This window comes from Microtus oregoni, unplaced genomic scaffold (assembly GCF_018167655.1).
Source record: "Microtus oregoni isolate MIOR12 unplaced genomic scaffold, Mior012 000006F_ref0000085, whole genome shotgun sequence".
Lineage (NCBI taxonomy): Eukaryota > Metazoa > Chordata > Mammalia > Rodentia > Cricetidae > Microtus > Microtus oregoni.
Window position 1 is genome coordinate 55,394,840 of NW_024543065.1, and position 280,792 is coordinate 55,675,631.

Genomic DNA, 280,792 nt, shown 5'->3' on the forward strand with positions numbered 1-280,792 from the left:
CTCCACGGAGCTGTCTGGAACATGCGTTGGGATAAATGTTGAGCAACCTGGGGACAGGCCAGCAAGGCCCTTTGTAATGGGAGGTTGGAGGCGGGGGCCTGGGAATGGTCTCTTTCCACGCTGGTGGGAGCCCAGGGGTGCAGTAAAAGAACGGATAAGCAGCTAGATGGACGTTCACCAACTAAAGGCTCCTCGCGTCCGTCTGTCCCAGCTTCCATCTCCAGCCCCCAGGGCGTTCCCCCAGGACCCTTTCAGTCCACTCCCCTTCCTCCAAGGTCACGGTCACTCCGACTTCTTCCATTATTACATTTATTGCTTCATTTTGTGTGTGTGTTGGGGGGGGGCGGGGTGCATATCAGAACACACGGAATCACTTCTCTCCATCCACCTTGTCGGACTCGGAGACCTTGCGCAAGCCCTCAGGCGTGGTGACAAGTGTCTTCTTTTGCTGCCCTTCACTCTGCCTCTTAGAGCAGACATTGGTCGCATCTGTTTTGAATTTTATATTCACAGAATCAGGAATATGTCCGTACTGGGTTTCCCCTCGCCATCACTGAAAACACATATCCTGGGCGTTGGCTGTAGCTCTAGGTTGTTCTCACCGGGGCAGGGGGCTCGGCCCGGGGGTGGGGGGATGGGGGGTGGGGACTGTGCTCAGTTCACTGAGCCAGCCTCCCACAGAGTGGAGGGGATTCTTTCCAGGCCCGAAAGGTGAGGATGGATCTTGTTATTAGATAGGTATGGCTGGCGACAGCCTAGCAAAGAGAGAGGGGCGTGGGGAGGTCAGACAGACACAGGAAGCAGATGGCAGGTCAGATGGACACAGGAAGCAGAGGGCGTGGGCTTATGGCTACTTTGGCGCGGACTCTAGGTGAGGCAGTTTCAGGAAGGGGGGACTTGATCCAAGTTGGGTGTCCACTACCTTCTAGCCCCATGGTGCTTTCTTTCCTGATATAGTCTCATGTAGCTTAGGCTGGCCTCAGACTTGATAAGGCTGAGTCATGGCTCATCCCGATCCTCCTGTCTCTGCCTCCCAAGAGCTAGGATTCAGGCATGTGCCACTACGCATAGTTCATAAATATCTATACAGGCATATCTATTACTTTGCTTTCATCCTTGCTTCCCTCTCTTCTAAACACTTTTATTTATGTGTTATGTGTGTGCCTGTGTCTTCTACATAAGCGTAGCTACCCACAGAGGCCAGAAGAAAGTGTCAGATCTCTTAGAGTTAGGGTGACAGGTGGTTGTGAACCACCTGAGTGTTGAGAACCTAACTCAGGTCCTTTGGATGAGCTGGATGCCAGTCGGTTTTTTGTTTGTTTGGTGGTTGCTGGTTTTTTGGTGTTTTTTTTTTGTTTGTTTGTTTTGTTTTGTTTTGTTTTTTTATTAACTTGACACAAACTAGGGCCCTTTGGGAAGCTAACTCTCTTAAATTGGCCTGTGCGCAAGTCTGTGGTGCATTGTTTGGATTAAACATTGATGTGGGAAGGACCAGCCCACGGTGGGCGGTGCTATCCCTGAGTAGCTAGTCCTGAGATAGGTAAGAAAGCAGGCTGAGAGAGCCAGGAGGAGCAAACCAGTAGGCAGGTTTCCTCCATGGCCTCTGCTTCAGTTCCTGCTTGAGGCTCTTCCCTGACCTCCTACAAGAGGGGCCTGACTGGGATATGTCAGTCGAACAAATCCTTTCCTCCCCGAGTTACTCAGTCAGAATATCATATCACAGACATAGGAAGCGAGTTAGAGCAGCAGCCACTGCTGAACCCCTTCCCAGCCCCTCCCTTCTGCGTCCCTGTCACACATATTTCAGAAACAAGGTCCCTGTGGTGCTTTGAAAGAAAATGGCCCCCAAAGGGAGTGGCACTGTTTGGGGGTGTGGTCTTGGTGGAGGAAGTGTGTCACTGTGGGGGTGGGCTTTGAGGTGTCCTATGCTCAAGCTTCACTCTGTAGACCAGGCTGGCCTCGAACTCCCAGAGATCCGCCTGCCCCTGCCTCCTGAGTGCTGGGATTAAAGGTGTGCACCACCAGTGCCCGGCTTTTTATTTATTGTCATTACATTTTATTAGGGAGCACCATGCACATCCTAGGATAGAGGTCAGGTCATCAGGCTTGGTGGCAAGCGCCTTTACCCACTGAGCCATTTTGCTGGTCCCTCTCTTCAGTTTTCGCCACAGTCCTTTAACTCAGGCTCACTTCTAACTCAGTGTGGTCTTGACTTTCTAATCCCCCGTAGGCTTGAGCCAGCTCTAGTTTGTATGATCCTGATAACCAAACACAGTACTCCCTGCACACCAGGCAGAAAGTCTGTGACTGAGCTACATCTGCAGTCCCGTCACCCCTAAGATTAGGCAGGCAGTGAGTGGCGGTGCCTGTCTTTAATTCCAGCATAGCTCTACGGTCCTAGCCACTTGGGAGGCAGAGGCAAGAGGATCTCTGTGAGTTCAAGGCCAGCCTGGTATATACAGACAGTTCCAGGCTAGGCAGTGTAGTTTGACTTTCTTGTGGAACTTTCTTTTAAGCTGCCAGTCCCCAAATGACATGGAGACTTATTATTAATCATAAAAGCCTGACTTTAGCTTAAGTTTGTCCCACTAGCGCTTACAACTTAAATCAACGTGTTTCTGTTGATCTGTGTTCTACCATGTGGCTTTTTACCTCTCCCCCACCTGTACATCCAACTCCTCTGTGTCTCACTGGTGTCTCCTGTGTGCCTAGATTCTAACCCCGAGTTCCCCTCTGTCCAGAAGTCCCGCCTAACTTCTCCTGCCTACCTATTGGCCATTCAGCTTTTTATTAAACCAATCACAGTGACACATTCTCACACAGTGTAATCAAATATCCCACAACAAGTCAGGGTCACATAGCGGCATTCTGGTAGGGGATATATTGTGTTGGGTCTATAACTCCGCAATACAGTGCTTGCTGCCTACGCTCCTGCGTCCGAGCCCACCATGTGGAGGTGTGTGTGTGGGGGGGGGATGAAGTGCAGTTCCTAGGAACACATTTGAAGCCCCATGGCCTGTCCGGGAGATTGCTGTGCACTCAATTAGATCATTACCTCTAATGGTTATGGCCGGAGAAAGGGCTCCGTTGTAAGAGCACATACTTCTCTACCTGAAGATGTGAGCTTTTTTCCCAGGACCCACATCAGGTGGTCCACAACCAGCTGTAACTTCAACATTGGGGGTTCCATGGGACACACATGTGACACCCACACAAACACATAAAGTAAAAACAAAGATGAATCTTTTTTTTTTTTTTTGGTTTTTCGAGACAGGGTTTCTCTGTGGTTTTGGAGCCTGTCCTGGAACTAGCTCTTGTAGACCAGGCTGGTCTCGAACTCACAGAGATCCGCCTGCCTCTGCCTCCCGAGTGCTGGGATTAAAGGCGTGCGCCACCATCGCCCAGCAAGATGAATCATTTTTAAGAATAGAATGTAGCCTAAGTGACTGCAACACGGACATCTCAAAATGTTCATTAAAACTTTAGTTCCCTGCCGGGCGGTGGTAACACACACCTTTAAGTCCAGCACTCTGGAGGCAGAGGCAGGCAGATCTCTGTGAGTTCGAAACCAGCCTGGTCTACAAGAGCTAGTTCCAGGACAGGCTCCAAAGCTACAGAGAAACTCTGTCTCGATCCCCACCCCCCAAAAAAGTTAGTTCCCTTCCAGGGCAGCCGGAGCTACACAGAGAAACCCTGTCTTCAAAAACCAAAAAGAAAAAAAACCCAGTTAACTCCTAGGGTAATACCCAGGTTGAATGACTCAGCTAGCAGAGCAGATAGCCAGGGACCTAAGCTCTGTCTATTTTGAGATTCAGTTCTGTAAGGTGGAGTTTTGCCGTGTAACCCACACTAGTCCTAAACTCTGAGGCTCAAATGATCCTCCTGCTTCAGCCTCCTAAGCAGCTGGGTCTACAGTTCTGTCTTTGTGCCAAGTATTCATATGTTGGTTTATGTTTGCTTGTGTTTCAACGGGAAAGGAGTGGACAGGGTCGTCTGGAACTCAGTGCATAGCCTAGGGTACTTACTTCCTTTTCTTCCTTCCTTTCTTTTTCTTTTCTGTTTTTTCTTTTTTGTTTTTCGAGACAAGGTTTCTCTGTGTTACAGTTTTGGCTGTCCTGAAACTCGCTTCATAGACCAGACTGGCCCTGAACTCACAGAGATCCGCTTGTCTCTGCCTCTGGAGTGCTGGGATTAAATGCGTGCGCCTACCACCGTCCAGCTGCCTAGGGTACTTTAATATGCCAGGCAATTTTTCTGAGACAATCTCCCCAAACTCCTGAATGCTGGGTTACAAATGCATAATAGTACCATAACCCTCTTTCAGAACACTGTTTATGCATAGCTGTTGAAGGTGACAGACAACTTCCCAGGGAGACGATCTGAGCATTGGCCACTAGGGGGCGCGCCTAGCTTTGGCCGCACCGGCACGTGGTGCTGCGGTGCAGGTCACTGACAAACTGGTTTATTTCTTTGGACATTCCAGAGGAGAACGCATTGATCGTGGTCAGCGCCAAAAAACCCCAGAGCCAGGGCTGGGGACTAATGTGGGGGGATGTAGGAATGAAACAAAAGAAAACAAAACTAGATTCTTTGCTGAGCCTCCAGTGGGGGGATGAGAGGGTGTGTGTGGTGACAGAGCCCTCCAGCACTGATGGCCTCCCCGTTCCCGGTCCCCTCCTGCGACACCAGTACAGTAAAGTGGCTGAGGTGGGGGACAACAGGAGTATCTGTGAATTGTCCACACCTACAATGGATTGTTTTTCCAAAAATTTATATATTTTTCAAAATATATCTTCATCATATTTTCCCTTCCCCCCAACTCCTCCAGGATCTTCCCCACCTCTGCCCGCACAAATTCACCTCTGTCTCTCTCTCCCTCTCTCTCTCTAAAACAAAACATATAAAAACCCATAAGATTAAAAACTACCAAAATGAAACAAAAAACTCACCAAAAACAAACAAACAAACAAAAAAAACCCCAAAACCCAAACAAACAAAACAAAAAAACCCCAAAAAACCGAAAACATGGAATCTGTTCTGTGTTGGTCAACTCTTCCTGGGCATGAATTTAAAAGAAAACACTGTCTCTGTGTGTAACAAAGGCAGGTCGCTCCTATCATTATGGGTTCAGGAGTTTGAAGCCAAGTTCTCAGGCTTGGTGGCAAGTGCATTTACATTTCCTTTTTCCTTCCTTCCTTCCTTCCTTCCTTCCTTCCTTTTTTTTTTCTTTTTGGTTTTGGAGACAGGCTTCTCTGTATAGCTCTGGTTGGCTAATCTCGAACTCACAGAGATATACCTGCTTCTGCCTCCTGAGTGCTGAGAAGAAAGGCGTGCACCACCACTGTCCTGATGACATTTTGTTTGCTTGTTTGCTTGTATTTCCTTTTGAACTATCCAACTATCCAGATATTTCCAGATTCCCAAAAGGGATCCAAAATTCCAAGCCTCTCTCTTCCTCCCTATTCCCATACCTAAAATGTCACCAGCACTGTCCAACACAGAATTGAATGACATACCAAAAGAAGGGCACCTAAAACCCACCGCCATTCTAGCCTCTAGGCCCTCACAAACCTGCTGCCGCACTCTGGAGCACCAACTTCCTCTTTATCTTAGGTGTTTCCTTGTGTCATTGAGGTCTCAGCCCTTCAGGAACCCAGCCGAACAGCCAGCCATCATACTGAGCTAAAGTTTGTCTAGGTTCTCAACTCACATCCAGATTCTACGGAAATATTTATGGATTCAATGAATGAGGTTAGTGTTTGGGTTGGCTCCTCTGATCTCAGCTGGGGGGCGGAGGAGTAATTTCCCAACCAACTTTGAACAGGTTACTTTATTTTTCTTTTCTTCTTTTTTAACCCCCTCTTGGTAGGACTGAAGGGGAACTTAGGGCATTCAGAAGCTAGGCAGGTGCTCTACCATTGAGCCACACCCCGGCCCTCACTAGGGGACTTTAGGCAGGGGTTCTACCACTGAGCCACACCCCAGCCCCTCACTGGGGGATTTTAGGCAGGGGCTTCACAGCTCTTCATTGCTGAAATTTCAGCAAGCATTCTACCACTGTGCCATTTTCTAAGCCCCTCACAATTTTTAAATTTTGTTTTTTCAGCTTCATTGAATTATAATTCACAGACCTCACCATTTGAAGTGTACAATTCAATAGTAAAACCATGTGATGCTGGTCCCACTGTAGACAAGGAGTCTTGAGCCTCCGAGTACTGACACCCCTTCTTACCTGTGATAGTTTGTGTTCATGTTCCTGGCTCCTGGAGGGAATAGAGCACAGCCTCCTCCTCCATGCTAGGCCTGGTGTGCACAGCCATAACCGTAGATGCTGGGAGGCGGAGGAATTCGAGACGGGGTTAGGCTACATAACAACCTCTTAGAAGAAAAACAAACAAACAAAATAACAAACACTCCCAGCAACTCTGAATATTAGAAAGAGCATGATAGAAAAGAAGAGATGGAAAGAAAGAAAGATGGGAAGTTGCCCAGAGAAGACGGGCAAGAGAGAGAAACTGAGACAGGAGGGCCAAGAGGGACAAGGCCAGACTTGGTGAGAGTCATGGAAAGTAAGAGTCAATCTTGGCGTCGGGTATGGTGCGTTCTTGGGTGGCTGAGTGACTCAGCAAACTGTGGAGCCAACTTTTGGGGAAAATAAAAGGGCAGGCAGAGGCCAAAAATACAAAATAGGTGTTTTAATTGAAGATTTTATAAAAGGGAAGGAATGTGACAGTAGACCCAGGACTGGACCACGCCAGGCCCAAAGCGCTAGTGGGAGGGGCTGGGAATGACGAGAGCAGCGAAAGGCACCCCTCTGTGTCTGTCCATCCTAAGTCCAGACTGGCTGACATCCTTTCACACTCGCGGACTAGAGGGAGCCAGGCATGCTCTGGAAGCTCCCAGAGCGCAGGCGTAATGGGGCGCCAAGTGCAGGTGCTCAGGCTCGGGGTCGCGCAGGCGCACAGTGATGTGGCTGGTGTGTGGGTGCAAATCCTGGACGGCAGACACAGCGGAAGGAGCCATCGGTGTTGACGCAGCGTGCATTGACACAGAGTGGGGAGGTTGCCTCAGCCTCGTCACACTCGTTGATGTCTGGGGGAAGGGGTAAAAAGACCGTTACTCGGGAAGAGAAGCCCATCTCCATGGTCTTTTGAGGTAGAGAATCACAGACCTTAAGCCTCTTCTACGGAATGCAACATATCACTTGCTACCCGCTGGCTGTGTGAGCCCAGGCAGGCGGTTTAATAGCCCTGTGTTTTGGCCTGTGAGATGGATCAGGGGGATAAAGGGAATTCTGTGCAAGCCTGATGATCTGAGGTTGATCCTCGAAACCCAAGTAAAGGTGGAAGGGGAAACCCGATGCCACAGAGTTGTACCCTGACCTCCACATGTATAGAAAACACAAACAATAGTAAAGAAAAACTGTAAAAGAAAATATTGCTATGGACAGTCGTAAATATCTACATATCAGTCAACCCTGTGAGCGTGGAACCTGTACTAATTCTATCTCCCTCATAAGCCCATGAGGCAGGTACTGCGCCTCTGTGCTATACAGATGCTAACTGTGGCCCAGCACAGGCGCACTTGCTTCGCGCCTCGCTGGAAGCCACACGTGGTACGGATCTCATTCTCCGCCACTCTCCTAGTCTCTGGGTGCCCAGCACACTGCTATTTCTGCTGTGAGACCTCGGGGAACTCAGTTCACTTTTCTGAGCCTCTTTAATTTTTTTTTTTAATGTGTTATTTTTTACAAATGTGTGTGCCACCTGTATGCAGTACCCACAGAGGCCAGAAGGGGGTGTTGGATTCCCTGGAGTTGGAATTACAAGTGGTAGTGAGTGTCTTGTGTGGGGTTTGTTTGTTTGTTTGTTTTGTTTGTTTTTTTGGGACAAGGTTTCTCTGTAGCTTTTGGGGCCTGTTCTGGAACTAGCTCTTGTAGACCAGGCTGACCTCGAACTCACAGAGATCCGCCTGCCTCTACCTCCCGAGTACTGGAATTAAAGGTGTGCGCCACCACTGCCCGGTCTCTAATGTGGGGTTTGGAAACCAAATTCTGGTCATCTGAAGAACAGGAGCCCTCTTGGCCACCGGGGCATCTATGTAGCCTTGATCCCCAACATATACACAGGGTGTTCGACATCACTGACATTCACAGGAACTCTATGAAGCGGGCTCTCTCACTGTGTTTTTTTGTGGGATTTTTGTTTTGTTTCTCCAGATGAGGAAAGCTAAGCAAGACACAGTGCCCAGTCTCAGGCCACAGAGCAAACTGATAGACTGAGACAGGGGTCTCGGATCCCCTCACAGCTCCTGGTTGCAAGCACTTGCCCCCCCCCCAACAGGCAGACACGATTACTACCCCAATCATGTGGGAAGGCTGTGGTTTTGCAAAGAGATCAAGAAGATTGCCCAAGGTAGCATGGACAGTTCTCAGAGCCTCATCTGCAGGAGCTGGGGTATGGATTAGTGAGCCATAGCCCCTGCCTAGAATCCCCCAGTGAGGGGCTGGGGTGTGGCTCAGTGGTAGAGCCCCTGCCTAGAATCCCCCAGTGAGGGGCTGGGGTGTGGCTCAGTGGTAGAGCATCTGCCTAGAATCCCCCAGTGAGGGGCTGGGGTGTGGCTCAGTGGTAGAGCCCCTGCCTAGAATCCCTCAGTGAGGGGCTGGGGTATGGCTCAGTGGTAGAGCATCTGCTTAGACAGCATCAAACTCTGGTTCTACCCTCAGAACAGCAAAATAAATAAATAAATAAACAATGTCCACATATTCCCAACCTCAGCTCTGCCATGTACAGGAGTCCCACTCTGACGTCATCTTCAGTCAAGCCCCACCCCCAGCAAGAATAAATTTCTTCTTCCTAGGATGGCCTGGTTCCTGTCTATAATGAGGTTCCTGATCACCCTCTGGTCAAACTACTCTTCCCTCTGCTCCCCTTCCTCACCAACACAGGACATGCGGGTGATGTCCAGGCGGTAGCCATCAAAACAGTCGCAGGTAAAGCCTTCGGGAACGCGCACACAGCGGCCATGGGCGCAGCCGTCCAGGATCCCGCACTCCTCAGCCTCCAGGCCTTCATAGGGCTCAGCCAAGGCTCCTGCAGAGAACACAAGGAGCTATGACCGGGAGAGCTCTGCCTTAGGTCCCTTTGTCTCCTTCTTCCTTTCAGTTCTTGGCTTCCCAGGCTGTGTGGGTCTCATCCTAATCTGCCTTCCTGCTCCCAGACTGCAGGGGGCGCTGTGCTGAGACCCTAGGTGTTACTATGCATTCCAGGATGACCTCAAACTTGCAGCAATCCTCCTGTCTCTGCCTCTCTAATGCTGGGATTACAGGCATGAATCACCATCAGTTGCTCTTATGCATTTCTGAACGTGACTCGCCTTCTGCCTTCTCTCTCTCTGCATCTCCACCCCCTTGTGTTTTTTGACTGTCTGTCAGCGCTACTCACCTGTATAGCCTCCACGCTCAGAGGACTCCTCAGGCTCTGGGAAGGAACCACGGGTGTCTCTGGATCTATATGTCCAGCCAGTGCCTCTGCTAGGTGGGGCCGGAGCCTCCGACTCACCATAGGGACCACCGTCATCCTCAAAGTCTGGCATGTCGAAGGGTGGGGCGCCATAAGGGGCCTCCCGACGAGCAAAGGGTCCAGGAGGGGGTGGGTAGGGGTCATAGGGTAGCACAGGTGGTGAATACAGGTCTGGACCATAAGGGAGACTCTGGTAAGGTGGGCCTATATCTGGGCCATATTCGTACGGGAGTCCAAAGCCGCCTGGGCGCGGTGGGCCATATGCGGGGGGGCGCAGCACATTGCAAAGGGCCTCGAAATCATCTGTGAACAGGAGCCAAGATATATCATGGTCAGTACCCTCTGTTCATGTACCCTTCCCCCAGCAACAGAGGAAAAGCTCTGGGAGGGCTTCAGATGGTTCCAGACTAATTCTAGGATTCTGAGATCTTGGGATACAGTATCCTTAGACTGCAGCTACGGTCCAGCGACTAAGGTGCTGGAATTTGGGGAAACATGGGAGCTTGGGCGAGGAACCTGAAGAAATGAGAGGAAGGTGTTTTATGGCTATAAAATCAATGGGCTGGCTGAACACTGGGACTTAGAGCCAAAGGTGCCTGAAGGGAGCTTGAACCTCTGGGATTTGGAGGAAGCAAGCCTGGGATTTAGGGCTCATATTTTTAAGGAGCTAGTAGGAGGGGACCAGAGATCTTTGGGGCTGTGTTGGAATCTTGATAATCTGGTGTGGGGATGCCCAAGGCAATGACCGTCAGCAGCTGTTAGGGCTATGAGCAGAGTCTGAAGGGCGGGATGTGTGTGGGCAACGGCTCCTGGGATCTAAGGGCCCCGGGGTGTCTGGAGTGGGGTGTCTGGAGTGGGGTGTCTGGAGTGGGGTGTCTGGAGTGGGGTGTCTCACAGGTTGTGTCTTGGCGGTGGGGGGGGGGGTGATCTAGAAACCAGGCATTTAAGGTGAGAGATTTCAGAGCTGTGGGAGTGGGTGATTCAGGCCTTGGGATTTCTGTTGATTTTGGGACGGGCTGCAATGGACGTACAGATGCCAAGAGGTCCCCTGGGGGCAGTGCAGAGATATACGGTACCTGAGTCCTGGGCAGGACAGAGAGCGCAGTCCATGCCCCAGGCTTCTCCGTAGAGACAGCAGCACTCTGTGTAGGTGGCCTGCCGGTCTAGACGTGGGCGACTGCAAACAAGATCAGGCCCCACTTCCTGCCAGCACACTCCCAGATTGTCATCTACGGGCAATGACAGGATGTGTCAGGCCAGACTGGAACTTGGGCCATCCCACACAGACCCGAGTCCAGCCTCCAGAGGGTTCTGTGAAATGAGGGCCATTGTTTTACTTCCCTGGACATTAGTGTGTTTGTGGATTTTTTTGTTTGCTTGTTTTTGTTTGTGCTTTCATCTTTGAGGTGGTCTCTCTATGTAGCTCAGGCTGGCCCAGAACTTGTGGTTCAGCCATCTCTTGTGCAGCTAGGATCACAGGTGCGCCCACCACACCCTGCACCCTGACCATTATTTAAATGAAGCCTCAAAATTCAGTAATTTTTGTAGGAACAGAAACAGGAAAAGAGAATTTGGGCCCATGGACCAAGGCAAAGCAGGGGAGAGACTGTATGAGAGACAAAGAGACTTAAGATAGGTGGAGAGAGAGAGACCTGTAGTAGAGCAGGCCTGTAAATCCAGAAACCGAGAGGCTAAGGCAAGAGTTAATCTGAGTTTGGGCTAGCCTGGACTACATAGTGAGACTCTGCATGTAAAAAATGAGAGGAACCTGGGGCCGAAGAAATGTGTGCGGGTATACAGAGCAAGAAAATGAAAGACCAGCAATGAAACTTTCACCTTCAACCACCAGGTCAGGTTACCCCAAAAGAGAAGTAACCCCTGTCCTCTCATTCCGGTAATCCCAGCAATTAGAAAGCCAAGGCAGGAAGATTTCTATGCGTTCCAGATCAGCCTATACTACAAAATAATAATTCGGGGGTAAAAAATCAAAAGCAAAACAGTGTGGGCCAGAGGCATTGTGGCTCACGGCTTTAATGCCAGCGCTCTGGAGGAAGAAGGCGGGTGTCTGTGAGATCCAGGCACTGGGGGCGTGGCCTTGAAGAAGGCGTGGCCTAGGGATCTAGCGGCTGGGAGTCGGGGGTGGGGCTGGGCGGGTCTGTGGGCGGGGTTACCGAGGCTCTGGCTCTCGTTGGAGACACAGCGGCGCCGGGAGCCGTCCAGCACCAGTGGGGGCTCGCAGGTGCAGTGGTAAGAGCCCACCGTGTTGACGCAGCGGCCACCTTCACAAGCGGGCTCCTCGTCGGCACATTCGTCATTATCTAGGACGGTATGGGGCGGGGGAGTGAGGCGGTTACCAGGTTGAACTCCGTTTCACATTTCCCCAGCTCACTGACAAGAGTGATGGATGCAGTCTAGACTTCAGAAGGACTTCCTGCTGGGATAGCCACATTCCTATTTGGGACTGGCACGGCCAGAGCTGGGGGTGGGGGAAGGTGGGGTTCATACCAACGCACTCCAGCCGCTGTGCGTGATAGTAGAAGCCGTTGCTGCAATAGCAAGAGTAGCCCGGGGCGGTGTTCACACACACTCCGCTCTTGCACACCTGGTCCTGGAAGAGTTGGCATTCATCCACATCTGCAGGAAAAGGTGGAGAGAGATGAGCACGCGCGCGCACGGGGGGGGGGGGGGGGTGATCTAGGAGAAACGAGGGGAGTATGGGATGGCCAGTCACGACAGAAGAAGATAGCAATGGCACCCAGAAGGTGAGACAAGGAGAACTGGGACCAGAGGAGAGGCTGAGGCAGAAAATTCTAAAGAGAATCAAAGTGAGAGACAGAAGATGAAGCCAGGTATGTTGAAGTGCACATGCAATCCCAGTCAAGAAGGGGAAGTCAGAAGAAGAATAAGAGTTCAAGGTTAGCCTTTGCTGCTTAGCAAATTCTTGGCTACCTGACCCTGTACTCAAAAACACAAATTAAAAAGGAGAAAAGAAAAGAAAGACACACTGGGCCATGGGGGCACACACCTTTGATCCCAGCCCTCGGGAAGCAAAAGCAGATGGGTCTCTGTAAGTCTGAGGCCTGAGGCCTGCCTGGTCTACATACAGAGTGAGTTCCCCGACAGTCAGGTTTAGACAGAGAAACTCTATCTCAAGAAGAAGGAGGAGAAGGAAGAGGAAGAAGTAGTAGAAGAAAGACCAAAAAGAAAAAAAAAGGAGGAAAGAAAAGAAAGTAAAGAAAAAAGAATAAATGAAAGAAAAAGGAAGGAAGAAGAGAAATTGGGTGGCTCACAAATTTGAGGGCAATCTGGGCTACTAATGAGATCCACTCTTCAGGAACGGAGGGAGGGAAGGAGGGAGGGGGGAGGGAGGGAGGAGAAGGGAGGGAAGGAGGAGGGAAAGAAACGGGCAGGGTGCGACAGAGATGGGCCTAGGGGTTGAAGTCTGGCCTTACCTCTCCGGGCACTCAGGTCTCCACTGGGCACCAGGTAGCCCCGACCATGAGGACACAATGACTGGTACTCAGCTGCACACAGAAGCAAGGATGAACCCAGAAACCCAAGTCCCAGTCCTTGCCCGCGCCCGCTGACTCTAGTCCCCTACCAAGTGCTAAAGCCCAGATCAGTTAGTGCCCACTTCTCAGCTTTACCCTCGCTGGTGCCCACCTTCCTGGAAGATTCAGTAACTCAACCCTAGACCTAATATCCCTTTTCCAGCCCCCATATCCCAGGCCCTGTGTCTGCACAGCCCATGCCCTCCGGTCTCAGTTCCCGGGCCCTGTGGCTCCCCACAGCGCATGCCCACCCATCTCGGTGCCTGGGCCCTGTGTCTTCCCACAGCACATGCCTGCCCATCTCAGTGCCCAGGCCCTGTGTCTCTCCACAGCCCATGCCCTCCCGTCTCAGTGCCTGGCCCCTGTCTCCCCACAGTCCACGCCCACCCATCTCAGTGCCTGGGCCCTGTGTCTCCCCACAGCGCATGCCCACCTGTCTCAGTGCCCGGGCACTGTTGGATACGGCAGCCACTGCCCCAGCCTTCACCCACAGTACAGCAACACTCCTGCCACGTCACATTTCGAGCCAAGATATTGTCACATGCATCTGGAGCCGCTGTGTCAAAGTAGCACTCACGACGCCCGCTGCTCACAGGTCCCTGCCTGGGAGAGCTGGGTCTTCGAGGTTGGGGTGGGGGCGGAGGCCTCGCTATAAGATTGGGGCTGGCAGGTGCTTGGGGCTGTGAGCCTGGGAATGTGCCTGAAGAAACAAGAGGCTTTAGCCAGACGTAGGTTACATCTCCTATTCTCCCAAGTCAGTGATGGGGAAATAGGCTCAGAGGGTACCAGCCATCAGCAGTAGAACAGGACCGAACACTTAGGGGGCCGGGGACAGATACGGTTTCAGGTAACTCAGGATGACTCGGAACTCTGGATTTTCCTGCCTCCACCTCCCAAGGGCTAGGACTGTGTGTCCTATTACATCAAACCTAGAGCCCTACGAGTGCTAGCCCAGGACTTTAAAATCTAGATGATAACACAATTAGTATGTATATTATATTATACATATGGATTTGGTTGGCTTTCTTTCTTTCTTCCATTTTATTTTGCTTTGTTTTCCAAGATAGGCTTTCTCTGTGTAGCTCTGGCACTCAATTTGTAGACCAGGCTGGCCTTGAATTCACAGGGATCCACCTGCTTCTGCCTCCTGCGTGCCACCATCCAGCCAAATTATATTTTGAGTCACTATTATTTAGTAAGCTAGTCTGGCTGGAGACGCAGAGGTCCTCCTGCCTCAGCCTCCGAGTGCTGTAGTTACGGGTGTGAGCCACCACGCCCAGCTGCACTTTGGCTATGGCTCTCTCTTGTCAATTCTGTATCCTTTGTTTCATAACATGGCCCTTTCCAGGTGTCCCTTCAGCGGCAGGACAGGTGGGGACAGGCGATTGCTTTTCACGTGCTTCTCTGGGTCTTCACCCCCAGCTTGCCTCAGACTGCATTGAACACACTCCGCCAGCAGGCAGCCTCACAGCTCACTCACATGGCTCTCGGGTGCTTGTCTCTCACCCCTCTCTCCCCACTCAGTCCAGCCCTACCTTCTCCGGCTCCCCAACCCTTCTACTCCTCAGCACTTTCACACAGCATCCCTAGGGGGATTTCAGACCCTTTCTTGGTGAAAACTGGTCCGTGATGCTCCAAACTCTGAGGAAGAGCCTCCTAAAACAACTGCCCAGAGCCGTCTGGGTATGCCTATGAGGGCATTTCCCGAAAGGACTTCCAGAAGATCCACAGCAGTCTCCCAGGGACTAGGGTCCTGGACTGACTAAAAAAGGGGAAAAGGAGCCGGGCGATGGTGGCGCACGCCTTTAATCCCAGCACTCGGGAGGCAGAGGCAGGCGGATCTCTGTGAGTTCGAGACCAGCCTGGTCTACAGAGCTAGTTCCAGGACAGGCTCCAAAGCCACAGAGAAACCCTGTCTCGAAAAACCAAAAAAAAAAAAAAAAAAAAGGGGGGGGGGAGGAAAAAGCCAGCCAAACCCTGAGTTCCCCTTTCTCTGATTCCTGATCCACACACAGGGAGCAAGAAAAGTCATACGGCTGCTGCCATGTGTCCCCACAGATGGACTACGCCATCCCATCAGGAACCAGGAACTCTTGCTCCCTTCTGTAGTTTGCAGGTCACACAAAGTCCCTCACATACTTCAGCTCCTTGTTTCTGTTCATCCCACTTGGTTCTGACACTGACCCCTTCAAAAGCCCCCCAAAGCCTCTTCCCATGCTGGCCTGGGTTTCTTCTTTTCCTCCATAGCTCCCTTTGCTTTTCCATCCTCCCAGCTGGTCCAGATTTCTCTGTTGCATCATTTGCTAGGGATATCTTTATCTCTTCATTGGATTTTTTTCACTGCTAGGGATTGAACACAGGGCTTTGTGCACACCAGGCAAGATCTTTATTGCTGAGCCATGTCTCTAGCTCCTCACTGGGGGATTCTAGGCAGGGGCTCTACCACTGAGCCACACCCCAGCCCCTCACTGGGGGATTCTAGGCAAGGGCTCTACCTCTGAGCCAACCCAGCCCCTCACTGGGGGATTCTAGGTAATTTTTCCACTGCTGAGCCATACCTCAACCTTTCACGAGTGGGGTCTAGACAAACACTCTCCCACTGCACTATAGATACCAAGCCAACCTTTACTTTTTATTTGAGACAAGGGGGGCCTCACTAAATTGCCCTGGTTGTCACTGAACTCACTTTATAGCCTTGAACTTTCAGCCCACCTCTGCTGGCTGAGTAGACATAGGCTTTATAACACCTGCCTTAGCTTTTCGTTGGGTGTTGAGATTATCTGGACAGAGATTAAGCCTCTCTGCTTAAGATTGTGTTCCCAATGTGCAGCGAGGGCCTGAACATGCTGATTGGCCTACACAGACACGCCAACTGAAGGAATCTAACAGAGTTAGGCCAGGATCGAATTCTCTTGAGTAAGTCTAATATCACGTCAAAGGCCGGGGTCTTCAGCTCAGTGTGGAACACCTGCCTATTATCCACGTCATCCTGCGTGGTCGAAGGGGGTTTGTATATTTGTTTATTTAAAGCAATAACATTTAGGATTGGGGCTGGGGCTCAGTTGGTAGAGTGCTTGCCTAGCATGCACCAAGCCCACGATTTGGTTCTCAGCACCACGTAAGCCAGCCGTAGTGGCACATGCCTATGATCCCAGCACTTAGTCAAGGCAGGAGGGTCAAGGTGTTCAAAGTCATCTCAGCTACATAGAATTTCTGGCCAGCCTGGGCTACATGAGACCCCACGTGGAAAAGAAATTGGGCTTTCAAAATGACTCATTGGATAAAGATGTTTGTCATGGAAGCCTGCTGATTTGAGTTCAGTCCCAGGAGCCATGTAAAGGTGGGAGGAGAGAACCACTTCCACAAGTGTCCTCCGACTTCCACATGCACATCATAGGACATAACCATGTCTACATGCATGTCCCCATCGTGTCGTACACAAGAGTCAAACTCTGACAAATAAACTAGTGACCGAGGAGATGGCTCAGGAGCTAAGGTCACTAGCTGCTCTTGCAGAGGAATCAGCTAGGTCCCCAGCACCCATGTGGCCTTTTGGGACACACACACACACACATGCACATAATAAACTCACTTTCCACATACACATACATAAAAAATAAACCTTATGCAACCTTTTGAAAAACTGAATAATTAAAAACATCAAAAAATATGAAAAATAAAGTAATAGGATTTGACCGATGAAAGATATCAACACGCGCGGGCGCACAGAAACACACACAAGCACGCACGCGCATACACATACGCACGCACGCACGTACACACTCACATGAGCACAGCTGAGCCACATAATTCTCCCACAGGACCAGCAGGCATTTGTTAAGTAGACACATGGATCTTACCAGCAGAAGTCCGTGGAGGAACACAGCGCCCAGTCATGGGGTCAAACTCCTCAGGGCTTGTGGGGCAAACACATAGGAAGGAGCCTTCGACATTTTCACACAGTGCGGAGCCACACACACCCTGTAGTGTCTCACACTCGTTCACATCTGAGAGCAGGAAATAAAGCAAGAGGGGGTCCATGTTATGAACTTCTGTGGCTTGAGATGTCCAAGATTCCAAGTATAACAGATGGGGCTGAAGAGATGGCCCAGAAGTTAAGAGCACTGGCTGCTCTTTCAGAGGATTTGGGCTCGGTTCCCAGCACTCAGGTAGCGCACAACTGTCTCTTAACTCCAGTTCCAGGGGATCTGATGCCCTCTTCTGGCCTCTACAGGCACTGCATGCATGTGGTACAGATAAACACTATATCCATAAAATAAAATATTCAAATAAAATGGATTTTAATCTACCTCTATATAGATATATGTCTTTTGAGGTAGTATCTCACTGGGTAGCCCTGGATCACTTTGGAGATCAGACTAGCCTTATACTTGTGGCAATCCTTCTGCCTCTGCCTCTGCCTCCTGGAGTGTCAGGATTATATGTATGAGCCAAGACTGTCAGCTTTTTGTTGTCACTGTCTCATAAAAAAACAAAAACAAGCCGGGCGGTGGTGGCGCAGGCCTTTAATCCCAGCACTCGGGAGGCAGAGGCAGGTGGATCTCTGTGAGTTTGAGGCCAGCCTGGTCTACAAGAGCTAGTTCCAGGACAGGAACCAAAAAGCTACGGAGAAACCCTGTCTCGAAAAATCCAAAAAACAAAACAAAACAAAACAAAACAGCCAGGTGGTGGTGGCACACACCTTTAATCCCAGCATTCAGGAGTCAGAGGCAGGCGGATCTCTGTGAGTTTGAAGGCATCCTGATCTACAGAGTTCCAGAGCAACACAGAGAAACCCTGTCTTGAAAAAAAAAAAAATCCAAACAAAAACAAAACAAAAAGCCAAAAAAAAAACAAAAAAACGAAAAAAAACTAAAACCAAAAACATAAACAAAAAAAAACAGTTTTACTCTTTAACCCGGGATAGTTTGGAACTCCCTGTACAGCCCAGGCTGCCCTCCTCCTACTTCGGTCTCCCAGGGGGCTGGCAGTAGAAACACACACCATTACACCTGGTTCACAATGTAAACTTTTTAAAAAGATATGTGTGTGTGCCTCTTGTGTTTCATATGCTTGTATGTGTGCCATGTCCATGGTTCCAGTGGAGACCAGAAGGTGCTGGATCCTGGGAAATGGATTGTAGATGATTGTGAGCTATCATGTGGGTGCTGGGAACCGGACTCCAGACTTCTGAAAGACCAGTGAGTGCTCTAAACCGCTGATCCAACTTTCCTTCCCCTAGAGTGGATACTTTTTAACAGCCCAGACTCTATTGTGTACTTTTCTTCTGGTTAGAAACTCGGACTTTCCCTTGGGAATTCTCTGAGCTTCCAAGTCAGCCCCAGGCATCTTGAGTACAGCCAAGTCTCCACTAGGGCAGAACCAATCAGGTTACTGCGATTCTCCGGGTCAGAGGCAGGCAATGACTTCATCACGCCAATCAAAGCCAGTCTCAGACTTTCTGGGTCGCCTCCTTAGCTCTCCAGCTGCCAGGCAGAGGATGTCAGCCCAGAGAGAGCTAGGGCCACCTGTCACTGCCTAAAAACAAGCCCAACAGAGGGAGGCAGACAGTTATGCTGCAGCTCTTGGCTCCAGTTCTGCACTCAGACTTTGCCACTTCAGAGCCTCCCTCTCTTCTCAGCTGTTGCTTATGTTTTGAACATCTGCCAGCACATATGTATGCGCATCACATGAGTGCCTGGTGCCCTCCAAGGCCAGGAATGGGCAGCAGATCTTCTGGAACTGGAGTTACAGTCGTGAGGCACCATGTGGGTGATGGGGACTGAACCTGACTCTTTGCAAAAGCAGCAAGTGCACAATCCCAGCACTTGGGAGGCAGAGGCAGGTGGATCTCTGAGTTTGCAGCCAACCTGGCCTACAGAATGACTTCCAGGATAGTTAGTGCTACACAGAGAAACCCTTCCTTGAAAATAAGTTAATTAATTAAAAATAAAGATATATGTATTTGACTCGGCATGGTGGCACAGGCCCTTAATCCCAGCACTCAGGAGGCTGAGACAAGTGGAGTATGAAGTTCTGTGAGTACGAAGCTAGTCTGATCTACACAGTGAGTTTCAGGCCAGACAGAGTTACATGATGAGACCCTGTCTCAAAACACACACACACACACACACACACACACACACACACACACACGCGCGCGCGCGAGTTGGGGGCAGGAGAGATGGCTCAGTGTTTGAGAGCACTTGTTCCTGCAGAAGACCCAGGCTCGGGGCTGGAGAGATGGCTCAGTGGTTAAGAGCATTGCCTGCTCTTCCAAAGGTCCTGAGTTCAATTCCCAGCAACCACATGGTGGCTCACAACCATCTGTAATGGGGTCTGGTGCCCTCTTCTGGCCTGCAGGCATACACACAGACAGAATATTGTATACACAATAAATAAATAAATAAACAAACAAATAAATAAATAAATAAAAGAAGACCCAGGCTCATTCCCAGCACCCACTTGGCAATTCACAACTGCTCATAACCCCATTTCCAGGGTATCTGACATTCCTTCCTCCAAGGGCACCAGGCACACATGTGCTATACAAACATACATTCAAGTGAAACATTACATATATGAGGGTTTTTTTGTTTTTGTTTTTGTTGTTGTTGTTTTTGAGACAGGCTTTCTCTGTGTAGCTCTGGCTGTCCTGAAATTTCCTCTGTAGACCAGGTTGGTCTCAAACTCATAGAGAGATCTGCCTGCCTCTGCCTCTCAAGTGCTGGGATTAAAGATGTGTGCCACCACTGCCTGGTGATATATTCGTTTTCAATCGAGTATATATGTGTGTATCTATATGTGGGTATGTATACGTGAGCGCAGGTGCTCTCAGAGGCCAGAGGTGACACATCCCCTGGAGCCGGAATTTCAAGTGGTTGTCTCCCGACGTAAGTGCTGGGAATCAAACAGAAGTCCTCTCAAAACAGCAATCCACACTCTTAGCTGCTGGACCATTTCTCATCCCTTCCCATGCCTTCTTCATTCTCTTTTAAGAAGTAAATGCTTTTGGTGAAGGAGCTCAAAACAAAACAAACAAACAAAAAACAAGAGAAAACAAGTGAAGGCATTGAGAACTGTTAGTTTAAGGCCAGTCTGGGCTGCACCGTAAGAGCCTGCCTCAACCCTCGTGTCCCCAACCAAAAAGAAAAAACAATAAAGTCGGAGTTTGCACTTGTGAAAACCTAGAGGATATACAGCTCAATCATAGTACTCCACTGTGTATACACTGGATCTCTAGAGCCAGAAAGATGGCTCAGGACGTAAACACCCTCGCTTGCTGTCAAGCTTAACGACCTGAATTTGGTCCCTAGGAACCCACATGATGGAAGGAAAGAACAGACTCCCACAGGTTGTCCTCTGCCTTCCACATGCATTGGGCCTCTAATTAAAATATCTGTAAAGACATAAGGAACTCTAATTAATAATAAGCAGACTGAAGATTGGCTCATGACTGTAATTCCAACACTCAGAAGACAAAGGCAGGAGGGTCAAGGCAAGCTGAAGGCCAGCATGGTCTAAGTGAGTGAGTGAGTTCAGTTCTACATTTCTACATAGCCTGTTCTACATAGTGAGTTTGGGGCCAGCCCTGTCTACGTACTGAGTTCAGGGCCAGCCTGTTCTATGTAGTAAGTTCTGGGCCAGTCTGGTCTATGTAGTAAGTACAGGGCCAGCCTGTTCTATATAGTGAGTTCAGGGCCAGCCTGTTCTATGTAGTGAGTTCAGGGCCAGCCTGTTCTATGTAGTAAGTTCAGGGCCAGCCTGATCTAGTAGTGAGTTCAGTGCCAGTCAAGGCTAGAATGAGATTCTTTTCTCAAAAACAAACTCTCAAAAGCCCCGCAAATCTTTCCAAACACCTAAATGCTTTCCTAGATGGATATATGAGGTGGCCAGCACATTAAAATACTAGCAATAATGACGACAGCGGCGATGGTGGTGGTGATCGTGGTAATGACAGAATCTACATCGTGGGCAAGGAGAGGTGCAGCTTGCGGTTTTCTCTACTGCTGGATGTAGAAACTTTCTGTCAGATCTGGTGGCCCAGAGCTGTAATCCTAGCTACTAGGGAGATTGAGGCGGGAGTTTTACAAATTCAAGGCTTGCCTCAGCTACAAGGTGAGTTCAAGGCCAGTCTCAGCAATTTAGTGGTTCTATTTCTAAATAAAGTGGAAAAATTTGGCTGCTGCTGGGTGCGATGGCATACGCCTGTTATCTCAGCACTTCAGAAGTGGAAACAGAAAGATCCAAAATTGGAGGCCCTTCATGTCTACACAGTGAGCTCAAGGCATGAGACCCCTTCCCCCGAAGGAAAAAGAAAAACAAAACAACAACAACAAAAAGCACCAGAAGGATTTGGGATACAATTTCGTTGAGAGAAAGAAAAGAAATTAATGCACACACAAAACTTAATTGGGGGCTGGAGAGATAGATGGATCAGTGGTTGAGAGCACGGGCTGTGCCTGCAGATAACCCAGGGTTCAATTCCCAGCACCCCTATGGGGGCTCACAACTGTCTGCCACTCCAGTTCCAGGGCATCCAATGCCCTCTTCTGACCTTTGTGGGGACCAGGCACAAATGTGGTGCAATAAATATATGTAGGAAAAATACCCGTAAAATAAAATAAATAAATCTTAAAAAAAAAACAACAACAACAAAAACAAGCAAGCAAACAACTAATTGACTAAGATTCTGCCACCTGATTCTTTCTGTTTGGAGACAGGGTCCTACCATATCGCCCAGGATAGCCTGGAACTTGCTATGTACTCAGACTGGCCTTGAACTCACAGCAATCCTCTTGTTTCTGCCTCCCAGCTGTTGGTAGAAGTGAGCCACCATTTTTGGCACCACAGGGTGGTTTTAGCTGGTATGCCTCCGATCTTAAATTCTGAGAACTAATTCTGCAACTCCAGAATTCATGTTTCTTCAGGAGAGTGGAAATGAGCAGGGCTGGACCATCCTACGCCCCCTGTGGTCCCACACGCCCTACAGTCCCTTACCCACGCAGTGACGTCCATCCCGTGCCCCCTCGTAGCCTTGGTCACAGACGCACTGGAAGGAACCGGGCAGGTTCTGGCACACGGCGTGGGCACCACAAAAGGATCGGTTCCGACACTCATCCACGTCTGCAAGCACCAGCAGGCCATTTCAGCAGGGCCATATCGAAATCTCAAGTCCCCTCCACATCCCACCTACTACCCAGTGGACACCCACCCTGGCATCCGCCCCCTGGTGTGGGCTGATAACCAGGGTCACAGGCTGGCGTGCAGCGGTAGGAGCCAGGGGTGTTCTCACAGCGCTGTGCTCCGCAAATCGCAGAGCCGTATTCTTGGCACTCGTCCACATCTGCAAGAGAGTGAAGGAGGGACAGAGGGAGGAGAGTCAAGGGCCTGAAATGGGGGGCAGCGGGGGAGGGGCGTCACTGTTGCTGCTTCCAGTTACTGAGTCCTGTAGCTCTTAAGTCTTTTACTGCCATTTCTGAAACAACTCTAACAGGACCCCGCCCACCTCAGGACCTTTGCTGAGCTGTTCTCTTTGCTAGATATGTCCCCACAGCTATGGCCCCCTGCCCCTCATTTCACTGCCCCCTTTTTTTGTTGAGATTTCACATGGGAGCTGTATTTACATCATTCTTCTCAGTGCTCCAATTAATTCCCCGTCCTCCCCACTCCCTTTCAAATCCATGACCTCTCCTCCTCTTCCTCCCTCCTTCCCTCCCTCCTTTCTTTTTAAGTTGGGACATGGTCTCACTATGGAGCCCTGACTGTCTGGCTGTCCAGGAACTCACTATGAGGACCAGGCTGACCTTGAACTCACAGAGATCTGCTTGTCTCTGCCTCCCAAGTTTTGGAACTAAAGCCATAGACCACCACGCTTAGTTTATTTTTCTTCAATTTTAAATTTTGTTTAGTTTTAGAGGCAGGGTCTCAAGCAGACCAAGCTGACCTTGAATCCTACGTAGCCAAGGAAAACCATCAATTCCTCCTGCCTCCACCTTCCAGTTACTGGGATTGTAGGAGTGGATGCCACCACATCCACTCTCCCTCGAAAGCTAACATTACTTCTTATTTAGAATCTCAAGAAGCTAGGCTGACCTCAAATTTGTCACGTAGCCAGTCTCCCCCTCCCAAATACTGGGTCACAGGACAGCGCTCACTTTATGCCTTTACCCAGTGTCCATCTGTCTTGTATCAACTGAGGACTCAGTCTCATGGCCTCTTTCTGTGATTTTTGTTTGTTTGTTTGTTTTTGTTTTTTGAGACACGGTTTCTCTGTTTAGCCCTGGCTGTCTTGGAACTCTCTTTGTAGACCAGGTTGGTCTCAAACTCATAGAGATCCGCCTGCCTCTGCCTTCCAAGTACTGGGATTAAAGGCATATGCCACTACGTCTGGTTTATAACCTCTTTCTTTCGTTCTTTCTTCCTCTTCTTCTTCTTCTTCTTCTTCTTCTTCTTCTTCTTCTTTAGTTTTTTAGTTTATTTTTATTTCACATGACTGGTGCTTTGCCTGTACATATGTCTATGTGAAGGTGTCAGATCCCCTAGAACTGGAGTTATAGACAGTTGTGAGCTGCCATGTGGGCGCTGGGAATTGAACCAGGGTCCTCTGGAAGAGAAGTCAGTGTGCTCTTAACCACTGAATCTTTCCAGCCCTATAGCCTCTTTCTTAAACCCGACTTTAAGCTTGGCATGGTGACACATGCTTGTAATTCCAGCACTTGGGAGTCAGAGTGCATGACTAGAACGTAGTGCTAAGAAGACTGAGGCAGGAGGATTGTTGCAAGTTCCAGGCAAGCGCATCCTACAATAGTAAATTCCAAGCCAGCAAGAGCTACACACACACATACACACCCAGGTTGGAATCGAGACAGACTGTCTCACACCAAAAAAACAAGTTGAAGGTCAGCATGGCCCACACAGCAAAACACTGTGTGAACAAAACAACCTTGTCATCATATCTATAAAATGCCGACAGGGACCATCCTGCCATGCAAACTCCACATCAGTAAGGATTTCTGCCTGTCGAGGCATCAACAGCGCCTGTCACACAGAAACGGCCTCCGAGTTATCTGTGGAATGATCTCTGAATTTATTTACAGTTACCCGCCCCACTCCCCCCACAGCTCAGGAGGGCAGAGGTTTAGTTTGGCTCCTTCCCTGCTGTGCCCTCACCCCAGTCTGACATCCAGCAGGTGCTTCCTGAAATCTTAGGAACTAATGATTGAGATTTGCATGAGTCAGAGGTTTAACCACTAGGGAGTGAAGTGCAGCCCATAAGAGTTTTGTTTCACGGGACACGGAAAACACCAATCCACATGGCACGCTTTCCCTCAAAAACATACTAGAGCAGATCAGTCAGGGGAGGCTTCTAGCTCTTCCCGATTCCTGAGAAGAGAAATCCCTTCCCATAATTAAACACACACACAGGGGTGGCAAATTTCCACCAGAAAACAGCGGGGGGAGAAAGGAAGTGTTAACCTAGGATCTCTTCTAGGTTTCTGAAGCAGGCTATCTCTCCTCTGATTCCCAGGGAAGCAGACTCCAACAACCTGTCACAGATTTGGGATGGGGAACTGTCTTACCATCACAGGTGCCCTCAGGGCCAGGGTGATAACCAGGATCGCAGTCCTGTACACAGCGGTAGGAGCCAGGGGAATTTTCACAGCGCTGAGACCCACACAGGACAGGTCCTCGTTCACGACATTCGTCAATGTCTGAGGACAGAAGCCGGGGGAAAAAAGGTGCAGGAGCGTCAGGAAGGAGAAGCAGCGGTGAGGGTAAAAAAGGAAGGAGTAGGAGAGGAGACCAAAGTCAGGAGAAGCAGGGAGGCAGCGGAGTAAGGCCTCTCACCAAGGCACGAGGCAAGATCTGGGCCAGCGCGGTGCCCGGGAGGACAGACGCACTCAAAGGAGCCGTCAGTGTTGGTGCAGATGCCGCTCTGGCAAAGGTCCTCCTCGCTGCACTCGTCCACGTCTGCAGGACAGAGCAACGGAAACCCAGGGCCACATCCTGCTCTGCTTAATATCCCAGGCCACACCCCTCCAATTTCCCCATCCGGACCCTCCAAGTCCCATAGCCTTCAAGGAAGGGCTCACCCAATCTGTTTTAGGCCCCGCCTTTTCTTCTAAGCTCCGCCCCCGGTTGGAGTCCTTTCTAATCACTACTTAACTGTCAGACTCCAACTTTTCCTGACATGTCCTCCATGATTGCCACCTCCAGGTTCCGAAAGCTCCACTGGTCCAGTGATCCATGTAGATTCCCCCCAAACCTCCAAAACCACCCCCTCTCCTCCCTCTTCCTCTTGTCCCGCCTTTTCCTGCTGCAAGCCCTCCCTTTCTGCCCTCAGATACAGCCTGGGCACTGACCCAGACAAGAAGCTCCACGAGGTCCAGGCCGGTAGCCAGGGGCACAAGTACAGGCAAAGGAGCCATCCGTGTTGAGGCACTCTCCGTGAGGGAAGCAGAAGTCGCCTTCCAGACACTCATTTATGTCTAGGGCACACAAGTGTCAGGGTTGGGCTGCTGGTTCCCAAAGGGAGCCCTGCCCATCATGTAATCCCACCACCCAAGTTGAAAGCTTGAAGGCTAAGTTATTTTGGAAACTCCTTTCTTAATCCATTTTATATCGCTAATGGGCTTTGCCCAAGAATTCAGGCCTTACTCGGGTGAAGTATCTCACCTGCACAAGGCCCGGGTAGACCAGTTGGCGCCCGGTAACCTGGAGCGCAGCTGCAGTGGAAAGAGCCTTCCGTGTTGGTGCACTGGCCGTGGAGACCGCAAGGGGTGGCCGAACTGCATTCGTCCACATCTGTGGGAAGGGTTGGGAGGTTCATAGGGGTCCATTAGAGCAAAGGGATTGGTGAGAGTCATGGGACAGGATCTTGAATGGAGGACAGATGAGTACTCCAGGATTTGACATCCTGTGGATCTGGGTTTCTGAGCCTCCCTCTACTGGGATCCTGAGGTCAGGGAAAGGGACTCTGGATTGGCACTGGGGATCAGAAATTAACCAAGGGAAGGGATGAACTAGGATTGTTGGATAAGATTCTGCTTAATAAATGTATCAAAGTAAGCCAGTGTTGAGAATTCTGCCTGATGTCAGGGTCAAGGGTCATGTACCCAAATAAGCTTCAGGAAAGAGAGTCTGAGAAGGGCTTTGGATGGAGAGTGAACCAGAACAACATGGTCAGGATTGTAAAGGGTTTTGTTTGTTTCTATTTTGGTTAAGATCAAAAGGCACAGTCAAATATAGGGTCATGGGATAGTAAGGGTCCAGAAATGTATTTCTGAGACACAAGGTCAGGGGTTGTCAGCAAGGGTCATGCATGGCTAGTCCCCAAAAGTTCCAGCCAAGTCACAAGTTCCTAGGTTACAGTCAAGCATCACCCAGGGTCAAGAGTGTGGTCAAGTCAGTCACTGCAGGTGAGGGGGACACGAGTCAGAGCAACACTTGGTTGTCATTGCCAGTGTAAGGGGACTGAGATTCAGGTCCCAAGATATGGGTCAAGTCAGGGTCATGAACCAGGTCACAGGTCAAAAATCTGAGTGATGAGGTTAAGGTACAGGTCCCGGGTCCCAAATGGGCCTGATCTCACCAGTGCACCTGCCGCGGTGCAGGTGGTAGCCAACAGGGCAAGGACGGCATTGGAAGGAGCCCGGTGAGTTCACACACTCCTGCCCAGGACACGCCAGGTGGTTCTCACACTCATTCACATCTGAGGAGCAGGGGAGAGAGTGGTCTTGAGGAAGTGCCCCCCCCCCCCGCCTCCTCACGCATCCACAATCCTCCCTCCCCGGTCTCACCCTCGCACTCGGAGCCAGCAGCGTTGGCTTGGAAGCCTGTAGGGCAGACACACTGGAAACTCCCTTCTGTGTTCTCACAGCGGCCATAGGCACAGGGCGAGGGGCTCCGGGCACACTCATCCACATCTGGGCAGAAGAGGCCAATCAAGCTGAGAATAGGCATGGGCCCCTTCCTACTGCCATGCCCACCTACCCCAACCACGAATTGTTTTTTGTTTTTCTTTTGGGGGGGATTTGTTTTTGTCTTTTTATTTTTTGTGTTTTTGTTTTTGTTTTTTCGGAGACAGGGTTTCTCGGTAGCTTTTAGAGCCTGTCCTGGAACTAGCTCTTGTAGACCAGGCTGGTCTCAAACTCACAGAGATCTTCCTGCCTCTGCCTCCCAAGTGCCTTGGTCTTCCTAACGGCTAGAAAGACTATTAAATGGCTGGAGGGGGTTTGACTCTGTCCTCCTGGGAGGAGGAGACAGCCTTGAAAGGCCTGGGTGGCTGGTTCAAGAGTAGAATGCTGGCTAACATGGTGTTTCCTGTCTGCAACCCAAGCACTCAGAAGGCTGAGGCAGGAAAAGAGTCTCGAAAAAAAAAATTAAACAGGAAGAGGGTCAGGCATTAATTGACTAATTGTAGGTGGTCGCCCTTCATACCAGCACTCAGGAGGCAGAGGCAGGGGGTCATGCGTTCCAGGCCGCTACTTGAGGAAAACATAGATGCTCTCTCATTTGGAAGAAAGGAAAGAAGATAGAATTCAGCCAGATCTGCCCGGCCTTCTCAATACTCCAGTCACCTGACCTGTGTCACAGAGGCCATCCTAAGGCTTCTCTACTCTCTCCATCCCCCACAGCAAGCCATGCATGGGGTTCCAGGCCTGGGCTCAGCACCCTCACCTTGGCAGGGGGCCCCTGGTCCTCGGGAGCGGAAGCCAGCTGGACAGGCACAGTGGAATGAGCCTGCAGTGTTGTCGCAGCGGCCTGGCCCACAGGGTGGAGGGTGCTGGGCACACTCATCCACATCTTCTTCACACGTCGAGCCGCGGAAGCCAGCCGGACAAACACAGCGGAAAGAGCCGGGCAGATTCTCACAGACTCCACGGCCGCAGAGGCCTGGGCTCTGGGTGCATTCGTCCACATCTGCAGGGAGCAAGCAATCCCCAGGGCCTCTGGTGTGATTCATGCCCCCCATACACCATGCTACGCTCTTTCTGAGCTCCCTCACCTTGCTTTTCCATCCTCTCTATTCCTCCTTCCTGTCTTCCAGCATCCTGAATCTCCATCCTCCACCAATTCTAACGGAGTTGTGTGGTTGGTTCCTGGAACTCTGCCTCGCTGGTCCCCATGAATTGAGTTGCATTTGTCTTCCAAAATCCAGTCACCTTTCCCAGTTACTCACATCTCGGTCCCTTCTCCATCTGCTTCTCCACGCTCCATGACCCAGCCCTTCTGTTTTCCATCACTTGGCTTTTCCATCTGATCCAGGTCACATTAGACTCTCTGACCCTGGTCTGCGTGCCCCATCAGTAAGCCACCCTTTGCCCGATTGCTCAGTTTCTCCAACCTTATCGCTACCTATCCACCCCTCACCTTACATCCTCTGTCCCCTTCCAGACCCTCACCCTGGCAGCTGGCTCCGTGTGGCGCTGCTTGGTATCCAGCGGGACACACACATAGGAAACTGCCTGGCTTGTTCTCGCAGCGCCCGCGGTCACACGGCGGCGGCACGCGCTGGCACTCGTCCACATCTGTGGGCAAAACCCAGAGGCTAGAAAGCGGCAGACACCCAGACTCCCTGAGCCCAGAGAGAAGATGTGAGGGAGGAGCAGCAGGGGCAGGACAAGGGCGGGGCGAAGCTAGGACCAAAGCTAGTCTGGGGCGTGGCTACGGAGGTAGGCAGGGCTAGAGTGGGTAGGCTTATTGCGAAGTGGTCACCGAGCCGGGAAGTTAAGACCGCAGCTGAGGAGGAAACAAATTTGGAGAGGACAGGACCTGGGAAAGGATAAGAGCAGGAAAGGAATCTTTGTGGCCCAAAGGAAGAAAAGGAAGGCAGGACCAGGGCCAGAGAACGAACGGACAGTTTGGGGTGAGAGCTGGGTGTGGAATCAGAGTAACTGCAGAAATGGTAGAATTCAAACCGGGCCTGGAGGCGTGAGCTCATCCAAGATAGAGAAGGCGGAGCTAGTGAAAGCCCAGCTTGAAGGGGATTTGAACAAAAACTGGGCCACAGGGGAAGAAAGGTTAGATCCAGAGTAGGGATGTGGCCGAGCTGATCTTGGAGCGATGGCCAGGGCAGAACAAGGTGCTGTACCGGCGTGGGGGAGGCGAAGGAGCAGCCGTGAGCGGTTCTATAGTGAGAGCAGAACCAAGACCCAAGCAGGGGTGGAGTCGGGGGCCGGGCGGAGCGGGATTCTCACCTAGGCACTCTGTAGCCTGCGGGCTTGCTTGGAAGCCTGTGCCACACACGCAGCGAAAACTGCCTGGTGTGTTCTCGCAGCGTCCAGGAGCACAGGGCATAGGCACGCGGCGACATTCATCTACGTCTGAAGGCACAGAAAATGCTAGTTACGTGGTGGCCAGGCAGAGGACTCTCAACCGCAGCTCCGCTTCACTGAACCCCCTCTGGCCAGCTCACCTATGCAGCGAGTGCCTTGGGGGTTGAGTCGGAAACCAGGGTCGCACGCACACGTGTAGCCACTGGGCCGGGGAACACAGCGACCCTGACCACAAACCTGGGGATTGCGCTGGCACACGCTGGAGGAGGGACCTGGGGGAGACAGTCAGCCAGGTTCCCACAACTCTGAACTTCTTGTCCTTTCCTTCCCAGAACAGTGCCCTTAGCTCCGTTAAGGTACCTTTATGAGTGTCCCCCCCACAAGCGTAATCTTGGAAGATCAGGTTGTCATTTACCCGGACAGAGTCTCATCAGATCTGCCTGAACCTACCCACAACGGCATTCACATACCCCCTACTTCAGAAACCTCTCAGGATGCCCATTTTACAGGATAAGAAACGGTGGCTCTGGGTTTCACTGCTCGTGCAAAAGAGGACTGGACCCTAACTGTGACTCCAGTACCTGAGGGAGCCACTACCCAAATCTTCCAGTTCTTCCCTCTCCCCATCCTTCCCCACTCTATCACCGTTCAAAACCTCCACTCTGGAGCTTCGCCCCACAGAACTTCACAGGATCTTGGCCAGTGCCCTCAGATTCCCACGGCACCTGATTCAGGACTCTCTGGACCGGTCCAAGGAGGGGTGCTGGGCAGGGCAAATTCAGGACGTGGCCGTGATTCAGGTTGTGGCCGGGGTTCAGGCCGAGGCCGGAGTTCAGGCTGTGGCCGGGATTCAGGCCGAGGCCGGGGTTCAGGCTGTGGCCGAGATTCAGGCCGAGGCCGGGGTTCAGGCTGTGGCCGAGATTCAGGCCGAGGCCGGGGTTCAGGCTGTGGCCGAGATTCAGGCCGAGGCCGGGGTTCAGGCTGTGGCCGAGATTCAGGCCGAGGCCGGGTTTCAGGATGTGGCCGAGATTCAGGCCGAGGCCGGGGTTCAGGCTGTGGCCGAGATTCAGGCCGAGGCCGAGTGGGCAGAAAGCCTGGTTAAAGAAAGAATACTTTTATTGGGACCTAAATTTAGGTGTCCTTGCCCCTCCCCTCTGTTTCCTATGGACCTCAGGCAGCACCTGGAAATTTAATCGAACCCCATCCGGGATTCAGCTCACCTATGGGTGGCCGAGCAGTGGCTGGTGGGGCACGTGGTTGATTGAAGGTCACTCGAGGTGGGTCCTGGCTCAGGGGTCTGGTATTGTAGCGGAGATCAGAGGCTGAATAGTGGTAACCAGGGCCAGCTGGGCAAATCTCCCGAAAACCCTCTGGGAGCAAGACAAGGGGAGGTCAGGAGAGGAGACAGATCTTGTGAGCCGTAAGCAGGCTTTGGCCAGGAACAAAGCTTGACCTAAGATAGTCTGGCTTATGCGCTGGAGGGAGTAGTGTACTGGCCAAAGAATAAGATGTTCCAGAAGCCAATGGTAGAGCCACGAGAGTTTCCCTCATTTGGGAAGGTGGCAGAGAGTTCTGGTCAACCTAACTTTAAGGTTTGTGACCCAGGAGTAGGCGTGGCTAAGGATAGAGGTAAAGTCCTGGGTTAAGTCTACCACAATGAGTTGATCAGAAGTTGGGAGTGTGGCCAGGTTTGAAGCCGCTAGACCTTAGAGCCGCACAGCAGGGCCTATCCAGAGTCTGTGTGTATCTGTTAGGAAGGGGTGAATCGCAAGGACTAGCTCACCTGAACCGTGAGGTGGGCAGAGCTGGCAGCCGCGGCCCCACGCCTTGCCCACACGGCTACAGCAGCAGATCTGTTTGGTGATGTTTCGAAGAATGGGCAGCGAGCATCCGCCATCATGGAGCACTCGGTAGCAGGGCCCCTTTGCCTCAGAGATCACGTGTTGGGCTGGGGGATGGGAGGAAATTCTTCAGGGCGGGTGAGGAGTTCAGCCGTTCTGGGAGAGGGGAATAGGGGAATGGTCCCAGGGAAGATTTAGTGGGTAGGTGAAAGGGGCATTAAGGGAAGTCGGGGAAGGGGGTCTGAAGAACAGCTGAGAGTGCCCAGGGCTTAAACAGGGCATAAAGGAGAAGCTGGATATCAAAGTCCGAAAGCTGTCTGGAGGTCAATTGGAACTCAAGACTCTGGGAGCCTGAGGGGCCTCGATATAAAAAGTTTGAGGGCTGGAGGGGAGCTTCTGAAATCATCGCAGAGATCTGTTTAAAGGTCCAGGCTAAATCTGTGGGGGGGGGGGGCTGAAAGTCTAGAAGGGTTTGTGTGTGTGTGAGGGAATTAGGGTCCATGAACACTCGGGAATAGGGTCTAAGGTCTACAGCCGTTTGGGAGCCAGATGCAGAACGCCCCTCCTGGTGGCTCACAGATGCAGCTGCCCCGGGAGGAGTCCAGCAGGAAACCGTCGGGACACACACACGTGTACCCGCCACGAGTGTTGGCGCACTCCCCGTGTTGGCAACGCCCACCTGTGGCGCACTCGTCCACATCTGCAAGAATCGAGGGAGTGTTTGGCGAGTTGGGGACTACATGCTTGGCAGTCACTCTTTATACAAGACAAGCCCATGCTCCCCCACTGTCCCTTACCTACGCAGGACCCGTTAACCCTCTCGAAGCCGGTTGGACAAGGTCCATTTGGGCCATTCACTCTGTTGGAGTTCCCTGTGCAGAAAGGAGGGGTCGGGGCAGGAACAGGTTGGCAGACAGACAACCGATTAGTTTTAAATGAAAGATTACGTGGGAAGGGCTAAAAGGAGTGAGGTGTGGTTTGAGTACCAAATTAGTCTCTCTTTGGCAGCTTAGTAGATAACTTGGGAGGATCTTGAAATGCATGGATGAGATCAAGGCACCAAAGCCGATTGAAAAGTGTGACCAAAATCACAAAACAGGGTAAATGGACTCAACAGTGTGTGTGTGTGCGGGTGTGGGGGGGGGACCTAGAATAGACATGACCCCCGTAACAAGGTAGGTATAGCCAAATTTTGTGACTGGGGTGTATCTGTGCCAGAGGAGAAGAGGCGAGGTTTGGGGAGGACCTGGGGCTTACCCAGGTGCTCCGAGCACGGCTGACAATCATGAACACCCCAGGCCAAGCCCTCCCCTCGGCAGCATACTTCCTGAGTCCGGAGCCCGGGCAGCGGCGAAGCACACTGTTGGGGAAGCGATGCGTGAGCGCGCCCCTGCGCGGTGGTATGCTTTAGGGGGATCCCCCAGCCCGCGGGCCTGCTCTCACTTCGCTTCCGCGCAATTCCCTGAAACAGTAACCGAAGCCGGAGGCGTCTGAGTAGCCATCCTCGCGCGGCGCGCTCTGTGCCAGCACTGTGTAGGGCGCTGCCGCCTCGGCCCGTGCTGCCGCCTCAGCCCTGGCTAGGGCTTCAGGGTTCGCCTCTTCCCAGGGGCCTGACACACGTTCCACCTGGTGCACCACTACCGATGCCTCCTGAGGGTGCTCCACGTGCACGCTCACCATCGATGCCACACCTGAGCAGAGGCAAGATGGACAAAGGGCTATGTCTACACGTATCCTGCCTTGTTGGGAGTAGATTGGAGAGGTGAGCTGAGGTATTTGATATTTGGGTAGGTTTCTTGGGGGTGGGGGTGGTAATGTAATCTGGCCTGCAATTTTCAGTGATCCTCCTGCCTCTGCATCCCATTGGTGGGATTACAGGTAGAAGCTACCAAACCGGGTTTGGGAGGGTAGCACGGAAGGCAACAAACTTGATCAGAGAATGGTTAAGTCCCTGAAGTGAAAGGGGACCAGAGGCCATTTGGCTAAATTCTCCTTACCATGTTCATCATCACGGTGGTTGGCTAGTGGCATGGTGTACACGGAGCGGGTAAGGCCCGGCATGGCTGGGGCCGGGGGCCGGGCCCCCGAGGAATGTAATTGGCAGAATTTGCCAGCGAAATCCGGGGGACAGAGGCAGCGGTCAGGCTTCACACACACACCACCGTTGTGACAGATCAAGGGGCACAGGTCTGAGGAGAAAGTAAGGACACACACACAAAAATCAGTACTATACCTGACAGACAGTCCTGTGTCAGATGAACCCAAGCTAACTCAGTCCCCAGCGCTGTAAAGCGAGGCCCTCACGGTGCATTCATCCGACATCTTTCCACCTTAGGTGTTTTCCGTTTGTTTGCTTTTGTGTTTTGAGGTAGGGGTTAATGTAGCCCAGACTAGCCTCAAAAACCCACTATATAGCCGATGCTTGAACTCCTGATCCTCCTGCCTCCGATTCCCAGCTCCGATTATAGAGCAGTATATTCCCACCACATCAGGCTTTTATTTTAGCTGTCGTGTGGCCATTGGCCAATCTTGCCGACTACAGGAGTACATCGGTTGGGTCCAGTTGTGAAGCTATCTACTACATAGTCCCGTCTACTAAGTGGGCTCACTCCGCCCCCTTCCTCTCTCTTCATTCACTTTCCCAGTTTCTGGCGGAGTTCAGGCGTTCTAGCCCATCCCAGACAGTGCTATTCCCGCCCACTGGATTATCTCCGCCTACCATAGCTCTCTTTACCCAACCCGACACTTCCTCTTTCTGCCTCCTTAGCTGGACTCCAAGCGTCCCAGTTTTTTCCCTTGGCCAATCACTCCTTTCTAGCCCCGCCCACACGACCTTCTACCTGAGATTGTAAACTCCGCCTAGCCAGGACACCTGGTACCTTTAGTCCCGCCCACTCTCCTCCCTCTGATTTGCCGTGGATCGCTCTCCTCCTATGCCAGGGCGAGCTTGGAGACTTAGTCCCGCCTACTCCCTCAAACAGTTCGCAGTTTTAGCCTTCTCTCCGGTCCTTCGGTAGCACAGGCGGGGCAAGTAGCGGGGACGCGCCTCTACTCCCCTCTGCGCGCCCTCCCTGGGCCCCAGGCCACCTCTGGGCGGGGCACTGCCAGCTGTGCGGCGGGGTAAACAAAGAAAGGGGTGCAGCGGGGGCAGGGCGTCGTCTCCGCATTCCGGACCCTTGGGGAGCCCCGGACTGCTGAGCCAAAGGAGGCCGGACTTGTCTTTTGAGGGCACCCCCCCTCCTTCCCCTGGGGCTGCCGAAAACAGCTGGAGACAGCTGCGCTCAAGGGAAGGAGGGAGCAAGCTGCCCAGGCTGGCGGAGGAGGTGTGTGTGGGATTTTAGAAGCCACAACTGTACAAAAGAGAACACGGGGCGGGGCACCTCAATTTAGAAAAGTCAGGGGACAGGAGTCCTTGGTAGGTATGCGTGGAGACAGTACTCTGGGGTTCAAAGACGACCCAAGATTCCTAGGAGGCAGGGAGAGGCTAGCTCAGAGCCAATCTAGGCTCTCAACTAAGAGTCTTTCAAGTCCTTTGGGAGAGTTGCCTAGAAAACAGGACTCGACTACTTTCTGGAGGCGGGGGTGTGGCCCATGTGATAGTGCGGAGGACAAGGAGAAATGGAATCTGGACGTTTCCAGCATACTAAGAGTCTCAAGTTGCTGGGACCTTAGGATTCTGTGGAAAGCCCTACTCCTTCCTAGCTAAGGGCCTAGTTGCCTTAAGTTTTGATTAGTGGCTGTCTGTGATAACAGCGTGATCTCTGGAGTGTTCTTGGGAGGATTCATGAATTAAGACCAATTCTGGGGTTCTTTGATGATAGGGAGGAGTCCAAAGTTCCTAGGGGATGGGGGGAAAACCTGTAGAGAGGAATTGGGAATCTACATTAGAAACAAGAAAATAGGAGGCTATGTGGAAAGGGAATTGGGGGGGAGGGGTGGCAAGGAAGACATCTTCACTTATGGCTTGCGCTTGAGGGTTTCTGGGGAAGTGGGAAGCCGTTGGGTGACAACGCTAGACTTCTCCAGGGAGGGGCGCAGCTTGGAGATATCCCTCCGAAGACGGAGAAGGAACTTCTCTGAGGAGCTCCTGAAGTGTTTGACCCGGGGTAAAGAGGGACCTTAGGATCCCGTGGTCAGAAACCCGGATCTCCTGTCAGGAGTGTTAAGCCTGGACTCAAGGTACCTTAATGGGGTTCTTAAAATGACAGAGTTTAAGAAGGGCTCAACTGAGAAGCAAGGTTGCAAAAATGGCACTGTCCCTGTTAGGTGGAAGCCACCATGGTTAGGGGCATTTCTTAGTCTCTTAAGTCATCCACTGCCTGCTCTTGACTTGACTGCCGACCCTCCCCCGACGCCCCAGCTCCGGGTGACGGTACCAGGGGCTTCCTGCTAGGACAAAGCTATCTTCATGCCCCCCACCGTTGGAAGAACAGGGAGCTAAGGACATCAGGGTCTTGCCGAGGTCAGCCCGCCTTCACATGTCCCTCCTTGTGCCTCCAGGGGCTTGGCACCCGCCTGGGCACGGCGCCTGGCACGGGCGAGTTGGGGCTGTGCCGGGAAGGAGTGAAGGAAGGAGGGAGGAAGGGGCGGAGAAAGGGAGTGGTAGCGGGCGGGGGCTCAGGCGGGAGATGAGCTCACGCCGGCCGGGTTGGGCTGGCTGGGGGCCAGGCTGGGCGAGTTCTCGGCGCCAGGGGCCCCACTCCCCATTCCAGAGGGCGTGAGGAGTGGGAGACAAGTAAAACCCGACCCCCAGAAAGAAATTCCACCCCCACACTCTGGGATAGCAGGTGGCTTGCCCACCACACCTCACCTGAACCCCAGAATGCTCCCCTTGTCTAGAGGTGGCTGAAGCGCAAGTTCGTCTCCCTCCTCCCCCAGGGGGCGCCCTTTCCCCGGGCCGCCTATCTGGATATCTGTCGCACGTGGAACCGCAGTAGTTCAGGTCTTGCCGAAAGACACTGTCTTTTCTGGGCCCCATCCCTCTCAGCTCTTCATCACAGGCAATCCTATGCCGGACTATTCTCCCCCTCCCAAAGACAGTCACAGAACCTTGAGACATCCCCCGCGAGACCCTGAAACAGTCCCTGCTCACTACGCACAATCTCCGAATTTGGAACCTTTCCCAAAAGTTCCCAGGACCCTCATTTCTGAGATCCCCGCCTTGACTGAGAGGGATGAAAGCTAATCTCAGTCCGTTCACGTGGGACACCACAGGTCCTCGAAAACACTTATCGCTCCTGAGATCAGCGCCCTAGGAACCAACTTCCCAAGCTAGGAATTCGGAGCCCCCTTCCTCAAATACCCCACGGACTCCCCAGCACGTCTGTCTGTACAGGGAATCTGGGCTCCTGATCCCAAGGGCATTGTCTCCGGGATCCTCCCTCCGGGCACTCCTCCCTCGGGAGCACCATCCCGCACTCACAGGCGCGGAAGCCGGGTCCCCCCGGGGCCGCCCCGCCGGGCGCGCCGCTGTCCACGCTGGTGGTGTTGCGGGGCGCGCAGGTCGGGGTACAGCGGGAGCCTGTGGGCCCGTGGATGCAACGCAGGCCGCACACGGCGGGGGTGAAGCGCACGCGGAGACGCTCTCGGGGTCGGCCCAGCCCGGGCTGCGGCCCCAGCTGCGCCAGCAGCACCAATAGCGACACCCAGAGCAGCCGCGCGCCGCCCGCCATGGCTGCAGCGCCGCGCTCCACCGCGCCGCCGCCCCAGCCCGCCCGAGGGGCCCGGCCGCACCCGCCCGCTCGCCCGCCCGCCCGCCCGCGGGGGAGGGCGGCCGCGCCCCCGCTCAGCCCCCCCCCCCCCGCTCCCTCCCGGGCGGCCGCGCGGGGGCGCGTGGGGCTGGGCGCTTAGCCAGAGGCGCGAAGGCTGGGCGCTAGACTTGCAGGGGGAAGGGGAGGGCGCCCCCTCTGCTCCCAACCGCGCTCCAACAAGTGGATGGGGCCCGCAGGGGAGTAGCAGGGAAGGGAACAGGTGGGGGCGGGCGGGTTTGCCCTCATACAGAGTTGAATCCATACAGAGGAAATCCATCAGGGTAATGGGGGTCGCATTTGGGGACCCAGCTAAAGGATGGTCCTCTGACTAGGCACAGGGAAAGGGCTCCATCAAGACAGCGGATAAGGATGGCCTATGTGGGCAGCGAGGTGGCACATCTGTGGGTGATGAGAAGGGTCAGTGCACAGGGCACATAAAGGAATTGGAAGAACTGAATTCTGGAGAGGAGGCTCTGGGGGGTGGGGAAAGTGAGCTACACCTGAAGATGTTACATCAGGCCAAGACTCTACACCTGGTGGAAGAGGTCGGAATGGATAAAGGCAAGGGATGGGTGCAGACTGTAGGTGGGGGTCCTCACATCTGGTCTGGGGCTAACATCTGGAAAACTTTAGGAAGGAGGGGATGCATCTGGGCTGAAGGCCACACAGCAGGAGGGGGCTTCTGAGGGTGGTTGAGCCTTTAGAGAGATCTAGTCTGGGGTACAGAGCTGGAGTAAGAACAGGGCCAAGGGAGGGTCTGGCATGTAAGAGGGGAAAGCCTTTGGCCCCTAGCCGTCCCGCAATCTTGGGCATTCTGTGCCCGGGCAGGCGCCAACCCGCACAATCGCTTTTGTTGTCTGGGCTGGTTCAGCCTCCCTCTCTGCTGGGCGAGTTGCCCCCCTCTTCAGTCGCAGGAGCCCGAGCCCGGACGCCTGGCTTCCCGGCCCCACCCCGATGGGTCAGCGTCTTTGGCCTGCGTCTAGTTCTGTCCCTGGCTCACCTCGTACTGCCGGACGCAGGGGTCCCTAGAGGTGGCCGCGTCCTAGGGAGTGGGGTGGACTGAGCTACAATGGGGGACTGGTTGGCGGCGGCAGCACCGTGGGAACCAGACGGCTTTATCTGGCCCGGAACCATCCCCCTCCGCCCCCTACACGGAGGAAGGGCGGATGTTCTTACCCCGGGCCTGGCCGGCAGGGGCGCGATGTGGGGGCCTCCTTTTCAGCAATGCCCGGGCCCACGGCCCTCGGGGACGCCTTTGCCTCAGCAGAGCTCGGGCCTCCTGCAAACTGGGTGGAAGGGGACGGAAGAGGCTGTCACCACTGTTAAATTGGTTCCCTTACCTCAAGGAAAGGGCCCCCTAAGCTAGAACTTCTAGGAGTGCTCTGCCCAACACTGCCCCCAGCCCTTTTATGGGGAGCAAACCTTGGGTGTTCTTTAGAGAAATGCTTTCAGAGAGAAGACTATGAGAGAGAGAGAGAGAGAGAGAGAGAGAGAGAGAGAGAGGAGAGATGAGACTTAGACATGGAAGGGACATAACAAGAATAGAGAGATGAGGTGGATGGAAAGAAAACGGGGTGGGGCATAGAGACAGAACAGATCAAGTGGAAAAGACCCAGTGATTAAACTGGGCAAGGAGGAGAATCCATAGAAACACAGTGACTACAGTATGTGTCACTGTGTGTGAGGGGGGGAACTAGATGTCCCTGAGGGAAGATCACGGAGGAATCACGTGCTTACGTCAGTGGCTGCCAGTTGAGGGACACCTGTCTCTTCTCCACCGGGCTGGGGCTGGACACTGGAGGTGTTGGGGTCAGGCACCCCTGGAGGTCTGTGCACCTGTCACGTGGGCAGTTTTGGACCCTGCAAAAAGCTTCAGAGACAAGCAGGGACTCAGTGGGACATCAAGGAGTCTGAGCCTCTATCGAATGCATCCTTCTATTCATTTTGGGCGAGGCTGGGGAAGGCAACCTCTCACCCCCTACCTACCCGCATCCCATGTGGAAGAACCCACCTCTGGGACAGCGGTTCCTCCTAGGTGTCTGGCCTAGGCAGCAGAGACAGGCAGCAACACTGTAAAGAGAAGAACGGGGCTGTTCAGCTTCCTGGCACCCCAAAACTCCCCAAAGGAAGGCAGGGGTGGATCACAGAAAAGAAACCAAGACAAGACTTGAGGGAACCCCAAGCAGATAAGTAACTCAACGTGAGGCATTTCTCTGCATGCCTGTGCAACCAGAGGAGGCAAACTGGCCTAGGCTTTCAGTATAAGCTACAAAAAATTTACATCTATGTATCTTATGAAATTCATCATCATCAATCATCATTATTCGAGACAAAGAGTCTCATTATGTAGCTCTGGTTAGCCTCAAACTCGTTAGCATTTTGAGACAGGTCACACACGGTAACCCTGACTGTTCTAGAACCTACTGTGTAGCCCAGGAAGTCCTCAGACTCACGACAATCCTCCTACTTCATCCCCTCTAATGCTAAGGTTACATACGTAAGCCACCACGTCAGGCTTAAAATGATTTTAAGAAACAGTCAAAAGAGATCCCTAAGTGCATCATCTCCAAGCCCGGCCTGTCTGGCATCTAGAACTCCGCCCACTAATTCGTCGCGTCAGTACTCAGCCGCCATCCTGAGCCTGGTCGGTAGGTGGCGCCACACACACAGACCTCAGCGGCTGTGCACCGCGGTGTCTCCTTAGACTGCGGGTCCAGCTTAGTGCTGAGGTGGAAGGGGATACCGGAGTCCCGGATTGGGAATCCCGAGGCCTGACTTTTATCCGGTTCCCGCCTTTCCAGGCTGAACGTCCTGGGACCAGCGTCTCCTGGTCCTCGGGCTTCAGTGTCTGAGAGTAAAGGGTCTTTACTGGACATGTCTCCGCGCCACAGGGTCTCAGCGTCAGCCCCTTCAGGGTACTGCCAGAACGTCGCAAACCAGCCCCCCCCCCAGACAAGTCCATTATCCCCAAGTTAAAGGGGGGCGAGGAATGACGGTGCACTTCAGGCCCAGAGAAGACAACCCTGGAAGATGCTGAGAAAGGGAATCCAATGCTCAGACCCATTGTAGATAAGTAGGGTTCAGTGGGTTAGCAGGCTATCACGGGGGATCCTTCGAGACCCCCCAACCCGGTCGCCATTCCTCCCTCTTTTTCTCCAGGTTAACCCCTTCCCAGCCCCGCCCCCGGCGCGGCTCGGGTTACTAAACGCATTCCCAGAGACCGAGGCGGGAGCAGGGCCCGCGGCCTTTGTAACTGAGCGGAGCGCAGGGATGCCAGGCGCAGGGCTGGGGTTCTAGGCAGACCGTCTCCTCCAATCCTGTCACCCGCAGAAGAGATGGATGCCTGTAACCCCCAAGTTAAAAACAATCCTGGATCTTTCCGCCAAATCATTCGTAATTCATTTAATCCTGATGAGCTCCGATCTCAGCATACTAGAGCACCAGAAAACCCGAGTATCCCCTACACAGGTTCCCCTAGTCCCCCTGCCAGCGGCCCATTCGCGTCTTCCTATTCCATTAGAACAAAATAGAGTCCTTTCCAATTAACTCAGCGCCCCTAGAAACTCATAACACGGCCATTTTTCTTCACGACCTTCTAGCACCTTATTTTGTTGGGCACTCAAGAAACTTGGGGAGCTCCAGGTTAGTTCAAGGGCCCCACCCATCTCATTCTAAGACAAGTGGAATCTTTACCGTGGTAACAACTATCCCCCAATAAACTCGGGGATTGGCTGGAACCTTATCCATCCCACCACCCTGGAAGTCTCAGCACTTCTCGAATTTTAGCGCCTGCAAAATACGGACTCCTAATAGATCCAAGAGCTTTGACCACAGCATCCTATCAAAAGCATTTGCTTTGGAGTCTCCTAAATCTGAGGGTGTTGCTCCTCCGGAACTATCAGATTCACTGGGTGCAGCATGCATGCGGAAGAAGAGTCTGCAGTGGGCTTACCCGGCCTGGTGGCCCGGGACCACCGAGTCCTCTACGGCCTGGCTAGAGCTGGGGGTGGGGCTGGGGCTGCTAGCAGAGGTGGCAGTTGAGAGCAGCAGGAGGAGGAGGAGGGGGCGGTGGCCACAGAGGCCAGACCGGCGCATCCTGTCGGGTTCAGAGTCCGGCTCCGGGAGGGCAGTGTGTCCAGTGGGTCCTGATCCGCTTGGCCCCAGCCCCGCCCCCTCTCCCGCCCCAGCCGGAGGCCGACTCACTTTCTCCACGGTGCAAGCCTGGGGCTGTGAAACTTCCCGCCAATCAGATCCCTGCGCTGCCAGCGCTCTGAGAGAGGCCAATGGGTTCGCGACAAGGGAGGGGCTAGACGGACAGGTGCCGGGCGGGGTGGCCCAGGCGGGGAGTTCTGGAGGTGGGAAGATTTCCAGGAATCAGGTACTTGACTGCAACAATCTCTCTTGAGCAGGGCCAAGGGACAAAAGTGGTCGCCACCGAGATGGATGCATAGGGCGGCCCAGGTCCTCTAAGCTGGACTTAGGCTAGCAGGCCTCACCCCTCACTCAGGGCTGGGAGGATTCTGTTAGAATGTAGCTCTCTCTGGCTAATGGAACTGATAGTTCCCCCAGGTACCTACCTATCAGGCGAGAGACCAGATTCTGCTGTTGTACCAGACGTAATGGCAGTCCCCAGGATGAGGCAGGGAGAGCCTGAGCTCCAGGCCAGCCTGGGCTACATCATGAGTTCTTCCTTTCCTCCTCAGCCACCCCAAATCTCGAAGAAACAAGAAAGTAGTTTTGGGGTACTAATCTTACATCCGACCCAGGTGTCATCTCTGTCGACCACATCAAGCCTTCCGGAAAGATGGCCCTGCCCGCTGTTTCAGCCTCACCATCTGCAAAAACTTGTCCCTCCCAAGTTCTGCCCTCTGTGAATCCAGGCTACGCCCTTGACCAGACAGCTCCCTGAGAGCTCCCAGCTCTACCCCTCCCACACCCCTTTCAGCCTTGGTCCCTAGAAGAAACCAGAACCCCTTCCTGCTCCACTCCTTAGGTCTCCCCCAACAACCCACACAAGCCCAGAACAATAAATAGCCTTTGTTCTTGGAGACTGCCAGTTTCCTCCTTTCTGGCAGGGAGGAGCCTAGGCTACAGGAGATCATAAGCCCACCCACTCCCCACTCATGTTAGTGGGTTCCAGGCTCCAAGCCCTTGTTACAACCTCCAAATTCAGTGGGTCTCAAGCCCAACGTCTTCCCCTCTCTATAAACTTGAATTTCAGCCTGGCATGGTAGTATAAGTCCTGAAACACCAGCTCTTGGGAAGGGGAGCCCGAGGAGCTCCAGGCCAGCCTGGTGGAAAAGCAAATCCAGAGCCTTCAAGAGATTACATGCAAAAACCTGTTTCAAACAAACCAACCCCAAGTCCCCACCTTCTTAGCCTCACAAACCTAGAGCTTCAGTCCTGCTCCCACCCTCGCCCCCGCCCCCGGGAGTTCCTGCTTTTGCTTGAGCTTAGACAGAGAGAAATGGGAGAGGGATTCCCTTGGAATTCCAAACCCCACTCTTCCTGTTGCTCCACTACTGGGTTTTGAAGTCTCATCGCTCAACAGTTTGACTGTTTTTTCCCTCGAATCTGCTTGGAATTGCCTTGGTCGCCTGTTCCTCCTTACTTTACCTTGAGTGTTTGAGCATGGCAAGTGTGTGCCCACCCTACACCAGCCAGCTGGTTGACTAAAATAAAGCATTAGCCCTGCCCCCAGGCATATTGAGGTTCCAGCTATACAGAAGGTAAGCAGGCCTCAGGCCCGACTGAGAGCAGGGAATGTTCCACATTCATGCCATCCCCAGTCCCATTCTTTCCAACGGAAGACATACAGGGCACACACCTAACCCCTCCCTGCAGTGAGCCACACGGGCTGATTCACACAGCCACCTTCACACCATTACTGCCATCTACAGCAATGCATGCCTCCGCCCCACGCTAAAACCTAGACATCGGGCCTACCCACTGTCCAGGGTCATCAGGCCCCAGGTGCACGTTGCCAGGCAGGACTCATCACAGCTATCCATAGGCTGACCCAATGCCATAATGGAGTTCCAGTTTTGCCATTAACTGTGCTCCGTGCTTCTGTCTTTGTGGGATCCCCCCAAGTCCCTGCTCACACAGCCCTGTGGGGTACCATGCCCCTCACCTGTCTCTCCCCTCCCCATATCCTACCCTGTGGCTGGAGCATTTGCTGGGGGCGCTGCCGAAATTTCTCCCTTCTGCCCAGGATCCAGGGCATCGTCAATGCTCGTTGCTAGGCAACAGCCTCTGGCTCACCACTGCAACTTCCGGGGATGGCAGGGATGGTATTGGCTTCCCTTCCCCCCCTGAATTTGAAGTCTCCAGTTCCCATTTCTTATTTTTATATCATATTTATTTTTTTTCCGGATCCTAGTAGGATCTCAACACTTCAAAACCCTCTAGAGCTCTAGACTATGGCATTCTAGAAGATTCTCCACATTGTTCTCTCCTCCAAACACTTTCATTCCGATTGAAAAAACACTTTGATTTGACAATATGCTCTGTTTCTTCTAAAATCATGAGGATTCCAGATATACAAGAGTTTTCTGGCATGGAAAAAAAGTCCTCGGTGTTCTAGATCTCTGATCATTACAACGCACCCTCACATTTTAGGCTGCCTGACAGTCTAGTTCCTAATACCTTAGAATCCCTACCGTCACATACTCCCCAGGACTGTACTGGCATGTGACAAATAATCCAGAGTTTGGGGTCCATGGACCCCAGGTTTGAGCATCATTCACCTTTTCACACTCCCATCTGTGTCCCGGATGGGCTGTGATCCACAGAACTCTATACCTCTTTGTGTCCTGGATGGGCTGCGATCCAGAGAACTCTATGCCACTTTGTGTCCTGGATGGGCTGCGATCCAGAGAACTCTATGCCACTTTGGATTTTTTTTTTTTTGAGGGGTGGAGTAAGGTTACTCAGTCTGGCTTCAAAGTCAGGGTAGAGGATGACCTTGAACTTCTGCTCTTCCTGCCTTAGCATAGGGAGTGCTAGATTCTAGGCGTGAGCACTGGGCACACCACGACAGATGGGGGTTTCTGGGAATTTGTTACATTCCCTCTTGTTCCCTTGGCATCTCAGCGGCCTGGGTTCTCTGCATCTGCTAATCTTTCATTCAGCACTGCTTGTTTTTTGAGTCTTTTTGTTTGGTTTGTTTGGGTTTTTTGTTTTTGTTTGTTTTTGCTTTGAGACCAGGTCTCACACTGTGTAACCTTGGCTAGTGTGGAATTTACCACGTAACTGGGCTGGCCTTGTACTCAGAGAGATCTACCTGCCTCTGCCTCCTGAGTGCTGACCTAACGGCAGGCACCCCCATACCAGACCAGTGCTCTTTGTAACCGATCTTCCACTCTGACCACCTAGGACTGACCCCTCTTCCTAACCTCTGAGGGCTCAAGGCCCAGCTCAGGACTCTACCCGTTCACCATACCGACTGCAGTGACTGATTCACGAATGGCTTCCTGACTTGGTTCAAACCCATGAAAACCTGTCCTGTGGTTTGTGTTTGTTTTGTAACGAAGTTTCTCTGTGGAGCCAAGGTTGGCCTTTGTTTTTTTTTGTTGTTGTTGTTGTTGTTTTGTTGGTTTTTTTTCCCAGGGTCTCTATATGTAGTCCTGGTCAAGTTGGAATACTCTATGTAGACCAGGCTGGCCTTGAACTCACAGAGATCCACCTGCATCTCCCTCCTGATTAAAGGTGTGGGTCACTACCGCCTGGCCAGATTGGACTCTTAATTTGTGTGCTAGTTTTTTATCTCTAGGTATGAAAAACACCTGGCAAAAGTTACCTACAGGAGGATTTATTTTGACTCACGCCAAGGATACAGGCCATTGTGGCAGGGAAGTCACAGATACATTGCGTACTCAATGAGGAGACAGAGAGCAAAGGACAGAGGCGCCCAATTCACCCTCCTTTTCATGCAGTCTGGGCTAGCAGCCCATGAGAAGGGGTCACCCAATTGAGGGTGGTTTTTCCATAGGATGGCACTGCCCACATTGGAGGGTAGGTCTTCCCACTTTAATGAACCTAACCTACACCATCCTTTGGAATGCACAGAAACCAACCTAAACTGGTTAATTCCTCTCAAGCATGAGGTTTATCTCCTGGGGAGGGGGGGTCCTAGATCCTGGTAAGTAGCTTCTGTTTCAGCCTCCAGAGTGTTGGTATTACAGGTGTGTGTCACCACAATGAACTCAGTCCTGTGGTTTTGGGTTTGTTTTTTTTTTTGTTTTGTTTTTTTTTTGTTTTTTTGTTTTTTTTTTTTTTTTTTTTTTTTGTTTTTTTTTTGGCTACCAGAAGGGAGACACAGGGACAGTGAGGGGTCTTCTGGAATTGAATTGTCTGGGCTGCAGACAAAGTATCCCAGATGGAAACGGGCAAGAATTAAAGTAGAAAAGCCATTCTAAATCTGAAGCCGGGGATAAGCCAATGCCTTCTCTTCTTTGCTTAATCCAGAAGTCAGATGTTTCTGATTTTTGTTTTGCTCACTCATTCATTCATTCATTCATTCATCTATTGGCAGGGTCTCTCTACATAGCCCTAGCTGTCCTGAAATTCACTATGCAGACCAGTCTGGACTCACACTCACAGAGATCCGCCGTGGGATAATCCTGTACACTGTGAGGATGTGCTGAGTTCATTGTTAAGAAAGAGCAGATTGGCTGATAGCTGGGCAGGATTTTCAGGACAGAGAGAATGCTGGGAAGAAGGAGAGCAGAGTTGGAGGAGCTGAGAGCCAGACACGGCAGCAGCAACATGGGAAGTTCACAGATGTGGCAAACAAGCCTCGGAGCAGCACATGGATTAGTAGAAATGGGCTAAGCTGCTAAGAGCTGGCTGGAGACAAGCCTAAGCTATTGGCGGAGCATTTATAATTAATGTCTTTTTATTTATTATTTATTTATTTTGGTTTAGCAAGACAGGGTTTCTCTGTAGCTTTGGAGCCTGTCCTGGAACCAGACTGGCCTCGAACTCACAGAGATCCACCTGCTTCTGCCTCCTCAGTGCTGGGATTAAAGGTGTGTGCCACCACCGCCTGGCTTTATTTAAAATGTTTTTTATACCAACCATAGTTCCTTCTTCCTTCTTTCCTCCTGCTCTCTCCCCCCCTCCTCCCCCCAACCCTATCCACTCCTCAGAGAGGGTAAGGCCTCCCATTGGAGTTAATAAAACCTGGCATTAAAAGATTTGAATTTGGGAGTGTCCGGTGGGACAGAACTGATTGGCGGTCTAGACAGAAACTCCGCCTACAGGGAGATCCTCCTGCCTCTGCATCTCCAGTGCTGGGATTAGAGGTGTGCTCCATCACACCTATAGCAGTATCTCCTAGTTTAAAGCTTAGAACTTGATGGGTCCCTACATTTCCATCTCTTCTTGGGGAGCCTTCCCCCAAAAAGAACAAAAAAACAAGAATACAAACAGTGCTGGCAGTAAGGGCTTTATTAGGGAGGTGACTTTGGCTCTCGGGAAAGGGAGGCTAAGGGACCTCAGTGACTCCAAGGAGGCCCTGGCCCTGGCTCCAGCAGGAAGGCCGAGTTCCCTGGGGCCAGCCCACATGAAGGCACTGTGGTGGTTAGGCTCAAAAGGAAGTTTCGTTAAGAGTGTTCTTGGGAGGTGTCAGTGGAGTGCCAAGACCTGTGGAGGGTCGAGGGGCCGGGGTCGGTGGGCGTCGGGGTTCTGGAGCACCTCTCACCAGCTCTTGACACCGATCCACGAAGCTTCCGGCCCCACGGCGCCGGACCTCTGCCTGCGGCGGGCTGGGACTCCCTCTGTGGCCTGACAGGGACATGTTGCTGGAGGCTGAGTGGAGACTGAGAGGGAGAGAAAGTCAGGGTCCCCCGTGTCACTGTGCTGTTTCCACTGCATGGAGCGAAGTGATGCTACAGCTACCTGGTAAGAGAAGTCCTGGGTGAGGGGCTAGGGAAAGCGCCCCGAGAGGCCGCCAACGGGGTCAGTTCGCACTGCTCCAACTGGCCCATCAGCTCTTCTTCTGTCAGGCCACCTGCTGGGGGTGGCAAAGAAGCAGGGTCAGGGGTAAGATGGAGGACAAAGACCAAGAGCAGCTGGAGGTAGGAGAGAGGGAAGCTGCGTAGAAATGGATGGGCTGGGGTCAGAGACTCAGAGAGAAAGTAGAGAAACAATGCTAAGAAAGGGCTGGAGGGCAAGAAAGGCTCAAGGGGACCAGAGGGCTGGGACCTGGGAAGAGAAACCATGGGGAGGGTTGAAGTGGGGCAAGGAGTACCAGGGGTCTGGCCCAGGCCATCCATGGCAGTAGTCAGATCCCACATGGCCAGGCTGCCATTGGCCTGGCCGGTGAGCAGGTAGCGCCGGGGCCTGGAGCCCAGCCGTATGGAACCCTCGCACTCCAGCACTGTGAAGGCAGTCGTGGGCGAGCCATCCACTGAGCAAACGGAACACACCCTGTGGGAGGCAAGGGGTCAGGGGTCATCAGCCTGGTCCCTCCCCTGCCCACCCCAATCCTTATCTGTTCCCATCACTTCATTTTGTTTTGAGACAGGGTCTCATGTAGCCCAGGCTGGCCTGCAACCCGCTGGGTAGCTGAGGATGACTTTGAACTTCTGATCCTTTTGCTGCTACCTCCTGGGTGCTGGGGTTACAGGCATGTACCAGAGGTCAAACCCTAGCTTCACACATGCGAGGTGCATGCTTCTGACTCACTCCACTGACCTGGCAGCATCCCCAGCCCCTTAGATCTGGTTTTGTTTGGCATCTCAGATAGTGTGCCCCCACCCACGTTTATGTATCCCACGGGGCCTCAGCACCCTTCCCACATCCCCTGCTTGTCTCCTCTGTTGCACCTGCCACCTCCCACAGGCCACCCAGTGTCTCCCAGATCACTGTCTCATCCTGTGTCCCACCAAGCACTTGGCCCAAAGTCATCCCTGCCTTTTGAACTTTTGTCCAGTCCCTTACACAGGCATAGCCTCCCATGCACTGAGAAAAAGGCCTCAGCTATCCTACACAAGATCCAGGTCCACTAGCCAGGGTGGCTCTTTCCAGCCCTGGCACACGTTCGGCAGTCCTCATTCCGCATTCCTACATAGCTGCAGGTTTCTCTGCAGAGGCCACTCCCCAAACAACGCCCCCAGGCCTCCTTTTCAGGTCACCTACTATGGACTCCTGTAGCCTCCTTGTGCCCATCCACTCCTCATCCCTGGCCTGGACCCCACCCCACCCTGACACTATCCCTACACCCCATCTCACCCTGACACTCTGCCTGCACCCCAACTCACCCTGACACTATCCTTGCACCCCATCCCACCCTGACACTATCCCTGCACCCCATCTCACGCTGACACTCTGCCTGCATCCCACCCCACCCTACTGGATTGCTTGGGTTGTCTATGGTCCAGCACAGTGATCTGGGTTCTCCATTATCAGTCTCACACACACAACCCAGAGGCCCATTCACCCTGCAGCCTCTGCTCCTTCAGGACCCCTTTCCAGCCTCCTCCCTGGTCCTGCCTCATTGGTGGACAGTACTCACCGCTGCCCAGTGGAGGAGAGACGCACAAAGAGCTGGCTGGCATTTGGCACCACCTTTTGGATAAATACCTGCTGGTCATCCCGCTCACCATAGGGACCTGTGTGGGCAGGGGTGAGGTAAGGGCCCCAGGGTCCACAGGGCCTTCACAGCCCACAGCACTACCTGTCCCCATTGCTTGGCCAACGCCCAGACCTAGATCCTGCTCCCAGACTACCGCAGTTGGACAGAGGCAGACAGAACTAGGGGCTGGCCAGGATCAACAGCATTCAGGCCTGTCTGCTGATGGTCAGAGTGGGGTTAGCTGGGGGTACAGAGGTCAACAGCAGGTCAGGGGGAAGCCAAAGTGAAGCAGAGGTCAGTGGGTTGGAGGGCAACAATGCAGCTAAACGGGCAGCAGAGGTCTACGGGCCAGTGGGATCCCACATGGCTCAGGCAGGTCTGCGGGAAGGGATCAAGGGAACCAGCAGGCACCAATGTCATTGCCAGCACTGCAGCCTCCGTGCCCATCGGCCGATTCCAGCGCCAGGATCTTGAAGGACGCTAGCGGAGTGGAACCGGGCTGGGTGGAGATCATGCCTCGAAAGCGGGTCACAGACCAAGTCCGAACATGGTTGTTGTCAGCGCAGACTAAAGAGCAGAGAGAAAGCCGAACGTCAGGCCTGGCCATGGTGCCCGCACAGTTAGACCCTCCTAGACCCCCAGCAGGAGCCCCTTTTGGAGGTGTGAGGGCCCAGCTGTGGTGAGTTCTTCCCTTTAAGAAATTCTCTCTTCTGGATGCCCAGAGATCCTGTCACCTCTGCCTCTGAAGTGGTCAGAATCTGTCCCCATGTTACCCTGGCTACGGACCCCACCTGGGACCCTTTCACCCCATCTCTTTTCTAGGCTTCTGATCCTATCCCTACAGCTACAGGTCACATCCAGACAAAGCAAGGACATCAACCCTTGAGACCCTCCAGGCCCCTCCCACTCTCCCCACTGGTTCTTTTGCAATGGCTGTTCTCTCTGACTGGAATGCTTGTCCCTGATGATCTACACCTGTGGCCCTTCATTTCCACTCTAAGGCCCTCGGCCTCTTGACAGGCTCGCCCTGAATCAGCGTTCTTCAGTGATCCTCAAACACTTGAGAAAGAAGTGTGGTAGTCCACGCCTAAAACCCGGGGCTTTCCTGAAACCCCGGGTTTGGAAGGCTGGATCCAAAGGATCCTAAATTCTAGGCTAGCCTGGGCTATGTAGCAAGACCTTATCTCAGTCAAAACCCCAGGGGCTAGCTCAGTGGACAGTGTTTGCCATGCGAGTATCCGGGCCTGAATGTGGAGGTGCGTGCTTGTCATCCCTGCGCAGGGGAGGTGGCAATGAGCTGGTCCCAGGGACTCCCCAGCCAGTCACCCTAGCATAGGGGCAATCCCCAGATCCTATAAGGGTCCTATTTTATTATTGTTGTTTTGTTTGGTTTTTTGAGAATGGGTTTCTCTGTGTGGCTTTGGGGCCTGTCCTGTACAGCGGGCTGGCTTCCACCTCACAGAAATCCGCCTGCCTCTGCCTTCCAAGTGCATGTGCCACCACAGCCTGGCTGCCATAAGAGTCTTAAAAACAAGATAAAGGGGGCTGGGCGGTGGTGGCGCACGCCTGTAATCCCAGCACTCGGGAGGCAGAGGCAGGCGGATCTTTGTGAGTTCGAGACCAGCCTGGTCTACAGAGCTAGTTCCAGGACAGGCTCCAAAACCACAGAGAAACCTTGTCTCGAAAAAACCAAAAAAAAAAAAAAAAAAAAAACAAAAACCAAACCAAAAAAAAAAAAAAAAAAAGATAAAGGGACTGGAGAGATGGCTCAGAGGTTAAGAGCACTGGCTGCTCTTCCAGAGGACCTGGATTCAATCCCAGCATCTGCATGGTGGTTCTCAACTGTCTGTGGATCCGACACCCTCACACACACTTACATGTACATAAAATAAAATAAAAAATAAAAACAAAAACCCAAGGTGAAGGGAGCTGGAGAGAGTTGAGTGGTTTAGAGTGCTACTCTTGCAGAGGAACTGAATTCAGTTTCCAGCACCCATGTCGGGTGGCTCACAACCACCTGTAACCCTGTCTCCAGGGACAGTGATATCCTCTTCTGCCCTCTGTAGACACCTGCGCGCTCTCTCTCTCTCTCTCTCTCTCACACACACACACACACACACACACGTAAGTTTTTAGAATCTTTTTTTTGTTTGTTTTTGTGTTGTTTTGACAGTTTCTCTGTGTGGCCCTGACTGTTCTAGAACTCACTCTGTAGACCAGGCTGGCCTTAAACTGGAAGTGACTCTCCTCCCTCACCCTAGGACCCGAGTCACTGGCCTGTCAGTCCCCCTCCACTTCTGTGATCTTCAGCCTGAGAGGTGTCTCTCCACACACCCGTCCCCGCGACAGGGACACCCACCTGAGATGAGGTGCTTCTCCGACAGCATGATCTTCGTGACAGGACTGCGATGCACGCTGAAGGTCTGGAAGAGCTGGGGACCCGAGCCCACGGTCTCGGGGTGCTGCACAATGACCCGCACGACCCCTGAGCTGGTGCCATAGGCAATCTCAATCCAGTTCCCACTGTCACCTAGGGAGAGGCCAACAACAAAGAAGGTCTGTCGTGGAAAACAGAACCAGGGCAGAGGGTGAGAGAGTGAGAGAAGGAGAGAAGGAAGTGGGGGAGAGATGGCAGGGAAAGAGACAGCGACAGAGAAAGAGAGACATATTCATGAGACTAAGAAACCACAGGTAGGGGTGGAGAGATGGCTCAGTGATAAAGAGCATTTGCTGCTCTTCCGGAAGACCCAGGTTCAATTCCCAGGACCCACATAGCAGCTCACAGCCACCTGGAACTCCTTCTGATCCCTTATTTGTAGTCTTTGGGCACCAATCATGTACTTACATACATGCAGCAAGACAGTCATAAACATAAACCAATAAACCTTTTTATAAATTTCCGAATGACATATAAACAGAATAAGAGAAGAGCACACCTCCCGGTGGCTCAGGGACTCCACTAACAACTTTTCATTTTGAGAGCCTCAAAACTTTTTTCATTTTTTTGAGACAGTCTCACTATGTAGCCCCAGTTGGTTTAGAATTCAATATGTAAATCAGGCTGGCTTTGAACTCACAAACTCACAGAGATTCCCCCCACCAAGCTGCCTCTGCCTCCCTGAGTGTTGGAGAGATTCCCAGAAACTAAACAAAGCATTATAAAGAACACAGGTAGAAAAAATACAGTGTCAGCAGTGTGTGCAGGGGCCACAGGCAATGCACTTGATTCCCATATAGGAACATGGATGGATATTAAATCTAGGAGATGGGGAGAAGAACCGAGGGGCTAGCCTGTGATCCCAGCACTCAGGAGGCTCATGCAGAAGGGTGAAGTGTTCTAGAGTTAGAGGCTACCCTAGGCTACAGAGAAAGATTCTGTCTTCCCCCAAAATGGGGGGGAGTGATAATCAAGGATCCTTGAGCTTGGATTTATCTACTATCTGATATGTATCAATTCTCTTGGTTTTATGAATTATACAAATATCATGTCTGTAGCGAGCTGCAGGGTGTCACACCTGATGGAGATGTATAATCAACTCCTGAGATGGCTAAGGCCTGACCTATGCTATGATCACGCAATGATTATCAGCTGCCTGCATATGCGTGAACCTATGGGCAGTGCCCACCTGGCAGTTCGGGGTTGGCAGCCCATGCCTACTTAAGGGCTGGGAGGGGTTTGCCCAGAGAGAGAGAGAGAGAAGGAGAAGGAGAAGGAGAAGGAGAAGGATTGCTGTGAATAAAGTCCTGAAAACTGGTGCAAGAAGAGCTCCGGGTGTTGCGTTTTTCCTTGCTGGTCAAGGGTGGACGTGACACATGTCCTGATGGAATGGGAAAGACCCAAAAATCAACTAACAGTGGCCTGTCATGGAGCACGTGGCTAAACAAAACAAAGCCAAACCACATGCTGAAGGAACTTTCTGAGGAACCCCACGAGACAACGCTGCACAGGCAGGGACACGGCTGCAGGCCAAGGCTGGAGCTGACCAGTGACAACAGGGACAGAGGCTTCATCATAGCTTACTGGTTTTGGGGGTGAGGTAGACGCTGAGTGCGGTGACCCCATCCTCTGCCGGGTCCCGGTAGAGCTCACTGACAAGGAGGTCATTGTCCTTCATCCGCAGGGGGAATTTCTGCACATCTAGGTGGACAGGCAGGGGTGGGGCAGATGTGTTGGAGGTGCCTGCTCCAGCCCACCCCTCACACCGCAGGAGGAAGGACGTGGCTCACCTACGTAATAGATGGAGCCGTTGCTGCAGCCCAGGAGGAGGAAGGAGCCGGCTGCATCGTAACTGGTGATAGGCTGGACCTCCTGGACCTGGGGCAGGAAAGTGGCAGCAGTGTGGGACCCTCCCGGCGTCCTTGCCTTTCTCCTACAGTGACCATTTTTGTGTGCCCAGCATGGCCACACCACCTGGGCCTAAGCCTATCCCTTCCAGCCTTGCCAGTTGCCATCTGTGTCTATCTCTAACATCACGGCTCTCCCTGTAACATCACAGCTCTTCCTGTAACATCACGGCTCTCCCTGTAACATCACAGCTCTTCCTGTAACATCATGGCTCTTCCTGTAACATATCTCTCTCTCTCTCTTCCTGAGACAGGGTTTCTCTGTTTACCTTTGGCTGTCCTGAAACTTGCTTTGTAGACTAGTCTGACCTTGAACTCACAGAGATCCACCTGCCTCTGCCTCCTGAGTGCTGGGACTAAAGGCATGTGCCACCAGGCCCGTGTTCCACGAACTTTTACTCCACACCCACTGTAGGGTTGTCTGGCTCTCTCTCCAGGTGGTGTGAAGCAGGAAGAATCCCTGGGCCTACGCAGTCCAGACACTTGGGAGGAGTGCGCCAGGCTGGCCAAACTCACCTGCCAGTGCTTTGTGACAGCATTCCACACCCCGATGCGTCCTGTGTGGCTTGTGGCAATGAGCTGGTTCCCAACAAAGAACAAGGCCTCCACTGGTACACCCAGGTGGAAGACACCTGTAGGCAGCAAGGAGAGGCTGGACGCCCACTGCAGGGGTGGGGTGCAGCAGCAAGGAGGGCTCAATGGGAGGCTGGATGCCCACTGCAGGGGTGGGGTGCGGCAGCAAGGAGGGCTCAATGGGAGCTTGGACGCCCACTGCAGGGGTGGGGTGCAGCAGCAAGAACATCAAGGGCCATGGGTTGTGTTGGGAAATGGAATCCCCGAGCTTAGAGGATTCCAGGAATTAAGCAGAGCATTTGATAAGTGTGGAACTCTAAGGGCAGGTAGAATTCTAACAGGCTGAGGTTTCCAAAAAGGCTAAAAACTCTCCTGTTGGGACAAAGGCTATGACAACCAAGGGCTGAATTTTGTTGTTATTATTTTGAGTTGGGGTCTCATGTAGCCCAGGCTAGACTCCAACTTCTGTGTGCTGGATTACAGCTGTGTACTCCCCAACCAGTTTATATGGTGCTGGGATTAGATCCAGAATTCCACGCATGCTCCCCTCTCTCCAGACACATAAACAAATATATACAAAAATAAAATATAATCAGTGTGTTAACTGGGCATGGTGGCACTTGGTGTGGTTGTGGTCCAGCATTCAGGCATTGAGGACAAGAACACCTGGAATTCAAGGCTTGGGCTACATGGTAAAACCTTGTCTAAGGCCAAATAAAAAATGCAGGACTCCGAAGGTCTAGAACATTCTCTTACAGGGTAAAGAGACTGAGTAGAGCACAGTATTCTTACGCTTCTCATATGGATATTCAGTTTCACGGGCTGGGTTATTTTAACAGATTGCAGAATTCTACAGGGGTCTAAAAAGCCCAAGGAACATACCTATCTCAGAGCCACCACCTTGTGCCTGTAGAGCCCACAGAAGGATCTCACTGCCTGTGGCTGCAGCCACCATCTTGTCATGCTCACCCGGAGCACCGCTGAGCACCCGAGCCGTGAGAGCCAGGCGCTCAATGGGCCAGTCCAGGCGAGGGCTGGAAAATGCTAGCTGCCAGCCAGAGGCTTCCTTCAGCCTGTGAGATTGGAGGAATCATTAGCTCCCTCCTCAGAGCCACCCTCTCCCACAGCCCATCCCCACCCTCAGTACCTGTAACAGACCAGGAAGTGCGTGTAGGCCACAGCGATCCAGTTGTGGTGGCCACAGACCAGTCGCACCATCCCTGGCTCCTCCAGTTGGCCTTGGGGACAAGAGAGGAGACCAGAACAGGGTCACAGGGGCCCACTGGCCCTAACCTCCTAAAGGACAGAAATTTAAGCTGCATCTGGTAGTGTGGCCTGTAATCTCAGGTACTTTGGTGGTTGAGACAGAAGGAACACAAATTCAAGGCCAGCCTAGGCAACCTAGGGAGACCCTGTCTCAAAACAGAAAGTAAAGAAAAGGCTGGGGGCCAGGGAGTGGATTCAGCATATATAAAAGCAGCTCTGGAACAAGCCGGAAATTCTAGGTTCAATATCCACAACACACGTGGTAGCCTCTGACCTCCACAAGTGCACTGTGTTATGAATTCACACACGCCTACAATAATGACAATTAAAAATAAATAATCAGATTAAAATGAGGGCTCAAAGAGCCCAGGTGATGGTTCATACTCCTAATTCTAGCACTCAGGAGGCTGAGGTAAGAGAACTGGATTGCTTTGAGCTCCAGCCTGGCTCAGGGTAAGAGCCTGCCCCCCCCCAAAAACAAAACAAAACAAAACAAAAAAACCAAAACACACACACACAAACACACAAAAGAGGAGGCTAGACAGTGCCAGAATGTATGTTCTAGGCTCGGTACCAAGCACAACACACGTGCCAAAGACAAAGACATACGCTTACCTGATGGGGATGGAGGTGCTCTCTCATCCAGCATTCGGCCCAATAGCCCTGCATTACCCAAGTTGGGGGGCATGGTGTTGCTCCGTCGAACAGGGGCTGGGCGTCCCCCTACTTGCTGGGGTCCCACCAGGCTGTGCCGGTTTCTCCGCTTCACTGGAAATACTGTAGTACAGGGAGGGTCAGTCACCATAATTATAATCATGGCGGGCTGTGAACACTGAAACTGCAACAGGCATGAAGGCCCCATGTGGGGCAGTGACCCGGGGAAGGTGTGTTGTGGTACCAGGGTATGACATTCTATGACCCAGAAGCCTATGACAGAGAAAGAGCCAGTTTGGTGCTGCTCTGGCACTGATATCTTTCCACTATTTGCTAACTTTAGTCAGGTCTGGTGGGTAGGTCTGTAATTGTAACTACTTGGAAATCTAGAGCTGGAGGATTACAAGTTCAAGGTCAGGCTGGGCAACCTAGTGAGACCCTATGTCAACAAACAACAAGAAAACAAACCAGAAGAGGGGTGGCGAGCTGTCTCATAGGTGAAGGTGCTTGTCACCAAGACTAACAATCGTGGCTTTGATCCTGGGACCCGTGTGGTGGGAGAGAGAAATGATTCTGACTTGTCCTCTAGCCTCCTTACATGCCCCCCAAGTGCCCCAATAAATAAATACATATCATATAATAACTATTTTCTTTTTAAAGTTAAGATAGAGATGGGTTGTATCTCAGCAGTAGAGTATGTTTCCAGAATTTACCCGGGAAGGGCTGTGGGCAGAAATAGAACACACGCCTAGAATTCCCCAGTCAAGGTTTGGGGATGTGGCTCCATGCTACAGCACCTGCTGGGCATGCACAAAGCCCTGGGTGCCAAATCCAGTACTATAGTAAATACATAATAAAATAAAGAATATAATGCAGGTGCTACAGAGATGGCTCTTGGGTAAAGTACTTGCTACAAGCTGAGAGCTAGGAAGGTAGACCAAGGCAAATCCTCCCATTTTGTGCACAAGCGAGCTTAGCCAATCGGTAAATGCCAGGTTCACTGAAACAGGCTCATAACAACAACAACAACTATTATTAATAATTATTATTATAGAATAAATTAAAAATTTGGTTCTCTTCCCTTCTAATAAAGGGAACCAACCCCCTTTTTTGGGAGAAAGAACATTGTTCTGGCTTTTTGTTGTGGTGTTTGTTTTGAAACATGGTCTTCCAGTGTCTCCCTGACTATCCTGGAACTGGGTATGTAAGCCAAGCTGTTCTCCAGCTCACAGAGATCCCCTGCCTCAGTACTGGGATTAAAGGCGTGTGCTGCCATGCCCAGCTGTTCTGTTCAGGCTTTATTTTCACATCTCTACTGTATTTGTGGTATAGAGTTAGTAGCTAAAGCTTATATTTTATTTTTATTTTTTTATTTTTTATTTTTTTTTTTGGTTTTTCGAGACAGGGTTTCTCTGTGGCTTTGGAGCCTGTCCTGGAACTAGCTCTGTAGACCAGACTGGTCTCGAACTCACAGAGATCCGCCTGCCTCTGCCTCCTGAGTGCTGGGATTAAAGGCGTGCGCCACCATCGCCCGGCCTAAAGCTTATATTTTAAATGGTTGTTTGTTTGGGCTTTTTTTTTTTGTTCCGTGTTTCTCTTTTCTGAAAAACAGGACAAAACCTAAGAAAACTCAGACTACACCTCCCATCAGGCTCTAGTGCATGCTTCATGGAAAATGCTGTTTCCTATTTCCTTTCCAACCATCTGATAAAGAACTACAACTCCCATTACAGCCCCAGGCTCCAAATACAAGTACCTAAGGGTCTGTAGTCTTATGGGAAATGTAGTCTCTAATCCAATCTCCCATTCCCCTGCATCTACGGGGAGTGCCTACCTGGAGGAGGTAGATAACCATTGAAGAGGACATTTCCACAGGAAGATCGATCCAACTCTTCCCTTACCTGCAGGCGACGAACTGCAAGGGAAGGACTCAAAACTTGATCTTGAGGGACAGGAAGGCAGACCCATGACCCTCTCTCCCCATGTGGTTTCCACAGAACTGCCAACCAACTCCTTCAGAGCCAGACCCAAACCCAGTGCTCTGAGCTCTAACCCAACCATCTTTCTGACTGGGCGAGTCAAAAAGGTAGAGAATGCTCAGGAAGTAACTGAGCATGCTGACTTGAGGGGGGCACTTACACTTACCCAGTGGAGTGAGCCCATAGAATTGGGCTTCATGGAGGAGGCTGGACCCGTGGATACCCCTGGGTAATAGAAGAGAATTGGGGTAAAAGTCTGGGGTGTTTGGGGTGGGCAGCACGTTCTGAGAAGGTTTTTGAAACTGCTAGTATTGACAGGCTTAAGATTCTAGGGAATTTGAGGATGGTGCACACCTGCCACCCTGGAACATAGGAAGTAGAGGCAAGAGGATCAAAGTAAGTTTAGCCGGGTGGTGATGGTGCATGCTTTTAATCCCAGCATTTGGGAGGGAGAGGCAGGCGGATATCTAAGGAGTTTGAGGCCAGCCTGGTCTACAGAGGGAGTTCCAGGACAGAAAGAAAGAAGAAAGGAAGGAAGGAAGGAAGGAAGGGAAAGTAAGGAAAGTTAGCTTGGTCTGGGCTGAGATTTCTAGCAGCCAGGGCTAAAATACTTTTAGAATACTTCTTAAACCGGGCAGTGGTGGCACATGTCTTTAATCCCAGCACTTGGGAGGCAGAGGCAGGCGGATCTCTTTGAGTTAGAGGCCAGCCTGGGCTAAAAGAGCTAGTTCTAGGACAGGCTCTAAAGCTACAGAGAAACGCTGTCTTGAAAAGCAAACAAACAAACAAAAATACTTTTTAAAAAAATCTAGGAACAAACGTGTGCACATAATTTGAATTGAATGGAACACCTGGGCAGACACTCCGAGAAGGAGGAGAGACTTACTTGATGGGGGAACATACTCCCTTACCCATACCAACCTGGGGTCTAACTCTTTGGTCCGCAGGAAGTTGAGGATGGGGGCAAAGACGGTGGGGTCCCTGTCGATGAAGATCTGTATGGGGGGAGGGCATGGCAACCGGGAGTGAGTAGGAAGTCCTGTCCTTCCTCCCACTGGCCATCCCACTTTTGATCTTTCCCTACTCACAGCTCCGGTCTCATCTTTCAGAGTTGAGATGCGTCCGCTCAAAAGACTACAGGAAGGGGAAGCCGAGGAGGTGTCACGGGCCGAGTTGCAGAGGTGAGTAAAGGTGGAAATAAGTCTTCCCACACCCTTTCCTTTCATCCCCTCCTACCCTCGCCCCCAAACTGGCTCTCCTAATCACCTGGAGAAGAAAGAGTCTGGGATCCAGGTGAGCGTCTGGCGAGAGGTACTAAACCTGGGGCCGTGAGGTAAGGAGAGGAAACAGATGACGGGGAGGTAAGGACCGCTGCCTTCTCCCACGCGATCCACGCACGGAAACTTCCCTTCTTTGGCATTTTTTTATCCAAGCGCCAAGCCTCCAGCACGGGGCGGAGCAACCCTTGATAGACAGGGATTACCACCCCCACCCCTAGAAGAGGCGGGTATCCCGCCTTCGTCCCGTAGGATGGGGCCTCGGGGATCTCCCACACTCACCGCTTGCCCCCCACGTTCAGATTGATTACTTCCCCCGGGGATCCCCGATTCGGGACCCCCTCCGCTGCGGTAGTAGCAACAGCCATGGCCCCCCGGCGAGCCTGCCTGTCTGGACCCACTTCCGGGTGCGCACAGACCCCGCCCCTGATGCTTGCTCATTGGTCTAGAGACTCCAGCATTCTCCGACGATTGGACAGAGCGTTCGCTCATCGCAATTACGTTTCTCTGACTCTTTAAAGCCGGGCAGTCTTTCCTGACCACGATGGGGCGCATCTCTCAGCTGCTTTGGGGTAGTTTAATAACTTCCCCTTATTTCTAGGGTTCCCTTATTTAGGCATAATATCTAGGCGACCTGTTGAGGAGTACGTGTGCAGATCTTGAAATGAGCCACCAATGGGCAGGTACATCCAGAGTCTGGTAGACGGTCTTCGCACCCGCGTCCCATCAGCCCACCCTCCAATCCTGTCTCAGGTACGCAAACAAACCAGCGTAGACCGTCAAAGCCAAAGGGTTTATTATAGGTACATACAGTGTGCGCCTGCCACACCGCCCCGCACCCCCGGCCCTGGCGGCGTTTTCGGGCAGCCACTGGGGCTGCCTGTAACCCTGATCCCCCGACTCCCAGGGAGGTGCTCCAGCCAGAAGCATGCAGGGGGGAGGACTTCCCAACCCCCCTCCCGTCGGGAAGTGGCATTTACAGCTGAATGGGGGAGGAGAGAGGAAGACAATTTTGAACTTTGACTCCCCTCCTATTAAAAGCCTTCGCGGATGCGGGGCGGGGGAAGGAGGGAGAGGTCTACATTTTTGCAAAAATAAACTAAGTCAGGAATTAACCGCATGGCTCTGAGATGGCGGAGTGCAAGGGCTAAGGGCCCCTTCGCTCCCTCTTCCCAGACAGATCAAGGCAGCATTGGAAGTGAGGTAAAGGCAGGGAGGAGTGTCCCCTCCCCACCCCCTAGCACCCTGGATGGTCCAGGGGACCTCACCAGCGCCCCCGTGTCCATCCTTAGGGCGGAGAGGAGGCCAACGAACACCACCACCTCCCAGATCCCTCGCCACTCCAGCTTCTTGGGGCAGGATCTGAGGATGGGGCAGGGTGCTTGGCTCAACTGGCTCCTGGCCAGTCCCCACCAAGCTCAGTTATTGCATAAAAAGAATGGAGCCCCAGCACCTGGGGTGGGGTTGGCGAGCGGGAAGGGACCGAGATATGGCTATAGGGACAACAATCCCCCACCACCATTTCTTGGAGTGCAGGAGAAGTCCCTTCCATTCCAGGGTCCACCGTGACACATCCGCAGTCATTTCTGCCCTTGCGGATGAAAAGGTGTCTTTGTGTCCACAGTGCGGAGAGGAGGGGCAAGGAGACTTGTCAGACTCCAAGTGGGGAGGGTACCTGGAGTCACTTCCGGCGCCCGCTGGCCCTCCGCTCTGCACCCTCACGTTTGGGGTTGCCCTCATCTGTGGATGATGTGGTAGGTAGTGTCTGACCCCAGCGGGCGATCTCGGCGTGTTCCGCCACTGAGTTAGCCACAGCCTCCAGCCAGCCATTCATCTCCTCCTGGCGGAAGAAGCAGGACAGGTCCATCTCTGGGGGAGGATCTCAACCACACTGCCCTCCCTTCTGTTATCTGGGTAATGCTGATAGTGAGGCTAAGGGGACTCTTCTCTAAGCCCTTCTGTGGATTTATTCGCTTAAACAGAAGCAATAGCATCATCTGTAAGACACCCCCCCCCCCCACACACACACAGATGAACAACCTAAATGAAGGGAAGCATTGAGCAGAAACTTGCAGAGCCTCGACCTTTGCCAGTCGCTAATTGGCCTCCATGTACCAACTGACTTCGCTTTTCACAAAAACTCTCAGATAAATTATTTGAGCTCTCAGAAAGGGAGCTCAGTAGGTAACAGCACATTGGAGCCTGATGAATGATAAGCAGGACCCACACAGCGGAAGGCGAGCACTGACTCAGGGAGGCCTCCACCTGCACACCCAAGGCATAGTACGTTTGCGCACACACACTCATGAACACACACGCAAACATAAAATGTAACAGAGCAAGATGGTGGGGCACCCCTTTAATCCCAGTACTTGGGAGGCAGAGGTAGGAGGATCTCTGGGAGTTTGAGGTCAGCCTGATCTACATAGGAAGTTCCAGGACTACATAGAGAAACCCTGTCTCAAAAAAGAAAAATAGAAACCATATTTAGGAACTTGAGAGATGGCTCCATGAGTAAGAATACTGGCTGGGACCAGAATTTCATTCTCAGCACCCACGTGAGCATCTGTTTCAGGGGATACACCACCCTCTTCTAGCCGTGGTGGAGAATCAGGCAGCCACATGCACACGCACACACATGCAGGCAAGCATACAGATAAAAATAAATGTTTTTTAAAAATTTAAAAGGATCTTTAAAAATCCTCATTCTTTCATTTGTGTGATGTTTAAGAATGGGGGGGGCGTGCCTGTGCACATGTGTGGAGGCCAGGAGAGGATCCAAGTGTCCTGCTCTATTACCTCCCGTCCAGTTCCCTCCAAACAGGGTCTCCAGCAATTGCCTACAATTATGGGGTTGTTTGTGAGCAGCCATGCCTGGCTCGCTCTCTCTTTCTTTCTTCCTTCTTTCTCTTTTTCTTTCTTTCTCTCTTTCTCTCTTTCTTTCTTTCTTTCTTTCTTTCTTTCTTTCTTTCTGTGAATGCTGGAATCCAAATAATGGCCTCAGGCTTGAACAGCAACTTTCTTACCACTGAACGGCTTCTCTAGTCCCATGGGGTGTGTGATGCTTCACATCAACTCTCCTCTCAACAACCCTCACCCCAGTGCACTTGGGATAGAATCCTCTCCTGGATACCCCCAATACCGAGAGAGATCCAGTCCCCAGAAACCTTTCTGAGACCGTCTACCTCAGCTCAGCTGTCCTCCTGCAGTTGGCTGTCACAAGCCTTTGAAGTTCTGCCTTTTTGGTTATCTCTGTGGGGATCACACATCTTCCCTTTTTCAGATGGGTTAGCCCAGGATGGCTTCATTCTCACTCTGTAACCCAGGACTGATCCTCTCGCTTCCACCTCCCATATGCTGAGATTACAGAAAATGACCACACCCAACCTTGATCACTCCCTTTTTGGAGGGAGGAACGTATTTCTTTTTTTTTTTTCCGGTTTTTCTAGACAGGGTTTCTCTGTGGTTTTGGAGCCTGTCCTGGAACTAGCTCTTGTAGACCAGGCTTGTCTCGAACTCACAGAGATCCACCTGCCTCTGCCTCCCAAGTGCTGGGATTAAAGGCGTGAGCCACCACTGCCCGGCCAAGGAAGGTATTTCAGGACAGGGTTTCTCTGGGCAGCCCTGGCTGTCCTGGAAATCACTCTATAGTCCAGGCTGACCTCGAATTCAGTGATCCTCCCGCCTCAGCCTCACGAGTGCTGGGATTACAGCCTCTCTCTCTCTTTTTATCGTGTTGGTGTATATATATGCCATGCGTGTACAGGTGGCCTCAGAGGCCAGAAGAGGGTGTTAGATCCCCTAAAGCTGCAGATACAGGGAGTTGTGAGCTGCCTTACGTGGGTGCTAAGAACCACACTTGAGTCCTCCTGAAAAGCAGGGAGTAAGTACTCTTAACCACTGAGCCATCTCCCTAGACCGCTGGTGACTCCTTTTAAACCTACACCTACTGTCTTCCCAGCCTTCTGAGCGGCTATGACAAAGAAGATGGACTTAGCGATCATGGCCACCAGGCACCTTCCCTGGACCCCCCCCCCCCCCGTCTTAGGACGCTCTCTAGGCTCTCACTGCTTTCCTGTTAACAGTTCTTATACTTCTGGCCTGTGTGGTTTCTTCTACAGCCCCAACTCCTTGATTCAGGAACCAGGAAGCTAGACCACTTAGAGATCAACTTATGGTGTGAAAGAACCAACTCTTACCTCATCTTTAGCTTGGAGCAAGAACTCGCTGCCATCCTGGGTCCTGCAGGAGACAAAGGACTTCAGGGATCTTGAGGGGCCCAGCCCCTGCTCCCATCCATTGCCTTTCAAGAAAATTGAGAGCCCACAGGGGAAATAAAGCAAGGCGGAGCCCCCCTCCCTTCTGCCCATGGGAGGGACTCACTGGAGCTTGAAGACATGTTTCTTTTTCTTGTAGTCACTAGCCACCTCGCTGGTGGCCTTGTGGAGGCTGAGCAGTGGTTCCCCACCATGCGTGCCCCCCGATGATGGGCCTTTGGAGTCCTTGTAGAAGCCTAGCTCCCCCTTGCTGAGCACACAGTACAGGCTCACCCATGACCTGGGGGTGGTGAGATGGCGCTTGAGGCAGAGCTGCAGAGTTCTGCCTGGGAACTCTACATCATCACCCTTACAGAGCGTGTGCTTGATCTTGTACCTCTGGCCCTTTGCCCCACAAGGTAGGTCCTGTTCTGGGAGGTGTGACTAGTGCTCCCAGAACCAAGAGTTTGCCCAGGCTGGTCCCTGCTGGCTAACCCTTCCTCGTCTCGTTTCATATTGACTTTCCTAAAAGCAAGACACGAGCTTTTGGGATAGGAAAGCAGCCAGCAGTAGGTAGAGCCCTTGTCTAGGATTCACTAGCGAGGAGCTGGGGGTATATCTCAGTGGTAGAACATGAGGCCACGGGCTTGATCCCCAGTCCTGAAAGAATTCAACTGACTCATATGCACACCCGTGTTTCGTTCATTGCTCTCACTTTCCCCATGCATCGCCTTCTCTGGTTCTCCTTTCCCCGCCCTTCACCAAGTTGTTCCTTCAAGGAAGAGGTAAGGTTCCTACAGTCTGAAACAAGATCTGGTCTCCCCATGCAGCCAAAGTCCCTGTCTAGGAAGAAGTGCCTGGTTAGGAAGATAACATTCAACAGGTGTCAGTGTTCATTCCCATGTTGGTCTAGGGACAAGGAAGAAAACATTAACTTCAGTCAGCACCAGCAAAGCCTCAGCCTGTCCTGCTCCCTTCGTGTCCTGGGTCCAGATATCACTATACCTGACTCTCCCTGCCCCACATTTTCCATCTCAGTTGGACAAAAATGTACTGGACAAGTACAAGCTGAACTCTCTTCAAAAGTAAACACGCACACACTCACACACAAACACACATGTGCAAACGTGTTAGGGCCTGAGGAGATTAAGGCACTTGCAGCCAAGCCTTACAGCCTGAGTTCAATCGCAGGGACCCACGGTGGAAGGAGAGAACCGACTCCTGTCAGTTGTCCTCTGACCTCTACACACAACTTCCACCCCCAACACAAATAAATGTAGTTTAGATAATTTAAGCTGGCCGGGCGGTGGTGGCACACGCTTTTAGGTCCAGCCCTTAGGAGGCAGAGGCAGGTGTATCTCTGTGAGTCCGAGGCCGGCCTGATCTACAAGAGCTACAGGCTCTAAAGTTACAGCGAAACCCTGTCTCGAAAAACAAACAAAAACCCCCAAAAAACAAAAGAAAAGCTGCTCATCTGGAAATCTGAAATAACTTCCAACATTCCAAAACTAGGTCCTCAGTTGAGGCTATGCTCCTTTCCGGAACCCCACTGTAAATTTCATGAGTAGAGGTTGTAAGGTGGGGCGGCGGAAGGGATCCATCCCGTCATCCCGCTCACTGATTGGATGCCATCTTGAAGCTCCAATTCACACCGCACTGGAATCATCCAGATTAGACACTACTTCAGGTTTGCTCCTTAGTCACAGTCAACACCTAGGGTGGTCGCTGAGACTGAATCTCAATTTGTTCACGTTAGGGGCAAGAACCTTTGTCATGCGCCCATCTCGCTCGACCACTTAGCTATTGGAGATGCTAAACGTCGACCACGCCCCTCCCCTTCACGGGTTGGAGTCTTTGAATTTGAGCCCCGCCCCCCTCCCGCCCAGCTACTCATTCATGAAACACCCTGAGAGGGCTCCCAGCCATCCAAAGCCCCGCCCACGCGCTCACCGGTTGGACGACTTGCGGTTAGCGTCGAGCTCGCGCTTGCGCAGCAGGAAGCCCTCGTGCTGCACTGTGTGAGTGGGCGGAGGCGGAGGAGCGGGGGCGGAGCCTCCCTGGGCAGGGGCGGAGCGCGAGCGCCGGCTTCCCCCGCCCTCACCACCCTCTCGAGGCCGTGGCCGCCGGCGTGGCTTGGGCCGGTCCCGTGCCCGCGGCCGATCGGGCCGAGGTGTCCGCTCGGGCGGCTCAAGCCCGTTGGGCAGGCGACCGGGGGGAAGCTCACGAGGTTGAGGCAGCGACGGCTGTGTGAATGAAGGGAGTGGGGAGAGGGGTACTGTCCATGATGACTAGCGGGGAGCATCCTGTCTCGGGGAGCCTTAGGGCCAGGGGTCCCATCGTTCTGCAGGGCCGCTTATCTTGGAGGGGAACATAAGAAGACCCTCAGGGCTGAGGAGACCCCCTTGGGTTTTGGGAATGGGTCATTCGAATTTAGGCTTTGGAATTCTGGAAGCTGGAAGGTAGGGACAGGGTCTAAGGAGGTAGACTAGAGGAAGGGTATAGAATTTCTGTGTGAGGAATCTTGGGGTGGTCTCTTGAGTGACTAATGAGGAAATTCGGAACCCCCACAAGGCTTGGAGAAATAGGGAGTCTAAAACAGATGGGGCAGAGTTTAGAGTCTAATCCTTGTGTGTGGAGGGAGAAATAAGGGTCCTGGGTTTGTGGCTCCATATGCTGACTGCAAGGTCCTGGAAGGAGGATGGGCCTGCGCAATGATTGCCTCTCAAGATCCTGGCCACTAAGAGGGCTTCTACCACCACCCATCCCTGTGACTCAACTTACCACCCCAGCAGGGAGCCCAGGGCCTGCCTCTTTCTCCTGCAGCTGCTCCACGATGTCCGCTAGGGTGGCCTTCCTGGAGAACACGGGCACAAGACCCAAATGAGATGCAGTACCTTTGGCTAGGGCCCTGATTGCCTGGACAGTCACACCATATCAGGCCTCGGTACCAGGCCTCGATACCAGGCCCCTGCCCACAACTCAGCAGTCTCACACGTATGTGCCTTGCACACCGTGGGTGTTCCTGACACAGCTACTCGATGTACAACCAAATCCCTCTCTCCAAGGTTTTTTCTTATTTGGTTAGTTGACTTTTTTATAGGTTTATGTGTGTGAGTGCTTTGCCTGCACGTGTGTGTGTGTGCGCGCGCATGCCATGTGGGTACCTGCTGACCGCAGCGGCCAGAGGAAGGCCTCTGGAGCTGGAGTTCCAAACGGCTGTGGGCCACCCAGTGTGGGTGCTTGGAACAAACTGGGGTCCTATGGACAGCAACAAGTGGCTTGACCACTGTGTCATCTCTTCAGCCTTTGATTGATTTGAGTCAAGGTCTGACCTCTGGCCTCTCTGGGGATGACCTTGAACCCCCACTCCTCCCGCTGCCTCCCAGGTGATGGGAGTACAGGCCCGGGCCACCACACTCCAATTACTTGTTTGTTTTAGAGACAGAATCACTTGCCCTGATGCTCAGGATGTATGGCAGGGCGGTTGGTCTGGGACTCAGTCCTTCACGCCTAAGGGCTGTGGTCACACATCAAAGAGCTCACTCTGCTGTTCTCTGAGCTTTGTTTGTCTGACTGATTGATGATTTTTCCTGAGACAGGGTCTCTCTATGCAGCCCTGGCTGTCCTGGAACTCCCTCAATAGACTAGGTTGACCTTGAACTCAAAGAGATCCTCCTGCCTTGGTCTCTCGAGTGCAGTAACTAAAGGCCTGCGCCACCACCGCCTGCGTGTCCTTTGAGTTTTAAGCAGAGCAAAAGGCAAGCTGGTGTCTTTGAGCTTTTAAACATACTGTTGTGTTCTATACACATCCCCCTGAGTTTCTAAGTCCCCTGGGCTTTTCCCCCCAGTCCTAAATCTCCGGTCTTCACAGTTTAGTAAAAAGTCTGTTTCCGTCACTGCTCCTGGGCCTCCCGCCATGGCCTCAGAAATGCTAGCATTACAGACTTGCCACCACCGTGCTCACTTGGGCAGTTCTGAGCCCAGAAGCCCAGCCCTTGGGCCCTCTAGACCACAGCTTTCCCTTCCCCTAACACCTTGGTCACAGAGGTCCTCACCCTTTGACCAGCTCTCCTCTGGTTGGTGTCTCCTGTTCGCTAGACTCCTGTCTCTCCAACCTCCTCTCCCGCCGCTCCCGCCGCCTCTCCATCTGCTCATAGCGACCCAAAGTAAGGCTATGTGGTGCCTCGTGGTCCGCGGACTCCTGGCGCTCCGACCGCCGCCTCCGCGCAGCCTCCTCTGGTTGTTCGGTGGACTCCTGGCGTTCTGACCGTCGTCTCCGTGGCAGCTCCTCCGCACGATCCGCTGACTCCTGGCGCTCCGACCGGGGCCGGACCTGTTCTGTCAGCGCCGGGGTTCCAGGGGTGTCCGTTGTGTCCAGCGCTGTGGCTGTTGGGGCCGCGGGTTCTACCCTCCCCGGGACCTCAGGGAGCCGGTCAATACGCGGCTGGAGACGCTCGGGCTTGAGCTCCTGGCGCACATACCCAACCCGGGTCCGCACCTCGGCTGACAGCGTGTCGGAGGCCCGGCGAGCCAAGGGCTCATAACCCCCAGGACGTAGCAAAGGCGCTGCCTTGGCCGCCAGCTCAGTGGGGTCCCCAAAGAACTTGCGTCCCAGCAAGGGGGTGGGTGGCTGCTTGCTCTGCTCTGCCTTGAGTTTCTCGATCTGGGGGAGGGGGTAGAAAAGTCAGGTCAGGTCGGGGGAATGGGGCGGAGCCTAGAGAGTCGTTCGCGAAGGTCTGGGCATTCTTCCTCGCTGTTTAGCTTAGCTTCTTGGAAAAACAGGGTTTTCAGGCATTGCCTATTCTTGACCAAAACCAAATCCTTGTTCTTTCCACAAACACCCATTGATCTTGTAGGGGAAAAGGGGCCTCCCCTCCCTGTCTTTCTTCCTCCCTTCCCTTCCCTTCTGCTTGTTTTGGTCTTTGTTTTGGGGTGTGTGTGTGGTGGGATCTACATGGAAAACAGGGCTCCATGTAGCCCAGACTGGCTCCAAACTCGTTATTACTGAGGATGACCTTGCACTAACTTCTGATGGCTTTTGTTGCCACCTCCCAAATGCTGGGAATGAGGTGTGTGCCACCACCCCTCTGACAGCTCAACAGTCACCTTCTCTGGGTGCTTTTCTGACCCCTTCCACCACATCTTCCCTAACAGCCCCTCAGGACCCTGAGGCATGTTATCACAACAAGGTCTTTGCGTTAGCAGGGTTCTTCAAGTCTCATACTGGACTCTTCAAGACCAGACCAAGGGCTTCTGTGTTCCCACAGACCCCTCAAATCCCTGCCCTGTTTCATCTCCCCAGACTCAACCTATTTTTCATTAAAAATTGTGGGCCCCTCTGGGTTCTTAACAGTCAGTTACAGGTATGTCCCTCTGCCTTCCCTTACAGCCCAGGAAGGACCTATGTCCAGTGCTGCCCAGTGCAGGGCCAGGCACCCAAGCAAGTCTAACATATAGGGATGGTGGGTGGGAGGTGGGATCTGGGGTCTGACCGTGGTCAAGCGCCGTAGAGAGCTGAACCTCTCCTCCCAGGCTGCGGCTGCTTTTCTGAAGGCCTCATGTCGCCGGATAAGCTGCTCCACCTCGTCCACACTGCTGCCCAGCTCCCGGCTCTGTAGGAGTGGCTCCTGGGCTGTCAGCCAGGCATCAGCCACCACGGCCTCCTGAGCAAACTGGTGCACCTCCAGCACTGGGGGCAGGCATAGGAGGTGAGGCGCCAGGCGAGCCTCAGACCTTTGCCTGGGGTGGAAGCTAAGGTTTTCTGGGGATCCCCTCGGGCTACCCCTAGTCCAGCCTTCAGAGTAATGAGAACTTAAAACATTGTATTGCATTAGGATACCCTCACATGGGGGGCTGAGCTCAAAAGTAAGACAGCCCTCTCATTCACCCTCCCAGCCCCAGGGGTTTGGTTCTGGGCACCCAAGGACGACATGCAAAGCATGCTCATGTCACTTGTCACCCTCTGGTGCAGAGGTTTGTCCCATGCGTGCTGAGGCACTGGTGTGTGGGCCTTACTCACTCTGCTGCAGCCACTCCCAGTGACGGTCCCACTTCTCAGACACCTCCTCCTTCCGGGTTCCCAGCTTGTCCAGCTGCGCCTGGATCTGGGAGTGTGTGGGTGGGGTGAGAGAGGCATCGGGGTAGGCAAAAGGTAGGAGCAGAGAGGGACCCCATGTTTCTCCCCCACCTCATCAGCCATGGCACTCTTGTTGAGTAATAGGGAGCGCCCCAACTCCTGGCAGGCCGTCAGCTCAGGCACACGAGCCTCCAGTTCTGTCTTCAGACCCTGGTGGTAGTTCATAAGCACCTCCACCGACGACACATCCCTGCAGCGGGGAGGGGACAGGGATCTAAGCCGCATGCAACCACCCTCAGGCTGCCCCTTAGATGCAGCTCCCAAAGAGCACATTGACACTGCTGTTCTACAGAACCCCAGGACATCGACCTTCTCTGGCCAAGTTCTGAGGTAGTGATCCGAAAGTGCCAAAGTTTGCTTTAGTGTGTCTAGAACTTCAGGTCCGACTTCCCCTCCTTCTCCATCCCTTCAACAGGGTCTCGTGTAGCACATGCTGGCCTGGAACTGGCTATGTCGCTGAAGATGACTGAGTAACATCCTCAACCCTTGTGTTTGTTTTTTTTTTTATTTTGAGGCAGGGTCTTGTTAAGTTATCCATCTAGCCCTGAACTCATTCTGCTGCCTCAGCTCCCTGAGTATCCAAGTGGATCTGCCTGTGCCACCAGGCTTAGCTCAGGTTTGACTTCTGCTGGACACTGACCCCAAACTACTGCGTAAAGATCTAAGGAGTACCTACTAGGTTAAGTTGCAGCATCTGCTTTACTGACTGTGACAATGGTCTCACAGCTTTCTCTCGGTCCTGGCCAGGCCTTACTGTGACATGCCCACAGGGAGGCCAGTGTGAACACCCGGATAGGATCCAGGGCAGAAAGCACCCTAGGCCAAGCCTAAAAAGGATCCTCACACATCTGGAGCACCCAGAACAGTGCCTGGCACACAGAGGCACTTTACGAAGGGGCTGTTGGAGGTGGGGCAGCTACTGAAGACCACCATAGGTAAGCAAAAAGCTCAAGATGAGGCGGGGGGCACCTGGGTTTGTCAGCTGCCCCGATCTGGCCCGCGATGCCATCCATCCAGGAAAGCAGGTCACGGGCCTGGCTGTGGAAGCGCAGCGCATCGGCCGTGGAGCTGACGTGCAGACGAGCATCCTCACAGGCTGCCAGCAGCTCCTTCCAGCCCTGCAACACCTCCTGCTCGCGGCTGGCGATGGCCTCGGCGTGCTCGCCCGCATACACCGTCCGCAGCTGGGCCGCCCCCTCCTGCAGCTGCCGTACCTGAGGGGCATGACCCGCCGTGTGTGCGGGCACAGGCTCCGCTTTCTTACTCATCTCACTTGACCCAGCCTCCACCCTTACTCATCTCACTTGACCCAGCCTCCACCCTTCCTTCCGACAGCACCTGTGGCCCCTCGTCCCTCCTCCGTGGTCCAGGCTCCTCTCTCCCCTGACCCCGTAGCCCAGGTTCCTCCCTTTCCTCCGCCTCTACAGCCCAGGTCCCCCCCCCCCCCCCCCCCCCCCCCCCCCCCCCCCGGCGACCCAGGCCCCTGCCTTTTGACTGAAGCTCATCCCTTTTCCCCACCCACATGGCTAAGCTTCACCCTGTTTCTTCCCTAAGGCTCCTGGACCGCCTTCTGACTTCGCCTACTCAGGCTTAAGCCTACTGCCTGATCGATTGTTCACTGACCTATCCGTACCCGTGCTCTGGCTTTTATCTTTACTACCAGGTTTCTTTCATTTGGCTGCCTAAAATGCTCTGATAACTCCTTCTGCCGTGTCCATTGCCTGCTCTTCCACACAAGTCTGCCTTTCTCTTCTCTCAGAGCCATTTGATTTTCCCAGGAGCCCTCTTTCTACCCTGGTGTCTGTTTGATATAATTCCTGGGTTTTTCCCCCAGTTTACATCAGACCTATTAGTCACCTACTAGTAACCCAGCTTCCAAATACCTTCCCAATTTTTGTTTTAAGTAAAGATGTCACTGTGTAGTCAAATTAGCCTAAATTTGGGATCTTCCTGGGATTATGGGGGTGTGATGTTATGTCTGGCAGTTTACATAAATTTCTTTTCTTTCTTTCTTTTTTTTTTTCGGGACAGGGTCATGTTTTGTAGCCTAGCCGGGCCTTGAACTCTTGATGAGCCTCCTGTCTCAGCCTCCTGAGTGCTTAAGGTTTCAGGCTTTCAGGCCTGAGCTACGACACCCAAGGCTGGAAGCTCACTGCAAGTTCAAGGTCAGCCTGGTACAGTCAAAAAGTCTCAAGCCAGTCAGGGCTGGCTCTCTTTAAAAAAAAAAAAAAAAAAAGGAATAAATTTCAGCATTGCCATCTGCCCCCAGTCTCGACTGGATTCCTTGGCATGGTAAAAGATCTCGTCTGTCTGTCTTTCTTTCTTTCTTTCTTCTTTCTTTCTTTCTTTTTTTGGGGGGGGGGTGTTGAGACAGGGTTTCTCTGTAGTTTTGGAGCCTGTCCTGGAACTAGCTCTTGTAGACTAGGCTGGCCTCAAACTCACAAAGATCCACCTGCTTCTGCCTCCCAAGTGCTGGGATTAAAGGCATGCGCCACCACCGCCTATCTAAGATCTCCACTTTCTATCTGTCCAGTTTCCCCTTGTCCCCAGGCCGCTTTCTCTGTTCACTGTCAGCCTGCTGACTCTACAGCAGCTGTCTGCTGCGTTGCCTACACTCCCAGCCCCACTGCTCAGGCACTCCCACCCTGCTCTTAGGCTGCCAGTCACCCCACCTGGGACACGAGGAGCTGCAGATCGTGCTCAAAGGCTCGCAGGGTTCGCTGCATGGAGCTGGCACTGGGTCTGGGCTCTGGTGGTGCCGTCAGGCGGGGCAGCCGCCTCCGCTTCTCCTCAATCTGCCCTTGAAGTTCTCGGGCATCACTGAAGAACTTATGCAGCTCCCGAGAGGCAGCGAGCAGCTGGGCCCGAGTGCCCATGAGCTCCAGGAGTTCGGCCCAGGCCTCATTCAGCCCATCCTTCCACTCAGCCATGGTGGCCGCCGCTGTGTGGCCGCACTCAATCAGCTCGTCCACCATCTGGTTGACCGCTGCCAGCCGCTCCCGCCCTGCCGTTCCGGTCTCACTGGCGAACTCTGAGAATTTCTCCTGTAGCACCTGGACAAGGTGTGGGGTGAGAAAAATACCTAAGTGGGTGACAATGCTACATAGTCACCCACTATATATAGTATTAATAACTGATATATAGTATTAATAACTGACACCATGCTAGGCATTGAGTGTAGCATGTGTGGTGTTTTGTGTGTATGTGTGACAAGATCTTAGGTAGCCAAGGCTGGCCTGAAACTTACTGTGTAACCAAAGATGCCTGGAATTCCTGATTCACCTGCTCTCACCTCTCAGGTGCCACAAGTGCTCGTGTGTGTGTGTGTGTGTGTGTGTGTGTGTGTAAACGCACGTGTGTCAGGGCGACGAGGTGAGGTCATTCGAAAGGAGGCCCAGAGGCCTTCATAGGATGCACAGTGGTCGCTAGTATCGTTGGTGTGGGGTGGTTTGAATGAGAAGGGCCTCATAGGCTCATATGTTTGAATACTGGGTCTCTAGTTAGTGGAAGTATTTGGGAAGGATTAGGAGGCGTGGCCTCGGTGGAGAAAGTCCGTCACCGGGGGTAGGCTTTGAGGTTTTCAAAGACTGGGGCCATCCCAATGTGCCTCTTTCTGCCTCCTACTTTTGGGTCACGATGTTGGCTCTCAGCTGTTCCTGGCACCATACCTCTCTCTATTCCACCATCATGGACTCGAACCCTCTGACACTGTAAAGCCAATTAAACACCTTCTTTTATAAGCTGCCCTGATCACAGTGTTTTGTCCCAACAGAAACATAACTAAGACATGGAATTCACAAGACCCCTCACCGACACATGCTCGAAGTCCTGGCCCAGCTCCGGGGAGCCAGCCACCACCTCCTTCTCGGCAATCCAGTGTTCCAGCTCGTCCACCTGGCGACTGAGCTGGTATAGCCAGTACTGCTGCTCCAGGCTCACCCTGCGTTCTTCACCCAGTTCTTTGAGGGCCACATAGAGGCGATCCACCTGGGACTGTCGCCGGCTGATCTGCTCACTGAGGGCAGATAGGGGACAATAGGGAAACCCCCAAGACTCCCTCCCAAGGGAGGACTGCTTCTCCTGAATCTTTGCCAGGGTCCTGTCTCTTTAAGATCCCCCTCTGGTGGGGGCAGTTTTCTGCAAATCTCACACTGAGCCAGCGTGGTACTCACTGCTTTGGCAATAACAGTAAGTGATACCAAAAATATAATACCATAGTATCAATAATTAATATTTTGCTAGGCACTGAATGTACCATGAATGGGTATTTTTTCCCCTAATGACAGGGACTCATGAAGCCCATGCTGGCCTCAAATTCTCTATGTAGCTAAGGACCACTGGAATTCCTGGTCCCTCACTACTGTTTTCATAACTGGATATACTCACCCTCCCCCATCCCTACCCAGCATCCTTTATTGGTTTTATTTGCCTAGTTCCTATCTTTGGTCCCTTGTTGCTCCACAGTGATGTGATTAGGGTTCCTAACTCCTTCCCTCAAGACTCAGGTCCACCTTCAGTCTCCTCTTCTGGGCTTCTGGACACGGTCTTAATCTGTTGTCCCTCTAAGATCCCACCGCCAGCCAAGCCTCCTAGAGGCTCAGCAAGGTCGCATCACCCAGCTATTCCAGGATGGCTCTGGCTCTGCCCCATTCTGATGTCAGCAGTCCAGGTTATCCAGTCTTCCCAAACACTGTAAGAAGTCATCTCCGGCCTGTCCTGGCTATATGCCATCTATTTATCTCACTGTCTTTTTTCTCTCTGTCAGATAGGATCTCTCTATGTGAATCTTTCTGGCCTGGAACTCTCAAATTTGCAGCAATCCTACTGTCAGTCTCCTGGATGCTGGGAATACATGAGTGCCCCATCAAACCTGGCGCTGCTACTCTAACTCGGTCCTAGCCTTCCTTGGGCCTTTCCCTCCGAATTAGCCCCGCCCCCCGCTCACCCACCTGTCTGGGTGTCCCATCTCCAGCAGTGCCCGACACTGGCGCGACAGCTGTGCAATGCTTTCCTCGTAGTTCTCCACGCCCTGCTCCAGTTGCAAGTGCTTCTTAAGCAGCTGCAGGGTGCTCTGTTCATCCTAGGAGTACATGGCGCCCGCGATAAGGCGGCAGAGGCCGGGCCTCCCCAGCTCCGGTGTGCCAGACCCCCTCACCCCTGTTCTGGGCGCACCTTGCCCTTGTCCTCACTCATCATGAGCAGCTCCTGCTCGCCCAGCCACGCCTCCACCTCCGCCACATCAAAGTAGTACTGTTCCACCTGGAAGGCAGCGTCCAGCGTCTGCTGCCTTCGTTCTGCTGCCTCCCGTAGTCCGGTCCAAGCGCTCTGCAGCTGCTCCTGGCCCCGGCGCACCGCCTCAGCCTCCGGGCTGCGCAGCGAAGCCAGCGCGCCCGCGCGCTCCAGCACCTCCTCCAAGCGCGGCCCATGCGCCTGGATCTCCCGCCGCAGGCCCTGTGAATGAAACATCGAACGGAGGGGTGGCAAAATCTCCATGACACACCGAGCCCTTCCGCGACTGGCAGGGCGGCTGAGCTAGAAAGAACACCCTCAGATCCCCTGCCACTTGCCAGGTACCACTCACTGATACCCACATGCTACAGGTGGGAAAACTGGCCCTGACAAGAGAAGTGCAGTCCCAGGGAAAACTGGAGGCTGGCTCCAAAGACTGTACTGTCAAATAGGATTTGTAAGAAAGGAAGGACCTCCTGGACTCAGCAGCTGTCACTACCTGCTTAAGTCCTGCACGTGATCAAGCTACTGAGAAGCCCTGTGTGAAGGGCTAGCTTAGCCTAGCTAAGGATCTATTAGTAGCTTGTGACTGGAGGAAGAGTAGTCATTTGTAGTGAGATTGAACCTGGGACCTTTGGAAGGCTAAGAAAGCACTTTACTACTGAGCCAGGACCCCAGCCCCACACTGGGGGATTCTAGGCAGGTGCTCTACCTCTGAGCCACACCCCAGTTCTCTTTGGTTTTGGTGGCAACAGGTAAACATGCATCTGTTGGGGGCCTTTCATCACCAATTAAAGACAAGACTGTGACCTGACAACAAAGTTCACTCTGTAACAACAAAAAAGAAGCAGAGACTCCTGACGGACTCTAGACGCACCTGGATCTACCTACTACCCTGGTCAAGGACGAGAGGCGGCATTCTCTCACTCCCATCTACTCATCTAGGTTTTTAAAAATGATTTATTTATTTGTGTGTGTGTGGTTTTTCGAGACAGGGTTTGTTTTTTTGTTTTTGTTTTTGTTTTTGTTTTTTTGTAGTTTTGGAGCCTGGAACTAGCTCTTGGAGACCAGGCTGGCCTCAAACTCACAGAGATCTGCCTGCCTCTGCCTCCCGAGTGTTGGGATTAAGGGTGTGTGCTACCACTGCCCGGCTGATTTATTTATTTTTATTTTATGTGCATTGGTATTTTGTCTGGATGTATATCTATGTGAGGGTTCTGGATGCTCTGGATTTGGAGTTAGAGACAGTTGTGAGCTACCTTGTAGGTTCTGGATCCCCTGGAAGAGCAGTCAGTGCTCTAAACCACTGAGCCACGTGCCCAGCCACCACTGAGCCACGTGCCCAGCCACCACTGAGCCATGTGCCCAGACACCACTGAGCCACATGCCCAACCCCTCTAACAGGTATTTAACTGGCTTCTTTCCTAGCACTCACACCCCCAAGGGTCCTACCTCACGCCCTCACCTGGCTCATCTCACCTGGTTCTTTTTGATGTGCTGCTGGACAGCCTGCAAGCCATTGCCTCGCTCTGTCTGCATGGCCAGCGGCAGCCGCTCTTGGACCCATGCCTGGGGAGGACAGGAGAGGGTCAGTGAGAGAATGCACCCAAGGATCGCTGCCTCCCCCCCAGCCTCAGACCCCTTTATAAGCATGGGTGACGTTGCTCACCTCAGCCCCAGGGACATCAGCGTCCTGTGTGACACCCTCCATCCAGCTCTCTGCGCTTGAGGCAGACACCCACTTAGCTTTGGCCTCCAACATGCAGGCCTTGCTTTCTGGAGTTCCCTTCCCATCCCTCTATGTCCTGTTTCCTCAGTCTACACATCCTTTCCCCCAGGAAGACCCCCAGCCTCTGACTTTGAACTTCTCTGAGTTCCTATCAACCCTGAGGGTCAACATCACTGCCGCCCCGACACCCCTAGTGGCAGGGCTGAGCCCTCTACGTAAAGCAACAGACAGTGGCTGCCTTGGACACCTGCTGGGCCCTGGACTCACACAGTCTGAGGGCGTGGCCAAGACCAAGTGAGGGTAAACAGATGATTGGATGGATGAATGATTGAGTGGATGAGCATTTGGTGAGATGAATGCAAATGAGCGGGGTCAGGGGTCAAGACCCACAAAAGAAGAGGCAACCAACTCCATGACCAGGAATGCTGGGCACACTTGTAACCCCAACACTAGGGAGGATGAGGCAGGAGGATCAAGAATTCAGCCATAGTTGGCTACATAACCGGTTCCAGGCCAGGCTGGACCACAAGAGACTGTCTCAAACAGGAGAGAGAGAGAGAGAGAGAGAGAGAGAGAGAGAGAGAGAGAGAGAGAGAGGAAGAAGAAGAAGAAGAAGAAGAAGAAGAAGAAGGAGGAGGAGGAGGAGGAGGAGGAGGAGGAGGACGAGGAGGACGAGGAGGACGAGAGGGAGGGAGGGAGAGAGGGAGGGAGGGAAGGAAAGAAAAGGAAAGGAAAGAAAATTTGTTTCATGAGCAAATGAATGAATGGCTAGAGTACATAAGGTGAAGGAGCGAAGGACTGAAGAATGTATCTGATTCTCACCCTGGGTCAATCCTGGCTTCATTCACCGTCTGCGCCCATAACGTCAATCTCTGGCCTTACATCCCGCCCCAAAGTCTCCGCGCACCCACGCCCCGCCTCACCAGTTCGTCGTCCAGGTCATGCGCCACCTGATGCAGCTCCTTGGAGGCCAGGAGCAAGCGGCGGCGCTCCTGCAATGGCTCCAGCAGGCGCACCAAGCGCTCGCCCACCGCGCTCTGCCGCTCGCCCACCAGGTCCTTGCTGGCCTGTTCCAGGGGCAGCGCCGCCGTCTGCGCCTGCAGCTCGCCCACCTCACGGCACCACTCTTCCACCTGAGACTCCATGGACTGTGGGTACAGGGGCACAGTCAGCAGTCCCACCCTCCTCCCAGGCTTCTTCTGTGACAAGGCACTCACCTGGGCAGGTCATTCCACTCTCGCCCTGCTCAATGCCTCCCAGAAGAACCACTCTCCCTCTGCATGAACAGTTCCATACCAGCCCCTACCTCGGGAGTTTTTGCCTGGGCGTGGTGAGTTTGAGTCCTGCCAGATATGTTCTTATTTGTTAATCAGATTTCAACTCAAAGGTTATTTTCTCAAAGAATTCCAAAGGACCACCCCCCCACACACACACACACAACTAATATGGTCCATCCATTCATGAATTTTCTTCAAAGTTGAATGAATCTCTTTTTTACTGTAGGAAACTGAGACCCAGAGAAATAATTTGACTGGTAGGTCAAACTTGTCTGATATAAAACCAAACACAAAGCTACAGTGATTTGGAGGCTGGGGAATAGCTTGGTTGGGATAGTGCTTGCTTGGCGTGCAAGGACACCCTGCCTTCCATCCCCCAGTACCACAGAAGACCAAGTGTAGTGATCCAAGCCTGTCATTCTAGCACTCGGGAGATAGAGTGGAAGAATCAGGAGTTCGAGGTCAGCCTGGGATACGTGAAAACCCATCTTAAAATACACAGGGAAATTAATAACTCTTATAGCACTTGAAATCCCCGAAGATTAATGGATGGGCATGGGCCAAGCAATGGTCTGATTTACCTGGGCCCTTTCTCTGTTTTAACAGCTGCAGATGGGTTTAAGACTTAAATGGAATGAGGAAATCTGTAAATTAGGAGAAGAAAGGGGGCCCAAATGCTTTGAGAGTGTTGGGAGGGGCTTTCCAAGAATAAAAACCAATAGGGGTGAACAATGCTAAATCAGACCACATTAAAGCATGCTTGCACCAGCCCTGTCGTATGCCACAAACAAAGCACCCGAAGGCAAACAACTAATGGGAAAGTCATTCCAAAGGCGCCGAGCAGGAAGCCATTTTTCTCTAATTTTTGCAGGTATTTGTTATGTGTGTGTGTGTGATGTGAAGTCATGCATGCTTGTGCCATGGCACACGTGAGGAGGTCAGGGGACAACTAGAGGGAGCTAACTCATTCCTTCTACTGTGTGGTCTGGGGTGGAACTCAGATCATCAGGCTTGGTGGCAAGTGCTCGCTTTTCTTAAAACTTATCTATATTTTTTATATGTATGTGTGCATGCCACATGTGTGCAGTAACTGTGGAGGCCAGAAGAGGGCGTTGGATTCCCTAGAGCTGGAGTTACAGGTGGACTGATATGGGTACTTGGAAAGCAAATCTGTATCCTCTAGAAGAGCAATATGTGATCTTCAATATTTTATTTTATGTGTAAGTATCTTGCCTGCATGTATGTCTGTACACTACATACATGTGTGACTGGTACCCTTGTAGGCACAGAACATGGCACTGGATTCCCTGGAGCTGGAGTTGCAGACAGTATGGTGGTTTGAATGATAATTGCCCTATAAGCTAATGTATCTGAATACTTGGTTCCCAATTAGTGGAACTATTTGGAAAGGATTAGGAGGTGTGGCCTTGTTAGAGGCGTGATGTGGGAGTGTCATATATCAATCTGTTGATTTCATTGGTTAAGCAATAAAAAAACTGCTTGGCCCTCATAGGTTAAAACACAGGTGGGTGGAGTAAACAGGACAGAATGCTGGGAGGAAGAGGAAGTGAGCTCAGACTCGACAGCTCTCCTCTCGGGGGCAGACGCCTCAGAGAGATGCCATAGCTCAGCTCTCGGGGGCACACGCGATGAAGCTCCTACCCAGGATGGACGTAGGCTAGAATCTCCCTGGTAAGCCACCTCGTTGGGCTACAGCAGATTATTAGAAATGGACTAGTCCAGGTGCGAGAATTAGCCTAGAAGAGGCTAGATAGAAATGGGCCAAGCAATGTTTAAAAGAATACAGTTTTCGTGTAATTATTTCGGGTAAAGCTAGCCGTGCGGGCGGCCGGGTGCAGGGGATCCAGCCCCGCCACTCCTACTACAACAGAGGAGGTGTGCCTGCTGCTATGCCTGCCTGCCTGCCTGCCTGCTATGCCTGCCTGCTGCTATGCCTGCCTGCTATGCCTGCCTGCTGCTATGCCTGCCTTCTCTGCCTGCCTGCTGCTATGCTTGCTATGCCTGCCTGCCTGCTGCTATGCCTGCCTGCCTGCCTGCCTGCTGCTATGCCTGCCTTCTCTGCCTGCCTGCTGCTATGCCTGCCTGCCTGCTGCTATGCCTGCCTGCCTGCTGCTATGCCTGCCTGCCTGCTGCTATGCCTGCCTGCTGCTATGCCTGCCTGCCTGCTGCTATGCCTGTTATGCCTGCCTGCCTGCTGCTATGCCTGCTATGCCTGCCTGCCTGCCTGCTATGCCTGCCTGCCTGCTGCTATGCCTGCTATGCCTGCCTGCCTGCCTGCTATGCCTGCCTGCCTGCTGCTATGCCTTCTTGACTGCTGCTATGCCTGCCTGCCTGCTGCTATGCCTGCCTGCCTGCTGCTATGCCTGCTATGCCTGCTATGCCTGCCTGCCTGCCTGCTATGCCTGCCTGCCTGCCTGCCTGCTATGCCTGCCTGCCTGCTGCTATGCCTGCTATGCCTGCCTGCCTGCCTGCTATGCCTGCCTGCCTGCTGCTATGCCTGCCTGCCTGCTGCTATGCCTGCCTGCCTGCCTGCTGCTATGCCTGCTATGCCTTCCTGCCTGCCTGCTATGCCTGCCTGCCTGCTGCTATGCCTGCTTGCCTGCTGCTATGCCTGCCTGCCTGCTGCTATGCCTGCCTGCTGCTATGCCTGCCTGCCTGCTGCTATGCCTGCCTGCCTGCCTGCCTGCCTGCTGCTATGCCTGCCTGCCTGCCTGCCTGCCTGCCTGCTGCTATGTCTGCTGCTATGCCTGCCTGCCCGCCTGCTGCTATGCCTGCCTGCCCGCCTGCTGCTATGCCTGCCTGCCTGCCTGCCTGCCTGCTGCTATGCCTGCCTGCCTGCCTGCCTGCTGCTATGCCTGCCTGCCTTCCCCGCCTGCTGCTATGCCTGCCTGCCTGCTGCTATGCCTGCCTGCCTGCTGCTATGCCTGCCTGCCTGCCTGCTGCTATGCCTGCTATGCCTTCCTGCCTGCCTGCTATGCCTGCCTGCCTGCTGCTATGCCTGCTTGCCTGCTGCTATGCCTGCCTGCCTGCTGCTATGCCTGCCTGCTGCTATGCCTGCCTGCCTGCTGCTATGCCTGCCTGCCTGCCTGCCTGCCTGCTGCTATGCCTGCCTGCCTGCCTGCCTGCCTGCCTGCTGCTATGTCTGCTGCTATGCCTGCCTGCCCGCCTGCTGCTATGCCTGCCTGCCCGCCTGCTGCTATGCCTGCCTGCCTGCCTGCCTGCCTGCTGCTATGCCTGCCTGCCTGCCTGCCTGCTGCTATGCCTGCCTGCCTGCCCGCCTGCTGCTATGCCTGCCTGCCTGCCTGCCTGCTGCTATGCCTGCCTGCCTGCCTGCTGCTATGCCTCCTGCTGCTATGCCTGCCTGCCTGCCTGCCTGCTGCTATGCCTGCCTGCCTGCCTGCCTGCTGCTATGCCTGCCTGCCTGCCCGCCTGCTGCTATGCCTGCCTGCCTGCCCGCCTGCTGCTATGCCTGCCTGCCTGCCTCCTGCTGCTATGCCCCACCCCCATGATAGTCATGGACCCTACTGCCCTTTGGAACAAGGAGCCCCACATTAAATACTTTTCTTTATAACTCGCCTTGGTCATGGTGTGTTATTACAGCAAATAAAAAAAAGTTACTAAGACAGAGTGTGAGCCTCCGCATGAGTCCTGGGAACAGAGTCTGGGTTCTCTGCAAGTGCAGCTGAGCAGCCTCTCCAACCCTTCCACTCTCTCTTTTGTAGACAGACCCTCAAGTAGCCCAGGCTAGCCTCAAACCGAAACTCACTATATAGCCAAGATGACCTTGAACCCCTGGTCTTTACGTTCACCTCTCAAATTCTGGGGCATCACCATGACAGGTTAAAACTAGTTTCTTTAGCGCTGTAGAGATGGCTCAGTGGTTAAAAGCACTGACTGCCCTTTCAAAGGACCCAGGTTCAGTTCCCAGCACCCACAGGGCAGCTCACAACTCTCTGTAAATTCAGTTCCAAAGTATTCAATAAAACACCCTGGCAAAAACACCAATGCACATAAAAAATAAAAAAAGAAAACTGGTTTCTTTAAAACACTCAGAGAAGTCCCCACATCCTCCAACCTGCCCCTGCTGCCTTAGCTTTTCAATAGCAGCCGCCATTGACAGACAACTACCTTTTAAAGCCTGGATTCTTTTTGGAGATGGTATTTCTCTGTAGCCCTGACTGGCAAGGAGCTCACAGGAAACCTCCCTCCATTAGTACCCACAGTGCTGGGGTCAAGGCTGCGCACTCCACTGTGAACGACTGGCTTCACGCATGCTTTTTCAGATTGCTCCCCTGCTTCTAGAGCGTGAGCCTCCTGAGCGCTGGCCAGGCCAGCTTCCCTGTTCTGTACAGGCGTCTGGAACCGTACCTGGCACACAGTAGGTCTCTCTTGAGATGTGTGCAATGCATGAAAGAATGATGTCAGCAGGAGTGGAGGGCTGGCTCAGCGGTTTAGAGCACAGGCTGCTCTTCTGGAGGACCTGGGTTCAATTCCCAGGACCCACATGGTGGCTCACAACTATCTGTAATTCCACATCCTCTTCCAGCCTCCTCAGGTATAATGCAGACATGAATATAAAATTTTAAAATAATCCGGGCGGTGGTGGCGCACGCCTTTAATCCCAGCACTGGGGGGGGGGGCAGAGACAGGCAGATCTCTGTGAGTTCGAGGCCAGCCTGGTCTACAAGAGCTAGTTCCAGGACAGGAACCAAAAGCTATGGAGAAACCCTGTCTTGAAAAATCCAAAAAAATAAAAAAAAATTTAAATAAAAAAAATCTAAAAACAAATACTATCAGCAAGGAAAAAACTGTCCCAAATAGAAATGGGCATCAGATGAAAATGGGCAGCATACAGAATAAACAGAAAGCTGCCCAGTCCCACTGATGGTCAGGAAAAATGTAAATTAGTACATGACTTCCTTCTAGCCATCCCATTAGCAAAGCTGCAAAAACTGAATGCTACACTGTGTTGGCAAAGATGCAGGAATGAGCACCCTCAGCCACCAGCAGGCCTGGTGTAAGGGGTAGATCCTTTTATAAGCAAATTTGGCAGCTTCTACCCAAAGCAAGTGGTGCACAGTCTGACCCTGGGCTTCTGCTGTCTCTGCCAGGAACAGATCTCCAAAAATACTGGCACCTATACACAGAGAAGTTTGCGCATGGCTTTCGTCACAGCAGGGTTTACAATGAAAGAAAATTGGAAACAATCTCACAATCCATTAAGAATGAAATGGTGGAATGAGGTGGTACCACACACCCTGGATCCCAGCACTCAGGAGCAAATGCAGGCGGTCAACCTGTTCAAGGTCAACCTGGTCCAGGACAACCAGGGCTACACAGGGAAATCCTGTCTTGAAAGAGAGAGAGAAAAAAGAGAGATGGGGGGCTGGAGAGATGACTCAGTGGTTAAGAGTACTGGCCGTTCTTCCCACGGACCCAAGTTCAATTCCCAGCACCCACATGGCAGCTCACAACTGTCTGTAAATCCAGTTCCAGGGGATCCAACACCCTTACACAGACACAGGTGTAGGCAAACACCAATACAATACATAAATCATTAAAAAGGAAAAAAGAATGAAATGGTGGGGCCTGGAGAGATGACTCTGTGGTTACGTGACTTTCCAGAGGACCTGAGTTTGGTTCCCAGCTCACAACCAACTGACACTCCAGCCCTAAGGGGATCTGATGTCTCTGGCCTCCATGGGCACCAGCACTCATGCGCATACCCACCACCATCATTTGAAAAAAATAATAAATGTTTCTCTTTTTAAAAAGAATTTTCAGCCAGGTGGTGGTGGCACACACCTTTAATCCCAGCACTCGGGAGGCAGAGGCTCGCGGATCTCTGTGAGTTCAAGGCCAGCCTGGTCTATGTAACAAGTTCCAAGACAGCCAGAGCTGTTACACAGAAAAACCCTGTCTCGAAAAGAAAGGAAGAAAGGAAGGAAGGAAGGAAGAAAGGAAGGAAGGAAGGAAGGAAGGAGGAAGGAAGGAAGGAAGGAAGGAAGGAAGGAAGGAAGGAAGTTTCATTTCTTAACTGGTAGCCCTGTGGAAATAGTTCAAATGGCTCAGTCACAAGATAAAATGCTTGTCACAAAAACGGACCTGACTTTGAACCCCCAGAGCCCAGTAGAGCTGAGCACAGTAGGGCATCTGTAATCGCAGCACTCCTAAGGTTGGAGGATCTTGGGGAGCCCATGGCCCCGCAAGCCTGATATACACAGCAGTAAAGACTAGGGATCTATTTGAAACAAGGCAGAGGGTGAGACCAACACTTGCAGGGGTCTGTCCTCTGACCACTACATGTGTGAAGTGGCCTGCATACACCGGACCTCCACACACACACACGCACACACACACACACACACGCACGCACACACACACACAGATAAAAAGAATGAAACGACAGACAAGGTGAGGTGGCACACACCTATCCAGCCTTGAGGAGGTGGAGGCAGGGGACCAGGAATTCATTCTCATCCTCACAGCAAGTTCTAGGTCACCCTTGGCTACTGAGACGCAGTCTGAAAAGTAAGACTAATACAAGACAGAAACAGTTAAGGAACTCTGCAAGGGGGTGGACTAATAGCCAGGAGTGGCCGGGCCGAGGGAAAGCGGTCAACAGCCTCCATGTGGCAGGCATTTGTGGTGAATCGCACATGGATAAAAATCCCTAGAGTCAACAAGAAATTGACAGCAGATGTCACCTACTGGGGGATGAGAACTCACAGAGTGGAGGGCAGGGCTGGAGGAAATTTTCACATAGGATTTTTTTCATATGGTTTTTGATGTCTGAACCATGAAATTGTATTTATTCAAAAATTTAAATTAAGCATGAAAATGAAATAAAATCAAGACACTGAGGAAACCATGTGCCCATATGAACACACTTGGGAATAAAATAAAGACACCGAGGAAACCATGTGCCCATATGAACACACTTGGGAATGCGAGAGAAGGATTTAGAAGCATTCATATAGCCAATCATTGAGGCTCCTTTGGGACATGGGGCTGGGGGTGGGCGGAGGAGAGACTTTACATTTTCCTGACGATTTCTAGGTTAATAAGATATTTCACTAAAGAATGTGCTTGCAGAGTGCTTGGCTAATCCCAACCAGATGAAAGAGAAGAAAATACAGCAATAATAAAATTAAGAGGCAACAGATTAAAGCAAATAACTGGACAGAAGAAATGACACCTTCCTTTCTTCTCCCTCCCCCTCACCTATCTTTGTCTCTTCAGACGTAGTTCTTAAAGATGTATGCATTTGCCAGGCATGTTGGTACATGCCCTCAATCCCAGCACTCAGAAGGCAGGTGGATCTCTGTGAGTTCAAAGCCAGCCAGAGCTACATGATAAGTCCTGTCTCGAAAAAATTGGGTTTCTCTGTGGCTTTGGAGCCTGTCCTGGAACTAGCTCTTGTAGACCAGGCTGGCCTCCAACTCACAGAGATCCGCCTGTCTCTGCCTCTCAAAAGAGTTTTTTTTTTTGTTTTGTTTTTTGAGACAGGGTTTCTCTGTAGCTTTGGAGCCTGTCCTGGAACTCCCTTCATAGACCAGGCTGGCCTCAAACTCACAGAGATCCGCCTGCCTCTGCCTCCCGAGTGCTGGGATGAAAGGCATGCGCCACCACCGCCCGGCCCTCAAAAGAGTTTTTAATTGAATTAATCAATCAATGAATTGATTTACTGCCTCTAGAGCTTTTCATGGGTAAGCTCTTGGCAAGAACTTACCCACTGAACGACATCCCCAGGCCTCTTTTTATTTTTATTTTCAGGCATTGGTCTCTGTAAGTAATTCAGGCTGGCCTTGAACTCACTGTGTGTAGCCCAGGTTAGACCTGAACTTCTGATTCTCCTGCCTCAACTTCCTGAGTAACCGGGATTTCACCTATGGACTCCAGGTTTGGCAAGTTCGGGAACATATCCGACCCTCCCACATTCTGAGCACCATGATGCAGCCCAGACTGAACCTCGCAGCCAGCATCCCAAGTGCTAGGAGACTGTAGCAGAGAATCTCAAGGCTGGGGAAGGGACCTCAGGTAAAACGCTTGCTGTGTAAGCAAGCAGACCCAGGTTTAAATCCCCTGAGCCTGTAAGAAGCCAGGCATGGTAGCACATGTCTACAGCCCAGTGCTTCTCCAGCAATGTGGAAGTGGACACGAAGAGTCAGGGGAAGCACAAAGGCCAACTAGCCTGCTGTTCACAGCAGCAACACGCACGCGCGCACTTGGGTAAGAAGGACTGGGAGGACTGACACCCAAGGTCATCCTCTGACTTCCACATGTTCACCACATACCCACATCACCACATCACATTCACACAAATGGGCACGTATTACACACAACCACACATACCACACATGCATACACGCATACACGCAGATATAATGAGATAGAACATGACTAAGGAAGACATACAATCTCAGATTTCCCGAGATACACACACACTCCCACACATGAACATAAATACACCAAACACAAAGGCAGTCTAAAATGACATAAATAAGTTCCAGCTTCCTGCTACCACACTTTCCCTAGCCAGTGACCCCATGGCCTGAGATGGAGACGACACTTCTCTCGTTTTGATAAAAACACCACACATTCTGAATACTTAGATCATAACCGACTGTGAAGGTCGGTCAATGGTTCCAAGTGCACTAGTCCTTGGTTTGCTTGCTTGTTTTTGAGCTGGGGCCTCACGTAGCCCAGGCTGGTCTCAAACTCACCAGTAGCTGAGGATGACTTTGAACTCCTGAATCTCTCGCCTCCAACTCCAAGCGTGTACCGCCACATCCAGTTATGTGGTGCTGGGAACCGAACCCAGGGTTTTGTGCATGCTAGGCAGGCACTCTACTACCCGTCTTGAAATTACAAGGTTCATTAGACACAAAAGTATGATCAGAGTCCTTCCTCATTAAAAAAATAAATCACAGATTAAGCTGGACATGGGTTGTGAACACCTATAATCCCAGCACGTGGGGTTGTGGCCTGGGCTACAGTCTCAAGAAAAAGGAAGTGGGCTGAGATCGCTCAGCGGGTAAACCACCTGATTTCCATATTCTTGGTGAAGGAGAGAACTGACTTTTGAAGGTTCTTCTCTGACCGCCACATGTGTGGCATACACATATCATATGCAGACATACATGATAGTAAAAAAAAGTTTTTTAAAAATAAGAAGTGTGGAGGAGAATAAAAGTCTGCATAGTATAGTATATAAATTATACCATTTTCCAAAAAGACATTAAAGTTAAAAGATGGGAGGGACTGGAGGCATGGCTCAGTGGTAGAGCCCCTGCCTAGAATCCCCCAGTGAGGGACTGGGGGCGTGGCTTGGCTACTCAGGACAGCTGCTTTCCCAGAGGAGCAGAATTCAGTTCCTAGCACTTATATCAGGTGGCTCAACAATCTGCAGGAGTTGAAGTGGTGCTGGCTTTTTTTTTTTATCCTGCACTCTGGAAGCAGAGGCTGGTAGATCTTTGTGCATGTGTGCATGCAGGGCCAACCTGGTCTACATTTTGAGTTTCAGGCCATCTGAAGCTACATAGTAAGACACTGTATCAAAGAAAGCAAGAAAAGAAAATGGAAGGAAGAAGGGAGAGGTTGTCTTCCAAAGGTCCCCAGTCTCCAGCCACACCACAGCCTGTGGCCACAAGATCTGACCCATCATCCTCGTTCTCACTTGGATCCCCCATGCTCCCTTCCCAACTCCCGGTTTCAGAAACCGAAGCCCAGAATAAACCTGCAAGAGGCAGAATTTGAACTCAGCACCATAGGATCAGAGGCCCAAATGTTTCACCACATTTTCTATGTTCGGATGTGACCCGTGCCTTGGTCATACGGTGGTGGGACAGAGACTTGAACCCTGGAGTACACAATTGCAGGAACATGGACTTGACTCTTGCCCTTGATGATACCGTGTTAGTGGCAGAAAGCCCTGCACCGGAAGGGCTTGGTGAGGCATCCTTAGGGATGTGGCTGGGCAGCCGCAAGGCCTACAGTAAATGTCCCACATGTCCCCTTGGGTGGCAGGAGAGCAGGGGCCTCTACAGCTAAGCCAGACCAGCTGGCCAGGCCTCTGAGGGCTCGCAAGCTGGGGCTTGCTGCTCTACCATCTGGTCCCTCAACCAGGACAGTTGGTCAGGAGGCTCTGAGAGAGGCCTCTGGCTCATGTGGCCTGGGAGGGGACATTTCTGCTGCAGTGGCTGACGAGGTCAAAAGAGGGTAATGGAGTTTTTGCTTGCTTTTTTTTTTTTTTTTTTTTTTTTTTTGATACAGGTTCTCATTATGTAGCCCAGGCTGGTCTGAAACTCACTAAGCCCAGGCTGGGTTCCAACTCCTGGCAACCCTCACTCCTCAGCCTTCCAAGTGCTAAGATTACAGGTGTGAGCCACCATGCCTAGCAGAGATGGAACATTCAAAGAGGCAGAGCAGAGCAGAGTGGAGGGCGGGACCGACACACACACACACACACACACACACACACACACACACACACGACACAGAAAGAGAAGAGAAGGAGAGCTGCCCAGCACACATGCCAGTCCGGATGGTCCCCCTGGCCCTCCCTCCTTCAGAGGCCCAGTACCCAGCTCCCGGGCAGGCCCCAGGGAACTGTGGGGCCTTGGGAGGTACCCCCTCCACAACCTCTGAGGTCCAGCTGGGCTCCATCTGGAGGCCAGAGCCCACTGGGTCACTCCTGTCTCGAGCTCCCCCTGCTGGGAAAAGAGCGCAGGAGTCCTCGTCCAGCCCTTTCCCTAGTCCACTCTATCCTGGCTTCAGGCTCTCCTGGGAAAATGGAGCTCCTGTTTCCATCACATAGTCTGCTGGGCTGGGAGGAAGAAATTCCCACATGGGGCGGTGGGGAGATGACCCTGCTGAAGCCGGAGGTTGCGGGTCTTTTCAACAACCCTCCTTCTTTCCCTTCCTTTCTCTTAGACAGGATCTTACTGTGTATACCCCGTTGGAACTCACTCTCTAGACCAGGCTAGCCCTTGAAATCACCTGCCTCGCCTTCTGAGAGCGGGATTAAATGTGTGTGCCAACACATCTGGCCTGGCTCTAATTTTGTTTTGCTTTGGTGTTGTTTGAGACAGGGTCTCATATAGCCCAGGCTGGGCTCCAACTCCCTAGGTAACCAAGGATGACCTTGGGTCTGGATCTACCTGCTTCTGCTGTGTTGGGAATGCAAGCATGTGCCACCACCCTCCACGTGTCACACCACAACACGCATGGCCAACAAGATCCACAAAATGCCGATCCCAGCCCACCATCGCTTCCCAGCCATCCGGATGGAGGAGAAAACGAGTGCGGTGATGCTGGGGTTGGCTGGGATTCAGGAAATGGTTCTGCCGCTGGGAGGGAGCATCGTCAGCAGAAGCACTTGGGCATAAAATTGGCAAGATCCACCGAGCTGGGAGTGTCTAGGTTTAGCGCCATATGCCACCTCCAAACATGTTTATAAAAAGTCACATGAGGAAGGGGAGATATCCCCAAGGGGAGTCTGAGCAGAAACATGTGAAGCAATTGTAACCAAAGAATATATCCAAAGTAAAGCTGGGAAGGCAGCTAAACCATGGTATTTTTCTTTTCTTGTTTTTTGTTTTTGCAACTGGATGTCATGTAGCCTGGGCCAATCTTAAACTTGTAGGGGTTCTTCTGCCTCAGTCTCCCCAGAGCTAGGATGTGTGCCATGACACCTGGCTCTTCCGATGCTTCTGTTCTTTGAGGCAGGGTCTCACTGAGCAGCCGCCCTCCGTCTCACTCTGTAGCTAAGGATGACCTTGCATTTTCTTCCCACCTCCCAAGTGCTGGGATTACAAGTGCGCCTGCCACACCTGGCTCTTTTTTGTGTGTGAATTTCATGTACCCCAGGCTGGCTTGAAACTCACTACGTAGCTGAGATGTCCTTGATCTCCTGCCTTCCTGCCCCCACCTCCCAAATCCCGGGATTAGGGGTGTGGGCCACCAAGAGAACTCCCAACAAATTTGAATCTCAGCTCTGCAGGGACCGCCAGTCTGAGGGTACCTTAGGAATTACATCTTTTCATCATCACAGTGAGGAGGAGGTGGGACCGTCAGGATGACCATTTTAGTAAAGGAGAAACTGAGGCAAAAAGAGATGAGTAATACCCCTAGATGATCCTACCAGTAAGTCTCAGAATTAGAAGGCTCCAGGCAGCTGGGATCCAGACACCACCCTCCTGACAGTGATGTTCCTGATCCTCTGTCAACAACTGGGCTAGCACCAGGGTCCTTCCACTGCACGAAGGTGACTGAGCACAGCTGTTTCCCCAGTGTCCCTCAGCGAAAGAGCAGGACTATGATTCAAGCCTAGGTGTGGTGGTACACTCTATGATCTCCACACTTGGGAGAATGATGCAGGAGGATTGCCTGAAGTTCAGTCCTACCTGGCTATATAGTGAGACCCTGCTTAAAACCAAATAAACTAACAAAATCCAAACCAATAACTAGGCCTGGTCCTGAATGGCCGCCTGTGGCTGTGTGGCCTTAGGCTGGCCAGGGATCCCATCTGGGCCATGGATTTCCCTTACAGGACTGCGACGGATCCGGGACTATAGTGTGTGGTAGAGAACATTTGTTAGCAGTTCTCAAGATGTGGCCCGAGGACCACTGAGACCTTTTCACGGCTTGCTGCAAGCCATTTTTACAGAGATACTAAGGTGTGTGCTGAGGAAATGGCTCAACTGGTAGAACACTGGGTTTAATTTCAGCATCACATAAGTGAGTGTGGTGGCTCATGCCTGTAATCTCAGCACTTGGGAGGTAGAGAGTGGAGGATTAGACATCAAGGTTATCCTCAGATATACTGTGGGTTCAAAACCAGCCTAGGCTACATGAGACTAACTCTCTCTCCTCTCTCTCTCTCCGCTCTCTCTCTCTCTCCTCTTTCTCTCTCTCTCTCTCTCTCTCTCTCTCTCTCTGTCTACTTACCTAACTACCAATCTATACATCCATCTAACCACCCACAGGATCAATTTGTCTATCTATCTATCTATCTATCTATCTATCTATCTATCTCTAGCCATCCACCTAATACCCAACCACAGGATTAAGTCTATCTATCCATCCACCCATCCATCTATTCATCTATCAATTCACAGACTAGTCTGTCTGTTTGTCCATTATCTGTCTGTCTGTCCACCTACCCATTCACTCAACCACAGGATTAAGTCTGTCTATCTATCTATCTGTCTATCTATCTATCCATCCATCAACCCACAGGATCAGTTTTTTTTGGGGGGTGGGCAGTTTAGAGACAGGATTTCTCTGTAGCTTTGGAGCCTATCCTGGAACTAACTCTTGTAGGCCAAGCTGGCCTCGAACTCACAGAGATCCTTCTGCCTCTGCCTCCCGAGTGCTGGGATTAAAGGCATGTGCCACCACCGCCAGGCAAAAATCAGTTTATGTATCTATCCATCTACCCATCCATCAATCCAGACTAGTCTGTCCATCTATCTATCTATCTATCTATCTATCTATCTATCTATCTTCTTTCACCTTCCTGCCTATATAGTTACCTCTTGTCTATACAAGAGCTAGTTCCAGAACAGGCTCCAAAGCTACAGAGAAACCCTGTCTTGAAAAACCAAAAATAAATAAATAAATAAACCAGCTTCTTCTCACATTAAGCATCTTTTGTGTGTACACGGTCATGTGTGCACACGCATGAGTGTTCGTCCATGCGTGTTCATGTGGAGGGCAGAGGATGACGTCAGGGATCTCTTCCTCAATCACTCTCCACTTGATTTGTTTGGGACAGGGTCTCTCTGTGAATCTGGAACTTACAGTCATGAGACTGGCTGGCCAGCACACCACAGGGAGACGCCTGCTTTCACCTTCCCACTGCTGGGATTACGGCTGTGCCTAGCTGTCTTACATGGTTCAGATCAAACATGGATTCTTGAGCAGCAGGATTTTGCTGAGTCATTTTCTCAGTCCCCTGTTTGTGTGTAAGGAAAACCTATTTATCTGTGCATACACCCTTTCTTCTTCCTCATTTAGTGTGGGTGAGTGCGTGTGCATGTGTGTGTGTGTACAACTTTATGGGAGTCAGTTCTACCATGTGGGTCCCAGGGATCAAACTCAGAGTTGTTAGGCTTGGCAGTAAGAGCCGTTTTCTGCTGAGCCATCTCACCAGCTCCACATTGTTCTCTATAAAAGAGGGCTATTAAGGACAATTTGTGACGGATTTAATATTCATTTCAAAAGAATCAATAAATATTGGAATTTTTCACTTTTCATATGGTAAAGAGTGACAAGCTTAAATGACATAAACAAAGCCTTTTTTAAAAATCAGTCGGTATACTTAAATAATTATGCTTTTATTATCAGATTTTTTCATTTTTGTTTGTACTGAGAATGGACCTCAGGGCTTTGAATGTTTCAAGCAAGCACTCTACCACTGAGCCACATCCCCCAACTCCTCACTGGGGGATTCTAGGCAGGGGCTCTACCACTGAGCCACACCCGAGCCCCTCACTGGGGGATTCTAGGCAGGGGCTCTACCACTGAACCACACCCCAGCCCCTCACTCGGGGATTCTAGGCAGGGGCTCTACCACTGAGCCACATCGCAGGCAGTTTTCATTTTTATAGTTTTGGTTGTGAGCCTAGCCTTTAACGGCTGAGCCATCTCTCCAACCCGGCAGTTTTCATTTTTATTTTTACTTATTATTAATCAATTAATTAATTAATTAATTTTTGGCTCTAACTTTGTTGTTGATTTGAGACAGGGTCTCTTGTAGCCCAGTTTAGTCAGGAACTGGCTGTGGCCAACCATGGCTTTGAACTTTTGGTCACCATATTCCCATGTCTAGAGTGCTGAGATTACAGGCCTGTGTGACAAACACTCTGGTTTATGCAGGTTTGGGGATCGAATCCAGTCTAGCACCCTACCAACTGAGCTACAGTCTCAGTTTATGTGCTTTTTAAAATGTATTTATTTAATTTGCCACCTACCATGTTGATCACTTTACAAGAAAAACCTTGCCAGAATTCCATCCAAGGAACACTGAAGACTCGAGGGATCTGGGTTTGAATCCAGCCCCTAGCATTTGCTCCCCAAGTGAGAAAATGTACTTTCCACAGTCTCAGATTATTATCAACCAATCAAGCTCCACCCTGCCAATCAAACTCCACCCCTGCCAATCAAGCCCCATCCCTGCCAGTTAAGCTCCACCCCTGGATTTAAAGACAGAAGCCATTCCACTTCAAGAGCTGAGCAGTGGGGCGTACATCCACACCTACAGGCCACACAGCCTTTAAGGCCTGAACACCAGTCAGCTGCTGAGCTAGAAGCAAGGCTTAAGCAGGCACAGGAATGCTCTCTAGGGGCTTCTGTTTGGTAAAGTAGAAACTGGCCACTGTGCAGTTTTTTGTACCTCAGTTTTCTCATTGGTACCAGAGAGTCTATTTCCTAAGACTGCTGCAGGAATGAACGCTGAGCCCAGGAACCGGAAGAGAAAGTAATCGTGGGTGCACTGTTGCTCTGGGTAGAGCTGTGCTCCTACTTCTGAACCTTTTTCTCCACACAGAAAATATCAAAATCCCAAGAAACTGTCTGTTTGCTTATTTACAATACAGAATCCCTCTGTCTCCGTGATCCCTCGGTCCTAAGGTGAGGGCTGCTCCCAACACTCTCTGCTAGCGGGACAGCCTCAGGCTGAAACACCCCAGAGGGTCGTGTCTGAGCGGTTCCGCTCTGCCCCAGGGACCCCACCCCCACCCCGCCCACCCTCGCCAACCAGGTCAGCCAGTCCATCATACCTGTAACTTCTTGAGCTGGCTGTTGACGGTGGCCAGGTCCCCTCCAGGGTCCACGTCTTGTAGCTGGCTCTCCATGTGAAGCAGCCTCTTGTCCAGCTCAGCAAAGCTCTGCACTAGCTGGTCCGCCTTGCTGGCCTCGAAGAGCTGGCGCGCCTTGGCCTGTGTGGTACTCTCCAGCTCCGCCCAGCACTGCCGGATCTCACCCAGTTTCTTGCGCACGGAGGCTGCCAGCTCGGGTTTCTCCTGCATCAGTTGCTGGCCCTCCTGGCCGGAGGGGTGGAAGGTCGAAGACAGAAGGAAGAGGACCAGTGATGGAAACAGACAAAGAGACACAGGACCCATGGAGAGACACAGGGAGAGAGACAAAGGCAGGGAGTTAGAGACAGAAGAACAGATGCGACAGAGATGGGACCAGGGAAGACCGGCAAGAGACAGACAGGTTGATGTGGGGAGACAAAGAGAGCCCAGCAAAATACGGGAAGGAAATAGGGAAAAACAGATAGATGGCCATAGAGTGATGGTCGAGGATACACACACACACACACACACACACACACACACACAGTAGGACCACGAGAAAAGGACAGAAGAAGGATGAAGGTGAAAAGGAGAAAGGCAAAGAGGGAGAGGGGATGGGAGAAGAAGAAAAAAGGGAGGGGGCAGGAAAGAGAAGGGAGGGGAGAGTGGGAGAGGGAGAGGCAGGGAGAGAATGAACTTCCATTAAGCTCAAGGTCCAGAAGACTGGCTTTGTTACACACTGCCCTTTAAGGGTTCCCTATGATCCTCTCTGTCTCTCTCTCTCTTTTTGAGGTAGGGTTTCACTGTAGTTTTAGAGCCTGTCTTGGAACTAGCTCTTGTAGACCAGGCTGGCCTCGAACTCCCCTGTGATCTCTTAAGAGCATAAAGTGGCACACACCTTTAATCCTAGCACTCAGGAGGCAAGGGTAGGCGGATCTCTGTGAGTTCAAGATCAGCCTGGTCTACAAGACCTAGTTCCAGAACAGGCCCCAAAGCTACAGGGAAACCCTGTCTCGGGTGGGGGGGGAGGATAAAATGAACCTGAGTATTTCTGTTTGATTAGAAAAGTGGGGATGGGGGCTGGAGAGATGGCTCAGTGGTTAAGAGCATTGCCTGCTCTTCCAAAGGTCCTGAGTTCAATTCCCAGCAACCACATGGTGGCTCACAACCATCTGTAATGAGGTCTGGTGCCCTCTTCTGGCCTTCAGGCACACATGCAGACAGAATATTGTATACATAATAAATAAATAAGTATTTAAAAAAAAAGAAAAGTGGGGATGCCCTGGGTTGCAGTTCTAAGGGTTCAACCAGAATAAGGGAAATAAGGGGGTGTAGGGAGTTGATACCTAAAGTAAGTACCTGTCTAGGCCCTTCCAAAACTGAAGTCAACTGCCTTGGTGGCCCAGAGCTACATTTATGACAAGTTAACAATAACAGGAACATATTTTTATTCTCTGCATTTGGAAGGCAGAGGCAGGAGGATCTTTGTGGGTTTGGGGCTAGCCTGGTCTACAAAGAGAGTTCCAAGCTAGCCAAAGTGACATAATAACACCCCCCCCAAAAAAAAGAGTAAAGCGAGGCGTGGTGGCACACACCTTTAATCCCAGCACTCAGGAGGCCAAGGCAGGTGGATCTCTGTGAGTTCAAGGCTAGCCTGGTCTACAGAGTGAGCTCTAGGACAGCCAGGGCTACTCAAATAAACCTGTCTTGAAAAACCAATAAATAACAATAGTAATAATAAAAGAAGAAATAAAAATAATAATACTTACACCTATAATCCTACTTATACTTGAGAAACAGAGACAGGGGAATCATTAGATGTTTGAGGTCAGATGGTCTATACAGTGAGGCTCTGTCTCAACAAATCAAATAATAAAAATAGATAAACAAAATAAAAAGAAAGCCAAGTGTGGTGGTGTCTGCCTGTTTTCCCAGCACTTGGGAGGTGGGGGCAGAAGGAGCAAGAGTTCAAGGTCATCTTCAGCCACCTAGTGAGTTTAAGGCCAGCCTGGACTACGTGAGACTCTGCCTCAAGATAAATAAATAAATAAATAAATAAATAGTAAAATAAAGAAAATTTAAAGGGCTGGGATTGTGGGTCAGTGGTAGAGTACTAGCCTAGCAGGTACAGGGTCCTGAGTTCCAGTTCCAGTAATGAAACAATAATAATATAATAACAAAAAGGGAAGAGCAAAGCTGGCCCTGGTGTAGCTGGGTGGGAGAACATTTGCCTAGCATGTATCAGGTCCTGAGTTGGATTTGCAGAACCAGGAAAAATAAAACTCACAAATCAATGATACCATAATAACGGGTGCCTGGTGGTCCAACATACTGTATGTCCTCAAACCCACAGAGGTGGTTACACCTGTTTGCTTGTTTTTACTCAAATGGAAGTTGGCTGTGGTGATGGAAGACTGTGATCCCACACTGAGGAGCCTCAGACAGGAAGGTCTAGGATTGAAGGCCAGCCTGGGCTACATAGCAAGACCATATCTCAAACAGCAAGCAAAAAGAGAAGCTGGGGCAGGGGAGAAGAAACCTAGGGTCTAGGAGGCCAACTTAGTTCTCTAAGATTTCACAGTTGATTACAGACCCTGAAGCTAGGGCTAAAAAAAATCCAAATTTTACTATAACCCAAGGTTTCCCCAGTTCATGTCTAAGGCGTCCCTCCATATTAAATGGCCTAAGTGATGGGAAGGGGAGTGTGGTAGCGTTTCTAAGGTGGGAGAAATGTTGATAAACAGGAGGCCCTGAGCAGCAATGGGAAGAGATGACGACCAAGGTCAGACGAGAGAACTGAGGCTCAAGGTTACAATAATGACTCCAGACCAAAGACTTGATACAGGTCTGAACCAGCTGAGGGATGCCAGCCCAGAAGGGTGACAGTGGAGACATCAGCAGTGAGGATGTGTCTCCTGGAGGGCAGGGGGCTTCATCTTCCTCACCCTCTCTATCTTCTCCAGCCACTCCTTATTCTGAGCCAGCTCAGCCATGAACGCCTGGTGCCGGAGCCATCGCTTGTGCAGCTTGTGGCCGTCTTCCCGGGTGCCATCGCGAGCCGTCAGCATTTTCTCATGAATCCAGCCATCCAGCTGTGCAGGGCAGAGAAGGGGGTTCAGGAGGTTCCTCTCCCCATCTGTCACAGCCTCACAATACCCCTCGAAAGAATCCCCAGGGCGCGTTCTCAGCTGAGCAGAGTGGGGCTGAGGAGGGGAATCTATGCAAATAAGCCTGACTGGAGAGCACCCTCGGGCCCTTTCTTGGATAAAGGATGCCTACGTGGTCCCCCAGCACCAGATCCCGGGGCTCTGCCAGCCTTGGCTATATACAAGAAACCACAGTGGGCTGTCTGGTTCCACCACCCTCCTTCTTAAACAACCTCTGCAGTCAGACCAACCTCCAGCCCCAGTCCCAGCCACAGCAAAACCGAGACCCCGGGATGGGGGGACAGCTCAGTGGGTAAAGGCACTGCCAAGCTTGAAGACCCCTGGGACCCACATGGTGGAAGGAGAGGACTGACCTCTGACCCTCTCACACGCACTATGGCGAGGGCACCCAAAGGCATATCCACGTGTAAGATGAGTAGATAAATGCAATAAAATTAGATTTTTTTAAAAAGGATAAAAAGCCATAACCCCCTAATAAGGAGCAAACCCTCAACTCTGGGGGTGGGGGTGCGTGCTTGCCATCCCAGCATTGGGCAGGCTGGGAGAGGAGGAGATTGGGTTTGTGGCCAGCCTGAGCTACATAGCAAGACCCTGTTGATTCCATTTTTAAAAAAATCCTTAACTTACTCCACAGGTTGAATAAACCCAAACCTAGCCTCAGCACCCCACAGTCAGATCAATACCCCCCAAACAACCTTATGACTATTTCCATGTTTAGCGTCCTGATAATTAGGCCTCCAAGCTAGAGGATACCCATCCCTTGGACCCAGAAATTCTAAAGAATCCTAAATCCAGCACTTGTGCCTAAGACCACAGTTACCCCAAATCATGACCAGCCAACGCCCAAAATGTGAACAACAGGCTGCCTTTTGATTCCTAGACCAAATCTACCCCCAAAATGTAAGATTCACAATGTGGCTCAGACCAAACCCCCTGATCCAGTGCTCCCCCCCCCCTCAGCTAAAGTCATCAAGATGCAAACAACAAGAATATTCTCATTGCTCCCCACGGCAACAAACTGGCTGTTTTCTGAGACCCCTCCTCCACAAGAGCGAGGGCTGAGCCGAGGAGCAGAGCCATTGCTTGTTCAGCACGAAAAAGTAAGTTCTGGAATCCGGCTCCATTTCGAGCACTCAGGGAGCGGGAGAGTGTTTATTAAAACAGACTTGTTCCTGAAGCCACAATCTCCTCCCGACCAAAGCCTGAACCTGGGACAGTTTGCTCCTCCCTCCTCCAGTCACAAGATCCTCCTCCTCCCTCCTGGTAAAAAAAAAAAAAAAAAAGGCCGGACTCTGCGGGTCCGGGCGGCAAGCACTGTCATATTCAAGGACAAATCCCGAGCCGGCCAAACCCCACCCCACCCCACGTCCCCAGAGCATGTGCTCCTCAGGGGACCAGGACAGCTTCTCATATGCACACACTCGCAAAGTCAAACGCCGAATCCCCCAATTCCCTACGCAAGGATGAACACGCAACCGGAGTCCTACAGTGAAGGCAAACCCCTGACGGAGGTGATCCGCGTTCTCTGGGTAAAGCCCTCTAAAAGGAATTGCCCCCTCTGGTTACGCAGTGCAAGACTAGACTCTCTCCACAACCAAGGGGGAGCCTCTCCGAAAGTCAGAGCTCCTCGGACTCAGGTCACATCTAATACCTCATCTCCCTATGCAGAGCCCCCCCACAAAGTGATTCACCCTATCATCCGAGACCGCTACGGACTCCGCAAGAACCAAAGACTCAAAACCCTAAAAATCTGGGAATAACTCAAGACCAAGGCAAATTTGATCCCCTCGTAGGGAGGTTGGGACCCCCTGCTTCGCCCATACATCAAATGCAGGCTAGCCTAGGCTAGCCCCCCTCCCTGGCCCCTCTCGCTGCGGCTCCAGCACCGCGGACAGTTCCCGGGCTCGTCCCTCACCCCTTCCCCCACTCCAGGGCGAGGGTCCAGGCCCGCCCCCGTGCCGCCCCCGCCCCTCCCTCCCGCTGACCAGGCAGGCGAGCACGCGCATGAGCCCCCTCCCCCGCGCGTATCCGCGGAGGCGCGCGCCGGCCCCCTCCCCCCTCTCTTCTCCTTCCCTCTGGCGCCCCCGAGACCTGCGGCGGCGGCGGCGTTGGAGGAGCGTCTCTGCGGCGGGCGGACAGACACTCGCCCCTCCACTGCGACGGCGGCGGCGACGGCGGCAGCGGCAACGGCTGAAGCTCCGGCGGGCGCGCGCCCCCTCCCTCGCCCCCGCGCCGCGGCCACGCGCCCGCCCGCGCGCGCCCCCTGCCTGCCTCCAGGCCCGCCTTCTTTGCGGGGGGCCCACGTCTGGGGGGGGGGGTGAAGAATCACCACCTTCTCTGAGCTTCCAGGCTGGGGACCTTGCGATTCATCTTAGGTCATTGCTACTGAGTCCAGAATAGTCTAACGACAGGAGACAGGACCATTCCTAATGGCAGGAGGAGGGGGTCGGGGTCCCCAGTTCCTTCAACTAGGTGAGCGTGGTAAGGGGGGTTAGAGGGTCTCCTGAACCATCATTAACCCGAAGAGGCTCTGGTTTCTGACTACCACACAAGGGTAGGAGTTAGGGCAAGAGGGCCTGCAACATCTGTGTTGTTGTCCAGAATCAGCTCCAGTGAGAAGATGCGCCAACAGGGACCGTTGCTAATAGAGCTCTCTCAATTATGGGAAGAAGGTTGGAGACCTGTGTCTATTTTGTCCGTGTGGAGACTAATCTGCCATGGGTGTTCAATATGCAGAGTCAAACCTTATCTTTAGTGGGGGTGGAAGGAAGGCAAGGACTTGGTTCCTGAACCTTCTGGAAGAAACGGGTACCAGTACATCATGGAGGTAGAGTCTAGCCCTGGGTCACACTGACGGGGAGCTTGGGGGCAGGACATCTCTGGGAATTAAGAGAATGTTTCTGAACCATCTATGGGGTGGTCGGGGTCCATAAGAATTCATTTGGAATACAAGGCAAGGAGTATTTCAATGCAGAAAGGAGTCTGGCCATCTTTTATCAGCTGTGATCCCCACGGCATTCAGAAGGGATTGGTTCTTAGTACTAAAGGGACTGGGGATATAGCTCACGTAGCCCGATCCCTTGCCTAGGGCTCCTGGAGTCCGGTCCCCAGCACCATAACTAACTAAACATGAAGGCTAAATTCCGGCCATCTGTGATTGAAGGAGTGCTCCGGGCCACCGGTCCATCCTCACCCCACCCCCACCTCAATCTCCCGCGCTTCACACATCTCTAGAGAAAGGTGAGATCAGCGCTCCTTCCCTAGGAACTGTAGGCGCGAACTCAGCCGTTGCCAGGGGAGCTCAGGGCCCCTTCTGTCTCCCAGGAGCTCACGTGGGCAGACGAGGAGCTTGGGGCATGCGCTCTGGCACAGAACTCGGCACACCTCCTGGTAGCACAGAGGAAGCACGGTTCCTCGACCCCCTTAGACGGGGCGTCCCAGCCCTGCCCCCGACCAGAGAGCAAGTCTCTCTGTGCTGTACTAGCTCAGCTGGAGGACCTACCTCATGACAATCTCTAAGGAAGTGCTGCAGCACAAGCTGGTCCAGTAGCTTTTGCATCCACTGCTGGGCCCTCAGCTGGTTTTCTTGGCTCCTGGGGAAAAGGCAAGGGCTGAAGAGAGGCCCAGGCATAGAAATAGGGTGCTAACAAGAGCGATGTGAGGGCGTCAGCTGAATAGAAGCAGGGGAAAGAAAAGGATCCATAAACATTGGAAGGACAGGGCTCCAGAGAAGGGAGAGAGAAGAAAGGAAACTGGAGGAGGAAGGAGGGAGAGGTAAGGGGTAGAAAAGGAGAAAGAGGAGCACAGACATAACAACAATAACAACACACGCATAACACACACACACAACACACACAACACACTCACACGACACACACAACATAAACACATAACACACACACCATAACATACACAACACACACACATACACAATACACACAACACACTCACACAACACACACAACATAAACACACAACACACATAACATAAACACATAACACACACAACACACACATACACACATACACAACACAACACACGCAACACACTCACACAACACACATACAACACACATGACACACAACATAAACACATAACACACATACACAACACACACAACACACACATGACACACAACATAAACACATAACACACATACACAACACACACAACACACACCACACATATACCACACACACAACACACACATATAAGACACACATACACATAATACACGCATACACCACACACACCATACACACATACTACCCACACCCAACATACACACGCTGCATACACCAAACACACATACACACACATTACACATACACAACACATGCCAAAAACAACAGAGTAAGGGCACTTAGAAACAAAATCAAGCTGGGAGTGGTGACACACGCCTTTAACCCCAGCACTCGGGATGCAGAAGCAGGTGGATCTCTTGAGTTCGAGGCTCTCGGTCTACTGAGCAAGTTCCATGACAACCAGGGCTAAACAGAGAAATCCTGTCTTGGAAAAAAATCAGAGATAGGCACCATAGAGTTTAAGAGAGACACACAGAATCACACTAAGACCCATGGAGAGTGACAAACATAGTCCTATAGCTGAGATTAAAAGAAAACAGAGGGTTGGGGATATACCTCCAGAGGTAGAGAGCTTGCCTACGATATGTGATGTTCTGGGTTCAATTCCAGGTACAAGAAAAGAGGGGAACCTAGAAAGATGGGGACAAAAATAAAGAGAACAGGAAAGACAAGAGAGAAATAGAAGAGAAGGCAACAGAAACCGATGGGCTGTGCTCAGTGGTAGAGCCCCTGCCTAGAATCCCCCACTGAGGGGCTGGGGTGTGGCTCAGTGGTAGAGCCCCTGCCTAGAATCCCCCAGTGAGGGGCTGGGGTGTGGCTCAGTGGTAGAGCCCCTGCCTAGAAACCCCCAGTGGGGGCTGGGGTGTGGCTCAGTGGTAGAGCCCCTGCCTAGAATCCCCCAGTGAGGGGTTGGGGTGTGGCTCAATGGCGGTGGCACACCACCAGCTCATACGCATTCCTACCCTGTCATCCTCCATCCACAGAATCTAGGCAGAGAATACAGCAAGAATGAGGTTGTTGGGCTTATGTGATGGCTCAGTGTATAAAGGAGCTTGTGGCCAAACCTGGTGATATGAATTCAATCTTTGGGAACCGTATGGTGGAAGGAGAGGACAAACTCTCACAAACTGTCTTCTGATTGTCACACATGAACTGTGGCTCTTACACACACAAACACAAAATAAATAAATAAATGGAATTTTTCTCTTCTTTAATGACACTGTCTTCCCCAGACTTCCAAGACTTCCCTGAACTTCCAGGCCTTACACACAAGAACATGCACACACGCACTCTCTCTTCTCTCTCTCTCTCTCTCTCTCTCTCTCTCTCTCTCTCTCACACACACACACACACACACACACATACTCTCTCTCTCTCTCACACACACACACATGTACACAATATACCACCTTACTATTTTCACCCATTCTGCTTTTCCCCCTTTTAATGGAGACCCTGCTGTCCCCCTACTTTAATTGCTACTTTATAACTGCAGTTTTGCTATGGCTATGAATTATAATGCAAATATCTGATTTGAAGCCCTGTGAAAGGGTGTTCAGCACGACCCCAAGGGGTCACCACCCACCTGTTGAGAACTGCAGTCTAGTTGCATGCCAGCTTTGTGAGGTCCCTCTTCACCATTCCCTGGCACTTGCTGGTTCTCTTTCCTTCTTTTTTATTTTCTTTTTTTTAATATCTATTTATTTATTATTTATACAATATTCTGTGTGCATGTCTGCAGGCCAGAAGAGGGCACCAGACCTCTTTACAGATGGTTGTGAGCCACCATGTGGTTGCTGGGAATTGAACTCAGGACCTTTGGAAGAGCAGGCAATGCTCTTAACCTCTGAGCCATCTCTCCAGCTCCCTCTCTTTCCTTCTTTTATTTTGTCCTTGGCACTTGGCACTGTCTCCCCATTGTGTATATTCCTTACATGTCTATCCCCTTGACTTTCACAAAGAGGAGTGTTGTGTGTGTGCACGTGCGCAGGTGTGCTGTGCACGTGCGCAGGTGTGCAGGCCAGGAGTCAACCTTCAGTGTCGTCCTCTATCCCTCTCCATTCTAGTTTTAATACCGTGTCTCTCGTTTCTCATCATTTCAGCTAAGTTGGTTGGTCACAGAGCTTCCAGGTGCCTCCTGTCTCTGCCCCCAGTGCTGGGACAGGGTTTCTCTGTGTAGCCCTGGCTGTCCTGGAACTCGCTCTGTTGATCAGGCTAGCCTTGAACTCACAGAGATCCGCCTGCCTCTGCCTCCTGAGAACTGGGATTAAAGGTGTGTGCCACCACCACCTGGCTCATACCTAGTTTTTCACATGGGTGCTAGGGGTAAAACTCAGGTCCTCACGCTTGTACCTTAAGCATTTTACCCACGGAGCATTGCCAGACTGAGGACAGTTTTTAAAGAGTTTTGTTTGTTTTTGTCTGTTTTGGTCACAGTCATGAGCTCCTTGGCATAGAGTGACTTCTCACTATGTCCTTTTTGCATGAATGTAGGAGGGCCCAAGAGAGACAGAGAGAACCAAATGATGAGACAAACATAAGGTTTGAGAAGAGAGAAAAAAAGGGATGTGGTGGCCCATGCCTATAAATCCAGTTCTTAGGAGCCTGAGTTAGGAGGGTCTGGAGTTTGAAGTCAGAGTCAGAAATATAAAAAGATCATGCCAACCTTGGCTACTGTCAAGAGAAGGGGGCATTAGCAATGCAGATAACATCTTTCTCTAAAGATGAGGGAAGAACAGGAAACAGATACAGAAATAGTGGGTATGTGAGGGCAAAGAGAGACCCAGCATAGAAGGAGCAGGAGGGGCCCAAGAAGAGCAAGCAGGACCACAGCTACTTTGCCCTATTTCTCACGGAGTTAGGAAACAGGAAATGCCTTAGAAATTAACCTGCAATCAACTCCACTAGGACTTTGCAAGCAGGACTGGGGGTGGGGCAAGTGATTGGGAAAGCCTTCCTCTCTGTGAGACAGAGAAACAGTTGGGGTTCCAGTCCCAGCTGAGCCACTTCCTGGCTAAGACACTGGACAAATGAACTCCCTCGCTGAGTGTCATTTGTAAAATGCAGCTATAGAAAGTTGTTTGGTGATGGGAATGAGATTGATTTGAGGAGGTGCTTGCCTGGCAAAGCCCTGGTTCCCTCTCCAGCACATTCCAAATGACTGTGGTGCTACATACCTGTAATCCAAATCCATGGGAGGCAGAGGCAGGAAAATGGGAAACTTAAGGCCATCCTCGGCTATACGGTAAGTTCTGGGCCAGTCTGGGTTACCTGAGACCCTGTCTCAAAACAAAAACAAAAGCAAAGAAACCTAAAACCTAAGCAAAAGGAGAGCCAGAGAGCTGGTTGGTCAGTTTTTGCAGGGAATTCAGGTTTGGTTGCCAGCACCAACGTGCCAGCTCAGTCACCTGGAAAATCAGTTATAGATCTGATGCCCTCTTTGGTCTCCTCCAGCATCAGGCACCCACGTGGTAATCCCAGCAAATCCCTTTCCTCTGCCTCCTCACCTGCTATGACACTCTGCTCTGCCCCATCGGTCCCCTCTCCTCAGGGCCAAAATGCACCTTTCTACCTCTTATTGTCAGGGATCTTTGTCACAGCCAGGCAGGGAGACTAATATGCCAACCGCACGCATAGCTTAGCCACCTGTGGGAAAGCCTTCGCACCCACCCGACAGGCAGCAATGTGTCCTCTGTCAAGCAAATATTCTGGGGGCTGGAGAGGTTCAGAGATGAGACCTGTCTCCATCCCTGCCTCTGTCAGCTTAGAACTGGGGTACACGTTCCCTGTGGGCTCCCACAGACCCCTAAAATTTTCTTGCTCTGACTTTGATATTAGTCAACATATTTGTCAACCAACATAACAGGAGCCAGGAGTAGCTCCCTGGGAAAGCTGGGGCACAGCTCTGTGTGGCCTTTAACTGTGGAACCTAGGGGAGGATGATATAGGAGCTTGTGGATCCACTGACACCCAGAATCGGTTCCCTTCCTCAGGCTAAAGACAGGAGATTCTCACTGTTCAAATTCTGTATTTTTTGGGTTCACTACCTCCTGTTGGTACACAAAGTAGCCATTTAAATCAAATCTTAAGCAATACAACAAAGCTTGGAACAGTGGGGCATGTCAGCAATCCCATCATTCAAGAGTCTGAGGCTGGAGGATTACTTTGAGTTTGACACCAGCCTACGCTATATAGACATGTCTCATTTTTAAAATGATTTATTTTATGTGCATTGGTGTTTTGCCTGCATGTCTGTCTGTCTGTATTAAGGTGTCAGATCCCCGGGGAACAGGAATTACAGACAGTTGTGAGCTGCCATATGGGTGCTGGGAATTGAACCTGGATCCTCTGGAAAAATAGTCAGTGCTCTTAACCACTGAGCCATCCCACCTTCCAGCCTTCCTCCACCCCCGCCTCATTTTTTTTTTTTTGGTCCCTTGTGTCAGGGTTTCTATGTGTAGCCTCGGTTGTGCTGGAACTCGCTCTATAGACCAGGCTGGCCTCAGACTCAGAAATCCACCTGCCTCTGTCTCCCGAGTACTGGGATTAACCAGCGCCCAGAAGATCATATCTTTAAAAAAAAAAAAAAGGTCATAATGACGCATGTCTGTAATCCCAGAATGAGGTAGGTGGAGGCAGAAGGATGAGGAGTTCGATGTCATCTTCACCTACTAATAATGTTTCAGGCTGGGTGAGAGACTCAGGAAGAGAAGGCGCCTGCTACCAAGCCTGAAAAGCTCAGTTTGATTCTCATACTCACGTGGGAGGAGAGGACTGACTCCCTCGAGTATATGTGCTGTTGCGCGCGCGCGCGCACACACACACACACACACACACACACACACACGATAGGTAGGTAAGTAGGTAGGTAGATAGATAGATAGATAGATAGATAGATAGATAGATATAAAAAAGAAAATCCCAGGCCAACCTGAGCTACAAGATACCCTATCTCAAAAACATAGATAAATAAACAAGGGGTTAAATTGAAATAAGGGGGAAACAGAGAAGCAGAAAATAGGAACGGGAGGAAAGATCTGAATATGCCTCCCTGCTCCACTGTGCTCAGACCCCACCTTCTGTGGTTCCGGAACTCGGGACCTACTTCTCCAGCAGCCGGGCCACTGCCTCCTGCGCCTGCTCCCCATAGGCGTTGCCTTGCCGCAGCAGGCCCTCTGCAGCTTGCACCGCCACCTGCATCTTTTGCTGGTTCAGCTCCATCGTGGTGAGAAAATCCCGGTGCCTTTTCATTGCCTCTTCCACTGACTCCACCGTGCAGGGGAGCTCAGCGCCAGAGAGCGCCACCTCCTGGGAACGGAAGGGACACAGGTCAGCTCGCCACCATCTCAGGACTCCAGAGAGGCGGCCAGCCGGCTTCAAGCACTATTCCGCTCCAGGGCTTTTGCTCTTGCTGGATCTGCTCCTTAGCAGTATATCTTTCCAGATTCCCTCAGGCCTCTGTCCCCTCTGCCCAAATCTAACAATGGCCCCTCTTGCTATTGCCTTCTAGATAACCCACAACCCCAAGTCACTCCAATCGTGATTGTTTTAAAATTCATCTCTACCAAAACCCAAGAAGAACATGGTGGCATGTTCTTTAATCTCAGCACTTTATGAGGCGTAGGCAAGTAGATCTGTGAGAGTGTAAGGCTAACCTGGTCTATATAAAGAGCTCCAGACATCTTGGGCTACATAGTGAGACCCTGTCTCCGTAAAAGCAAAGGGCTGGAGGGATGGCTCATGGGTTATGAACATTTTACAGCTCTTCCAGAAGACCCAAACACCCATGTCTGGCAGTTCACAACCACCTATAACTCCAGCTCCAGGGCTCCAGAACCTTGGCCTTCTTAGGAACCTATACTCAAATGCTTACATGCACATGTGCACACAGTTAAAAATAATAAAAATAATTCTTTTTTAAAAAATTAAGCCGGGTGGGTAAGGGTCACGCTTTTAATCCCAGCACTCAGGAGGCCGAGGCAGGTGGATCTCTGAGTTCAAGACCTGCCTGGTCTACAGCGTGAGTTCTAGGAGATCCAAGGCTACACAGAGAAGTATTCTGTCTTGAGGGAAAAAAGGATAGGGAGCTGAAAGATGGCTCACCTGTTGCACTTCTGGAGGACCTGGGTTCGATTCCCAGCACCCGTATGGTGGCTCAAAACTATCTGTGACTCTTTTTTGGCCTCCTGGGACTCTAATGCACTTTATGTGCAGACACACTTGAGCAAACCAAATAAAAATAAATCTTCAAAAAAATTAAAATGTGGTTGCATGTGGCGGTGCAGACGTTTAATCCTAGCACCAAGGAAACAGAAGCAGGAGATCTCTGTGAGTTCAAGGCCAATCTGGTCTACATAGCAAGATCCAGGACAGTCAAAACAACATAGAGAGACCCTGTCTCAATGATAAATAAATAACAAAACAACCAACTCCAGAAACCCTATCCCACTCGACATAACCTTTAAATGCTGTCACATACCTGCCCTCCCCCTCACAGTCCAAAACTCAATTTTCCCGATAAACAACTACTTCTCCCTTAATTCCCTATCCCCATCTCGAATAAGACAGAAATCTAGGAGTCCCGGGAAACACAACTAAGTTAGTCCATACCCTACCCCCACCTATTGAAGCCCCGAACCCGCACCCCAGCGCACCGCCAGCGGGCACCTGGTTGCGCAGCACCGCGAGCGCCTGGCACAGGTCTCTCAGGAAGAGCTGATAGACGTGCGCCTGGACCAGCGCCTCCCTGCGGTCCTCCCACAAGCCGAGCAGTTTGTGCCAGCCAACTTCGAGGTGCGGCAGCCACTCGTCTAGCGCCAGGCCGGGGCCCAGCTCGGCACCGTCGGACGCCAGCAGCGCCTCGCTGGCAGCCACGATGCGCGTGTAGTCCTCCTCGCGCTGGTCCACCTCCTCCTTGAGCGCGGCGTGCCGCGCCAACAGCGTGTCCGCCTCCTCCAAGCTGCGCGGCAGCGGTCCCTCGACAGCGCCCGCCGCCTCCTGCGCCCGCACCAGCCAGTCCAGAAAAGTATCCAGATCGCGCAGGAAACGCTGCAGGCGACCTGCCGCCGCCACTGCCTCGCCGCAAGCCTGAGCCGCTCCGGCCAGCGCGCCCCACTCGGCTCCCAGTTCCTCGGCGCCCTGGTGCAGGCGTGTCGCCTGTGCCGGGAAGCGCTCTGCCAGCAGCGCAGCCTCCTCCAGCAGCGCCGCTTGTCGCGGCTCCAGTGCCTGCAGGGCCGCCTCCAGGCCACTCAGGCGCCACTGAAGAGCTCCGCCCGCCCGGGGCGCGCTCTCCACTGCGCGCCGCTTCTCGCGCACTTGGGCACGCACCTCGGCCACCTCCAGCACGTGATTCTCCACCAGCAGCACAGCGCTCATCTCTTCTTTGCGCTGTTCCACCAGCTCCACGATGCGGTTCCACCTGTCCAGGAGCAGGAAAGACGGTAAACAACCCGAGGCCCATGAGCCCAGGATAAAATTCATTTCTTGGCCAGGGGACCTGGGAAAAGGTGGGTTTGTGCCTGGATAAATAGGATCCCACCCTGGGCAGTGCTTTGGCAGCTCTCAATTTATCTTCATAAGAATATTAGAACCCTGTTTGTCATCTCATTCTCTTCGGGAGTTTAATCAGCATTTCCAGAGGCCAGATGTTAGCGACTGAAGACAAAAAGACCAGAGAACTCAGCAACCTGCCTTTAGCACAGTCAGTGCATAGAACTACAGCTGTGGGGAGTGGCATATGCCTATAATCTTAGCACTCTAGGGGGCGCGGGAGGAGGATCGTCTTGAGTTCAAGACCAGCCTTGGATATAGATAAAAAAGAGGACAAGAAAGACAGAGTGCATGCTTCACATGCTACTCTTTGCACTGTCTTCTATTATAAAAATACTTACATTTACGGTCTGGGATGTAGCTCAATCCAACAGTTGCCTAGCATGTGCAAGGCCCTGGATTCCATTCCCAGCATCATGAAAAAAAAATTAATTGTGCCAACATCCACGGGCTCTTTATTTATTCAGGCTTGATTTCTGCAGCTGTGGGGTGTGTGTGTGTGTGTTGTGCACACACATTTGCATGTGTGTCCTGGTGCACATACACGTGAGTTAGCCTGCAGAGGCTAGAGGCTGACACACCTATCTTCCTAAATCACTTTCCATTTTATTTCTTGAGGGAGGCTCTCCCCCTGCATCTGTAGCTCCCCAGCTCTGGCTCTCTGGCTAGTCTAGCTAGTCAGCTTGCCCTGGGGAGGGGGATCCTCAGCTCCGCCTCTCAAGTGCTAAGCCTGTTGCTTCCCTCACACTTCTAAGATAAAGTAAGTGAGGATTCTTTGTTTGTTTTTAGTGTTTTGGCTTTTTTTTGTTTGTGTTCATTTCGTCTGGATGTGTTTATGTGCAACAAGTGTCAGCCACATGCCCTTAGAGGTGAGAAGAGGGTGTTGGATCCCCTGGAACCGGAGTTACAGAGGGTTGGGAGCCTCCATGTGAGTGCTGGGAACCGAACAAGAGTAGTGCTCTTGACTGCTGTGCCATCTCTCCATGCCACCCCACCCACCCCTTTTTAGATGGGTTCTAGTGTCTATCTCGGGCTGGCATCCTGCATCAGTCTCCTGAGTGCTGGGATTGGATACGGGCATGCCTCTGGCTTTTGAGGGAGGATCTTGCTAAGTTGCCAAGGCTGGCCCTGAATTGCTGGACTCTAGTTCCTCTTGCCTTGGCCCCTATATAGTAGCTGGACCTGACTGGTAAGTAGCTGGACCTGACTGGACTTTAGTTTTGAAGATCTGAGTTTCATGTCCTAGTCCTCCCCACGCCGGCAGGGCTTCTAGTGTGGTATTTCCAGAGGAAAGATATTAACTTGCTCTTTGTTCTGAAACAACTCTAAATTCTGGGCCTAAAAGATATCCCAACACTCAGGAGGCAGAGGCAGGAGAGTCTCTGTGAGTTCAAGGCCAGCTTGGTCTACAGACCGAATTCCAAGACAGCCAGAGCTACATAGAGAAACCCTGTCTCGGGGGGACAAAAAAAGACAGGCAAAAAGAAAGAAAGAAAGAAAGAAAGAGAAAAATCTATCCCCCCAAAAGAAAAAACTTAAGGAGCAAAAGCACTTGCCACCAAACCTAATGGCCTGGGACCCATGTGTCGGTAGGAGAGAACTGACTACTGAGATTGTCTTCACACACACGGGGGGGGGGGACAGGGAGAGGGAGGAGAAGGAAGAGGAGAAGAAGAAAGGAAGGAAGGGAAAGAAGGGAGGGAGGGAGGGAGGAGGAAGGAAAGAAGGAAGGAAGAAAATGCAATTTTTAAAAACATGTCCTAAACTCTGGAAGCCCTATTATGGAAATTGGGAGACAAGGAGATAAAACAGTAAATATAAAGTCCTTGGGAATCTGCTCATGACAGTGCATGCCTGTACATAGGAGGTGGAGTGCAACCTCGTTATACAGAAAGTTCAAGACTAGCTTAGGGTACACAAGACCTTGTCTCAAAAGGACAAGCAAGCTGGCTATGGTGGGACACATCTTAATCCCAACAGTTGTGAGGCAGAGGCAGGCAGAGCTCGGCAAGTTCAAGGTGAGGCCAGCCTGACCTACATAGCAAGTTCCAGGGAGGGCCATTGCCACATAGTGAGCCCCTAACTCTAGGTAGGTAGGTAGGTACTTAGGTACGTACATATATACATACATACATACATACATAGGTAGACACATAGATGCATAAAAAATAAATAGCAAAACATAGAGCCAGATGTGGTGGCACATGCCTGTAATCCTGGTACCTGGGAGGTGGAAGAAAGAGGATTTAGAGTTCAAAGTCGTCCTCAGCTACATAGTGAGTTCAAGGGCCAGCCTGAGCAACAGAAGCCCTTGCCTTGAGACCAAAGTAATAGAGAAGTAAATAAGAATCCCCAAATAAGATGAAGAGCTTGGGAAATCTCCTGTGCCAATAATAGCACCTCATAAACTCTTTCTGAGCAAACTAGGGAATAGCCAATGGGATGGCTGCACCCCACATTAGCCCATCACCACCAGCCTTGAGACTGAAGAGATGGTTCAGTGGTTAAGAACTTATACAGCAGCGGACCCTATTGCCATCCCCAGCATGTGAATTGGAGGGCTCACAACCCCCTGTAACTCCAGCTCCAGGGGATGCAATGCCCTCTTCTGGCCTCTACAGGCACTGCACTTAAGTGTGTGTCTTTCCTAAAGGGGGGTTGGAATCCCACACCTTTGGCTTTCACAGACAGAAGGTACTGACACGAAGGCCTTTCCTACCCAGGCCCCACCTACCTGCTGTTGAGGTGACCCTGGCAAGAGCGCACTTCATCTGAGCTGGGGTGACCTCCTTCCACCAACTCCTGAACAGTGTGGTTCACATCCAGGACTCGGCCCATCAGGCTGTTCATCTCCTGGTCCAGACTTTCGAATCTGCAGAAGAGGGTGGAGAAATCAGAGGGGAGGACTCGCAGGAAGCAGCCCACTTCTTTGGTCATAGGTTCCTATGCCACTTCTCACTTTTCCTTGCAGGATTTTTTTCTCTTTCTTACTTTCTTCTCTTTTTCTCTCTGTCTTTCCTTCTTGCTGCTGCTGGAGTTTGGTCGCACAGGTAGCCCAAGGCTGGCCTCAAACTCTCCGTGCAGCTGAGGATGACCTTGAACTCAGGCGTGTGAGCCACCCTGACCAGTTAAGGCTCTAGTTTTTCAGCAGCCTGCTGAAGTGTTAGACCACCCAGCACTCCATCCTGGTCCTCTGGACGTTCCATCAACTCTGTCTCTGGTCACAGCATCCATCCTTCCACTCTGCAGCCTCACCGCTGAATGCTTGCCCTCCGCACCTCCATGCCCAACCTCAGTCTTTCCCTTTGGAACCCGTCTTCAGCCTTGTGGCTAGCTATATACACCCTTGGTACTCTCTCACCTACTGTGAATGCCTTGGCATCTATCTCCCTTCCTATGTAGTCCTCCCCTGACCCCCTAGCTCACAGCTCCCAAGCTCCTGACCCCTAGATCTTATTTTGGAGAACTGCCCCAGATCACGATTCCCCCCATGGTCTATATCTACTTGGCCTCCTCTTCAGCGCCCAACGCAGCTGCCACTGTCACCTCCCTCAACCTGCCCTCCATATATCAGGCCAGGATTATTGATTTATTTTTAATTTTTGAGGTAGGGTCTCACTATGTAGCTTTGGCTGTTCTGGAACTCATCATGTAGACCAGACTGGCCTTGAATTCACAGAGATCTGCCTGCCTATGCTGGGATTAAAGGTGTGCTTCAGGATGGGAGCCATGTTAGGAGCTAGAGAGATGACATCTGTCTTAATGGGAGACCCAGACATGGGCCAGGTTGGAAGGGTCTGTCAATATGTGTGATCTGTGACTATAAACAACAGCAGCAAGTGGATGTGGGAGGCTCTGCACCCCGAAAGCATTTGCTAGGTCTTTCACATTTGTGAACTCATTTCCTGTTCCCCACAAGCGTGAGATGTAGGCAATATGCACACCCTGTTTGATACATGGGCAAACCGAGGTCCAGAGTGTAAGGCAGTCACAAAGCTGATGAAGAATAAAGCTGGGGTTGCCCCCGTGTGAATTGTTGAGCTAAAGCATTGTGAGGCTGGGTGTGTGAGCAAGGGGTCATGAGGGTCTTTCACGTGTGCGCTCACCGGTGCTGCACCACCTCAACGTCGTCGAGGGAATCGGGTACACGCATGGCCAGCAGCCACTGCTCTTTCTCGCCGATCCACAGCTCGCACGCGTGCACCTCGCCGAACATACGGTACACGGCGAGGGCATCTCGCAGCCACTGGCGTCGCAGCGCGGCCACCTCGGTCACCTCGGCGAACAACTGCTCGGCTTCCACCACGCGCACTTGCAGCGCCACAACTAGCGGCCCGGCGCCACTGGCTCCTCCCAGTGCTGCCAACTGGCGCCGCAGGCCACTCACAGGGCCGCGATGCGCTTCCACCTCCCCGGTGAGAGCGCGGTGCTGGCGTGCCAGGCGACGGCTGGACGCCTCGTCGTGACCGAAATCGCCGGCTGCTGCCAGGCGGTACGCGTCGCGAAGCCAGTCCAGGAGCCCGTCTAGGTCCGCGCCGAACTGATGCAGAGCCCGCGCCTCCTGCAACCTTCGTTCCCGGCGCGCAGCCGCCTCTTCCAGCCGCTGCCACCGACGTCGGGCGCTCGCCGCGCGCTCCGCCAGGCTGGCCAAGTGCAAGGGCTCAGCGCCCGGGCCCACGGAGCCACCCGCCGCCGCCAGCTCCTCTCCGCGTCGCAGCGCCTGCTGCAACAGCGTCCGCCGGCCGCCCAGTTCGCCCTGCAGGATCTTGTGCTGCGCCAGCAGGCGAGCGGTGCTGGACAGGTCGTGCGCGCCTCCCGCCGTGCCCGCCGCGCCGCCACTGCCGCTCGTGGCCTCTAGGAGGCGCTCTTTGTCCCGCGCCCAGCTCTCCGCTTCCTCCAGCTCCTGCAGCAGCGCCCACAGGCTCCGCGAAGCCTCTAGCTCCGCGCGTCGCCGCGCCGCCTGATCCTGCAGCTCGGCCAGACAGCCGTGCACGTGGTTCACGCGGTTACAAATGACCTGAGGATCGCAGGGCTGATAACCTGGGGCAGGGGAAGGAGAGGATAGGAAGAGGCGCGAGTCCGTGTCACCCCGTCCGAAGACTTCCCGAACACCCCAAATTTGGAGCAAGCACTCGATTCTCAGCCTTCTCAGTGGCTATCTCAACCTTCCGACCGTGGAATGCCACCACCTGTTTAGTCTTTCTTTAGGGCAATGGTTCCCTTCGGGCCGGTAAGGACTATCTCCTTCATTAATTATCACATTCCACATTCCAAACCACAGGGCAGAGCTCGGGGAATGGGGTGACAGGCAGCTGACTGATGGGTTCCAAGCAACTCAGATGTGTATTTGAGAATGTAAATACTATTTCCCTGGAAATGGGCCAAGTGTAACTTCCTTGCCCTTCAGGAAGTGTTCAGGATTCCCTCTCCTTGCCACATCTATTAATGTGGTTTTTTGTTAGGTTGGTTTGGCTTGTTTTTTTTTTGTTGTTGTTGTTGTTGTTTTGTGTTTTTTTTTTGTTTTTCGAGACAGGGTTTCTCTGTGGCTTTGGAGCCTGTCCTGGAACTCGCTCTGTAGACCAGGCTGGTCTCGAACTCACAGAGATCCGCCTGCCTCTGCCTCCCGAGTGCTGGGATTAAAGGCGTGCGCCACCATCGCCCGGCTTGGCTTGGTTTTTTTCGAAACAGGGTCTTGCTATGTAGCCCTGGCTGTCCTATAATTCACTATGCAGACCGGGCTGGCCTCGAACTCTCAAGGTCCACCTACCACTGGCCTCTCTAATAATAGGATTAAAGATGTGTGCCACCATGCCGTCCCATAAACTCTTTTCCTCGAATAATTTTACTTTCTCCGTAGTCCCTAGTTTTTAAGTAGAGAAATTGCGAAATTCATTTAACTGTCAACCTGTCTTCGATGAAGCAAATACAGTCAGTAGTGCATGCCTGTAATCCGAGAGTTTGGGAGGTAGGGGCAAAGGGATTGCAAGTTCGAAGCCATCCTGGACTTCATGACAAGACTCTGTCTAAAAATCTAAAAAATAAAAGGGGGCTGGAAAGATGGCTCGGCAGTTAAGAGCACTTTTGCTCTTCCAAAGCGACCTGAGTTGGGTTCCCAGTTGGCTCACAACTGACTGTAACTGCAGCTGCATGGGATTTGATGCCCGATACTGTCCTCCACAGGCACCCACACTCACACAGGCACACACGCACACATAAAAGTAAAATTAATTTTTAAAAATATTTTTAAAGTCAAGCCTAAGTGGCCCAACTACTTAGGAAACTGCCCTTGTTACCAAGTGAGTTCAAGACTAGCCTGAGCACCTTAGTGAGGCCCTGTGTCAAAATAAAAAATGAAAAGGAGGCCCAGCATAGCCCAGCGTCAGAGTATTTGCTCAGAGGGCGCCTGTGAGCAGCTGGGGGCCACCCGTTCAGTGTGTCCAAAGTCCTGGGTCCAATCCTCAGGATTCAAAAGGGGCGGGGTCGATCAAGAGATGCTCTGAATTAATAGTGCACCATCACCATGACAACACAGCCCACATTGGTCATCTCAGGGGCTGGGAAGTCACAAGAGGAGGGCAGGGGAGACCTCCTGGATATTCATCCCAAAGGCAAGAGAGGACCCCAACAGCCTCCTCTGAGGGCATGATGTGGGCAACAGGAGTTTGGGTCGAAATCAGGACAGCCACCAGGATCAGGAAAAAAATTCAATTCTCTCTCTCTCTCTCCCTCCCTCCCTCCCTCCCTCTTTCTTTTTCTGAGATAGGAAGTCAAGTAACTCCAAATGACTTGAATTCTCTGTGTAGCCAAAGATGACCTTAAGTTTCCAATCCTCCTGTCTCCATCTTTTAAGTGCAAGGCTTACAGTCACCACCACACTGTTTGTTGGTGCAAAGGATTGAACCCAGGACTTCCTGCATGCTAGGCTAGAACTCCCCCACTTAGCCACATCCCTAGCCCAAATTTGCTCTTAGGAAATAGCACATTCCCAATAAGAGTGAGAAACTCCTCCATCATCTTGCAAGTTCTGAAGTGTGGGCTTCAGTTTTCTCATCAAAGAAAAGGCTGTCAGCACTCAGGGTTAGCAGACAAACATCAGACAAGACTCGGAACGCCATCACAGAAGCCATTCCCAGACCACACGTAGAACAAAAGCGAGTCGACTCACAGGCATTCCTGCGCACAGACAAAATCAAGGTGGCTGTGAAAACCACAATGACCCCGGCATCCCCTCAGCCAGCTGAGGTAACTAAGTGCCATTGTCAACTGCGGGAGCCTCCACTTGTTACACCTCTACAAATAAGAATGGTTGGGATGCTGAGTCAGGAGGGGCTGGGAAGATCACTCATGGTTAAGAGCATCTCTGCAGAGGACCCCGGTTCAATACCCAGCACCCACATGGCAGTTCACAACCATTCATAACTACAGTTTAAGGGGATCCAGTGCTCTCTTCTGACCGCCAAGGTCACCAGGCATGTATGAGGTACATACATGCATACATGCAGACAAAAATAAATCTAAAAACAAACAAAAAAATGAGACAGGGTTTCTCTGTATAGCCCTAGCTGTCCTGGAATTCACTCTATAGACCAGGCTGCCTTTGAACTCAGAGATCCTCCTGCTTCTGCCTCCCGAGTGCGGGGATTACAGGTGTGCATCACCACACTGGGCACATCCTCAACTCTTTGTACGTTTGATGTTGTTGTTTTATGGTGTTAACTGAGATTAAGTTGTGAAAAACTTAGCATATTCGTGTTCAAAACAAGAAAGGTATTTCCGTATAACCACAAAGCAAGATAGAAATTTCGTGGTCCAATACGCCACTTGGCATTGGCACCCCCATGATCTTCCTAACCAAGTGAGAGCCTATACTCTACTTAGATGCCTCCAAGAATGGGGAGACCTCCCTCCCTCCCCCCTCCCTTCTTCCCTCCCTCCCTTCCTCCCTCCCTTCCTCTCCCCCTCCCTCATCTCTCAGGAGTCCTCCATGCCTCCAGGACGAAAGACCCCCCCCTTCCATTCCCCAGACTTACCCTGCAACTGAGAGAACCTCAGGGCTGCGGCATTGAGGGCCTCCACCCGCTCACTCTGGGCTGCGATGTCCCCCTCCAGGAGGCCATGCTTCTGCAGCAGGTCATCAGCCTCCACCAGATGCTGCCCACATTCCCGAGACAGCAGCTGAGTCTGCCAGGAGACATCACTGAGTTCACCACTGTCATCGCTCAGGGCCACTCTCTCTCTACCCATCTATCTTTGGTAGACATCTCTTCTCCAAACGGACTCACTCTATCCAGGTGTTTTCCCTCTAGCCTGATATCCGTCTGCTTTTCTGTGTGTGTGGCATGTGGGTGTGTGGTGTATGGGATGTGCGTGTGTGGTCGCTGTGTGTGGTGTGCACATATGTGTGTATGAGTATGTGGGGTGTTTGTGTGTGTGTATGGTGTGTATGGTGTACCAGGTGTGCAGAGAGTATGTGTGTGTGGTGTGTATGTGTGTGTATATGTGGGGGGGATGCTTGTGGTGAATTAAGTGTGTATGGTGTATGGGGTGTGTGTGTATGTGTGTACATATGTGTGTGATGTGTGTGCATGTATATGTGTGTAATTGTGTATGGTGTATGGGGTGTGTGTGTATGTGTGTACATATGTGTGTGATGTGTGTGCATGTATATGTATGTAATTGTGTATGGTATATGGGTGTAATCGGCGGAATAACCAGGCTAGCTTAATATGAAACAGCAAATTTTAATGAGGGGATTGCTCACAACACCAGGGCTCCAGCAGTGAGCAGGAGATACAAAAAAAGAGGGCGGTGGGCTCACGCTAGCCAGATTTATATGTAAACATTAGCCCGAGGCGAACGCGCCCCCTAAGGGGGCTGGGCTATCCCTACATATGGGGTGTGTGGTGTACGTGTGGGGGGCTATGTGGTGTGTGATGTATGGTGTGTGTGTGATGTGTATGTGTGTGTGCTGTGTGTTTGTAATGTGTGTGGGGTTGTGTGTATGATATACGGAGGGTGTATGGTGTGTGTTTAGTATATGGAATGTGTGTGGGATGTGATTATGTGTTGCATGGGGTGTGGGGGTGTGCGCGTGTGAAGGTCAAAGGGCAACTCTGTGGTCAGTTCTCCCTTCCACGCGGGTTCCAGCACCTTCAGGGTGAGCGACTTCACCTGTCGCACCGTCCCACTTCTCCTGCTTTGGCTGCGTTTGTTTACTTATTTACTGTGCTGCATAGGCACAAATGTGCACATTTGCAAGGACGCCAGAGGACAATTTGGGGAGCTGGCTCTCTTCCTCTATCAGATGTGTCCTGGAGATTGAATCAGATCACCAGGCTTGATAGCAAACACCTTTACCCGCTGAGCCATCTTGCTAAACTTTTTTGTTTGTTTGTTTGTTTTGTTTGTTTTCTTGCTTTTCAAAACAAGTCTCTGTCTAGCACTAGCTGTCATGGAAATTTCTCTGTAGACCAGGCTGACCTCAAACTCACAGAGATCCACCTGCCCCTGTCTCCCAAGTCCTGGAATTAAAGGTGTGCACCATCACTATGGTCTTTTTTTAAATTTTATTTTATTGAACACTCTAAGTAGCTGAGGATGACCTTGAACTCCAGGTCGTCCCCCACCTCCTGAGTGCTAGGGTCACAGGTGTGCACTACCATGCCCAGCTGTAGGTGCTGGGGTGGACCCACGGCAAACAAGCACTGTACCAACTGAGCCACATCTCCACCCTGTGGCTTCCTCTTCATCTCTGTCTTTTTCCTCCCACATCTCTACCTCTGCACCAGCCCTCAGGATCTGCATCCTTCCCTGTCCTCCAAACATCTGAGCCACGACTCAGTTCCTCACCTGCATCTCCTCCATCCAGTCCACCATGTAGACCATCTCCTGGAAGACCTTTTGCAGGGCCAGATTCTGCTCCAGCCGGGTCCTTCGGGCACCCACCAGCCCAGTCAGCAGGGCCCACTGGCGAAGGACACTGTCGCGCTGGGCTGCCACCCGCCGGGCGTCATAGTAGCCTTCAGCTGCCAACGCCTGGGCCAGCTCCGCCACACCCTGAACCCGTTCCTCGTAGGCTGCAATATCGGCCTCGATGGCTTCATGCTTCTTCATGGCTGCCTCCACCGCTGGCAGCTCATACCCGAAGTTGTCCTGGGCAGTCGCAGGCCACAGGCACTTACCATGCTGCTTATGCAGCCCACCCGCTGCCTTGACCCAAAATGACCCTAGCAACTCTCCTCTCATCATCTCAGGGCTCAAGCCCGCAGCTTCCTCATCCCAGAGACCAGCTGCACTTTCCCAGTTTTCACGACATCAGGTCCTCCTTTCCCCGTGGGTCTGGAGACCAACCCCACCCTCACTGGTGATCCTGGAAGTCAGTCCCACTGTTAACCTGGAGACTAGCCTCCCCTTCCTTTGTTCCCTTGGAGACCAGTCCCGCCCACCTCCAGTTACCCTAGACATCAAACCTACCTTCTCCTGCTGCCTTGGAAACCAGACCCACCATACTTTCTCGACAACAGAACACCTTTTCTTTTTTTATTTATTTATTTTTTTTTATTTTTGAGACAGGGTTTCTCTGTAGCTTTCATTCCTATCCTGGAACTAGCTCTTCTAGACCAGGCTGGCCTCGAACTCACAGAGATCTGCCTGCCTCTGCCTCCCGAGTGCTGGGATTAAAGGCGTGCGCCACCACCGCCGGCTCAGAACACCTTTTCTAGTTGCCCTGGAGATCAGTTCACTCCCCACTCCCGTTAAGCTGGAGACTAGCCCCACGCTCCCTGGTTACTCTAGAAACCAGCCTACCTTGCCCAGTTACTCTAGAGATCAGCCTTATTCTCCTCTCGTTTGTCTGCCTGTGAACTTGTTACCCAGAATGCAACCCCATCTTTGCATCGTCCTGGAGAATGGGGACCAGATTTGCCCCATCCCCTTACTTAGGAGACCAGTTCTATTCTCTGAAGTTACCCTGGACACCACATACAATCTCCATCTTCACTTACTCGACTTAAACATTCCTCCTATGTGGAAGGGGGGACAATTTCCCCCTCTCCTCAAGGTCAACTTCACTCTCCTGTCACCTCAAAACTCAGACCCATTTCCCTCACCGATCTCTCAGGACATCCCTTCCAATCCTCCTTTTTCACCTAAAAAGCTAAACCAACCTTCCCTGTTCTCCATTTTGAGTCCCAAGGCAATGAGGTCTTCTCACCTCCACCCCCTCCATCCCACACCCCCCACACCCCACACCCCTACACCCCCTACACCCCTACACCTCCCCACCCCCTCCACCCCCTACCCCCCTATACCCCCTCTACCCCCTCCACCCCACACCCCCTCTAGCCCCTTCACTCCCTCTACCCCATCCACCCCCACTCCCTCCACCCCCTACCCCCTATACCCCCCTCTACCCCCTTCACTCCCTCTACCCCATCCACCCCCACCCCCTCCACCTCCCCACCCCCTCCACCCCTCCACTCCCCCACCCTCTACACCCCCTGTACCCCCTCCACACCTCCTCCACCCCCTCCACCCCACCCCCTCCACCCCCTCCACTCCTCCACCCCCTACACTTCCTGTACCCCCTACACCCCCTCTACCCCCTACACCCCCTCTACTCCCTCTACCCCCACACCCCCTCCACCCCCTCCACTCCCCCACCCCCTACACTCCCTGTACCCCCTACACCCCCTCTACCCCCTCCACCCCTCCACCCCCTTCACCCCTCCACTCCCCCACCCCCTCTACCCCCTGTGCCCCCTCCACCCCACACCCTCCACCCCCTCTACCCCCTCCACCCCACACCCCACACCACAGCCGGGTCCACCCTTGTACCTGGGAGACCAGGCGCTGGTTCTCGTTTAGCCAGCTTTCCCTCATGGCCACCTTGTGGTCAAACCTTTGAGCCAAGAGTTCTAACTTCTCCTGTCGGATGAGCTCAGCTCTGAGGGCCGCCTCTCGCTCGTGTTCTGCCTTCTCCAGGTCGCCCCATGCCTGGGGGAAGACAGGAGGAGATACTTAGATTCCATTAACTGTCTGCTGCTTAGTGATCCTGACTTTTCTGTCTGAGGCCACTCCCCGCACATATGGCACCTTCAAGCAAGTTAGAAGAAAAAAAAAACAAAAACAAGAAAAACAAACCAAACCACTGCCTCCTCTTGATACTACCCCTGGAAAACTGGCAGAATAAACATTCAGTCCATGATTCTATAATGGGAACCTGTACAATGCCACCTTGTCTTTCCCGTATGTCCCCAACCTCACTGTAGTGGTTTGAATGACTCCCATAAGCCCCTAGGGAGTGGCTCTGTTAGGAGGTGTGGCCTTGTCAGAGTGGGTGTGGTCTTATAGGAGGAAGTGTTACTAGGGCAGGCTTTGAGGTTGCAGATGCTCAAGCCAGACCCCTCGACTCACTCTTCCTGCTGTCTGTCATCCTGATGGAGAACTCTCAGCTCCTCCATCACCACATCTGCTTGCACGCCACCATGTTCCCCGCCATAATGATAATGGACTAAACCTCTGAACTGTACGCCATCCAGTTAAACGTTTTCCTTTATAAGAGTCCCTGTGGCAGGGCGATGGTGGCGCACACCTTTAATCCCAGCACTTGGGAGGCAGAGGCAGGCGGATCTCTGTGAGTTCGAGACCAGCCTGGTCTACAAGAGCTAGTTCCAGGACAGGCTCCAAAGCCACAGAGAAACCCTGTCTCGGGGAGAAAAAAAAAAAGAGTCCCTGTGGTCATGGTGTCTCTTCACAGCAATAAACACAAACTAAGGCGCTCACCTTGTCAATATCCCAGATGCCACAGCCTTCCCGAGGCACAAAGAGGCGCCGGTTGTGGGCGCGCAGTTTGCTCTGGATACTGAAGAGTAGCACCTCCAGGTTCCCCTTCTCCTGAAACCTGAGGAGGCATGAGTTCAGGGTCCCCGTCTCAGCGCCCATCACCACCCCTCCACTCGGGAGCCGAGCCTCACTTGACGGGCTTCTCCAGCGTACAGTAGGCGGTGAACGCCTGCAGCTGCTGCTGTACCCCACTCAGGGAGTTGGCGAACTTCTGGTTGCTGATGAGGCCCACGGTGCGGTGGATCCAGGCCAGCAGCTCCGCTGCCAGCTCCTCGTAGCGCTCTATGATCTTGTCCACTTCCAACACTTGGTCCAGGACCTGATCCAGCAAAAAAGAGAGAGTCAGCCTCGTTCCGCACAGAGAAAACTCCAAATACAAGGTACGGAGTCTGGTTCCGTTGTAAAGAGAGGATGGCTGTCCTAATGGCTCTGGGCATCGCTATAGAGACTTAATCTCCGAGACTCAGGAGCCGTTCCTAAGGTCTCCGCCCTCCCCCGTTTCTTGGCTCCCTCCTACCTTCCCAATCCGCTTTCCCTCCACAGCCAGAGCCTTCATCTTGGAGAAGTAGTGGTAGAAGGAGACCACATAGGTGATGATGGACTTCTCGTCTGGAGCCTCCATGTTCACGTCTGGCGGGAGAGGGGATTCAAGGAACACAGTGGAGCCTCTATCTGTGTGGCCTTAGGCAAAACAACCTCTCTAGGCCTCAAGGGTTTGTATTTTCTCTTTTTTAATTTTTTAATTAAAAATATTATTTTATCATTTTCTCTATGGGTGTTCTGCCTGTGACTGAGCCATGTGTGTACAGTGTTGTTAGAGGCCAGAAGAGGGCGCCAGATCCCTTCGAGTCGCAATTATTGGTGGTTGTGAGCTGCGTGTGGATGCTCGGGACAGAACCTGCAGATCCTCCCCAAGATTAGTCGCCGCTTTTAGCCACTGAGCGCATCTTGCTATTCCTGGTTTTTTTCTTTTCTTTCTTTTTTTAAAAAAAAAACTGGAGGGGTCAGTTTCTCTTTGTTTTGTTGTTGTTGGTGGTGGTTTTTCAAGGCAAGTTTTCTCTGTATAGCCTAGGCTGTCCTGTTGACCAGCCTAGCCTGGAATTCAGAGATCCGCCTGCCCCTGCCTCCCAAGTGCTGGGATTACAGGCCTGAGCCACTACAGACCAGGTATTTTTTTCTAAAAAAAAAATTGTAAACTTTATTCTTATTTATATGTATGAGTGCCCTGCTTACATGTATGTCTGTATATCACATGTGTTGTGCAGTGCCCATGCATACCAGAAGAGGGCAGTGCATGCCCTATGACTAAAGTTACAGACGGTTGTGAGCCACTATTTGGGAGCTGGGCATAAAACCTCTGGAAGAAGAGTCTGTCAGTTTCCTTAACTAGAGTTGTCTCTCCCAACCCTACCCCTTTTTGTTTTTCCCCCTTTCTTTTTTTAAAAAATTATTTTTCATTTTAATGTACTTTCGTGTTTTGCCTACATATGTGTCTGTGTGAGGGTGTAGGACCCTGGAACTGGAGCTGCAGAGAGTTGTGCGCTGCCATGTGGGTGCCAGGAAGTGAACTGAGGACCTCTGGCAGAGCAGCCAGTGCTCTCAATGGCTGAGCCATCTCTCCAGCCCCTCTTTTCCTTCCTCCTCCTCCTCCTCCTCCTCCTCCTCCTCCTCCTCCTCCTCCCCTTCTTCTTCTTCTTCTTCTTCTTCTTCTTCTTCTTCTTCTTCCTCCTCCTCCTCCTCCTCCTCCTCCTCCTCTTCTTCCTCCTCCTCCTCCTCCTCCTCCTCCTCCTCCTCCTCCTCCTCCTCTTCCTCCTCCTCCTTCTTCTTCTGGCTACAGCTGGCCCGGAACCTGCTTTGTAGGCCAGAATTGTCTTGAACTCACAGAGATCCACCTGCTTCTGCCTCCCAAATTCCACCTGCTCAGTTTTTGTTTCTTTTTTGTTTTTGTTTTTGCTTTTTAATCTGTCCAATGGGGATCTTTTAATTCACGGGATTAAAGAGTGTCTGACATACAACCACAGATAAACTATCTATAGTTATTTCTTTTTAACCAGATCAATTATTTAATCCATTCTGTGCCGTGCAGGACTGGTTCTCTCCTTCTCCCTGTGGGGCTCTGAGACCAAACTCACAGTATCAGGCTTGGTGACATCTTTACCAGGTGTCTCGCTGGCCCCTGTAGTTACTTCTGAACACCATCCCATCCGCGCCTACCCCCAGGCCCTCGCGCATGTACATGCTTGCTGCCTCCAGACCATTCTCCCTCTGTATGTGCAACTGTCACTCACAGCTCATTCCCTCACACAAGCCTCATCCTGCCTGGACGCATTCCTTACCTCATTTTCTCTCATTATTGTCTCTCATAACACTGTGTGTGCACGGTGTCTGTCTGTGCATCTGTCTTGTCTGTCTGTGTATGTGTGTCTCTGTGTCCTGCAAGAATTCTGTCACTGCTCTGCTGACCAATTGTGAGGGACTGCTTGGCCCAGGGGACAGAGTTGGAGAGGAGGGCGGGGCAGGGTGAAGGTCACTCTCTTGGAGGGTGGAGGAGCTGGCCAAACAGTCCCTCACAATTGGTCAGCGGAGCAGTGACATGATCCCCATAGCATCTGTGTGTGTGTGTCTGTGTATGTCTCTGTGTGTATATATGTCTGTGTGTGTCTATGTCTGTGTGTTTCTATGTGTGTGTATGTCTGTATATGTGTGTCTGTATGTCTGTGTGTCTCTGTGTATGTCTATGTGTGTGTGTTTGTGTATGTGTCTGTATGTGTGTTTCTATGTGTGTATATGTCTCTGTGTGTTTCTATGTGTGTGTCTGTGTTTCTCGGTGTGTGTCTGTGTGTGTGTCTATGCATGTCTGTGCATGTGTCTCTGTGTGTGTCTGTGTTTCTTAGTGTGTGTCTGTTGGTGTGTGTCTGTACATGTGTCTCTGTGTGTGTCTGTGTTTCTTAGTGTGTGTCTGTGAGTGTGTCTATGCATATGTCTCTCTGTGTGTGTCTGTGTTTCTCAGTGTGTGTCTGTGTGTGTGTCTGTGTTTCTTGGTGTGTGTCTGTGTGTGTGTCTGTGTTTCTTGGTGTGTGTCTGTGTGTGTGTCTATGCATGTCTGTGCATGTGTCTCTGTATGTGTGTCTGTGTTTCTCAGTGTGTGTCTGTGTTTCTCGGTGTGTGTCTGTGTGTGTGTCTGTGTTTCTCGGTGTGTGTCTGTGTGCATGTATGTCTGTGTTTCTCGGTGTGTGTCTGTGTGTGTGTCTGTGTTTCTCGGTGTGTGTCTGTGTGCATGTATGTCTGTGTTTCTCGGTGTGTGTGTGTGTGTGTGTGTCTTTGCATGTCTGTGCATGTGTCTCTGTGTGTGCGTGGTTAACCCATGGCCCTGCACAGGCTAGGCAAGTAATCAACCATCCAGCTACATGCCCAGCTCTCATAACAGCTTCTCATTTCCTTCTTGGAAGGGATCAGGACTTGGGATTAAGTTGTGAGCATGACATTACCTGAACTCTGTCCTTTTCTCCCTGCCATGCCTCGCACTCAGTTGCTACTCAAGGACACTCACCGTGTGTATGATGTGTGAGGTGGCATATGTTTGAATCTCAGCTTCATATCTCACTTGCTGTGTGTTCGTAGGAATTGGCCCTAACTTCTCTGAGCCTCAGATTCTTCAACTGTTACAGTGATGACCACCTCAATCCCTGCCTCCCAGGAACATGGAAAAACTTACAAAGAATAACTAGGGTGTGGCAGTGCGCAGCTGCACTGCTAGCACTCAGGTGGTGGAGCAGGAGGAGCAGAGACTCAAGGTCAGCTGTACAGTTAGAGGTCAGTCAGAGCTACTGAGACCCTGTCCCTAACAATGGAACAAAGAAAAGAGCTGGGGGGCTAGAGAGGTGGCTTAGCGGTTAAGAGGGCACATTGCTCTTGCAGAGGATAGGAGTCAGTTCCCAGAACCCACACAGGACAGCCCACACCCGCCTTTAACTCCAGCTCCAGGGCACCCAATGCTTCTGGCTCCATGGGCACCTGAAAGCATATTCACACACCCATACACAGACACACACACACACACCCATACACAGACACACACACCCATACACAGACACACACACACACACCCATACACAGACACACACACACACACATACACAGACACACACACATACACATACACAGACACACACACACACCCATACACAGACACACACACACACACATACACAGACACACACACACACCCATACACAGACACTCATACACACCCATACACAGACACACACACCCATACACAGACACACACACACACATACACAGACACACACACACACCCATACACAGACACTCATACACACCCATACACAGACACACACACCCATACACAGACACACACACCCATACACAGACACACATACCGATACACAGACACTCACACCCATACACAGACACACACACACCCATACACAGACACACACATTCACACACATTCACACTCACACACCCATACACAGTCACACACACACCCATACACAGACATACACTCACACACAGACACACACACACCTAAAAAGGAAACAAAATTTTTATTTTTAAAAAATAGCCACAAATGAGCACTCAACAAATTCTAATATTACCTAAGCACATATATCAAACATGCATGCACAAGCGCGCGTGCACACACACACATATACACACCTGTTTGTTTTTTGTTGTTGTTTTTTTTTTTTTTTGACACAAGGTCTCACTATGAAGCGTGGGCTGGCTTTCAATTCTTCATTCTCCTGAACCAGTCTCCCAAGTGCTAGCATTACAACCAGGTGCCACTAGGCCCAGCCCACGTTAATCTCCACTGCCTCACAAACCTGACACCATGGACATCTATTTGTTCTGGCAGTGAGGACAGAATACAGCTCCCGAGGCAGCATCGACTTACTGAGACTGTTTTACTGCTTTCCAGCTTATGGTGGGTGTGACGCTCAGTTTCAGTTGATAGCTCACATGTCTGTGAAGGATAGTCCTAAATAAGTTCAATGGCGTAGGCAGACCCCGCCCACTGTTGGGGGTGGCATTCCCTAGGTCAGGGGCCTGAACTGTCTAAGAGGGCAGAAAGCCCTAACAAGTAAGTGGGCACGCGTGTACAAATCCCGAACAATCAAGTGGGTACGCGTGTACTTCTCTCCTCTTTTGACTGTGGTTGTCACGTGACTTGTTTCTTAAGTTCCTGCTGCCTTGACTTCCCCACAGTGATGGGCTGGAGCCTGGAATCGTGTGCTAAAAATAAGCCCATTCTCCTCTCAGTTGCTTTTGGTCGGGGTATTTAGTTAGAACAAGAGAGACAAAACTAGGACACAGTAGGTGACTACTCTGAGCCTTCATTTACGGCTCTTTAAAATGAGGGCTGGAGAGATGGTTCAGAGGTTAAGAGGACTGGTTGTCTTCCAGAGGTCCTGAGTTCAATTCCCAGAACCCACATGGTGGCTCACAACCATCTGTAATGAGATATTGAGCCCTCTTCTGGCATGTAGGTGTACATTCAGATAGAGCATCATATACATGAAATAAATAAAACACAGTTAGAGCTAGGCGGTGGTGGTGCAAGCCTGTGATTCCACAATTTAGGAGACAGAGGCAGGCGGATCTTTGAGTTTGAGTCCAGCCTGGTCTACATAGTGAGTTCCAGGACAGAAACTCAGTCTCAATTAAACCCAACAAACCCCAGAGTTGACAGGCTGGGATGTGACTCAGTGGCAGAGCGCTTGCCCAGCATACACAGGTCCCTAGATTTAATCCCCAGTTCTGCAAAAACAAAGGACTAAAAGCACCTCAGTAAGATTAGCGTGTGGACGAAAGAGAAGAATGTGAGAACGAAGGGGAACAACTGTGATAACCACCCAGCCATGTAGTTTATACACAGAAAAGCAAGCTGCTGTAATCTCAGAGGCAGAAGGCAAGGGTGGGAGGACAGTGCCGGGGAGCATTGAGGATTGCCACAGAGGATGAAGGGAGAAATGGGGCTGGGATAGACAGCGAGTGAGCCGGGGTAGAAATGAGATCAGACATGAAGATGTCTGGGATAGGAAGAGGACTAAAGGTAAAAGCAAAAGGTAGGGCAGGCACTTGGATGGCTGAGGCAGGAGGATGACCACCTCAAGGACTCTGTGGGGAAAAAAGCAAATAAAAACTGAGAGGTGGCTCAGTGGTGGAGCCCCTGCCTAGAATCCCCCACTGAGGGGCTGGGGTGTGGCTCAGTGGTAGAGCCCCTGCCTAGAATCCCCCAGAGAGGGGCTGGAGGTGTGGCTCAGTGGTAGAGCCCCTGCTTAGAATCCCTCAGAGAGGGGCTGGGGGTGTGGCTCAGTGGTAGAGCCCCTGCCTAGAATCCCCCAGTGAGGGGCTGAGGTGTGGCTCAGTGGTAGAGCCCCTGCCTAGAATCCCCCAGTGAGGGGCTGAGGTGTGGCTCAGTGGTAGAGCCCCTGCCTAGAATCCCCCAGTGAGGGGCTGGGTGGTGTTTCTCGTTAGTTGAGCATCTGCTCTAGGATCCACCTGTGATCCTAACTAGTACCAGGTACCACGTCCAGTGTCTAGTACTAAATGTCAGAGAAAGGAATGAAGTTAGAGGCGATGCTGTGGTTGGGACTGAAGACACTGTTGACTAGAGAGGGTGTTGACTAGAGAGGATGTTGGCTTTGAAGCTGGGACTGGAGAGAAAATGGGGGTTGGGGATGAATCAAAGGTGAGGAGAGGAGGGGTTCCATTGGGATGAGATGGGGATGTAGTAAGGATGAGAGAGGCTATGGCCCGGGAAGGTATGAATGAAGACGAGGAAAGCTTGAGCAGTGAGGTGGGTTTGGAATGACCGTGGGCTCTGGTGTGGTACTGCGTGACATGCAGTTATCTTCACAGTAGAGTTGGGAGAGATTCAGAGACAGGACCAGATGGGGCTCACCTTCGGGGTCCAGCAGACGTGCTAGCCCCAGGTGCTGCTCGGCTGTGCGGAAAGCTCTCTGCAGGTTGTAGTTGGCGTTGGACTTGGTGAGTTTGCTGAAGTCCACAAGATCAGGCCTGGGCAGGGGCACAGAGCAGGCGGGCAGCAGGCAGGCTCCAGGGCCAGTGGGCAAGCAGGTAAAAAGACATCCTTACCTGAGCCCCACCCAGGTGAGGGGCACAACCAACCAAAGAGGAAAGGTGTGTGTGCTGTGGGGCCAGGTATGCACTGTTTGTTAGGGCATGTGTGAACATATATTCATGTGTTCAGGCTGTGTGCACAAACCAGCGGCTCTGTCCATATAAGCTTGGAGCAATGAGCCCACAGGATGCCTTCCTGTGTAAGCCTATGGGATCATCTGCAATACAAATCTATACAGCCCTGTGTGTGCCACATGGGAGCATGTGTACATATGGTGTCCACATGCCGACGTGACTACATTTGTACACAGCATTACACAGTGGTCAGAGCACATGTACTCATGGCCATGTGTACTCAGGAGCATTAATATGCAATGTTTTATCATTGTCAGTCTGTGTGTGCATATGTGTGCGTGTGTGCGTGCATGTGTGTGCGTGTGTGCATGTGTGTGCTGTGTGTGCATATGTGTGTGCGCATGTGCGCATGTGTGTGCGTTTGTGTGCATGTGTGTGCTGTGCGTGCATGTGTGTGCATATGTGTGTGCACATGCGTGCATGTGTGTGCGTGTGTGCGCACAAGTTTGCGCACATGTATGCATGTGTGTGCATGTGCGTGTGCATGTGTGTGTTGCACACAGGTCTACCTGGGTGTATTTACCTTTTTTTTTTTTTTTGATTTTTCGAGACAGGGTTTCTCCGTAGCTTTTTGGTTCCTGTCCTGGAACTAGCTCTTGTAGACCAGGCTGGCCTCGAATTCACAGAGATCCGCCTGTCTCTGCCTCCCAAGTGCTGGGATTAAAGGCGTGCACCACCACCGGCTTTACCTTATTTCTTAACCTACATCTATCAATTTTCCTTCCACCACATGGTTCTGAAAATCAAACTCAGGCCACGAGACTTGGTGTCAAGGGACCTGCTGGCATATTTATTATTTACCTGTTTATTTGTTTATTTGGATTTTTGAGATAGGGTCTCTCTATGTAGCTCTGGTTTTCCTGGAACTTGTTATGGCCTGAACTCACAGTGATTCACCTGCCCATGCCTCCTAAGTGCTGGGATAAAAGGCATGTGCCACCATTGCTGCGTCTTCTGGAATATTTTATACAGCAGTAATGTAGTTTTGGGGTGATGTGGATATGTCTTCTTGGATATGTGTATTTATGCATATAACATATATTCATTTATCCTTATGTAATAAGGATATGTATATGGGTAGCCTGCACATGTATCTAAGTGGGTGTGGTATATATAGCTTCCTGTCATGACCAGAAGTGTGAGGTCAGGAACCAGCCCACTGGCTGTGCCCCATTTCTCTGTAAGGCTCCCTAAGCTGTGAATGGGGATAATAATAGCAAAGGCCTGCTGGGGTCGGCCAATATTAAAAGGACTCATACAGAGCAACGGGATGGTACTGGGGACATAAAAGGCATTTTGTAAGCATCAGCTGCTGGTAAACATGATGCAGTCACAGTGTGTGAGTTTCCTTGTGGGGAAGGTGTCCGGACCTCCCCATGTAAACGTGAGAATGGGGACTGTGAGGGAGCACACGCATGCGCCAGGAGAAACCGGGGACTGGTTTCGGCCTCACCTGAGCAAATTCCTTCCAGACTCTAGGCTGGAAGCTTCCCCAATCTGTCATTTGGAAATTTACGGTGTGGGTGTCGTTTTTCTGGACACTCAAACCCAAGCCTGTTTAGTGCTAGACCCTCAGGGACAAGTGCATGAATGGAGGAACCCAGGAAGCAGGAATCTGGGGGGATGTAGAGGCATGGTGTATGCTCCTGAGTGGACAGCGCAGCAGGAGAGGGTACCCCATCCTGGCTGTGCTTGTCTACCGCCAAGCCACACTTCCAGTCCCTCACTGGTAAATACAAGGCGTTCTAGGTGTCTGCTCATCTGCCAACTGGTATTTAATCAACTTGACATGAGCTAGAGTCATCTGGAAGAGGCAGCCTCAGTTGGCTGACCATCATACTGACCTTGTTTTCTTGCTTAAAGATTGGCATGGGAAGGCCCAGCCCACTGTGAGCAGTGTCATCCCTGAGCAACTGGTCCTCAGCTGTATAAGAAAAGAATCTGAGCAGGACATGAGGAACAAGCCAGTAATCAGCGTTCTGCTTCGGTTCCTGCTGCCAGGCTCCTGCCCTGTGTTCCTGCCCTGACTTCTCACAGTGATGGAATGTGAACTGAGAGTTGTAAGATGAAACAACCCTTTCCTTCTTAAAATGATTTTAGTCTCATCCCAGCAATAGAAAGCAAATGGAGACACCCGGGATTGCGGGTGTATATGTGCATAGGTAATTTTGTATGGACTCTCATCTGTGCAAAGTGCACATGCGTCTGCATTTGTGACCTGGACAAGGGTCTGTGTAGTTCTGTGAAAAACTGAAGGGGTAAAGGTGAAGAGGTAGGTTTTCTGTGTCATCCATATGTGTGTATCTATGCATGTGTACAGGTGTGTGGCCTTGAGGATATGGGGTAGGAGACAGGACAGGGTGGTACCTGTGACGGTGAATGAGGGCATTGAAGGCCAGGCCATCTCTCCAGCTGGTGGTGAAATTCTGGATGTTTACCTCAGGGTAACTGGGTGTAGGGAAGGGAAAGACAGAGGCAGAGATGAATCAAGAGGGAAGAATAGGAGTGACAAAGAGAAAGGTGGGTATTCAGTGGGTATAGAAAGACCAAGGGATGGATGGGTGGGTGGATGGATGAATGGATGATGGATGAATGGATAGATGGGTTTATGGATGGATGAATGAATGGATGGATGGGTGGATAGATGCATGGATTGATGAATGGATGATTGGGTGTGTAAAGGAATGGATGGATGGGTGGGTGGATTGATGGGTGGGTGGATGGATGGATGATGGATGGGTGGATGGGTAGGTGGGTGGATGGATGAATGGGTGGGTGGATTGATGGATGGGTGGATGGATGGATGATGGATGGGTGGATGGGTAGGTGGGTGGATGGATGCATGATGGGTGGACAGATAGGATAATTAGTATATATAGAAGAGGAGACTCAGGGACTTGAAGAAAGAAAGCAAATGAGAAAAAATGGGAAGTAAGAGAGGAAATGAGGAGAGAGAGATGGAGAATGAGACAGAGGCAGGGAGACAATGGCGGGAGAGAGGAAGGCAAGAGAGTGGAAGGAAAAGGAGCAAGCGGAGGATGTGTGAGAGCGATACAAGGAAGAGCAGCCTGAGGTAAAGACAGACAGGAGAAACAGATGGCTTCACATGACACCGTCCAGAAGGATAAGGCACACAAAGCCCACCTCCCTCCCATCTGCTCCTCCCGCTCCCCGACCCCTGCTCTCCATGGGGCACTGGAGTATGTGCCATGATCCTCACAGACCACAAAGCTGGGGGTCTAACCACACTGCAGCCTGTGCCCCCATCTCAATCACGCAGAACGACCTTGAATTCCAGGCTGCAGTGTCCTACATGGACAGGTGACAACTGACAGGAGCAAGGTGCCCAGAACTTGGGACATAGCCAGGGGGTGCACATAGGTGCCTGAGTGGCAAGATTGGGAGGAAGTGGAAGTAGAGGGACAGGAGCAGGCAGGGACAGTCACCTCTGTCAGCATTGCTGTTTGGGGAATTTGGATTTTCTTTTTTGGCAGACCTGGGATCAAACTCAGGCTCTTGGTACTCTAACGCAAGCAGTCTCTGAGCTGAGCTCGACTCTGGCTTCTCCCCCACTTCCTAAGGCCTCTGCTGGTTTTGCTCTTCAACATGGCTTCTTAGAAAGCTTGTTCACCAAGGTCAGAGACATGTTTAATTTACCAGTTTGGGACAAAAATTTTGACGAAGGACATGTGCTCCTCCCTAAGCTGTTGTCCTGGAAGGAACCCCAAAGGTTGCAGGCACACCTGGCTGTGAGAAGGGGGTGCTCACCCAGCCGTTTTCATCTGGCACCACAAGAGCAGAGCATCCTTGGCTGAGCGGGTCTCTCTGTTGTCTTCTGTCTCGATTCTGATGACTTGGATCTGTGAACAGACAAACACGATTTCAGGCCCTACCCCTCATGCTTTGGAAGGTTGGTGGTGCCAGGGGAAGCTGGCAGGATTCAGGACTGTGAGGATGATTTGGCAGTGGGCTGGTGCATCCATAAGCCGGGGAGGAAGAGGTCAGTTCAGGTCGTAATTTCCTGAAGCCTCCAAACAGCGTGTGGGTAACTTCTGTGATTCCAGCCATTGTCCTCTCCTGACTAGGCCAGTGTGGTGGACTTGATGTTAATTCCCCTGCACAGTCAGCTCCCCATGTGGTACAAGAAGTGATATTGGGAACTCCCAGGTTATATCACAGGCCTTCCATGTGCTAAGCAAGCACTCTACTACTGAGTCACGCCCCTAGATTCTCAATAGGGAATTATAGGCAAGGTCTCTCCCACTAAGCAATGCTCCCAGCTCCTCCCTGAGGATTCTAGGCAGGAGCTCTTCCATTGAGCCACATCCACAACCCCTCACTGGAAGATTCTAGGCAAGGGCTCTACCATTGAACCACACTTCCAGCCCCTCACTGGGGGATTCTAGGCAGGGGCTCTACCACTGAGCCACACCCTGACCCCTCACTGGGGGATTCTAGGCAGGGGCTCTACCACCGAACCACACCCTGACTCCTCACTGGGGAATTCTAGGCAGGGGCTCAGGATTCTAGGCAGGGGCTCAGGATTCTAGGCAGGGGCTCTACCACTGAGCCAAACCCCATCCCTTCACTGGGGATTCTAGGCAGGGGCTCTATCACTAAACTGGGTTATAACCCAGTTTTCTATTTTACTTTTTTTTTTCACAGAGTCCTTGAACTTGCTATCCTGGTCACTAACCCCAGTGTTCTTCGCCACTTCCAGCAGTCAAAGCTAGTCCCACCTCAATGCCTTTTGCATCTCTGCCTCCCTCCCTTCTGGGGTTGAAGTCAGGGTCTCATGCATGCTAGACAGGGGCTTTCTCACCAACTGTGCCTGTATCCAGTGCACCCTTTATATCTGTATGGAATCCAGCCGTCAGCATCTCAGCCACTTTCTGGTCACCATGTCTAAGATCTCAGCAATACACATGTGATATTTCACAGCCCTGAGCTGCTTTAAAACGCTCTGCTTCCCTGCATGGCATTGTTGGTTTCTTTCTGTAAAGCTTTAGAAACAATTCTCCTCTTCAGCCCCGCCCTCCCAACTCCCTATAAGCAGGTTATCTGGGGTGGGAGGGGAGTAATTTCCTCTGCCTAGAGATACTCCTTTCTCCCGACATGCCTGCTATCTATACATTTGTTTATTGCCTGTCTTTCTTATCACAGTGTGAGTTCCATAAAAGCTGAATCTGGCTCTTCGTTTCCTTAGTGGAGCAAGATCGCCTGATCTAAGCCGCAGCTCCAACATCCAGCTCCATTTAACTCAGAATATTAAATCCATCATGCTGGGTGTAGACGTGAATGCCTGAGACCCCAGCTCTCTGGAGACTGAGGTCACAAGGATCACCGAGAATCTGAGGCCAGCCTCAGCTACAAGTGGGAACCTGTCTCAAAACTCCAAAATAATATTAATAATAATAATAATAATAATAATTTGGCTGCTGAGACAGTGCATCGGGTAGAGGCACCTGCTGTTAACCCTGACAACCCAGGAGTTCTCTCCCCAAGACCCATATGGTGCTATGGACAGTACTGAGTCCTGAAAATTGTCCCTTGGCCTCCATGCACATGCCCCTCTCACACACACATAAAAACCCACCAATCAGGTGGTAGTGGTGCACACCTTTAATCCTAGCACTAGGGAGGCAGAAGCAGGGGGATCTCTGTGAGTTTGAGGCCAGCCTGGTCTAGAGAGCAAGTTCTAGGACAGGCTCCAGAGCAACAGAGAAACCCTGTTTCAAGGAAACAAAAACAAACACCAGTTTCCTCACTGGTAAAGTGAGCTAATTGATGCTACCTAATTTAAGTTCTGTGTGTATTAAATGTCAACGTTTAGAATAGAGTGCGGAAGAACAGACAGTGTAGATACGGTTACAGCAGTGAGGGCAATCACAGCTAATTTCTATCATTGTTTTCATTACCACCACCTGGTTACAGAGTTCCTGGAAGATGGGAGGAAAATTTGGGGGAGGAAGGAGTGAGTGGGTGGGGTGCTCTCCTAAGGCCCTGCGGTGGGCAGCAGGCTGGGGGTGGGGGAGGAGATCATGGGGGATCACCTGGAAGCGCAGGATGATGGTCCAGACCAGCCCCAGCGTCAGCCGGTGGTTCCCATCCACGATGTCATGTGACCCCACATTCTCCAGGTGCACACGCTGCTCTTTCAGGAACTGCAGGGCCTTGTCCACGTTCTCCAGAGAGTGGATCCGCATGCGACCGCGAGTGGGCCTCGGCTAGAGCGGCAGGGGCATTGAGTGATGGGGACCTGGCCAAGAGCAAGGAGCCCTCGGCTCTGCCTCTCTCATCGCCAAGGCCACGTCCCTTCAATCTCGTGCAAAACTCAAAAGACTTTCAATCAGTCACTGGAGGTTCAAGGCCAGCCTGGGCTACAGAGTTCCAAGCTGGCCCAGGCTGCAGGGTAAAATGCAATTTCACACTCCCCTTGTCTCCACCAAGCCCTTGTTGTTGCTGTTTGTTTGGTTTTTAATTTTTGTTTTCACAGCTTGTTTTTCAAGTGAATGTCCCTTCGTGATTCACCCGGCTACACTCTCAGCATGAAGCCCTACCCCTTCCTTTGGTGCCATCCCATAGGACCCCTCGTCTTTCTTGTCAGTAGTTCAGTTCCTGCCACTGGGCTTTGTTCCTACATAGAGAGCTGCGCCCCCACACAAGTCCCTGAGAGTCCTGAGCTTTAGGCCTTCAGTGTACACGCCGCCCCATCATAATCGCACTGAGATGCGGCCCATCAGACCCCAAAACACAGCCCTAGCCCATACACCAAGACATTCATACAATACTGCCTTTGTCCCCATACCGTGACCTTGGTCTCACCCTACCAACCTAGACTGGCTCCCTCAACTGACCTGGGCTTCCAAGTTTTTCCTGTTTTACAGACGTGCCCCTTGCCACCTCCTAACCTGGCTGTCCCTTCTAAGTTCTTCGCTTCACTGCCAACTCCACCCCTCCCTGGAGCCTCACCTCTCCAACCAGGCTCTACCTGCCCTACAGAGCATCTCCTCTCTCTGGAGCCTTGCCCTCTGCAATGGAAACAACCCCAGCATCACCCCATCCTCGTAAGAGTCCCACCTCCTTCAAAAAGCCCCGCTTCTCCATGGGGCTCTACCCACTTTGAAAGAGTCCGCCTCTTCAACTGCCTTTTCCCTTACCTATCTGAATAAGGGACCGCTTGCCACCGTGCCCTTTTGGACTCTAACTGTACCCCAGCCAGGGCTCTAATTAGAATCCAACCCTATTCCCCCAGCCCTCGAGGCCTCCCTCACCAGCTGCTCCCCGGACAGCACTTCCAGGAGCCGAGTAAGCACAAACCCATCCCGAAGGTCTGCATAGAGGTCCCCGATGTGGCAGCCCACGCGGGCGAGGTGCGAATTCACCCACTTGGTGAAGGTTTTCTTCTGCACAGCCTCTCGCTCATCTGAAAAAAACAAATACTGAGTTCAGCCTTGCTAGGACTCGCTCATCTGCGTCTAGCGTCCTTTCCACTACCCTCCAATCTTCTACTGGCCCAAGACCGGACCCTGGCACCTCCTCCTGTCTGGGTGCCTCCCACGTCCTGCTATTGCGCGCCCAATGACAACACACTTGTTCTTTGCATGTTCCCTAAGATACCTTCCCCACGGGAAACCGTTTTGGCTCGCTACCCTGACTTCATCCATCCACCCAATATTGGAGTGGCCACTCTACTGGCATCATCGTGGCACAGACCTCTGAGTAGTAAAAGAAACCGGGACACACGTGGACACTGGAGAGCCGGATGGGGTTAGGGGTGAGGAGGGTCAAGAAGGGAGTTGTGTCTTAGGTTTTCACTGGCTGTTATATGGAGAGTTCATCAGAGAGAGCAAGAAGGACAGTCGGAAGTTCAGCAAGACCGGGGAAGAGACCCAGGAGAGCGAGGATGAGGCTGGACCAAGGCAGAAACTGAGAGCCGGGGAAAAGGAGATGTACTGGGAAGCTGACTGGGGTTAAAAACAAGATGGCAGCGGTTGGAGACTTAGTTCAGGGGTAGAGTGCTTGCCTGGCCACAGTGGCACCTGACAGCTGTGGGAGGGAGAGGAGGCGCAGGGGAGACTGTGCAGCCCCTGAAGACGGGAATGTCCAAAGCCTCCTCTCCATCATGACAGTATCAGCACACATAGCTCCAGCTCCCTGGAAGAGTAGGGAGAGAAAGTCCACTTTCTGCTTTACTGGTGAATAGGGAAATCTTTAAGGATCCAGCCATGTGTGATGAGTGTGTGTGTGTGTGTGTGTGTGTGTGTGTGTGTGTGTGTTCATGTGACTTGTGGGACTCAGTTCTCTCCTTTCACCATATGGGTCTGGGGATGAAAATCAGGTCGTCTAGCTTGGTAGCACCTTCATCCTGTAAGCATTTCCCCACCCTTTTCCATGTCCCACCTCCCTCCATCCCTTCCTCTTCCTTTCTTCTTTTTTTAGGAGGAAAGGAAACCATGAGTGCCGGAACATGCCTGTGCCATAGTCTGCGTGTGGAGAGGTCAGAAGACCTGTGGGGGTCAGTCCTTCCCTCTACCTGTGGGATTGGAATCGCAGGGACTCAGGCTTATACCAGAAACCCTGGTCACTCCACTGAGCCCACTTTTCTTTCTTTCCCACTTTTTTCCCTCATGCGATCCATGCTGGCTTTGAAAGTGCATTGAGACTGGTCTTAAACTCTCAGTCCTCCTGCCTCCCAAATTCAGGGATGACAGCATGAGCACTAAACTGGGATGTTTTTGTTTCTCTTTATGTAGCATCTTGTACTGTGAGCTATACTTCAAATGTTTTATATTTACTTCTTTATTCATTTGTTGACACAGGTTCTTACTCTATAGCATGGGTTGGTCTTGAACTCACCATTCCCCGCCTAGTCTCTCTCAGGATCCCCAGCATGGACCACTGTTGGGATAATCTTTTCATACACTGTGTAAAGATGTGTCTCTGTTTTACCTTACCTGCCTAAGACATCTTCTGATTGGTTTAATAAAGAGCCGAAATGCCAATAACTAGGCAGGAGAGGATAGGCGGGAACTCTGGGAAAGAATCTGAGGCTGGAGATTCGCCAACCAGATGCAAGGGGAGTCGGACATACGGTACAGAGGAGAGGTAATGAGCCACATAGCATAATGTAGATTAACATAAACAAATATTTAAGTTTTAAGAGCTTTGTTGGGAACCAGCCTAAGATAAAGCCAAGCTTTCGTAAGTAATAAAAAGTCTCCCTGTCATTATTCAGGAGATGATGGTCCAAAGAGAGACTGCTACAGACTACCATGCCTAGGTAAAAACTAAAAGGTTTTAAAGTTTAAATTTACAGGCTGGCCTAATGACTTGTACCTGTTATCCCAGGATGTGGGGGCACAGAAGAGGAAGTCCAAGGCCAGACTTGACTGTGTAAGACGATGTCTCAACCTCACCCCACCACTCAGAAAAAAAAATGGCAGCCAGGCATGCTGGAGCACACCTTTAATCCCAACACTCAGGAGGGAGAGGCACATGGATCTCTGTGAGTTAGAGAAAGCCTGGTCTACATATAAAGACCCTCTCTCAAAACAAGCAAGCAAACAAAAGATAATAAATGAATGAATTAAGTGAGTAGACTGGGTAAATGATGCGGTATAAAGAAATGTATACCATAATGTCATTATTATTTCTAGAATTTTCCACTTGATATTGTGGCTCATGGTCACAAAGAAAGTGAGGCCTCGAACAAGGTGAGAACTTGATATAATTGGACGGGGACTACCTGGTTAATGTGGTAACTACACTGAGTATTTGCACATTTAATCATTAAAATGATTTTTTAAATTTTATGCATGTGACTGCTTTGCCTACGTATGTGTACCACGTGCATGCCTGGTGCCTGCAGAGACAGAAGACGGAGTGGAATCCCATGGAGCTGGACTTACAGACAGCTGTGAGCTGCCATGTGGTGCTAGGAACCAAACCCAGGTCCTCTGCACGAGCAGGCAGTACTCTTGAGTGCCAAATCACTTCTCCAGCCCCGTGTTTGGTTTTCTGAGACAGGATCTCATCTGAGGCACAGCCTGCCCTTCAGTTCATGCAGTCCCCTTGCCTGGACCCCCAAGTGCCCTCTGCTCATTATAAATGCAGCTATTGATCACTTTCTGTCTGTTCCACCTTTTTAACTTCCAGTGAGTCTCTATTTTATAACTAAAAATAAAAAAAATTGCATCTTGGCTTTCCTATTCTGTCCCCAACTCCTAGAGACTAGAAAGCCACAGGCCATAGAACACAAGATAGAAAGGGATTTACTAAGTACCTTGTTGGAGGTTCCCTGGCACAGGCTGCTCACTTCAGGACCATCCAGAAGGGAATAAGCTTCAGAACCCTTTCCAGCATGTGCACTTGGCTCTATTTGTTACAGCAGCTTAGCACATACAGTTACATCCCAAAATAATATTAGTCACAATTTAATGCCGGGTGGTGTTCCAGCACTCCAAAGGCAAAGGCAGGCAGATCTCTGTGACAATCTTACTATCAGTAGCCCTCAAATTCTGGGATTATAGGTGTGAGCTTCCCATTTGTAAAGAGGAATTTGGAGTTGACTTGATGGTATAGTAAGTCCTCTATATGTATTGCTTTTATACATTAATGAAGCTGCCCTGACCTGTGATAGGGTGGAGTAGAGCTAGACAAAGGGGAAAACTAAACTGAATGCTGGGAGAAAGAAGGCAGAGTCGGGAGACACCATGTAGCCACCACCAGAGGAGAAAGACATGAGCTGCCAGCTGGAACCTTGCTGGTAGGCCACAAGCCTCATGGTAAAATATAAAATAAGAGAAATGGGTTAACCAAAGATGTAAGAGTTAGCTAGCAATATACTTAAGTGATTGCTCAATCAGGATTTAAGTGATATAGTTTCTGTGTGATTATTTTGTGGTCTGGGCAGCTGAGAATGAACAAGCAGCCTCCCACAACAACTTGAGGGTTTTTTTTTTATTTTCAATAGAGTCTAGAGTATCTTGAAATTGTAGAAATTCAAGATTGAATAAACAAAATTGTGATGAATTCTCATTTTTGTTTTGTTTTGTAATTTTATTTTGATAATACTCAAAGAACATTCATGGAAACCTATCCTAGACCACCTGGATGGTGATTTCATAAGGGACAATGTTGTGGATTTGGGAATTTCTGATCACAATCTGTTAGTATGAAGCACAAATCAAAACTGGAAATGCCCAGGCTGGGAGGTATATATATGTAAATGGTAGAGCCCCTGCCTAGAATTCCCCAATGAGGGACTAGGGGCATGGCTCAGTGGTAGAGCCCCTGCCTAGAATCCCCCAGAGAGGGGTTGGGGTGTGGCTCAGTGGTAGAGTCCCCCTACCTAGAATCCCCCAGTGAGGGGCTAGGGGTGTTGCTCAGTGGTAGAGCACCTGCCTAGAATCCCCCAGTGAGGGATTGGGGTGTGGCTCAGTGGTAGAGCCCCTGCCCAGAATCCCCCAGTGAGGGATTGGGGTATGGCTCAGTGGTAGAGCCCCTGCCCAGAATCCCCCAGTGAGGGGCTAGGGTGTGGCTCAGTGGTAGAGCCCCTGCCTAGAATCCTCCAGTGAGGGGCTGGGGTGTGGTTCAGTGGTAGTCCCATTGAACCCATTCATGAACCTATACACATATGGTGCTAGGTTCAAATAACATTGAGGGTAAGTAGAGAAGAGAAAGCCTTTTCAATAGATGGCAATGAATCAACTGAATATCCATATGGGAGAACAATCAATGACTTTGACCCACATACCACACAATAATAAATAATTAGCATCATTTGTTTTATGATCTAAATGGGAAAAAAGATCTCCTTGAAATTGGAGCAGTCAAAGATTTAGAACTGACCATTCTAGGTATTGAAACTAGGACCTCCCTGTTTTGAACATGTGACCTACCTCTAGGTCCAGCCCCTCACTGGGGGATTCTAGGCAGGGGCTCTACCACTGAGCCACACCCCAGCCCCTCACTGGAGATTCTAGGCAGGGGCTCTACCACTGAGCCACACCCCCAGTCCCTCACTGGGGGATTCTAGGCAGGGGCTTTATTACTGACAGACACTCCCAGCCTTCTTTTTCCTTTTTATTCTGAAACAATTATAGTAAGTTGTGAAGACTGACTTTGAACTGTCCAGGAAAGCTTTGAACTTCCTATCCTCTCCCTTAACTTCTGAGTGCTGGGATTCCAGGTCTGTATTACCAAAAAATAAATAGTTTTGGATTTTGCTGTTGTTGTTTGTGTTTGTTTGCTTGCCTGAAAGAGGGTCTTACTGTGTAGACCTGGCTGGTCCTGAACTCACAGAGATCTACCCTCCTCTGCATCCATATTGCTGTGATGAAAGGCGTGCACTTCCACATCCAATCTATCCTGTTTTGTTTTCCTCTTCCATTTATTTATTTATTTATTTATTTATTTATAGGTTTTTCAAGATAGGGTTTCTCTGTAACTTTGGACCCTGTCCTGGAACTCGCTCTTGTAGATGAGGCTGGCCTCAAACTCACAGAGATCCACCTGCCTCTGCCTCCCAAGTGCTGGGATTAAAGGCGTGCGACACCACTGCCCAGCCTCTATTTATTTTATGTGTCTGAATGTTTTACCTGTGTGAATGTGTGTACTGCACGCATGTCCGGTGCCTGAAGAGGCCAGAAAAAGGCACCAGCTTTCTTGGACCTGGAGTTATGGAGGACTGTAAGTTATAAGACATGGGTGATAGGAATTGAACATGGGTCCTCTACAAAAGCATAAAGTGCTCTTAACCATTGAGCCGTTTGTCAGTCCTATTTTTAACATGGGTCTTCTGTAGCTGAGAACTGCCCTGAACTTGCTCTGTAGCTAAGGATGACCTTGAATTTCTGACCCCCCTGCCTCTGCCTTTTCCAGACCTCACCCAAAGATTTCTCGAATAAGACATTACCAGTCTGACGATTCTGTCTGACCCCATACCCATGCTTGGATGTATCTTATTCTGTCCCTAGCATCTCTATTGTTCTTACACCTCCATGTTGAAATCTACCCACCTTGGGGGGTAGCTCAGTCAGAACGTATCTGCCACACACATGAGGACCTGAATTTGATGCATCAGAACACATGTTAAAAGGGTTAGTCCTTCAGTGTGCAGCTGTAATCCCAGCACTGGGGATGTAGAGCTGGGCCCAGCTATGTCCTTGCTGGCCAGCTGCTAATCTAGCCAAACTGGCAAGCTCCAAGTTCAATGGCAGACCCTGTGTCAAAAACAATAAAAGACTGAGTGAGGGAGACACCTGATGTTAACCTCTGGCCACCATATGTGTGCATGCACAGTTGTTGAAACAGGCTATCTTCCAACTATGTAACCAAAGATGACCGTGAACTCCTGATCCTCCTGCCTCTACTATCCAAGTTCTTTTCTTTTTTTAAGTTTTTTTTTCTTTTATTCTTTTTTGTTTTCAAAACAGAGTTTCTCTGTGTAGCCCTTGCTGTCCTGGAACACACTCTGTAGGACAGGCTAGCCTCGAACTCAGGAATCCCCCTGCCTCTGCCTCCTAAGTGCTGGGATGAAGGGTGTGTACCACCATTCCCCAGCTCTATCTAAATTCTTAGAGTGCAGTGGTGTAGATCTATGCCTGGCTATTATCTTTCACACAGCCCTGATGGGAATGGAAAATGGTTTTAAAAAGAAATAAAATAAAATCGAACATTTTCACTAAAATCAGATATGTCCTGGTATAGCGTGACTGAAATGTTTCCCAACTTTTTGAACTCCTGGTCTCCAATTAGTGGCTCTCTTTTTTCTTTTTCTTTCTTCTTTTCTTTTCTTTTCTTTTCTTTTTTTTTTTTTTTTGTTTCTGTTGTTGTTGTTAGTGGTTGGTCCTCGCTTGAGGGCCATGGAATGAATCCTGTAGAAATAGGTCATTATGGATGGGATAGAAGGTTACCCAGCCCCTATTTACCACTTCCTTCCTCTCTTTCTGATCTACCAAGATATAAGAAGCCCCTGCTTCATGTTCTCCTGCCACTAACCCCACCACACCTTCTCCACCTCTATGAACTTAAGCTTTGAAAACAGTTGAGTGTCCTTAAATTGTCTCTACTGGGTGTTCGGGTCACAGCAACCTGAAAGTAATACAAATATATATACACTCTAGGTTGCAGCAAGTTCACTCCCAGCTTCGGGTGCTGGCCACCCAGAGATGTGTCAGAAGCTGATAGAATCACCGTGTGTAGTCCCAACCTAAAGCAACTCAAATGCCCAGCAACAGTCGACAGACAGACTGTGGTGTGTCTACAGTGTGGAATCTTAGACATCATGGATGAACTCACAAGCGTAATTTTGAAAAATAAACCAAAGACATAAAAGAGTGTAGTATGCCAGGCACAGTAATAAAGTGGGCGATCCTGGTAGTTAGGAAGCTGAGCAAAATATTGGGAGTTTGAGACCAGCCTGAGTCACAAGCAAGACACTATCAAAAGTCATGTGGTGGGTATATGTCTGTATTCCTAGCACTTGGGAGGCGGAGGTAGGATATACAATGAGATCTTGTCTAAATAGAAAAGAAAAGAAGAAGGAGGGAAGAAAGGAAAGAAAGAAGGAAGGAAGGAAGGAAGGAAGGAAGGAAGGAGAATAAAAGAAAAGAAAACAGCAGGGGCTGGAAAGATGGCTCTGTAGTTAAGAGCGCCGACTGCTCTTCCAGAGGAGCCAGGTTCAGTTCCTACCACCCACATGGCAGTTAACTCCAAGACCTGACACCCTCAGATAAACTTACATGCAGGCAAAACATCAATGCAAATAAAATAAAAAGAAAGAAAGAAAGGAAGGAAGGAAGGAAGAAAGGAAGGAAGAAAGAAAAGAAGACAGGGCTAGTGAGATAGTTCAGTAGGTGAGGCCACCAGCTTGTACACCTCTAGTGATCCAAGTTCAACCCCTGAGAGGCAGACAAAGGTGGAAGGAGAGAACTGACTCGTAGAATCGTCCTCTGACCTCATGCCATGCACGCCACAGCAAGCACACCTACACACGTACCTCGTGCACACACACGGTGAAAAACAGGACACAGAGGCTGGAGCAATGGCTCTGTGGCTAGGAGCACTTGCTGGACAAACACGGGGACCTGAGTTGGGATCCCAGAAAACACATAAGGAGCCAGGCACCCCACCCAGGGCTGTAACCCTGGCTCTAAGATGACCAGAAGGCAGGATTACCAGAGCTTTTGTCTTCAAGTCTAGTCCAGAAAAATCAAAAGCCCAAGGTCAGCAAGACAGTTTCCATCAGGATCAGGTGGAAGAGGGTAGATGCCCTCTGCTCGTCTCTGAGTGTATTGCATGCACACACACTACACACACACACGTGCGCGCGCGCGCACACACACACACACACACACACCTGCAAGCAAACTATCCACACATATAAACTTGTTTTATTTTGTTTTGATTTGGGTTTATTGTTGTTGTTGCTTTCAAGGCAAGGTTTCTCTGTGTAGCCCTGACTGTCCTAGAACTCTCTCTGTAGACCAGGCTGGCCTCAAACTCAGAGGTCTGCCCACCTCAGCCTCCTGAGAGCTGGGATTAAAGGCATGCACCACCACTGCCCAGCACACATAAACTCTTTTATATTAAAAATTAAAACACAGGCCGAGCATGGTAGCAAATGTATTTAATTCTAGCCCTTGGGAGTCAGAGGCAGGCAGATCTCTGTGAGTTCCAGGCCAGCCTGGTCTACATAGTGAGTTCCAGGACAACCAGGGCTACACAGAGAAACCCTGCCTCAATAAATAAACAAACAAATAAATAAAAAAAAGGCTCACAGAGGATTGTCCTGCTAGCCAAACAACCACCATCCTTGGGAGTTCAGCCAGGTCAGACTACAAAAGGACCTCACAGCCTAACATGTGACTGCTGACTTCCCTCCTCCCAGGAGGGGCAGAGAGCATCCTAAGAGACTCCCCACCTGATTATTCAGTGGCTCCAGAGGCTCCATACAGTATGATGACTGCAACACTGCCCTAACTGTGCACAGCCTCAGGAAGGGGCTAGAGTATTAAGACTAGGCAGGGACTTCATCTACGGGAGAGCCATCATCCCTGGAGGGTAAAGACTTTCCAGTCCAGCAGCCACACCGCTGTACCTCCCTCCTCACCTATGCTCTGCACACAACACGTCCACTGGTGCTCAAGGGTGAACCATGGCTTATTACTGAGACCCCGGGGAGGGAACACACATTGCTTACACTTTTCCCAGAGAAAGAATTTTAGCAACACACACACACACACACACACACACTCACCAAAGTCCTGGGCCAGCAAGAATGCTCTGTAGATAAGGGTGCCCCATCAAGTCTGATAACCCGAGTTCAATCCCTGGGACCCACATGGTGAAAGGAGAGAACAGATTCCCACAAATTCTCCTCTGACCTCTACACACATGCTATCCCCCATGCAGACGTGCAGGTAGACAGACAGACAGGCAGGTAGACAGACAGACAGACAGACAGACAGATAGACAGATAGATAGATAGATAGATAGATAGATAGATAGATAGATAGATGTAATAAAAATGTAACCAAGGAGTCTGGAGAGGTGGCTCAGCAGTGAAGAGCACTCAGGGGCTCTCCCAAGGACCAGGGTTCAGTTCCCAGCACCCACACTAGGGGGCTCACAGCCATCTATGACTCTAGCTCCAGAAGACCCAATGCCTCGGGCCTCTGAAGTCACCTGCACTCACACACTCACACACACACACACACACACACACGCACACACAGACGCACACACACATGCACACACACGCACACACACATGCACACACACACATGCACACACACACATGCACACGCACACACATGCATGCACACACTTGTATTCAGCACACACACGCACACACACATGCACACACACACGCGCACACATGCGCGCACACACACATGCACACACACACGCACATACACACCTGCACTCACATGCACACATGCACACACACACACCTGCACTTACATGCACACACTTGTATTCCGCACACACACACACACCTGCACGTAATTACAGATAATATCTTTTTTAAAATGTAAGAAATATAGACAAAGTCGTAAAATAGAATCGTTTGGCATTTCAGAACCAGCTCTACCACTCAGGAAAGCTGCAGCAGGAGAAGGCTGTTAATTTCTGGGTTATACTGGAAGACCTCGCCTCAGAAAGAGAAAATGAGGGCTGAGGATTGGCCCACTTGTTGCTCTTGCTAAGGACCCAGGTTTGATTCCCAGCATTCATGTGGAAGCTCACCACCTTTATAGGTGCCAGGAACGCATGTGGTGAACAGGCAAACATACAGACAAAAACACTCATACACATTAAATGATTTTCAAAAAAATCTAAACAGAAAATTTTGAAAGAAAGAAAGAAAATGAGAGCTGGGGGTGTGATGGTACAGGTCTGTGAGTCTAAGGCCATTCTAGTCGAGTTCCAGGACAGCCAGAGCTACCGAGACAGATTCTGTCTTGAGAAAGAATATTGCTGGGCAGTGGTGGTGCAGGCCTTTAATCCCAGCATTTGGGAGACAGAGGCAGTTAGATTTCAGAGTTGGAGGCCAGCCTGGTCTACAGAGTGAGTTGCAGGACAGCCAGGGCTACATAAACAAACCCCGTCTCAAAAAAAAAAAAAAAAAAGCCATAGTTCTGGGACTGTGCATTTGGTCAGTTATGTGGGCGCGCTGCCTTACCCAGGAGTCCGAGTCACTATTTTAAATCAACTAAATTAGAAAATAAATAAAAATAAATTCGAACTGAGTCCCTCGAGCAGCACTGGGCGTACTCCGCTCACTAGCGGAGGCTGCGTTAGACACTGCAGATGCAAACCCATCTCCATCACCGTGGGAACTTCACTGGCTGAGCCAATCAGCGGGGACGCTTCCAGATTCCCAGGCATCAAGATTCTCAGGCACTAAGAGACACCAGCGCCACGGAGGCCTCCTCCCTCTGCCCTCCGTTTCTCCACCCAGCCAGCCCTCTTTTCCAGGTACCTGCTAAGGCCTTGATCCTAGAGCACTCGAAGAGGGAAGCCGCAGTGGTGTTGGCAGCCGCTGGAGGTTCCCGATCCCAGCCCCTATCTGGACTCTCCCAGCGGGCTGCAGGGTTGTTGTTGTTGTTGGAGGCTGGTGGGCCCTCCATGTTGTCCACTTCACCTTGAACTTGTGCCATTGGGGATGGCAAGGCCTGGGAATGGGAAAAGAAAGGTCAGTGCAGGAAACTGGCCGGAGACCAGAGGACCCACTTCTCATTCTCTCAGTGGGTGCCCATACACTCAGCTCCCTTTCTCAGTCTGCTTTCTCTGTCATTCACAGGAGAACAACAACAATAATAATACCAAGAAGAAAGAGAGAGAGAGAGAGAGAGAGAGAGAGAGAGAAGAGAGGGGGGAGAAAAGAAAGAAAACTAAAAAAACTAAAAAGCCAATTGTGATGGGCATTGCCTGAGAACCCACAGTTGGGAGGTTGAGGCAGGAAGATTGGGAATTCCAGGCTAATCTGGGCTACATAGCTACATTTTGTCTCAAAGAGTCAAATAATAGTAGCTAGAGAGACATCTCCTGATGTGTTGACCTGAATTCAACCCCCAGAACCCATGTAACAAGCCAGACATATAGTGGTGCATGCTTGTAATCCCAGCACTAGGGGAGTGGAGACAAGCAGATGCCTGGGGCCCGCTGGCCTGCCAGCCTCATCTGTGAGCTCCCAGCTCAGCAAAGGACCTGTCTCAAAAGCAAGATGTACACCACCTGAGGAATGACACGCACGTTGATCTCCAGCCTTCACAGGCATCTGGACACTTGATTATCTAAACACACACACCTACGTACACACACAATCAAATAATAATAATAAACTAGGCCAGGCATGGTGGCACACGTCTCTAATTCCAAATACTCAGAAAGCAGAGACAGGTGGATCTCTGTGAGTTCAAGGCCATCCTGACCTACATAGTAAGTGTCAGGCTAACAAGGATTGCAAAGTGAGACCTAGTCTCAATTTTCATCATCATCATCATCATCATCATCATCTGGGACCATCAGTTAAATGCCTGCAACACAAACATGAGGCCCTGAGTTCAGATCCCTGGCACCCATGTAAGAACCAGGGCATAGGTGTGTGCATCTGTAACCCTAGCTAGTAATGAATGGGACAGACACACCTGGGTCCTCAGAGCTCACTGGCCAGCCATTCTAGCCAAGCAGTGAGGTCTGCTTCAGTGAGAGACCCTATCTTCAAAAAATAAATAAGAGAGGCTGGAGAGATGGCTCAGCGATTAAGAGCATGGCTGCTCTTCCAGAGGACACAGGTTCAATTCCCAGCACCCACATAGTGGCTCACAACTGTCTATAACTGCTATTCTAGGAGGTCCAACACCCTCACGCAGAGAATATACAGGCAAAACACCAAGGCACATAAAATAAAAATAAATAAATTACCAAATAAGAGCTGCGTGGTAGTGGCGCACACCTTTAATCCCAGCACCCAAGAGGCAGAGGCAGGTGGATCTCTGTGAGTTCGAAAGCTCGCCTGGTCTACAGAGCGTGTTCTATGGCTGCACAGAGATACCATGGCTTAAAAACAAAAAACAAAAAACAAAAAATGCTGATGTATGCACAGAAACATGCAAACACACACACACACATGCACACACACACAAGCACACGTACACCCAAGATGGGCCTGCTCAGACAATGTCTGTCATCCCAGCACAACACTTGGGATGCTGAGGCAGGAGGAAAAGGAGTGTAGAAAGGGCCTACACTCAGCTACACAGCAGTTTAAGACCCATCTGGGCTCAGGAGAGACGGGCTGGAGAGATGGTTCAGTGGTTAAGAACATTCATTGCTTTTACAGAGGACCCAGGTTCAGTTCCAGCACCCACACGGTGGCTCACAATTGCTAGTAACTGCAGTTCCAGGGGAATCTGGGCCTCCATCAGCTCCTACCCACACATGGTTCACGTAAAATCAAGCAAGCAAACACACTTAATATAAAGAAAGTAAACAATAAATCCTTAAACACTACTACTAAATGATGAATATTTTTTTTTTCCTCAAGACAGGGTTTCTGTAACCCTGGCTGTCCTGAAACTCACTCTGTAGACCAGACTAGCTTCAAACTCACAGAGACCCCAACCTCTCAAGTGCTGGGTTCAAAGGCATGCACCACCACAGCCTTTAAAAAAAAATCAGCACAATAACAATGTCGAGTCTGGCCACTTCAGAGAGCAGGAACAAACCCGAGCCCGTGCCTACTACAGCTCGGCAGCACTGTATCCTTTGGAGAGCACTAACACTTTTCTTCTCAGAACTCCACCTTGCAGCAGGGACAGCGAGAGGAGCACATCTGAGTCCTGGCCTTGCTCAGGACTTTATGTACTTTCATGTGTTTAATTCCTTAGTGATCAGTTATCATTAGGCCCATTTTACAGAGGAGAACACTGAGGCTGAAGGCATTCACTCACTTGCCTGAGTTATACAGCTTAGAGCTGCTGGGACTCAAACTGAGTGGATTAATGCCCCCAAATGTTCACCTCTATAGTCACCACCCTTTGTTGTGTAACTGTGTTGTTCTCCAACTTCCTGGCGAAGAAAGTCTATGGGTTCTGGAGAAGACATCCTTTCCTTAGACCCTGGTTTCTAGTACATGACTTGCTTTGACTGGCAGAGTTGACTGGGAAGTACTAGATGTCCAGTCGGAGCCCTTTAGACATAGGAGGCTGTTTGGGCTAACTGTGATCTTAGACTAGAGTAGGTCCAGGGCCACAGGCTCTCCAGACAAAGCCAGCTACAGTCAATGATGCCCGCTATCACTGTGACACCCCTAAAACTTGAGGCCTGAAGAACTGGACTATCAGGTCTAACTTAAATCATTAAAATCTTGACTTGACAGCAAAATAATTGTTTAGTGTTTCAAGACAGTGAGTTGGGCCAGGCAGTGATGGCACACACTTTCAATCCCAGCACTGAGGAGGCAGAGACAGGCTGATCTCTATGAGTTCAAGGCTAGTCTCGTCTACAGAGCAAGTTCCAGGACAGGCTCCAAAGCTACAGAGAAACCCTGTCTCAAAAAACAAACAAACAAACAAAAATCCAAGACAGTGAGTAGGGGGCAGGGTGATTTGTTACACAGCATTCCAGTAGCAATAGCTGGCTGATGCATTGCCTGCCTCTAGAATCCTGATACATTATAAATACCTATTTGACAGGGTAAGTGATGCCAAGTAGATCTCCAACACAACCTCCACATACACACCCCAAACCTGGTTCTAAGACTATAAAAATAGAATAATATACTCTTTTCAAAAGACTCAGACAGCTGCAAAACTCGGGAGAGTTTAAAATGCTACATAGGTTGTAAGTTGTGGCCAACAGTAGATTATTCCTTTCGGTGGGCTCTCTACAACCCATTGCTCCCATAGAGACCTGTAAGAGACCACATGGCTACCTAGAGACTACAAGCATAACCTCAGCCAAGTCAATTGCCCTGTCTGCTCTTCATTGAGTCATCTGTGGAAATCCTAAGGGTCTGAAGATGAACCGAGCTGCTCACTCGGCAAACACGGTATCTGGTACACAGCAAGCACTCAGTACATCTCTCATTATTCTGTTCTTCCTCCCAGCGTGTCCGGAATTGCACCCAGAGCCTCACACTTCCGTGTGTTCCACCACTGAGCCACAGGGCCAACCAAGTCTGAGTTTTCACCCTTTGGTCTTAGCAAGTCCAGGGCTCTGTTCGAGAGTCAAGAAGAGGCAGGTTCGATGCTTTGTTCCTGCTGTGTGGAACCTAGTAGCTTGAACTCAGTTTCTCTGTGCTTTTATTTTCTTCCCGGTTAATGGGTGGTCACAACTGTTTCCCCAATGGAGGATACTTGGGCCAGAGGAGGCGCTTAGCACTTGACAAGCTTTCTGCCGGGCTCAGGGAGCAGCTCTGGCCTTTGGGGAGGGGTGTATAGAAAGAGGGGTCCTGCCGGCCCTGGCAAAGGCCATGGGGCGCTGAGATGAGACCCGATGCTTTAACCCTTCCAAAGCCGCGCCTCTCTGCCCTTGTAGTCCAGTAACCACGCGGAGGAGGGGACCAAGGAAGGACAAGGCCTTGGGGTGACCCATGCCTGACTCAGAGACTGGACAAGGTAGGGGTGAGGGGGTTCGCTGCACGCTGGATCCCAAGCCTCCACCCGGCTAAACAGACCCGTAGGCTCGGGCCCGCCAGGGTGCGGGGGAATGAAGCTGGGCCAGGTCGGGGAGATGCTGGGGAAGGGCCGCCGTCCGCACGGCCGCTCACCTGGGCACTGGCCGCCGATGCGGTCCCCGATGCTCGCCGCGCAGCACCGCCCTCCCTGCGGGCGTTCGCCGCCGGGCCCGGCCCGGCTCTGTTCGGCCCCGCCGGCCCGCCGCTCGGCCAGATCCGCATGCGCCGCCGTCGCCGCGCCTCCCCCACGCGCCGCAGCCGCTCCGCGCGCCCCCGGGACCCCTCCCGCACGCCGCCACGCCGCCCGCGCTGTCACACACCGGGCCACGCGTGTGATGCACAGCCGCGCTCGCGAGCGCTGGAGGCAGCGTCACACACTCCCACACAGCCACGCACACACACCAGGGCCTCTGGGAACGTCACACACACCCTCTCCACAGGCACACTCTCACGGTGTCACTCTTTCGCGTGGGGTCACGCAGGGTCGAATCTTCGAACTGTCATATAGTCATTTGCCGTGTTTTCCTCTCTGGAATGTGCCCTGCAGGGTCATTCACTATGACGCACTCAGATATAGCCACCACCAATAGTGTAAAATCTAATCACCAATATAGTGTCTAGTGTCCTGCAGGGCCAGACATTCTGATAAACTCACATATAGCTGTCACCACAAGGTAAGGGTCACATGAAGTTACCTGAACAGTGCCCTGCAGGGTCACATCATGACACACTCAGTTAAGGTCACCACCACCAATGCTTTCATATGTAGTCATCTACACACTGTAAAATACCCTGCAGGGTCACACACTGTGACATACAGCCACCACCAGCGTGGTTTACACATACAGTCACACACTCACTCCCAAGGTGTCACGGAGTGTCTACACTCACACATCACAAAGCTTACAATTACAGTCTGACACACTTGAAATGTCACGCTAGTTGCCAAGGCACAGAAGACACGCCCTGTGTTGCTACATACCCACATATCATAGCCTCAACAAGACACAAAGAGAATTACAGTAAATGTCACACACAGTACTACATAAATGGGACCTTATTATCGCACACCCATACAGGACACATGTGGTGTCACAGACCATCCCAATCCAAAAGTGCCACACTCCGTTACAGCTTACCTCACACAGACCTCACACTCACACGGTACCAGAGACTGAGTGCCCCCTCACAGGATCACCCCACAGCGGCCAAATAACCGCTCCATTGGCTTCTATACACAATTCACGTTATAACACAAGGAACCGGACAGGGCGTCGCCACAAACACAGGTACTGAATCACACCGCGCACACACCCCTCCAGAGCCCAGTTGTAGGGAAAGGGGGTGTGAGCAAGGAGAGCGCGGTGGGCGTGGTTCCCGACAGGCCCCGCCCCTCCCACTAAGGGTGGCGGGCTCTCGGAGGCTGAGCTCTGAGTGACAAACTGCTCTAGCTCCGCCCGCTCCTTCCCTAGATGGAGGCGTGGCCTCCGCTTCCAAGCGCCAATCGGAGAAGACTGCCTGCAAAATGCAATCTGACTCCTGTTCCGCCCACTCGCGCTCCTCCCAGAAGGGGGCGTGGTCGAATCAGTCCCATCCTTTGAACCCAAAACGGAGGGTCCCGCCCCCTCCCTCTGCCAGGGGAAGGGCTGACCGCGCGCTACCTTGCAGCCATTGGGTTCCCGCGCGTCCTCGCAACACGCAGCCTTTCGGACCCAGGACCCCGCAGCATGACTGTCAAGAAGATCGCGATCTTCGGTGCCACCGGCAGGACCGGGCTCACCACATTGGCGCAGGCGGTGCAAGCAGGCAGGAACCGGGGCGGGTGGGGAAGTCGTGAGCAGCCGGGCGTGAGCAGCTGGGAAAGGTCGTCCTGGGGCCGGGCAGAGAACACTTGTGGCCGTTAGTGCCCAGCCTGTGGGGCCAGCTGGTGGTCACGGGGGCAGAAATGGAGGACTCCGAGATTCAGTTTTATGTAAGTCAAAGGTACAGGGATTAACCATGGGAACCCGGGGGACTCCTCTGACAGTTATATGTAAGCCAGGGGCTCTTGTGAAATGTATTTGTGACTGTGATGGTGGTCCTAGAAAGGGTTTTCTGAGCCAGCACCAGCTTGGCGCCCAGCCAGCCAGGCCATCTCCCTACACGTGTTAAATCCTGGTGGCCTTCACTTGGAATGGGAACTAGTATTACACCACTTGACAGATAAGAAAATTGAGAGAATGACTTGCTGGTACATGGCTGTGCTGGGACTTGAACCCAGATCGTGCTTTTAAGAACACGCGCGCGCGCGCACACACACACACACACACACACAACACACGCACACGCGCGCGCGCGCACACACATACACACACACACACACACACACACAACGTCCTCAGGCTCATGGCTTAGTCAGTGGAACAGAAAATTGAAAAGCTGAGGCAGCTAGCAAACATGGAATGCACGAGACGACAGTATAAGAGAGTGACAACCTAGCAACAGCAGTCCCGGGAGGGTCAGTGAGCTAAAACTTCCTCGCTGCCCCGGGAGAGGGCACAGGATCCCCCAGCATCCCCCTGGCTCCTCAGTCTAAAAGTTTTAACTTCTAGACCAGGCCTGAAAGTTCCAGATAAAGGGCCACACCCTTGCTAGCCTTGGCGATTCTTAAGATATTGACTATCAGAGCGCCCCCAAAAGGGTGGAGGCCACCAGGACCCCTGTCTCTACTGATTCCTAGCCCAGCCCCTTCTCTTGCTGAGGCTCTTTCTAGAAGTTCCATTTTTCAGGGGATATCCTCCCCAGGGACTTAGTAAGGGACTTAATTCATGGCAAAGGAGAGACCCCTGGGCCTCCCAGTGAAAACCAGTTTGTGTCTGTTTGTAGTATGTATCTACGATTCTGGAGCTGGGGAGGCAGAGGTAAGGAACTTGAGTTCAAAACCATCTTTGGCTACTCAGCAAGTTTAAGGCCTTCAAAACAACGAACTAAAGCAAGCTGTTGTTAAGTAATTTTTAAGGAGGAACAAGGAAGGGACTGGAGAAGTTGGGGAGTGCTGAGTCACTATGAATTTGTGGATGATCCTGTTAATACCCGCAACTTAATCCCCAATACCACTGTTTACCACTGGCTCACCCTGCTGGTCACAGATGACACTGCACACAATAATTCGGGGAGAGCTGTTTCTCCCAGTGGCTCAAGAAAGGCCTCGAAGGGAAGGAAAAATAAGTCAGGAAGGAATCTGAGGATATAGCTCAGTAGTGGAGCACCTGCCTGGAATACTCCTGGGGACCAGGCGCAGTAGACCCTGTGGCCAAGCATGCTCAAGGGCCTGTGCATCATCCCAGCACAAGCAAGGAAAACAGGTGGCCAGGAAGGGCTTGAGTGACTTGGGCGGTCCGTTGCTGAGGCGCCATTTCGTAAAGTCTGACAAACATCGACTCTGGTCCATTCTGCACATTCAGACAGGCAGATCTGCCACATTCCAGGCTGGTTTGGCCAAATGCTTTGTCAACTCCAGTTAGAGACCTAAATATCTGTGAAAGAAATAAGGAAAGAAAGGGAAGGAAGAGAGGGAAAGAGAAAGGATGACCAACATTGAAATCGTTCTGAGCCTGAAAGATGGGCTGCTGGGTAAAGGTACCCAGCAATGTGAGTTGAGTTTCCAGATCCAGATGGGGGAAGGAGAGAACCAACTCAGAAAAGCTGACGTCTGATTCCACACCCTCACACAAATAAGTAAAAGTAATAAATAAATAGGTGGAGACAGAGATGGCTCTAACAGTGCCATCTTACAGAGTGACTTACAGTGTAGAAGGTGTGTGGACTGAGGCCCGTGTGTAGTTGGTGGGAAGTGAGTACTCCGTGGCCAACTCAACTCACATCGAAGATTATGACCCAGTCTTGAATTCAGCTCTGGCTTTCTCTGCCGGCTACCTTGTGGTCATGGCTAGTTACCTAAACTTCAAAGTAGGCATGATAATAATTGCTACTATGTAGAATTGTTGCAACCTAGTACTTCTCAAACTAGGGGCCATAGAGTTCTGGGCTGTTTTTTAATTGGTTACAAAAGATCAAAATGTATCGAGTTGCCATGGGCGTTGATACGTCTGAGCCTAGAAGTCAAGCCCAGCTACCTGTCCTCAGTAGGACAATTAATGAGAAAAATTCATACTGAGAGCAGAATTAGGAGGTGTATTCATTCAATGTGGGCATGTTGGGAAGGTCCTGTAACACTCCCCCCTAATCAGGTCCCTCTTTCAAGATCTTAATAAAAGGTTTAAGTTTAAATAGAAGCAAAGAGATATCTGTAAGCAAGCAGGCTCAGACAAGATATCGTCATGGCCAGCATCATCCTATTGGCCCCTGTATCCTCCAAGATGGTCTGAACAGTTGTCAGAACTGTGGGGTCTCTTCCTCTCCTGGTTGGCATAGGGCCCCAGGCTCCTCCTGCCAGCATGAGATATTTGGGGAAATTTCAAAGTCTTGGGGTCCATTCATTGTCTCGAGCTTTCTGATTACCAGATGTGTTCCAACTGGCATAGTTACAGCATGCCTTACTTACCTCTACAATGAGTTCAAGGCCAGTTTGGGCCATGAAGCCGTGTCTCAAAATAAAAAATTAAGAATAAACATAAGAGGATAATAACAATAGAAACAACCATTGCTTCTTTCAGGTCTGGAACTTTGGGTTCATTTGCTTTAGTATAGCTTGGTTTCTATGAAGCTTTGGTCCTTGTTGTGTTGGTTTTTCTTTTTTTTTAAATTTCCACTCCATTTCTTGTTTTTATTATTTATTTATTTTTATTTTATGTGCATAGTTGTTTTGGTTGCATGTGTATCTGTGGGAAGGTGTCAGAACCCCTGGAGCTGGATTTACAGACAGCTGTGAGCTGCCACGTGAGTGCTGGAATTGAACCCTGGTCATCTGCAAGAACAGCTAAAGCTCTTAACCTCTGAGCTGTCTCTCCAGCCCCTGTTTTGGTTTTTCTATATAGGATCCAAATCAGGGCCTTGCATGTGCCCAGATTTTATGGCTGAGATCCTATGCGTATATTTGTGTGTGTGTGTGTGTGTGTGTGTGTGTGTGTGTGTGTGTGTATTTTAGGGCTTTTTATGTACTTCTGTATGTGTGTGTGTGTGTTTATAAGATTCCTTTCCTTTTTGGTTTTTTTTGGGGTAGTATTTGTTTGTTTGAGATAAGGTCTCACTATGTAGCTCTGGCTAACCTGGAACTCACTATGTAGTCCAGGCTGGACTCTATCTGCCTGCTTCTGCCTCCTGAGTGTTGGGATTAAAAGTGTGCACAGCCATATGCTGCTCTTTTTAGCTTTTTGCTTATTTGTTTGGGTCTTTTGTTTTGTTTTGTTCTTTCAAGACAAGGTTTCTCTGTGTATCTCTGTCTGTCTCGCTCTGTAGACCAGACTAGCCTTGAACTTACAGAGATCCATTCACCTGCCTCTGCCTCTTGAGTGCTGGGATTAAAGGTGTGCGCCACCACCACCCAGTTCTTTATAGTGTCTTTAATTATATGTAGGTATGTGTCTGTGTGTAGGTTTGTGTGAGTGATTACAGGGGCCAGCGGTGTCAGATCCCTTACAGCTGTGTGCCACGTGACTTGGATGCAGAGAACTGAACTCTTGTCCACTTGCCTAAGAGCAGCCAGTGCTCTTAACCACTGAGCCATCTCTCCAGATCCTAGTCTGTGTGTTTTTTCAGACAAGTCTCACTCCATAGCCCGGACTGGCTTTGAGCTGATCGCTCTGCCTCAACTTCCAGTGCTGGATGCCACACCCAGTGTGACTTGGTCTCTTTCACTTAGCCGTGTATATGTGTTTTTCCCCTTCCTCAAACTGTTAGACCATGCATCAATATAGCCTTTGTGTTTATTGTCAAATGGTCCTGCTGAATCGTATGGGTTTATCCATTAAACAGTTGGCAGGTGATATGAAAACTGCTTAGTATGACCACACATGTAAAAAATTTGGAATGAAAACATGTTTTGGATTTCCTTCTGTCTGTTATCTGATAGCAGAATTGCTGGGTCACATGGCTGTGCTGTGTGTAATCTTTTGAAGAACTGCCAGGGTGTCCTCCAAAACAAACACATCATTTAGTGTTACCCGCATGAGTGTGTGAGCGGGGTTGCTCCCCACTGGCCCGCCAACCCTGACACCAGACTTTTCCTTACGTCTTCTTGATAGGCGTGAAATGGCATCTTACTGTATAGTGTGGTCAGTGGATTGACTTTGGTTTTTTGAAACTGAGTCTCAGGTAGCTCAGACTGGCCTGATCCTCCTGTCTCTTCCTCCTGGTTGCTGGGATTTATAAACTTGTAGTACGGTAACAGGGTCTTGCTGTGTGGCCCTGCAGCTTTGGCTGTCCTGGCATTCTGTGTGGACCAGGTTGGCCTCCCATGTGGTGGTACTATACCACCATACTCTCTTTGTTTTTCTCTTTCTTTTTTATGTTGCATTTTATTTGTTAATTGTGTGTACCACTTACAAAGGTCAGAGGAGATCTTCCAGGAGTCAGTTTTGTCCTTCCCCCGTGTTGGTCCTGGGCATCCCAGGAAGTTTCTCAATGCCTTTATCCACTGAGCCATCTTGCCAGCCCTCCTTCTGTTTGACTTTTTTTAAATATTTATTTATTTATTATGTATACAATATTCTGTCTGTGTGTGTATCTGTAGGTCAGAAGAGGGCACCAGACCTCATTACAGATGGTTGTGAGCCACCATGTGGTTGCTGGGAATTGAACTCAGGACCTTTGGAAGAGCAGGCAATGCTCTTAACCACTGAGCCATCTCTCCAGCCCTGTTTGACTTTTTTTTGAGGTACGATCTTATGTAGCTGACCTTGGTTTGCTATGTAGCAAAGGCCATCCTTGAACTCCTGGTCCACCTGCCTTTGTCTCCAGAGTGCTGGGATTAGAGATGTGTGCTACCATGCCCATCTGCTTTTCTTTTTTTCCTTTCTTTCTTTTCTCTGCCCCCACCCCCACCCCCACCCCCCTAAGACAGGGTTTCTCTGTGTAGCCTTGGCTGTCCTGGAACATGCTCTGTTGGCCAGGCTGGCCTCAAACTCACAGACCTCTGCCTGCTTCTGCCTTCCCTGGAATTAAAGGCATGCACCACCACTGTGTGGCTTCTTTTCATTTTTAACTCTATGTGTGGGAATGAGGTCAAGTATGCAGGGTGGGTGCATATTTGCGTGCAAGCCTATCATTCTTTGGGCACCGTTTGCTATGGTTCTCTTTTTGTTTCCATTCTTGAGACAGGGTCTCTTCCTGGGACAGGAGACTGGCTGAGAAGACTGGGCTGGCTGGCTGACTCTGCCTCCCAGCACTGAGATTACAAGTATGCTCCACCATGTGCCTTTTGCTTTCAAGTATCTCAGTGTTTACTGATCAAATCCACCCCAGTTCCCTCTCCTCAGTTCTGTCTTTTTACAGGGATTCTGGGTGTAGAAGTCTACCTACCTTACCCGCCGGGCTACTCAGGAGGCTGAGACAGGAGGATTGCTTGAGTCCAGGAGTTCTGGGCTGTAATGCAGTATACCAATCCAGTGTCCACACTAAGTTCAGAATCAATATGGTGATGGTCCCGGGAGTGGGGGACCACCAGGTTGCCTAAGGAGAGGTGAATCGGCCCAGGTTGGAGATGGAGCAGGTCAAAACGCCCGTGCTGATTAGTAGTGGGATTGCGCCTGTGACCAGCCACTACACTCCAGCCTGGACAACAGGGCGAGACCTGTTTCTCTTTTTGTTTTCTTGTTTGTTCGTTTGTTTGTGTGTTTATTTGGTTTGGTTTTATTTTTTGAGACAGGGTTTCTCTGTAGCTATGGAGCCAGTCCTGGAACTTGGTCTGTAGACCAGGCTGGCCTCGAACCCACAAAGATCCGCCTGCCTCTGCCTCCTGAGTGCTGGGATTAAAGTCATGTGCCACCACCGCCCAGCTGAAACCAGGGTAGCTTTAAGGACTGAAGGAGCGAATATGTGCAAAGTGTTTGGTGTCTGGGACGCAGTGCCTGTTGATTCTATAAATGTTATTTCTGGTTCAATGTGCTGCTGCAGGCCTGTCATTCCAGAACCCAGCAGGCTGAAGCAGGAGATCCTTACGTTTCAAGCCAGCTTGAGCAACATATTGAGATCCCAATTCAAAATGAAAATTAAGAAGTGAGCTGTGGGTGTAGCTTCATTGCTAGAGCACTTACCTAACACACGTGAGGCCCTGGACTCCATCCCCAGCACCACATACACCCAAGCTTGAGAGCACACACTTGTAATCCTAGCACTTGGGAGGTGGGGACAGGATGACCAGCAGTCCAAGGCCAGTCTGGAGCACATGGTACCCCGTCTCAAAAAGTAAATCAATAAATATAAGATGACAGTTAAAAGGGGGTTCAGACATGTGGGTGGGTGTGAAGGAACAGTTTAGCCTCGGCTACACCCCAGAGTCGCCCTACTCGCCCCGTAGGTTAATCACCAGCAGCACCTTCACCGTTGGTCCCTAATGTAAAATCTCCCATCGCTTATTTTGTAATTGACGTGGGCAGCTATCAAGAGCAATGGAACCTCTTCCTTTCCTTTGTATGTATCATCTTCAGAGGAAGGGACAACTCCTGTGACAGCTGCCAACACGGCTGGTGAGCTTTCGTCATCTGGGCCATGATCAATGCAGTTTTATCTATTTGATGACTTTTAATTATTTGCCATCAGTATTTTATTTTTCAAAGCAGCGGATGGTATCCAAGACCTCATTTGTGCTATATAAACACTCAGGACAATTCTAGGCAGGGGCTCTACCACTGGACCACACCCTCAGGGCCTTACTGGGGGATTCCAGGCAGGGGCTCTACCACTGAGCCACACCCCAGCCCCTCACTGGGGGATTCTAGGCAGGGGCTCTACCACTGAGCCACACCCCAGCCCCTCACTGGGGGATTCTAGGCAGGGGCTCTACCACTGAGCCACACCCCAGCCCCTCACTGTGGGATTCTGGGCAGGGACTCTACCACTGAGCCAAACTTCAGCCTCTCCTCAATCCTTTTTTTTTCCAAGTTTTATTTTAATACAGTCTTACTATTTACCCAGAACTTTCTGTCCTTGTACCTCGGCTTTCTGAGTAGCTGAGTCACTGCCCTTTGAAACCACAGTGGCTCCTCAGAATCTCTAGTGAGTACTAGAGATACCCTTGGCCAAGGGAGGGAACTAATCCCAGCTTCATTTAGTCCTGGGGAATTGGGGAATTTGGTTCCTCCCTTTCCTCCAGGACCATGTATGTATGGGGGAAGACAGAGCCAGGTGGTATGCCAGGGGTTAACTATTTCCCTGCTGGAGAGTGGGGAAGACTAGTCAAGGGTCTAGTCATGGAGACCTACATTCAAGTCGTTTGTGAGGCAGCAATAAAGAAAGCATTGCCCTGTCTTAAGAGCTAGTGAGATATCAACTGTTAGTTTGCCAGCTTGATGACCATCACCTCAGAATATCGCTGGAAATGGGGAAGCCCAGGAAGACAATGAGTTTGAGGATCCCTACACCCTGAAGGGTCCTGTACAGCTAATCACCCACCAGCCCACTGACCTGCTTTCTGCTCCTCTTGGCCCACAGGTTATGAGGTGACAGTGTTGGTTCGTGACTCCAGCAGGCTTCCAGCAGAGGGGCCCCAGCCAGCCCACGTGGTGGTGGGAGATGTTCGGCAGGCGGCCGATGTGGACAAGACCGTGGCTGGGCAGGATGCTGTCATCGTGCTGCTGGGCACTGGCAACGACCTCAGTACTGAGCCTCCCCTTTGCCCTCGGCCCCTCCCTGCACCTCGGCCTCCAGCACCACCCCCTCCCCCGGCCCCACCCTTGCCACCCCTGCCACCACCACCGCCGCCACCTGCCAGTGACAGCCACTCTCTGTCCCCTCTAAGGTCCCACTACAGTAATGTCCGAGGGCACCCGGAACATTGTGGCAGCCATGAAGGCGCATGGAGTGGACAAGGTCGTGGCCTGCACCTCGGGTGGGTGGTGGGGTCATGGAAGTGGGGCTGAACTGGGAAGGGGGTGAGTACCGAACAAGTAACCCCCAGTCCACTAAAATATGGTATTAAAGCTATCCCAAGTTACCATCAATTGTGAACCTAGCAGTGTGCCCCAGATTCTGTACCCACGTGGTTCACAGATAAAAGTGAGGCGACACACAGATCCGTGATTGAGCTGACATCCCAGATGAGCAGAGCCAGGGTAGAAAGAGCACAGCAGAGGGATCAAAGTTGGGAGTGGACAAGCTGGGGAAGAGATTAGGAATGGAGAAGTTGGAGACACTCACAGAGAATATCGCTACAGCTGTGGTGGTGTCCAACAACTTGCTGCTCTAGCAGTTACAGAGAGACAGACACTAAACAAAAGTTACTGGGAGTCTGGGGTGTGGTCCAGTGGTAGAGCCCCTGCCTAGAATCCCCCAGTGAGGGGCTGGCGGTGTGGCCCATAGTAGAGCACTGTCTGGCATGTACAAGGTCCTAAGATTTATTCTCAGGACTGAAGTAATCATCAGCAATCCAGAAGGAGTTAATAGCAATTAATGCTAACATCACCCAAATAAAAAGCCACGTATATCTTTATTCCTGTAATCCTAGCTCTAGGGAGGTAGAAACAGAAAGATCCCTTGGGTGCTGGTCTGTTGTCTAAGCAAATTGGTGAGCTCCAGATTCAATGAGAGACTCTCTCAAAATATAAGAGGGAAGCCGGGCGGTGGTGGCGCACGCCTTTAATCCCAGCACTCGGGAGGCAGAGACAGGCGGATCTCTGTGAGTTCGAGGCCAGCCTGGTCTACAAGAGCTAGTTCCAGGACAGGAGAAACCCTGTCTCGAAAAATCAAAAAAAAAAATATATAAGAGGGAAGAGAGTGAACTCTTTTTTTCTTTTAAGATGTATTTATTTATTATGTTCATAGTGTTCTGCTTGCATGTATGCCTGCAGGCCAGAAGAGAGCGCCAGATCTCATTACAGATGGCTGTGAGCCACCATGTAGTTGCTGGAAATTGATCTCATGTCTCCAGCCCCTGAGGGAGAACTCGTGAGGAAGGAACCCAGCATCGCCTTGTCCTTCACGCACAGTGCACACACATGCATATACCACACAAATTTTTACTTTTGTTTTCGCGATTGTTTATCATGGGGGGGGGGGGGACATGGAGGTCAGAGGACAACTTGGTGGGAGTCAGTTCTCTTCTTCCACCACGTGGATTCTGACAGCAACCTCAGGTTGTCAGGCTGGGGACAGGAGAAGAGCTTAGGAAGGACAGGTGGCTAGCTGAGAAGAGATCAGATTTAGAATAACCATCCACTGATTTCTTAGAAGAGAGGTGACTGAAGGGACCTGCATTCTGGCAGTTGAGAGGCAATAGTAAGCCACCTAATGATTCTGTTTAGCCCAGGCTAACCCTGTCCTGTGTCCCTGTCCACTAGCCTTCCTGCTATGGGACCCAACCAAGGTGCCCCCACGCCTGCAGGATGTAACTGATGACCACATCCGGATGCACAAGGTGCTACAGGAGTCGGGCCTGAAATACGTGGCTGTGATGCCCCCACACATAGGTGAGTAGGGGGGCTCCATGGCCATAGCACCCCACACATAGGTGAGTGGGGGGGGACTCCATGGCCATAGCACCCCACACATAGGTGAGTAGGGGGACTCCATGGCCATAGCACCCCACACATAGGTGAGCAGGGGGGCTCCATGGCCATAGCACCCCCCACACATAGGTGAGTGGGGGGGGACTCTATGGCCATAGCACCCCACACATAGGTGAGTGGGGGGGGACTCCATGGCCATAGCACCCCACACATAGGTGAGTGGGGGGGCACTCCATGGCCATAGCACCCACACACATAGGTGAGTGGGGGGGACTCCATGGCCATAGCACCCCACACATAGGTGAGTAGGGGGACTCCATGGCCATAGCACCCCACACATAGGTGAGTAGGGGGACTCCATGGCCATAGCACCCCACACATAGGTGAGTAGGGGGGCTCCATGGCCATAGCACCCCACACACATAGGTGAGTGGGGGGGATTCCATGGCCATAGCACCCCACACATAGGTGAGTGGGGGGGATTCCATGGCCATAGCACCCCACACATAGGTGAGTGGGGGGATTCCATGGCCATAGCACCCCACACACATAGGTGAGTAGGGGGGCTCCATGGCCATAGCACCCCACACACATAGGTGAGTAGGGGGACTCCATGGCCATAGCACCCCACACATAGGTGAGTAGGGGGACTCCATGGCCATAGCACCCCACACATAGGTGAGTAGGGGGGCTCCATGGCCATAGCACCCCACACACATAGGTGAGTGGGGGGGATTCCATGGCCATAGCACCCCACACATAGGTGAGTGGGGGGATTCCATGGCCATAGCACCCCACACACATAGGTGAGTAGGGGGGCTCCATGGCCATTAGCACCGCCAGCCTTGTTCACCACCTGAGAGCTTAGCTGGGCCCTCCCTGGCTCCTCTAAAACGGCCAGTGCTGCACAGTGGATTCATATTCAGGTGCATGCCCATAGAACAGTGTGGGCTGACAAGAGGGTTCACTGGGTAAATGCTCCTGCCACCAAGACCAAGGACCTGAGTTCAAGCCCCAAGACCCACATGGTGAAGACAATAAATTCCCCCTGAAGGTTGTTCTTTTGATAGCCACATATGAGCTATGGCAGGTGACCGCCTCCTCAAAACAAGTAAATAAAAATGTAATTGAAAAAAAAAAAGGTTTTTTTCAGCAGTTAAGGGCACTAGCTATCCTTCCAGAGGACCTGGGTTTGATTCCCAGCACCTACATGGCAGCTCACAACTGTCTTTAACTGCAGTTCTGTGGGATCTGACATTCTCACACCAATGCACATAATTTTTTGTTTGTTTGTTTGAGACAGGGTTTCTCTGTAGCTTTGGAGCCTGTCTTGGAACTTGCTCTGTAGACCAGGCTGGCCTTGTCTCTGCCTCCTGAGTACTGGGATTAAAGGCATACGCCACCAACAACCAACTATAGAATTTTTTTTAAAAGAAGATTTTTTCAAATGAGGATCAAATAAATGATCCTCACCTGTAATTCCAGACTTTGGCAGCTGAGCAGGAGGATTACTACTTCTAATTACTACTTCTAATCTAAAAGCCTGGATTTTGAGATTTTGTTCCAGAAATCCAAATCAGAAAGAAAAAAAGTAGTAAATATATTTTCTGTCCTTCATCTTCTGCCTCACGTAGCCCAGGCTGGCCTTGAACTTACAGCGTAGCTGAGGATGACCTTGAACTTCTGATACCCCCCACCCAGTCTCCACCTCCCAAGTGCCAGAATTACAGGTGTTCAGCACCACACCTGGGTTGGGGTTTGTTGTTGTTTTCATTTGATTTTCTGTGTGTGATGTTTGCATGCATTATGTCTGTGTACCGACTTCACGCAGTATCATGAGGCCAGAAGAGGGCTTGGATCCCATGGAACTAGAGTTGCAGGTTGTGAGCCGCTATGTGGGTGCTGGGAATCAAACCCGGGTCCTCTGGAAGAAAATCCAGTGCTCTTAGCTGCTGAGCCATCTCTCCAGCCCCTATGCCTGGTTTGTTTGATCTCCTTTCTCTTCTACTGTTCTGTTGTCTCTCTGTAACAAACAAATGCCATGGAATTCAGATATTAAAATATCACCATCATTTTTCTCTTTTTTTAAGATTTCTTTTTATTATTTTTTACATATATGTGTGTGTGTGCCATTATGTTCACATGAGTGCAGAACCCCATAGAGGCCAGGGTGTTGGATTCCTTTGGTCCTAGAGTTACAGGCCGTTATAAGATGCCTGACATGGGTGTTGAGAAACAAATTCAATTCCTCTGAAAGAGCAGTGAGTGCTTTTAAGTACTGAGCCATTTCTCCAGCACTAAAATCACCATCATTTATTATTGTTTCCTGATACTGAAAGTCAAGACTCAGAAGGTGGCTCTTGCACGGGTATTTCTGGACTTGCACATTCAGAAGGTGGTAGGGACTGCAGTGACATGGAAACCTTCCCCACAGACACATCTGGAGGGAGATGCAGATGTTCTGCTAGAACAACTACATGTGGTCTCCCAGGAAAAGAGAGATGCCAGGCCTGGTAGTACACACCTGCCATCCCAGACTACGTGTTTGAGGCCAGCAAGCAAGTCTTGGTCTCAAAAAATAAAAGTTATCTGATAAACTAATATGGGGAAGCCCCCGCATACACACACATCATACACAAAACTTAGTAAATTAAAAAGTTTAGCCCAGTTATTGTGGCACACGCCTTTAATCCCAACACTCCAGGGGCAGAGGCAGATGGATCTCTGAGTTCGAGACCAGCCTGGTCTTCAGAATGAGTTCCAGGATGGACTCCAAAGCTACAAAGAAAAACCCTGTCTCGAAAAACAAACGAATAAATAAATAAATTGATTGATTAATTAATTTAAAAGAAGAAAGCTGAAAATGGGAAGGATGGCTGGTTCATTCCCTCTGTCTTTCTCTCACAGGGGACCAGCCGCTAACTGGAGCCTACACAGTGACCCTGGATGGACGAGGGCCCTCAAGGGTGATATCTAAGCATGACCTGGGCCACTTCATGCTACGCTGCCTTACAACCAATGAGTATGACGGACACAACACCTACCCCTCCCACCAGTACGAGTAGGACCCTGGCCCTGGTTGGGGAATGGCATCCTGAGAAGTGACACAGAGAGGGATCAATAAACTTTTAGCCAAGAGCTTCAAATTGTTTCAGAACACCCAACCCAGACTTTCCTCTCGTTTGTGAGTTTTTTCAGGGTCTTACACATGGTGGGTAAAGTCTCTACCACTGAGCCACATTTTCAGTCCCCTTAACTGGCAGATTTTAGACGGGTGCCCTATTGCTGAGACATGGCCCGGACTTTAATTTTTTTAAGTACATTTATTTATTTAGGGATAGGAGTGGCATACTATGGTACATTGATCAGAAGACAATTTGATGGATTCAGGTCACTCACCATATGGGTCCTGAGAATTGAACTCATGTCAGTAGTATTAGCAGCAAGCACCTTTAATCCCTGAGCCCTCATGGAAGCCCTTTAATTTTTTGTTTTGTTTTGTTTGTTTTTTATTTTTTGTTTTTCAAGCAGGGTTTCTCTGTGTAGTTCTGGCTGTCCTGGAATTCACTATGTAGACCAAGCTGGCCTCAAACCTCTGCCTCCTGAGTGCTGGGATTAAAGGTATGTGTCACCGGCCACCACCACCTGGCTTTTTTTTTTTTTTAATTTAGAGATAAGGTCTTGCTGATTTTCCCAGGATGGCTTTGAACTGTCAATCTCCTACTTCAGCCCTCTGCGTAGCTAGGATTGCAGGATCCCACCACATTGAAAATGTAGTGTTTCTCTGTGTTTGATGTTCTGAGTATTTCTTCATTCAGTTATTCAGTAAGAGTTGTGTTTTTGTTTAGCCCTGGGTTGGGGTCCCAGTGGTGACCAGGGTACTCCATGCCCCAGCTTTCCTCACTTCACAGAACAGTGGGGTGACGTGATACCTCTGAGCTCAGAGGCCTGGGGCCACCAGACATGGGGTCATCTGACACAACCTGAGCACACGTTTCTGATGGCCTCAGGAACTGACACCATGCGCTCAGTAGCAGAATCACAATTATGAAGCAGAACCGAAAACAGTTTTACAGGAGGGGGTCCATCACAAAGTGAGGGACTGTGTTAAAGGGTCACAGCATTGGGAGGCTGGGAATCACTGTCTTAATGGACGACAGATGTATATCCAACCTGAAGCCTGGGTTACTAACAATGTTCCTAGAGAAGGTTTTAGAGTAGGGCAGCATTCCTGGCCACAGCAATGCAAAGCAGAAAAGCATATGGCTCCTTTGACAAACTAAACTTTGCCTTTTACAGTTAGTGCTAATCCTACATGCCAGATGTGTAATCCCAGCACTTGGAAGAGGAAGGCAGGAGGATTACCGGTTCTAGATCAGTCTTATAATAAAATAACAACAGTAACACTAAATATTAATAATACTGTTATAGTGAAGCGGGCGTGGCCAAAACTAAGGTCCATGGAGGGTGGATTGTAAAAGTCAGTATAAAAAGGCTGCGTTTAGGGTTGACAAGATGGCTCAGCAGTTATGGGCCTTTGCTCCAAGCCTGATGACCTGAGTTCGATCCCTAGGTCCCACATGATAGAAGGAGAGAACCAACTCCTTTAAATTGTCCTCTGGTTTCAACATATGTGCTGCACTGTGCATGCCACAAATAAAGTCATGCAATGAAAATTTACCACAAAGCCAAGCTTTGCTGAACATGGCACCCTTTTCTGTAATCCCAGCACTCAGGATGCTGAGACAGGAGGATTGGGATAATTTTGAAGCCAATCTAGGCTCTGTAGTTCCATATTAGCCTGGATTCAAGGTGAGCTATATCTCAAAAGGCAAAAAAAAAAAAAAAAACAACAACAACAAAAAAAAAAAAGGCCAGGCTTGGTGGCCTGTACCAATACTCCAGCAGAGGACCTCAATGAGTTCAAGGTCAGCCTGATCTACAAAGTGAATTCCAGGACAGCCACGGCTACACAAAGAAACCCAGTCTCAAAAAAACCAGAAAACAAAACAAAAACAAAAAATAACACCAAAACTTAATATGTATACACACACACACACACACACACACACACACATTGCCTAGTCCTAACTGTGTCTCTCTTTAGGATCTACTGTCTTCTATTGTTCCCCTGGGTATTTTTCTCATACCTGGGAGAGCCACTCTTATGCATGATCCTTCCTTCTCCCAGCTACCCATGTATCCCCCTCCACCCCCACCTCTTTGCTCCCATGGGGGATCCTCTTGAGTCCCACATAGACAATGCCGGGAAAATGACAGACAGGTTCCAATCCAGGCGACCTGGTCTGAGCAGCCACAAATCTCAACAGAGATGACAAAGCTGCATCTGTTCTCAGTGAAAACTCTCTCGTGGGTCTAGAGTTTTACCTCTGCAGAAACAGCCATGTGGGGGTTGGTTGGTTTGGAACAGATTTTATTTGTTGCATGTGCCTGCACTCAAAGTGCACAGACACATGGCAGTCAGAGAACAGGTTGTAGTAGTGTCTTCTCTACTTCTGTCACCTGGGTTCCAGAGATTGAACCCAGGTTGTCAGACTTAGTGACAAGTGTTAGTGACAAGTACCCTTACCCACTGAGCCATCTTGCTGGCCTAAAACAGTGGCTTGGTTTTGTTCCTGCCATCTCGATTTCTCTTTCTGCACATTGTTTGAGCGTTTAACAAATTTTCACTGGGTACTTGCTCTGTGCCCAGCACTCAGGAGATACATCAGACCAAGCAAAGATAACCTTGGAACTGTCTCAGGGGCTCCAGTCCGGATGGGGGTAGGCAGAGAGTCGTGGGTTGGTAGGGAACTGACTGTAACACCAGTTAGAAGGGTACCGAGCATTTGGCCTCTTCGAGCACTGCATGTGGTACACAGACATATATGCAATCAAAACACTCCTACACACAAAATTAAAATAAATAAATATAAGAAAATTAAATAATGATGACAACAAAAAAAGATCCAGGGCATGGCATCGACGACTGTAACACCAGCACTTGAGAGACGACGAGGGGGGGCAGGAGTTCACGGTCATCTACACGTGCAGATAGAGTTCTCCGCATATGCAGATAAAACACATAAACCTTAAAAAACTGCAAAACTGGGGGATGGAGGGGTGGCTCCGCAGTTAAGAGCACTGGCTGCTCTTCCAGAGGACCAGGTTCAAATCCTAGCACCCACATGGCAGCTCACACCTATCTGACACCCTCACACAGACACACATGCAGGCAAAGCACCAGAGCACATAAAATAAAAATAAATTAAAAAGAAAAATAAACACAAAACCATCTGGACAGCAGTAGTGGCACGCACATTTAATCCCAGCACTTAGGAGGCAGAGGCAGGTGGATCTCTGAGTTCTAGGCCAAGGCTAGCCTGGCCTATAGAGCGAGTTCCAGGACAGCCACGGTTACAAAGAAACTCTATTTTGAAAAGCACCCCCCCCCAAAAAAAAACCCCAAAACAAGAAGATTCTGTCTTGAGATTTGGTCTGAGTGTTTACTATGGACTAGCCTTGCACTGGACTCAAAAGAAGGTAAGGAAAAAAGTCCCTTGTTTATTTCTTAGAAGGCATTGGAGCCATTTTAGAACCACTGAAAGAAGTCAGACAAGATTGTGAATGCCTAAATCCTAGCGCTGGAAGACTGAACAGGAGGACACAGAATCCCAGCGCAGCCTAGGCTACATAGCAAAAGCCTGTCTCAGAAAACAAACAAAAAAATGGTTGGGGACCTAGCTCAGGAGTAGAGTGCTTTGGCCAGTACTAGCTCAGCTCTGTGTTCCCTCCCAAATACCACAAAAAAACAAAATGAATTTTCTGGGCCTGGAGGGTCACACCTGCAACTCTCAGACTGAAGAGGTGGAAGCAGGAGAATTAGAATTTCAAGGCCAGCATTGTACACACACACACACACACACACACACACACACACACACACACACGTCTGGCCCGGACTACACAAGACTGTCTCAAAATGAGAAAACGGAACCTGAAAATGAGTCTTAGCGAACAGGAAGGAGGGCACCACAGGCCAGATAGTGAACAGCAAGCTAACCCTTCACTAGGAGACCAAGCAAAAAAATAAACACAAATTGAAAAAATAATGGTATGTCATTCAGTCCCAACGTGCTTGTCCAGAATTCTCCAGTAGTCAATCCCCAAATCCAAAAAATAAGTTTGAGTTTGTCCCCAGAGCTGCTAAGAGCGATGAAAAGTAAGCAGCAAAAAGAAGACAAATCCGGGAAAGGAAGGAGTAACCTGGGATGCAGAAGGTTCCACCTAACAAGCCAGAGACCCCCGACAAGATTAACACGGGCCCCGCCTACCAAACGGGTTGGGGGTGGGGAGGTAGAGCGAAGCCAGCTAAGGGGCGGGGCTGAGGTCGTCCAGGTAACGCAAGCCGCATCACGTTATTGGCTGATATTTAGTGAGTCATTCCCTCTCCTCCGCCCTCCGTTTAGCCCAAGCCTTCAGAACTCCGGAGGGCGTGGCCTCCGCCAGCTGCCCAGCCTGCGAAACCGCAAGGGAGGGGGATAGTGGTGTCACCCGGCCTCGCTCCGCCGTGGGGTCTGGAGCTGAGAGACAGTGGAGCAAGAAACACATCTGGGTCCAAAGAAGCCGTTCCGACAGCGCTATATCCCCTTCCACCCTGGAGACCCCGCCCCCTAAACAGTGGCCAACCTAAAGCGACCCGGCCCAGTGGGGGACGGAGCCTAGTGTCCGTGGCTCCTCCTAGCCAATGGCGCCCCACGGCGGGCAGGATTCCAACCAATTGTGGCTCGCGACTGGCCTCCGGGGAGGAGCCGAGTGGCCCGGGGCCAGACCCAGAGGCCCGGAGAAAGTGAGCCGGACTCCTACCCAGCAGTGGTGGTACGCAGCGCTGCAGGTTTGCCGGAGGTAGTCGTGGCGACCCTGACAGCCGAGGTGAGGAGTGGGTGCCTGTGTGAGATTTTCCTGAAGTTGGAAGAGGAGGGGGCGCGCCCCCGTGATAGGCGGAAGCGGGGTACGGACCCGAGTGGAGGGCTCAGATTGGTGTGACTGATGGGTTTCGGAGGGTGGAAGCTAACTAGAAACTGAATTCCAGTATCGGAGGGGAGGCAGGGGTATTCAGGAGGAGTTGGAGTTTGGAGAACCGAGAAAAACGGAGAGAGAACTTTTGGGGCACCAGTCTGGAAGAGTAGGACAGCTTGGGTCTCCCCAAGTGGGCTGAGTTCGGAGTTCCACGGTGTTCCGGGGAAAGTATGAGTTTTGAGGCTAGGATATGAAGCATTTAGAGGAACCCAAGAACTAGAGGCACCCAGTCTTGGATTCCGAGACGCCGTCGTGAGAAGGGAATCCTGGGGAGTGTTCAATATTGGGGTCCTCAGAGCCAGGCGAGGAGTTTGGGAAGTAAAGCCAGAGTCATTTGAAAGTCGAGCCTAATAGGGGAGATTTCGGACGAGTTCTCAGAGTTGAGATACCCAGTCTCCCCAGCCGGACTATGTACCCGAGAGTTATTTATCGTCTTTGAGCGATGGGATGGGATGTGAGTTTTCTGCACGCCGAAGAGAGTTTAGGGAAGAATCCAGAACTTCCTTGGGTGATAGGGACCTGGAGAAAGCAATATTCGGGCTGAAGTCGGGTGGGGGAGGGGCGCTCGGGGCGTGGAGCTCAGATTCACCGCCCCGAAGGCAGCAGAGGGCGGGGCGGGGCTGCTGTGCTTCCGGGTTCCCTTCCCCCACCAGCTAGAGCTCCAGTGAGCATGCTCTCAGGCAGGGCGGGTGTGTCCAGTCCCTAGGGCGTGCAGGGCCTTCTGGGGATTGTAGTTCGAACACGACAGCAGCGGCTGTGCCTGGAGGCTCTAGGTCCACAGTTCCCAGAAGGCCCTGAGACCATATTGGGGTGTTTGGGGTGTTGTTGCATCTGATCTAGAGATCCAGGGAAGGGCGGTGCCTATTGAAAGCGATGGTATGGTTGAACTGGTCGCTAGAGGGCATAGCTTGGTGTTGAATTGGAGTTTGGGAATGTTCCCTCTCTTGTGAGCGCTCTTCGTCTTGGTGTAGGAAGCGGGTTTGGACAGTAATGTCCTTGTAGAAAGAATATCACACACAGAGAGATACACACACTTCTCAGCTGGGCGTGATGTCGCAAACCTTTAATCCCAACACTCGGGAGAGAGAAGTGATGGATGAGTCGAGGCGAACCTGAACTACAGAGGGAGTTCCAGGTCTACACAGAGAAACCTTGTCTGAAAAGAATCAAAAGCCTCTAAGGTCTAGAGATGTAACGTCACGTCTTGCGAAGCTCAGTTAAAATTAGAGTTCAAATGCGCTTTGGTATGTTGCTCTGTACTTCACACTTGTCTGTCCTGTGACTTGTTAGAATAAAAAAAATAATAAAAGTATTGTGGGAAAACAAATGCAAGCTCCATTGAGACTAGGGTTAAGATCCTCACTTCCAAATCCTAAAATTGTCAGAGTGTAAATTCAGCATTGTGCCCTACTACAGGCAAGTAAGCAAGAGTCAAACTAAGCCCAGGTGTTTTGTGATTTGTTTTGGTTTTTTTTTTGTTTTGTTTTGTTTTTCTGAGACAGGATCGTCTAACCATGAGACTCTGCCTGGCCTAAGATTGACTATGTGGACTAGGCTGGTCTTGAGCTCACAAAAATCTACCTACCTCTGCCTCCTGGTGCTGAGATTAATGGCATTGGACACCGGTCACAAATTTTTTCTGCTCATTTTTTATTTTTAATTTTATGTGTATGGGTTTTTTACCTTAATGGACACCACTTGTGCCAGATCCCCTAGCTGGGAGGCATAGATGCCCTAAAACTGGAATGTTAGGCAGTTTTGAGCCATCCTGTGGGTGCTGGGACTCAAACTCAGGACCTCTGGAAGAGCAGTCAGTGCTTTAACCACTCAGCAATCCTCTATCTTTTTTTTTCTCTTTTCTTTTCTTTCTTTCTTTCTTTTTTTTTTTTGTTTTGCTTTTTTGAGACGGGTTTTTCTGTCTAGACCTAGCTGTCCTTGTAGACCAGGCTGACCTCGAGCTTATAGAGAGATCTGCCTGCCTCTGCCTCCAGAGTGCTGGGATAAAAGGTGTGTGCCACCACTGGCCTAGCCCCTCCACCTTCCTTTTAATTTTGAGACACTAAATAGGGTTGCAGCAACCCTACTTGCATCTTGTTCTCTATTTCTCTCCCTCTTTTTTTTTTTTTTTGATTTGCATTGGTGTTTTGCCTGCATGTATGTCTGTGTGAGGGTGTCAGATCTTAGAGTCACAGGCAGTTGTGAGCTGCCCTGTGGGTGCTGGGAATTAAACCCCAGTCCTCTGGAAGAGCAGCCAGTGCTCTTAACCACTGAGCCATCTCTCCAGTCCCGAATCTTGTTCTCTTAATCACATCGCATGCATTCTTGACCTTGTTGGAATATGACTTTAAGTAGAGGTTCTGATAAACAACCAAACAAAAAAGACTCACTTGATAAAGTGGGATCCAAAGGTATCTGACTTGGGGGGGGGGGAGGAGCACGTCTCATCCCTTTAATCCCAGCACTGGACGGGCTGGTTGGATCTCTGAATTCGAGTCTAACCTGGTCTACAAAGCTAGTTCCAGGACAGCCAGGGCTATACACAGAGAAACCCTGTTTCAAACAAACAAACAAAAAATATGCAAACAAAAGCAAAGGTATCTGATATGACTCTTTTTTTCCCCCACAGGACATGGGAGGCTTAAAGAGAAAACATTCTGACTTGGAAGAGGAGGAAGAGGATGAGAAGTGGGACTGGACTCCAGCTGGTCTTCGGAGCTACCAGCAAGCCCTGCTCCGAATCTCTCTGGAGAAAGTCCAGCGCAGCCTGGGCCCCAGAGCGCCCAGCCTCCGCAGGCACGTTCTTATCCACAACACACTCCAGCAGCTGCAGGCTGCCATTCGACTAGCTCCAGCCCCGGCCCTGCCCCCAGAGCCTCTCTTCCTGGGGGAAGAAGACTTCTCCCTTTCCACTACCATTGGCTCGATCCTCAGGGAGCTCGATACATCTATGGGTGAGATGGAATCGCCTCCGAATCCAGTGGCTTCCCCGAGTCCTCAGAATGAGATGATGCCCCAGGCTGATCCCGTGTTCCTAGAAGCTCTGAGCTCCCGGTACCTGGGAGACTCTGGCCTCGATGACTTCTTTCTGGACATTGACACATCTGCAGTGGAAAAGGACTCTGCACTTCTGCCCCCAGAGCCTCCTCGCAGCCTCTTCTGTGCCCCTGGATCCTGGGAGTGGAATGAGTTGGACCACATCATGGAAATCATCCTAGGATCCTAAGACTGATAGGGGTCCTTCCTGGCATCAGCCTCTTTGGACTGGATCCTTTTATGTGAATCGTGTGTGTGTGTGTGTGTGTGTGTGTGTGTAGCAGAGGCTCTCACCAGTGACTGTGGCCTCCTTTCCTCCTATGTCAGGATTCCACAAACTGCCCTGCACGTGTGCGTGTCTGGTTACCCAGCCTTCCGTGAAGGTGTGTCTTCCTGAATTAATTTATCTCTTTTCAAATGCCTTAACGAGACTCTGTTTCAGGGAGTCTAATGTGTCACTTACACATTTCTTCTGCCTCCAGTTCCCTCTGCCCTTGTGACCACTAGGGCCTCAGGGAACATAAAGTTGGACCTGTCAAGCCGTGACGGTGATAGTGGGCTGCCTTTCTGGGGAGTGGGAGGGGCTGGTCTCTTCCTGGCAGGCTGAACCCCACTTCCTTGGCAGTACCCCAGTTCCAGTAGCCTCCTGAATCATAACCAGGCCGGACCATGTGCAATAGGGTGGAAATCTACCAGCTCCATGCCACGCTATTTAAAAAAAAAAAAAGGCAGGGTTTGTTTGTAGTGGCTGGTTTTTTATTATTATTTTTGAGTGTTCCTTTTTTTTTTAAATAAAAGTATTTTGGAAATATTTGAATTGTCTTTAAATTTGTAAATTTTCGTGGGGTGATGGGAAGAGCCTGTTAAGTTCCCTGGACACTTACGGCCTTTCCTTAACAAAGGTGGGGCAAGTGTAACATTGTATAAAACAGTTACTGGCTTGCTTTAGGGTTATGCCAGAACTTCTTTATGTAAACTAAATCCTTTAATCCTCAGGATTAGAAAGAAACAGATACTATGTCACATTTTACATTGCATAGGAAAAACCTCAGGGGCTTGGAGTATAGCTGAATGATTGAACTCTTGCTTCCTATACGTGTGTGTGAGGCCTTGGGTTTGATCCCTATCTGCAAAAAAGACAATTTGTTTACTTGAAACAGTCTCACTATGTAGTCAGGCTTTCCTTAAACTCACTGAGATCAACTGTGTCTGCCTCCTGCGTAGCTTAAAGATAGCTTGCTAAAATAGGATTTAGAAGCCTGAAGTTTAGAGATGGAGAGAAAAGGGACAATGGGGGTAAGATTCAAACTCTCCTAGCCTCTGAAATTATGGCTTCTGTTCGAGTGCTAGGAATCCAGCCCGGAACATGGCGGGCAATTAAGCAGGTTACTGCAGAGCCGTTCCCCTGCCAAAGGAACGTCAGGTAAGTACCCTTCGGGTGAGCCACCCTCACCTCATGGCAAAGCCTGAGCAGGTCCACCGGTGCTCTGCTGCAGCCTCCATAAAAGCCCTGTTTACCACAGTGTTTATGATCCTTGCCAGTCATATGGGTGTGGGTGAACGTGTGGGGCATGTGTCATGGGCTAGGGCTCTTAGGGACTGAAAAGTCAACCTCTCGCTATGGAATGTGCTGCTGCGGCCCTAAAGGCAAGCACGGTGCCCAAAGAGCCCCCACGGCGGAACACAGATCTAAGATGCTGTTCTTGAAAGCCACACTGGGTTTGCGTTCAGGAATTCACTTCTGGCTTGAGAGATGACAAGCCAGGCTTGCCAAGGGGAGGGTCAGGGTAAAGAAAAGGAAGGCAAGGAAGAAGTGTCACATGGCACTGTCCTATCCATGCCCAAGTGAGAGTACCCTGCCTTAGGGACTTTTCTGGAAGGGTTGCATGGCAAAGATGGGGATTTTTGTTTGTGGTTTCTTGGCTTCCCAACAGATAACTCATTTGGGTGAGGTGGGGGCAGGGCCTTGTAGCAAAGAAAGTGAACAGGTTATCTAAAAATAAGGCCAATCCACAAAGGACTAGGGAGACTTGGAGAAGATGTCTCAAAAAGTCTATATTCCAAAATGGCCGCCATGCTAGGTGTGATGGGTGCCCACCTTTAACCCCAGCATTTGGGAGTCAGGAGTGGGAAGATCAGCAACAAAGGCCTGGGCTACCTTTGACCCTACCTTTAAAAATAAGGCAGCCAGGTGGAGTGGCCCATGCTTTTAATCCTAGTACTTGGAAGACAGAGCAGGTGGATTGGTTTCTCAGCTCATACCCAGCCACTTCTGAGACAGCCAGGACTTCATAGACCTGTCACAAAAATAATAATAAGTGCTTGCCAAGTAAGAGTGAGGACCTAAGCTGGGACTCCCAGAACTCACATAAAGGTTGTGTACAGCTGCTGGAGGCCGGTGCAAATGAAGTTCTGAATTCAAGCCCAGCCTGGTCTACAGAGCGAGTTCCAGGACAGCCAGAGCTACCCAGAGAAACCCTGTTTCGAAAACACAAAAATAGACAAAACAAACAAAAAAGGTTGTATGCAGTACCACAGATCTGGAGTTTAGAGCAGTCCTCCAGCCTGCGGTGTGTACTGGTGAACAAGAGACTGTCTCTGTCTGGAAGGTGGGAACTAACCTCAGTTGTCCTCAGACAAAAACAGAAAAGAATGCTAATTAAATCACATCGTTCTCTTCCTTGACACTTCCGGCCACTTCTTGTCCCACTCCTACCCGGAATAAAAACGAGGGTCTGATTCAGCCTCACTCCCCATGACGTCCATGGTTTCATGCCCCACTCTTCACTAACTCCAGTCCTGCTGGCCTCAGTTTCTGCCCCAGTACCTCTGTTGTGTCTAGGACATCTTCCCAGAGGGTGCTTCTCCCATAGCGTCACCCTGTTTGGTTACATGCTGTTTGGTATTGTTCTGATTATCAGTACCCGCAGTGGCAGTGTAGAGCTGGGACCCAGAGCCCTGCACGGTCTCAGCATGTGTGGTACCACTAAGCTGTACCATAGCTCTGTTTGACTTTTTTTTTTTCAAATATTTGGTTTTTTTTTTATGTGTATGGGTATTTTCCCTGCATGTATGTATGTCAGTGTACCTAGTACTGTGGTACCCTCAGAGACTGGATGAAGGTGTCAGGTCCCTGGAACTAGAGTTAAAGACTGTGAGCCTTTATGTGGGTGGTAGGAACTGAACCCTGGTCCTCTGGAAGAGCAGTCCTGTTTTAACCGCTGAGCTGTCGCTCTAGCCCCAGTGTGACTTTCCTTTTTCTTTTTTTCTTTCTTTCTTTCTTTTTTTTCTTTGTGAGATGGTGTTTCTCTATGTAGCCTTGGCTGGCCTCGAACTCGTAGAGATTCATCTGCTTCTGCCTCCCGAGTCCTGGCATTAAAGGTGTGCCCCACCACGCTAGGTTGTTTGCCTTTCTTACTAGCACCTGTGCAAACCCAGGTTATTTATTACCTGTTCATGGTTAGCCTCCAACTCTATCAGAAACTCTCAGAGGAGGGGCCATGGGGGACTTTGACCAGTTGCGCTCCCCCCTCCTCATCCCAGTACTAGGCAAAATTGTTGGGCTGGGAAGCTGGCTCAGTAGATAAAACCCTTGTCACAAAAGCATGAAGACCTGAGCTCGGAGCCCCAGATCCCACATAAAAGCTGGTGGGCATGACAGAGGCCACTCATCCCAGCGTTCAGGAGACAGAGGTGGGGGACCCTCAGAGCAAGCTGGCTAGCCAGATTAGAATGAGCTCCCGGTTTGGGGGAGTGGGGGTAAAAGGCCCTGAAGTGGAGAGTGCTGGAGGAAGGCATCCAGGGTAGGCTTCCGGTTCCAGGAGCTTGTGAACTCACACGTTGATGATCCCCACCCATACGAATACGAATGCAACATGCACACACAAAAGGAAAAATTATTAATGTGAAAATCAACTCCAGGCCTGGCACCGGTCCCCTCCCCGCTCCGCCCCCCCACTCTCTGGACAAACACCCTTTTTCTCCTGTGCTCACAGCGCTCCTCTCCAGATCAGCACGTCTGAATGGTGGGAGCTGGGGTGAAGGTGCATGCCTTCCAGGCAAGCATACTGAGGCTGAGGCAGGAAGACCAGAAGTTCTAGAAGGGAAGTTATGTGATTGGGGCGGAAATACTATTTAGATGAAATAACCAAAGATGGACTCATGGGCAGGGTGGCATTTGGATGAAGTCCTGAAGGAGGTGAGGGATAAAGTCACGCTAGGGAAAGTCAGAGCATGCGCAGCATGTCCAGCAGCGAGGTCCCTCATTGCGGCTGCAGAGCGTGAGCAAAGGGGCTGCACCAGAAGAGGTGAGAGAGTGAGGGCCAGCACGTAGGGACTACAGCGCGTAGGGTCTAGCGGCTGTCCTACTGGAAGACTTTAGCAGAGAGGGAAGCCAAAGTGTTGGGCTGAGGGGATGAGGTCTGACTCACCTTTTTCTTGGAAGTCTTTTACTTCCCTAAAGCAAGTGAGAGGAGCTGGGCGTGGTGGCACAAACCTTGGCATCTCAGCACTTAGGAGGTAGGGTAGGAGGATAACTAGTTCTAGGTAAGTCTGGGTTACCAAGAGAGGACATGATCAGAAGGAAACAGATGAGGAGGAGGAGAAAGGAAAAAAAAGAAAGATCAAGACGAGGTGGGGGAAAAACTCAGGAACTTGACAGCAGCGATCAGCCAATCTAAGAAGCACCCCAAACTTCCAGGTGAACATATGGAGGCTCAGAGCGGCCCAGTTCCTTCCCTAATTAAGAACTGGCCCCAGAAGTGGAAAGGCTGGCCCTACACAGGGACCAACCCCCGGAGGCCAGAGTCCACCTTCCCCAACTCGCCCGCCCCAACGGGACTCCGGTGGGGGATGGGCCGCGAGGCCCTGGGCGTGGCGCGATGGCTGAGTCCCACCCACCTGCCCACCCTCCGAATCGTGCTGGCCAGCAGGCAGGGGACCTGGGAGGCAGCAGCAGAGGCCGGCAGCCGGCCTGGCGCCTCCTCCCTCCCCAGGGGCCGGGTGGGGCGGCTAGCTAGGGGCGGGACGCTCCCCCGGACCATCCTCCTTCATTCCCTCCCTCCTTCCCTCCCTCCCTCTCACGTTCCCTCCCTCCCCAGCTGGCGAGGTCCCCTCCCACCCCCCTTTCCCTTGCCTGCCAGGCCCGGTGGCTTAGCCTCTGGTTTCATTTCTCAAGGCCCAGTCTCTCTCTCCCTTCCCCCAATCGTTGAATTCCTAACTCCTTCTCCACTTTCTGGTTCTTGCTCCAATGTCACCTCCTCAGGGAGGCTCCCTCGGACCGCCCTGGTGGCAGACACCTCTCCCTAGGACTCTGTCAACTCACCGAGAGTTCGAGTAACTGATCAGAGGCATCAATTCTTTTTCTGTCTCCTTTAGTCGTCTTCAAGGGTCTTGACGGCTCACTTTTTTTTGAATGTGAACAAAGATCTAAAACTTCTAGCGACTTCTCTTACTTCCTCTCTGGGCGTTTCCAAGCCAGTTCTACTGGCCTACCTGCCTGACAAACAGCACCTCAGGGGCTTTGCATTGGCTCTACCCCGTACTGCAACTCTCTCTTCAGCATTCTTCCTCTCGCTCTGCTGTCGGATCTGCCAAGTGTCACCTCTTAATCTTACACTGGAGAGGTACAGGCACGAGGGACAGGGCTTCAAGATAATTCTCAGCTCCATTCTAGGCCAGCTTGGGCTCCCTGAGACCCTGTCTCAAGCAAATTATCATACGTCACCGCTGAGATTCCCCATTCCCTACTCCAAGTTCTGCACCTTCTGTCTTTTTTTTTTTTTTTTTACTTAGTTTTATTTATTTGGGCCCTGGAGAACTTGAAATCACTCTGTAGCCTGAAGCTGGCCTTGAACCCTCCAATCTCCACAGTGCGAGAATCGCTGGAGTGTGTTATCACACCTGATTTTATTCTGTTCCGTGTGTGTGTGTGTGTGTGTGTGTGTGTTTTGGTTATGAGCCTAACCTTTAATGGCTGAGCCATCTCTCTAGCATTATTTGATTTTATTTTTTACATTTATCTGTGTGTGTGTGTGTGTGTGTGTGTTTGTGTGTGTGTTTTGGTTATGAGCCTAACCTTTAATGGCTGAGCCATCTCTCTAGCACTATTTAATTTTATTTTTTACATTTATCTGTGTGTGTGTTTGTGTGTGTGTACATACACACCACAACATTTGTGTGGAAGTCAGAGGAGAACTTGAAGTCAGTTCTCTTCTTCCTCCATGTGGGTTCTGGAGATCAAATTTAGGAAGTAGTGTTTGGCATCAAGCACCTTTACCTACGTTTGCCTGCCCTGTCTTATTTTTGTTTGTTTGTTTTGTTTTTGAGACAATAGTTTATCCCTGGGCTCATTTTAAATTGTGCATCCTTCTGCCTCAGTTTCCTGGGTAGTGGGATTATGATAGTCAACCTTTCTGCCTCAGTTTCCTGGGTAGTAGGATTATGATAGTCACCTGGCGAAGTTTCCTTTTTGTCTTTGCCCTCTCCCCTGACCCAGGAAATAATAAAAATCTACGTCAGGGTTGTTATGCTTGTATACAGGCCGTCCATAGCAGATACTCAATTGGTGTAGGAAAACAAACAAACGAAAAATCAAACACAACTCCCCTGAGCTGTGAGGTGAGCCACTTGAGCCATTAGCAGGCTCTAGGCTGCACTGTTTGACACTTCTGTGCCACAAAGCACAAGCTGATCTTGAACTCCTGATACCCTTGCGTCTTTGTTCTGCATGTGGGGTGTCACCATGCCCACCTCTTTCTGAGCCTTTTGGCCAGGCTATAAAAATAGACTACGTAGAGAGAGTTGTGTGGTCCACCATATAGAATTCTAATTCCACTTAGGACATTATTCTCTTTGACCTTAACCCAGAAGTCAGCCAGCAACTACTCTCTCTCTCTCTCTCTCTCTCTCTCTCTCATGTTCTCTGGTGTTTTTCTCTTCTTCTTCTTCTTCTTCTTCTTCTTCTTCTTCTTCTTCTCAGGGTTTCTCTGTGTAACCCTGCTTGGCATTATTCTTTTTTAAAAAAAGATTTATTTTTGTTTCATGTTTTGACTGAATATATGTCTGTGCATCATATGTGTACCTGGTGCCCAGGCAACCAAAAAAGGGTCCCAGATCCCCTGGAACTGGAGTGAAAGACAGCTGTGCGCCACCGTGTGGGTGCTGGGAACTGAACCTGGGTCCTTTGCAAGAGCAATTTGTGCTCTTAACCACGAAGCCATCACTCTAGGCTCTATTCTCTTTCTTTCTCTCTCACACAGACACTCTCTCTGTTGGGGGGCAGTCTTTTTGAGACAGGGTTTCTCTGTGTAACTTGGCTCTCCTGAAGATGGTGGACCAGGCTGGCCTTGAGAGCTGGGTATAAAGGTGCATGCCACCACACCCAGTTTGGTTCTTTCCACTAAATGATAATGCTTGAATCTTTATTGATTACAGAATAGTTTTTTTAAGTTTTATTTTATGTATATAGGTGTTTTGCTTGCATGTATGTCTGTATAAGGGTGTCAGATCCCCTGGAACTGGAGATACAGACAGTTGTGCGCTGACATGTGGGTACTGGGAATTGAATCCAATCCCTCAGAAAGAAGAGTTGTCAGTGCTCTTAACCTCTGAGTTACCTCTCCAGCCCTGAGCAAGTGCTTTTAACCAATGAGCTCTTCCCATCCCTAAACATTCTACTCAAATCATCACACTTTTTTCCTTCTTCAGGGCTGTAATCAAACACAGGTGTTTGACACTATGGAATGCTAAGTAAGCACTTTTTAACTGAACAGCGCCTCCCCAGGCATCGTTATTCATTCATTCATTCATTCGTTTATATTCAGAGACCGAGTTTCTCTGTGTAACAGCCCTACCTCCGAAATGCTGGGAGTAAAGACATGGCAGCCTGGTGGTGGTGTGCATGCCTTTAATCCTAGCATTTGGGAGGCAGAGGCAGGCGGATATCTGTGAGTTCGAGGCCAGCCTGGTCTACAGAGCTAGTTCCAGGACAGTTAGGGCTGGTAAACAGAGAAACTTTGTCTCAAGAAACAAACAAACAAAAAGATTAAAAAAGAAAGAAAAGAAGAGAGAAAGAAAGAAAGAAAGAAAGAAAGCCAAAAGAACATGTGCCAGCACTGCCCGGCATCCCCAGGCAGTGGCTAGAGGCCAGCTGTGGAGTTCAGGCCTGTAGTTCCAGCACTATGAGGCAGAGACAGGTGAATCTCTGTGAGCTGGAGGCCAGCCTGGCCTGCAGAGCGAATTCCAGGAACTCAGACAAACCCTGTCTCAAAGACCAAAAAAAGCACAAAACAAAACAAAAAACCTTACAAGAAACCAACAAGCAGACTACTAACTGGATCTGGGAGCTGGAGGTAGAAGCCCGTAATTCCAGTTACTTGAGAGGCTGAGGAAGGATGATGGTTGTTTTCCAGCCTAACTTGGGCAATTTAGTGAAACTGTCTCAAAAAACAAACCAACAAAAAACGTTGCCTTTTCTGTTTGGAGACAGGGTCTCACTCTGAAGTCCAGGCTGGCCTGGAACTCACGATGTAGACCAGTCTGACCTCAAACTTAAAGCAATGCCCCTGCTTCCATTCAGTCTTCCCGTGCTGGGATTATGGGTGTGAGCAACCACACCCCGCAGGAAACAGATTTTGAGGGATTTAAACTGTTGCCCAAAGTCACACAGCTACTCCGGAACTGATGTCCAGGATGTGACCCTTATGTCATTCCGTCCCCACCTTATTCCCCTCTTTAATTATAGCGGAGTCCAGCTGTCCCACTGTAGCTGATTCTGGTTTAGTGCTCTTACGGAGACAACATTCAATTTTGTAACTCTCAAGAGGAAGGAAAGTCGATTTAACGAATGTTAAATCTTCCATCTATTTTTCCAATATCACACATGAAGTGACCGGCCTGAACCTTAAAACGTATAAAGCCCCTACCTGTCACCTCCACAGAGGTAAAATAGCTACACTGTCAATCCCTTTACTGAGGGAGTGCACCCGGGCATGCGCCTTAAAGACAGCCTCCCCCTCCTTTTGGAACGGCCCCGTTCAGGCTCCGCCCACCGTCCCCAACGAGAGCCGATCGCTGAGCAGGAAGGCGGGGCCGCCACGCGAGTGGGCGGGATCTAGGGATTGTGGAGTGTCTGGAGTCGTGCGCCGGAGTCAGAACTGCGTCTACCGTCCCAGGTGTCGGTTGCCGGAGCAGAGCGAGCAAACGATGCTGCGGCTGCCGCTTCCTGATTGGCTGCGTGTGGCTCCCTCTTCGTTCTGATTGGTCGCGAGTGATCTGGGTATGTAAATGAAGGGGCCTGGTGGGGAGAGACGGGGGTACCGGCGACCGGGTTCTTTAGCGTGTTCGAGCCCCCGGTTAGGGAGATGCTCGCCGGGGCTGTCCGGGATCGAGGCGCCCGGGGCCTGTACGTGACGCCCGTCCGGGCCGGGCTGGGTGAATCACGCTGGAGCCCGAGAAGGGGGCGGAGGCGCCGGCTCTCTGGCTCCGGCTGCGTGACTCACCCGCCCCCGCCGCCGCCGCTCCGGGAGGAGCCGCCTCCGCCGCCTTCCGGAAACGAGGGGAGACCCTGAGCGCTGAGCGGCCCGCGGGGGTCGCGGCTCGCAAGGGCAGGGGAAGCATAGGAGAGACGCTGAGGAGTGGAGAGGATCCCGGGTCTGAGGGTCCGGAGTCCCCGGGGGAACCCAAGCCGGGGTACCGCTAGGGGGCGCCTGGACTCGGGGGCGGAGTCGGGGTGGGGGCTGAATTCCTGTGGTTACTTGCTCCAGGGTCTTCAGCGAAAAGGGCAAAGACTCGATTTTTAGTGTTATGCCAGGTCTAGGCAGCGCCCCCAGGACTGAGCCCCTACAACCTTGGTGACCCCAGTAGTAGACTAGGGCTCCCAAACTCTAGGCTTTTCACCATGAAGAAAGTATCGATTTTCAAAACTTCTGTCAATGACTGACTCCCGCGGCCCTTCGACTCTCCCTCTCCAATAAGTTCAGGATCCGCCACTTCCTGGCGTGACTATTAACAGCTTAGGCTCTAAACTCAAGCCGTCAGCATCCCGGCGAGTGCAGCAGCCTCCGAAGGCGGCAGTTCAGGCCCACTTCTATCTCCAAACCTTTACCCCTGATGCCGCCCCACCTCCAATCCTCCTCCAGGCAACAGCTAACATCGCGCATCCCCCTGCCTAGGTCCTCCCTCCATGACTCTGTCCTGTCACTCTGAAAATCCAAGCCTCCTACTTTTTTGCCCGCGCTTCCTTCTGCCTGCTCCCCACCCCCACCGGGACTCCTACCTCCGTGTGTGTGTGTGTGTGTGTGTGTCTGTCAGTCTGTCTGTCTGTCTGTGTCTGTGTGTGTTTTGCCTGTCTCGGTCTTCCATTGGCTCTTCCGGGAATGCCTAGCCCTGGTTCTCCATAGCCTACACTGCATACATACATCAGGGATGGCTCCTATATCATCTTTACAAAACTGCCCTGATTACCTCCAGGATGGCATCTTCCTACCACTATCTGTACATTTCCTGTATTTGACTATTTAGAGTTTGATGCAAAGCCGATATTATATGATTGAACTATGAAAGAAGGCTGCATTTGCAATCAAGAGGTGGCACATACCTGTAATCCTAACTCTTGGGAGATTGGGGCAGGAGGATTGCCTGGAATAGCCAACCATCCTGGACTACAGAGTGAGGCCCTGTATCAAAAGAGCAAAACCAGCTGGGTGTGTTGGTGCATGCCTTTAGTCTCAACACGAAGGAGGCAGAGACAGGCAGATCTCTTGAGTCTGAGGCCAGCCTGGTCTACAGAGCAAGTTCCAAGACAGCCAGAACTGTTTCATAGAGTAACCCTGTCTCAAAAAGATAAAAACAAAAAGAGCAAAACCAAAAAATATTTACAAATAAATACTAATTATAAAGGTTAAGAGCTTGCTATTCCTATAGAGTATCCAAGTTAGGTTCCCAGCATCCATATCTATGGCTTGTAATTGCTGTAACTCCAGCTCCAGGGACTCCAACAGCTGGCATCTTTGTCATCTCTACTCTTGTGCACACACACAAACACAAAATTTAAAATAAAAGTAAAATTTGAAAGTACTAATGACTATGTTGCAAGGGCGTTTTGTTCTTCTAATCTGTTTAGCAACTTATAATGTAAATGCTATCCATATCTTAGAAGTTCACTGAGGGGGCTCAACTGGTAGAATGTTTGCTCTATAGGCAGGAAGCCCTGAGTTCCATCCCCAACATCCAGTATAATAAGTATGGTGGCATGCCTGTAATCCTAGCACTGACGAGGTGGGGAAGGGAAGATCCTAAGTTGGCTATATAGCAAGTTTGAGGCCAACTGAGTTACATGAGACCCTGTCCTGTTAAAAATAAGAATTTGCTGGCGCACATCTTTAATCCCAGCACTCGGGAGGCAGAGGCAGGCGGATCTCTGTGAGTTAGAGGCCAGCCTGGTCTACAAGAGCTAGTTCCAGGACAGGCTCTAAAAATACCAAAATATAAATAAACCAGAATGAAAGAAAAGAAAGAAGAAAAAATAAGAATTTGCTTAGAAAACCTAGACCGGAAGGGTAGTTGACTTGTCAAGCTCACACTGACTGACAGTAGTGGTCAGAGATGGGTATGAGCTGAATATTGGCTTTCCATAACCGAATGGCTCCTTCCTCCCTGCAGATGATGCTGAGCAAGGGTCTGAAGCGCAAGCGGGAGGAGGAGGAGAAGGAGGAAGCCCTCTCGGTGGACTCATGGTGGTTGGACCAAAGCCACCCAGCAGTGGCACAGACCCCTCCTGCCGTGGCCTCCAGCTCTCTCTTCGACCTCTCTGTGCTCAAGCTCCATCATAGCCTGCGCCAGAGTGAGCCAGACCTCCGGCACCTGGTGCTGGTCGTGAACACACTGCGGCGAATCCAGGCATCCATGGAACCTACAGCTCCCCTGCCTCCTGTGCCCATGCCACCCACAGCCCCCTCTGTGGCAGACAGCCTTCTGGCTAGCTCAGACGCTGGCCTCTCAGCCTCCATGGCCAGCCTCCTGGAAGATCTCAACCACATTGAGGACCTGAACCAGGTTCCCCACCCCCAAGCAGATGAGGGGCCCCCAGGCCGCTCCATTGGGGGTGTCCCACCCAACCTGGGTGCCTTGGACCTGTTAGGGCCAGCCACTGGCTGTCTGCTGGACGATGGACTGGAGGGCTTATTTGAGGACATTGATACCTCCATGTATGATAGTGAACTTTGGTTACCAGCCTCTGAGGGTCTCAAACCTGGCCCTGAGAATGGTCCAGCCAAGGAGGAAACTCCAGAGTTGGACGAGGCTGAACTGGACTACCTCATGGACGTACTAGTGGGTACACAGGCACTAGAAAGGCCTCCGGGGCCTGGGCGCTGACTGCTAGACCCAGAGATGGTTGGCTGGCATCTGAGTTGAGCCTGATGGTTAGACCAATCCACCTTGGCATGGCACGGGTGGCTTTCCTTTGCACGGGAGGGCCAGGGTCACTTTGGAGAGACAGTCCTGAGCCCTGGGCAACTTCACATTCATCCACTTGTCTTGGCCAGTGAGGGAATCGAAAATAAGCCCCCAGTGGTGGAGTGACAGGACCTGGTGACTGCAATGTGTTTGGGCCAGGCCGCGGGTTGGATTGATCCCCTGGGATCATAGTCTGGGCTATCCCATCCCATTATCTCCAGTGTGGAAAGAGACCTCATAAGTTTTTGAAATTAAAACCAGCTTTGGGGAAACATCAAGTCTGTGTCCTTCTTTGCATCTGTACCGATCAAGTATGAAATAACATCAAACTCATAATCCCGTGACATCCCCACAGTTACAGTGGAATAAAATGCACGTCCGGCATGAAGAATCTTTGCGCAAAGGGCAGGAACTTTCAGGAGGTCTCCCAAAATAAAGCCACTAAGCTTAGTGGAGAGCAGGCAGGACCTTCAGGCGCAGGCAGCTGGCTTTCCTTCTAGCAGCAAGCCTGGGCCGGGCAAGCCGGGGCCACCTGCCTGCTTGAGCATAGCACTGGGCCTGGACGGAGCCGTGTGTCTGCGGCCGCCCCCGCGGTCCAGCTGCATTCCTGGCCGTGCTGGGAGGGGCCGCACACTCACAGCCCTGGCACGGGACCCGGGCTGCGTCCTTCCTGGCGGCCGTGGGGGCAGGGCAGGGCAAGGCCCGGGGAGCGGAAAGATGGTGGGGAGGGCAGGGAGGGAGGAGCCGGGGACTGGACTGCCACCCAAAGGGCAGGAATGGGTCCTGGATCCGGGGACAGTGACACCAGAGGGCCACTCCTGCCTCCCCAGGGGCCGGAAGCTTCAAGACGGAGGCCGGGGTGGAGCTGGAGAGGCGGGAGCTGCAAGCAGCCCCAGGGGCCGGGAAGGGGCGGGCGGAGCTTGGCTTCCTGGAGGAGCGGAGGAAGCTGTGCCCATTTCTGGAAGTGACTGAGGCGGGCCACCAAGAGCAGCGGGTGGACACGGCTGCAGGGAGCTGCTGCCAGATTAAGGATCCTCTAAACTCCCGAACCCAAACCCTGGAGACTCCATGCCTATACCATAGGACATCGACGGCACCTGGCCGAGCCTTCGGCGCTGAGGCTGAGCTCTGTTGCTCCCCCTTGTGCCTAGTTTGGAGAGCTAAGATGTAACAGTGATCAGTCTGGTGTGGGTCTCCCGCTCTTTTTTTAGACGACGCTCAAGGAGTCTAGATGGCCTCTAGCTCACTCTTATCACGAAGGCTGGCCTTGAACTCCTAGTCCTTCTGTTCTCTTCTTCCCTTCTTAGAAGCTGGGGTTTCAGGAACGTGCAACTGTGGTTTCTAAGAGGTTTTCACTGTGTGTGCCAGCAGCCTGGCCCACTTAAACTTACCGTGTAGCCTAGGCCGGCCTGTTTGTTTATTTATTTATTTGTTTATATTTATTTCTTGAGTAGTCCTGACTGTCCTGAAACTCCCTACGTCTACGTGTACCAGGATGATCTTGAACTCAAGGAATCCAACAGCTCCTGAGTGTTGAGTTTAAAAGCATGTGCCTGGCTGTCTTTTGAGACAGGGTGTTCATAATACAGTCTACACAGACTTTGAACCCCCATCAAGCCCCTTCCTCAGCCTCCAGGCTCAAATGAACTTTCACACAGGGTTGTGTACACTGTAGGTGTTCATAACTATGGAAGTTAAGGAGAGAGGATAAGGTGGTTGTGGACAGTTTGTGTTGGCGAATGCCTGTGGAAGGGAGCTGCCCTGGGGGTGTCAGTCTGAATACACAATGGCTGTGTGAAAAGTAGTCACAGTGCCGGTCACTCAAGGCTGGCACTTTGCTTGGAATGCAGTGGGCCCTGGAATCTGCTGGCTGGGGAGGCGTGTCCTTCTGAGTAGAAAGCTGGACCCGAGAGTCTACAGAAGTATCCTGAGGTCAGCTGTGAGGAGAAAGGGACAGGACCTAGGATACAAACGCATCATTAAGGCTCCAGCAGGATGGTACAGACCTCGAGCCCTTTCCTCCAGGCACTTGACCTTCATCTGCAGAGATGGAAATGCACAGTGTCTGGGATCTGCCCCTTAAAAAAATGTAGCAGAGGCACAGCACGCACAGCTCTAAGAGGCACTGGGGACGAGGAGCATCAGTCACTAGGGAAAATGTAATGATGCTCACAGAAACTGTCGAAGGGACAAGCGTCAAGCGAAGTACGGGGGAATAAAAGAAGTGCTCAGAAGTTGGGACACTTGGGCCTGTTTATCTGCTTGTTTGTTTGTGGTGGTGGTGGGGATTGACCTAGGGCTCCATGCGTGCTACATAAGCACTTTACCACTGAGTCAAACTCCCAGCCTCTCATGCCCCACCTCCCCCTTTTTGAGACAGGGTCTCTCTATAGCCCTGGCTATTCTGGAACTCACTAGGTAGAGCAGGACGACTTCTAACTCAGGGATCGGCCAGTCTCCGCCCCCTGAGTGCTGAGTGTGTGCCACCACACCCTGGCTTTACCTTTTGGTTTGTAGTCTAGGCTGCCCTTGAACTTTTGATCGTCTTGCCCCTAGGTCTTAACTGGTTGGGATTACAGGCCTGGATCACAAAGACCTGGCTTCTACCTGGGTTTAAACCCCAACTTCACCACACTGGGGCTGAGTGACCTAACTTTTTTGAGTCAACCAGTTCTCTGAAAGTTGGAATAGTTAGAGGGTTGTTGCTCTAGAGAGAAGAAGGGAACAGCATTTCTAAGGGCTGAGAAATGATGGACCTTATGTTTTCAGGGGTCTCCAAGCCACTGAGTTTGGCTAAAATGAGAAAGAAAAGCTGGAAATTCAATGGTGAGACTCAGAGGAGAGGGAGGCGGGGCCAGGGCACACAGGCCTAAGCAGCAACTTTACTGTGAAAATACCAGGAAAAGCTGGGCACTAGGGAAGAATGGAACAGCCATAGGGAGAGAAAAGTGACAAAGGGTTGGTGACAAGCCCACGGAGGGACACTATGTGTGTAAGAGGCTGTGAACACCAAGGTAAAGGCATTGGGTCCCTGGGACTGGACCCCAAAGAGAGTTAGAGAGGAGGGAAGGACCTGATGTGTGGAGCGAGGGAAGATATTAGTGTCCCTGGGTCAGGAGAGGGTGGTCCCGGGAGTGCCACATCTACCTCTCTACATCCCCTTCCGTCCCACAGGATGTCCTGTGTTTACGGAGGTGGCTTGGGCTGGTGCCACCCCCATAAACTCAGCTTCCCATGACCACACCTCTTGGGTTAGAGAAAACAAAACAGAGAGAGAGGAAGACATAGAGACGGAGGTGGAAAGACAAGAAAGAGGAAATACACACAGAGTAAGGACAGACACAGAGAGACATCATTCATAAGTCACAGCAAGCCAGGAAAGGGAGTAAGACCATGTAGGAAAGATGGACACACACTACAAGCACAGTAATCCCAGGACTCCCAGGAGGCTGAGACAGAAGGGTCACAAGGTCATAGCCAGCCTGGGCTGCAGAGCAAACCCCTCACTCAGAAGCAGGTTAGAAACCTGGAGGTGGTGGCTCATGACTAGTCCAAATTTCCATATTGGAGGCGGAAGCAGGAGGACTGCTGTGGTCTTGAGGCTAGCCTGGGCTATATAGTAAATAGTAGGAAAGCCTAAGCTAATAGAGACCCTATCTCAAAAAACAAACCAACAACAAAAATGACAGCTGACTGAAGGGGTTTTGTTTGTTTGTTTGTTTTTGTTTTTGTTTTCCTGAGACAGGTTTTTTTTTTTTTTTTTTTTTTTGTAGCTTTTGGAGCCTGTCCTGGAACTCTCTCTGTGTAGACCAGGCTGACCTCAAACTCAGATTATAGCTCAGGGTGATCTTGAACGCCATATCCTCTTCTCTTCACTTCCTACGTGCTGGGATTGTACGTATAGGCTGCCACATCTGCCACTGTGAACACTTCTGGCATGAATAAATGAACAAATGGATGTCTGGGTGTTTCTATGACTACATAAAAGAGAGGGTACCATTGGGTGAGGGTCTTACGCTCATCAGCAGCCACCCCCCTAGTTTCGAGGATGGTGCCTGGCTAGATTCTGGCCACACCCTGTTGCTTGGTGCCTGCCAGAGCTGGAGGCATTTCCCAGAGCTCAGCACATTCCAGCCTCCCCTGGTGGCTCCGAGTGGGCAGGGGGCATTTCACAGAGGAAGGGGGTGGCCCCAGCATGTTAGGATCATGACACCCTGTTTCTGGCCCCATACCCTCAGCATAGGCCCAGAACCCTCCATATGGGGTGACAGGAGGGTCCACAGAGAGATCGCCCAAGTCAGTGTGAGGGGCCAGGGTGCAGCCCTGGAACCTGGATGGACAATGGGGCAGAAGCTGCTGACTATAGCTTTGGGGGTAATCCCCCAGCCTCAGCCTGGCCCCAGCTCTAGGCCTTAGCTCAGAGAGCTGAGCGCATCTGAGACAGCGACCTTGTGGGTGACAGAGGCATGTGGGGGTACCTGTGTTTCCTCTGCCGTGCCCCAGGGTATGGTGAGTCAGGGCAGGCTGGGGGCTGGGCCAGGGGTCAGTGGAGTGGGGGTAAGGCTTTGAGGCATTGATTTGAGAGCTGGGCAGAACTGGCTTTAAGTGTGTGATACAGTTGTTGTTGTTGTGTGATCTTGTGAACGTTACTGTCCCTCTTCTAGTCTTACCTGTGAGTGGAGGGCCAGAGGTCTGAGCTGAGGTCAGCTCCATCGCCTCCTTCTTGGTAGCTACAAACTGAACACCATGGTCCACCCCGAGGCAGAGGCAAAGAAAGCACTGGGCCCGGCATACAACTTGGGGTATAGCAAGTGTCACCCTAAGCAGTGATTTCATTAAATAATAACACGGAGTTCTACTAGGCCCAGCGTATGGTAACAGGTTCAAAGCCCCCCACCTTCCTCCCCAAGTGAGGCCTATCTAGTCCTCTCACGGTTGTTGCTGTTGCTATTTGCGATTTGTGAGACATTCTCTCATGAGCCTGGCCGCAAACTCAGTATATAGCCAAGGCTTCCCTCGAAAAGCAACAACAACAACAAAAGTTATTTATCCTTCTTGCCATTTATTTATTTACTTTTGTGAATGTTTTAGGGTCACAATGTAGCTCTGGCTGACCTAGAACTCACTCTATAGATCAGGCTGGCTTTGAATTCACAGAGATCCGCTTGCCTCTGCCTCCTGAGTGCTGGGATTAAAGGTGAGCACCCCCACTGCCTGGCTATTTTTAAGCATTTGTTTAATTCTGTGTAAGAGTGTCTACACATGGATACGAGAGTGCAGATAGATGGCCGACGAGACCAGAGGTGTTGGATACACTGGACCTGAAGTAACTAGCAGGTGTAAGCCAGCCGAGGTGGGGATGGGAACCACACTTGAGTCCTCTGGAAAAACAGCAGGTAATCTGAACTGCTGAGCCCTCTCTCCAGTCTCTTCCTTAGCTTTTAATCTTTTCAAAAGATTTATTATTTAGTTAATGTACACTGGTGTTTTGCCTGTATATATTCTGTGAGAGGCTGTCAGATTCCCTGGAACTGAAGTTACAGTTATGTGCCGTTACGTGGTTTCTGGGAATTGAACCTGGGTCCTCTGGTAGAACAGCCAGTGCTCTTATCCACTGAGCCATCTCTCTAGGCCCTAATTTTTTTTCAACTAAATTTATTTGTGTGTGCATGTGTCGTAAGAATTACCTTTGTGTGTGTGGCAGTCAGGGGACAATTTGCCTGTCTTGGTTCTTGCTTCCCCTTAGGTGATCCCAGGAACTGAATTCAGGTCTTTGGTGTTAATAGTCAGGGCCTCCATCTGCTGAGCCATCTCACTGGTCCCCAGTTTAGGTCTTAAAACCCATTTGACTCCATGACAAGGCAAGCATTCTTACCACCCCGATTTCAAAGAAGACATTGAGGCCCAGCGATGCCCTGTGTTTGCTGAAGTAGCCAGAGTGCCTGAGCTGTGGTTGGAAGCCACATTATCAGGGATTTAGGAAGTTGTCTTGAGAGTTTCAGGGATTATGAGGGCTAGGCCTGGGGCCTGGGGCCTGAGATGGTTCGAGTGGGGTACTGAGTCTTCTAGTGGGGGTGGTATGCAAATTCTTGAACCAGAACTGGGGTGGAGGTCTGGGCTCTGGCAAAGGAGAGATTGGTGTTTTCATATCCCCACCCCTTGCAGATGGATATAGTTCAGAGAAGGGGATGTTTGTTTCCCCACCACCCACCCTTTGGTGACATAACAGCAACGCAGCCAATGGCCAAGGCCCCTCCCTTCCTCCCCCTTCCCATTCCTTTTCCCTTCCAGCCCAAGGCTGGGGCTGACCAGTCGGACCAGGAGCTCTGCAGGTGTCTGGAGGCTCAACGGTAAGAAATGGTCAGCTAGCCAGGCTCGGGAGCCCTAGGAACACAGCCGTGGGGGGTGGGGGGTGGGGGCTGGGAAGGGAGAGTCACAGAAGAGTTAAATTCATGGGCTTTGGAACCAGGTTCTGGGTTCAAATCCTAACTTCTTCTATGGGGTGGTGGAGTGCTCTTTGAGCTTATGTAGCCCAGGCTGGCCTCCAATTTATATAGCTGAGTGTACGTTTGAACTTCTGGGCCTCCTGTTTGCAGCTCCTAAGTGCTGGGACCACAGGCGTGCGCCACCATGTGAGTGTGTGTGGTGCTGGAGATGGATTGCAGGGCCACACGCTAGGCAAGGTTCTGCCAGCTAGTCTCTACCTCTCTAGCCCTTCCTTCCTTGGTTTTGGGGACGCGATCTCAGGATCTTTCTATGTAACTCAGGCCGGCCTTGGACTTCCAGCAACCCTCTTATTTTAATCTCATGAGTTCTGGGTGTGCACAACTACACCTGCTGGGCAGCTTCAGGTGAGAGACTTCAACCTTTGTCTCCACTTTGCCATCTGTAAGATGGGCAGATAGAGGCCCCCTTGCTCAGATGGAGGAGTCTGTGAATTGCTGGGGAAAAGGTTCTTGTTCTTTGAAGGTGGATGGTGGAGAGTAGCACAATCCCATTGGTGGGAGGCTGGGCTCAAGCTGAAGTTGGTGCCTCAATTTAAAGTTCCCCGTTGGGTGGGAGGAACTTAGGGGCCACTGTGGTACAAAGTCTGGGTATGGAAGGCAGGTGTGGTAGTTTATACCTGTAATCCCAGCTCGTAGAGGTGGAAAGAGGCAGGGGGACCAGAAGTTCAAGATCATCCTCAGCTACGTAGGGAGTATGAAGCCTGCCTGGACTAGCATACAACAAGCCAAAGGCTCGAGCTCTAGCATCCCACAAAACCTGGTGTGGTTGAGACTGTAATCCCAGAACCAGGGAGGTCTGAGAAGAAGGATCAAAAGTTCGAGCTCATCCTTGGTTACTTAGGGAACCAGAAGCTAGCCTGGGTATGTGAGATCCTGTGTGTCGTCCACTCCCCCCCCCCCAAAAAAAACAAAGAAAAGTAGAGGGCTCAGAGGTAGCTCAATAGTAGAATGCTTGGCCAGCAACCATGGGGCCCTGAGTTCAATACCCAGCATTTTATTTATACACACACACACACACACACACACACACACACACATATATGAAGCTGGGCGATGGTGGCACACGCCTTTAATTCCAGCACTTGGCAGGCAGAGGCAGGTGGATCTCTGTGAGTTCGAGGCCAGCCTGGTCTACAGAGCTAGTTCCAGGACAGCCAGGGTTACACAGAGAAACCCTGTCTCGAAAAACCAAAAACAAACAAATATATATATATATATATACACATACATATATATATATGACAAATCAAAATAAATTATATATATAGAATACATATAGTTTTGTTTTTTGTTTTTTGTTTTTTTTTTGGAGCCTGTCCTGGATCTCCCTTGGTAGACCAGGCTGGCCTCGAACTCACAGAGATCCGCCTGTCTCTGCCTCCCAAGTGCTGGGATTACAGGAGTGCGCCACCACCGCCCGGCTAGTTTTGTTTTTCTAGACAGGGTTTCTCTATGTAGCCCTGGCTGTCCTAGAACTCACTCTGTAGACCAGGCTGGCCTTGAACCCAGAAATCTGCCTGCTTCTACCTCCCAAACACTGAGATTAAAGATGTGCGCCACCTGCCTGACTAAGACATTATTATATTTCTATACATTAGTACATAGTAGTAAATGCTTAAGACGTAGGGTCCTTGTAAAGTTTGGAAGAATTTCAGGCACATGTTAGGGTGGTGCCTCAAGAAATGAACTGTTGACATCCAGAAAGTTCTGCCTGGCCACAGTCACCAGGAGGACTCCATTCCCTCTTCCTGTGACACAAACCAGGACTCCCAGGAAGCATGTCCCCAGCTTCCTTACCTAGGGGGCTGGGCAGGGCTGAGAACAAAGCGTGCCTGTGGAGAGTGCATTTCCCACGGAAGCTGCCTGCACCCCTGCCCAGGAGCTGGGCACATGGCTCAGGAAGGGCTCAGTGGCCTAAATATAACTTGGGCTGGGCAGCTGTTCCGGGCACAGATGAAGAGGGAGGGCACTGTGCTGCCCCTGCTCTGCCTAGACTTCCTGTGTCAGGTTCTAGGTGTAGCCTCACTGCCTAGGCCCAGAGCAAGGGGAATGTGGCCTACAACACGCTCTTTGGTATCTGCCACTACACCGACCTTATTGACTCTCATTTGGATTGGATTTTCTTTTTCTCTTTCTTTCTTTCATTTCTTTTCTTTTCTTTCATTTTTTTTTTTTTTTGAGACAGGGTCACATGCTGTAGCCCAGGCTGGTCCAGAACTCATTATGTATCCCTGACTGGCCATAAACTATAAATCTTCCTGCCTCCCACACCTGATGTTTTAGTATTTTTGACGCACGGTCTCATGTAGCCCAGGCTGCCTTCTAACCCATAATCCTATTTGATTACAGGAGTCTTCGGCCACTCCCAGACTGACATTGTCTCCCACTTTCCTTTACTGCCGGTAAATAGGGTCCATGAGGCTGCATAGGCCAGGCCTGGCACGAACAAAGGTCCCTCTGAAGTTTGTTCACTTTGACCCCTCTGGCCCAACTCAGTTCTTGCCCCTGCAGCTCTGCAGCGTGGGCCTTGCTGTCTGTCACAAATTGCGACTCGAGTAGAGGTCAAAGGCACAGGTCTTTACCCCACCTTATCCTAGTCATGTGACCCTAAACAGGTAACTTCTCTCTGAGTCTTGATCTTTGCCTTTGCAACTAGCATATTCAGGGTGAATTCCAGGTTGTTGCCTGCCCAGGGTCTGGTTCACAGGAAAGCCGTCATTAGGGAAGGTCTTCAGGTTACAGGCTGGAGCTGAGGGCTCACAAGGAAGCCTGGGCTTAGACACAGAGTTATGAGACACTGTGGGGGGCAGCCAGGGGAGCAGTTACAGTGTGTGTGTGTGTGTGTGTGTGTGTGTGTGTGTGTGTGTGTGTATGTACGCGCGCATGTGTGTGTTTTAGGTTTGTCCGGCCTAACCAATTGTAAGCTAAGTTTGCTGTTTTGATACCCAGTTTCACACAGCTGGCCTATGAAGCTTAAGGATGGCCTTGAACGTCTGATCTTCCGGCCTCTCTCTATTTGCCAAAGGTTGGGATCACACATATGAACCACCGAACCTGGTTTATGTAGTGCTGGGAAGTGGAACCCAGGGCCTTTGTGCAGGCTAAGCAAGTGCTGTACCGTCTGAGCTCCTCTGCCCCAGTGGTGAGCTATGAAGGGCCATTGTGTGGCCGTCGGTGGGTGGGTGGGTGGGCAGGGGCAGAATGTGACTGGCACAGCAGATGGGCCATTGTGTAAGGGAATGTGCCGCATGTGCCTGACCTTTTCCCGTGTGGCAGGGGTTGGCGGGCTGGCATGCCAGGTGGGGGCCAAGCTCAGGAACAGTCTCCTCCTCCGTGTCCCCAGAAGAGCCAGACTGGAGGCTGACGGCTCTATGCCTTCTTGGCTTGTATGTCCCACATGGGTACCAGTTCCCTTGCCTCTCTGAGAGGACATATTTTCAGAAGTAAGGCAGGGGGGTTGGGGATTTAGCTCAGTGGTAGAGCACTTGCCTAGCAAGTGCAAGGCCCTGGGTTCGGTCCTCAGCTTCAGAAAAAAAAAAAAAAGAAGTAAAGCGGATATCTGGTAAACTAAAACCAGTGTCATACACTTGTGACCCAGTATTTGGGAGGCTAAAATGGAAGATCGGGAGTTCAAGGTCATCTTCAGCTACGTAGAGAATTCAAATTCGAGGCTAACATTTACTGAAGACACTGTCTGAAAGCGCCAAGCAAGCCAGGAGGTGGTGGTGTGTACCTTTAATCCCGCCACTCTTGAATCCCAGAGCTCTGGTTTTGATTCCATAGCAGGGAATAAATCAGATGCGGTGGGATTTCAAGTTTGGGCTACCTGGCCTGGCTCTATATTCAGGCTTTTGAGACAGGGACTCGCTGTGTACCCCAGCTGGCCTAGAACTAACTATATGGCACTTGTGGACAAAGAATTGGCAGAACAGGCACAGGGTCAGCTCTCAGGAAGCCACTGGGGCCTAGGAAATAATACTACTGTGTATGTTGTTCTTCCTAGAGACCCAGACCCAGGAGGCCCAGGGAGCTGGAGGTGACCCTCAGGTGAGTGCTGGCTGGTACCACATACTCTTCCTTCTCTGTCTTCCCTGGGTCTCTCTGGTGCCCCATGGCCCTTTGTCCCTCCTTGGCAGGCAGCAAGACCTCAAAGGAAGCGTGAAGTCCCTGCTCACAGTTGTGTGTCACCTCAAGTGGGGCTCCGAGCATCAGAAGAAAAGGCCAGCACCCAGGAAGCGGTGAGGGGCCCTACTCTTTGTCCGCCTGATACCACTCTTACTTTGACTTCCCTAGCAAGCCTCACCACTACCCCACAATTCCCCCGCCCCATGCCTCAAGGCTCCATCTTGTACCCCCAGGCTCAGTGGCAGCTGCTCCATGAGGAGCTGAAGTTGGTCCTACAGCAGAAGGAGGAGAGGAAACAGGAGCCTGAGGCCCAGACGACTCACTGCCGAGCTATGGAGGTTAGGAGCCGCAGCGCTGAGGTGAGTGTTCACAGGCCAGGGTGGCAAGGGGGCATGTCCCGGCTCCTCTGGGCGTCAGTGTCCCCATCTCTAAGCTGGAAAGTGTAAATGTTAGGGGGAAATGAACACCTGTAAAATGCTCAGCACAGTGTTGGGCATCCAGGTAGGTGTGGTTGCTTTAATGCCTGCCATTTTAGATTCCAAGTTCAAGGTCAGCCTGGGCTACTGAGCTGAGACAGCGGCTGATTCTGTGGATCGTGTCGAGCTGAGTGAATAGTGAGTGCCAGGCTTGGAGGCACAGGCCTGTCATTCATTCTAACACTTGGAAGGATGAAATGGGATGACTCAAGTTCAAGGTCAGCCTAGTCAACTTAGTAAGACTCTGTCTCAAAAAAGTAAAAAAATGTGTCACTCAGGGGTGGGGTAGAACCCAGGCATGAAGCCCTGGGTTCAATCCTTGGCATTAATGATGATGATGAAACTCAGCAGAGGGGCCAGCCAGATGTCTCAGTGGGTACAGTGCTTGCTGCCGAGCCTGCTGACCTGAGTTCCAGCTCTGGAAGCTCCACAGTAGAAGGAAAGGCCCAGTTCCTACAATTGATTCCCTTAACCGCTATATACACACACACATACAGAAGTAAATGGATGTAAACAAAAGAAACCCTGTGACTGGAGAGATGGTTCACTGGCTAAGAGCACTGACTGCTTTTCCAGAGGATTGGTTCCAATTTCCAGCACCCACATGGGGCTCACAACCATCTGTAACTCCTGTCCCAGGAAGATGACACACTCCTGTGACCTCCACTGACACCAGGCAGTGTGGTACACAGGCATACATCTGGAAAAACACCAGTGAACATAAATTTTTATTTGTTTGTTTGTTTGGTGTTTTTTTGTTTTTGTTTTGCTCCCTCACCCCAAATCTTTTAAAATTAAATTAGAAAATAGCTGGGCGTGATGGCACAGGCCTCTAATCCCAGCACTTGAGAGGCAGAGGCTGGTGGATCTCTATAAATTCAAGGCCACCCTGCTATTCATACTGAGTTTTAGGACAGTCAGAGCTGTGAGACTCTGTCCTGAAAAAACAAAACAAAAAAACTGAACAGAAATCTTTCATCCGCAGGTTCATGCTTATGATCCCAGCGTACCATCCCAGTAGTCAAGGAGGACTACTGTGAGTTAGAGTCAACATGCACTACAGAGTAGGGTCTTGAGTCAAAATACGCCCCCTACAGTCAGGTGAATCTCTGTGAGTTCGAGGCCATCCTGGTCTATAGAGTGAGCTCCTGGATAGATTCCAAAGCTACAGAGAAACCCTGTCTTGACAAAAACAAACAAAAAAACAAAACCTAGAAAGAAGAGGTGAGGGTAGGGTCAGGGTAGAGGGCTTGGACCCAAAGGGGCGGGTCTAATCCTACACTGCTTTGGCTGTGCAGTCCTAGGTGGGTGACCTAACCTCTTGGAGAACCAGCTCCCTCATTGGTGAGATGGGGCAATGAGGATTTTGAGGATTGACTTTTTGGCCTTCTGTACAGTCTGGCACTAAGGGAACGCCCTCAGTGACTGTCATTGCTTTTCAGTTATGTTGGCAGCTTTAACCTCTTCTACTGGGTACTGGGCAGGGTGGCTCTACTTGTAAAGGAGCCCCATGCAGGCTGAGGGGGACAGGCAAGGGGGCTACTGCTTATTCCCTGGGGTGGAATACCTAAGGACAAGGCTTGACTGTTTAATGTGCTGTGTGCCATTAGGAAGACTACTTTAACTTTCTAGGCTTTACTGCCTTCCTGTGACCTCCCCCAAAATATGGGGGGATGCAATGAGATCCTTCCCAAAGAGGAGTCAAAGGACTATGCTGCTCCCAGAAGCCCACTCCAATGACTTTTTTTTTTTTTTTTTGGTTTTCCAAGACAGAATTTCTCTGTGTAGCCCTGGCTGTCTTAGAACTCAATCTGTAGATCAGTCTGGCCTCGAACTCCGAGATCTGCCTGCCTCTGCTCGAGTGTTGGGATTAAACGCATGTGCCACCACCGCCCAGCCCCACTCCAACTCTTAGGTTCCATATTGCCCTGCCCTAGTCCCTTGAGGCCACTGCAGCGGGGCATCTAGTCTAGTCCTGTTTTTCCCTCTCCAGGCTCTGGGATGGGCACGGGTCCTGGCTGGTCTCAATGCCTTGCACCTGCCCCGTTTCATCCTCACTTGTTCACAGGCAGACACTTCCCTGTATTACTCAACGTTTCAGGATAGCAATAGGCTCAGGACGTGCACAGGGCTGCCCCAATGCACACAGCAAAGTGGTTTCCTAGACAGAATCAGATCTCTCGCTTCCTCTACTGGGAAGCAGATGTGAACCCTGTAGTGTGTTTCGGAACAAGGGCTGGTAAATGCCACGAATGCCACTTCTGCTGCGGTCGCCATTCATTACCCACACACCCCTTCACTGGATTCCCTCTCCCGGGGGAGTTAGAAAATCCACAACAGCATTCTCACACATATTCAAACCCACCGAGATCAAGGCCCCATTCTTCCATCCTGCATGCCCTTGTTCTATAGGAATAATTACACTCAAGTGGAATATTTTTATATGTGTTTTGGTTTGTTTGGTTGGTTTTGTATTGGGAATGGAACCCAGAACCTCGTGCACGCTAGGAAAGGCCTCTACCACTGGGTTAATTCCCTAGGATAGTTATAAAGTTATTAAAGCCCCCCCCCTGGTCTTTAGAATAAGAATATGGATCCCTGGAGTTGGCATTTTGTTTTATGCCTTTAATCCCAGGATTTGGGTGATCGAGGTTGGACTGCCTTGCCTCAGCCTAGGCCTAAGGAATCCCTTTCAGTAAGGGCAGGGGTGAGCTTGGTGGGCATGCCTGTCATCAGCCTGAGACAGAGGCAGGCAGATCACTGTGACTTAAAGACCAGCTTGATATATGTAGTGTTTCAGGCCAGCCAGAAGCTCATGAGACCCTGCCACAAACAAACAATAAATACATGAGGGGACAGGTGGGCGGACCTAAGCTCAGTTTCCAGCTTCCACATTGGACTATCACAACTAACTGCTTGTGGCTTCAGCTACAGAGGACCCCAAACCTTCCTCTGGCCGCCATTGGCACCCATGTGCATATGCACATTGTACATGTGCGCACACACACACACACACATCTTTTATTTTTTTTAATTATTTATTTATTTATTTATTATGTATACAATATTCTGCCTGTGTGTATGCCTTCAGGCCAGAAGAGGGAACCAGACCCCATTACAGATAGTTATGAGCCACCATGTGGTTGTTGGGAATTGAACTCAGGACTTTTGGAAGAGCAGGCAATGCTCTTAACCTCTGAGCCATCTCTCCAGCCCCCCACACACATCTTTTAAAAGGTTGGGCATGGTGGTACACATCTTTAATCCCAGGACTCGAAAGTGGATCTCTGTGAGTTCAAGGCCAGCCTGGTCTACATAACAAGTTCAAGGCAGGTCGGGACTCATCCCCTCTCAAAATGAAAAAAGGAAAAGAAGGAAGGAAGGAGGGAGAGAGGAAGGAAGGAAGGAAGATAAGAAAGAAGATGAATAAGCCTCTCAAATATGCCTCTTAGGCACTCCAAGCGGCCCCACTCCATGATCTGGCTCTGTCCACGCACCCCCTCCTCTTCCAGACCCGACCCTTGCTCCTCCGGACCCCGATCCCCCGGAGAGCGAGCGGGAGGGTAGAGCAAGAGAAGGAAAACAATGGCAAGCTCTGGGCGAGTTGCAGTCGTGGCGCGTCATTGCGACCCCTCGCCGCCCACCACAGGAGCTGAGACGAGCCGAGTTGGTGGAAATTATCGTGGAGACCGAGGCGCAGACGGGGGTCAGCGGCATCAACGTAGCGGGCGGCGGCAAAGAAGGAATTTTCGTCCGCGAGCTGCGCGAGGATTCACCTGCAGCCAGGAGCCTCAGCTTGCAGGAAGGTGGGCGTGGCCTGGACGTGGAGAGACGCGGGGGGGGGGGGTCTTCGGGGGAGGAGTTAAGAATCGCCCTTGGGTTGGGGGAGTGGCCTGGAGGAGGCGGGGCGGGGCTGATCTGCGGAGGCGGAGTTGGGAATCTGCTTCGGGTGGGGGTGGGGGGCCTGGGTTAGGGCGTGATGGGAGTGGGGCGGAGCCTGGTGGCATAGTGGGGACGGGGCTGACATGCGTGGGTGTGGTTAGGTATCTGCCTAGAGTCCTGGCGGGGATGTAACTGAAAGTGGACCAGGAGGCCGGGTTAAGAAGTTGGGGTGAGGCTTTCCTTGTTCTTTTCCTGAATCTAGGTCCTACTCGACCATGACAGGCAAGCGCTCTACCATTGAATTACATCTCATTCACTGTTTGGGGTGCTCGGGAAATTGAGTCAGGGCTTCATGGAACCCAGGTTTGCATTGAACTCGCTGTACAGCTTTGGATGACTTGACGCCATCTCCCAAAGAGCTAGGATTACAGGCATGCACCACCATGCCCCGCTTTCCAATCCCCTTTTAAATTTTTGAGAGTCTTTCTAAGTTGCCACGTTGTCCTTGAATTTCCTGTATAACTCTGGCTGGCCTTGAACTTGAAAGATGATTTTTTTATTTGTGTGGGTGTTTTGCCTCCAAGTACGTCTGTGTGCCTTGTGCCTGCTGTACCTCCGGAGGCCAGAAGAGGGCACGGGATTCCCTGTGAGCCGCCAAGTGGGTGGCAGGACAAATATGGATCCTCTGGATGGGCAGAGAGCACACTCTTACATTGTTTTTGGTTTTTTCTTTTTTGGTTTTTCGAGACAGGGTTTCTCTGTGTAACAGCTCTGGTAGCCCTGGAACTCGCTTTGTAGACCAGGCTGGCCTCGAACTCACAGAGATCAGCCTGCCTCCGCCTCCCGAGTGCTGGGATTAAAGGGGTGAGCCACCACCACCGGAGAGCACCCTTAACCACTGAGCCTTCTTGCTAGCCATCGGTCTTGAACTTTTGATCCTTCTGCCTCAGCCTCCGGAGCTTGAATGACAAGCCTGAGTGACCATGCCCAGCTGGCACCGTGATTATTTAAGACCAGTTCATTGTCTGTGTTGGATTCCCAGAACCCTCGTGATATTTTTGTGTCTCCATATTTTCATCTTTAAATGGGAATAATTAGCACTGATCTCATGAGGTTATTATGTAGCTCAAATGAGTCAGGTTTTGAAAACAGCACACAGCGAAGTGTCCCACAGTAAACACTATGTAAGTGCTAATTAATGTGTTATTGGGACAGGAGAAAGGGGTGGAGTTAACTTGAGGTGAAGAGAAGAGCTTAATTAAATAATTAAATGAAAGACATTTTAAGAAATATGGATGGAGCTGATTTGACTTATGTATTGCATGTAACAATTATTCTTTTTTTAATTAATTTTTTTTACAAAATGTGTTATTTTTGTCATACTGGGGATGGAGCCCAGGGCCTTTGGACTTGCTAGACGAGTGCTCTGTGACTGCACTGTGCTCCCAACTTCTCGGTGGTGGATTCTAGGCAAGCTTTTTTTTTTTTTTTTTTTTTTTTTTTTCTGAGACAGGTTTCTCTGTAACTTTGGAGCCTGTCCTGGAGCTAGCTCTTGTAGACCAGGCTGACTTTGAACTCGCAAAGATCTGCCTGCCCTCCCAAGTGCTGGAATTAAAGACGTGCGCCACCACTGCCCAGCTTTAGGCAAGCTTTCTACCAATTAAGTAATCCCCACTCCATAATAATTCATTTTTTAAAATATTTATTTATTATGTATACAATGTTCTGTCTGTATGCCTGAAGGCCAGAAGAGGGCACCAGACCTCACTACAGATGGTTATGAGCCACCATGTGGTTGCTGGGAATTGAACTCTAGACCTTTGGAAGAGCAGGCAATGCTCTTAACCACTGAGCCATCTCTCCAGCCCCTCCATAATAGTTCTTTACAAAGCATCTTATTGCTTTGGCTACGATGGTGAACAAAACAAAGCAAGGTTGCTGCACCTAAGGCATTTACAATATAGGGGGGAGACACAAGTAAGGAGGTCAGGGGAAGGGCAATTTTGTTGTGTTTTTTTTTAAGATGTATTTATTTATTATGTATACAGTATTCTCAGTACTCTGCCTGCAGGCCAGAAGAGGGCACCAGATCTCATTATAGATGGTTGTGAGCTACCATGTGGTTGCTGGGAATTGAACTCACGACCTTTGGAAGAGCAGGTGGTGCTCTTAACCACTGAGCTATCTCTCCAGCCCGGGAAGGGCAATTTTGAAGGGCTCATACGGACTAAGACTTTTATTCTGTGACGTATGCAGAGAAGCAGGGATACAGCCTGTTGAGCTGCTTTATTTGTAGTCTGACTATCTGAGGCAGCATCAGGAGCAAGATCAACAACAGGAGTGGTTCTTGGATGAGCCGCTAAGAGATGATGGATGCTCAGGCTGCAGGTGGGGTTGCTGAAAAGAAGGGTTTGGATTCTGGGTATTCTGGATCTAGGTGTGGGGTACGATGGAGAGGGAGGCTTCCAGGATATTCCCAGGGACCACTCACTCTGAGGTGAGGCTGTAGCTCAGTGGTACAACACTTGGCCAGCATGGATGAGGCCCTAGGTTTCATCTCTAGTACTCCCAGGAGTTTTTACCTGAACAGGGAGTAGCCTGTTGATAACTGGAGCTGGGCCTAGTACTAGCCTGTCATCCCAGAAGCCCCTGGGAACCTGGGGCAGGCGGCTGGACCACCTAGGGAGACTTTGTTTCAAACAATAAATAACTATTTAGGAGGCAGGAGAATGGAAATTTAAAGTCCTGCCTAGGCAACTTAGTAACATTCTGTTTCAAAAACTGGAAAGAGGGCCGGGTGGTGGTGGCACAGGCCTTTAATCCCAGCACTTGGGAGGCAGAGGCAGGCGGATCTCTGTGAGTTCGAGGCCAGCCTCGTCTACAAGAGCTAGTTCCAGGACAGGAACCAAAAAAGCTACGGAGAAATCCTGTCTCGAAAAATAAAAAAATAAAAAAATAAACTGGAAAGAGGACTAGGACTGTGGCTCAGTGATAGAAGGCTTGCCCAGAGTCAGCAAGTTAGAGCCTGGGGGTGTGGCTCAGTGGTAGAACATTAGTCCAACTATGCCCTGGTTCTGTCTCCAGCACCATTAAAAACAAAAAGTGGAGGCTGAAGAGATGGCTCAGCATTTAAGTGAGAACATTGGTTACCCTGCTTCTTTTTTTCCTTTTTCTTTGGAGACAGGGTTTCTCCATGTGGCCTTTGCTGCCCTGGAAGTAGTTCTGTAGACCAGGTTGATCTTAGACTCAGAGATCCACCTGCCTCTGCCTCCAGAGGTCTGGGATTAAAGGTGTACACCTCCACACCTGACACCTAGAGATGGTTTAAAAATACAGGGAGGATGTGTATAGCTTTAATGCAAATACTATACCTGTTTTTGAGACTTGCACATTCACGGATTTGTTATCTGGGGTGGATAGTGTTCCAAAGAAACAGGGAACTGCAGAGATTGGGGTGCAGAAGAGAGCATAAAGGAGGGAAACATAAACTTGGATGTTAGAAGAAGCAGACTTTTTTTTTTAAGTGTTTTTTCAAGACAGGGTTTCTCTGTAGCTTTGGAACCTGTCCTAAACTCACTTTGTAGACCAGGCTGGCCTCAAATTCAGAGATCTGCCTGTCTCTGCCTCTGAAATGCTGGGATTAAAGATGGGCATCATCTGGCTGGGTTTTGTTGTTGTTGTTGTTGGTTTTTGTTTTGTTTTTTTGTTTTGTTTTGTTTTGTTTTTTTGAGACAGGGTTTCTCTGTGTAGCCCTGGCTGTCCTGGAGCTCACTCTGTGGACCAGGCTGGACTCAGACTCACAAAGACCCACGTGTACCTGCCTCCCAAGTGCTGAAATTAAAGGCATGAGTCACGACTGCCCAGTTTGAAGCCTAATTTTGCTAAATTTCACAAAATTTCCCAACTGGGACACTATAGTCCTAATACTTAGGAGGCTGAGACCAGAGGATTAATAGTTCGAGGCCAGCCATGGATTCATAGTGAGAGATCAAGACCAGCCTGAGCTATACAAGGAGAGCCCAGATTCAAATAATCAAAAGCAAAAAACAAAGGCTGGAAAGATAGATCAGTGGTTAAGACATTGCAGCCAGCAGTTTCCCAGCACCCTCACTGGGCAGCTTACAACCTCCTTAACTCCAGTTCCAGAAGGTATGAAGCGCTCTCCTGGCCTCTGTGGGAAGCAGCATGCGCATGCACGTGAACACACACACACGCGCACATATACACACACACACACACACACACGATAAATATTAAAACACACACAATAACAAGTGTTACGGGGCTGGAGAAATAGTTCTGTGTGTGGTTAAGAGTGCTTGCTGAAGCGTGTGCGTGTATGTGAGCACAGGTACACACAGTGTTTGAATCTGATCTGTGTTCCCCAAAGGTAAAGAATTAAGATGGAAGCTGAGTGGTGGTGGTACAGGACAGGCTCCAAAACTACAGCAAAACCCTGTCTCAAAAAACAAAACAAGCTGGGCGATGGTGGCGCATGCCTTTAATCCCCAGCACTCGGGGGGCAGAGACAGGCGGATCTCTGTGAGTTCGAGACCAGCCTGGTCTACAGAGCTAGTTCCAGGACAGGTTCCAAAGCCACAGAGAAACCTTGTCTCGAAAAAACAAAAACAAAAAAATAAAATAAATAAATAAATAAAAATGAAAAAATTAAAAAGAAAAAAGAAAAGATAAAGGAAAAGAAAAAAAAAGCCGGGTGGTGGTGGTGTACACCTTTAATCCCAGCAGGTGGATCTCTGTAAGTTTGAGGCCAGCCTGGTCTACAAGAGCTAGCTCCAGGACAGACTCCAAAGCTACAGAGAAATCTTGTTCTGAAAAACCTAAAAAAAAAAAGAAGAAAAAAAAAGAGTGCTTGCAGAACTTCCTGGGGACCCTAGTTCAGTTCCCAGCACCCATATCACATGGCTCATAGCTACTTGTAACTCTGGCTATAGGGTATGTGATGCCCTCTTGTTACCTCAAAGAGCACCCACGTAAACAAGGCATACATGCCAGGCCTCCTTAGCCTTATTCCCCAGGGAAAGGTGAGTGTGCTAACTGCCCATTCCTCAGTCCCACATGCAGGAAAATCAGACGCAACAGGGAGTCAAGTCAAAGCAGGAACTCAGTTTATTACTGTGAACTACAAGAGCTAGTTCCAGGACAGGCTCCAAAACCACAGAGAAACCCTGTCTCGAAAAAAAAAAAAAATTACTGTGAGCTTCAGCTTATATAGGTTAAGTGACATCATACGACACAGGGGTACTTCAGCCAATGAGAGACAGCCTCTGGCTGGAGGGGAGTCTACCTAGATTTTGCTGTCTCATCCTCACTTGGTAGGTTTGAGACTATCCTTCAAATTCGAGCTAGGCCTCGAGGTATAGGCCCTGAGATAATTTTGGCCCAACTCATACATACACAGGACCATACATTAAAAGCCGAGAGAGCAAGGGTGCTAACACACTTCTTTAATCCCAGACCCTGGGAAGCAGAGAGAAGAGGCTAGACAAAGAACGTCTGCCAGTGTGGTTTTTGTATGTATGTGTGGTATTGGAGACTGAACCCAGGACATCCTTCATGCTAGGCAAGCATGCGCTATCGCAGAGCTACATCTCCAGTCCCAACAGTGTGTTTTTATGCGTTCAAGAATATGGGGGAGAATCTGTCCACAGACCGCAAGGAACTGCCATATAGGCTATCACCTTTATAACCCATAGCCAGGAGTGGTAGCAAAGGTCTGTAATCTTAGCTCTTGAGGTGGAGATTGAAGGATCAGGGGCTTTAGATCATCCTTCGCTATTATAGTAAACTGAACTACACGAAACTCCTGCGGGCGCTCATGGATGTTACTTTTCGATGGATGTTACTCTATCCAGTCCACCATAAGTGGCCTGATGGATTCAATTTGTAAAGGAGCGGGGCCAAAGCCAAAGGAACCAGCTCTGTTCCTCTGATATTTTCTCTCTCAAGCCAGAGGCAGAAATAAGCAGGGTCAAAATCTGGGCCTGGGCCTCACTTGGCTGACTCCTAGGAAGTGGGCGTGTCCCAGTGTGGGTGGAGCCAGGGGAACTCACTCCCCGCCCACCTCTTCCTCCCTTGCAGGGGACCAGCTGTTGAGTGCCCGCGTGTTCTTTGAGAACTTCAAGTACGAGGACGCGCTTCGCCTGCTGCAATGCGCCGAGCCTTACAAGGTCTCCTTCTGCCTGAAGCGCACGGTGCCCACGGGGGACCTGGCGCTGCGGCCCGGGACGGTGTCTGGCTACGAGATGAAGGGCCCGCGGGCCAAAGTGGCCAAGCTGGTACGCGTGCTTAGCCCGGTCCCGGCCCAGGGCAGCCCCAGCGACCCGGTCTCTGCGCCATAAACCCTACTCCCTGCTATCGTAGCCCAGTTTATCCCTTTGTCTTGTCACTAACCCAACACTAATTCACCCCTTACCCCTTGTTCCTTGTTCACTGCTCCTAAACTCAGCCCCCTGGAAGGAGGATGCGCCAATCAGAAGGTGGCTCTCGCCCATCCCCATCAAGGGAACCAGGCTCATTAGGGGCCACAGAGGCCTCCTAGAAGGCCAGATTCTAGCCTAAGGGCAGATGGGTTACTGAGCAACCCGAGTTTCTTTTCCTCTCTGGGTACCAGTCTCCCCATCTCTACAATGAGAACGTTGGAAAGGCCTTAAATTTTTGGGTCCCTGTTGCTACCACCCCTGTCCATTCACAGCGAGTTTCTAAATGACTGTCATTGCCTTCCTGGGGTGAAGTGACAGACAGGCAATGTATCCTCAAGACATCCCCAGCCTGGCATAATACTAGGTGGGGTTTTATTTTTCTGTCCACTCCCAGCCTCCCACTGTCCCACAGCCTCCTCTCTCCTGCCTCTCTCCTCTCTCCTCAGAACATCCAGCATCTGTCCCCTGTGAAGAAGAAGAAGGTGGTGCCAGGGGCCCTGGGGACCCCTGCAGATTTGGCCCCTGTTGACGTCGAGTTCTCCCTTCCCAAGTTCTCCCGACTGCGTCGGGGTCTCAAAGCCGAGGCTGCCAAGGGGCCTGTCCCAGCTGCCCCTGCCCGTCGACGCCTCCAGCTGCCTCGGCTACGTGTCCGAGAAGTGGCCGAAGAGGCCCAGGTGGCACGAATGGCGGCTGCTGCTCCTCCCCCAAGGAAGGCCAAGGCAGAGGCTGAGGTAGCCACAGGAGCTGGGTTCACAGCCCCTCAGCTAGAGCTAGTTGGGCCTCGGCTGCCAAGTGCTGAGGTGGGTGTCCCTCAGGTGTCAGCTCCCAAGGGGACCCCATCAACAGAGGCAGCCAGTGGCTTTGCCCTCCATCTGCCGACCCTTGGGCTCGGAGCCCCAGCTGCACCAGCTGTGGAGCCCCCAGCCATAGGAATCCAGGTCCCACAAGTGGAGCTCCCCACCCTCCCCTCTCTTCCCACACTTCCATGTCTGGACACCCAGGAAGGGGCTGCAGTGATAAAAGTCCCCACCCTGGATGTGGCAGCACCTTCTGTGGGGGTGGACCTGGCTTTGCCAGGTACAGAGGTGGAGGCCCCAGGAGAGGTACCTGAGGTGGCCCTGAAGATGCCCCGCCTCAGTTTCCCCCGCTTTGGGGTTCGAGGGAAGGAAGCTACTGAAGTCAAAGTGGTCAAGGGCAGCCCTGAGGCCAAAGTGAAGGGTCCCAGACTTCGAATGCCCACCTTTGGACTTTCTCTCCTGGAGCCCCGGCCCTCTGGTCCTGAAGCTGGCGCTGAGAGCAAGCTGAAGCTCCCTACCCTCAAGATGCCCTCTTTTGGCATTGGCGCAGCTGGGCCTGATGTCAAGGCCCCCAAAGGGCCGGAAGTGAAGCTCCCTAAGGTTCCTGATGTCAAACTCCCGAAAGTGCCTGAGGCAGTCATTCCAGATGTGCGACTCCCCGAGGTACAACTGCCAAAAATGTCAGAGGTGAAACTTCCAAAGATCCCTGAGATGGCCGTACCTGATGTTCACCTTCCAGAAGTGCAGCTGCCCAAAGTCCCTGAGATGAAGCTCCCGAAGGTGCCTGAGATGGCTGTACCTGACCTACACCTCCCAGATGTTCAGCTCCCAAAAGTTCCAGAAATGAAACTCCCAGAGATGAAACTCCCGAAGGTGCCCGAGATGGCCGTGCCCGATGTTCGGCTCCCAGAAGTTCAGCTGCCCAAAGTGTCGGAGATGAAGCTCCCTAAGATGCCCGAGATGGCCGTGCCCGATGTTCGGCTCCCAGAAGTTCAGCTGCCCAAAGTGTCGGAGATGAAGCTCCCTAAGATGCCCGAGGTGGCCGTGCCCGATGTTCGGCTCCCGGAGGTTCAGCTGCCCAAAGTGTCGGAGATGAAGCTCCCTAAGATGCCCGAGGTGGCCGTGCCCGATGTTCGGCTCCCGGAAGTTCAGCTGCCCAAAGTGTCGGAGATGAAGCTCCCTAAGATGCCTGAGATGGCCGTGCCCGATGTTCGGCTCCCGGAAGTTCAGCTGCCCAAAGTGTCGGAGATGAAGCTCCCTAAGATGCCCGAGGTGGCCGTGCCCGATGTTCGGCTCCCGGAAGTTCAGCTGCCCAAAGTGTCAGAGATCAAAGTGCCTGACGTGAAACTTCCTGAAATGAAGCTTCCAGAAATAAAACTGCCCAAAGTGCCCGAGATGGCAGTGCCCGACGTCCACCTCCCAGAGCTGCAGCTTCCTAAAGTATCAGACATGAGACTGCCTGAAATTCAAGTGCCACAAGTCCCAGAGGTGCATCTTCCTAAGGTGCCAGAGATGAAGTTGTCCACAGTTTCTGAGGTGCAAAGAAAAGCCGTAGGGGTGGAGCAGGCAGAAGGGACTGAATTTAGTTTCAAGTTGCCGAAGGTGACCTTGCCCAAGTTAGGGAAGGTGGGCAAGCCCAGTGAGGCAGGTATTGAGGTTCCAGGTAAACTCATGACACTTCCCTGTCTGCAGCCAGAGGTGGGCAGTGAGGTGACTCCCGTTAGTGTCCCCTCCCTCTCTCTGCCTTCTGTGGAGCTTGACTTGCCTGGGGCCCTGGGCCTGGAAGGACAAGTCCAAGAAGCCCCCTTGGCCAAAGTGGAGAGGCCAGAGGGCCCCAGGGTGGCAGCAGGTGTTGGAGAGGTGGGCTTCCGGGTGCCCTCTGTGGAGATTGTAACTCCACAGTTGCCCACGGCCGAAGTTGAGAAAGAGCAGCTAGAGATGGTAGAATTGAAAGTCAAACCCACTTCCAAGTTCTCGCTGACCAAATTTGGACTTTCGGGACCCAAAGCGGTCAAGGCTGAGGTGGAGGGGCCTGGACGAGCCACCAAGCTGAAGGTCTCCAAGTTTGCCATTTCACTCCCCAAAGCTCGAACTGGGACCGAAGCTGAAGCGAAGGGAGCTGGAGAAGCAGGGATGCTGCCTGCCCTGGACCTGTCCATCCCACAGATCAGACTGGATGCTCATCTGCCCTCAGGCAAAGCGGAGGTAGCAGGGGTTGAGAGCAAGCCCAAGGGGCCCAGGTTTGCACTGCCCAAGTTCGGGGTGAAGGGCCGGGACTCGGAAGCTGAAGTACTAGTGGCAGGGGAAGCTGAGCTTGAGGGAAAAGGCTGGGGCTGGGATGGGAAGGTGAGGATGCCAAAGCTTAAGATGCCCTCTTTTGGACTGTCCCGAGGGAAGGAAGTAGAAGTTGAGGATGGACGCGTTAGCCCTAGCAAAAAACTGGAGGCCATAGCTGGTCAGCTTAAGATTCCTGAGGTAGAACTGGTCACACCAGGAACTCAGGAGGTAGAAGCTGCCGCCAGTGGAGTGAAGCCATCAGGTCTGAAGGTGTCCACCACTGGGCAGGCGGTGGCAGAGGGCCAAGAGGGAGTGCTAAGGGTGCCCACCCTGGGCATCTCACTGCCCCAGGTAGAACTGACCAGCTTTCACGAGGCAGGAACTGAAATTGCAGCTTCATCTGCAGAGGGCACAGCAGGCTCTAGGGTCCAGGTGCCCCAGGTGATGCTGGATCTGCCTAGAACCCAGGTGGCAGAGGGTGATCTCTTAGTAGGTGAGGGCATCTTCAAGATGCCCACAGTCACAGTGCCCCAGCTAGAGCTGGATGTCGGGCTAAGCCATGAAGCCCAGGCTGGTGAAGCAGCCAAGAGTGAGGGTGGCTTGAAGCTGAAGTTGCCCACCCTGGGTGCGGGAGGCAAAGGAGAGGGTACTGAGCACGAGGACCCCGGGGCGCAGCGCACCTTCCAGCTTCCTGATGTGGAACTCACTTCCCCAGTCAGTAGCCATGCTGAGTACCAGGTGGTTGAGGGCGATGGGGATGCTGGACACAAACTCAAGGTTTGGCTGCCCCTGTTTGGTCTGGTGAGGGCTAAGGAAGGAGTGGAAGGCGGAGAAAAGGCCAAGAGTCCAAAGCTCAGGCTGCCCAGAGTGGGCTTCAGCCAAAGTGAGGCGGTCTCCGGAGAAGGCTCTCCAAGCCCCGAGGAGGAGGAAGAGGGCGGTGGGGAAGGAGCTTCTGGTCGCCGGGGTCGGGTCAGGGTCCGATTGCCTCGTGTAGGCTTGGCTTCCCCGTCCAAAGTCTCTAAGGGACAAGAGGGTGAAACAACTTCCAAGTCCCCAGTTGGGGAGAAGTCACCCAAATTCCGCTTTCCCAGGGTGTCCCTAAGCCCCAAGGCCCGGAGTGGGAGTAGGGACCGGGAAGAAGGTGGATTCAGGGTCCGACTGCCCAGTGTGGGGTTTTCAGAAACAGCAGCTCCGGGCTCCACAAGGGTTGAGGGAACCCAGGCTGCTGCCATCTGAAGCCCTGGACAGAGGTGGATTCCCCTCTTGCCTTCCCATCCCCCACCCAACTCCCCATTTTGTGTGTGACATTACTAGCACTAATCCTCAGAAGGCTCGGAGATGGGCAACTGACTCAGGCAGGAGCCAGAGGCCCGGGACACCTCATTAGCAGAAGTGCCTGTATATTAAGCCAAGCTATGTGAATAAAATAATTCAAAAGTTGCCATGTGTCCTGGTTCCTGTGTGTGCTCAAGACTGTGCGTGTGTCTCCTTATTTGTGCCCCCCCCCCCCGGCTTATGCAATGTTAGTTGAACGGTCCTGGGGGACCCACTGCCCTCAGCAAGTGAACTTTTGTCCATCTTTCCCTTTTCATAAACAGGACTTTATTTTACTTTTGGTGGCTTGGGGATTGACCTTCAGGGCTTTCGTGTCTGCTAGCCAAGTATTCTACCCCAGAACTACAGCTCCAGCTTTTAAAAAAGCACTTTTAGTTTAATCCCGGCACTTGGGAGGTAGAGGCAGGCGGATCTCTGTGAGTTCGAGGCCAGCCTGGTCTACAAGAGCTAGTTCCAGGACAGGCTCCAAAGCTACAGAAAAACCCTGTCTCGAAAAAAAAAAAAAAAAAAAAAAGCACTTTTAGTATTTTATCTGTAAGAGGGTTTTCCTTGTATATCATATGCCTGGTGCCTATGGAGGCCAGAAACTCCAGAGATTTGTGAGCCACCACGTGGGTGCTAGAAATTGAACCCAGGTCCCCTGGAAGAACAACCAATGTTCCCTAACTACTGAACATCTCCCCCCGACCCCTTTGACTTGGTCATTTTTTTTTTGAAGCAAAGCCTCATATACCAGACTAGTCTCAAACTATGTAGTCAAGGATGAGTCTGCTGCCTGCCTCCATCTCCCAAGAGCTGGGATTGGAGGTCTATGCCACCATGCCTGGTGCTGGGAATTCAGCTCAGGGCCTCATCCATGCTGGACAAATCCACCACGCGAGCTACACCCAACCCCTTCACTTTTAATTTTGAATTTCACTGTTTCCCAAGCTGGCTCGGATCTCCCTTCCGTTGTTTTCACTCATCCTGCCTCAGCCTTCTGAGAAGAGTTGGAGCACAGACTGTGCCACCAAGACCACTCTGCCAGGCGCCACCCTCCTTTTCCTGTCGGTCTGGTTTGACTGCTCTGTACACTTAGGGCCTCGCCCAAGGAGGCGTCTCCTGGTTCCTGTGTTGGAATCAAGGCTTCAGAGCCTCACTCTTAGGATCAGGTCCCAGGTCCAGAATGCCCAACACTGCTCAGCTCCTAGGGACCGGGGGCCACCCTTTCCCTCACCTTACACTCACTGGCAGGGATCTAGGCCTCTCTGTGACGTACAATCCTAGTCCAACCCCAAGTCCTTTCTACAGAACTCAATTCTGCCCTACCTGCCTCTCGTGCATGTGTGTGTGCACTCAGACAGACAGACAGACACCCCCCACACACATATAAACATTTCCAGTATAAAAAATGAGAGCAAGGGGCTCTTGCTTACTTCAGCCTTATTTCCCAACTGGCTCCTCATGCAAGAAGCCCTTTGTCCCCACTATACTTGACAGGAATCATCTTCACCTGTGGTGGACTCCCCCCAGCATTTGGGTTTTTAGAACCAGCAATCTTTTTTCCCCTCCCCTTCCCTTCTCTTCTCTTCCCTTCCCTTCCCTTCCTCTTCCCCTTCCCCTTCCTTCCTTCCTTCCTTCCCTCCCTCCCTCCCTCCCTCTCTTCCTTCCTTCCTTTGAGGCAGGGTCTCACTGTGTCTCTCTGGCTGTTCTGGAACTCACTCTGAAGACCAGGCTGGCCTCGAACTCACAGAGATCTGCCTGCCTCTGTCTTGCAAGTGCTGGGATTGAAGGCGTGCACCACCACGCTCAACACCAGCAATCTTTCCTCAGTTTCCCCTGAGTGCTTTTCCCTCTCTCTCCCTTCTCCTGGCTTCTTACCAAAATGTCAAACTTCTTACAGATGAATCATCTCTCTGCTGACTCCCTTCTCTCCTGCTCTCTGAGCCCTTGGGGCTCCACCTCCTCAGTCCACTCCACAAGTTCCCTAAGTTGCCTCTTTCTGCTCTTCTTTTGGTTTTTCGAGACAGGGTTTCTCTGCATAGTTCCTGGTTATCCTGGAGTTCTATAGACCTGGGTGGCCTTGAACTCAGACATGCACCCAGAGTTGACAAACCCAGACATCCCTGAATTTCTCGGGAAGACAGCTATTGTAGTTTCCTGTGATGATTCCCACACCATATATATCGGAGGTGTGTGTGTGTGTGTGTGTGTGTGTGTGTGTGGCAGCTCCTGTCTTGTCTCTGAGAGTCTCTAGCCCTCAACTGACTTAAGTATGAGTTCTTAAAAAAAAAAAAAAAAACTTTTTTTTTCTGACATAGGTTCTAATGTAACCCTAGGCTGGCCTCAAACTTTCTATGTAGCCCTGGCTGGTCACAAACTTTTGAGTGTCTTGTCTCAATCTCCTGAATTCTAGGATTACTGCCCCATTTACCAAGCCCAGAAATTTTAGGTATTTTTAAAACTTCTTGAAGTACAGTGGTGGTCACAAGTACCTTTAATCACAGTACTTGGGAGGCAGAGCCAGGTGAATGTCCAAGTTCAAGGCAAGCCTGGTCTACAGAGTGAGTTCCAGGGCAGTCAAGTCTACACAGAGAAACCATGTTGCAAAAACAAACAAAAAAAAAAAAACAACTCTGATCCAGGCATAGTAGCATTTATTCAACTCCAACTGTTGGGAGGCGGAGGCAGGGAGATCAGGCTTGAGACCAGCCTCAGCAACAGTGAATCCAAGGTTAGTCTACATGAGATTCTGTCCCAAAACAACAAACAACAAAGCAAAAAACAGTCAGGCATGGAGAGATGGCTCAGCATTCAGTTAAGAACACTTGCTGGACTGGGTGGTGGTAGCAAATGGCTTTAATCCCAGCACTCGGGAGGCAGAGGTAGGCTCATTTCTGAGTTCGAGGCCAGCCGGGTCTACAGAGTGAGTTCTAGGACAGCCAGGGCTATGAAGAGAAACCCTGTCTCAGAAAGATAAAAACAAAAACAGACAAAAAACACTTGTTGCTCTGGGAGAGGACCCAGTCATCCACATGGTGACTTATAACCATCTGTAACTCTAGTACTGGGAGATATGAAGTTCTCTTCTGACTTTTGAGGGTACTCGGTATGCACATGGTACACATACATACATGCATGAACACCGTACATATAAAATAATACAATAAATTGTAGATGGAAGTTCCTGTCTCACCTGGTCCCGCAGCTGTTGAGTCCCAAATAACACACAGAGGTTTATATTAATTATAACTGTTTGGGCTATTGCTCAGGCTTATTACTAACTAGCTCTTACAACTTAAATTAACTCATAATTCTTATCTATGTTTAACCACACGGCTTGGTACCTTTTCTCAGTAAGGAATTCTCTCTTGCTTCCTCTTTGTCTGTCTGTCTGGTAACTATGTCTTCATCTTTCTTCTTACCAGAATTCTCCTAGTTTGATTTCCTTGCCTGTATGTCCTTCCTGGCTACTGGTAAATCAGCATTTTATTAAACCAATATGAGTGACAAATCTTTATAGTATACAAGAGCATTATCCCACATCAATAAATAAATCTAAAAAGAGAAGAAAGTAGAGATATCTAGGTGTAGGGTTTTTTTTTTTTATACTTTGGGAATTCACCACCCAGCTCCAAAATAAATACATGGAGACTTATGCTTATTTATAAATTTCTGGCCTCAGCTTGGCTTGTGTCAAGCCAGCCTTTCTTAAAATATTCCCATCTACTTTTGCCTCTGGGCTTTTACCTTTCTCTCTTCTATATACCTTTCTTTACGTTTTACTTCCATGGCTGGTTGTATAGCTGGTTGGCTGGCCCCTGACATTCTCTCTCCTTCTCCTTTTCTTGCTCCTCCCTCTTCTCTGTTCTTCTCTCTGCCTGCCATCCTACCTATCCTTTCTCCTGCCTAGCTATTGGCCGTTCAGCTCTTTATTAGACCAATCAGGTGTTTTGGACAGGTAAAGTAACATAGCTTCACAGAGTTAAACAAATGCAGCATAAAAGAATGCAACAAGCCAGGTGGTGGTGGCGCACGCCTTTAATCCCAGCACTCAGGAAGCAGAGGCAGGCGGATCTCTGTGAGTTCAAGGCCAGCCTGGTCTAGAAGAGCTAGTTCCAGGACAGGAACCAAAAAGCTAGGGAGAAACCCTGTCTCCAAAATAAAATAAAATAAAAAGAATGCAACCCATCTTTGCATCATTAAACAAATATTCTGCAGCATGAACGAATGTAACACATCTTAAACTAATATCCCACAACAGCCAGGTGTGGTGGTGTAGCCAGTATTTGGGAGGCAGAGGTAGGTGGATGTCTGTGTGTTCTAGGCCAGCCAGGGTTACGTAGTAAAACCTTGTCTCAAAACAAGAACATATATTGAGTAGAAAATGTATGGAAAAGAAAATTCGAGACAGAGAAACGGAGTTGTTTTGTCTGCCCTGGGTTTGATGTCAGTTTCTCTAATCTGACCTCAGTGTCTACCCCAGCAAATGTCCCTTGTCCACCTCACCTTCTCCCATGTCACCTTCTCACAGACTACCCGCAACCTGTCCTAGACTGTTTCTTCCCTCCCCTGACCCTTTCAGTCTCACAGCCTGCGCTTCTGCCCTATCTAGGGCCTCACTCCATCAGCTCCTGAGCCCTTCGCCAGCTGAATCTACCTGGACTTCCTCAGCCTCTCAGCCTCCTTGCTGGGGTCTGTGGACTCCTTTCCTGCAGTTCACCCTTTCTTGTGGAATATTATTTTCGCTGTGTAAAAGGTACGCCACATTTGTTTCTGCTGCTTTTGTCGTGCAAAGACATGTTGCATTTCAGGAGGTTGAGTCAGCAGTTAAATGACAGGAAGAGGTAGGGAGGAGGAAGTGTACAGAGGCTCTTTAGTGGGGCTGAGCAGAAGGGAAGGACACACTTTTTCTGGAAATGTGAGCAGGGAGAGAAGGTTAGCTACTTGCTCTTCAGCCTCTCTGAGCTAGCAGGATTTCACCTCAACCTTTGAATCTTGAGTTCTATAGCAATTTAGATAAAGTTTCCTTTAGTGGCCTAGATAGAGTTGGTGCCTGAGGGAACAGAATTCCCACCTAGCTGCCCCTGCCCATGTGGCTGAACTGCTGCTGGTAGCTGCAGAGTTGCAATTGCAGGTTGGGACAGCAGTTGCTTCAGGTGCAGCCACTGTATCTACTGCAAGCATTCTCACACAGCACCTTGCTGGGTGAAGACTCAGGTCTGAGCATTCATTCCCTTGCTTAAAGCCTTCTGTGGCTCCCCAGTGCCCCATTCAAACTTTTTAGCCTGCATTCAGTGTCTTTACAATCTGGATCTTACCCTATCCATACACCCTCTCTATGCTTTACACGCACACACATGCACACACACACGCACACGCACGCACATACACATGCACACACTCCCTCTAACTTGGAAAATCTTTCTACACTCTCACATGACTGTAGGTATGCCTTACACACACACACATGCACACACGCACAGGCATGCACACACGCACACACACACACGCATGCACACATACACACACACACACTCCCTCTACACTCTCACGTGACTGTAGGCGCGTCCCTATTTCTGAACATCCAAGGTCAATGAATAAAATCCCTGAGTCTACCCCATCGGCTTCTCCAGGGTTCCATCAGTGGGTGGGGGAGGGGCCCAGCCTGGCACCCCACCCCGCATTCTAGCCTAGGACTCAGGTCTCTAACAACAGAATCAAAGCCACTCAGCAACGCTGGAACCCATTCAGAGGGGCCTGAGCCCCCTCATCCCAAGCCAGGAGGGCTTTGGGGGAGGGGTGCAGCCCCTGGTAGACTCACAGTGTGGCCAAGGGGGCCAAGGGGTGCCAGGGAGGCAGGGGCTGACCTCATAGGGAGAGACACGAGTGTGGTTATCTTTCCCCCGCTGAGAGGACTGAAGGGCCATCATCAGGGTGGGAGGTCTAGGAAGCCAAGCCAGTGGCTCAGGAGTAAGGGTGGAGGAGTGACTGGCAGCGAGGGCACCATGGCCACCATCCAGTCAGAGACTGACTGTTACGACATCATCGAGGTACTGGGCAAGGGCACCTTTGGAGAGGTGGCCAAGGGCTGGCGCAGGAGTACAGGTGAAATGGTGGCCATCAAGATCCTGAAGAACGACGCCTACCGAAGTCGTATCATCAAGAACGAGCTGAAGCTGCTCCGATGTGTCCGAGGCCTGGACCCCGACGAGGCCCACGTCATCCGCTTTCTTGAGTTCTTCCACGATGCCCTCAAGTTCTACCTGGTCTTCGAGCTACTGGAGCAAAACCTTTTTGAGTTCCAGAAAGAGAACAACTTCGCACCCCTTCCTGCCCGGCACATTCGCACTGTCACCCTGCAGGTCCTGAGAGCGCTGGCTCGCCTCAAGGAGCTGGCCATCATCCATGCTGACCTCAAGCCTGAAAACATCATGTTGGTGGACCAGACCCGCTGCCCCTTCAGGGTAAAGGTGAGTGAGGTTGCCTGGGAAACAGCTTTGACCAACACTGGGATGTTCTGCCAGCATGTGAGTCTCCCCGGTCAGTTCCATGGTGTGACTCTGAGGTGTCCCTGATTTCCAAACTGCCTCTCCTTGCTGCTGTCTGGCAGTCTTCCATACCCCATCCCAATTCTTTAGTGTGGTTGTTGTTTTTGAGACAGGGTCTCGTGGTACAGGCTAGCCTTGAACTCGCTGTGTAGCTGAGGATGTCTTGAATTCATCACCTACCTGCCTCCACTACCCAAGTGCTAGGATTACTGGTATTTGTTACCACAGCCAGCTCGGTTAGTTGGTTTTTGGAGACAAGGTCTCATGTAGTCCAGGCTGGTCTGGAATTTGAGTGGGTCCCCCTTCCCAAGTATTTGGACTACAGGCATTCACCACCATGCCTGGCTTCTCCATCTCATTTCCAAGGTCCTCCATGCTTCCCTTACAGGCCCTGAAGTCTCCCCAACCCTAATCTGTCCAGCTTCCCTCCCATGGCTCAGGTCAGGGCTGACATTCTAGTGGGGGAGACAGTACTTGGTAAGGAATAACAAGTGTCAGGGGAGTGAGAAGAGGCGGAAGCGGGAGGGTAGGGTATTGCTCAGGAGTGGGATGTGGTGGAGGCTGAAAATTACAAGAGGCGGTCAGGGAGGGGGCACCTGAACGAGTCTTGAGGCTCAGAGAGAGCTGTGGGAGGAGGGACAGCCAACAGAAAGGCCCGAAGGTAGGAGCACGTGGTGGTTAAGGGTTCTAGCAACGCAGGGGAGTTCTCTAGCATTGAAGTAGAATGATAGGGGCAAAGAGGGAGGAAAGGAGATCAATGAGGCAGGGGTGGCGTTGTGCAAGGCCTCGTAGGCACAGACAAAACTGGTTTGTTTTTCTTGTTTGTTTGTTTGGTTGGTTTATTTTGGTTTTTTTGAGACAGGGTTTCTCTGTGTAACAGCCTTGACTGTCCTGGAACTCACTTTGGAGACCAGGCTGGCCTTGAACTCACAGAGGTCCCTCTGCCTCTGCCACTAAAGCACTGGGATTAAAGGCCTACACTACCACCATAGGGGTTACTTTGTATTTTTTTGATACAAAGTCTCACAATGTATCCCTGGCTGGCCCTGAACCTGCTATGTAGACCAGGCATGCTTCAAACTCATGGAAGATCCTCCTGCCTCTGCCTACCAAGCAAAGGGGTCAAAGGCACACACCAACATGATGTATTCACATATGAATTCAGAGTAGAAGGGCCTGCCTTGACTTAGGTGTTCAGTTTTTGAGAGGAAGTAGGATCGAGAAGGCAGATGGGGTGATCCAAGTAGGAGTCGCAGACAATGAGATATAGCTGGGATGTGTGTGGACTGGGGCAGATGTGGAGCTAGCGACAACAGAATTCACTGGTGGGGTTCGCAGTGTGAATGGAGGAGGTTTCGGAGATAGTCAGATGGTAACATGCCTGTTGAACAAGCAGGAGAACCTCATTTCAGGTCCCTAGCACCCATACAAGAATCCAAGTGTGGCAGCTCACCTGTAATATCAGTGCTGGGGAGGTGAGACAGGAGGATTCCTGGAGCTCATTGGCCAGCCCGTCTAGCCAATCAGCAAGTTCCATGTTCAGCGAGTGATCTTGTCTCAAATTATAAGGTAGAGAGTGATAGAGGAAGGCTAACTTCTGACACATGTGTGCATATGCACACCAACATGTACACACACACTCACAATTTAGAAAAAGAAGGGCAAGCAGGATGGCTCAGCCAGTAAAGGTGCTTGCTGCCAAGTCTGAGGACATGAGTTCAATCCCCAGGACCCATATAGTGGTGGGAGCAGAGAAATGACTCCCGAAAGTTACCCTCTGACCTCTACACACACACACAACTGCATTCGCATTCCCCCTGAATGAATTAAGTCTAAAGGAAGAATTTATGAGGGAGAGCTGGGCATAGGGGCAGATACCTAGACTTCTACCTCTGCAGAATTAAAAGTTCAAGGTTGCCTTTGGCTGTGTGGCAAGTTCAAGGCCACTCTACACTTGTTGGGGAGAAAGATAGGATTCAACCGGGACCTGCTGGCCTAGGCCTCTGTTCTTGCCCCTGGGTGGGCACCTGAGCTGTCTCCTACGGCCACAGGTTCAACTTCTCCTGAAGAGCCTCTGTTTATGGCTTGTCAACCTACACAGACACCTCCACCTGTGTCTTTGTCATCCAAGGCTCTGGCTATGACTGGGCAGGCAGTACCCAAGGGCGGGGCTGGACCAAAGCTGCCTACGTTGTGCCCTTGGCCTCTCCCAGCACCCCACTGAATGTTAGAGACAGGAAGAGATGACTGCTTTTGCCCTGAGGGGTGGAAGCACAGTGAGCTAAGGAGAGATCACTGTAGATATAGTAGGGCTCACAGTGTCTGGGGGTGGTCACTGTCACCCCTATAGTGTTTTCAGAATGAAGGGACTCCACAAACTAGGACTTACCGCCCAGTGTCACTCAAGCTCTCGGGGATTCAGAGTCCCGACTAATATCTATTTCATGATCAGCCTTGGGGGCAGGGAAGCTGAGGGTGGTGGACTGCAAAGCAGAGCAGGAAGCCACGGCCTCCATCCACTGCGCTAGTCTCAGGGATTCAGTGAAACCAGCAGAGCGCCACCTGGTGGCAAGGGGGACAGACGAAGGCTCCTGCCTGCCGCCCGTGGCAAGCTGAGGGCCTTCCGGGTTTTGATAGTGTTGGATGGTGAAGATCATAGAGGACTTGGCTTTCAGGGTGGTTCCTTCCCTGTCCACAACACAGAAATGAAGACAGAGACACTCAGAGATGAGCGATTAGCTGTGAAGAGGCAATTGGGGGGGTAGGGGGTGGGGCAGGCTGCCTGAGGCAGGATTTTCCTGAATTCAAGGCCTGCCTCAGAAACTAAAAGCAGCCTCAATATAAACAGCAAAGGCCTAGGGTGCCGGTACACACATGTAATCTCAGTACTTGACATGTGGAGGCTGGAGGATCAGGAGTGCAAAATCACCCTGGACTCCACAATGGGTATGGGATACAGGAAACCCTATCTCAAAAGATCAAACACTATGCCAAGCAAGCCTTTAATCCCGGGACTCAGGAGGCAGGGAGGAGGGAGATCTCTGAGTTTGAGGTCAGCCTGGTCTATAGAGTTCCAGGACAGTCGGGATACCCTGTCTCAAAACAACAAAACAAAAAACCCTAAACACTAATTTAGGTTTTTAAATTAGTTAATGAACTAACTAAAGAAGGTTTTAAAGGTCCAGGAGCTAGCTAAAGAGAGGCTCAGAGGTTAAATGCCCAGACTGCTGTCGCAGAGAACCCACTTCAGGCTTCCAGCACCACACTGGACGGCCTACAGCCAGTAACTCCAGCTTCGGGAGCTTCTGATTCTTCTGGTCTCAGCTGAATTCCAGTACTCATGTGCAGGCATGTTCTCAAGGGCGTGCATGCACACATGCACACAATTAGAATAAAACTCTTACGCTGAGTGGTAGTAGCACATGCCCTTAATCCCAGCATTCAGGAGGCAGAGGCAGACTGATCTCTGTGAGTTCAAGGCCAGCCTGGTTTGTGGCGTGAGTTCCAGAACAGGCTCCAAACCAAAAAAAAAAAAAAAAAAGAAAACAAAACAACAAAACAAAAAACTCTTACAGGGAGCTGGAGAGATGTTCACTGGTTAAGAGCACTTGACTGCTCTTCCAGAGGACCTGAGCTCAATTCCCAGTAACCATCAATAATGGGATCAGATTCCTTCTTCTGGTGTACATGAAGATATAGCACTCATACACACACAAAATACATGAATAAATAAATCTTAAAAATAAGCCTTTTTTATATTATATCTATATTTTTAGGATTTTTTTTTGTTTTTTGGTTTTTTTTTGTTTTTCGAGACAGGGTTTCTCTGTAGCTTTGGTGCCCGTCCCGGAACTAGCTCTTGTAGACCAGGCTGGCCTCGAACTCCCAGAGATCCACCTGCCTCTGCCTCCCAAGTGCTGGGATTAAAGGCGTGTGCCACCACCACCCGGCTATTTTTGGTTTTTTAAGACAGGGTTTCTCAGTAGCTTTGGAGACTGACCTGGAACTCACTTTGTAGGCTAGGCTGGCCTCGAACTCACAGAGATCCGCCTGCCTCTGCCTCCCCAATGCTAGGATTAAAGGCATTGAACTGCCCAGCAAAAGAAAAACTCTTAAAAGGCTAGGAGCCTAGCTCAGTAGTAGACTATTTACCTATATACATGAAGCCTTGAGTTCAATCTCCAGTACCATGGAAGACAGACATGGAAATAAAAGAAGGAATAGAGGGCTGGAAAGATGGCTCAGTGGTTGAGAGCACTGACTGCTCTTCCAGAGGTCCCAGGTTCAATTCCAGGACAGCCAGGACTGTTTCACAGAGAAACCCTGTCTTGAAAAACAAATAACAACAACAAAAGAAAAATCCTGATTGGTCTGAGACAGCCACTTGTGTTTCTCATTCACTTTTTCCTGAGCCCTATGATGTGCCGGGCACTGTTTAGACCTCTAGAGACATAGCCTTGAATGAAATACAAAGCTCTTGTCCTCATGGGACTGGAATTTTATTTCACTTTTTAATTATTTTATTTGTTTTTTCAGACAGGTTTCTCTGTGCAGCCCTCACTGTCCTGGAAAGCACTTTGCAGACCAGGCTGGTCTTGAACTCGCAGAGATTCACTTTCCTCTGCCTCCCAAGTGCCGGGATTAAAGGTGTCCGCCACCACTGCCTGGCTAATTTAGTTTGTGTGTGAGTGCCTGTGCATGTATCATGGCTTTTCAGGTTACAGACAGGTGTGAGCTGCCATGTGGGTGTCGGGATCTGCAAGAGCAGCAGGAACTCTTAGCCACCAAGCCAGGCCTCCAGTCCCAGTGGGTTAGCCAGGCCTCCAATCCCAGTGGGTTAGCCACGCCTCCAGTCCCAGTGGGTTAGCCATGCCTCCAGTCCCAGTGGGTTAGCCACGCCTCCAGTCCCAGAGGGTTAAGAGCTTGCTGCACACAAGCAGATCCTAAATTCATATGCCCCAGCACCATTAGATCTGGGCTTGGGTTTATAATATCAGGGCTGAGGGGCTGTAAGGGAAGACAGGAGGATCAAAAGAGCTCAGGGATCTGGCAATCTTGCCAAAATGGTGAATTTCAGGTTCAGTGAGAGACCCTGTCTCCAAAAACAAGGTAGAGTGGTAGACGATACCTACCATCAACCTCTCTCCCCTACACGGGTACCCATGAGTGACGACACCCACCCGCATATGCACGTACCCCCCCCCCCCACAACCCCACATACAAGTGAAATTTAGAGTAGATGAAATATTAAAATTATAACTGGGAGCTGGGCTTGGTTGCACACACCTATAATCCCAGCCTCAAGGTCATCCTTGCTACACAACCAGTGTGAAGTTAGCCTGGGATACCTGAGACCCTGTCTCAGCACTAACCAACGATGGGCAGGGGACTATGCTCATGGCGCTGCACTGCAGGCGCACGCGGGAGGCGGGTGGTACCCAACTACTCTGGCACAAGTTCAAGAGACTCAGAGACAGACCTAACAGAAACCCAGAAACAACAGCTAGATGACAGAGAGAGGGACATTCGTAAGGAAGGAAGTCTCAAGGCACAGAGCTAGACAGGAGAAAGAGATGAGTCCCAGGAGGGGCCCAGTCTGGTCACCCTCACCACTCCACCAGCCCACCTACCCCGTGTCCCATACTCTGCCCTTCACAGGTGATCGACTTCGGCTCAGCCAGCATATTCAGTGAGGTCCGCTATGTGAAGGAGCCATACATCCAGTCCCGCTTCTACAGGGCCCCAGAGATCCTGCTGGGGTTGCCCTTCTGCGAGAAGGTGGACGTGTGGTCTCTGGGCTGCGTCATGGCCGAGTTACACTTGGGCTGGCCTCTCTACCCGGGCAACAATGAGTATGACCAGGTGCGCTACATCTGTGAGACGCAGGGCTTGCCCAAGCCCCACCTGCTGCACGCTGCCCGGAAGGCTCACCACTTCTTCAAGCGGAACCCCCACCCTGATGCCACCAACCCCTGGCAGCTGAAGTCCTCTGCCGACTACCTAGCTGAGACCAAGGTATGGGAGGAGCAGGCAGGGTGAAGACAATCTGTACTGGGGTGGGTGGGAGACTGCAATATTAAGAACAATCTAGATTAGACCTTGGGGGAGGACTAGAAGTCTGGGAGCTGGTTGTCAGAGTTGGTGGGCCAACACATCTGGTGGGCCAGCACATCTGGTGGGACAACACATCTGGTGGGCCAGCAGATCTGAAGGTTACGGTCATGTCTCTGGGTTAGACTGAAAGTGTAGGTGAAGTGTGGAGCCTGAGTTAGGTGACAGGAGGGACAAAGAACAGAATCGCACGTCCTCCCTATGCAGGAGAGCTAGGGATTGGTGTGAGGGGCCAGACTGGGCAGTCCAGCAGCAAGAGAGCTTCCAGTCATACGGGCACAAGTCAGGGGCACCCCACTTGGCTCCCACAGCAGGTGATTTCTGGAGCCCCGAGTCTAGACACATCTCTACCCGGTCTCCCCCACGCCCCGTCAGGTACGTCCACTGGAGCGCCGCAAGTACATGCTCAAATCCTTGGACCAGATTGAGACGGTGAACGGTGGCGGGGCTGTAAGCCGTCTGAGTTTCCCAGACCGGGAGGCACTGGCAGAGCACGCAGACCTCAAGAGCATGGTGGAGCTGATCAAACGCATGCTAACATGGGAGTCTCACGAACGCATCAGTCCCAGCGCAGCCCTGCGCCACCCCTTCGTGTCCATGCAGCAGCTGCGGAGTGCTCACGAGGCCACCCGCTACTATCAGCTGTCGCTTCGTGGCTGTCGTCTGTCCCTGCAGGTGGATGGCAAGCCACCCCCGCCTATCATAACCGGTGCGGAGGAGGGGCCTCCCTACTACCGCCTTGTCGAGGAGGAGGACACTGCAGGCCTGGGTGGTGTGGCAGGCAGTGGGTCCTTCTTCATGGAGGAGAAGGCCCCAGGAGTGCAGAGGGCCATCGACCAGCTTGATGACCTGAGTCTGCAGGAGGCTAGACGAGGGCTGTGGAGTGACACACGGGCCGACATGGTCTCTGACATGCTGGCCCCACTCAAAGTAGCCAATACTGGCCATCGAGTCCCTGATTCAGGCCCGGAGCCTATCCTGGCCTTCTACGGCAGCCGCTTGACCGGCCGCCACAAGGCCCGCAAGCCCCCGGCGGGCTCCAAATCTGACTCCAATTTCAGTAACCTTATCCGGTTAAGCCAAGCCTCACCAGAGGAGTCTGGGCCCTGTCGGGGCAGTGGCTGGGAGGAAGGAGAAGGCCGCGGGGCCTCCACAGAACCATCTGTCATCCCACAACGGGAAGGAGATGGGCCCAGCATCAAAGACAGGACCATGGATACTGAGGTGAGCAGGGTGCACAGACTGGCACCCAGGCTGGGTCTTGGTCTTCCCAGAGCTTAATCTATGACAGTGCACAGGTAATAGGGCCATGCTTCCCACCACTGTGGCATCTGTGACTGCACACCCAGGCCCCAAGGTTCAGTAAACATTGACACAAGACGACAAGGATCAGGTCACGCTAGCACCCTCAGGACAGCCCAAGGCTTACACTGACTCTAATTAAGGTTGGGAAAGAAAACAGGCACCTAGTGACGGGTCTGTTAAGAAATGGGCAAGGCTCTGGGTGGTGTGGCACCTACCATCCCAGGAAGTTGAAACTGGGGGTCACCTCAAGGTCAAGTTTAGTTTGGGCTCCATAACAACACCCTATCTCTAAACACTAACACCTCCTTCTTGCCCAAAAGGGCTGGAGCTTTAGTTTTGCAGTAGACTCCTTGCCTGGCCTAGTATCCGCCAGCGAGGGACTGGGGACTCTCCTTCGAGGGCAGGTAGAATGCTGACCTACAATCCAAGGCAAGGAACTGGGATATAACAACACTCGAGCATTTGCTTCGAATTCCTCATTCCTCAAGATAGGCTGAGGGTGTGGCCCAGAGGCAGAGTCTAGTACGAGCCTGGTCTGTTCTGGTTCCTATCCCTAGTCCCTGACTTCAGTGTGGGAAAGCCTGTGCGAGGAGTGAGGGCCTTTCTGCCTGCTTACCCCTTCTACTAGGTAGGTACACACATCAACAGGTACCCATCCTTCTTGTTGATGCTCCTCTCTCTTCCCCCACAGCGGCCAGGCCCTGAGCTGATCTTCGATCCCAGCAGCTGTCCTGGAGAGTGGCTGAATGAGCCAGAATGGACCCTAGAAGGCATCCGGGGGTCTCGAGCTCAAGGGCTCCCAGCCCGCCATCCCCACGCACATGGGCCACCCAGGACCACCAGCTTTCTGCAGCATGTTGGAGGGCACCATTGATGGGGACCCCACCCCTATCATTTTTGGGGGTTTGAGCTAGCTGGGCTGGCATCCCCTCTTGCTCTGAAATGGCTCTTTAGAGCCATCCTTTGATCCCACAGATTATTCTTACAGAAAATAGCTATCCAGAATGTTCCTATTTCCCTGTCCCTGGCAACATGCCTGTATCCCACTCTAATGTTGGAGGCCGTCAGGTCTGGCCCGAGACCCTGAGGCCACAGAGTCAGGAAGAGGACTGCACCCCATTGGCCATGACTGTGCCTGGACCCGCTTGCCTCGTGTATTTCAATAAAAAACTGTTCCAAACCCTGCTCCTGCCTGTTACCACTGAGTGAACCTGCACTACCCATATGGCCACGGTCTGCCTCTCAGGCTGTGACTGGCTGGCTACCGGCTGAGGCCAGAGGCCTAGCTACTATGGCATTGGATTGTGCACAGGAATCTGCTCCCTAAATAAACTAAATTAAACTTGGCATGGTGGAGTAGGTTTGTAATTCTAAGCACTCAGGAGACTGAGGCAGGAAGAGAATCACAATGACAATGTCAAGACCAGTCTGGGCTTAAAGTGAGACCTTGTCTCAAAAACAAAACAAAATAAAATAAAACGAGCAAGGGCTTGGCTCCTTAGGAGCCTACCCTCAGAATGCTCTCTGTTGGACACATGTCCATCTGAGTTTGCACGTACCACTGACTGGTCCTCTGTGTTTGCGATGGGCTTGACATGCTCACTTACTCACACTCAGGACATGCTACGTGTAAACGCACTGACGGGAATAAATTCAGAGCTGCCACATGCTCTGGTGTTCAGATCTGCTGGTCTGTCTGTCATCCCCCCCCCCAATACGCCCTGGGATTTAGCAGTAGCTCTGGAGCATGCTCAGTACAACACATGCTGGTTATACGCATGCTCAGCCCATGCCTGCTAGTGTGGACACACACCGCATGCCCAGCCCACACCAGCTCTGTGTGCATTGCATGCTGAGATGGCCCCATCAGAAACCCATGCCACCTGTCCCCTAACCAACACCCCGTCTCACGCCACTCAGTTAAGCACAGGCCGTACAGACAATTATTTAGTTAGTATAATCTTGGCCCCTTTGCGGGGGTAGGCCAAAGGTCCAGGCCCAGCATGCACCCCCACTACTTTGGGGTCTGAATCTCCCTTAGCTCTGCTAGGTCCATAGGGGCCAGAGTGTCAGGCCAGCGGAGGTGGAGGTAGTGATGGGAACACAGTGGGGGAGACTGTGGAGCCACGATGGGACAGACAGAAGCAAGGGCTTGGGGACAAAAGCCAGGACCCAAGGTTGAGTCCAAGGGGTCCTGGAAGGCTTTGGCCTATCCTTTGTGCCAGGCCTCAAAGCAGGCGACAGGCATTGCCCACGCTGTCAGCTGAGGTGTCAAGATCATGGCTGTATGGGGATTCCCAGTCTCTCAGGAAAACAGCCTCCAGCTGGCTGCGCAAGCCACCACGCCCATTCTGTGTCACCAGCAGGGAGGTGCCTGCTGTCTCTGTGAAGTAGCTCCCAGACCAGTTGGAGGTCCCTGGGGAAAAGGGGTACAGTGAGGGTCTGATGGGCTGGCGGGGACCTAGTACCCAGTCCCTCCCTTCTTTGGCTATGCCCGCGGTACTGGGGCACTCACCAATGTATGTAGCACGTTCAGTCACCATGTACTTGTTGTGGTTGACACGGGCATAGGGGATTCGAGCCTGGGCTTCATCCGCGGGGACAACAAACAGTTTCTGCAGGGGAGGGGAGGACAGCAAGCTTGAGGTGCAAGTTGGGGAGCTGTGGGCAGCTCTGGGATGGCAGGGGAGCCATGCAAGTGGTATTTCTGAAAGGCACTTGGCTGCTTCCCAGGGTGTGGTGGGATCCTTGGACCAAAATAGGGCCCAGTGCAGCTGGTCCCCGTAAACACAGGCTGAGGCGGGGTGGGGGTGGGGATATGGATCTACAGTGACTCTTGTTTCATCCTGAAGCCTTGTTGCTGATGTCCCTTTTTCTAGAGAAAGTCTGTCTTGCCTATCTCTCTCCCTTCTGTTTTACTCTAAAGATTTTTAAATTTGTGCGCAAGTGAGTGTGTGTGTGTGTGCGCGTGCATGCGTGCTGGTGCCCACAGGGACCAGGAGGAAATAGGATTGCCTGGAACTGGAGTTATAGGTTGTTGTGAGCTGCCAGCTATGGGGTACTGGGAGCCAAAATTTGGTCCCTGGGAAGAGCAGCAAGTGTTCTTAACCAGAGAGCCACCTCTCCAGTCCACAGACTGTCATCCTTCCTCCTTCTCTGTCCCTGGTTCTTTTAGACCAGGCTGGCCCTAATTCACCGTATAGCCAAAGATAACCCTGAACTTCTGATTCTCTTGCCTCTGCCTCCTAGGTGTTAGGATCGTAAATGTGGGCTCACCCCTGGTTTATGAGGTCCCAGAGTTTGGCCCACAGCCACAGGCCCTCAGTAAGTCTTTCTTGAACACGAGTATACAGCAGGTACTTTCTGTGTCAGTCTCACCCACCCCTGCCCCCTCCACGTGACTCCCCACCTCAGCAATGGACCTCTGCACTCTACCCTAGCCAGCCATGATTCATAGTCTCCCCTCACGGCTGTACAGTCTGGGCCATCCTTATCGTGACACTTGTGGTTCACATGGGCTGTGTCCCCAGCATTGGACACAGTGGAAAAGGGTGGTCTGGGCTAGGTTCTTACCACCTGGATGTCAGAGTGAGTGTGGTTGTCACGAAGAGCAGCCAGGGAGAGCAGGAAGGACCGCATGGATGGCTCAGAGTGCCCCCAGCAGCTGATGAGCAAGCGCACTTTGACGCCTCTCTCATAGGCAGCCCTTCGCAGCCCGTCGTCAATGGCCGGCCAGAACCTGGAGTCAGCAGGAGGAAGAGGCAGGTTTTTCTTTGTAATTTGTTTGGCTTTGTTTTTGCAGGCAGGGTTTCTCTGTGTAGCCCTGGCTGGCCTCAAACTCACAGAGATCCACCTGCCTGTGTCTCCTGAGTGCTGGGATTAAAGGTGTGTACCACCACCACTCCCTGGCTTCTTCTTTTTAATTTGAAAAAAGACGTATTTATTTTTTAAAGAATTTAATATTAACTATGTGTAGCTGTGTCAGCGTGTAGATGTGAGCATGTGAGTAGCAGTTCCCGTATAAGACAAAGGCATCAGACCGCTTGGGGCTGGAGTTACAGACGATCATGAGCCACTTGACATGGTGCTGGGGACCAAATTCACGTTCTCTGAAAGAGTAGCAGGTGCTCTCACTGCTGAGCATCTCTCCAGCCCCAACAGGTGCATTCATTTTGATTTTATGTGTACCGGTGCCTGGTCTTCACGTATGTATGTGTGCCACCCTAGAGGAGGCGGTTTTAGCCCTAGACTTTACCTTCAGCTTTGGGGCTCCCAAACCCTCTTTCGACATTCTCATATTCCTCTCCTCTTGTTCCTGGCTACCATTTGGGTACCCCAAAACACATCCTCCCATCTTTCCTACATCCTCATATTCCTCTCCTCTTGTTCCTGGCTACCATTTGGGTACCCTAAAACCCATCCTCCCATCTTTCCTACATCCTCATATTCCTCTCCTCTTGTTCCTGGCTACCATTTGGGTACCCCAAAACACATCCTCCCATCTTTCCTACATCCTCATATTCCTCTCCTCTTGTTCCTGGCTACCATTTGGGTACCCCAAAACCCAGCCTCCCATCTTTCGTTTTGACACAGTTTCACTCTGTAGCCAAGGCTTGTCTCCATCCTCCCACCTCAGCCTTTCTTTCAAAGGATGGGATTCACAGACATGTGCTGCCAGGCCCAAACTCCTCTCATCTCCTGAACGTGTGTGTGTGTGTATATGTGTGTGTGTGTGTGTGTGAGTTTGAGGGGGAGCGAGAGAGTGTGTGTGCTTGTATGTGTGGGAGAGAATGTATGTGAACACATGTGTACAGGTGTGAGGGAGAAAGAGAGTGTTGTGTATGTGTGTGTATGTATGTGTGTGTGTGTGAGGGGGAAGGAGAGTGTATTGTGAGGGGGAGAGAATGTGTGTGTGCGTGGGGGGAGAGAGTTGTGCACACATGTACATGTGTATGCATAAGAGTGTGTACGTGTGTGTATGTGTGTGTGAGAGAGTGTGTACATGTGTATGTGTGTGTGAGAGAGTGTGTATGAGGAAGTGTGTGTGTGTGTGTGTGTGTGAGAGGGGGGAAAAGAAAGAGTGTGTGTGCACGTGCATGTGAGGTAAGAGTGTGTGGTGTGTGTGTGTAATTGTGTGTGTGTACTCACTGGAATTACAGGCAGTTGTGAGCCACCTGACATGGGAGTTAGGAACAATGTAGGTGCTGGGACTGAACTGAGCAGCAAGATTCTTAACTGCTATGCGATCTCTCCAGACAAGGTCTCCTGCTGAATGTGGAACACACCAATTCAGCTAGGGTGGCCTTCCAGTGAGCTTTGGGATCATCTGTTTCTTTTTTTTTTTTGGTTTTTCGAGACAGGGTTTCTCTGTGGTTTTGGAGCCTGTCCTGGAACTAGCTCTTGTAGACCAGGCTGGTCTCGAACTCACAGAGATCCGCCTGCCTCTGCCTCCCGAGTGCTGGGATTAAAGGCGTGCGCCACCACCGCCTGGCGCGATCATGTTTCTGTCCCCACACCAGGGTAAAAGATGAATGCTATCATGCCTACCTTCATCTGCGGTGGTGCTGGGGATCCAAATGGGTCCTCACTCTTGCTTGGCAAGAGCTTTACCACTCAGCCTTCTTCCAAGCTCTCTTATCTTCTGACCTCACACCCAATCACTCCCTGCTCCACCCCTCCTTGGGGCCTCTAGCGTGTTAAACAGGAGCTCTGTCACTGAGCTACAACCCTCGCGTCCATATTTCCCTTGTATCTGCCTATCCTGCCTGGGTCTCCTGCTTGCTCCCAGAGCCCCCTCAGCCCTCCTGTCACAGGGGCTCCCCATCCTGAGCCTCGCCCCCACCCAGAGTACCTGCGTGGATGGGAGAACTCCATGGTGGGCAGGTAGTTCATGACTGCAATGTAGATGAAGCTCCGGGCATTGTCCACCACGTTGAGCAGAGCCTTCAGGTCTGGGGTGCGGCCACTCGGACATAACGGTGGGGGTGCACTCTGGGAGTGAGGGGACAGTCAATACATGTGTCCTATTAGGGGCAGGATCACAGTGGACCCCCAAGTCCGGACAATTCACAATAAGAGTGTGTGTCCAGGTGCTATGGAGCTCACTAACACAGCCTCCATGAAGGGAAAGATAACGACCATCTCGTTTGCAGGGGAGGAACAGGCGCAAAGGGCAGGCTACTTGCCTAAAATCACAAGCGAAATTAGTACAGCCAAGATGGAAGTGCTTGGTTCCAGAATTCATACTGCTGGGTGGGTCCTGATCCAGCAGCAATAATGTCACTTTGTTATTTGGGGACTTGCTTGAATGCAAATCCTCCTCTCTCTCTCTCTCTCTCTCTCTCTCTCTCTCTCTCTCTCTCTCTCTCATTTTGGTGTGTGTGGAGGTCAGAGGACACCCTCCCGTGTTGGTTTGACACAGGGTCTCTTTGCCACCGTATCTCCAGGGGAGCTGGGAATACAGATGCGCATGACTATGCCAGGCTTATGTGAGTTCTGGGGATTCGAACTCAGGCTCTCATATTTCTACAGCCAGTGCTTTACCCACTGAGCCATTCCCCTAGCTCCGTATGATTTTGTCGTTGTTTTGGTTGGAGATAGGATCTTATGTAGTCTAATTGGTCTGCAATTTCCTATGTAGCCAGCATAACTTGGAACTCTTGATCCTCCTGCCCCCACTCTCCCTGGTGCTAGAATTACAGGCAGGTGCCACTTCACCTGGCTAAAGACAGGGTTTTAGTGATACCTTCAGGCAACTAACGTAGAGATTTTTCTCTATTCTGTCACATTCAGCCCTGACCAGGCAACTCCTCATGTGTCAAGGGTCACAACAGGTCCTTTGCTTGGGTCCCGAGGAAACTACAATTGTAAAAGTAGAAGTGGCCATGGAAGAAGGAAGTGTTCATCGCTTTGGAAAACAATGGTTACAAAGGGCACCCAAGATCTTGTTTCCCTATATCCATGATTCATGACCATGACTTTGGGCTTGATGACTTACTCAAGGGATAATACAGGAAGCCCCAAATTGCTTTCCTAAGCTGAAAAACATAGCAATAGCTGAAATCAGTAGTTTTGTCTATTACGCTCAGTAACTGCCCCTGAAAGAGTCAGTGCAGGTGGTGGCAAATTCGCCTACAGTCCATCACTCAGGAGGCTGAGGCAGGAGGATCAAGGGATGGGTGTAAGCTTGGGCTACACAGACCTGTTCCAGAGGAAAAAGAGGTGAGCACTCTGGCGGTTGCTGGCACTTGGGAATTAGAAGCAGGAGTGTCAGAAGTTCAGAAAGTTCCAGAGTTGCCTGACCTTACCTCAAGAAATAAATATATAAATAAAGAAGGGCTGGCTCAGAGGTTAAGAGTGTGTGTCCTGTTCTGGCGGAGGATTGGGGTTCAGCTCCCAGCACCCACGTGGGACAGTTTACAGACCCTGTAGCTTCAGCTTCAGGGGAAGCCAGTGCCTCTGGCCTCCATGGGCACCCTCATTCATGTATACATGCCTATACATACACACACACACTCAATGAAGAATTTTTGAAAAAGAACAGCTGGCTGGTTGTGGCACACGCCTTTAATCCCAACACTTGGGAGGCAGAGGGAGGCAGGGGTAAATGGAGCTCTGTGAGTTCGAGGCCAGCATGGTCTACAAAATGAGTTCCAGGACATTTAGGGTTACACAAAGAAACCCTGTCTTGGAAAAAAAAGACAATAATGATGTATACCATGTGCTCTGTGTGTGTGCGTGCCTATATGAATGCACAAGACACAAGTACATGTATTTATATACACATGCTTGCATGGAGGTAAGAGGTCAACAGCAGGTGTCTTCCCCATTCTCTACCTGAAACAGGATTCATCATGCATCCCCAGCTGGCCTCGTCAATAGGTAGACCAGGCTGGTCTGGAACCTACATAGATTTTCCTGCCTCTGCCTCCTGAGTGCTGGGATTAAAGTATATACCACCACACTTGGTCAATAAAACAAATTTTTTTTTTTTTTTTTTTTTCGAGACAGGGTTTCCCTGTGGCTTTGGAGCCTGTCCTGGAACTAGCTCTGTAGACCAGGCTGGTCTCGAACTCACAGAGATCCGCCTGCCTCTGCCTCCCGAGTGCTGGGATTAAAGGCGTGCGCCACCATCGCCTGGCCAATAAAACAAATTTTAGAAAAAAAAAAAAAGATTGGGCACGACGGCCCATGCTTTCAAGTTTAGCTCTCAGCTGGCAAAGACACGCTTTCTGTGAGTTCCAGGCCAGTGAGGGCTACACAGTGAGGATGTGTCTTCAAAACAAAACCAAAACCCAAAACCCCCAGCAAAGTTGTTCAGGACCATCTGTAGGTACATAACTCAAAGCCAGCGTGGGCTGCATGAGACCTTGACTCGTAAACTAAGTAAATCAGTAGCTGGAAAGAGCTACCGTGGCTGGTTCAGACATCATCAAGGGGTATCTGGACCATGTGTCCTTCACACAGAGGTTGGGAATGCCAGGATATCTGTTTCCCAGAGGAATCCAGTGATGAGGGAGCTTGAGAAATAGCCCAAGGCGAAGTCCAGTCCTCCCTCTTAACAATCCCCAGACAGGCCTTGATGGAGGCCGCAGGGAGTGATGAAGTGTGGCCAGGAGCATGTGAAGACTCACTTCCCCCAACTTACCGCCAGGTAGGCCAGAGCTGGGGTGCCATTGAGGCAGATCTCCATTGGTGTCTCTTGATTGTAGCGGGTGTCAAAGGGCCGTGGCCAGGTAGAAGGGATGGAGCTACCGGGCTGCCCTAGAAACCAGTAGGCCTCAAAAATCTTGGTCAGGTCTCGAGCGAGGCAGCTGCAGTTGTACATGACCACGCCCAGTTCCTTGACCTGTGGGAGAGCAGTGCTGAGCCTGGGGACTCACTGATGATGGCTGTCATGTTCTACCTGCTGCCTCAGTCAACTCGGTCACCCAATCTTTCCCTGCACCTCCACTCTGAAGTGCTAACACCCAAGAACTTAAAAGTATAGCCACAAACTCGACTTCTGTTTTGAAACATTCAGTCATTGCAAAGTTGCATGGCTTTTATTTTATTGGGACACTAGGTGCTGAAATTAGGGCCTTACACACAATAGGCAGGTGCAGGCCTGCAGCACTAAGTCCGGTGAGCTACTTGTTTCTTGAGACTTTGTGCCTGTTGCTTCTGCCCTATGCCAGCCAGCTCCAGCTCAGCCTCAGGTGTTGGCCCAGACTGTGCCAGGCATTCTCCTGGGTTCTCAACAGGCCCCATTGGGAAGGAAGACAAGCACATGGGAATGCTATGTCTTTAGCATGTCCCTGCATAGCTGTTGAGACGAGGAGTCAAGGGAAGTATTCACTGGAGTGAATTAGAGTCGTGTCTGTTCTGAGTCAGTCCCTCTTGTGCTGGTCCCTGCTGATGCTTCAGGCAGATTTAGCTATCTCCTCTTTTGGGGACCCTTCCCAAAGACCCCAGGTTGGGTCAGATGTTTGCTTTAGACTGCTACAGTCAGCCTGCTGTGTTACCCCATTCCAGCTCTGAGCTCTGCCTGTGTCTTCTCATTCTACCCTAGATCTTCTCTTTGCCTCAACTTCCCCATTCTATCCTTGACCACCCTGCCTATGACACCTTCCGACCTCATCTCCGAGCTCCTGCCTGTGCTTTCCCTCTATCCCACCTCATTTGACCCTCTACCTGCCTATACCCTTAACCTGCCCAGACCCTCTGTCTGTATCTCCATCCCATGCTGGATCCTTTGCCTGTACCCCCATCCCACCCTCGACCCTTCTCCTAGGTCCCCATTTTTGTGCCTGATCTTTGCCTTTACCCCCACCCCACCCATGACCCTCTGCCTGTACCCCCATCCCACCCTGACATGGCTTGTACCACCATCTCACCCCGGCCTTTGTTTCTTTCCCATCCTGGCCCTGACTCTCTGAGTTGTAGCTGCCTGGTGATAAGCCAGGCTCCACACTGAATTGCACATCCAGGAAACCTACCTGTTACCCCCACGTTCCCAGAGCCCTCCAGGTCAGAGGTGGGCTTCAAATACACACAAGGAATGTACAATGAAGGCCAGGTAAGTGGATAGGACCTCTAGTGCTGTGTCCTGGCAGTTGCCAGCAGGACTCAGAGGGAGCCCTAAGCTGCTGTAGGAATAAGGTTCAGAGGGCTGAACCACAGAATGTATAGGGAAGTTCAGGAGGAGGCAATGAAGGTGGGCAGGGTACACACAGACCTGGGTTAGAGAGCGCCAGTCCATGTTAGCACTGCCCAGGTAAAAGTGGGTCTGATCCACCACCCAGAACTTGGTGTGCAGGACACCATGGGTCAGCTTCTGCATGTCCACCATGCGGACTTGGGCACCTGTGACCGACAGCAGGGGCAGCAGTCAGGGGCCAGCATGGGCAGCCCCAGGCCCGCCACCCTTGTGTTGCCAGCTCACCACTCTGGAGCAGGGATTGCAGGTCAGCCAGAGGTCCGTTGGGTTTGCTCACAGCGATGCGAACCTTCACACCTCGAGGTGCCAGAGCCTGGAGCTGCTGGAGAACCTCTTCACCCTGTGGGAGACAGCTACTGAGGGGCTGGGAGACGGCTACTGAGGGGCTGGGCCAGCCAGTGCTCCAATACCAGCCTCACAGGTTCCCCCGTAAGAACGAACAAACTTCACTTCAACCTTAGAGGATTCACAGGTTATGACACCAAAACCCTTCATCTTTCTTTGTGTGTGTGCTGCTGACGCAGAGCCTTGCGCCTCCAGAGTTACACACACAGTCCCTTTTTGGTTTTTTTTCAAGACATGTTTCTCTGTGTATCCCTGGCTGTCCTGGAATCCACTCTGTAGACCAGGCTGACCTCAAACTCACAGAGATCCACCTGCCTCTGCCTCCTGAGTGCTGGGATTAAAGGTCTGCACCACCACTGCCTGGGCTAACACTCTCCTTTTTGTAAAGATTTTATTATTGTGTATATGTGAGTGTGTATGTATGAATGCATGTGGATGTCAGAGAACAACTTTCAGGAGTCAGTTATTTCCTTTGGCTGTGGGTTCCTGGGACTGAACTCAGGTTGTCAGATCTGTGTGGTAAGCAGTTTTACCTGCTGAGCCTCTTCCCAGGGCCTCACTTTTCTACTTCACTTGAACACAGAATCTCCTTAAGTTGCTCGGACTGATCATAAACTTGATTTGAAGCTGCAGCAGGACTTAAACTTGTGATTCTCCTGCCTCAGCCTCCAAGTAGCTGGACCTATCAGCGTGCACCACAAGGACCAGCTTCCAGAATGTTGGGATTCCAGATGAGCACCCTCATGCCAGGCTTAACAATCACATCTCCCCCGCACACACACCCTGGAGACAGGGTTTCTCTGTGTAGCCCAGGCTGTTCTGAAACTCACTCGGTACACCAGGTTGGCTTGAACTCCCAGAAATCTGCTTGCCTTTCTGCTTCCCGAGTGCTGGAATTAAAGGCGTGTGCCACCACAGCCTTGCTATAACAATCATATCTTAACAGTAAACACTCAGAAAGAGCTGAGTCTGTTCCAGGCTTTGGACTAAATGTGCACAGATTAAGCCCACCAAGTCCTCACAGGAACCCAGCAGTGGAGCTGGGAGGAGAGGGGAACTGCCTAAGGTCACACACACAGCAAGGAAAGTGGCAGCCGGACTTGGGCTGGACTTGTTCCTTCTTTGTGTGATGGATTCAGGGTGACATCTTCAAGCCCAATTCATCATAACCAAAGTTGCTCCTTGACATTCAGAGGCCTCCAGATAATCAGGACTCCAAAACACCACCCTTCCTTCAGAAGCCTGTCTGACGTCAGCTAATACTAAACACCTGTGTCCAGTTAGCCTGTAGGACACCCCCACCTGTCTCCAGGGTAGCAGGAAGTCCCTCCCCCTTCATTATCACTATTCCCACAGCCAGTTTGGGACGTGGTGGGGAAGGGGTAGAGGTAAGCGAGGCTTGTGTGTACCTGCTGGGCAGAGGGCTCTTGAGTGTGGGTGTCATTGTTGGTGAGGGTCCAGTAGAAGGACGCGATGTCCAGACTGCTATGAGCACTGGCAAGGAGGCCCAACCAGGCCTGGCTAGTGGACGGGTTGCTCGTGGTGGCGTTGGGGAACTCCAGACCCTCAGGAATGCTCTCCACCAGCACGGCTCTAAAGGTATGGAGGACATCTGTCAGTCACAGAGGGCCAGAGATGACAGGTTGGGACAGAAAGGCTCTGCTGGTTCCCAGATGTGGATGAAAGTCTGGTATGTGTGTGCCACTGGTGTGTCTAGAGGTGTGGGAGGGATGTGTGGTGTGTGTGTGTGTGTGTGGATGTAGATGATGGATGCTGTGCCCATGTGTTCACAGACCTGTATAAAGGATGATGACGCTGTGGCTGCCATGGAAACAGCAAGGGGGGGAGTGGGCATGGATGTGGGCACACACAACCCCCTCATCACAGCACTGGGTACACCAAAGCGCATGGTATTCTTGCAGGCTTAAGTGCCTCTGGGCTGGCAGGACCCTCCCATCCACCATCCAGCTCTTCTTCCACTTACTCGCAGGGGTCATAGCAGGGGGCTGGGCGCTGGTTGGGTCCAAATAGATGCAAATCCCCATATTCCCATAGAAACAGCTGAGTCATCAGGGCGCCAAAGCCCACCACCGCCAGGATAAGGACCAGCAGGACCCAGCGGGCTTTCTGTGGGGGAGAGGAAGGGAGTTGACAGCCTACACAAGGCTGGTCACCACAACAGTCGGAGAAAGTTCAAGGGAAGCAGCTTGTTCCTACCTTCTCTGTTGCCTTCCATGCCTCGATTTCATTCATAGGCAGTTCTCCTGCAGGCTCCTCCACAGGGACCTTCAGCTGTGGGATTAGGAAGGGACAATGGGGGAGTGGGAGTAACATGATGGTTTAGTGGGTCTCCTACCCTTCAAAACAGCCAGCCCTCCCCGCTAGGCATCCCATCCTCCTACCTCCTGGTACATCAGTTTAGGCTTCATATTGCCTGGCAGCTGGGGGACTGCAGAGCCGAGGCGGCAAGGTGGGTGTGTCGGAGACTGGAGGCTGGAGAAAACAAAAAGCAGGCACTGTGTGGGGCGGTCTGGGCTTTCAGGGGTATCGCAGAAAAGTGGATGTCCTTGAGCTTATGAATGAGATCCACCAAAACCCTTTCTCCGAAGATCACGGGGGCCCTTGGCCCTATGCCCGTCACCCCATAAGGAGGAAGCTGGTCGCTGGTCAGCAGGGATGTTGAAATCCCCGAAGGACCAATGAATCTGCTTTCTTTTTTTTATCACTCCAGTGCCGTCATCCTGCCACCTTTCAAAGCCTTCAGCTTGTCTGTCATTAGCACCCACGTTGTTCCCCCATCGGCAACCCTTTTTGTTCCCTGCTGAGCTCGAATCTAGATTATTCCAAAAATACATTCCTAGTTGGGGGCCTGTGGAGCCCCGAATCTCTGTGCCTGGTTCTTCTCAGCCTTGGGATGACTCACGGAATGTTCCAGGTGGAGCGTCCGCCTAGTCCCAGGTAGACCTACCTGACCAGACCTGAGGCTCACAGCCCAGGGCCATCCCGGCCTCCCGGTCCCCACACTCCCGCACCCAGCCCCCTCCCTAATACGACCCCGGTCTTACTCCGCCGGCGGCTGCTACCTCGGTGGGGCCCCAGCTTCTGCTGAAGCAGCTGAGTAGGGGCGGGAGGAAAGAGGAGGCGGGGCCTCCGCGAACCACGCCCACTGCAGCGGGGAGTCTGCGCAGTGCGCGCAACAGTTCCTCTGCGGAGGGGAAGAGGGTAGTCTCCAGCAACCTGGTGAAGCGTGTATGTGGGGTTGGGGAGTATGGGCTTCGTCACGCGCCACCCCAGTCCCACCATACCATACCCCGAGAGAGACCGAAAGTTGGAGAAAAAGGAATTCTCATCCTTTTTCTGATCTACGAATGTGAATTTTTGTACCACGGCCACCTAGTGAAAAAAAAGTAAGATTAATCTTGAAGACACTCATAAGATGAAATGGGGAGATCAAGGTTGAATAATGTAACTGAAAGAGAGGGGCAAGCTCAGCAGAAGACAGCACACGCAGTGGCATGGGAAACCGGTCGCTGGTGGCCACAGCGGTGGTGGATTTTCTGGTAGTCTGTTGAGACGACGGTATTTCTTTTAAGTCAACTGATATTTTTAGAGAGTAAAATAAAAAAACTCCGAAGTTTCTGGAGCCCACATTCTATCCAAGCCAGATTTTTTTTAAAAAAAAAAAGACAAAAAAAAACGTTCTTTTAATGCTGTTTATTTAGTTAGGTCTTTTGAGCCCAGGCTAATGCAAATCGGATTTAAAGCTAGGGAAATAAAAAGTGGTCCCTTGTCACTTCTCTCCACTAGCCAGCCCCCAAACGCACAGGAAGTGACAGAGACCAGCCTGCATTGCTATTGAGGTGCACGAATAGCCTGTGGTTGCCTCCAAAGGATGGCCCTCTTGGTTCAACCCATTGTATAACCTAGACTGATCTTTTAGCAATCCTTCCTGAGTCTCCCAAGTCCTGGTCTTATAACCCCATTTCCTGCATAACCAGGAAGACTGAGGCAGGAGGATATCTATGAAGTCTAGGCAGCCTGGGCTGCAGAGTGAGACACAGTCTCAGGAAAGAGAAACAAGCTGGGCAAGGTAGCGCACACCTTTAAACCCATCATTCTGGAGGCAGAGGCAGGCAGCTCTCTCTCTCTCTCTCTCTCTCTCTGTCTGTTTTTTAAGACAGGGTTTCTCTGTGTAGCTCTGGCTATCCTGAAACTCACTCTGTATCCTAGGCTGGCCTCGAACTCAAAGAGATCCACCTGCCTCTGCCTCTCTAAGTGCTGGGGTTAAAGGCGTGCGCCACCACCACTAGGCTGCTGTAACAGATCTCGTGTGAGATCTCTCAAAAAAAAAAAAAAAAAGAAAAAAAGAAAAACTAGGATCCAAAAACCAGCAAGCAAGGACAAGTGCCAAGGTTGTCTGAGGCTGAGGGGAAGAACCCAAAGACGCAGAAGATAGCAGCCTTGGGTCGGGGCAGGGAGGAGAAAGGAAGGCTTGAATTCATTACTTCTGGAGGCTTTGATGAGAAGGGTTTCTTTTTTTTTTAAGTATTTATTTATTTATTATGTATACAATGTTCTGTCTGTGTGTATGTCTGCAGGCCAGGAGAGGGCACCAGACCTCATTACAGATGGTTGTGAGCCACCATGTGGTTGCTGGGAATTGAACTCATGACCTTTGGAAGAGCAGGCAATGCTCTTAACCACTGAGCCATCTCTCCAGCCCCCGAAAGGTTTCATTGAAGAATACAAGGCTGGAATGGGGCATGAAGGCACAAGTCAGTCATCCCAGCAGCACTTGGGAGGTGAAAGCAGGAACTCACCAGGAGGCTGGCCTGAGCTCCAGGAAAAATAAAATAAAAGGGGTGGTTAAGAACAAACACTGCTCTTGCGAGGACCACAGGAGCAGCTCACGCCGCCTGTAACTCCAGCTCCAGGGAATGCAATGCATTCAATGCCCTTTCACGGTCATGACACACACACACACACACACACACACACACACACACACACGTAGACCAGACTGTCCTGGAACTCACAGAGATCCCCCTGCACTTGCCTCCTGAATTCTGAGATTAAAGGCGTTCACCACCACCACCTGGCATAAATAAACCTTTTAAAAAATTAATTTAGCAGGACATGGTGGCATCCACCTGGCATTCTAGCAGTCTCTAGTTTGAGGTAGAGGACTGTTGAAATCTGAGCCCAGCATGGGTTATACAGATCCTGTATGAAACAATAAATTGTTAAATTATTTTAAATACTATTTTTAATTTTTCTTTTCTCTTTCCTTTTTTTTTTTTTTTTTTTTTTTTTTTTTTTTTTTTTTTTTCGAGACAGGGTTTCTCTGTGTAAGCGTACAAGCTGTCCTGGAATTAGCTCTGCTTCCCCAATGCTGGGATTAAAGGTGTGGTCAACACTGCTGGCCTATTTTTAATTTCTTTAAAAATTATTTTTTTATTACACTTATTCTGTGTGTGTCATGACACTCATGTGGAGGTCAGAGGGCACTTGGCAAGAGTCAATTCTCTTCTCACCAGTCTGACCAGCAGGTTGAGCTCAGGCCGTTAGGCACACTCACAAAAGTATTCACGGAGCCATTCTGCCAGCCCAAATGCTCACAATTTCTATAAAAACTATGGGGTGTAATTTGACTCAGTTCCTCGTTGTGGTGTTCCTTCTCCCCACCTCTAGCCTCCAGAGACCAGTGGCCTCGGAGCAAGAGTCAGACCCACACTGGGGGAGGGGGTCATAAAGAGTATGGCTGAGGTACTCAGGGCAGCCAGAAGCTAGGCTGGCATTCCTTCATGGCCATGCCACCTTAATGCAGGTGTTCCCATGGCCCCAGTACAATCGACCCAGCTGATCCTCCTACTCAGTTTCCTTTTTTTCAAGTTTAATTATTTATTATGTATACAGTGTTCTGCCTGTATGTATACCTGAACACCAGAAGAGGAAGCCAGATCTCATTACAGATGCCTGTGAGCCACCATATGGTTGCTGGGAATTGAACTCAGGACCTCTGGAAGTGCTCTTAACTCTTAACCTCTGAACCATCTCTCCAGCCCCTCAGTTTCCTTTTATATATATATATATGGGGTGCACCTCAGCCTGGAAATGTACCTTCTTCCTGTCCACAGAATAGCCCCTCATTCCTTGGCCTTGGTCCTGTCTGTGTTCAAGCATCTCACCACAGTCTGCAGACAAAGAGGAAGCAAAACTGGCCGGGCTTTTTTTAAAAAATTATTTATTTATTTTATATGTATGGTGTTTGCCTGCATATGTGTCTGTGTGCCATATATGTGCCTAGTGCTCAAGGAGGCCAGAAGAGGCCATCAGATTCCTTAGAACTGGAGTTACAGATGGTTGTGAGGGGCCATTTGGATGCTGAGAACTGAACCATGGTCTCTGGAAGAGCAGTCAGTGCTCTGAAGGGCTGAACCATCTCTTCAGCCCCAATTGGGCTTTTAAGATAGATCTGGGTTTCAGCTCCCAGGATAGTCACCATCTGATGAGAGCAGCGGCAGGAGACTTGCTCTGCAACTCTTGCCATCAGCAATGCCTTGGATGGGAGAGTTCAGAGTTCAGATACCATCCTTGCCACTTTCTCACTGAGTGGCTTCAGTCTCGGCTTTTCTGAGCACAGCTGGCCTGCCTTACAAAGCTGGCATCATCTTATATCTGGGGATGTATGAATATTAAATGGGCAAGCCCTAAGCTCTGGCCTCAAAACTAGGAAACCTGTGGAAGGCAGCCGCTTTCCGTGAGCCTCACATCTTGTTTGTTTATTTATTGTGTGTGTGCTTGGTCTGAAGAACAAATCATATAGCTCTAGAACAGCATCATGGACAGTAAGTGTCTCTGAACTAGAACCCAAAACGGTAAGCTGTCCCACTCCTGCTAAGCACCTTTCTATGGCTCCCCAGCGCCCTCAGGTACAAAGCCTCTCACCATGTCCTAAAGGGACCCGTGTGCACTCTGTGGACCACTACCCACTACTGCAGCTCCAGTTCCTGAGTCTGCATTCTTGTCACCGGGTCTCTAGGTCCCCGAACTCCAACGCAGCAAGTTTCACAACCCGTGTTCCCACAGACCTCCCTCCTGCTATATCTCCAGGCTGTCTCACTAGCTCTTCCAAATCTGCTCCTTTTTGTCTTTTCTTTTTCATTTGGGACAGGATCTCACTATGTAACCAAGGCTGGTCTTGAACCTGGGATGTTTCTTCCTGGACTTAAAGGTGTCCAGGTTCCTGTGTCAAGGACACTGTTGATTGAGGTGGCATGCGCTTGTAATCGCAGCAGTTAGGAGGCAGAGGCAGGGGAATCAGGAGTTGAAGGAGTATGGGGCTAACCTGGGCCATATGAGATCCTTCCTCATAAGCCGGGCGGTGGTGGCGCACGCCTTTAATCCCAGCACTTGGGAGGCAGAGGCAGGCGGATCTCTGTGAGTTCGAAACCAGCCTGGTCTACAAGAGCTAGTTCCAGGACAGGCTCCAAAACCACAGAGAAACCCTGTCTCGAAAAACCAAAAAAAATAAAAAAATAAAAAATAAAGAGATCCTTCCTCAAAAAACAGAGGGGGAAACGTATTTTAGTTTGCTGTTATTGCTTATGGCTGCCATTCTAGCCCTCTGGAGGTAGAAATAGGAGGATTGGGAGTTCAGGGCCTTTTCTTTCCCTTCCTTCTCTCCCTACCTTCCTTTCTTCCTCCTTTCTTTCTTTCTTTCTTCCTTTCTTTTTTTTTTTTGACAGCGTTTCTATGTGTAGCCCTGGCTGTCCTGCAACTCTGTAGACCAGGGTAGCCTATACTCTGATACCCGCCAGCCTCTGCTTCCCATGCTGGGATTAAAGGCTGCGCCACCGCTACCATCTTCTACCTAGTTTTCAGGGTCTTCAATTCTTAGCCTAAGGGTCACCACTTAGTCAGTCCTGGGACTTGTCCCAGATCCGGTGTGTCTACTTTGACCTGGCCTTATCCACCAGGCTCCTCCTCACTCCAGCCACCTCCCTAGGTCCCCACTCTTCGTCAACCTTCCAATGCCCTACCCATCTGAAATAATTTGTACTTCTGCTCAAAAGCTCTGTGGCTCCCTCAGGTCCCTAGAACAAAGTCCCAGCCACTTCCTGTAGCCCCAGGGCCTTAAATGATGCCCTCATCCCCACCTCGTGAGCCACCCTTCACACCTCCTAAGCACTTAGTTTGCAGACTCACTGCTTGTCTGGTCACGGTGTGCATTCCGCACAGACGAGAAAGTAGGGATTGTTGAGGCATGATTTGGTGGTCAGGGTTATGCACGGGTTTAGGGGTAAAGTTGGGACCCTGGCATACACTAGGCTTTAATACCACACTGCAAAAATTTGTACAACATGTACTCATGGAGGAAGAAAGCTGGGTGGCTACTTGTGGGGAGTGCTGGAGTCAGGAGATACAGAGGGCAACTGTCAGGGGAGAGATGGAGACACTAGGGCAGCGTGAGTGTCATCTAAGGGGAGATGGAGCCAGGAAAGATGGGAATAACCGATATGAAGAGATTTAGGGTGAATGAGGGTTTTATGAAGGAGAAATGACAAGAGAGATGAGTGGGTGACTAAAACGAGGCTAGAAAGAGATTGGCTCAGCATGCCTGTAATCCCTGCACTCAGGAGGCTAAACACAGGGATCAAACATTCAAGGCCAGTCTGAGATGCAGATGAATTTGAGATCAGTTTGGGTTACAATGAGACCCTGTCACATAAATAGAGAAAACTGTACATTTAGGGCTAGCCAGGGCTTAAGGAGAATAAAAACGAGTAAAAAGGTGATGTGCTGGAGATGGCTCAGCAGCTTTTAGCTCTTGTTGCTCTTCCAGAGGGCCTGAGATAGGAAGTCAGTATCCGGATTCGGTGGCTCACAACCATTTGTAATTGCAAATTCCTGGAATCTGACATCTTCTCATCTCCTCGGGCTACTGCAGTTGTGTATCTGTGATACACAAATAATTAAAAACAAAAATAAAATATTTTTTAAAGGGGAGGCGATGTAAGGAATGTCCTGGCGACAGAACTGGGGGCGGTGGTGACGATTTAAGTGGGGTCCGACTTAAGAGAACGAATAGGGGCACCTAAGGACGACAGAAGAGAGACGCATTACAGACGAGAGGGTGACATAGGGACAGCGGCAGAAGTGTCACGACCCCAGTTCGCACAGTACCTGCACTCCACGGCTTCTACTCCAGAACCCAGCCCCGCCTTCTTGCCCAACTATGCGCAGGCGCACTTGGCTAGGCTGCGGGCGGGGCAGGGGCCTACCTGAGCGTTTCTGATTGGCCGTAGTTGGTGAGGAGGAGGATCCCGGGAGACTGCCTGCCCTCACGTGACAACAGCGATCGACGCACTCTCTCGCTGGTTGGCGGCTACGAGGGCTAGAGCGGCCAGGTGGGCGGGCCAGTCAGATCCGGTATCAAGGACAGGACTTCCGGGGCGGGCGGCCCAGGCGGTGGGAGGAGTGGCTGACGGTTGGCGCGACCCGGAGGGCGGGCAGGCGGCTCTCGGGGGTGCGGGCCCGCGGGGCCAGGTGAGGTGCGGGCCTGGGTGGCGGGACTGGGTTGGAGGAGGCTGGGGATGGAGATGCAGAGTGACCAATGGTCTGGAGTCCCAGTGCGGACCACACTGTACGACCAGATAAGTGATTTCTTTTTCCGAGTCTCAGTTTCCTCCTCTGTACAATGGGGCCCGAAGCAAACTGTAGTACCCTTTTAATGGAACGTCAGCTCGTGCACGCCACGGCTGCTCCCAGAGCTCCCGTCGTTGCTCTTCCATCCTTGTTAAAACTGATGATGGGTACATGCGCGGAAGATGGCCGGGCTAGCAGGGTTCGAATCTCAGCTCCCTGTGCAGCACTAGGACTGTGTCTTTACCTCTCGGAACCCTAGTTTCCTCTGCACAATGATAGTCTCAGCTTCGTAGGTTCATCGTGCAGGTTTTGATGAATGTCTTTGGCAAACCAAGAGCTCAGTAGATTGGGATTGTAGTAGCTGCGAGTCCCAACAAAATACAAGGGAAGTCCAGAGAAAGCAAGGAAACAGCCGGGAAGATCGACACCCTGATATTTGCCGAGTATTGAAGTAGAGATTTAAAGTACTAACAGATGCATGTTCCTCAATTTAAAAGGGGAAATTTACATCGTTATCCTACTTGGGAAATTAACATTGCTTGCCAGGAGAAGGGAAACTTAACTTAAAATACAATAGTAATAGACCAATCTCTTCAGTGTGGGCAGTAAATGAAAGATATTTGAAAACTGGACGATTTATTTATTTATGAGACTGAGTTTTTCTTTTTCTTTTTTTTTTTAAGATTTATTAATTTATTATGTATGTATCCCTGCATGACAGAAGAGGGCACCAGACCTCATTACAGATGGTTGTGAGCCACCATGTGGTTGCTGGGAATTGAACTCAGGACCTTTGGAAGAGCAGGCAGTGCTCTTAACCACTGAGCCATCTCTCCAGCCCAGAGACCGAGTTTTTCTATGCAGCCCTGATGATTTCTTTTTTTTTTTTTAATTTATTTATTTATTATGTGTACAACATTCTGCTTCCCACACACCAGAAGAGGGCGCCAGATCTCATTACAGATGGTTGTGAGCCATCATGTGGTTGCTGGGAATTGAACTCAGGACCTCTGGAAGAGCAGTCAGTGCTCTTAACCTCTGAGCCATCTCCAGCCCAGCCCCGATGATTTCTTTCTTTATTTATGAGGCCGAGTTTTTCTATGCAGCCCTGATCATTATTTATTTATTTATGAGACCGGGTTTTTCTATGTAGCTCTGGCTGTATTGTAATTCAGTAGACCAAGCTAGCCTCCAGTTCACAGAGATCCACCTGTCTCTGCCTCTGCCTCCCAAGTGCTGGGATTAAAGGTGTGATCCACAATGTCTGGCTGGCTAAATAGTCATACTTGGTGCCCATCTCACACCTGTATGCAACTAACATTGGGTTAGGTCCACAACTCACTAGTTTAGTTAAGATTTAACTTAATATACTTACTATGTGCCATACATAGTTGTAGGAACTTTGAGTTTGCACATTCTATCCCCCTAACACCTTTTTAATTTTTTAACTAATTAATTTTTTTTTAAGATGGTTTCTCTGTGTAGCTTTGGAGACTGTCCTGGAACTTGCTCTGTAGACCAGGTTGGCCTCAAACTCAGCTATCTGCCTGCCTCTGCTTTCCAAGTGCTGGGATTAACGGCGTGCGCCACCACCACTGGGCTTAAAATTTCTAAAAAGATAGGTTTTAGCCGGGCGGTGGTGGCGCACGCCTTTAATCCCAGCACTCGGGAGGCAGAGGCAGGCGGATCTCTGTGAGTTCGAGGCCAGCCTGGTCTACAAGAGCTAGTTCCAGGACAGGAACCAAAAAAGCTACCGAGAAATCCTGTCTCGAAAAATCCAAAAAAAAAAAAAAAAAAAAAAAGATAGGTTTTGCCGGGCGATGGTGGCGCACGCCTTTAATCCCAGCACTCGGGAGGCAGAGGTAGGCGGATCTCTGTGAGTTCGAGACCAGCCTGGTCTACAGAGCTAGTTCCAGGACAGGCTCCAAAGCCACAGAGAAACCCTGTCTCGGAAAAAAAAAAAAAAAAAAAAAAAAGATAGGTTTTATTATGTGGATGTGTGTGTTAGGTCAGAGGAAAACTTGACCTGGTGGCCTTTACCTTGCCTCTGAGAACACCTTTAAAGACTTTCCATCCTTCATGGACACTGCGGAATTTGTGTGGAGATTAGGACAGCCTTTGAGAGTCAGTGCTGTCCATTGCATGGGATGGGACTCCTGTGGTCTGAGTTGGAGGCAGGCAGGCCCCCTTGAGTAGGTTATCTTATCTTTTTTTTTTAAGTATTTGCTAGGCACATGCTCCGACATTGAACAGTTTCCCAGCCCTGGACTTTTTGGGGTAGGGTCTCTTTGTGTAGCACACCTGGCCTGGAACTCAAAATTTCAGCCTCAGTTTCCGAGTTTTGGGATTACAGGTGCCTGCTGGTGTGATGGGTAGCAATACCATCGTTTAGATGGCTTTGAGAGGTGAGTCCCAGAAAAGTATAGCAAAACCAGACCTCGGTTTAAGCTCCCCGCCCCCTCTCTTTACTTCTCCACTCTTCTTGGTTTCTTTGAGACAGGACCTTGGTATTTAGCCTTGGCTGTCCTCAAATTCTTGGAGCTTCTACCGCAGCCTCCAATACCATGCTCTTGATTCAAGTCTCCTAAGGACATAAAAGCATCTGGACTCTTGTAAATGGTAATTCCTTGAGTTTTTTTTTTTTTTTTTAAATATTTATTTATTTATTTATTAAGTATACAATATTCTGTCTGTGTGTATGTCTGCAGGCCAGAAGAGGGCACCAGACCTCTTTACAGATGGTTGTGAGCCACCATGTGGTTGCCGGGAATTGAACTCAGGACCTTTGGAAGAGCAGGCAATGCTCTTAACCACTGAGCCATCTCTCCAGCCCCCCTAATTCCTTGAGTTTTAAACATGTTAATTTTGTCAATTTTCACTATTCAGAAAGAGATGAACTTGTAAAATATTAATCTGTGTGTGGGCCCATGCTCATTTGTGTGTATGCTCATGTGCAGGTGTGCGTGTGTGTGTGCACTTGCTCATTTGTGTGTATGCTCATGTGCAGGTGTGCGTGTGTGTGTGCACTTGCTCATTTGTGTGTATGCTCATGTGCAGGTGTGCGTGTGTGTGTGTACATGCCTGTGGATGCCAACCCAGTCCTTCTTTACCTTATGTTTGAGTCAGGGTCTCTCATTCAATGTGCAGCTCATGCATTTGGGCAGACAGGCTGGCCACTGAGCTCCAGGGATCCTCCTGTTTTCCCCTCCTCCATGCTTGGCTTTATAAGAAGTAGGTGGTGGGGATTTGAACTCAAATCTCATGCACAAGACTAACTGAGCCACCTCCCCAGCTGGGGAGATGAACTTTTTAAAAAGAGGATTCATTTATTTTTCTGCATATGTGTATTTACCGGCCTGTGCGTGTTTGCACCATACGCATGCCTGATGTGCTGGGAGCCCATGCTGTTGGATCCCCTGGGACTGAAGTTACAGGTGGTTGTGGCCTGCTGTGTGAGTGCTGGGAACCAGACCAAAGCAAGGAGCTGTGTTAACCCCTAGCCACCTCCCTGGCCCCTGGAAATGGATTTTTAAGATAGTAGGGAGAAGAAGCTCCGTGCCTGGAAGATAGAGGCAGAAAGATGATGAATTCATGACCAGTTTGACTAATTCAGGAGACCCAGTTTCACCAAACTAAAATAGGCAAAATGGTGTTAGGGAGCTGAAACTGAGTTGACAGCGACTTCACTGCCCTAGGGAATTCTGGTTTAGGATTAAGTGAGGCTTTCCAAGGAAAGGCTGGTTATGCCTGCTGTGTAGCAGTCCCTCGGTCTCCAGTCAATGGACTGACCTGAGTTCAGTCCTGGTTCTGCGGCGACCCTGCTGTGTTTTCTTGGGCTTACCATGCTCTCTGTCTTTAACTTTATTTCCTCTTTTTGCTCATTTTTCTTCCTCCCAGGCTCACCATGCAGAACCACTGAGATGTGCATATTCCCAGTTCCTGGCACAGAGTAAACACTCGCGAGGGCCTGCTCCATGGGCTTCGGAATCAGAGAGAACTCGCTTCGGAATCTCAGAAAGGTCAGAGTGCATATGGCACTTGGCAAGTGGCTGTTCCTTGCTGAGTCAGGTGTGGTTTTAATTGACGAGAACGGAACTAATAATAGTCTTCCCCTGTGAGGCTGTTGGAAGGCATCTTTGTGGTGCTCTGACCTGGTGGCTACTTGGTGCTTGGTATGTGACATGTCCTGACTTTCTCAGAGATGTTTCTTGAACTGTTATTGGTGTCAGATCCAGAACTTGCTGTATAGGAAGGCTAGCCTTGAACTTCTGATCCCAAGTGCTGGGACTGCAGGTATGTGAACCTGGTGTGTATGGTGCTGGTGATTGAGCCCAGAGCTCATTTGTGCTAGGCAAGTACTCACCCAATGAATTACCCCTGTAGCCCCACCTACCTATCGAGACTGGGTCTTGCTGTACAACCCAGGCTAGCCTTGAACATGCTATGTAGCTTGGGCTGGCCTCCAAAGCTCTTCAACCTCCTTTAAACAATTGATCATCTCAGTGAAAACTGGTTTTCCATTCCTTTGGAGCCTCTTGGGGTCTGGTACCCCCTTCCACTCCATCCCCTTCCAGTCTGGCTCTTAAGCACACTGGAGGAGCTTCTGGCTTAGGACACTAGACTCATTGTCCCCTTTTCTGGAACACTTTTCCTCTAAAAGAACCACACACTCACTGACCTCCCCCAGGTCTCTACGTGACATCTCAGTCTTGGCAGATCAGCCTCTTGGAATGGCTCCCGCTCTTCCCCGGCCATCCATGCTTTCTCCACAGCCACTGCCTTTCTAGCTGTTTGGTTTGCTGTCTGTCCCCTGCTTCTCTGCCCCAATTGGGCTCCATGGTTTTGTCCTCCTCGGGATGGTGAAGTATCTTCCGCATTGAAGGTTCTTGGGAAACCTGTTTGTTTGTTTATTTATTTTGCTGAGGACCAGACCCAGCCTTGCATACGCTAGGCCAAAATTTTGTCACTGAGCTACATACCAACTAAATCTTTTGTTTTATGTTTGATGCAGAGTCTTATGTATCCTAGGCTGGCCTCGAACTCATTAGCCTTCTGTCTCAAGTCTTCTGAATGCTGGGATTTCAGACACTCTACCCTGCCTAGTTTCTGTCTTATGTTTGAGAAAGAGCCTCACACTGGATATAGTGGCATACTCATTTAGTCCCAGCAATGCGGGGTGGGCAGAGACGGGATCTCTGAGTTCAAGTCCAGCCTGTTCTACAGACTGAGTTCTAGCACAGCTAGAACTGTCAACATCCAAACAAACAAATAGAAAAGGTCTTGTTTGTAGCCTGGGCCATCCCCCTGCCTCAGTTTCCTGAATGGTGGGTAGCAGGTACGTGCCACTGTGGCTGACTTAGGGAGTTTCCTTTGAGCTGTGAGTGGGTCCATATGCTTGGATTTGGGGCCACTATTCCAGCTGGACCTGTCATGGTGTGAGGAATGGAAGCTTGGACATTGGCCTTCTGTGCTGGTACCTTTATGTCAACCTGCCAGGGTCATCTGGGAGGAGGAATCTCAATTGAGAAAATGCCTGCATAAAATTAGCTTGTAGGCAAGTGTGTGGTGCATTTTTTTCATTGATGATTGATGTGGGACGGCCCAGCCATGGTGGTGTGTGGGTGGTGCCATCCCTGGGCAGCTGGTTGTGGGCTTACAAGAAAACTTGACTGAGCAAGCCATGGGAGCCAGCCAGTGAGCAGCACCCCTCTGTGGCCTCTGCATCAGCTCCTGCCTCCAATTCCTGCCTTGAGTTTGTGCCCTGACTTCCCTCTAAGATGGACTACAAGCTGTAAGATGAAATAAACCTTTTCCTCTCCAGGTTGCTTTTTGTCCTAGTGTTTATTACAGCAATGGAAAGCCTAGCTAGGACACCATCTTTGAGCTCCTCCCCAGGCAGAGCCGATAGCTGCTATGGCAGCTCTGTCCCAGGCTGACATCCTGCCAGCTGCTTCAGGCTATTCTTGGGTCGTGAGCCCCTAGTCCAGGAATGCTCCTCTGGCAGGCAGGCCGGCAGCACCGGGAGCCTCAAACTCTCTGTGGGTCGACAAATGGGACCTCTCCTTCTATCTTCCAGGCTCCAGGAAGCAGAGTCAAGGCCAGGGAGACGATGGTCTCAGTGACTATGGGTGAGTCTGGTTTCCCTGCAGGGCCCTTGTGCCCTCCTTTCTGGGGGTATGGTCTGGGTATAGAAAGATGAAGCAGGAAGGTTGGAAACAGGCAGGAACAGCTGTGCTCTCCTGAGGTGGGGGTGGGGCTGGAGCCTGGCTGTGTTCTTCCTGAGTTGGGCCTGCTGCATTAGGAGTTTGGCCTGGAGAACTTCATAAGACCCTCTGGTCCATGCTCCACCTGGCCTGCTAGAGCCTCAGTTTTTCTACCTGTGAGTTAGAGATGGTAATCCTGCCACCTGGATTGAAGAGATTACCGTATGTAGAATCTTGGGTGCATTCCTCAACAGATGTTATTTGTGCTTGATGCGAGACAGCCCCAGATTATCTCTCTTCTCTCTTTCCTGAGATACAGGCTCAGGCTAACCTGCTACTCCTGGAGCCAAGGGTGACCTTGACCTCTTTTCCTTTCTGCCTTTTCCTCCAGTGCTGGGCTCATAGGCACTACCACCAGCCTGGTTAGCTTACTTGCTCCTTCTCTTGCTCTTAGTTTTTTTGGTAGGGGAAGACATAGTCTCCATATGTGTCCCAGGCCACTTTCAGTCTTCCTGCCTTAAGCTCCCGAGTGCTGGGTTATAACTGTGTGCCAGCACACCCAGATCCCCCGCTCTTTTTTAGGTTGTCTGTTGGGATTGTCAAGGCACAGAGATCACATGGTGACTTAGGAAAATGTTGAGATCTCTTGCACATGTACGAAAATCCATAGCCGGGCAATGGTGGCTCATTCCTTTAATCCCAGCACTCAGGAGGCCGAGACGGTTGGATCGTTGAGTTTGAGGCCTGCCTGGTCTACAGAGAGAGTTCCATCAGGGCTACACAGAGAACCTTGTCTCAGGGGAAAAAAGAAAAAGAAAAAAGGAAAATTCATAAAATATATTTGTATGGAATTAAAAGCAACTAAAAGACAAACATTTAGCAGGGCCCAGGCTTTGAGTCTACATAAACAAAACCATGCAGTATATAATGATGTGTAACTGAGAGCACCTGTGGGGCTAAGCAGAACTAGTGTCTTCCTTTTTAATGCTGTGTAGTATTTCACACGATGTTTACCGATGCCACTGTCAAGGGATATTGCTTAGGGCTTGAGGTGTAGCTAAGTGGTAAAGCACTTGCCTAGGATTCCCTGTGAGGGACTTGGGGTATAACTCAGTGTTATGGTTTACTGAGGGTAGGAGGAGGGGCTCTCAGAGCTAGAATAGAGCCCTTAAACTGCCATTCATAAGGCCTGTCCCATCCTCATCACTGAAGATAGGCATACAGTAAAGGAAATTGTTTTGTTCTGGGATAGACGTCTGCAGTGTATATTCTTGACAATTTCTCTTGAGGTTACTAGGTAACCTCATCCTGCCCGAGTCTAAGATACACTGTTACACAATGTAACATTTCTGGGTAGGAGCTACATTTTTTTTTATTTGGAGACAAATTTCTCTTGATCGTTCACGGTGCATCCTAGAGTTGTCTCAAACCCACCACTTCAGCTTCCTGAGTTCTGGGATTAAAGGCTCGCACTACCTCCTGTGGCCCAAATATTTCTTTTCTTTTTTGGTTTTTCAAGTCAGGGTTTCTCTGTAACAGCCCTAGCTTTCCTGGAACTTGCTCTGTACACACGGCTGGCCTTGAACTTTCAGAGATCCACCTGCCTCTGCCTCCTGAATACTGGGATTAAAGGCATGAACCACCACCACCCAGTGGCCCAAGTATTTCTTAATGGCCACTGGTTTATGACAGCTCAATTGGTCACATGTTTGCCTTTTCTCTGTAATACACAGCACGGTTGTGTGAGCCTGATGTAGAGATTCTGCAGCTCCTTGGACATCAGGCTCTGTCGGGCCTTTGTGGGTGGTGCACACTTGTGATCCAGCACAGGAAGGCACGAGGATCAGGAGTTCAAAGTCATTCTTTGCTACCTGGTGAGGTCAAAGCAAGCCTGAGACCCTGTCATTTTTTTGAGACAAGGTCTCACTATATAGCCTTGGCTGTCTTGGAATTTGATGTGTAGACCAGGCTGGTCTTGAACTCACAGGGAGAGCCCTATTGGCCTCTGTCTCCTAAGGTGTGAGCCACCATACCAGCTGAGACTCTGTCTTTGAAGAAATAAAAATAAAAAAGAGGGATTCAAGGGATGCAGCGGGGATTTAGCTTGGTTAGCACAATGCTTGTCTCACTTGCACAAAGCCCTGGGCTCCACCCCCAGCCCCACCTAAACTGCGTGTGGTGGCCTCCACACGTCGGGGTGGGGAACCAGGATTGAACCAGTCAAGCTTCCTGATAACACGTGAATGTGAGTCTCTCCCTCAGGCTTGGTTGCTCCCTGCTAAGGCCATAGACTGACTCCAGGACCTGGGCTCCTCATTGGGCAGGGGATGAGAGCTATCAGGCCAGACGAGTGGGATAGGGCACCAGGATAGGGTGGAGGATAGGAGAACAAGATGGAAAAGGATTGGGAACTCGGGAGCATCATGTCCTGGCATGTTCCCAGCTTCTCAGGTCCCAGCTTGGGGAGTCACTGCCTGTTGACTCACAGGCGGTCAGGGGTTCTCATTCTACTGAGAGTTGAGCGCCCACAGTGTGAGGCTGGCATCAGGAGCTCAGTCTCTGGGAACCACCGCTGCTGCAGTCTGCTGCGAATGACTGTCCTGTCTGACCCACAGCCACTTCTGAGTGGATCCAGTTCTTCAAGGAAGCTGGCATTCCCCCAGGACCTGCTGTCAATTATGCTGTGATGTTTGTGGATAATCGGTGAGGAGACTGCTGGGACTGGGAAACGGGGTAGGAGGAGGTAGGAGCTTGCTGGGCGGGACCTCATCACTGTCCTCCCCTGTAGGATCCAGAAGAGCATGCTGCTAGATCTCAATAAGGAAATCATGAACGAGCTGGGCGTGACTGTAGTGGGTGACATCATTGCCATCCTCAAGCATGCCAAGGTGGTACACCGCCAGGTAGGTGCTCTTCTGTGCCTCTTACTTCCTGGGGAAAGTGTGAGACTGGAGGCGGCTGTTGTGGGGCCCGGTAGGAGGCCTGGCGGCAAAGGAATGTGCAGTGTTCAGAGGTAGGTTCAGCTCTTTGCTGTGTGACATCGGGCATGTTGCCTGACTTCGCTGAGCCTTGTTTTCTCTGTCTTTCATATGCAGTGAGGCAAAATTAATTTTGTGTTTCTTTTTCCATTTTTCACGTGTGTGATATATACACATGGGCACATATGGATTGTGGATGTTCATATGTGTATGTGTGCATGTAGAGGCCTGAGGTTGATAAAGGGAATTATCCTCAATCACTTTTCCGCTTTATTCAGTGAGGCAAGGTCTCTCAGTCAAACCCAGAGCTTGCTGATATGGCTGCCAGGTGCCTTGCCCCTCACAGTAACTTGTAGAGACAGGCCTCCAACCATGCCTCATCCTGGACCCTGCAAAGAGGACCTCCTCAAGCAAGAGGCATCAACTCAGTCGGAGAGGCAGCGAGCAAGACATTGTATTTCTTTAAATTTTAGATTGAGAATTAAAATATATATATATATATATATATATATATATATATATATTGAATAGATGTGCGTGTGATGGATGTGTGGGCATATATGTTTGGTAGTCAGAAGACAACGCTGGAGTGGGTTCTCTCCATCATTTGAGTCCCAAGGATTAACTTAAGTCATGAGGTGACATCAAGTGTCTTTACCTGCTGGGCTATCTAGCCAACCCAGGGTTGTAGCTGGCTTTCTTTTCTGCCACCAACCACCTCCTGAATCATGACATGGAGACTTACTAGTTATGAGTGCTCAGCTTTATCTTGTGCTTGTCCCACTAGCTCTTATAACTTAACTGTTTTTCTAAATCTGTGTTTTGCCTCAGGGCTTTCTACCTGTTTTTCATTCTGTACGTCCTACTTCATATCTGGCTGGTAGCTGCCTCCCTGGCTGGCCCCGGGCATCTCTCTCTCTTTCTCCCTTGTTCTCTCTTCTCTGCTCTCACACCTAGATTTCTCCCCCTCCTTATTCTCTCTGTCCACTAGCCTTGCCATCACTCTGCTGCCTACCTTTTGGCCATTTAGCTTTTTATTAGGTCAGTCAGATACCTTAGGCAAGCAAAGTAAAACAGCAACACATCTTCATAGTTATGCAAGTATAGCATAAACAAATGACACATCTTTGTCTAGTTGAATAAACATCCCACAGCACAGGGTACTTTCTTTTTGCCCAGAGCATAGTGTAGAGTTGGAGAGATGGCTCAGAGGTTAAGATTGCTCGCTGCTCTTCCAGAGAACCCAAGTTCAGTTCTTAGCACTAATGTTAGCAAGCTCACAACTGCTTATAACTGCACTTCCGGGGATCCCATACCCGTGGCCTCTGCAAACACCTGTACTCATGTACACCATATACACACACGCTTAAAACTAAAAATGGATTCAAGAACACCACCAGAGCAGAACAGACAGAACAGCTTTTTTTATTTTTTAATTATTTTTTTTAAGATAGGGTTTCTTTGTGTGGCCTTGGCTCTCCTGACACTAGCTCTATAGCCCAGACTGGCCTCAAATTCACAGGGATCCGCCTGCCTCTGCCCTCTGAGTGCTGGGATTAAAGGTGTGCACCACCACCGCCCGCCTGGCAGAACAGCTTTTAAGGTCTACACCGGTTGTGTTCTGACCCTCTGGGTGCTGCTTGGTTCTCTAGGTCCCCTGTTCTGGGCTAACCTGCTACCTCTCATTTCCAGGACATGTGCAAAGCTGCCACTGAATCAGTGCCCTGCAGCCCCAGCCCCCTCCAGGGTGAGCTTCGCCGCGGTGCCGCTAGCGGTGAGTTGTGTCTGTTCAGTCTCTTCCTGTACATACAGAGGTAGAATCAAAGCCATTGATGCCCCCTGTAAGGGACCAAACAAGCTAGGCAGGGAGTGACTGTTTGAGTAAGCCCCTTTGAGACAGAGAGAGAGAGAGAGAGAGAGAGAGAGAGAGAGAGAGAGCGCGAGAGCGCTCACAAGACAAAGTGTCTGAGAAAGTTTAGAGGACATATTGTGTGTTAGTTCTCTCCTTCTACCATGTAGATCTTGATGCTCAAACTTGGGTCATTAGGCTTGGCTATAAGCACCTGTTCCTTTGAAGTCATCTTTCTGACTTTTTTCTGGCCCCCAATCCCTTTCCTTTTTAAAAAACCAAAGGTTTATATAGCTGACACTGTCCTGCCTTAGCCTCTTGCTTCTGAGATCATCACAATGGATGTATTTCCTTTGGTAGTGCTGGGCGTGCAGTCTAGAGCCTGTGCAAGCTTGTCAGACTGATCGTGCACGCTGCTGTTCCTTCCACTCAGCTACACCTCTGTCCATATTCCCTACCTTATATATTCTCAGTCCATATTCCCCACCTTATATATTCCCAGTCCATATTCCCTACCTTATATATTCTCAGTCCATATTCCCCACCTTATATATTCTCAGTCCATATTCCCTACCTTATATATTCTCAGTCCATATTTCCCACCTTATATATTCCCAGTCCATATTCCCTACCTTATATATTCTCAGTCCATATTCCCTACCTTATATATTCTCAGTCCATATTCCCTACCTTATATATTCTCAGTCCATATTCCCTACCTTATATATTCCCAGTCCATATTCCCTACCTTATATATTCTCAGTCCATATTCCCTACCTTATATATTCTCAGTCCATATTCCCCACCTTATATATTCTCAGTCCATATTCCCTACCTTATATATTCCCAGTCCATATTCCCTACCTTATATATTCCCAGTCCATATTCCCTACCTTATATATTCTCAGTCCATATTCCCTACCTTATATATTCTCAGTCCATATTCCCCACCTTATATATTCTCAGTCCATATTCCCCACCTTATATATTCTCAGTCCATATTCCCCACCTTATAAATTCTCAGTCCATATTCCCCACCTTATATATTCTCAGTCCATATTCCCCACCTTATATATTCCTTTGTCCTAATTTGCTTGGTGTTTGTTGTTGTTTGGCTTGTTTGTTTGTTTTTCAGAACTTACTATGTAGACCAGGCTAGCCTTGAACTTAGAGATTCACCTGCCTCTGCCTCCCAAGTGCTGGGATTCTAGGCAAGCACCTTCACTTTCCCCACCAGGTAATAAAGTATGACTAGAAGCAACTTGGGGAGGAAAGAGTTTGTGCAGCTTACATGTCCTGACCAAGACCTGCAGGCAGAGGCCACGGAGGAATCGCTGCTCCTCGACTGCTCTCCAGGCTGCATGCACCTATCTTCTCTTTTTTCTTTCTTGAAATAGTGTCTCACTGTGTAGCCTGGTTGGTCTTGAACTCATAGAGATCTGTTTGTCTCAGCCTTCTGAGTACTGGGATTAATTAATAGACATTGTTCCACTATCAAGTTTACACATTCCAGGACCAACCACATGCCAGGAATGGCACTGCCTATAGTGAGGTAGGCTTTCCCACACCAGTTATCAATCAAAAAACTGTCCCCACAAGCTTGTCTATAGGCCAGTTCGATGGAGACATTTTTACCTCTTCCCTGGTGCTTCTAGTTTGTATGAAGTTGACAAAAAAGCTAATTAACCATGCTTATAAAAAATGTGTTTATTATTTACATTTATTTATTCAGTGTTTGCATGTCTGGGGAGTATTTGTGTGCCATGACAGAAGTGGTGGCTAACGGACCCTTAGTTGTTCTCCTCTTCCACCATGTGGGTTCTAGGCATCAGGACCTTTACCCATGTTACTGCCCTTATTCACTGAGCCGTCTCAGTGGCCCCCATGTTCCTTTTTCAGGACACCTTGTTTACTATAATCCGTTGAGTCATTTGCTGAGCTCACAGCCAGCACCACCGTGACTCATTCCAGAACAAAGCTTGTGAGCCACACATGTTCCCATGAAGCACATCGTGGCCTTACAGTGTGCTGGGTGTTATTTAAAGCTATGCAGTCCCCAAGCAAAAACAAAAAAGAGACTGACCAGTTTTTACATTCCTAGCAGTAAGTAGACCATGGAAAGACACTTAGGGGAGCTGACACCAGAAGGCCACAGGGTCTGTTGGACCCAGGCTGGGAACATGTACTGGTGCTGGTGCAAATCTGTGAACAGCTACGGGAGTGCCAGGTGTGTTGGTGCAGGGGTTGTAGGGAATCGCAGTGAGCAGATGAGTGCACACAGACTGAAGACCTGGGCGACAGACAGACAGACAGACAGCGCTGGGCTAGAACTCACCTGGCACAGTGCTCACCTAGCATACATGAGACCTTGGGCTCATCCCCAGCTCCAAACAACCCAGGCACTGTGGTACACGCCTCTAATCTCAGCACTCGAAAGTGGTAGCAAGAGGTTTATCATTTAAAGTAGGGGGTTGGGGAGATGACTCCGTAATTAAGAACACTTAATGCTCTTCCAGAGGACTTGAGTTCAATTCCTAGCACCTACATCAAGTAGTTCACAAATGCCTGTAACTCCAGCACCAGGGATCTGACACCCTCTTCAGGCCTCCAAAGAAACCTGTATGAACATGGCTCTCTTTCTCTCTTACACACACCTAAATAAAAAATAAAGTTTAAAAGTAAAAAAGAAATTCAAAGTAATGAGTTTGAAGCCAGCCAAGGATACATGAGATCCTATCTCAGAAAAGAAGAAAAGAAAAAAAAAAGGTGGGGGGGGGGCTTGCAAAAGGTTCTTGCTATGCAAACCTGGCAACCTGAGTTGTCTAGAACCTGTGAAAATCAAAAGGAAAGAACTGACAGAAAACTTGTCCTTTGACTTCCACATCTGTTCTGTAGGGCTTGAGCCCCGGCTTCCCCCCAATAGAAATTACCAAGAAGCTGTACACTTAATCCCAGAACTCAGGAGGCAGAAGCAGGTGGATCTCTTGATTTTGAGGAGTTTAATCCCAGCATGTGGAGGCAGATCTCTGAGTTTTAGGCTCTCTTGATCTATGTAGAGAGGTCTGGGCCAGGCAGGGGTGCACAATGAGATTCTGTTTCAAGATAAAACAATGTGTGTGTGTGTGCGCGCGCGCGTATGCACTCGTCCTGGGATATATATATATATATATCCTCAGCTCTCAAGTAAAGATGGCTGCTGTGGTGCACATCTGTAATCCCAGGTGAGATGGGAGGTGGAGACAGGAGAGTTCCAGGATGCTCACAGGCAGTTGGCCAGGTGTATGTAGTCATAGACATTTACTTCTCCGTTTATGAGTTTGCTGGCCATTGTGCTCGGATCCAGCTCACAGGTCTCTGCAGGTCTGACATCTAGGTTGAGGGATGGCTTCATCTACACATCTCATTACTGGCTTGATGTCAGCTGGAGTAACAGAGGTGACTTGGCACCTTCCATCATGCAGCAAGCTAGCCTAGTTGTGTTCCTAAAAACAGCCTCAGAAGGCAGGCCCCAGCACTAGGACCTAGGGAGTCTCCGCTGTTGTGACACTGCTCTTGTACCATTGGACAAAGCAGAGTCACAAGGCTGTAGGTAGAGTCAGTGGCAGGGCACACCCAAAGGTGTTGGTGTAGGGAGGATGTAGAAATGAGACTTCATATCTCTAATAAGCCCACATCACATATACAGAAAAGGTTTGGTCATAATGGCTTTGCTGGCTGGGGTGTAACTCAGCTCTAGAGTGTCTGCTTAGCTTTTGAGGCCCTGTGTTCTAGCCTCGGCACTAACTCATTAAAAGCTCCTGAATAGCATTCAGTATAAAATAGCCGATAGCCAGCATCCCAAGCAGAGACAAGCATGGCTCTCCTAGGGCAACCACCTTCCTGGCCACCAGGAGTATAGATGAGTTTTGCCCATCTTTAAAGGGTCTGCCCATAACATTTTCTGGGTGCATTTTTTTCTTCTCCCTCTCCCTCCCTCCCTTCTCTCCTCCCCCTCCATACCTCTTTCCCTCCCTCCATCTATCCCTTCCTCCCTTCCTTCTAAGACAAGGACTCACTATATAGATACAGCCCTGACTGGCTTGGACTGCATGTAGGCCAAGTTAGCCCTGAATTTACAGAGATCCACCTGCCTCTGCCTCCCAAATTCTGGGATTAAAGGCGTGTTCCATCATGCCTGGCCTAAACGCCTTTTATAATCTCAAGTAACACAAAAATGAAACCAAAGCTGTACATGATGGCTCGTGTATAATCCCAACACTCGGGAGGCGAAGGCAGGAAGATTGCCTAGGTTATGTTGTGAGTTGCAGGCCAGCCCAGAGTGAGACAAAGTCTTTTTTGTTTGTTTGTTTTTGTTTTGAGACAGGGTTTCTCTGTAGCTTTTTTTTTTTTTAAGATTTATTTACTTATTATGTGTACAGTATTCTGTCTGCATGTATGCCTGCACATCCGAAGAAAGCATCAGATCTCATTACAGATGGTTGTGAGCCACCATGTGGTTGCTTGGAATTGAACTCAGGAACTCTTTTTTTGTTTGTTTGTTTTTTCGAGACAGGGTTTCTCTGTGGCTTTGGAGCCTGTCCTGGAACTAGCTCTGTAGACCAGGCTGGTCTCGAACTCACAGAGATCCGCCTGCCTCTGCCTCCCGAGTGCTGGGATTAAAGGCGTGTGCCACCTTCGCCCGCCCGCAGGAACTCTTGATGAACAGTCAGTGCTCTAAACCTCTGAGCTATCTCTCCAGCCCTCTCTGTAGCTTTGAGCCTGTTCTGGAACTCACTTTGTAGACCAGGCTGGCCTTGAACTCACAGAGATCCACCTGGGATTAAAGTGTGCAACACACAACTCCACCACTTGGCTGAGACAAGTCTTTATAAAGAAAAATCCTGTCAAGGGGCTGGAGAGATGACTCGGTGGTTAAGAGCCCTGGCTGCTCTTCCAGAGGTCCTGAGTTCAATTCCCAGCAACCACATGGTGGCTCACAACCATCTGTAATGAGATCTGGTGCCCTCTTCTGGCATTCAGGCATACATGGAGGCAGAATGTTGTATACATAATAAATAAAATCTTTAAAAAAAAAAGAAAAGAAAAGAAAAATCCTGTCAAGTGATAAGGACTGGGGGGATGGAGAGATGGCTCAATGGTTAAGACCAGAGGACCTAGGTTCAATTTCCAGCACCCACATGGCAGCTTACAACAATCTGTACTGCAAGATCTGACACCCTCTCAAAGACATACATACATACAGGTAAAACATCAATGCACTTAAAATAAAAATAAACTGAGAACTGTGGAACAAAGCATGTCATGGGTCAGGTAGCAGAAGCTAAAGGTGGTCCTGGTGACGTAGGATGTTAGAGGAGTTTTCTCTGAGGAGTAGACATGATAAGCTGGTGCCTGGGAATATGAAGATACCGAAGATACCTTCCAGGTTCCTGTTCATCCTTTACATCATGAGGATGGAGCAGTCACAAGGTGACTGCCGCTGCTTCTTCCTGATTCAATCTAGTGCTTTCCCTTGGCAGCCAGGCTCCAACGCTGTTGGGTTGAGAACTCACTCCTAGACTGGTCTTCAGAATTCTCACCGCCATTTTCCAGTCCCCTCTCCGGGTACCCACATCACGACTGGACTCACTTCTTTCCTCCCACAGCTGCTTCTCGAATGATCACCAACAGCCTGAACCATGACTCTCCACCCCACACTCCGCCAAGGCGCTCGGACACCAGCAGCTCCAAGATCTCCGTCACCGTGTCCAACAAGATGGCAGCGAAGAGTGCCAAGGCTGCCGGTGAGGGCTCTTGGGCAGAATTGCAGGGGGATATGGGTGAGCAGGTGTGCTTGCATGAGAGAGAGAGAGAGAGAGAGAGAGAGAGAGAGAGAGAGAGAGAGAGATTCAGAGACCACCCAAGGGTCATTGACCTCTGTGAACTTGATCAAGTCTTGTTTTTCTCTCTCTTTTTTTAATTGAATGTATTCATTTACATTACATCTCCTCCCCCTATTCCCTCCTCTGTTTCTGTTCAGAAAGGGGCAGGCCTCCCGTGGGTGTCAACAAAGAGTGGCTTATCGAGTTGCTGTAAGACCAAGCTCCTCCCCTTGTATTAAGGCTGGGCAAGGCAACCCAGTGTGAGGAATAGGTTCCCAGAAGCTAGCCAAAGTGTTGGGGACAGCCCCTGCTCCCACTGCTCCACAAGGAGACCTCTTTGTTTGTTTTAACTTAAAGATTTATTTTTTAAATTATGTGTATGTCTGTGGTTGTGTGCTTGTGTGTACAGGTATCCATGGAAGCCAGAGAGTGGTTTTCCTGAAGCTGAAGTTATAGGCCGTTATGAACTGTCTGATGTGGTTGCTGGGATCTGAACTTGGGCCCTCTGCAAAAGCAGTCCTTGATCTGATGCACTGAGCCATATCTCTAGCTCCCTGTTACTGTTTCTAGAGGGTAGTGGTGATGTCTTGATTTCAAGGAAAGTGAGAAGCTCTCCAAGATAGACTAGAGACCTGGCTTTTCCACTTCTTAGTAACTGAGGCTGGCCTTGAAATTGTTATATAGCCAGGAGGACTTTGAACTCCTGTTCCTCCCGCCTCCCATGTGAATATTCAAACCTCAAGCATGGATCACCACACCTTTTTATGCAGTGCTAGGGGATCGAACCCAGGGCTTCTGTGCACGCTAGGCAAGCCACGCCCCAGCCCTCATCACTTCTTGCCTGCTGTCTTCCAGCTCTTGCCTGTGACCTTCAACCTGCAGCGTGCTTCTGCTTGAGTTTTTCTGACTACCCTCTGTCCAGGGCTTCAAGCTGGTAGTGGGACTCAGCCTTTGGCCTCTCGAACTTTGCTGCTCTCTGCCGTGTTCTTGGCCCTTTGTTGCACCCATTCCCATTTCCTAGTGTCATAAGGCACCTGTGGAAACTGAGGCCCAGGGAAAGGACTTCACTTTTCAGCTGCCCAGTAGTTCTCATCACACGCTATCTGTTGCCACTGTGCTGGCTTTGTCTTTGCCGTGTGTGTGTGTGTGTGTGTGTGTGTGTGTGTGTGTAAGCACCTTCAACTAGAAGGTAAAATTAGTTGCTGGTTGTAGTGGCTCACACCTATAATACCAACATTTGGGAGGGTGGAGGCAAGAGGATTGCTGTGAGTTTGCATCCAGGCTAGGCTACAAGCTCAAGTTTTTGTCTCATAAAAAGAAAAAAGATTCTGGGACTAGACTGTAGCTAAGTGGTAGAGTACTTGCCTAGCATACACAAAACCCTGGATTCAATCCCCAGCATCACAAATAATCTGTAAATAAAAGTAAGTAAGGGCCAGGTAGTAGTGGCGCACGCCTTTAATCCCAGCACTCTGGAGGCAGAGGCAGATGGATCTCTGAGTTCGAGGCCAGCCACGTCTACAGAGCGAGTTCTAGGATGGCCAGGGCTACACAGGTAGATCCTGTTTTGAGAAACAAACAAACAAAAAGTAAATGTGAAAATCTAGATATGGTGGCATACACCTCTAAGTCAAGCATTCAGAAAGCAGAGGCAGGGATCATTTCAAATTCAGGTTTGGTTTGTTTTATATAGAGTTCCAGGCTAGAGTTACAACTGACCAAAAAGGAAAAACAGAAAGTTAAAAGTAGTTAATACAATGCTGAGACAGTGGTGGCACATCCCCCTCCTGACACTGTGAAAGGAATTCGTTTTTGTATTTGAAGTATAAAGTGTGTTAGAACATGCTGGAGTGGAGAAACTGAGGTAGGAGGATTACAAGTCCCAGACCAGTGTGGGCTACATTGTGAAACCCTGGCTTTGCAACAGAAAAGAAGTATAACTTCGGGTTGGTGACACAGTTCAATCCCTGGGACCAACACAGTAAAGGGTCTCTCCACATGTGTGCACACACACATTATGATTCTTTCCTTGTTTTATTTGGTATGGATGTTTTGTCTGCAGTGTATCTGTGCATCACATGAATGCCTAGTGCCAACAGAAGCCACAGAGGGCATCTGGTCCCCTGGAACTGTAGTTACAGATGGTTGTGAGCTGCCGTGTGGGTGCTGGGAATTAATCCTAGGTCCTTTGGAAAACCAGCAAATATTCTTTAACCACTCAACCATCTCTCCAGCCCCAACATATAGATTTCAAAGTATAATTAATTCTACATAATCCTTGAACAGTAAGTATGGACCTTGTGCTTGTTGAAAAGTGAAAGCACAAAACAAATCGGCAGAAGGCACAAGCACACAGCTCTGAAGGCAGCACCGCGGGGTCTGACGATCCCCATCCCAGTGGGTCCTGTAGTCTACAGCGTCTGGGAAGCCACTGCCACTTGCAAATCCCAGGCACATCTGTGGTTTAGCCACACCAGATGACTGATGTCCTCCGTGACTCAGTCTGGTGATGGGGGCAGCTGTGCACATGAACCATCCCGTCTCACAAGTAAGGAGATGAAAGACACTGGTCTGCAGCTGGGCATTATCGTGCATGGCTAAAGCCCCTCCAGGGCTAAAGCAGCAGGATTGTCAGTGGAGGCCAGCCTGAGCTACAGATTGTCTTGTCTATAGCTAGGTTCCCCCCACACCCTCCAGAACATCTATCCCTGAAGGAGCTAACCCCATGTCTCCTCACCAGCTCTGGCCCTCAGGGAGGAGGAGAGCCTGGTTGTTCCTACCAAGAGGCGGCGGGTGACAGCCGAGATGGAGGGAAAGTACATCATCCACATGCCCAAGGGGACCACCCCCCGTACACGCAAGATCCTGGAGCAGCAGCAGGCAGCGAAAGGTACAGGCTGTGTGGGCTGCAGATGGGGCTCTCTTAGCTTGTTGCCTGGTGATGGTCTTCCCAGTAGGTGGGGCTCAGAGGGGAGCAGGTAACAGGGCCTTTGGCTAAGGGGACAGTGACCACAGAGGAAGAGACTCTGCTGTCATCCTGCCATTCATGAAGCTGGACTCCTCATGTCTTGTCCCTGGAAGGCAAGGACAAAAAGACAGTTAGGGCTGGCCTGGGAAGCAAGTGACCATACCTGGTTAAGGGTAGGTCTGTAGTGGACACCAGCACTGTGAGGCAAAGCAGGAGCTCATCTCCTGGAAGAATTCTAGATGGTGCATGTCCTCTTCCTGGGTCCCATACCCATGGTGTTGTCCCTCTCTAGAGTAGGATGTATGGGTCTGCCTGTATCACTGCAACTATGCCCCTAGAGAGGCTCTGTTCCGTTTCCTTCACTTTATTTATATTTACTTAGTCATTTATTTTGTGTTTTTTTCCAGATAGGGTTTCTTTGTGTAGCCCTGGTTATCCTGGAATTAGCTCTGTTGACCAGACTGGCCTCAAACTCAGATATTCACCTGCCTCTGCTTCCTGAGTGCTGGGATTAAAGGCGTGTGCCACCATCACCTGAGCTGGTGGTTTATTCTTTTTAAATGATTGTTTGTTTCCATAGTATTTTGGGCTATGACTCAGGAACGCTGTGTTGGTGGAATGTAGGGATTATTTATTTATCTATTTATTTATTCATTTTGAGATAAGATTTCTTAGTGTAGCTCTGACTGTGTGTAGACCAAGCGTGTGGCTTTGAACACAGAGTGCCCACCCATCTCTGCCTCCAGAGTACTGGGATTAATAGCGTGTGCCACCACTGTGCTGCTGAGATGTAGGTTTTATTTAATAGAGTACTCAACACCATTCATCACGTTCTGCCAGTTACCCACAATTGCCAGCATAAAAGGAACAAGTGGAGGTTAAGAACTCTTTACCCAAAAGCTGGGTGTGGTGCCACCTAGCTATAATTCTAGCTTTTGGAGGTATAGGTAGGAGAATCAGGAGTTCAGGGCCAGCCTCAGTTACATAGTTCAATGTTAGCTTAGGCTCCATAAGACCCATTCTCAAAGAAACACTTCCTTCCACATCAGCTTAGACAGAGGCATAGTGATTTCAGGTATCAATCTTCATTGATTGTTTTAGTTAGGGTTATTATTGCTATGACGGAGCACCATGATCAGAAACAGGTTGGGGTCTTAGAATTCGGGAGAAAAAAAAAAGAAAAAAAAAAAACAGATTGGGGAGGAAAGGTTTATTTGGCTTACATTTCCACATCACTGGAGGAAGTCAGGACAGGAACTCAAGCAGGACAGGAACCTGGAAGCGGGAACTGATGCAGAGGCCATGGAGGGGTGCTGCTTACTATCTTGCTTCCCATGACTTGCTCAGCCTTCTCTTGTAGACCTGATCAATCACTAAGAAAATGCCCTTCAGGCTAGCTACAGCCCATCTTACGGGGACATTTTCATAATCAAAGTTCCCTAGTCTTTGATGACTGTGGCTTGGGTCAAGTTAGCCAGTTCATTGATCTTTCCCAGATTTGACACTTGTGAGTTTGTGTGAAGGTCAACCTGAGCCTCCAGTGTAGTTGCAGAGCCTGAGCCAAGCATGGTCTGTCCCTGCTAGGTCTTCCCACCTTGGCGTCTGCTCTGTGGGCAGCCTAGACATGGTCCCATGGAACCACTAGGCAGGTACTGCCTCATGGTGCCACTTTTCTCCCAGGTCTCCATAGAACATCCGTGTTCGATCGCCTTGGTGCTGAGACCAAAGTAGACACTACGACAGGGACTAAGGTGAGTCTGGTGTGCTGGGATGACTCACGTGACCCAGTGTCGGTCCTGTCAGTGTGCTGCTTGACTCCGTGTCTGTGTCCCAGGTGTCTGCATTCTCTTCCCACGTTTGAACCCACATTTTCTCTTTGGCTGTGGTGGACTTCCTGTGTGCCCTGTCTTTCCTCCGCTGATCTGTAGGCCAGCCCCAGTTTATTTGGCTGCTAGATTTCTTTCTTCTACCCCCAGGTCCCAGCTAGTCTCAGGATCTTCTACTGTAGCTACTTCTATCTGAGCTTCCAACTCAGCATGCCTGCCATCTGCATCTAGTCAGCTGAATGCATTCCAAGTCAGATGACCTCATCTGTCCATGTCTGCCACCTTGGCCTGCCTGGGTAGATAGGGTCCCACACTTCTGCCATTAGCCCGCTAGCCTTGTCCTCACAGTTACAGCCATGCTGCCATACGAAGAGGGAGTTTAACTTTTTTGTGAGTCTCATATAGCTCAGAGTGCTCTGACACTGTGTAGCCAAGAATGACTTTGAACTCCTGCCTCTGCTTCCCAAGAGTTCAAATGACAGGCATGTGCTGCCACACCTGGCTTCTTTAGGACTGGATGTTTTTTGTTAGTCTCTCCTGTAGCCTAGGCTGGGCTAGAACTCATGATCATTCTCCTTCAGCTTCATGAGTACTGAGATCACAGACTAGCACTTGTACTTCCAAGGTTTTTTTGTTTGTTTTTCTCTCAAGACTGGGTTTCTCTGTAGCTTTGGTGCCTGTCCTGGAACTAGCTCTTGTAGACCAGGTTGTCCTCCAACTCACAGAGATCTGCCTGCCTCTGCTCCTCTAGTGCTGGGATTAAAGGTGTGCACCACCACCGCCTGGCTGTTTTTGTTTTTTTTAACTGCCTACAACACTGAACAAAGCCTATTCTTATTGCTGTAACCAGCAGTTCCCTAGGCTCTGGGAATGGTGTGTAATACCATTCGAGCTCACATTCACTGTGTGTATGGCCATTTGTACCTCAGTTCCTAAATCTATAGTGTCAGTTCACAGGGCGGCTGTGGGTGTCAGCAGGGGCTGGGACACAGGACATGGCAAACGCTCCTTAGGTATCAGAGTGGATGCTGTGGCTTTCACTGAGTCTCATGCTCACCATGGGAGAACTACCTCCCTGAATCTTACCATGATGGTGATGGTAACACAGGCCCATAGAACTGGTCCAGCCATTTGAGGTTTTAGTGAGTGCTCAGAAAGTGTGATTGTCACTTCTGCCTTAGGAACCAAGTGTATACTTTTTGCTCTGCTTGCTCATCTTGAAGAGCCTGCAATTCCTGGCATCTCTGAGAAGACCTGATTGTGCCTGATTTGCAGCATGCTACTCCCCTTCAAATGCTGGCAGTGACAGTCCACGTCCGTCATCCCAGCACTCAGGAGACTGAGGCAGGGGGATCTCAAGTTTGAGACCATGGGCTATGTAGTAACCCCTGTCACAAAAAGTAAAGAAAAAGAAAATTCATGAAGACATGCTGTCCTTCATAGCACATGACTGACTGTTGAACTTGTAGAATCAGTGGAGTTATTTCTGATGCTGCCTACTCCACTGCACTATGACTCCAGGAGGGGCTGGCCAGGGTTGTCCTGACCAGCACAGTATCCTCAACACTGTTCACCCTAGGCCAAGGTACAGTGTCTGCTAAGTAAATGACCCTGTAAGGGGCTGGGGTGTGGTTCAGTGGTAGAGAATGTCCCAGCAATGTCTTGGGGCCCTGAATTCTATCTGAGGCATGACACAGTTAACAGCTAAAATGGCTGGAGAATGTTTGAGTGCTCACCCTGCCCTTGGCAGGGCCCTCCTGTTTCTCTCTGTCTTTTTTTTTTTATTTTTTATTTTTTATTTATTTATTATGTATACAATATTCTGTCTGTGTGTATGCCTGCAGGCCGGAAGACGGCACCAGACCCCTTTACAGATGGTTGTGAGCCACCATGTGGTCGCTGGGAATTGAACTCAGGACCTCTGGAAGAGCAGGCAATGCTCTTAACCACTGAGCCATCTCTCCAGCCCCCTCTCTGTCTCTACTGAGTCCCTGCCATTCAGCTTTCAGAGCTCCAGTGGCCTGTGCTCTTTCCTAAGGAACCTTCCCTGGGCTTCCTAGCTTCTGGTCCCCTCATGACGCTTCCCCTCACATAGGATGGCACTGCCCTGCACGCCGACTTCTTAGAGGCCAGCATAGCGTAGGCAGCCTGCCGAGTGACTAAGTGGCCCACTGCCTCTCCTCTCACTCTACAGCCCACAGGAGTTTTCAGCCGCTTAGGGGCCACCCCGGAGATGGATGAGGATTTGGCCTGGGACAGTGACAATGACAGCAGCAGCTCTGTCCTGCAGTATGCTGGGGTCCTAAAGAAGCCAGGACGGGGCCCCACCAAGGCCAGTCCCCAGCCAGCACTGACTGTCAAAGCCAAAGCTACAAGCTCTGCAACCACAACAGCTCCAAGACTGCGGCGCCTGGCGCTTCCCTCTCGTCCTGGACCAGAGAAGAAGCCAGAGTCCCTGCCCAAAGTCAGTGTCCTTCAGAGACTGGGCAAGACTGCTGTTGTGGCTGAGGCCCAGGACAGCCAGGTTACAAGCACCAAGAGTAAGTCCTCAGCTGAGGTCAAGTTCGCCATTAAGAGGACACTGGTAGGGCCCCGGGGGAGCAGCTCTATTGAGAGCCTTGGTGCCCAGATGGACCATGCAGGCGCTGTGAGCGTGTTCAAAAGACTGGGCCGAAGGACCTTCTAGCTGGCACGCAGGGTGGGGTGCAGCATGCAATGGCAGGCAGGTTCCTGCTTCTGTCCCTTCCAGCCTTCCTGCTCTTCCCAGCTCTAGATGACACAAAGCCTGGCTCTTTCCAGCATTCATGCTGGTTCCAAGCACTTGGGTACACAGGCATTTCCCCTGGTTTTGGATGTTCCTGTGGCCTGACCTTGCCTGCTCTGGGACCCTCCCTTTCTGTGTCGTCGTGTCGTCCCCCCCCCCCCCCCGTGCACTAGCCGTGGCCTTGGCAGATTCTCCTTTTCTACCTCTCCCCAAAGCCAAGTGCCCTGCCCCTTCCATGCAGCCCACCCCCACCAGCAGCTTCTGCTGCCTTATGTCTTCCTGTCCTGGCTACCCCACCAGAGGTGTCACCTGGAGGCACCCCCTTTGCCCTACCCTGTGGCTTCCCTTCCTCCCCCCTTCCCCCTGCTGTAGTGTCTCTCTTCTCTTCACTCTTTTCATTTCTCTTCTGTTTTCTGTCCCTGTGGCAAGGCCCGACCGTCCGCTGCATCCTGCCTGACCCTCCTGCACCTCTGACCTCCCAGCGGCCCCCTCGTCGACGGTGGCGTCGAACCTGTAAAGACTGTTAGCTGCCTTCCATTCCCAGGCTGGAGGGAGGCCCCCCATCCTGGCCTGCAGCTGGGGCACCTCCGTTTCCCTGCCCTGGCCATCTTTTTCCTTGGTGGGTGGTGGGCAGCAGACACTGGGGAGGGGAGGGGTGCTGGGGGAAGGTGACAGCTGTTTTAATATATTTTTGTGACTTCTAAACTGTCCTTCCCCCTCCTTCAGTGGGAGTTGCAGGTCTGTTCTTCACACCTCACCAACACAGCCAACACCCTGGGGTGGGGCAGGTGAAGGGCATAGTGGTGACAACACCAGAAAGCCATCTCCTCCCATCCAAGTGGAGTGGTCTTTCACTGGCTTCTCCATCAATTTCACCTGTTCTGCCACACTGCCTGTGGGTGGCTTGGTTTTATTTGAGATAGGATCTCATTATATAGCCCTGGCTTACCTGGAACTTGCTATGTAGATCAGGTTGGCCTCAAATTCTCAAGAGACCTGCCTGTCTGCAAGTGCTGGGATTAAAGGCTTTTGCCCTCATACCCAGCCGGATTTCTTTCCTTTTTCTTTCTTTTTTCTTTGAAACTCAAGATGGCCCAAACTTGATATATAGTTGAAGAAGACTTGGAATGTCTCTCTTTTAAAAACATAATTATTTTGTGTATATAGATATGTTGCCTCTGTGTGTGTATCAGGCACATGAGTGCCTGATGATTCCCATGGAGACTGGAAGAAGATTTTGGGTCCCCTGGAAATGGAGTTAAGGATGGTTGTGAGCCCCTATATGGTCTCTGGCAACCAAACTTAAGTCCCTGTAATAGCAACAAATGCTCTTAACCACTGAGCCATGTCTTCTACCCCTGCTTTGAGTTTCTAATTTTCTACTCTCTACTTTGAGACTTGTGACAGCTAGGCCTATGCTGCCATTCCAGGGTTGTGTGTGGTGCAGGAGACTAGGCCCAGGCTTTACATTGATACTCTTGTTGGCCTTTTTCTCTCTGCTTTCTTTTTGAGACAGTGTGTTACTCTGTAGCACAGGTTGACTTCAAACTCAGGATTCCCTTGCCTCTACTGGACTGAAGCAATTTACAGGCATGGGCCAACTACTAACAGCCTCTCAGCTGTCCTGAGGTGGTGCTGCGCAAAGACACAGGGCCGAGGGATGAGGCTTGGCCAGTACCACTGTCGTTGTATAGTCAGAAGATTTTGACGTGACACCATTGGGTGAACTGGGGATAAGAAGAGGTAATTTTTCAAACTTCAGAAGAACGTTCTGACAGAAAGACAGACAAAGGCAAAGGCCTTGAGGTGGGGCAATGACCAGGAAGATGGCTGGCCATGAGAACTGCATGGCTGCTAGTGGCAGCGATGGAGAACGAATGGGAAGAACAGGGTGGGGAACAGTTCTAATTCACTGTGTAGAGGCACCTGGTAGAGTGGGTATGTGTATAATTCCAGCTTCCGGGAGACTGAGGCTTGAGGCAGAGGCAGGGGGCGGATCTCTGTGAGTTCAAGACCAGCCTGATATACAGAGCAATATTTCCAGGACAGCCAGGACTACAAAGTGAAGCCCTATCTCGAAAAACCAAAAAGAAAAATATAGTTTTCTCTCATACATTATATACAAACTGAAGTTTCCCCTCCTTCCACTCTTCCCAGTTTGCCCAACTCACCTCTCTTCTCCCCTAGGTCCACTCCTCTCTTTTCCTTCAAAAACAAGGATAGGTCTTCCAGGGATATTGCTCCAAACATGGTATAACAAATCACAATAAGACAGACCCTCTCAAGGCTGGACAAGGCAATCCAGTAGGAGGGAAAGGGTCCCAGTCATAGGCAACAGAGACAACCCCCTATTCCTACTGTTGGAAGTCCCACAAAAACACCAAGCTACACAGCCATAACATATGCAGAGGACCCAGTTCAGACCTATTACAGGGTCTGTGATTGTTGCTTCAGTCTCTGTGAGCCCTTACAAACCCTGCTTAGTTGATTCTGTGGACTGTGTTCTCATGGTGTCCTCAACCCAACCCTTCTGGCTCCTACAATCCTTCCTCCCCTACTTTGGGGTTCTGCCTAGTGTTTGGCGGTGGGTCTCTGCATCTGCTCCCATCAGCTGCTAGAGGAAGCCTCTCTGATGACTATTGGGTAGGCACCAGTCTATTAGTATAGCAGAATATCATTAGGGATCATTTAATTGACTTTTTTTTCCCAGTCATGTTTGGTTCTGTCCTGGATCTATGGGCTGTTCAGCTTCTGGGTCCTGCATCTAGCTTGAACCAGGTGTGGGCTCCAGAGGGAACTTTGCTGTTTATTTTTCTTCTAATGCTGGGGATCAAATCTAGTGTCTTTCACACGCTAACAACGCTAGCAAGTGTACCAGCTGTCAGTTTCTAAACATCTCCTCTTAAATCCTTCTTTATGTCCAGGAGGTGGTAGCGCACACTTTTAATCCCAGCACCCGGGAGGCAGAGGCAGGCGGATTTCTGTAAGTTTGGGGACAGTCTGGTCTACAAGAGCTAGTTCCAAGACAGCTGGTACTGTCACACAGAGAAACCTTGTCACATACAAAAAACAAATAAAACAAAAAATCCTTTTTTATTTAAATTTTCTAGCACATACTTTTTTAACATAATTTTTTATTGAGTCTTTGGGAATTTCATATCATGCACCCCAATCCCACTCATTTCCTAGTCCTTGCATACCTGCCCTCCACCCTTGTAACCTCCCAAAACAAAATAAGAACTAAAAATTAGAAAACAAAAGGAAAAACATACAAACAAACAGTCATCTCACAGACCCTGTCACGCAGCCTTCTGGGCACGTCTCCTGCCCTCCACTTTCCTGACTCCCTCACATACTTGCTGGACGTCATTGTGCTGGCATTTAAGTGGGGTGTGTCACACAGGCAGACTCGGTTTCACCGCCGTCCTGGGTGGTGGGGGGAGGCTGACCTTGAGACTGAGCCTCCTCTGCCCTCCACCTCCTAGAACAGAGACTGTGTGCTGGGATTCTAGACAGGAGCCACCACTTCTCATTAAGTGTTTTCCATTTGGAGGTTGTAGGTTTTCTTTGTTGTTTTTGTTGTCCCACCACCACGTGTCTGGGGGGAGGTGTCAAGTGGTTACACCGAGCTGGTCGAGTGTGGTGGCAAGTGTTTTCACCTTACCAGTTCTTTTCTTTAAACAAGATTTTATTTTTAAGTTATGTATACATGTGTGTATTTATGTATGGATTGCTTAGTACATGAATATACTGTCTGCAGATGATAAAAGAGGGTATCAGGTCCCTTGGAGCTACAGTTACAGGCAGTTGTGAGCCACCTGATGTGGGTGCTGGATCCTCTGCAAAAAATACTCTTACCCACTGAGCCATCTCTATTCCCTCTTTCTGGTTTCCTGATTTTTTCAAGATAGGATTCCTTTGTGTAGTCCTGGCTGTTCTGGAACTCCCTCTGTAGAGCAGGCTGGCCAAGATCTGCCTGAAAGGTGTGCTCCACAACTGCCTGGCCCCTCTTTCTGTTTTTAAGATAGGGTTGGTCTCGAAGTTACTGTGTCATGATTCAAAACTAATAGAATGTGTGTGTGTGTGTGTGTGTGTGTGTGTGAGAGAGAGAGAGAGAGAGAGAGAGAGAGAGAGAGAAATTGAGATTGATTTATTAGGAAGGCTAGCAAGTCCCCAACAATGGCTACCAACAGGTTCATGAAAACAGCTGCATGTCTCAGCAGGTCCTCAGTATACACCAAAATTCCAAAGAAGTTGTTTCTAATGGCAGTGAAGGAATGGACTTGCCAGAAGAGGGACAGTAAGCAGGCAAAGAGCAAGCTTCCATCTTGTCCTTTACAGAGACTATCAGCAGAAGGCGTGGCCCAGATTAACGGTGGATTTTTCCACTTCAAAAGATCAGGATTAAAAATTGGTCTTTCCACTTAAAATAATTCCCCCCCCCCCCCAAGACAGGGTTTCTTTATGTAGCCCTGGCTGTCATGGAGCTCACGCTGTAGACCAGGTTGGCCTTGAACTCACAGAGATCCATCTGCCTCTGCCTCCCAAGTGCTGAGATTAAAGGTATCCACCATCATAAATGTTTTAATTAAGGAAAAAAAAGCCCTCAGCTGGGTAGAGGTGCGTGCCTTTAGTCTCAGCACTCAGGAGGCAGAGACAGGTGGATCTCTGTGAGTTCAAGGCCAGCCTGGTCTACAGAGTGAGTTCTAGGAAAGCTACTCAGAGAAACCCTGTCTCAAAAAAACAAAACAACAACAACAACAAAAAAAACCAAAAATCCTCCACAGGTGTACCTAGCCTCTTGGTTTTTAGTTAATTCCAGGTGTAACCAGGTTCACAACCAAAAAAAACCAAAACAAGTTCCTCCTGAATCCATCTCCCAAATGCTGGGATTATAGTGTATGTACCACTGTTCCTGGTTTAAAATTTCATCGAGTTGGCCAGGTGGTGGTGGCGCACGCCTTTAATCCCAGCGCTCAGGAGGCAGAGGCAGGCGGATCTCTGGGAGTTCGAGACCAGCCTGGTCTACAGAGCTAGTTCCAGGACAGGCTCCAAAGCCACAGAGAAACCCTGTCTCGAAAAACAAAAAAAAAAAAAAACACAAAAAAATTTCATCGAGTCTTTTTTTCCCCCCCTTGTGGTACTGGGGTTTGAGCCCAGGGCTTCATACATGCTAGGCAACCGTACATTCTTCAGTCAGGGAATACTGTGATATGCTAACCTGGCCTCTACAGGAACAGCCCTGGACTTGCTGCTAAAGCCACTGTGGCACAGAGATGAGGAACCGTTGTGGTTTGTGGTCCCAGCTCATGGGAAACGCTCATCTATTGGTTTGGCTGGGGCTTACTTTGATTTGCCTTCCTCTAAACAGGAACTCATGTCAAACCAGGAAAGTCCTCAAAAACTCTTTGTGCAAATCTTTTGGCACGGTGTTAAATTTGGCAGAGTACAGTAACACCGCTGACTGAAGCACAGCCAGGAACATGAGAGCCCAGCTTCTCTGCTGTCAGGCCCGTCACATTGCTGACACGGGTCACCTGGGCTCAGCCTCCATCATGCATAGGTCTGGTCACTGAGCCAGCTATGTCAGGAAGGATACGTCCTCATGTTTGTTCACTTTATCCTGTAATTCTTGGCTTCTCGGTTTCTTCACCTCCCCAATTCAAGATTTGGTTGCTTTTGGAGCTCAGTGCCATCCCCAGGGCAACCCTGACTACTCTGGGTTCTTCCTTCTCCTGGCAATAGGGGACTCCCAAGTCAGGCTTAGCACCTGGAGCTGGGGTGCTCGTTAGGCTCAAACTCTATAGCAGCTTCCCAGGCTCCAGCCCTTCCTTTAATCCCCAAGCCTTGTAGGCCTTGTCTCTGGCCTTCCTGATGACAGGAGCCCCTGCTGCTACTGCTCTCTGGCCTGCTTTTACTTCTATTTAGTCCTCCTTTCCTTCCTCCCTTCCTCTCCCTTCTCCCCTCCCTCTCCCGCCCTCTGTTGCCCACCCTGGCCTTCACTCACTATGCAGCTGAAGCAGGCCTCTACCTCCTGAATGCTGCAATTACAGAGCATTATGCCCAGCATTAATTTTTTTTTTCAAGCAATGTTGGAGTTTATTAAGGAAACTGTGTGTCTCGTGTCCTGAAAGAGATTTACAACTTATCAGAGTACCTTACAGCATCAGCTCTGACGATTGTGGGTCAGGTGTGCAGGACCACACTTCAGCCCGACTGGTTTTCATAGCTCTTGCCTTCTCCACTTTAAACTTTACCCTCATTTCAGGATCTGGAAGATGGGCTTGGGGTGTGTGTGTGGGTCACTTCATCACTTTGTTCCTTTTTTCTTTCTTGGGGGGGAGGTTCAGTTCAAATTAGGGTTTCTGTGTAACAGCCCTGGCTATCCTGAAACTTGCTTTATAGACCAGGCTGGCCTTGAATTTACAGATATTTGCCTGTCTCTGTCTCTCAAGTGCTGGGATTAAGGGTGTGCACCACCACTGCCCAGCTACTACTTTGTTCCTTTTTCTGCACTTCACTCTAAGAAAAAAGGAAGAAAGGCTTTTGCTCTTGCAGGAATAGCTGAGTTAGTTGGAGGTGTACTTGCAACTAAGCACAAGGGCCTGAGTTCAAATCCCAGCACATAAACACAAATACACACACACAAATAAAACCAACTTGGATGGTTCCTGAGAACCGGCCGGCGTTGGCCTCCAGCACCTACATACATTCACACTTGCACATTTGGCCTTCCATATTTGTGCAAACAAAAGGTTTTCAGGCAGTTGAGTGCACGGCTGCAGGAGAGTCATGAGCGTAGAGACTACCGTACACAGCGAGTGCGAAAATAAACTACAGTAGGGTTTGAGAGGCCAGCGGGGCATTAAGGCAAAGAGACAGGCCCTTGGGAAGACGATGGCATATGGCCAGGCGTGGGTATGGATTCGCAAGAGTCTTTTATTTTGAGATAAGCTTTTACTGAGTTGCTCAGGCTGACCTTAAACTTTCCAGCATCTTCCTTCAGCTCCTCCAAGGCTGTGGCTGTAAGAGTTTACCACCAGAGCCGGGCGATGGTGGCGCACGCCTTTAATCTCAGCACTCGGGAGGCAGAGGCAGGCGGATCTCTGTGAGTTCGAGACCAGCCTGGTCTACAGAGCTAGTTCCAGGACAGGCTCCAAAGCCACAGAGAAACCCTGTCTCGAAAAACAAAAAAAAAAAAAACAAAAAACCAAGAGTTTACCACCAGGCATGGCTTATTCTGTTGTTCTTGTTTACTTAGTTCTGGGGTGCCATCATCTAGTTTTCAGTGTTCACTCTGTCATGTCTGGAGCTACGACAGAGTGCCAGGCAGTGGCCTCCTCCTTCCAAGAGGTAGCCTGTCAGAGGATCAGTTAAATTTGAATGTCAAAGGCTGATGGGCTTACGGGTCACAGTCATCAGTAAAAGGGTTCACACCCATGCTTTCCCCGAGTATCAACCTTTTTTTTCAACTTGAACGTGGACAACCTGAAGAGACCTTGTCAAAAAACAACCCAACTGGGTGTGATATATCATGCGCATAGTCCAGCACTTAAGAAGCAGACACAGATGGATTGCTACGAGTCTAAGACCAGCCTGGGCTATAGTGTGAGTGAGACTGTTTCAAATACAAAATAAACAAGAATGAACTAGTGTTATGTCATTTTTCCCGGGAGATAGGAATGTCTGTTCACCCTGGACAGGGTCCCAGAGACAGACCAAAGTATGAATCTGCCCTAATCCAAATTAGGGAACCAAGGAGTTTGGGGGTTTTCTTACAGGAGCAGGGGTGACCCAAAGACACCTGTGTCACTGAAAACACAGCATAGGCAGCCGGGCGGTGGTGGCGCACGCCTTTAATCCCAGCACTCGGGAGGCAGAGGCAGGCGGATCTCTGTGAGTTCGAGGCCAGCCTGGTCTACAAGAGCTAGTTCCAGGACAGGCTCCAAAACCACAGAGAAACCCTGTCTCGAAAAAAAAAAAAAAAAAAAAACCACACAGCATAGGCAATGATTCACTTGAAGCCCACGTTTTGGAATCTCCTGTCCAATCAGGCATCTCAGCTGCTGTCTCTTTTCAGCAGATTTAACTTGTTTATCTATCCCTGGAAGGGGCCTTGTGAATTTTATTGGTTTCAGGAACCTCCTGAGTTTTATTTTCTTTTTCTTACCTGGTGGGAATTGCTAGACATTGCTAGAGCAAGAGCGTGTGTATGTCAGTGCAGGGTGCTTGTGTAGCAGGCACTAGGTGTGTATGTGTGTGTGTGTGTGTGAGTAGTAGGGTGCTTGTGTAGCAGGCACTAAGTGTGTGTGTCAGTGCAGGGTGCTCTCTCTCCCCCTCCCTCTCCCTCTCCAGTGCTCCCTCCTCAGCACTAGCTGTTCTTCCAGAGGTACTGAGTTCAATTCCCAGCAACCACATGGTGGCTCACAACCATCTGTAATGAGATCTGGTGCCCTCTTCTGGTGGACAGGGATACATGCAGACAGAACACTATACATCACTAATAAATAAATCTTTTTTTTTTTTTTAAAAAAAGAAGAAAGCTCAGCCTATAACCTAGGTTTGTTTCTAACTAGCTCTTATAACTTAGTCCATTTTTTATTAATTTTCGTTCTATCACATGGCGTTACCTCTCTTCCACCTTGCACCTCCTGTTTCTTTTCCATGTCTTCTGGAGTCTCCCATGCTCCTTGCTTCTTCCTCTCTCCAGAAATCCCACCTATACCTCCTGCCTAGCTATTGGCTCTTCAGCTTTTTATTACACAAATACATCTTCACACAGTATACAAATATCCTACAAGTCTGTGTCATTCTGGCTGTCCTGGAACTGGCTCTTTAGACCAGGCTGGCTCGAACTCACAGAGATCGAACCACCTGCTTCTGCCTCCCAAGTGCTGGGATTAAAGGTATGTGCTACCAACTGCCTGGAAAATTTTCATTTTTAGAGATTTATTGTTTATTAAATGTATGTGTGGGTGCCCATGGAGGCCGTAGGGCATCTTACCCCCTGTACTGGAGTTGCAGATGGTTATGAGCTGCCGTGTGGGTGCTGGAAAGCAAACCTGGGTCGTCTGCAAGAGCAGCAAATACTCTTAACTCCCAAACCATCTCCCTTAACCCCTAGTTTGTTTTGGTATTTTTGAAATGGGGTCTCATTATGTAAGACGTAGGCTGGCCTCTGCTGCTGAGTGGTGTCCGAGTTTCAGAGTACCTTGTCTCCCATGCCCAGTTTTCTCATGTTATTTTCTAACCTCTTAAACAGGCAGACTGCTAACTGTTAACAATGTATCAGTGAACCAAGTTTCAAAGCCCAGAGTTTACTCTTGGTTGACGTCATGGTCGCCTCTTTCTCTTTTTTTTTTTTTTTTTTTTATTTTTCGAGACAGGGTTTCTCCGTAGCTTTTTTGGTTCCTGTCCTGTCCTGGAACTAGCTCTTGTAGACCAGGCCTGCCTCTGCCTCCTGAGTGCTGGGATTAAAGGCGTGCGCCACCACCGCCCGGCTCTTTCTCTTCTTCAGTAGAGTTTCAGGTAGGGCAGAGGACAGGCCTCAGAATTTGCTGTGCAGGCACAGTTGACCTTGAACTCTGACCATTTTGCTCTACTTTCCAAATTCTGGGATTCTAGGTGTATTGGCACACACAGCTTGCCTGGTTCTAGCCAGCACCATGTTCCATCTGTGTAGTCCAATTGGACATGATAGTTGACCCCGCTGTAGCAGTTTTCTGAGTTTTTTTTTTAAAGATTTATTTATTAAACATACAGTGTTCTGGCATGGAGGGCACCAGATCTTATTACAGATGGTTGTGAGCCACTATATGGTTGCTGGGAATTGAACTCAGGACCTCTTAACCTCTGAGCCATCTCTCCAGCCCTGAGTTTTTTTTTTTTTTTTGTTTTTTTGAGACAGGGTTTCTCTGTAGCTTTGGAGCCTGTCCCGGAACTAGCTCTTGTAGACCAGGCTGGCCTCGAACTCACAGAGATCCACCTGCCTCTGCCTCCCGAGTGCTGGGATTAAAGGCGAGTGCCACCACTGCTCGGCTTTCTCTCTCTTTTTTTTTTTTAAATCACTTTTAGAAGTGTTTTGGTTTTGTCTGAGACAGGTCTCCCTTAGTCTATGGTGTTCTTCAACTTTTGATCCTCTTGCCTTCTCCTAAGTGTTGAGATTATGGACTTGGCCACCATGCCCAGTTTATGCGGTACTGAGGTGAGAACCTGAGTCCTTATGCATTCTCCAGACTGTCTCTCTTACTTTTACTTCTGTGTATGAGTAGTTTGTCTGGTGCTCACATGCATGCCTGGTGCTCACAAAGATCAGGAACGGTACCTACTGAGCTAGACCAGAGGCTGGGGGGAGGTCTGTGTGTGTATGAGACATATACATTATTTCGATGGCATATAAGGGCATTCTTCTTTTTCTCTTCTTTCTTTTCTTTCTTTCTTTCTTTCTTTCTTCTTTTATACAGCAAGTGTTCAGAATAATAGCACAGATATACCTCACATTTCCATAGAAAAGGTTCTAAGCCAGCCAGTTGTAGTGATGACCAGTTTATATGGTGCCATCTTGTGGCAAGAGCTTAAATATTACTAATACATCTCCTTATTGGGTAAGTAATTCTTTTTAGGGGGAGGGGTGGGATTTGCAACATGCTCTCAACATGAATATATATATATATATATATACTGGGAGAGAGGGTTTCACTATGTAGTGCTGGCTTTCCTGGCACTCTTTATATAGTTTTTGGGTTTTTAAAAAATTTATTTATTTTTCGATTTTTCGAGACAGGGTTTCTCTGTGTAGCTTTGGAGACTGTCTTGGAAGTCACTCTGTAGGCCAGGCTGACTTTGAACTTATAGACATGCGCCTGCCTCTGCGTCAGGAGTGCTGAGAATAAGGTGTGTACTCCACTGCCCAGCTAGGTTTTTTTTTTTTTTTTTTAACTGGGTATAGTGGTATAGAACTTGAGATTCTGGGGTAGAACCATCAAAAGTTAGAGGACAGATGGCACACACCTTTAATCCCAGCACTCAGGAAGCAGAAGCAAGCAGATTTCTGT

The 280,792-nt window shown here is 50.6% G+C and overlaps 10 protein-coding genes across 19 annotated transcripts; 6 read left to right on the plus strand and 4 right to left on the minus strand.

Annotated features, from left to right (window-relative positions):
- Positions 1-6,680: 6,680 nt before the first annotated feature.
- Ltbp4 (latent transforming growth factor beta binding protein 4) lies at positions 6,681-36,890 on the minus strand. Its single transcript, XM_041653628.1, has 30 exons — positions 36,616-36,890; positions 33,191-33,382; positions 32,637-32,884; positions 32,451-32,553; positions 31,991-32,065; positions 31,771-31,893; positions 31,136-31,300; positions 30,573-30,722; positions 30,078-30,446; positions 29,493-29,624; positions 29,275-29,400; positions 28,480-28,605; positions 27,755-27,997; positions 26,875-27,000; positions 26,667-26,786; positions 25,751-25,879; positions 25,438-25,563; positions 24,923-25,045; positions 24,655-24,786; positions 22,287-22,418; positions 22,073-22,198; positions 16,933-17,079; positions 13,506-13,772; positions 12,974-13,045; positions 12,027-12,155; positions 11,693-11,839; positions 10,598-10,750; positions 9,444-9,824; positions 8,940-9,092; positions 6,681-7,092 (listed from the first exon to the last, which is right to left on the minus strand). Exons 1-30 carry the CDS (start codon positions 36,863-36,865, stop codon positions 6,938-6,940), a joined length of 4,920 nt encoding a protein of 1,639 aa, XP_041509562.1. The 5' UTR covers positions 36,866-36,890; the 3' UTR covers positions 6,681-6,937.
- A 9,496-nt stretch (positions 36,891-46,386) lies between these two features.
- Positions 46,387-59,016, minus strand: Shkbp1 (SH3KBP1 binding protein 1). Its single transcript, XM_041653739.1, has 18 exons — positions 58,900-59,016; positions 58,607-58,660; positions 58,429-58,474; positions 58,262-58,335; positions 57,507-57,565; positions 57,196-57,276; positions 55,323-55,484; positions 54,589-54,679; positions 54,324-54,514; positions 53,385-53,500; positions 52,752-52,839; positions 52,546-52,662; positions 50,884-51,054; positions 48,936-49,091; positions 48,465-48,561; positions 47,199-47,377; positions 46,847-46,961; positions 46,387-46,767 (listed from the first exon to the last, which is right to left on the minus strand). Exons 1-18 carry the CDS (start codon positions 58,983-58,985, stop codon positions 46,536-46,538), a joined length of 2,115 nt encoding a protein of 704 aa, XP_041509673.1. The 5' UTR covers positions 58,986-59,016; the 3' UTR covers positions 46,387-46,535.
- A 381-nt stretch (positions 59,017-59,397) lies between these two features.
- On the minus strand, positions 59,398-150,385 carry Sptbn4 (spectrin beta, non-erythrocytic 4). 4 transcript variants are annotated; one of them, XM_041653415.1, is made up of 37 exons: positions 150,240-150,385; positions 145,947-146,139; positions 135,229-135,380; positions 134,008-134,181; positions 131,723-131,814; positions 130,322-130,402; positions 127,641-127,756; positions 121,230-121,342; positions 120,844-121,031; positions 120,653-120,770; positions 119,705-119,863; positions 117,719-118,021; positions 115,900-116,050; positions 111,976-112,909; positions 110,604-110,741; positions 106,988-107,738; positions 105,426-105,628; positions 99,738-99,828; positions 96,014-96,160; positions 93,051-93,314; positions 76,891-77,115; positions 75,718-75,807; positions 74,182-74,460; positions 73,959-74,089; positions 72,820-73,024; positions 71,682-72,062; positions 69,979-70,223; positions 69,061-69,199; positions 68,893-68,977; positions 68,366-68,562; positions 66,929-67,536; positions 65,655-65,727; positions 64,824-65,116; positions 63,001-63,174; positions 62,817-62,859; positions 60,293-60,457; positions 59,398-59,979 (listed from the first exon to the last, which is right to left on the minus strand). In XM_041653415.1, the coding sequence occupies exons 1-36, from the start codon at positions 150,366-150,368 to the stop codon at positions 60,299-60,301; spliced, it is 7,824 nt and encodes a 2,607-aa protein (XP_041509349.1). In that variant the 5' UTR covers positions 150,369-150,385; the 3' UTR covers positions 59,398-59,979; positions 60,293-60,298. The 4 variants fall into 4 exon arrangements, with proteins under 4 accessions (XP_041509349.1, XP_041509348.1, XP_041509347.1 ...); XM_041653414.1 differs by having other exon boundaries at positions 59,398-60,203; XM_041653413.1 differs by having other exon boundaries at positions 59,398-60,457.
- Positions 150,386-151,748: 1,363 nt separating this feature from the next.
- Positions 151,749-164,910, plus strand: Blvrb (biliverdin reductase B). Its single transcript, XM_041654352.1, has 5 exons — positions 151,749-151,952; positions 159,735-159,899; positions 160,042-160,131; positions 161,579-161,707; positions 164,654-164,910. The coding sequence occupies exons 1-5, from the start codon at positions 151,874-151,876 to the stop codon at positions 164,809-164,811; spliced, it is 621 nt and encodes a 206-aa protein (XP_041510286.1). The 5' UTR covers positions 151,749-151,873; the 3' UTR covers positions 164,812-164,910.
- Positions 164,911-169,547: 4,637 nt separating this feature from the next.
- Positions 169,548-173,669, plus strand: Sertad3 (SERTA domain containing 3). 2 transcript variants are annotated; one of them, XM_041654050.1, is made up of 2 exons: positions 169,548-169,757; positions 172,452-173,669. In XM_041654050.1, exon 2 carries the CDS (start codon positions 172,455-172,457, stop codon positions 173,046-173,048), a length of 594 nt encoding a protein of 197 aa, XP_041509984.1. In that variant the 5' UTR covers positions 169,548-169,757; positions 172,452-172,454; the 3' UTR covers positions 173,049-173,669. The 2 variants fall into 2 exon arrangements, with proteins under 2 accessions (XP_041509984.1, XP_041509983.1); XM_041654049.1 differs by having other exon boundaries at positions 169,553-169,678.
- An 8,312-nt stretch (positions 173,670-181,981) lies between these two features.
- Positions 181,982-185,605, plus strand: Sertad1 (SERTA domain containing 1). The gene is made up of 2 exons (XM_041654025.1): positions 181,982-182,135; positions 184,520-185,605. The coding sequence occupies exon 2, from the start codon at positions 184,520-184,522 to the stop codon at positions 185,231-185,233; it is 714 nt and encodes a 237-aa protein (XP_041509959.1). The 5' UTR covers positions 181,982-182,135; the 3' UTR covers positions 185,234-185,605.
- A 10,202-nt stretch (positions 185,606-195,807) lies between these two features.
- Positions 195,808-211,191, plus strand: Prx (periaxin). Its single transcript, XM_041654607.1, has 6 exons — positions 195,808-195,867; positions 195,957-196,058; positions 196,179-196,304; positions 199,900-200,227; positions 206,403-206,599; positions 207,190-211,191. Exons 1-6 carry the CDS (start codon positions 195,808-195,810, stop codon positions 211,051-211,053), a joined length of 4,677 nt encoding a protein of 1,558 aa, XP_041510541.1. The 3' UTR covers positions 211,054-211,191.
- Positions 211,192-217,139: 5,948 nt separating this feature from the next.
- Positions 217,140-225,972, plus strand: Hipk4 (homeodomain interacting protein kinase 4). Its single transcript, XM_041653353.1, has 4 exons — positions 217,140-217,604; positions 223,341-223,697; positions 224,169-225,017; positions 225,790-225,972. Exons 1-4 carry the CDS (start codon positions 217,140-217,142, stop codon positions 225,970-225,972), a joined length of 1,854 nt encoding a protein of 617 aa, XP_041509287.1.
- A 475-nt stretch (positions 225,973-226,447) lies between these two features.
- Pld3 (phospholipase D family member 3) lies at positions 226,448-244,867 on the minus strand. 3 transcript variants are annotated; one of them, XM_041653351.1, is made up of 12 exons: positions 244,828-244,867; positions 238,044-238,134; positions 237,859-237,933; positions 237,626-237,768; positions 237,051-237,234; positions 235,522-235,636; positions 235,315-235,442; positions 233,746-233,946; positions 230,950-231,089; positions 228,672-228,837; positions 227,614-227,713; positions 226,448-227,514 (listed from the first exon to the last, which is right to left on the minus strand). In XM_041653351.1, exons 2-12 carry the CDS (start codon positions 238,068-238,070, stop codon positions 227,327-227,329), a joined length of 1,467 nt encoding a protein of 488 aa, XP_041509285.1. In that variant the 5' UTR covers positions 238,071-238,134; positions 244,828-244,867; the 3' UTR covers positions 226,448-227,326. The 3 variants fall into 3 exon arrangements, with proteins under 3 accessions (XP_041509285.1, XP_041509284.1, XP_041509286.1); XM_041653350.1 differs by lacking the exon at positions 244,828-244,867 and adding an exon at positions 238,707-238,845; XM_041653352.1 differs by lacking the exon at positions 244,828-244,867 and adding an exon at positions 238,610-238,629.
- A 230-nt stretch (positions 244,868-245,097) lies between these two features.
- CUNH19orf47 (chromosome unknown C19orf47 homolog) lies at positions 245,098-272,792 on the plus strand. Of its 4 annotated transcripts, XM_041653678.1 has the most exons (12): positions 245,123-245,190; positions 247,790-247,908; positions 249,187-249,308; positions 251,366-251,417; positions 254,108-254,195; positions 254,281-254,395; positions 256,163-256,244; positions 261,965-262,102; positions 264,921-265,070; positions 266,829-266,899; positions 269,169-269,514; positions 270,168-272,792. In XM_041653678.1, exons 3-12 carry the CDS (start codon positions 249,264-249,266, stop codon positions 270,263-270,265), a joined length of 1,185 nt encoding a protein of 394 aa, XP_041509612.1. In that variant the 5' UTR covers positions 245,123-245,190; positions 247,790-247,908; positions 249,187-249,263; the 3' UTR covers positions 270,266-272,792. The 4 variants fall into 4 exon arrangements, with proteins under 4 accessions (XP_041509611.1, XP_041509613.1, XP_041509610.1 ...); XM_041653676.1 differs by having other exon boundaries at positions 245,120-245,190; positions 269,169-272,792; XM_041653677.1 differs by lacking the exon at positions 247,790-247,908 and having other exon boundaries at positions 245,098-245,190; positions 269,169-272,792.
- Positions 272,793-280,792: the final 8,000 nt, after the last annotated feature.

Excerpts from the sequence above, each read along its gene's own strand:
- Ltbp4 (XM_041653628.1), bottom strand. The coding sequence starts at position 36,865 with ATGGCGGGCGGCGCGCGGCTGCTCTGGGTGTCGCTATTGGTGCTGCTG. Across the intron at positions 31,894-31,990 it reads GGTTAACGGGTCCTGCGTAG|ATGTGGACGAGTGCGCCACA; the intron begins GTAAGGGACAGT and ends CGATTCTTGCAG. Across the intron at positions 28,606-29,274 it reads GCAGGCTACAGAGTGCCTAG|ATGTGGACGAGTGCCAGCGC; the intron begins GTGAGAATCCCG and ends TTTTGCCCACAG.
- Shkbp1 (XM_041653739.1), bottom strand. The coding sequence starts at position 58,985 with ATGGCTGTTGCTACTACCGCAGCGGAGGGGGTCCCGAATCGGGGATCC. Across the intron at positions 54,515-54,588 it reads CACTTCCTGGTCTGTTACAG|GCTGAAGGAAGCCTCTGGCT; the intron begins GTACTGAGGGTG and ends CCAATCTCACAG. Across the intron at positions 46,962-47,198 it reads TGGCCTGGGCCAGACCCCTG|CAGGTGGCCTGACAGAAGAA; the intron begins GTACTCCTTGCC and ends TGCCACCCCCAG.
- Sptbn4 (XM_041653415.1), bottom strand. The coding sequence starts at position 150,368 with ATGCGGATCTGGCCGAGCGGCGGGCCGGCGGGGCCGAACAGAGCCGGG. Across the intron at positions 72,063-72,819 it reads AGGACTTCGAGCATGTGTCG|GTGCTACAGGAGAAATTCTC; the intron begins GTGAGGGGTCTT and ends CACCTTGTCCAG. Across the intron at positions 65,117-65,654 it reads CTGGGCTCCCTGCTGGGGTG|CCGTCGCTGCCTCAACCTCG; the intron begins GTAAGTTGAGTC and ends TCATTCACACAG.
- Blvrb (XM_041654352.1), top strand. The coding sequence starts at position 151,874 with ATGACTGTCAAGAAGATCGCGATCTTCGGTGCCACCGGCAGGACCGGG. Across the intron at positions 151,953-159,734 it reads GGCGCAGGCGGTGCAAGCAG|GTTATGAGGTGACAGTGTTG; the intron begins GCAGGAACCGGG and ends CTTGGCCCACAG. Across the intron at positions 159,900-160,041 it reads GGGCACTGGCAACGACCTCA|GTCCCACTACAGTAATGTCC; the intron begins GTACTGAGCCTC and ends GTCCCCTCTAAG.
- Sertad3 (XM_041654050.1), top strand. The coding sequence starts at position 172,455 with ATGGGAGGCTTAAAGAGAAAACATTCTGACTTGGAAGAGGAGGAAGAG.
- Sertad1 (XM_041654025.1), top strand. The coding sequence starts at position 184,520 with ATGATGCTGAGCAAGGGTCTGAAGCGCAAGCGGGAGGAGGAGGAGAAG.
- Prx (XM_041654607.1), top strand. The coding sequence starts at position 195,808 with ATGTTGTTCTTCCTAGAGACCCAGACCCAGGAGGCCCAGGGAGCTGGA. Across the intron at positions 196,059-196,178 it reads AGGCCAGCACCCAGGAAGCG|GCTCAGTGGCAGCTGCTCCA; the intron begins GTGAGGGGCCCT and ends TTGTACCCCCAG. Across the intron at positions 206,600-207,189 it reads GGGCCAAAGTGGCCAAGCTG|AACATCCAGCATCTGTCCCC; the intron begins GTACGCGTGCTT and ends CTCTCTCCTCAG.
- Hipk4 (XM_041653353.1), top strand. The coding sequence starts at position 217,140 with ATGGCCACCATCCAGTCAGAGACTGACTGTTACGACATCATCGAGGTA. Across the intron at positions 217,605-223,340 it reads GCTGCCCCTTCAGGGTAAAG|GTGATCGACTTCGGCTCAGC; the intron begins GTGAGTGAGGTT and ends TGCCCTTCACAG. Across the intron at positions 223,698-224,168 it reads ACTACCTAGCTGAGACCAAG|GTACGTCCACTGGAGCGCCG; the intron begins GTATGGGAGGAG and ends ACGCCCCGTCAG.
- Pld3 (XM_041653351.1), bottom strand. The coding sequence starts at position 238,070 with ATGAAGCCTAAACTGATGTACCAGGAG. Across the intron at positions 233,947-235,314 it reads ACTGGCGCTCTCTAACCCAG|GTCAAGGAACTGGGCGTGGT; the intron begins GTCTGTGTGTAC and ends GCTCTCCCACAG. Across the intron at positions 228,838-230,949 it reads GAGTTCTCCCATCCACGCAG|GTTCTGGCCGGCCATTGACG; the intron begins GTACTCTGGGTG and ends TGCTGACTCCAG.
- CUNH19orf47 (XM_041653677.1), top strand. The coding sequence starts at position 249,264 with ATGGGCTTCGGAATCAGAGAGAACTCGCTTCGGAATCTCAGAAAG. Across the intron at positions 254,396-256,162 it reads CCAAGGTGGTACACCGCCAG|GACATGTGCAAAGCTGCCAC; the intron begins GTAGGTGCTCTT and ends TCTCATTTCCAG. Across the intron at positions 266,900-269,168 it reads ACACTACGACAGGGACTAAG|CCCACAGGAGTTTTCAGCCG; the intron begins GTGAGTCTGGTG and ends CTCACTCTACAG.